We start from the raw sequence: 242229 nt of genomic DNA, 5'->3' as shown, positions 1-242229 counted from the left end.
CTGAACGAGTCCTGCCCGAGGCACTGAGAAAGTACATGTGAAAGACCCAAAGTTGTACGTTAAAGAAGGATCACTAAAAATTAAATTTTGAGTCCCAGAAATTGCTTCTCCTCTTACAGCGTTATGTCCCATTGCATCTTCTCCCTTAACCCTTTGGCCTACGTGGTAGGGTACTTTATACCCCAAATCAAATTCTGGTCTCTCTGAAAGCAGGTACAATCTTTGTAAATAACCTGTAGAGGTAATTTACTCCATTGACACTCTCCACCATAACCTGGCCACTGTCACTGGAACATAGTCATCTCTTCTGTGTCATTGCACAATGGACAATCAAATTAAGATGACCACATCTAACTGAGAACACGGGGCACATTAGATTGTCTAGATTGTAATTTTATTTCCTTATTTCCCAAGCAGCAGGACTCTAATTCTTTAAAATGTCATTAATGGATCCTTAGTGACAAGTTGTCAAGAGCTGCAATTTTTGTCCTAGAAACCACTAGCAAAGGCTCCAAAACCAAACACCCGTGACAGCATTAGTTTAGTAGTATTTCACAGGGAAAATGGACAGATGCTTTGTGATCACCTCTACTGTCCACAGGTCTATGTGGACTGGTTCACACAGAGCTGAGGACTCTACTCGTATGGAAAAATATGAGTTAGAGGATGGGAAATCAGAAATTGTAAAAAGGCTGAATAAGAAGCAGGGAAAGGCCTCTATCTGGAAACAATTTTTAAGGTTTGTTAGTATCTGAAGACTTGCGTTTTCCTTGCAGATCAGCAGTTCAAGTATGTGTGTGATACTAGTGTCATTTCATGGCTTCTCATTAAATCACAATTTACCAGGGTGTAACTGCCTCAAAAATCTGCTAGTTATAGCTGTCCTCTTGACAGTAATAGTATGTTCTGCCTCTTCTGCTACCAAAAAATGTACCATGTAATAAAGGTGGTTGGATAACTGTTGGAAGGTTAAAGTCCTTCTGAGAGTTTGTCAGCTGAAGGCAACTGACTTGAACTTTCCTCTGCATTAAATGAATAATGTACGTTTGAAATGAATCGCTGCTCCAAGTCAGAATCACAGAAATGCGAGGCTGGGAAGCACTTCAATAGATCGTTCAGTCCATCTCCAAGCACAAAGGCAGAATGTTGCCTCTTGATGAAAACCTCCAATAGAGGAGATCCAACAGCTTTTCAGTTAGTTGCCTCCAGTGTTTCACTAAGTATCCAATTAGGAAATTCTTCCTAATATCTACTCTGGATGTTAACTGCTATCCATTAGCAGATGGAAGAACTCTATTATCATGGTGATGGGTATATCAGAAAAATAGAGATAAATAATGTAGAAATCAGGGTATTAAATGCTTTTTTAAAAATGAAGACATTTCTAGATTGTGACTGTCGTTGCATTTTTGTTTTCTACTGAAAGTGTCTTACAGTCTGGTTCTTCCTGTATTTTATTTGAATTTCTGGTCTCCTATAATAAAGACATTCATTGCTGTTATATAGATGTGCTGACTTCATTCTTCTTGTAGCCTCAGTAACATAATTGTTTTTACACTAAGAGTAGATTTCATCCTCAAGCTTTGTGCTGATACTTTCTGTATGAATGTCATTGCACAATATAGTGAAACCATATAATGTATGCTGCTTTAGTAGCAACTAAGTCCATTAAATATTTAGAAAAATACAGCTGATTTCAGAATGCTGAAGTAGCCCATATTTTTTCCTGGTGTTTTCCTTGCATGATTCAGTATGCTACTATTTTTTAAATAGTATCAGCTGTGTAATCATTTTATATATTTGCTATTTATTGTTAGAGTATGTTACACATCTAAAACTGTTGGCTATTAAGTCATTACATGTTCTAATATTTTGTATGGGGTATCCAGTTCCATGACATATTTCATAATGCCATTTGGGCTTGTGAACATATTCAGATTTTAAACCCTATTTGTAGATCTTTGTATGCCTGTGATCACTTAACTGTGCCATTTCTGAGTAAACCACTTTGGGTATCAGGGGACTGAGAGACCATTTACATGCCAGTGATTGAATTCATTTGCATTAAAGATTAAAATGCAGATAGTATTATGAGGTTTAATTGTTTTCAAAACCTTGTTCCCAAAAGGCCAAATCTGAAAAATAGGCTTTTCAGGTTAATGCTGATTCAGTGTGTCTCTGGGAGGAAATTAGGGAGGTGGCTTGCTGTGCCTCTCATGACTCAGCTGCCTCCTTTAATTCCTACCCCCCACTCCACTGTAGCTCTGCTATACCACAGGCTCTCAAATCCTCTCCACAGGGTATCTCACTGACTGTCTTACTGACCAGGCAACATCTAATTTAATTTGCTCTGTTCTGAAGGGCAAGAAATTCAGTATAAACCTTAAGAGCCTCATTACTGACCAAAAAAAAATGACAAAAAGGAACAATATCAAATTTCTTCTGGCTAGTTTAATTTAGCACATCCAAAATAAGAGAAGGTTTAATATGTCTCCCTAATAATGCCTGTCTCTTAGAAAGGGAGAGATGGAGAAATAGTACACAACAAAGAGAGAACAGGATCACCTGTCACAGAGACAAGTACTGACATTGAGAGCTGTGAAGTCGAAAGACAAACCGATTGTGCTTGGACTCAAGAGTCATTTCATTTCAGTGCTGAAATCTGCAGTCTCGGTAATAGGTAAGAATATGCCTTGGAGAACATGATGGCCAAGTTAGAAGGGAAGATTTGGCTGATACAGGTTAACCAGTAGTCAGCCTTGAGTGAAAAATAGTCGTTGGGAAGGTGACAGAATGTTATTGCTTCCACTAAGTTTTTATTCTAAATAGTAATGTTAAGGAAATAAGACCTCACTCTTGAAAAGCTATGAGTTCAGCCATAACAAGGTAAAATGTATGGTTATTAGAATAAGACAAGGAGCAGAGAGCCCAAGAATTAAGGGATGCTTATTCAATAAGGGGGCTTTTGTTCTCATTTACTCTAAGGGCTATTATGATTATTCATATTCTTATGGATGGGTCCTTTTTATACTCTGAAGCTCCTGAAGAACCTCATGCTTTATTGTTACAGGTAATGTTCAGGTAAGTCTCTGCAGAGAGACTTGTTAGCATCTAGGATGGCTTTGCCTTGCCTGCCTTTTATTATTGTAGGATTTGAGACAAAAGGAAGCAGATTCCTGACACAGACTGATAGTTTGCACAGACCAAAGTGTGCACATTTGCCACGGTTTACTACACTGTTGTTTCAAACATACAAGTTTATCCAACACAGCCTGAGAGATGCATATATGCAAGATATATTATCAGAGCTAACTGGGTATAGACTGCTCCTTGATCTGCTAGTACTAGCTTCTGAAGAAGCTGTCCAAGGAACAGCCTCCTCCCTTCCCTCATCAACACTGGGTCCCAGGCACAGTGGCAGATGGTTCTAATTGCTAACCCTTTTTTTGCAGAAATGTACTTTTTCCCTCGATTAGGCTTAATGCTTGCCTTTGATTTTTGTATGATCATGTGTAATCCATATGCAGTAAGCAGATAGCTTGACATCTATGCTAAACTTTCTCCTTGCCAGCACCTATGATCTCACACTGCCCAGGAGGTCTGGAGGACAGACAGAATCTTTATTTTCCTTCTCTAAATGCTGGTGAGAGACCTTTGTACATTCTCAAAATGTAATGATGCACTGCAGTTTTTGGACAGGTTGAGGGGCAGGGCAGAGCAATACTTGGCTCCATGTTGGTGAGCAGGCACAAAGGACACCAGTAAATGTACAAAATCTGTGAAGAAAGAGAGGGTGGAATACCTTGCCTGTGGCATCCGTCTTGTTACATGCAGCAGGAGATGGAAACGAATCATGATTCTTCTTCTTTCTTGTTGGTGCAGGCCACTCAAAAAGATCCTGATATCTCCAAACCAAAGGAGTCTTGGAAGGTGACACAGGGTGTAATATCTGTGAGAAAACAAAATGCAAGAAAACAAAAAAAATCTTTCTCAGAGAAAACTAGAAAAACCAAAACCCTATTGAGATGTCTTCTGTGAATCATGCTAAGATGCAGATGGGCCTTGAGAATGACAAAAATATGTCCATGATAGTCTACAGAAACTGAAATAAGGGCTTTTAATGCTTTTTTAGTTTTCAGTTTTCCAGGCTGGTCCAGTGGCTCGAGGAATTGCCAACAGCTCAGGGCATCTATGCTTAATGCTTCTAGTCAAGGACTTTTACCAGAAGGTCAAAATATACTTTGATCACAATAACTTGAGGTGCTGCAGCACATTCAGCTCACTCCAAGTACAATGATACCAATTTTTGTCTATCAATTGGCAGTAAATGGCACTGACAGGCATGACTTCAGGTAAGGAGGGAAAGGTTAATATGAGAAGCAGTGAATGTCAGGACAGTTTATTTCCAGGCCAGCAGCATTGAATTGATATCCTGGAGTTCAAGGTTTCTGTGGTGGGGCTTAACATACCACACTGATCTGTTTCTCTTGGCTGAAGTGATCAGCTGTTATTATCAAAATGTAAAGTTCTAATCATGTTGGAACTGCCTGTTCTCTGCTGCTGCATATGTGATAGCAATACTTCTAACATATTTTTCCAGCAAAGTAGTTAACCCATCAACAATTGATGGATGCTGTGTAGCCTAAGACTAGATTTTATAAGAATTCACAGATGAGACTTTTCTGAATGTATCAGTGCAAGTAACCAGATCATTCTCAGGACACCTCCTGAAAGAAACTTTTCTGTATCTCTTTTCATTTACCTGCAGGGCTAGTACTCTGGGATGTAAACTGATTAGGTCCTCCCATCTGTACACAGTTTTACTCAGATGCTACTTCTGTCTCAAGAAAACCAATCCCATTCTGCTAAGGAAGCCTTTTCTCTGTGTGCAGACAGTGGCAAAATAGGGCTAAGACATTAATTTTGGATTCTATCTCCTTTAAAGTGCTCATATTTGGAGCCTTTGTTAGCAGAGTTCAGATCTATCTTACCTAAATGCAGGAGCGTAGTGACTGAAGTCCCTAAATCCAAATCCTGGATCAAAATAGTGTAGGTTCCTCATTTAGGCATATTGGTTAAATGCTTAATGATAGGTGGGATGAAGTGAGGTACATCTGGGTGAAATACATGTTTGGGGGGGTGGGTTTGTTTGTTTTGTAGGTTTTATCATATCCATGGGCATGGAAACGATCCTATAACATTTCAAGATTTATTTTAATTTACTGAATTAATAAAATAATTTAAACTTTAATTTTAAAAATCTAATGATGAAGAAAGAATGGAGCAGTCTCCTTCGGTACTTGAAACTCAAACAGCATAGCATTACATTGCAAAACAATGAAATGGACCAAAATGGATGTAAATACTAATAAGCAACATCACAAGGGAAAGAAAATTAATAGGTTGGAAAGATCATTTAAGGCATTATAAGTACATAACATAATTTGTTATAATTCTTTAAAATATTTTGTTAGTTTTGCCCACAAACTTTTGGTCTCTGCTGGAATTATTTAGCTGGAATATCAAATCTAAGACAAATTAGTAAAGATATTTTTTAAGTGAGTGGAATTTAGCAAACCTACCCACAAGCTGTTGGAATTTACATGGTACTTGGCTGAGCACAGGGCCAAGTCTATACAAGACGTGCTTTGGCAGTATAAACATATCAAGATACTATGGGGGTCATTCTATCAGTGATACTAATGGTGAAGGTCTGAAGCAATGAATCTGCTAAATTTGCCCCAAAAACATCGATATATAGCTTCATAACATGAGGTATCTATTATCCCTCTCCCTGATAAATTCACACCTGTGTGGTACCAGCAGAGCATTCCTAGGATGAACCACTAGAACTGCTTTGCTGGCAAGTCCTTCTAGCTACCAGCAAAGTATAGTTTTGTCTTTATAATGTTAACCACAGTAAGAAATTTTGCTAGCATAGCTATATTAATCAGAGGCCATACCTTACTGCAATTCTTGTTAAGCATAGACCTGAACTATTTAACAAGACTGCTGTATAACATCTTCACTGATCTACCCATTGTAAATTACATAGAATTCAGTGGACTTTGGATTTACAGCAATATGAGTGTCCTGGTTTGTGGCTGTGATAGCATTAATTTTCTTCCTAGCAGCTGGCATAGTGCTGTGTTTTGGATTTAGGATGAGAATACTGTTGATAACACACTGATATTTTTAGTTGTTGCCAAGCAGTCAGGGACTTTTCAGCTTCTCATACTGGCCTGCCAAGGAATAGGTTGGGTGTGCCCAAGAAGCTGGGAGGGGACACAGCCAGGACAGCTGACCCACCTGGCCAAAAGGATATTCCATACCATACGATGTCATGTTCCATATATAACTGGGGGGGGTGGGGGGTGGGCTGGGAGGCAGTTCAGCTTGAGAACTACCTGAGTATTGGCATCGGTTGGTGAGCAATTGTGCTGTGCATCACTTGTTTTGTATATTCTTTATTATTGTTGTTGTTGTTACTATTATTCCTTTTCTGTCCCATTAAACTGTCTTTATCTCAACTGACAAGTTTTACCTTTTTTTTCTTTTTGATTCTCTCCCCCATCCCACTGAGGGGGAGTGAGCAAATGGCTGTCTGGTTGTTTTAGTTGCCTGCCGGGTTAAACCATGACAATGAGTCAGAGTCAAATTTAGCCCAAGGAAATCCATTTTGAGCTTTCTTAAAATTGATGTATCTGCTAAAAGATTCACATTGTTGATTCCCCTCCAGTTCTCTGTTTTCTAGAATTCATTCGTCTGTATATTTTATTTAATTTAGTTTAGTTTTGTTGTATTTTAAAGGAATTGGGACAGATCATCAACTGAGGTAAGCATATACATATGTATAGTTTGGTGTCCCTTGTACAAATTTGTTTGTTCGTTCACCTCCAATATATGCAGTAAAGAGCAAGTGTATTCCTCCAGAATTTAGTTGCTGATGGTTAGAAAGACAAGTTCTGACGCCAGCTGTGTAGTTTATACAGGATTCTACTTAATGCTATATAGGGATCCAGTGTTTATTTTATTGTACTGATACATTACACCTCCACATGCTACTATTTTTAGATGCATATTTTTCAAATATGTTCTTGGCTGCAAAAACAATCCCCCAAGAACTGCCCGCATTTGCTATTGCTGTTTATACATCTGATTCTTCTTTCACTTACATTTGTGTAAAGCAAGGGTAATTCTACTGTTATCAGTTAAATTACAGTGATGCAGAAGTGACATAACTAAAAGGCAAATAAGGCCCTGAATCTTTTTTGAGGGATGCTGACTTAGTTATTGACACAAAAAAGCTGTAATTATTGTCAGCAGCATTGCAGAACTAATTAAGCAGCAGAAGCTCTTCATGTATTGTCAGTCAAATGATCAGTTCTGTTTTTAGGACTTTTATTGCAGAACAGGATTAGTTTTCATGGAAGAAACAAAATGGATACAGGCTAGTTTTTGGGAAATTGATTGAACAAACAGTTTTACAGAGTTGTTTTTTCTAATTTGTATATCAAGCAAAACACTTGTCTTTCAAATCATATGGTAGTATCTGAATTCCTAGGTGTAGGGTTACAACTAGGGTTATGGTTTGGACTTAAAAGAGACAAGTGTCAATACTAGGCTTCAGTTACAATCAGCTCTTTGACTGTTAGTGGCATATGAAGAACATGAAGTTGGTGAATGGCAGAGTCTCCTATTTAAAGTCTGAGTTATAAGTAGGCTCGAGTTTGAGACTTACTGAGATTAAAGAACAGTTACCTATGGACTTTCATTGAGTAACAATTGCTCATACAGGGAGATGGAGTCTGTTTAGGTTTCAGACTACTTTCACTCCCCCTTGTGATTTGCAATAGAATCATTACTGTGATTAGGATTAGGGTTGTGGAGAAAGTTAGATCTGTAGGAGAAGGCACTCTAGATTTATAGTGCTTTGTATTAATAATAAATTGAGGTTCGGAGTTAGGGAAAGGGTTAGGACCTTGTAAGAGAGAAGAGCTAGTGTTAGATCTGGTCTCCAAGAATCTATTTGGTTAAATTTAAGGCAGGAAATGCCAATAGGTACTGAAGTATATTTAGTTTTGAACTTTGTCAAGGGTTGAGTTTTGGTTAGGATTCTTGTTAGGACTGAAACTCATTGGGGTTTTTGCTGGGCCTATTTTACAAGGACAAATTTGCATTAATTGAGGGCTGGTATCATCCGTGACTACAGACATATGTTTGTCAGGCTGAAAGTGGTTGCTTTCTTCAAATTAACAAGAGAATCAAGAATAGGTTTAGGATTAGGATGCAGGTTTAGCTTTGGGTTCTGACTCCTTAAGGGAGATTAGGCTAGAGTTTATAATAGGTCTCTGGCTTCATAATAGCACTCATACCACCAAGGCTTGCCAATTACATTCATCTTTGGAGGCGATAAAGGTCTTTTCTTAGCATTAGAATTACAGGCAAGGTAGAATAAGTGTTATAAGTTCGGACTTATCAAGGGAAGTGAATTAAGGTTAGGCCTGAGTCTGAAAGGGGTGGCTACATGAAGTTTACAGCAGTATCTATTGGGATGATGCAGACCGTGTTCAGTTTTAGAGGGGGTTCAAGATGAGTTTCATCCTTAGGTTTAACATAACAGTCAAAGTTAGGACTGGGGTTAATGTTTGGGGTAGGGTTCTGATTCTCTAGTGTATAGAAGGAATTGTTCAGAAAGGTATTAAAAAAGCAGACAGGCCAAGTTTACTCTTGAGATCATCAGGTGTTGATGAACAATTGTTTTTTGGACTGCTGTCGGTCACTAGCCGAGAGCAAACAGTAAGGTTAAGATTAGGGTTAGATAATAAATTTGCTAGGAAAGATGACCTAAGATCAGGCCTTCATTTACTGGGATAAAATAAGAGATGTTTGGAGAAGTAGTATTAATTTTGTGGAGGAGAAGGACTGCTTGCTTAGAGTTATCAATAAGGAGGATGGAGTTTAGTTTAAATATCAGTAAGGTGATCTCTTAAATGTCCAGTAAACTGCATTTAGTGCAGGAGCTGGAAGATGAAGAAGGACTTAAAGTTTGCCATAGAGTCAGACCTTACAATGGACAGCTAAGTTTAGTCCTAAGCTTAGGTTGTTAACTGTTACAAGTCAGCAAAACATAAGTAGTTTGGTGACTCACATCCTTTTAGCATATTATGCATGGCACCAACATCATCATTATTTTAAACCAAAAGAGACAGTCAGTCATCCATGCCAAATAGAACATCTTGCAGGAAACAGTTTCACACATGCAGTCTAATCTGAAAAAAATAATATATGCCACTCCTCACTGGGTGCCATGTGCTGGAAATGTCACTATATAGGAAATTTAGGCATCTGAAATGGATTTGCAAATTTCTTTTCTGGAAATAGGCATAAAAAATATTAGATGTTCTTTTGTCAAAGCAAATTCTTTGGACTTGCCTCAGGAGAGCACAATGGATCCTGTATGTTGCATACAGTTTGTTTATGGGACCTGTTCTTTCTGCTTGACTTCTCTTCAGTTTGTTCCGTTTTCTCACCAGTTTGCTTTTGTATTACTTTTAATGGCCTAAGAAAACTTTCTGAGCTGTTTACTCACCAAAACAGCACACCTGGTAAAAATCTATAGCTTATTCTCATGAATTTAATAGAACAGGAAATTTGAGGAACTGAAATGTGATCTGCAGCAGTACTCAAAGATAGATTAAACCCTTTCAGCAATACCAGTTTACAAAACCTAGGGGACAAGATAGCTTTTCAGCAGAGGGCTTTCCTCAGCCACAATAAAGTAACTCAGAAATACTAGTACTTAGGCCATAACAAGGCACTCACCCTCACAATGATATTCAGCCTAGGTTGGGGTCCATGACAAAGAATAGCAGGTCTGTTATTTATACGGTTTCCTATTTTATTATTGACCTGTCTCTCACTAGTTTGGGCTATTACAGCCCTGCCACTGTGCACACATGTGACAGGAATCGCATAGTAGGAACTCCCACCCAAAACCTAGAACCACTTTCATTTCTGTTTTCTTGAAACAGAGCTCTCTGTGTCACAGAATTCTGAGTATTTTTTAAACACAAGCACGTTCCTTGATAAGTCGTCTAAAGAGTTAGCATGCAATTGGATATAGAGACCAAGGATACTTGAATCATTTGTACCAAACTAGTAAGTTCACTAGATCAAAGACTGCTTGGGGATTCAAGAAAGAAAATGTGGAAGAGGTGGTGAATAGGTCTTCTAAAAATCTGTAATTCAAAAGAAAGTGCACCCCATGGATGCGGCTTTTATGAGAGATTATGACTTTTTTCCATTACTCACACGCAAAAAAGGTTAGGCTGGGTATTATTCTGAGGTGTTCCCTGAGGCGATCTCTTCTCTCACCGGGTAATATTTTGGGCACGCATAACTGGAGACAATTCCCACAAAACATTTTCCATGCTCATTTAATATAAGGACAACAGCTGCAGAAAGATGGGTCAGTTCTGGGTCCAAAATTTAAGACTATGAGTTCACATGGCCAGACTGCTACTGAATAAAAAAAAATTATGTCTGCATGCAACATTGGCCTTTCAAAAGGCTCAGATCTTTCTTCTCATCCCTGCCTGTTTGAAGCATCACTTCTTGCTAAAGTAACTAGTTCTTGCTCACATATTTAGATAGTTTTACTTTGCCCAACTGGAATCCCTGGGTGTCTCTAGTTTGTATTTTATGGGCTACTTCATACCTTCTTTCAAAACAGTTCATGCTGCAGCCAGTCAGCAGGACTGATCCAAAAGTCAGCTGGAGGGTATGTTGCAAATTACATAGTTCCCCAGGCAGACTGAGTGGTTTAATATGTCCTTAAACAAGCTACGATAAGGTGTTGTGAGGCAGCCATGTAAAAGGAAGGCCAGAGCCAGTCTTGTGGCTGCTATTCAGAGGCCACACAGATTAAATCATTTAGTTTTATTTGCACAAAACAGTCAAAACTCCTTTTCAATATTCACACTGGGAATAGTATGCATTTTCACTGGAGAAAGCATTGCTTGACACAGCTAATAGAAAGTTTGCCTACAGCTTCTTGACTAGAATGCTTCAAAAGGGACAATTCAGTGGTACAGGGAGGGATCTGCCTGCACCTTTGCAAGTAACGCTACAAAGATGCAATGAACTAAAGGGCATGAAATGAGAATAAATTCCATCAACATTGCGACAAGCCAACAATCCACAGCATGGTCTGATTCTCTAGGGTCTGCAGGGATTGCACAGTGCAGAAAGGAAAAGCTTTCACATTTTCTAAAACGCTTTACATCCTTCTTATTTGCTACTCGTGCCTGAACTGCCCTTATGGGTTTTCAGATGACTTCTGCTGAGTGCAATCTATTCATCCAGCTAGGCAACAGAAACATTTCCATGTGATTTACATAACCAACTAACATGATCAGCTTGAATTTCAAACATCAATTGTCAGATGGAGGCAATGACAGAAGTGATAGATAGAAAATGATCTATAGACAAAATATATATATTTTCGCCTCACAAGTGTATCACCATGAAAACCATGCTTCACTTATAAATCTCAATTCTTCAGGCACCATAGAGAAAAAAACCCCACATTATGGAATCAATACATGGAGTGAAAACTAAGCCCCCAAACCTGCAGAAAACAAATAGAAGAATTCAAAAGACTGCCTAAAATCACATCTACTGGGGAGCATTCCATGGAAAGAAAAAAAGGGCACCACCCATGAGGAAAGCATTCCCTCTTTCTAACCTTTGCTCATAGGTCCTACTGATGTCAGTGTAAGGTTACAACTAACTGGCTCTTTGAAAATCAAGCCTGTTATTTAGGTGGTCATCAATGCTGTTTGAATTTATCCTAATAGTTAGATGTCATAGCATTTGAAGTATTGCTGCATTTGAAGTATTGTTAGCTGGGAGCACACCTGCATTTGGCTTACTAATTTGACAAAGCCAAGAGAGCTAGACACACATGCTGAGTAAGATGCACTGTTTCCGATTATACCATTGTCTTCCTTCGGAATTGTGTTAGGTTGGTTTATGTTTTTTTTCCAATATTAGCACTTGTTTAAACCAGTTTTCTTCACTTGAGGGCGCTAAAGGTCTAGCTCCGGAAAGGGAATGCACTGCTTGAATTCGCAAACGGTACTCCTCAGTAGTATCACAAGGAAAAAAACAAAAAAGAAAGAAAAGGAACAAAAAAAAACAAAAAAAGAAAGGATCACTACAGTGTAAATAATGTCTTTTAGTTACACATATTAACATGATGAAATCTTAGGTACTAGAGGTGGAAAGAAACTATTGTCATACAGATCATGACAGATGGCCATGTGCTGCTGTCTGTCGTGGATCAGAAGATGACCAGAAGCTCATCCAGGAGAAGTGTCACATCTGCCTCTGTGATCAATACTTTTTCCACCCAGGTGAGCAGACATGCCAGAGTAAGCCCATTAACCTAAACAGGGACCTGAAGATTTTGTTTGTATTTGTCTCCATTGGATGTGATCCTAGTGCTCGCCCCCCCCCCCCCCCATCCATATATGTCCAAATTCACAGCTACCATTCAGCCCTTTTTAGTTCCATGAGTTAACATTGAATTCAGCAGCAGATCTGGTCCTCTCACACACTTAAAGAGTTCACTTCATTCAGATTATCTTTCTCTTCCCTCTGGCTTCTCCTTTTCAAAGAGCTTTTTATGGCATTAATCTACACAGTAGTTATTTTTAAATTTTTTTTAAAGATCTATAAACAGAGCATCTACTTTCTATCACTTCTTCACAATTGAATTGTCATTCAAGCTGTAAAGTACTAGCTAAACTCAAGAGGTAACAAAGCAATATTCCATTGATGTCATCAGTAAAGCCACTTTTCATAGCTAAAGCACATATGACTAATATATTGGTCATGCTGATGTGCCAGGTTGTGGTTTAAATGTTTCTAATGACATTCTGTAACTATTTATATGACTACTGCTTAAGAATAATCTGGCAGTTAATTTGAAACATTTACGGTCTGTTTGAGCTAGAAGACTACTTCCTACAATGGGTTCAGATATTTTAAACTGCTCTGTCTTGGAATTTTTCAGCTGTAGCTTGATTTTGCTTGCAATACTATGTAAATGAGAATGCAACAAGACAGGAGGTGTTCATTATTACACATGCAAAATCAGAGCCTGAACGAACGGCTTCTGTAAACTGTGGGTCCTTTCAATGTTGATTTCATTGTTAACATTTTTCTGCTACTTCCTGGGCTAAAGGCAGGCATATGTCCCAGGTGACCCTCCTACTAATTTATGCTGTTAAAAACTAGATGGCTCAAGTCCCCATGTAGTCAAGCACAAACGTGGAGGTGAGCATGTGGAACAGTAAGTTTCCCTCCTTTGTTGTGGAGCTTACTCAGTTGCCCGTCCTACTGCCTGTCTATAGAAAAACAATTTGTCTCAGAGATGCTAGTTTCCCACCCACTAGCTATGAAACAATGAGCTCTGTGTGGTCACCTGAATTCCCAGGTTTCACTGAAGTGGACATGGAAAGCTGGCAGGAGATCATGAGCACAAAACCTGTCAAAACTGAGAAGCATGAAGGCCCCTTCTAAATGTGCTTTTATGCCCTTTGACAGGTGGGAGGGTTGTCTGCATTTTTTACTAAGCAAGGCATTTCCAGAATGCCTGTGATTGTGGATGCTGAAGAAAAAAACCAGTAAGGAAAAGTGGCAAGAAAGAGAATGAGCTAAATCATCTAAAGATCCTGAACTGTATTGAGTCTCCTGGGAAGAGAAAAGTGAGATACTCAGTGAACATGTCCTCCTATACTGCACACAGGGAAATTAGGTCAGCACTGCCAACAGTGGCTGTGTCTATGATACTGATCACAGTGGGGAACACAAGCAGAAACACAACCTTGTCCGTATTACATGACATGGAAACCACACTGCAATAAATGAGGCGAGGAGACAGCTACGTTCCTTTAAACCTGCAATATACTGGACCTTGTCTACAGTGGGTTCATCTAATCAACATTCCTTTTAACTCCGGTATTGATCAGTGACTTGTATCCACCTGGTAGTTTTAAACCAACTGAGCTGTTTTCATTGACGCTCGTGTCAGCACATATGGAAAAAGACAAGTTTTTCAGAAGAGTGTATATCTGATTTGCATACACAGTGATGGAGGCAGCACATGTAAATCATCAAAATTTACCATCACTGGCTGCTTGTGACACATTTGCTTATCAAATAGCATGCCTATCAGATATCTGGCTTGGGGGAGAGAAGAAAGGCTTGGAAAAAATAAAAATATTGCAACTATGTACCCAAATTACACTGTGCTCCATGCCAGGCACTATGAAATATACAACAAAAACCAGATTCTGCCTCTCATTACAGATGTGTGTAACAAAAACTGTGATCCCTTATCAGTGTAATATGTCTGTTTTCTTACAGTAAATTGCATCAGCTCCTGCATGATAAAACACTGCCTTGTTCTTAGTATACAGTATGATATGTCTCTCTGTTTCTAAAAGTTTTAACAGTTCCCGGATAAAGAGATACTTGTTCTCATAATAACAGAAAGACACTTAACTTTTGGTGGTGTCATGTCCCCACCTGTTTCAGACCACTATGTATCTATGATATTTTATGTATTATCTTTACAGAAAATTTCAAATGCTTGCAATGGCTTCATATGCTTGTCATATTAAAATGCAGCACTGGGAATTTAGAAACCCATTTAGTACAGGCATATGGTTAAGTAATATTTTACTATAAATAATAAAAAAGCAGAAGGAGTAAAAGATTAAAAATATAGAAGCATTACTTCCTTTCTGCACCAGTTAATTCAAACGAAGCCAAAACACAACTAACACATTTGGAGACAAACAATTTCATTGCACTATGCCTTTCAGTATGGTCAATCAGATGGGAAAGACGTCGAGTAACTTGATTTTCACCTGCTCAGAAAGCATGGGTGCATTGCCACTGCCCTGGGAAGAGGCCACAAGCCAAGTGACAGCATTAATCACTCAGAGAGCTGTGAGGTCTGAGCAGAAAGAGATCCACAGTTACAAGAAAATACTGTGCACACTGGTTACATAAGCAGTGAAATCTCCTGTAATTTTGTTGCATGCATTCAGAATCTGAGAAAGCAGAAGTCTGGGGATCTCGCTAGCATTCCCATAAATCTGCTTTGTCTCCTACACCAATTGCAAGACCTAACATATTGCTAGCAATCCAGCTAGCCAAACAGAACTGCAATGAACAGTACAGCTGGTCCTGAGTTAATAAGGACCTACTGCCATGTAATGTGAGTTTGCCTCAGCCCAATACAACCGTTTCTAGGCTCTGCTGGAATACAGCACACGCTGTAGTGCTATTCAACCATGGAGAGAGCTCAGAATGAGGCAGAATGGGAGAATGACTTATGCCAAAGAATTTGTTGGCCAGGGCTGGTTTAGATCTGGCTCATATTTTGTCTGAAACCTCAAATTTTGTTGATAACATGGCTTGGATGACTTTGATTATGGCTTATCCTTATATGTCAATGCCCAGCCTCTAAGATTATCTGTTTCAGCCCTTAGTGGCTTGGGTGTGTTTTCCATATGCCACAACCTTACATTGATACATCAGTCTACAAACTATTTTACTCCAGATTAAGAAAGGAAACAGAGAACAAATACAGGTCTCTTATGTGACCTCTCCTCTAACACATACCTGGAATTTGTGTGTAGAACAACCTACAGCTTCTGTCAGCAGATGGCAAGTTAGTTTATTTGAAGATACTGAAAGCAGAAAATAGGATCAGAATCTCTTTCCTGTTCTCATATTGTAACACATATGAAAGTTTAGCACAATATACAAAGACAAATATTAAATATGTCCTAGGCTTTTGCTTTCTGTGCCAATGTGAGATTGAGTCAACACGTCCTGGTAAGATTACTGAGGTAGCTGAAGAAGGTACTTTTCTATGGTGAGAACCTGGCAGCCTTGTTCACTGGTTAGCTTTTTCTACAGTGCTAAATCCAAGCATTTATAGAGGAGGAGTACAGTTTCCCAAACTATCAGATTGCCTTAAAAGGCACGAGATTTTTACAGAATTTAAAACTGGTATGTTCTCTATTAGCCTTCTGATTGTAAGGATTCATGTTTTTAAGATTTTCTCTCCAATCTCAAAAGCTATGAAGATGAAAGAAATGCTCTCACAAATCATGGCTACTTTCCTAAAGCAGTAGTGGCATATCCTCAATGACAGGATATGTGAAGCCTAGCCTAGAAATTGCTTGTTTCTAACCAGAATGTCACTCAAAATAGCTCTGACTAGGGAGACTGAATTAGAATGATTTCATCCAGACATCTCATAAAAAAGTGATCACATACTTTTTCCCGTACTTTGATGAGAAAACAGGAAACACATTTATTCTTTAAATGACCAGGACAGATAGGACAACGTATGATTCCCACGGTTAACCTCTATGGAACTTCAGAACAGGCAGGACAGGGAAGAAACACATCAATCTTGTTTGCAAATAATCATTTATGATCCCCAAAATGGGAAGAAATAAAATGCAGCCTTCAAACTTAGTAGCTACTGACCAGGTAATCAAACTGCTAGGAACAGCACTGTGAATATGGCAGATACACATATATTTGCACATGAATGTAGCATGTCTATTTTAGAGTCTTGTAAAGTAAAAGCAAAAAAGTCAAAATGGGGCCATGAAGTTCAGCTGTCAAAGAAAGAATGGCCATCAACCTGATAATGGTGGAAGAGACGAAGAGCTCTGCCCTTTACATATTTAGGGGTGCTTCTGGTTGGTGGTTTGACATGGTATTAGTGGAGCCCCTTTGCCTTCCTGATAAGTCTTTACCTGCTTGATATATCATAAAAAAAAGTTTTAGTCTACATTACATTTGAACAGTGCCTCACTGAGGGCTTCTTTCACCTAAGCACCAAATGCACCTGGGCTCTCCAGCACATGGCATAATGTCTTAATGTCTTCCAGCTCACAGAATGTCTTAATCTCCCAAGACACACAGTTCTAAAGTCAAATTAGGCACACTCAGCAAACAGTGCTCTCATCACACTGAAATGAGATTTTGCAATTAAGTGCAGTGAAAGAATAATGGGTCTGATATCATTCTCAGAACTATTTTCAAAATATTTGAATTCTTTCCCTCAAAGTATTTTAAGATCACATTAGCTGATTTTCTGAAGGGAGAATGTGAGTTATTTGGCTAATTAAAAAGCACATAGACTAGCTCAACATTACTACTGAATACAGTACCGTGCTGCATACAGAGTTTAATTGCATGATGTGTATTCATGGTTGGAGGCATAGAAGAAAAGAAAGCCTTTAAAATAGAACAGAAGGCAGATAAACAGGGAGAGAATACATGTATCTGCATGTATGTGTTTGCACATAAATTCAGTGCCAGTTACAAGAATTACTATTAAACTGATGTAAAGAGCTAGTTGTAGCAAATATGTCTGTAGTGTAAGACATAAATCAAGAGCATACAATGCCTAACAGGTGGACACAGTTCACAGTTTGTATAAGCTACTTCCTTGGCAAGAAGCTTCTCTGGATTTCTGCCCAGAGGCCAGGTTCTCCTCACTGATTGACGGGGCTAACCTCACAGCACTTCCCCCACTGGCATATTGCTACGTATTTTGCATTAGGAAGGAAACCTCACCCTAAAAAAAGATGCAGAATGGACAGGAAAATTCTTGGGAAAACAGTACTGGTCTGTACAGTAGCTCAGTTCCCAGTCCAGCATTAGCAGAAATTCCTTGTAGATCTTCTTTTCCCTTCTGCTGCCCATTTTTAATCATTTCCATAGGGACTGAGTCTATTTATTCTGCTTGGCTTCTAGCTGTTTTCTCTGCTGTCCAGTAATGTACTTACTAGTGGATTTCCCAGGGGACTCCACGTTTGATTCACTGTCTCAGTTCTCTAAATTTTTTCCAGTTCAACACTGCATGCCCTAAAATCAATAAATCCAGATGGTAAAGAGTTCTCCCATTGCTAACAGTATAATTGACGTAACTGAAGGATTACTAAAACAAGGTAGTAAGTGGGTATTTATATGAGTATTCGGATGGTATTAGCAAGACATTTCATCATGAGGTTTATATACAATTGTCTACCTTTCATTCCCACTGTTTTCTTCAAATTTCAGACCTTCTATATCTTTCTGACCAACTTACTGCCAGCAACCTCACACTGAACTTGCATTCCTACCCAGGGAAGCTCTGTAATTTGAGAAAAGGACACTGACAACATATCTAAACAGCACCAGGCAATGTCATGATATGAAGAAAAAAAAAATCATTTGACAGAAGAGGCAATATAGCTGTATTTACACAGTGCTGTGCCAGACAAATTAGACCAGCTGTTTCTGTAAATAGTCCACATACAGCACCCCACTAATGCAATGATACTCTTCTACCTCCACAGTAAGGCCTCTGAAACTTGCATCAGTATTTCTGCACAGTGCTGACTTTTTAACTTTTACCTTAATATTTTACCTTGAAGTAATTTACAAAGTATAATAGCCATATATGGAATATACAATTCTAAGTCAATAAAAATTAAATTCTTCTCTCACAAAAGAACTTGGGTTTTCTTATTAAAAAATCTGAAAAACTAACACTTTGGCTAAATCCAAAACTTGCAGGTTTCATATTTCTTGTATATCAAAGGATCAGCAACATATCCAAAGAAAGCAGACACTTCTCCCACAGAATAATTTTGTTAAAATCCTCTATTTCAATCAAAAACAAATTAGACAGATTTTTTTGGGTAATCCTGGCAGAAGGAGCTCCTTAATGAGATCAGGAGTGGTCTGGTACCTATTGGGTAGGATACAAGACTCAAATGACTTAGTATTGTAAACCACAACTTCAGATGTGCTATACAGAAGTAGATAAAGACACTTCAATCCTGAACTGCAGTCTCTGATCATTGTCATAAAAACAAATAATACGTAACAATAATAGCATCTGTTAGGAACATAACAGTGTTTAGACAACCAGAGATGCAACAGAATCTGAAGATCGGATTTTAAATCTAAGTGTACACATATCCAAATATGATTACCTTCATGGCCTATTTTACTGAACACCCATTGACTGATATCAGTGTGTGCTTCTGGTGGTTAGCAGCCCTAAACCCAGTCATTTTAAGAAGCTTAACATACTCAGGCTTGAAAATTTGAGACTATTTTCCTTTTGTAGTCTTTAGAGCCATATCTAGGCCAGCAAAGCCTACAATTACCTAAATATACATAAACACTAGAAACAACTTGTCTTTAAAAAAAAGTGTATTTATTTTTCAAAAATAGCAGCCAGAGTGAGAGAGCAGATGGGAAAAATATTTTTGCCAATCACTGCTTTTGACTGCAGAGTGAGAAGTCTAATTGAGTGGAAAGCTGCGAATGAAATTGAGTAGCTCCCACACCCTGAAGTGCCTGAGAGGTGGAAGACCCAGGGCTGGATAATCCCTTGCTTCTGATTTTTCCTGTCTGAGAGGTGATAATGAGACTTTATTTGCCACACAAGCAAGTGCTAGTTAGAGTTGCATGTATCTGAACACCACAGGACTGACTTCTATCTTGTGCACAGAAAAGCCTGTTTTGCCTTGTATTTTGCTTTTCACATAGGTAACAGTGTAACTAATCACATTTTGTTGACAGAAACCTTGTATTCAGTAAAAATGGAGACAGAATACTAAGCTACTGAAGATCCTGGTTTACAATACAACAAAATCCTGTCAGATTTTCTTAAACCGAAAGGAGTTGAACAATGTTTGCAGATTTATAGGGTTTTAGCAATTGCTCTCCACCTCTGACACACAGGCTGGTGCATCAGCCCTGATTTTGCTTACTAGTGGGATGACTTCAGTCACAAGAAGAGCTATTAGTAGCACCAGGAATTAAATTGATAAATGACCTTCTCTCTGACCTTTCATCTGATCTTTATATGTCATCATTTCTTGTAAGAAACTCAGAGAGTCATCAAGAAATGTCCCTGGCTTTTACCATAAAGTACGGATTTTATTCATGCATGTGCAGAACTCTTCATGTTTTTCACAAAGCCAGTTCAAGACAGTTCCTTGGCTCCTTGATTCAGATTTAAAAAGACTTGTTTCCTTTCCTCTCAGCAGGAAAGACTTCCTCTCTCTGCTCATTACTGTATTCATTTATTCTCAATTTGCTGTTAGGTATTCTTTAGAGGAATCTTCATTTAGACAAAAGGACCTTTGTTCTGGTTTCGCCTCTTGTATTTTCTGCCTACTGGGCCAGAATTAACATATGTAACCCAACAGGTCTAAGTGAGCTCTCCAGTCACTCTTATTTTATTTAAGCTTAATTTTCTTTATCCTTTCAGTGTTTTCCAAATACTTTATGAGACTAGATATTTCTGGAACACAAGAAACATATTGAGAAAATGGAATTGTGTGTGTGTGTAGAAATTGGGGTTTGGGACTGATTCTTTCTCTCTCCCTCTGGACTGGTTCAAGTTTTTAAAGTGCAAAATGATTTTTCTATGCTGTTGTCACTGGAAACTTTTCCACAAGCTTCTTGAATGTCTCTGTCTCATCATTATGCTGCTCTTTTGGCCTTCTTTTTAAAACTGGTGTTTTAGTACTCTAATTTCCCCCTATATCTCTGTACTTAATTACTTAAATCCCAGCTACTATTTTAAGGAAACTTCCTATACAAGAATTTAGTTGCAATATGTTGTACCGACATAGAAGAAAGCAGCTGTTACCTGTTGTGGTCTGGTGTTATTAGGAAGGCATGCTCAATTTGAAACTGTAATGGTTCTGTAATTTGTTCAGCCAGTAGAGTGGAAAAATAATTTCCATATCAGAGGTCATTCAAATGAAATGTGGAGACTCAAATTTACTGAATCCACCCTCTCCACCCTTATGCACAAGGGTATTGCCAATGACTTCAGTTGTCCTATTTGTATGATTACCTTGCACGAGCTTTGTTTGTTGCTGTGACCTGGTGCATACCAAACAGAAATCTAACCATAGCCTAAACTCCACATACAAAACACTGACTTCTAACCCTCTAGAGAAGCACAGGAAAGATGGGGCTCTGCAGGGATTTTGGTGCTTGCACAATCAAAATGCAGCTCTAGCACAAGCCAGACCCAAAGCATCAGCCATTCAAAGAGAAGGCTTTGTCTGCACCCTTCTAAAGAAGTGTTTCCTCTCCTTATGCTTGGGAGAAAGCAAACATAAAAGGCATTTTGCCTTCTTCCCAGGGACTAGCAGAGCTCAGGTCTGCTGTCTGAAGTCTGCAAGGACTTCCAGGAAAGTCTGAATTGTGGAGATCCATTTCAGGGCTTGGGACTATTTATGTAATAAATCATCACAGAGATCAGTGATGGGTGTAAAGGTGTAAAATTAGCTGCACAGTCTAGTTCAAGTCAACATTCTCAGAAAAAGAAAGAAAATCCTGCTCAGCATTTTATACTTTATAGTCACTTAACACCTATGAGCTATAAAATCCAAACGTCATGCATGCTGAAGACAAACACCTTAGACTTTGTAAGTACATTTTGTTTAAGCAAAGCATTCTGTAGCATATTAGCTACATTCAGTTCAAATTAACATTTTTTTTCCCTGAAAAGTAATTCCAGCACACCATTGAGTCTATATAGTGATATTTTTCTTTAGTTTTGAAAAGGATAGAGTATTTTTTCACTGCTACTCCGGTCAAGCATTCTGAACAAAACTTCAAATTTTTTACCTCTGGACTTAGACTAGACAGTTCTGGCCAAAATAAGTATTTCTCAAAAGTACCAAGCTTCTGAAAGCAAAGGGGCCATAGCTGAAACGTTTGCCATCGTTAATGCAATTTGTGTTAGCCATTAGTGTTTACACCAAGTTCCATCTTCTGTGGCAAAGCATATAGGCCTCCTCCTAACTTTAATCTGCTATCACTGGCTTCCTGTTATGACTTGTACAGCATTTACATTGTAATTTAAATGAAAGTGTTCTGTGATTTCACAAGTGATACTGTCAGTTTAATGGCATTTTTATTGCTACACCTACTTTTAATGTTGCTGCACAAAATCAGCAAGAGGAAAAAACCATCCCCCTTTGAAAATATCAATAAGGCAAAAAAAGTCTGATTTCCATTCTCTAGTGGGAGTGCTGTAGTCAATTAGTATTCTGTTAGAGCTGGGTGATGGTTTCCCAGAATGTCTTTCTACTCCTACACTGTGAGCTCACAGCCCATGCACTGAACTTATACAAGTGGCTATAATTCCATGGACTGCATCCAGCATTGATGCATGCAGCACTGTAAGGCTATAGTTTAACAAATGGCTTTAAATTGATCTGCATGTGAGTTACTGCCAAAGGAGGCAATCCCATCTCCCAGCCCTGCCCTTACCCCAAGATCTTACGCCTCCTCTCATGTCAGCAGTAGCTCTCAGGGTGTCACACTGAGCCAATCAGGGAGCAAATCTGACTGAAAAAGGACCTTTTGTTTGTTTGCCTTCCGTTTAATTTTCAGCTGGATTGGCTGATCAGTTCCTGATCCCATTCACCACAGTGTCACAAAGGAGGTGGTGAAAACATGCAGCAATGTAGAAAGGGGAAAAAAGCATAGCTCACACTTAGATTGACTCAAGTTAAACTGTAAAATCACAGACTAAGCTACATACAGGACTAAATTTTTCCCAGTTACATTAGTTCAGCCCTATGGATGTAAAATATGTGCACTACAATAACCATGGAGAGAGTTTTTACCCTGAATACAAGATGGCCAGGGAGATTGTAAATGGCAAAGTTATGTATTATGACAGAGCTATCTATTCTGTGGTAATGTGATATCTAACTGGTTCAGCCCATCCTTAGCAAAAGATCTTTAGTTTATGAAATGCAGTCCTCCCTTACTCTTAGTATTTAGTGGAGAAGAGTTCACATATCATCTCACAAATGCATATTAGGTTACTCATGTCGCCCAACATTAAAAAAAAAAAAAAAAAAAGGGATCTTTTCTATCTGACCAAAATTGCAGGTGCAGACAATAAAAACCAGAAATTACATTTCATGTTCAAATACATTTGGAGCACTGAGTGTCAAAGAAGCAGCTGATGCAGCATCACGTTATATGATGCCTTGCTCCTTTCCTTACACCAGCACAGGGAGTAGGCCCAAACTGAGTCAATCACTTAAGCATGATCTGAACTTAAGCATGTGAATGATCTATCAAACCTCTTAAACACATGTTGCAGTTGAAAGCCAGCAGATGACAGATTGCTGAGCTATTGCCAATCACTAGCCCCCAAAATCAAGATCTACATCTTCAAAACCACTGAAGCACGTGGGAAAAAGGAGAGAATAAAACTGGAGAAAAGAACAGCAGATGTATGGATGCCTGCTGGATAGCATGTATTTCATAAAACATTTGTTCTCTGATCTTCAAATCTCTGTTCCATGAGGGAGACTCTTTTTCCAGTTCTAGTTATGAAAAACACACAAGTTTAGAAGTGGCTGCATAATTCTAGTCTCCACCTCTTCATTACTTTTTTTATACACATTTGTTGTGCTGACACAAAGGTAAGTGGCTTTTTCTGTAAGATGGCTGAAAACAATACACGTGCAGTTAGGAAGAAGCAATTTATAAACAAAGCCAAGCACCATCATTTGTGTTATTTTTCCTTCATGTACTTGTAGAGAAAAAAAATGCAAAAAGTGACTTTTGCTTGCTTATGTTAGCTCAGGGCAAATACTTATTTGCAATACAATCTGCAAAACTTTCAGCAGCCTCTCTTAGTGCTCCCTCAAACCAATAAATTTCATAAGATTGTTAATTTGTCAGCAAAAAATGTAAGGAATTGCAAACTTGAAAATGGTCTCATATGGGAAAAAAATCACTTGGAACAACCCCAGTTTAATTGATTATTTCATCAAAATCTGACAAAATTCCAATATGCAAAAATACTCCCACCAAAACCACATCCTACTTGAAGCATATTGAATTTTGATGCATCTTCTTTTCCCCATCCCTTGTTCTGGTGCTTTAGATAAAAGTACTAAGCCTGCTGTCAAGACAATGTTTCTCTACTGTTGACGTTAGAAGGTAAAGAGCATATCATATAACATTATATGTCAGGAATAATAGAAATGCTCTCTGCACATTACTTAAAACCAAAACTGCTTAAAAATACCCTGAGTTGAGCAAGACCTTTTGATTAATTAAACCAAAAATCTTCTTTCAGTTTAAGAGCCCAATGAGAACCCTTAATTACATAATCAAAAATTATGTCAGGAAAGAGCATCATGAAAATCTAATTATGTGCTTTTTAGTACGTGATTAGTTTTAAGTAGGTGGGTATGATTAAGGAAGAGCAAAAGAGGGGAAATATGATAAAAGAGGTGAATCAGACAGTGGAAAGAAAAGAGGTATCAGAAAAGTGAATAATAACAAACACAACCTTCTCCCAGAGTGTCTTCAAAAATTGGATGTCTTGACTTGATTATAGAATGTATGAAATAAGACATGCTTCTTCCTCAATTATGTGCATTTAGGATTTGACACCAAGCTCACTGAAGCCTATGAAAAGGAAATAGGCTGCATTTCCGATTAATTAGCAGTTTCCATACAAGGAATATGTTAAAAAAGTTTTGTCCATCTCTCCTGACTTTATGATGGAAACAACAGGCTATTCCAAAATGCTGCAAGTCAAGCAGGCGGGGCAGAAGGCTGGCTTGGCTGAACAGGGATCTTCTTCTAGAGCTTAGGTGGAAAAAGAAAGTGTATGGCCGCTGGAAGCAGGGTCAGCCAACGTGGGAGGACTACAGGGATGCTGCTTGCCTTTGTAGGGAGAAAATTCATGCGGCCAAAGCTCAGTTAGAGTTGAAGCTGGCCAGTACTGTGGGGGACAAGAAAAAGTGCTTTTTAAAGTACGTTAATAACAAAAGGAGGACCAGAGAGAATATTGGCTTGTTACTCGATGAGAATGGTCACCTTACAAACAGGGACATAGACAAAGCAGAGACGTTTAATGCCTTCTTCGCCTCTGTCTTCAACAGTGATGACGGGCTCTGGGACCCCAGTTGCTCTGAGTTGGAGTTCCGTGACTGCAGTAGCGATAAACTCCCAGCTGACCCTGAACTTGTGCGGGACTTGATGCTCCACCCGGATGCATATAAGTCCATGGGGCCCGATGGGATTCATCCTAGGGTGCTCAGAGAGCTGGCTGATGTCATTGCAAGACCTCTTTCAATTATTTTTCAACGGTCTTGGGAATCTGGAGAGGTGCCAGTTGACTGGAAGCTGGCAAACGTTCCAATCTTCAAGAAGGGCAAGAAAGAAGACCCTGGTAATTACAGGCGTGTCAGTCTCACTTCAGTGCCTGGGAAAATTATGGAGAAAATTATGCTGGGAGTTACTGAAAAACACCTGAAGGACAATGCAGTCATTGGTCACTGCCAACACGGGTTCGTGAGAGGAAGGGCTTGTTTAACAAACTTAGTTTCCTTTTATGACAAGGTCACCCATCTAGTTGATCAAGGGAAGCCAGTTGATGTCATTTTTTTAGATTTCAGTAAAGCTTTCGATACTGTCTCTCACAGTATCCTTCTGGACAAAATGTCCAGCATACAGCTTGACAAAAACATAGTGCGATGGGTGAGCAACCGGCTGACGGGTCGGGCCCAAAGAGTTATGGTAAATGGGGTTACATCAGGCTGGCAGCCAGTCACTAGTGGGGTTCCCCAGGGCTCCATTTTAGGGCCAGTTCTTTTTAAAGTTTTCATAAACGACTTGGATGTAGGACTAGAAGGTGTTGTGAGCAAGTTTGCGGATGACACCAAATTGGGAGGAGCTGTTGATTCTGTCAAGGGTGGAGAGGTCTTGCAGAGAGATCTGAACAGATTGGAGAACTGGGCAATCACCAACCGCATGAGGTTTAACAAGGGCAAGTGCCGGATTCTGCACCTGGGAAGGGGCAACCCTGGCTATACATACAGACTGGGCGATGAGATGCTGGAGACCAGCCATGCTGAATGGGACTTGGGAGTCTTGGTCAACAGCAAGTTGAACATGAGTCAACAGTGTGGCCAGGCCGCCAGGAAGGCCAACCGTATCCTGGGGTGCATCAAGCACAGCATTGCTAGCCAGTCTAGGGAAGTGATTGTCCCACTCTACACTGCGCTGGTGCGGCCTCACCTTGAGTACTGCATGCAGTTTTGGGTGCCACAGTACAAAAAGGACATAGAACTATTGGAGAGTGTCCAAACAAGGGCAACAAAGATGGTTAAGGGTCTAGAGGAGAAGACGTATGAGGAGAGGCTGAAGTCCCTTGGTTTGTTCAGCCTAGAGAAGAGGAGAATGAGGGGAGACCTCATCGCAGCCTACAGCTTCCTCATGAGGGGGAGCGAAGGGGCAGGCACTAATCTCCTCCCTCTGGTGACCAGTGATAGAACCCGAGGGAACGGAATGAAGCTGCAACAGGGGAGGTTTAGGTTGGATATCAGGAAAAGGTTCTTCACTGAGAAGGTGGTCGGGCACTGGAACAGGTTCCCCAGGGAAGTGGTCACAGCACTGAGCCTGACTGAGTTCAAGAAGTGTCTGGATAACGCTCTCAGTCATATGCTCTGATTCGGCTGGTCCTGTGTGGAGCCAGGAGTTGGACTGATGATCCTTATGGGTCCCTTCCAACTCAGAATATTCTGTGATTCTATGATTCTCATTGCGCTATCCCTCTGCTGAGTCAAACTGTGATATAACATTTTACAAAATGCTGTGTGCAGGTCCCATGATAGAGTTTACAGTATCTCCCTCTTTCTTCTCAAATCCTGAATCCTTTTTGTCATGAAGTTGTGTTAGCCTTCAGTTTTCTCTGGGACATTAGAATTTTTGGATAAGTAGGTACATGGGGCCTCCAAAGAGAAGCTTCAGGCAATGCTGTCTCATCACACTCCCAGATGGCCTGAACAGCACCATGGTTAAAATCTGAGTTGCTGACTAGAAACTTGTGCAACATCATGGGGGCCCCTTGGAGTGGGCTCTATAAGTTAAAGCCACGAACCATGAATTCCTGAATTCTAGTTTTGCACATATTGATGCTGTGTTCTTGGGCAGCCACTTCAGCTGTCTATATCTCAGTTTCACCATTTTGAAATGGACATAACAATACTTACCTCCTTCTGCTACACACCGCGAGTCTAATTAAGTGCTTTCAGAATTTAACTAAATGTGTGTACATTATCCTCTAATTGAAGAAAATTCCAGGCAACCCTGCCTAACAATTCTGTTTCTTTGTTCTCCATGCTCACTCTAAGCCTCTCTATTTGTTCCAAGTCACTCTGCAGTCAAGTTACCTGAGCATTTTTATTCTAAAATTATTTTTATGCTGATGTGAAAAAAGGAAATGCAAATGCTCCACTGGCAGTCTAGGTTCCTGGAGAGTGAGAACCTGAGAAATTATTTCTGCAAAAGTCACTGCAAACTACCTCTATATATCTTGCTTGAAGATAAATAATTTGTAGAAATCAAAGGGATTAATTCTTAGCTAGAATAAATCAGCAGTGGCTTTAGTGAAATCAGTAAGCTACAATGAATTATACAGAGGTAGGTGAAAGGTGATTCATGTCCACTACACACAGGCCAGAATCTGATTTCAATTACACTGATGGAAATCTCTAATAACTACATTATTTTGACTGAAGTTTCTAGAATTACTCTGCATATCTACAGATACATTGACGGGTTTTAAATTAGCTACTGCCATGCAATAAACAGTTGCTGGAGTCAGGGTTTATTCTCTGCTCAGCAGCAGCCGTAAAAGCAAGCAGCATTTCAGAACCTATACGGAAACAGCACACAGAACATCATGGTAGCACTGAACAAACCCCTGACACACATACATCTATAATATATTGCAGAAATCCATTACTACCATCTCTAAAAGGATATAGTAGAACTGCTATAGGTACAGAGAAGGTCAATAAAGATGGTCAACCATGTAAAATGGCTTCAATATGATGAGAGTCTAACAGATTAAGGCATTTTAACTTGATGTGGAGACCACTGAGGGGAAATACACTAAAGGTCTGCAAAATCTTAAATGGTGAGTAAAGCACAGAGAGTAAGCTCTGTTTCTTGCAATACTAAAGTTAATGTGCAACCAATTAAATTATCAGGTTGTTATTTTTTCATATAGTACATCATTAATTGTGGAACCAATTGCTAAAGGATCCTGGAAAACCCAAAAGTTTACAGGTGTGCAAAAGGCTTTAGGAGCATTCATTAGGAAATAGGCCCATTGTTGACTATTAAAAGCAATGGTCCAGATACAACCTGTAGCTCAGGAAATCCTCAAGTGCCAAAATTGTTTTGGGGAACCACATTTCAGCTGACCTACTGATTTCCTATGAGTCCTTGGGCATTTCTATATTGCTTAGTGAAATGGGCCGCGAAGTTGTAAATGCTGAACTGAGATGGTAAATTTAAGGTGTCCCATGAACATCATGTACCAGATCTAGAAACAGCATAACTGTGATCATGTGAGCAATAGCTCTGTGATGCCTGCCTTTCTGCAGCACTTACCAGCTCATATGTAGCTCCACACAAAGCTCACTCCCAGCTTTAAGCTTCTCTTAGTTTGCCATACATGGACTGTTCGAGACCTATATTCACCAAGAGGTCCAGACAAACCACCTTGTACACCAACATACAGGAACCTATAATTCAGTGGCTCTTTTAACACAACAATAAGAACGTACACACAAACACCCAGAGGAGATCAATGCAGGAAGGTAATGTTCAGATACCTTGTCTCTTAGATGCACACTGTACCCAACACTATGGTACACATGCTTTTCACCACAGAGATGTTCAATAATCTGTGAAATTGTGGTGTACTAAATTCCACTGAAAAGCTGTATAAACATTTTCATAAATCAAAGCATGTGAGACTGGAGTTTATTTAGCACCACAAAAAAATAAATAAATGTATGGGATTGGTTCATATAAATCATATATACAATGTGTGCACAAAGGGTCATGCAGAACATGTAATGCACTTGAACATCTGCCTTTGTCATCAAGTCACTTTGAAACTAAGCATGTGTGGCAATTTTTTCATAAGCCAGAAATAGGGATTTGATTCAAAATTTCCTAAAGTTAGCAGAAAGAACACCTGTTAACTTCAGCAAACTTCAGAATGGTTTGCTTTTGGGAAGCCTGACAAACAGATATTCCTTTCAGAAAGGAATAACAATGCTTAAAGGAGAATAAACAAAAACAGTGGGGAAGAGGCAGGTGGGTGGTTTATCAGATATTCCTTGTTGAGGCTAAAGGCTGTATCAGTGTAAACTATTTCTACAATCAGTCTGGATTTCTAAATCTTATTCTACAGCAAATAGGGTCCAAATCACATCCCACACAACTTTCTGGGACCTTTCCTAGAGCCTTCAGCAGACCAATAGTGAATAATGTTTTCTTCTACAAGAGTGAATACAGCCAGTATGCAGACAAACATGTAATTGATGATTATTTTCTTTGGCATTGTGATATCATGTAGAGACCTACCACCTTGGTGCTACTGTGGTAGACAATGTACAAATATAACAGCTGCAAACAACTTACAAGCACATGTAAATTAATTACATCGTCATGAAAGATGGTGAATTTCATGCTAATTGATATGTCAGCCTCCTGATAATTGACTCCCTGACTGTTTTACAAAGTAGTAGTGTTTTTTGTTTGCTTCTGAAGTGCTCACTTGAAAAAAATATTGGCAGTAAAAAATTCTCTTCAAATGTGAACAGTAGTTGCAAACTCCTTTCTTTTTAAAAATGCAAAAAAAAAAATTAAAAGAAGCAAAAAGAAAACAGGCTAGAAGGAACATATATTCAGTTGAAGCTTCATTCAGTTAACACACAATATCCCCTTGCAGATTAAAGAGCTTGCTGGCAAGTTACAGATTTTTGTCTTTAAAATGAAAAGCCATGCTAGCAACTCATAAAATATCCATTCTGAAGTAAGGTTTATGTGTATGTATGAGATAATTTGGAAGGAAATAAAGTAAACAGTAATTGAAAAAAACTCCACACTTTATAAAAATTAATTTTCTTACAGCTAAAAGAAAACCATTTCTAAAAAGAGTGAAAAATCTCCCTTTAATTTTATTCTAAACTTTTTTCTTAATATTTAATCTTTCCGTTCACAAGTAACATCCTTTTAAAAAACCTTACATAGTAATTCCTCTAATGTTGACAATAAAGCTAGAAAAGTATTTTGAAGCGATGTAGCTCATACACAATGTCAGCAAAAAGGCACGCACAAAACAGTAGTTCAGGCATTGCTCAGATAGCATCCTACTGATTTTATGACGGTCTCCTGTCTCAGTGTTTGCTAGGGAAATGAAATTATTGTAAGACTTTTGAAGCAACACAGGAGGCAGTTAACAAATTAACAACTAACTAACAACTTTCTTATTCAGCCACAGGGTGGGGGCGCAGCTTTGGGAATGCTGATTTTTCCTAACAGCGTATTGTTATTTAAGCCTTAGGATCTTTTAGAAGAGAGCCTTGCCACTTGCCCTAAACAGAAAAACACATTTGATGATTTTTAAAAATACATCAACTGGAGACACACTAAGTAAATAAATGAAAATGCTGTAGTGACTGTCAGAAGAAAACAAAAGGTTAAACATAAACAACTTGAAAGAAAACCAGTGAATTTAGAGTCTAATCTGACCTTCTGAAGACTTTGCTTCCCTGTCCTTGTCTCAGACCAGGCCTGCGCTGTGGTGCTCTTCCATCACCCATAGCGCTCCGCAGTACAGCTGAGATCTGCATAAAATCCAGAATTATCCCTTGCTATTCCCTTCCCCTCAGTGCTTTTCCCTCAGACCCCCTGCATTTAGGGAGACAAGAGCTTTCCCACAATTTTCTTCCCATCTTGAGAATCATGTTTCAGACTGACTTATAGTGAAGGAAATGTTTCTCACTGATGAGGTTGCAGAACATGGTAATACGACGTATCATGAGAGTCATGTTTGTGAAGGTGCGCATTGCGCACCTTGACCCATGGCTACATCACGAGGAGACGTGGCAAGCTAATATATTATTGTTACTTGATAAAGACAATTTCCACACCTAGGACTGAAAGCATCTTAGATATTTGCTTTATAGTGCAGACCTGCACCCTCCTGCAACTATATCTTGACCGAAGAGCTGTTTTTTCCTTTCAGTAATACGATATCCATGAAGCCTATGTCAGACTTCAAGATTGGAATTGTGTATGTTATTATGCTGCCATAATTTTCTTCTGAATAGAAAACTTAACGGGTAGAATAAAGGAAAACAGTCAAGACATAAAAAAGTCACTGCTAAGTTAAAATATGCAAAGAGGTATTTTGTTTTAGCCTGAGAAAGATGATTTATTACATTATTTGTGTTAATGTTTAAGGTAATAGATTAGTGTCTCTGTCCTTATGCCACTTAAAAGTTCACATTATTAATGTTTCTAAAATTTCCTCTTGAAACTTTTTTTCTTAATTCAAAATAAATAAATATTTATTTGCAGTCTGAAGAAAGCCTGGCAGCTTTCTTATGGTGTAATGAAGATATTTGGGAGAATCTCCACCGGTATGAATCAAGTTAGCTTTTTTGGAAGTCAGTGAAAGCAGCACCGACTTGCAGGAATCGGTCTACTTTTGTGTGCAACTTGCCTCTTTCACCCCCGCTTTTATGCCTTGCACTCACTTTGCACAAGCAGTTACAACCAACTTATAAAATACTGTATTTTTGATTCATGGCAACGAAACACTTACTTTTGTTGTAGATATTCTCTGTTGGCACGGAAGTCTGCGATAGCTTATTTCTGCATGTTGGTGTACATTCTGGTGTGTGTATTCCTGTATGTACTTATGCGTACGAATTGTGTTTGTGTGTCCACCCCTCAGCGCTGTGCAGGGAAGGGGGATCTGTAGATTTGGGTGCAACTCTATGTGCAAGTAGGCATGGTGTGTTTATCTCCCTGTGTTAATGTGGCGTAGGCTGTATGAGTCTGTGTGGATGTGCTGTGTGAATGTAGCGTGTGCTGTGTGAGTGTGGTGAGGGGGTGCAAGTGCAAAGTGTGGGAAGTGTGTGGGAATGGGGGGGGGTGAGTGCAGCCTGCATACGGTGTGTGTGAGAGGGCAGGGTGTGAGGTGTGTGATGTGTGTGTGTGGAGTGAGGAGGTGAAGGAGTGTGAGGGAGTGTGGGGGAGGTGAGGGAGGATTGTATGTGTGAGTGAGGGTGTGCGTAGGTGTGAAGGATCGTGTGTGCGTGTGTAGGTGTGAGGGACTTTGTGTGTATGGCGATGAGGCCGCACTCCCGCCACCCGACCCCCTCTCGCGCTCTCGCCCCGCCGCCCCGCCAGGCCGCTACCCGCCGCTGGCCCGGCCAGGCCCCCAGGGGCCGGGCTGCACCGCCTTCGCCCTCCCCGTCCCGCCCTCCCCGCCCACCTCTAGCTCCCCACCCCCCCCCCCCCCCCGCCGCCGGGGTTTCCCCTCCCTCTTCATTCAGTGTTGCTTCACCGCTGAGCGCTCGCCGCGCCGCTACCCCGGCATGTCCCGCAGCCGGGCTCCCCTCAGCGAGCGGCCCCTGTAGCGCCTCCAGCCGCGGGCAAGGCAGGGCCGAGGGGGCGGCAGGGGGTGCCGTTGCCCAGGCGCGCCGGGCACCGAGCGGCCATGGGGGGCTCCTGAGGCCGCCGAGGAGAGCGGCGGGGAAGCGGAACGCCTCGCCCCGCGGCCGCCACCATGGAGCCGCCGCCGCCACCCGGCGCCCCCAGCGCCGCGGAACCCGCCGGCTGCCCCAAGGACACCGACCGCCAGCTGCGCCTCCGCCTCTGCGTCCTCAACGAAATCCTCAGCACTGAGCGGGACTACGTGGGGACCCTCCACTTCCTGCAGTCGGTGAGCGGTGCCGCGGGGCGCGGGCGGGGGAAGCCCCCTCAGGGGCACCGGGGAGGCTGGGCGAGCGGCGCGGAGCGGCTCCTCCCCAGGCGGGCCGGGGGCTGCGAGCGCGTCCCGGCGGCGCGGCAGCGCTTGGCGCAACTTGTGGGAAGTGCCTGGGGCCAGGCCTGCTCCGCCAAGGGGAGTTTCTTCTGCTCGAGAGGCTGAGGGGAGGGGGGATGTGCGAGGGGCCGGCGTGGGTCCACCGTGGGCAGGGCCAGGCCGCCGGCAACCGGGTTTTCTCCTCCGGTGAGGAAAACCCAGCCGCCGAAGCGGTGGAAGTGCCAGATCTCGCAGCATCCTGGCGGCGCTCTGGCCGCTGGGCCGGGGGAAGCACGCGGGTGTCTCTGCCTCACTGGGCGGGCACAGGGATGCATCCAGGAATTAATCTGCTTTTCGGAATGCCTCATCCCTGTTGTTGTTTAGAAGTTGCTTTTGCACCCACTTGGAAACTCTACCCTTACTGCCTGTTATTTATAAATAAATATTGTATATATTTTTCTTTAATGGTAAAAATAAATATGTGATTGGGCCGGGTGCGTCTGTGCATGTGGAGATAATTATACCCGCCTCTGAAATTATCCACGGAGTAGTTCAGAAGTAAAACTCCATCTGGATATTTCCTTTTTCCTATATAGGCTCTAGATGTGGAATTCATCTGCATACCACCACACTCCTGCAAATAAATAGAAGAGCCTGCAGTAAAAGTTACTAGATAACAGATATGCCATAAAAAAGAAGAAGAATAAACTATTTGATCACACAGAGATCAAGAATCAAAGCAGGGGAAGTCTCTGCAGAGATTTCTAAAAGATTGGACAGGACAGAAATTCTTTCTGGTGTTTTGCTAGATAACTACTAAACCCCGATTTCATCTAAATGGGCTTAGACCCTGGACCCTTTTTGACTTGTCTTTCTGGCAAGGTTTTTGTTTGTTTGTTTTTCAAAATCAGCTTGTCTTAAGTGTTTTTCAGATTCACCCAAGTGGCAAACTGTCTAGCATAAAAGATAAATGAAAAGGACGTGGTTGCTTTATGCACTAGTCTCTATTTAAATCCTCCTTTTCTCTCTCAAATAGTTGAACTCAGACTCTTTAATTTCAGAAAGCTTCTGACTGCAATGCCAGTTAGCTTCCTTTAGAACTGGGATTCTATCTCAGGGGGAGGAGATTCTTAAAAAGGCTGCAAGTTGCAAAAGTGCCCCACCCTACAGACCAAACAAAACAAAAACCTCAGAAAATTCCTCTGTCCTAAGTACTGAATTTGAGATTTTGTCAACTGCAGGCTGGAATGTGGATCCAAGCTGCATGTATTTTTAGCTTAGGTTCTTACAGCTAAATGCATTCACAGTGTTAACTAATGGGATTTTCATATATTAAAAAGCAAAACAAGTGTTTTATTTATATTCATTAACTTGGCAGTTTTCATGAGACCTGTAGTGAGTAATATGCCTTAGGTAATGGCAGGAGAAGATACTGACTGAGTACACTTGGCTGTGTTCTCAGGATGGCACTGCAGACTCTCAGAGCCCTTTCCAGTCATTTTGTTACTGGCTGCTAGGTGTAGATTGGCTGTAGTTTTGTCTCGGGGGGTTGTTTCTGACAGTGCAGCTTCACCTCCCTATGGAGTTTGTGTTTTGGTAATTATGTTTGAATAAAGCACTGAGGGATAGGATCTTTCCTATCTCTAGGCTTTGGTTTAGAACAACATTCACACAGAGGCTTAACTTTAAACATGTGTTGAATGTTCATGTGCTGTACTAAATAATGACAGTTTCTTCAATCGTTGACCTAGTTCTTATGGGCTGAATCTCTATACAACTGCATCCAGACAGTTGAATGGTATTAGCACCAAGGAAAGGAAAATGAGGATCTACTGTGAGGGTAAAAAGAGCAGTAGTGGTATGAAATTTTTAAAAATAAAATTTGGAGTGACAAATATTTTCTGCATAAGTGTGGTGAATGGCCATAACTTAGTACCTTCTAACAAGATATCGCAAAGGAAAGAATTCTTCCCTGCCTCCTACATTGCACAGCTAACATGACATGCAAGGATAGTATCTATATAATTGCTGGAATTACAGGCAGCTGTAAGGCAAAATTTTTGCCTTATGACACTAATAAAAGTAATGCTGTAGCACTGGGATCCTGTATTCTCAAATCTACTTGGGCCACACAAATAAAGTCCACTTTACTCCCATTAGTTTGTTTTTCTGAGTGCTCTGACATTACTGCATGGGAACTACTGCTCCTACCCCATGGGTGTCTTTCTTACCATCTCATGTTCAGTGTGAGTAGCACTTACCCAGTGCAAAATAAATGTAAACTATTACACTTTCTGGGGTAATGTACTCAGTTAACACTCAAACATGGTTAGATGATGTTAGTTTGGCTTTTTTTTTTTATATGAATTGTACTGAAATTGATTGTACTTCCGTATGTTGCAGAGCAATTTTGGCTGTCGTGGAGAAAAGACTGTATAGTTCTTCTGTGCGGGACAGCTGCAGTTCCCAGATCTTATAGAAACTTGTTCCTGTCAAACATGAGATTAGAGATGTGAGGGTACAGGTTCCTTTGTTTAAGAAACTTTAATAGCTTTGGTAAATAAAGGAAGGCTAAATCTCATATCTTTGAATTGTCAGAATGAGTTTTCCCTAAATCGGATGGGACAGTTGTGCTTTAGAAAAAAGTTAGGTGAGGGAATTTGTGCTCTTTGTTAAATATTTACTATTGAAGCCCTAGTCCTCATTAAGTATTCTCAATAAACAATGTTTTAAAAAGCAAACAACTAAATTCTATAGGTTTATTCACAGCACTAAGGTTGCTTGCTAGCAGCAACTTCTTGTTTTCCCTGGTAATGTAAAAGAATCCCTGAAGTATTTAATACTAGGGACTTGCAAATAAATCAAAGTAACTTTGATTTATTAAGAGTGTTTTGGTCCTTTTTAGAAGACTAATACATACCATGTCAAAGGAAAGGTTTCCTTTTTCTTTTCTTTTTTTGTATGCTTTGAAATCTTTCTGCGCTAAGCTGCAGGGAAGTAGGTTCGCTATAAATGTAAGGACTCAATCCTTATTTGCGTTGCATAAAAGATCGTGATCCTTATTTTACTTCCATAGATTAATCAAGTGGGTATCATTAAAGTTATAGAACATGGAGTTCTCTTTTCTCACAATAAAAATTGTGTTAGTTGCCATGAAGAACATTTTGCTATGAGTTTTGTACTTATTTAATAAAAATGCTCCAGATGTTTATTTAAATAAAATGTTATCTCTAGAATCTATTATATTTCATACCTCAAGTAATTCTGACAAAAGGAGTTATATCTGCAAATTTAACTTAGATGTCCCATGTCAGCGGGTGGCTCACAGCGGGGAGCGGCCCAGTGGCCTGGGCCTGGCCACAGTCTATCAAACACTGCTTGATAGTAGACAGCACCATCCAGAGGGAGAGAGCGGACCCACAGGCACTGCAGCTGCCCAGGCCCCCGCAACAGGCACTGCAGCTACCCAAACCCCCGCAACAGGCACTGTAGTCGAGCCAAAAGATCAACCCACACCAATATCAGTTGCCCCTATACACAAAAAGAAATACATAAGGAAATCGGTTCGCTTAGTGAAAGACGATGATGAACCGGGGCCATCACAAGAACAAGAAGAAGAGCCAAAACCTTGCCACGCAATACCAACACACCACTATAGCTAGATTGATCTATTCAGTGTGTTAGGTTTAATACATACAGTTAATTTTTTCCCTGTGTATGTTGTTTGTAACATTTTATTGCATTGAATTTTGGACATAAGGTGATCCTAATTTTGCTCCTGTTTAGTTTCTGATGCTCCTGTTGATAGGTCGCGTTACAGTATTATGTATCAGAACTGTGGAGAGAATGAAACCCAGTAGCTTTTCTCAGTGGTTTGTTCCAGATCTCGCAAGATGAGATGATCAATTCCATGGGATTTAACTTTTTTTTAAAACGCTGTCTGGATTTTATATTAAATGGTAGTACAATACAGATATGATACTCATATGTGTGTCATGATTTTGATAGTCTTACTTTTCCAAGATTAAAACTCAAAATGAGGAGTTACCATATTGAGAGAGGGCAAATTCTTTTGTATGAGCTCACAGCTGATGATCTGAAGTTACCAATTTAATTATGAATATGCACATATTGTATTGTGTCCTGTCTTATCTGCCATTTTGTTAGGCAAGTATGATGTTGCAAAATACGGAATCCTCCTTGAAGAAATGCTGTGTAAATCAGGAGTATTAATAGCTAATACTGCAGTTACGCAGCCACGTTAATAACTGTACTAATAAAGGATCATTACACAGCCAAACTACAGGGAATGGATGAGAATGTACTGCTGCCAAAGTCATTAAAGAACTACTGATCAAATAAGAAGCAAAGTGGAAAATTGTCAGAAGCTAATGGAACTTTACTAAAAGTTACTGATGGAGTAAGATAAACTTCAAAGAGATAAAGGCAGATAGTTCTGTTGTAAGTCTCTGGTGAGATCATAAACCATAAGGATTTTCAGTCTCCAGACTTCAAGATTCAATTAATCCTTTGCCTGCCTTTGGCTTCTTTCAACTCTCTGCAAAGTATGCAGAAATGTTTACATTTTATATGTGATCTTGTAAATATTTCTTTTCTATGTGACAAAATTAAACCAGGTGATAATTTAGTTTGAGTGACCACTCATGTAAATGTCAAAGCATCTTGTCTGGTGGCATGCAGTCTTGCATGTGAACATGTGGCTGACAGCAGTCTTTGGGTGCTGAAGTGCAATGTGTGCACATTGCAGCCCTTAAGCTTGCCTGTTCTCTATGTATCTGGTTTTGCCTGTGCTGTCAACCTGTATGGAAAAGTCACAGGCAACTCGTTGAGAAAAGAAAGGTTGTGGTTTGTTTGAATGCTGCATGGTCATTCCACAGTATCCCAGTCAAATCTGTGATACTAGTATTGTAGTAATTAAAGACCAGCTTTCAAGTAAGGAGACACAGGACCCCTGAGCAATTTCAGACTTGCTTATTCTAAAAATAGGTTGAATAGTGGGTACACAACAGTTAGATGTCAGTATTTAAATGTTTGGTTTACCAATTTGTAGATATAATCATATGAATTGCATGTGAAATGGTAGTAACAGTAATTATCCAGTACAATAGATTTCGAGGTTAGTTATTTTTTTGTACACACTTTTTTAGCCATCCTTTGATTTTACTGAATGCTTAGCTCTAACCTGTGCATGCAGCTCCCACAGCTTAGATAATTGGAAGTATATAAAGCCAAATTGTTCTCTACATTGTGTATAAATAAAGCTCTTTAATCTTTCCAAAGACAAACCACTAACTTGTAAATTTTAATGTCAAAATGACAGGATGTACTTTTAAGTTGAGCAATTGCTGAGTGTTCTGTGCAGGCATGAAAACAGTATGAAAGTTGAACAGTCCTTATCAGACAGGTATCAAGTTGGATAAGTAGTTGTACCAGGACTATTTTTAGGTTTTAATATTATGCCATCCTTTATTTTTATATGAAGACTAGAAGTCTTTTTCCATCTTATCAAATATGTTACATTAGGACACGTGCCATCAGATAAATTAACCCACATCCTACAGACTCAAAGTATTTATGTTATGCTCTCTTTTCTTGTTTGCTTTGTAGTTGTAACTGATCTAGTATCTCTGGATTTTGCACTCCACCCGTGAAATATGATAGCCATCACAGACCGTGGGGTGTTTTGTTTTTTTTTATACTTCACAATCTTCTTTGCATCCAAGATTAGGGCTCTGGTGCTCAGAGTAGCAAACAGACCATTTGTCTGAGCTGTGAGGTGTGGTTTCCTGTCTTACCCTGTTCTCTGCCTGTTTCATCCTCAGTAGATACAGATAAACTCTGATTCTGGAAGGTGAACCATATGGTTTGGGTAATGTTGCTCCTTTATTATGAGACAGCTAAAAGAGCAATTGGGGAGAGGAAGGAGATAGAAAAGGAAATTTGTTTGGAAGTAATCTCAATTAGCTTTGCTGTTCTGTTGTTTCAGTCAATTAGTCACATGCACTCACCTATAGCCAGTTGTTAGGATTGTGAAGGATCAAGATTTTCTACTGTTGAGTCTCAAAAACATGGGACATTTTTCTTAAAAGGCCAGTTCCTGACGTTGAAGAAGGTTGTAGCTTTCATTTTAAATGTCATGTTCGTAGCCCTTCTGGTTGTAAAGCGAAGTTTGAAGATATAACATCAGCAAAACATAAATGCTCATGAGTTTTTTAGGGTCTTGTGTTATGACTCTTGAATATTTGGGGCTGGCAATTCTCCTAGTAGAATTTTCTATTTGGACTAAGTATAGTGCAAAATTAGCGGCTAAAGACTGAAATGCAAACAGATTAAAAGGTTCTTTTGCTCTGGATGCAAAGAGAGAATGTGAAGAAACAGACTGGATGTAGAAAGTAAAGCAGAAGAGAAAAGCAAAAGAAAGCAAAGAGAAAGCTCTGAAAATATTTATTCATCTGAGCCTGTGGTCTGCAGAGCCCAGTTTACGAGCCACAGGTCTAAAAGCAGGGATGGAGGATACAGAATTCCCAGATTCTCTTCTGCTCAGAGATGCATGTCTGAGCTTAATTTTTCACCTGGAAAATTGAGTGAGCAGCCCATGCCCTTTTCTCAGCAAGGTGTTACAAATCAAAGGTGTATAGGAGTACAGCAGATTTTTCATATGAATTAAGCTCTTTAGTTCTTTTTGCACTCTCAGAGAATCTCCACAATGAGAAAATATCAATAAATCTCCTATGTAGTTTCACAGTTTACTGCCACACAGGTGAGATCTAAAACTCCTTTGTCTTTGCTTCCCTTAGCTTGTTCCAGCTTGGTGCACATCTTATCCTTTATCTCAGGCCTACTTTGGTCTCCTTACATCCTTTAGAATGAGGTGTTTGACCTGCGTCTGCATCTCTCCCTCCTCTCAATTGCAGTGATACCTACCATCAATCAGCCCTTTTGCCATTTGTCCCTCCCTCTCTTTTCAGGGATGCCAGTTGTTGTCTGAACATGTGTCATGATCTCTGGGGGGGGAGGGAGAGGTTGGCTGCCCTGTGCTTTCCCAGTGCCGTGCTGGTGCCTCTGCAACAAAACTCACTTGCAATCGCAGTCTGGGAGCTGAGTGTAAGGGAGGGACAGAGACATAGTTTTTGGCTGATTTTTGCAGGAAGCAGATTGATACCCCTTAAGGTAGCCTCCTAAATATAGGAAGAAAAAAAGTTTGAAAGCTTTGCTAATTTTCCGCTCCCCAGGTCACACAGTGTTTGTGCCATAGGTGGGAGTACTGCTTTGCAGGAGTGGGAAATGTAGTTCTACAATTTTTACATCATATCATAGAATCATGAAAAAATAGACGATCTTGACAAACCATCCCATCATGTTCTGATCTGAAAGGAGGGTCATTTCTGGCGGTTTATCGTGGTGTTTAGATGTCCTTATTAGAAATATCTTCTTAATGCCTAACGTAATGTCTAATCTCCTTTTCTTTGCAGTGAGCACAGAGGTGATCTCTTTGCATCAATACCTCAAGTATTTTGTGGATGTTTTGACATTTCATTTCAGACTAGGCTAAATTGTCAAATTATTTAACTTTTTTTCTCAAGAACTATTTAATTTTACTTCTGATAATTCCTGTGCTATTATCTGGATTCTCTAATCTGTATGTTCCTTGAACTCTAGGGCCCAAAACACAGGCACAAGACACTCCCAAGGCTTTAGCAATACCGAGTGAGGGAATGGATTACTTCACACTTTTTGTGCAGGGGTTGTTATTGTAGCACAGGAGCCTTAAGAAAGGTTTATCTGAGTTTGTACCTGTATTTGAGGACAACTCATTGCTCATACCAGTGACTATGACTAGGTGTCTGCATAGAGGATTTATGGGAGCAGTCTAATATTTAGACTTCTGGGACATACCCTGGAAGGGCAACACTGAACCCTTCTTAAGGGGAAGAGAGTGATGGTTTTCCAAGCCAGCTTTCCTGTGTTCAGACCTTGGCAGTCCCAGAGACATCCCATTCTGAGAGGGTATCTGGGGCTTGAAAAAGCAGGATCTCCCAAGTGCAGTGTCTGCCTGCAGGCATCCAGATGAGTCTGTGACAGACAGCTTTTGAGAAATTACTTACTTCTGTTGCCTGTCTATTGTTTCCTTCAGGCATTTGCAAGAAAATATAAGGGATGATGTGTGAATTTCCCTCTGCTTTCTAGCTGTAGAATCCCTTTTCTGTTGTTTTTGTTTCCAGCGAGAATCGAATGGATTCTCAGTCTGTAATGGGTGCTTTCTTGGTAAAGGCCTTGCACAGTTGTAGTGTGTTTTAGGATGTAAATGGTAATGTATGTTTTCACTTTGGTGATGCTTGAAATCACTGTGCAATGGCAGTCTATACTGGTCACCACCAGAGAGAGTACTGCTGACCCACCTATATCTGCTTATCCCCTAGGCCTTCATTATCTGCAAAGATTGCCATCAGTTTTCTTGCACAAAATGAGGATGTAACAACAAAGTTTTGCAGAAACCTTATTTGGCCTCTTGCATCTTGTTGGATCAGGCCTCTCCTGTGGCAAAGACTTTCAAATCTCCTGCACTTAGAATCACAGAGTGGTTTGAGTTGGAAGGGACCTTAGACCTCATCTAGTCCCAACCTCCCTGCCGTGGGCGGGGACACTCTCCACTAGACCAGGTTGCCCAAAGCCCCATCCAACCTGGCCTTGAACACTTCCAGGGATGGGGCATCTACAAGTTCACTGGGCAACCTGTTCCAGTGCCTCACCACCCTCATCTCTTTTTTTGAGATGCTCTTGAAATTATGAAATAGAAATATATTCTGTAGACTAGTCTAGTTTGTGAAGAATTTTTGCCATTTGCAAGTAGCAATTGCCATGATTGCAGAAATCTGTTTTGTGGATCAAATCTTTGAAATTCTCCTGAATGGTTGTATCTCCCATTTTCTTTGACTACATGGCAAGGTTTCTTTGCAGTCGTCTTTCAGCCAGGCCCTTCTGTTGTGTGCTTTAGATGACATGAAAGCATGCGTAGTTCGCTAATGCTGCTGCTTACTACCATTGTCTTTGTATTGTGGTGGGATACTTAATCCATATTTACACAGCAGTATTTCCATTACATGCTCTGAATTGACAGATGATCCCTGGATTAGTGCAATCAAAGTTGATGCTGTTTCAGAGTGCATGAAGGCTGTCTGAATTAAGGACATAAAAAGTAGGGTTGGACATGTAGCACAGGGTGACTGCTATTTCCCCCTCTGTTAGGGTGGCTTTAATCCATTCCTCCCCCGCTCCCCTTTTTGTCTCTGTTTCTGTCTCAGTATTTTGCGTTCTGTTCTCAACTTGTATTGAAGCAACCAGTCCTGTCGCTTTGAAGGATGAATTGGAAGCATCACTATCTTATCCTGTTTCTTATCTATTTTGAAGAGTTCCCATTTAGCACTGGGAATGACTGCAGCATTCTCAGCCTTTAACAGCTAGAGGCAAGTGTCGTGGTTTAACCTGGCAGGCAGCTAAAACAGCTACACAGCCATCCACAGGGGGATGGGGGAGAGAATCAGGGGGAAAAAAAACAAAGTAAAACTTGTGGGTTGAAATAAAGACAGTTTAATATGACAGAAAAGGAAGCAAATAATATTAATAATGATAAAAGAATATACAAAGCAAGTGATGCACAGCACAGTTGCTCACCATCTGCAGACCACCAATGCCCAGCTGGTTCCTGCGCCATGGTCTAAACCCCTGGCCAGCTTCCCCTGAGTTATATATCAAGCATGACATCATATGGTATGGACTATCCCTTTGCTCAGTTGGGGTCAGCTGTCCTGGCTATGTTGCTTCTCAGGTTCTTGTGCACTTACAGCCTTCTCACTGGTGGGACAATGTGAGAACCTGGAAAGTCCTTGACTTGGTGTAAACATTGCCTAGCAACAGCTAAAACATCACTGTGTTATCAACACTATTCTCATCCTAAGTCCAAAACACAGCACTATACCCACTACTAGGAAGAAAATTAACTCTATCCCAGCTGAAACCAGGACAGCAAGAAAACGATTTGAAATATGCAACAATGTCATTTCACAATCAGCTACAGAGACTTCATTGTGGAGCAATGCAATTTATGCAAGGCATCTCTCATGCAGAGACTGAATGCTACCTTTTTACAGCTTTTCCCTGCTAGATCACAAACTGAGTCTTGGACTGAGGGTTGCACCAACAGCATGCCTAAGACCTGAGCAACATCTTGGATTTAAATATTACTGCAGATAAAGATTCCTGCTTGATGCTAGCCAAGCCTGACTAAACTTCAACACTGCCTTCTGCACATAGGATTGAGTCAAGCTGTAGGAGACATTCAGAACTGCAGCAGATCTGTACTGGAGAGAACCTCAGGGTGGTTATCTGGACTAAAATGCCTGACTCCTGCATATACACTCTCCTTCACCCTGCTGTGGAAGCCACTCATCTGAAGAGGCGTTGGCTCCCTTTGAACTGCAGATCTCAAGACCAGAGGAAGAGAAAAAAACTCTCTGACGAGAAAACAGTTCCTTCACTCTTCCTAATGAGCCCTCCTCAGAAGAATAACTTATTGCTTACACAGCTGATAGCCATATGTCAAGCCATGAGATAGTGATTGCCCAAAGCTGAATGAGAGCTCTGACAGGCCCCTTGAACCTAGTGACAGAAAGACAGGTATTGACTGTTCTGGGCATCATGACACTTATGTATGAAAGCCCACCTGCTTTTTCACCCTGTGCTATTAGCACAGGAACTTGTCACAAACTGGCTGGCAATGTGAATTCCTACAGTTCTGGAAACAGCTGTGATCTTATGTCATACATCTTTGAGTTGCAGAGAGGGCAATAGATTTCTACAAGTTGATTATTTAAAGATTAGGGTGGTTACTCAGATGATAGGACTGTGTAACAGAGTTAAAACAACATTTATGTTCATGTAAGGGTATTGGGTCAATCCCACTGCTATTGCCATTGCTATAATTATTTTTATGGTAGCATGTCAGCCATACAAATAATACCTTGCTGCAACTCACCTGATGTCTCATGATTTGTGGAGTAAATTTTGTGACCATTCTCAACCCGACTTTCATTTTGTACTTCTGTTTTTGCTTGTGGTCAGTTCTTGCGTCACCAGGTTAATTTGTTGGTTCCCAAATCACTTAGCTTATGTAAAATGAGGGCACTTTTTTTTTTTCCTAACAAGCACTGTTTTTTAGTCATTAAAAATCTTTGTAAACTATTCATCATTTAGTTGACCCAGTAACACACTTTCAGTTAAAAAAAAAAAAAAGGCAAACAATCTAATATGCATGATGCTGATTATATATTCCCTGTGGATTTGTCAGTTGTTTAGTTGCTGCTGTCTAAGAGTTAGGGCCAATGTTTTCAGGGCTCCTTCAAGCATATATTAGGAACTGCTTGGCTGTATGTTTTGGGTGTGAAACATAATGTGATTGGGCTAGGAGTTTGACTTGCACAAATCAGGATGCTGGTTTAATTGTGAGCAGTGTCACTACCAGTGATACCACACCCACATTCTTTCTGCTAATGTGTCTTGTCCTAATGTGTCAGAATGAGCAAATATTGATTGCTGAAAGGTCACACGGCTCACCTCTTCCCTGAGTGGACCACTTTTAAAGAGAGATGCTGGTACCGTCCTTTGCAACTGGTGACCCTGACTGCTGAGGTTGCCACCGAGGAGTGATACTTGCCTTTGTGATCTGAGCAATTTATTAAGAAACAACTCTGAGCCTGTGAGACTCATTTTACTGGATGGTTGTCAGATGTTAACTACCTTTGTAAATGTTAGAATGGGCTTAGATTTAAAAAAGCCTAACATCATCATCCACATCTTCTTATACATTTTCTTATCTATAGTAAATCACTTCAGTGATAACACTTTTGTGTTGGAAGTTTTGCCTGCTCATGCCTCTGGCATTCTAGTATGGTATGAGTAACTTGGAACAACCCATCATGGGATACATGAGGGAAATAAAAGTCAGAAAACATAAAAGGTTGCATTTGGAGATTATTTTGGAGACTGAGGAAGCTGACAATGAGAGTTCCCTGATAGTCAGTGTTGTGTGTTGCTTGTGGAGGGCCCTGCTTTGGGGACAGACTCCTGATAAGAATTTGCATTTTAGTGAGTTCTTATCTCAGATAGGTGGGTGGGTTTTAGCTACACAGCAAAGTCTCTGGTCCCTTGGGACTTTCTGTCTAATCTGACAACTGCTTTGAATTCATCACCTCACAGGGAGCCGTTTTCTGTTAACCTCATCACTAGGTGGCTAAAGAAGCCCCTTTCATTTTGTTTGAAGAGGCAATAACAGAAGGTTGTAAAACTTTTGACCTGGTAAAATGTTTTGGACTCTGAAACCTGATTCTTAAACAGAATCTAGGTTGTTGTGGGAACAATGGACAAGCCTAATGTAGGTATATATGAGTGGGCTGTGTGCTATTTAATATGTAGGTCACAGAGGAGGAGGCATGGAGGCCAAAGTTTATCTGTCTTGTTAGATCCGATCAGTGGTTAATGCCCTGTATTGTTAAGCAAGAGATGTGGGCTACAAACGTAGTAAACAAGACAGTGTGAGACTTTATTCTCTGCCTCTAAGGACAACTCCAACTGGCATGATCTGGTCTTGCCTTGTACTGCTAAACTCTCCAAGTCTCAAAGTAGGATGGCTGCATTCACACTGCCTATTGGGAATGGTCCTTGACCCATCCTAACTCTGGCACCATGCCTGAGGATTGGTTCAAGAATGCTAGTAGGCCCGGGCCAAAGGGTGCGGGAAATATTCTAACAGTTTTCTAACAGAATTGCAAGGGTCAGGCCCATGTCCTGGCACTGTTAGCTTACTAGCATAGGCATAGCCTGAGCTCCCATGCTGGGCTGTGGCACATCTTGCTAAAATAGGGCTCTGGTAGAACAGTGATGTGTGTGGCAGAGTTGACACCCAGGCCCAGTGCTAAGTTTTCTGTCGGTCGCTCGTGCGGATGGGTTTATTTCTGGTGGTTTGTTGTGATGTGAAAGTTCCAGGTGCCAGGCTAGGAGTGTTGGAAATATGTTTTGCCAGCCTTTCTTAGATTTTTTTTTTTCCTTACTGACTCTATTGTCGTTGTTACTTGAGGTCTTTTTTTCTTGATCGGTGGAGGAAGAGATGGAAAGGAAATACAATTTGAATGGGTGGGGACTACTTAAAGACAGTGTGAAAGGGAACCGGATGTTAATTACCTAATTCTGAGTGTCAGTACTAACAGTTGTGAGCTGAGATATAGTAGACTGAAAGTACTTTGGTCCTTCACATGAAGTGCCGCTTGCTTATTTCTGTTTTATTTACTTCCTTTTTTATTGTGGAAAATCAAAGGCTTCAAATGATAATCACTGGACACTTGCATATATATATTATTATTTTTTAGCTCATATCCCTCTGGGTGCTGGTGGTTCTGTGTCTGTGTTACCCACACTGTGTTCAGAAGTCAGGTTGGATGAGAAGCAGCTGTTTGTGCGGAGAGGGTGTTGACAAGACACAGAATAAGGGAACAACAGTGGGGGAAGACTTCCAAAGAGAGCTGCAGAAGTGTGTGTGCTATAAGCATTCAGTTGTTAGAGGCATGATCCCTCAACAGGAAAAGGACAGATGGATATTGGGAAGACACTTTTCCCAGAGTTTGACTCCTTTGTTGGTTCTTAAAACTTTACATGTGAAACTATTCCTGTTCCAAATACACATCTCCTCCTTTGTATTGCACAAGTGTTTTGCTCACATGTGACGAGAACATGTTCTGAAAAAATGTCAATAAATGGTGATTTTCAGGCTATATGTACCACAGATTACTTTTTGGGGAGGCATAGTTGAAAAGTGAGATTTACCAATTCAGTTATTTATACAGGACAAAAGTACAACCAGAGTTTTTAACTTCATCATTAAATGGTACAGGGCACACCAAATCCAGTGCATTTAGTGCTGCAGTATCTGTTTTGCTGGGCTTTTTACTGAGTCAGATCTCCTGCTTTGCCAGCACTGAATTTCTAGAATTCTGCTGCATTCAGTCCTCTGGCCTTTGTATTGCACCTGCGTTCTTGGTTTACCGTTGCCTTCCCTTGCAGTAGATTGCAAAGCTGTTACACAAGGACAGATAATCTTACTGCACACATTTTTTAATTTTTTTTTCCACTTCTGTTCAGCACTTACAAGTAGTATTTGCCAGAGTAACTGCACTTAGAAGTTAGGGAGCAAGAGCGAAAAGCATTTCAAAACAAAAATGGACCCATAAACTTAAGGTACAGTCAAGGCTTTTTGAACTAAATGCAATTGGAAAGAGTATTGGTTCTCAATGAATGGAAGAAGGCAAAAAAGGACAGATCAGTACTTCTGGAATTAGAACAGGTCATTGCAGACATATTACATCATAGTGTTTCACTATTCACCAACTGTGATGGTTCTCTGAAAAAATCAGCTGTGGGCAGTTCCTGTTGTTATAAATTAAAAATTATTCACAGTTTTTATTACTGTGCTTTAGTTTTCATTGTTGGTTGGGTCTGGATTTTTTGTATGTTTGCTAAATGGGGCAAAGCTTTCTTACTCTTTACTTAGAGAGCAAAACATTCCCTGAAGAAATGCATGTTTTCCTCTTTTTTCCGACTGTTAAGTCTCTCTTTCTTTAAATATTTAATGTATTCAGCTGCATCTTGATGCTGACATAGTGAACAGATCAAGCTGATGAAACTTTGCTTTATGGATGGATTTGTTGGTGAAGGGTGCTGGAAGTTTTCTGCCGTTACACTGAGTAGCAGAGGAAAAGGGGAAAAAATAAAGATGACTTACGATGATAGTCTGTTTTGCATTATGTCTGGTAGAGCACCTTTTGAGGATTCTGCTATCTCTATGGACTTTATCCTGTGGGGTGCTGAAGCCAGGAGCTGGGAAAGCTCAGCCTGTTCTCTAGCAGGTGCATATCACCTTGCAGTATCAGCATTTTCAGTGTATAGGATATGAACATCATGAACAGCAAGGTACATCTGGGAATTTGACTCTGACCTCTGTTTCCTTCCCCATTTAAAAACAGCTTAATATGCATCTTGACATAAAATAAAGCTAGAAAGAACAGTCAGCCTCTTGATTGGTTTTGTCTGTTATACTGTGTGTGTGGTATATGTGTGTGTGTGTCATAAGAGATTCTTTTGCATAGTAGAGGCCAGTGCAGCTTTCTTAAGCAGTTGCACAAGAAAAGCCGCAATATTTGGAAAGTAAAGTATGAATCAAAATTTTTACAGCACACAACCAGAGGAACTGAAATTTGCAATCAGCAAGCAAGAATTAAATTGCAGTGGCAGCAGTTGCTATGTCCAGGTGGTGTGTGTTTGGAGGCAAGGCTGCATGACATCAGTTCTCTTTTAATGTGGTTCTGGGTGAGCTGCTGGGGCAGCATGGTATCAAAAACCAGCTTAAGCCAGTGGAAAGAAAAGTCTCACACTATTAGAGAAGAAGAAAATTTTGCTTTGAAGTACATTAAGAATAAAGATACTAGTCTGTCTCCATGTAGCACTTTCTTGGCTGTATTATCTCAGAATAGAAACCTACTATTTAGCAGATGGAGAAACTGAGGCACAGAAAGGCAAAATGACTTGTCCAAAGGTTACAGGGGAAAGTAACTAACAGAGCCAGCAACTGAAGGCAAATATCTTGTCTTTATTCCTTACCTCTTCTAGGAGAAAAAGCAGAGTGAAAAATGTCACGCAAGCTATACATCCTTTTTGTGAAAACGTACAAGAATTTTAATTCTGTAATTCAGTCTTCTGGCAACCAGCTGACATGCTCAGCAGCTAGCGCTTGATGAATTGATGGTCTTAGCTCAATTCCAGGGGGACTGTTAGGGATGACCAGAAGCACAGACCAGAACCTCTGCACGGACCAAGAATCAATAGGGACGGGAGGCGTTAACAATGTTCTGTTCTGGAAGTACCTCCACTGGATGCAAGAGTCTGTGTTAGGAGAGTTTTCCTGCTGTAGTCCTGTGTGAACGTATGGTGTAGAGTGTAAGTCTTGGCTCTTCAGGAATTGCCAGGCAGCAGCTTCCCATTGCTCTCAGTGAGTAATAAAAATGTAAATAAAGAATCTATGTTATGTCTCAGAATTACTCAGTGGCAGTTGTCTGAACAGTTGTGCTTATGCTAGAATCTCAGCAAGTGCAAGTGCAAACACTCAGACATCTGGTTGTTTCACACTTGCCTAGTCTGCTTGTGTATGTGTTAACTGCTGAAACTAATTCTTTTCAACACTATGCAGAAGTACTTTTTAAAGCAGTAAGAGCAAGCCTGAGTTCTGCCATCAAGCACTTATTGAGCACAAAGGGTGTAAAAGACAGAAATGAAGTGAAAATGTCAGTGGTTTGAATGTACTGCTGATGCTGCCCATGTGTTCACTAGGAAAAGCCAGTCTGTTCTAGCCAAGTAAAACTGTCTAAGACCAAACTGAATCCAAGAGGAGATTTGGAAAAAGTTTAGTTATAAAAGTCAGTATATAGAACATTTCACTTGTGTGGCTTCCCCGCATTTCTTGATTTTTGGTGAGGAGCTGAAACTTCAGAGATGCCACAGAAAGGAAGTTTATTCCTCTGTAACTGTTTAGCTTCAAGGTTCAGACTTAAAGTTTGAAGGCAAACTAAAAAAGCAGTTGAATCCTGAAATTCATTGCACAAACCTGTCCTTTGGGATAGGGGGGTTTGGGTTTGGTATGTTTTGCACCTCTCTGCACGCTTCTGATCTTCCAATGCTTCAGCTGCCTCCTTTTCATTCATTTTGTAGATATATCTTCAGTGAAGACTCTTGTTAGGTGTTGTCCTAATTCTTCTTATTTTCACATAAAAAGACCTTTGTTCACTAGTTCTGACTCTGTCAGAGGCCGCTACTGCCTTGTTCAAACTGACGCAGTACCAAAATAAAAACAGTAGCATAACATATCTGTGAATCATGATACTATTGAACTTTTTGAATAAGAGACTGGTGAGATTTTGAGGGAGGGTGGTTTGGGGAGAGGTAGAGTAATGCCCTCATGGGAACATTACTTTCCTTTTCTCTCACCCCAGCTGAGGTGATCTTTCTAGAAAGCCAAGACTTGTGCTTGAGACACCTGATATGATGGGGACTGCAGACCACAATGGTGTTAGACTGTTGTTTGGTTTTTTTTTTCCACTTCACTCAATTCAGCATCCCCACACCAGTACGACCTCCTGTTGCATCCTGTTTCCCACATCACAAATTCCTGGTTGTCCCCACATATATTTCTATTCTGCTCCACTCCAGCCATTTATGAGGCAGGGCAGACGTTCCTCTGTTCAAGGGGTAGGAGAAGAGACAACATTGTGTTTTCAGCCTCCTTATACCTACTGCTGGAGCAGGGAAGTGACGCTGTTGCATAGACCAAAGGAGATGGACAGACGAAGGTCCACTGGGACTGGTTGGTGAAGAACAGAACATCATGTTGTGGATGCTTTGGGATTATAATTTCAGTATTTTGTGACCTTTGCAAACAATTGGAAATGCCAGTGTATGTGATATGCCATTATCCTAGAATCCCTATTTCACATCCTTGACCAAACCAGAAGATATTCCCACGAATTTCACTCTGATTCACCACTTAGGGTTTTGATTTATGTTTGTACACATGTTGAAATGGGGTGACCATGACAGTTATCACTGTACCTATTTGCCCTGCCACATTCCTAGAAGTTGAAGTCCCATGATATGAATGGATGCCTGGGGTTTGTATCCTCAGCTGCTGTAGTTCATAGCTTAATGTATAAATGCAAACTAAAGGCTGCAGTGGTTTGTTTAAATGCCGAGTTGTAGAGGGCAGTGCTTAAGCAACAGATGCACATTCTGTGCAGCCTTGTCTGAGACAGAGGTGTAATCTTCAGGGGAGAGAGGAACAGAGAGTGGAGGACAATAATTGCTTCAGCTATCTCATTTAAATTGGTTTGCAAATGAGTGTCTCAGTCCTTAGCCCAAATGCATGTTAATTAACAGTTTATAGTTATCTATAGGATCGCATCTGGAGTGGCTGAGGATTAGGTACTTGTCTATTTTGCCATGTATACAGTGAATGCTAGGAAGGTGATGGGGAAGATACCTGGGGGCTTTCAAACACAATGTTTGCCAGAGCCACTCTGATGGAGGCCTGAGTTGGTGCTGTATACCCAGGCTGGTTGACAGTATGCTGTGGATATTGGGTTTAGTTGAACTGTGTGAGGGCAGTAGCTGCGAGGGTAGGAGAGCTCAGGCATGGCCTTGCTGTAACATGACTGCTCCTGTCTAGACTGAGCTCTGCTGGCTCTTCCAACCCTTTGCTGGTCACCTAAGTCATCTACAATGAGCCTCTACCATAAGACTATAGCTTGCTTTTTGAAATCAAGAAATGTTAACTACAGATGATATTTGAGTGAAAATTTCAAAGGAGGAAGAGAAACATGTGCTTAGTCTGCTTCTGTTTTCTAGACTTATGTTATTTTCTTGTATTTGCTGTGTAAGCAAGTTTCAGCTGAGCTAGTGGAATTGGTCAGAAGGGTTGAGACTTTCGGATGAAGTGAAAACAAATTTCCTTGCATTTTTCTTTGTATATGGGGAGTAATTTGGGCTCGAGTGTACTTTTTTCTGATTAATGATACACCGGCTGCGGCACTAGTGACAGAAGTTTCACAATCTTTTCACTGCAAAGCTTCTTATTTAGAGATGTATTACCTGTCTATTCTAATGTGCATTTAAGTGGCATTTGGCTTAATGAATAATTCCTGTCTTCACTCATCATTATATAAATCTTTTCTTAAAGGAAAAAATCAGTCTTTCTTCCCATCAATCTAAACACCAGGCACTGACATGAACTAGTTACCTAGTTACAAATCTCCCTGTATGTTGTGTGTCTTGGTGACACGATAGTCAGTTGTCAAACTTCATTGTTTTTCTGGGGCAACTCTGTCTTTAGAAGCTTTTGGATAGGATGCACAGTGCCAGCCACCAGGAATGTCCCTCTGATTAGAGACACCCAGCATTACTTCCAGCACATGCTTCTTTATATGAAGCTCTGTGATGCTGTCAGGATGCTAGGATACCTCTCCAAAGGGGATGATCTGCTTTGGAATACCTGGAAGAAAAAGGTTTGATGCTCTGCGATACGTAGGTCTCCTTAATATCACTCTGAAAACAAGATTATGTTTGTGCCCAATGAGCAATCCTTTCATCGCACTTTGTCCTTGTTGGTGGAATTACCCTGTTTGTAGGAGTGAGAGAAGGAAGAGAAAAGCTGTGTATCAATTTCACATTAGTTTCAAACGTGAAGTTCTGACGTGCAATTAAATCCTATAGCAAGTTCTCTCTCCACGTCTGTCTTTAATCAGCACTGAAATGAGATCTACGTGAGGTGTGCATGTTGTGCATACCAGAATTTCATACCCAGTGAAAAAGTTCTCATTGGTTTCAGGCAGAATATATTTCAGGAGAGAGGTGGAGAGTAACCATGAAATGCCAATTCTCCATGTGTTCTATCTCTTCTGGTAGAAATATGGGTGTGGGCAGGGCAGGGTTAGTATGAGACAGAAAGATTGAAAAGTTTTTAATCTCAGATAGCATCAACTAGGAAAGTTTTCATGGGTCCAGAACTTGAGGGAAATAATTGTATAAAGGTCTCCTGATAGAGGGTTACAGGACAATGCTGGAAAGTTGTTAATTTAATCTTCAGAGGTATGGGGCAGGTTTTTTGTTATTTTTGGTGTTACTTGCACAAACCCCTGCTTTTTCTTGGATTCATCTGTGCTTACTGTTCACTTGCTAGCTCCGATTGGAGTTGCCTTTACAGTGATTATAGTATAAAATAACTATTTTTCAAAGTGACTCTAGTATTTAACCTTCAAGGTGATAAACAGAAGGATGTGAACTGCTGAGAAATAAAGGGTTTTTTCCTTCATGTAAATGTTCTCAGTCATTTTGCTTATAAAGGAAGTATATACCTGAAGATGTAAAGAAGATAGCAAGAGAACAGATTAGAAAAATGTCTCTTACATATTTCAGACTCAGCTGAATCTATCGTCTGTGTACATATGTAAAACCTTAATTATGTAGGCAGTATTACAAAAGCAGGAGTGGTGATAATCCTAAAACACCTCTGAAATTGGTTTTCTGTGTAGTAAGTGGTGAACACACACCCAAAGAGGGAAGGGATTCAGTTAAGTTTGTACCCACACAAAAAGAGGGGTGGTGTGCAAGTCCCTGCCTGCACAGGGCCTGGGGTCTGCATGCTCTGTAGCTGGAAGGTGCTTCACCCTGCGTGCTGCCCAGGAAGAGTAAAAGGTGAAGCCTGGCTAGAATACTGGCCCCATCCTACCTAAACATCATCTTTGGCAGTAAATTGCTGCTAGTTTGGAGCAGTTTCCTGTGTTCTATGTGTTTATGTTTTAGTTTCTAAAACATATACCAGGATAGTTCCTCCCATACCACATATATACTTTGCCCATTTGTTAATAGGATGTATCTTCTAGACTATAGCAGAATTATGGAATTCTTGTTTCTTGGTAGTGAATTCTTGGCTATTACTGATTCAAGTGGAGACTTGATGAGTTTACATAGCAGTCATAACTCTAAATTCATAATCTATTGATGTGTGGTACCAACTGCTAAAGCATGCATGAGCTGGAAATCTTGGCAGAGTCTGGAGTGAGTTATAGAGGGTATTCGTGCATAAGGAGTATGACGCTAAATTTTAGATGATGCTGCTCCTCCTCAGCAGCTCATATCTGCTTTCCAGGTCTCAAATTCTCCAGTTGCAGTGGCTCTTTCTTCAATAAAACAAATCAAAATAAATCAACAAGAAGAATTTGCTATTTTTTTCTTATACTACTATGTAAATCTTTCATTAAATAAAATGCCAGAGAGGTATAGATTCACTTCAGTGGTGGGAACACAGTAGAAACTTCAATCCCTGCTGCTCTGAATTTAAGAGGTAAACATGGAATTTACAAATGAGTGGAGGAAACTTGAGGCCAGCAGTTCTTCAGGGGCAGAAATAACTCAAACAGAATAATGTGATTGCTTCAAGGGCCAGGTATGGGGGAGCAACAAGAAAGCATTTCTTTTTGTTTCTGGGTGATAGCTTCTTTGTTGGAGAACAGATGAGCTCACAGCAGAGCCAAGAGTAGGCGCAGTAAGACATACACATGCCCCTGGAAGAGAATTAAAAGAAAGGATTTTTGCAAAGAGAAGAAAAAAGGCTGAAAAATCCAATTGGAAGATTCTGGGGCTGAGATCTACTTTTTTTCCTTAAAAAAAAGCAACTGAAGAGCCGTTACCATGAGAAGAAACTGAAATGCTGTTTTTCTGACATACTACTTCATACCCTTCCCTGTGTGCAGACCCAAAGTGTTTGTACACGAGAGCACTGTGCTAGTCGGTGTATGCTGCCTTGGCTCTGCTCCTTAGAAAATGAGCATAGTGATCATAGCGTTTACTGAATAAACAGCTGAATACCATAGTCTCTTTTTTGTTTATCTGTGTTCATGACAGACATAATCACCATATAGGAGGACAAGGAAGGCTATGGGAGACTGTGGACATGGGGAGAAGATTAATGGACTGAAAAGCAAGAATGACTAAATTCTGGAAAGCTCTTTTGAATTAATCTGATATTGTTAAAAATCAGGCACAAGTAATAAATTCTTGTACCTGTATGGCTAAAATTGAAAGAATTCTTAAATTATTCATTTTATTATTGAAGTTCTTTACTTAACAGGGCAAAATCTAGTTCGGTGTATAAGATTCCCAAGTTGTTGGTATCCAGAAAAGAACAACAGGAATGTTCTAAGGCAAAACTTGAATGAATTTGGATTGCAGAGGCTGAAAAAGTTGCTGAGATGAAGGGAGTAAGCTCTTCTCTGTGTCCATCATTGATAGGACAAGAAGTAATGGGTTCAAATTGCAGCAACTGAGAAAATTAGGAGATGCTTTCAAAAAGTCAGGATAATGAAACAGTGGAATATATAAAGGGAATATTGTGAAGCGTTTGAAACTAGTACTTGTTGAGAATGAATGAGACTGCTGGCAGAAGCGTAAAAGATACTGTGTGCCTGCCTTGGTGTACAGGGTGACATTCTGATCTCAGAGTCCTGATTTCTTTCATTCTTTGATTTTAAACAGTGGAGAGAAATTAGTCAAAGGCTTTTTTAATTGCTTTTAGGCAGCTTTCCTGTCTGATTATTTCCTCTTACCTTACTTTTTTTATTCATAACCCTTATCCTTTTGGCCTCATTGAAATTTGTGAGGGCTCTTTAATATATCTGAGTGAAAAGTTAGGGAGTTTAACTTGAAGTGTTCCTTTGGTGCCTCGAGCTAAGCTGGCTGACACTATGCTGAAGCAAAGGAGTAGCTCACGCAAACTGCCCAAGAGCAGGCACAGTAACTTCCAGCAGCGAAGTGGTAACCAAGTAGAAGGGATGGTGAAGCCCTAAATCACACCAGTCCTTGGCAAAATAAATGTGACTTAGCTTTGTAAGCCACTCTAAAGAAGTTACCCTAACTTCTGGAACAGCCAAGCCTACTTAAAACCAGAACAAATCCCTAAAGGCACATAAAAAGTGTGGATTTTTTTTTTTAAATAATAGTAAAGCAAGTGAAATAAAAGTAATCTTGGAACTACAAATTTCCCCCAAACGAGAATGTGGAATCCAGTTTTACGATGCTGTTGCCAGTGGTAGGAAGGGGTACCATGGGGGACATCCTGCGATACTGAGTGGATGTTTCACATTCAGGGAAGATTAATCATATAAAATTATTGTCTAGATCCTCCCTTTTTGCCAGGTAATTTCTTTTCTTTCTGGTTTCAAATAGGTCCTGCAAATGTGGGGACCTGAAGATTTTGTGGCAATTCGTATATCATGTTTGGAAGCGCTCGCCTTGCATAAAATTAGCCAAAGTCTCTTTAAGTGAGCTGGTTTGTATATTTTATATTCAGAATGTTTCAGAAAACTCTCTCCCTTTTCTATTTCATTCTTACCTGGAAAAAAAATCAGCTGGATTTAAACTATCTTAGCATCCAAAAGACAACAATATAAATTTGTGACGTGAGTGTCAGAATACTAATATCCTCCATCATATGAGGAACACAGTTGCTTTACACCTCTTTGTATGTTTTTGTAGATACACAAAATTGCCTAACTTGATTAAGAATTTTCTCCTTCTAACTGGGACAGTGTGCAATTCACCCACATTTCTGGCTAGTCACTTGGGTCAAAAGAATAACAGCATGTTTTGTCTGCCTACATTCTCAAAGATATAAATCACTGGACCGTTTTCAATTGTACATTGAAATTCTCTTTCCAGGTTTTCCTGGGGGAGATAGACGCTACATGTCAGTTTTTCCTATGTCCCTGGCTCTGCTATCTCTGCACAGAGGAGCACCAGAGTAGAATGGGTGTTTGCTGTGCAGATGAAAGAATTTTGCCCATTGTTCCTAAGTTACAATTTAGCTCCAGAACCTGGCTGGTTCCACCTTTTTTGAATGTTCCTGGCATCCAGCTGCCTCATTTCCAGTCATCTTTGTCCTGGCTAGTTTCATTTTGCTGTGAATTGGCTTCCTCACACCACTTCCCTAGTGGTACAGCTGCGTTTTTCGCTCTTGTAGACAGCATTTTCCCCTTAGCCCTCTTGCCTCTCAGCCTGACATTCCCACACTTTATGAATATGCTTGCAGTGGTGCCACAAACTGTCCCTTCTTATTTATGGATAGAGTTGCAAATTTGATCCAGATGGTGCTGTTTTCTAAAGTCTGCTTCTGAAATCTGTTTGCATGATAAGATCTGCCTGAGCATATGCCTGATCGGCTGCTTTCAGGAGATCTCCTTTCAGAACTCCTGGTTATTTTTGCTGTATCAAAGTTGTACTTCCTTTAAATGCCTTGAGTCAGTGGGATTGGATCCTTTTGTTTGCCACAGCAGCGCAGGCAGTGTCTAAAAGCTGCTCAGACTTAATTGTTATTTTGTCATAACTGTTTCCACAAGACTTTGTGCTCTTTGAGCTTAATGAGAACAAAAGATTATTTTACGATATGTAGTAAAATGACAATTAATGATACCATTAGTAATAATTACTAGCTTTGTATCAAGACACATTTGACAGTAGCTCTAGCTATAATAGGGGATGTGGTTTCTCAGAATGTGTAGCAGAGTGCCAGCCACATTTAATGGTGCACGTGCTGATGTGTCCAAGCTACCCAGACCACTTGCAGCTCGCACGCTATCCTTCTTGGTTTCTCTTGTGGAATTAATATCATACAATTTGTATTGCCTCTTTTTCTTTTCTCTCCCTCTGTTATCTGTTTATGGCCTTATATTCCTTTGTTCTGAAAACCGGAGAAAAATAAAGTCATCTCTGGAGTGTAGTGTGCCTTAGCGTTTTTCTTAAGCATGCAAATTATCACAGAAGGCCTTAAGGAAGTCTCTGACAGCTTCTGTTTTACAAAGTTGTATCTCTAGAGAGCAGCATAAAAAAACCCCACAGTTATACAGCAGAGGTGTGTAATGAAGTATGGTGAAGTCTGTGCTTCAGTCAAATTGAGACCAGCTTGTGGAATAAGAGTGTACCAGCACCAAAAGGATCAGAACTCAAAAGGCAAAGAATTAAAATACCACTTTCTCCACCCCCATCCCCCAAAAAACCCTACCGAAAACCTCTTTTGATTTTAAGGTCGGCTAAACTCTTATGGTTGGTAGGCCTCTGCTCTATATCACTTGTCATGTAGTCCATTTGTTGGTCCATAATCGTCAGTTTATACGTTCAGCTGCTTGTTCTTGTAGGTAGAAATCATGCTGGCAGTTTAGCAAGGAGGAGCGTGGGTGGCATTGTCTTCTTTCATGGTAAGCCTGAACTGTGCCTTTTCATGGGACAGAGCTCTGGTTTGTCCATACCTTTCAGTCCATTAGTAGCTGGCTTTGAGGAGACTGAGTAACTAATGACTGTGGGGAAAAAGTGATGCAAATGGCTTTTGTCCTGAGTGTTCAAATCACAGTGGTTACATTGCGGGAGGAAAAAAAAAACACAACTTGCAAAATGGAAGTGTTTTACCATCACCTTCCACAAATTCAGGGCCAGGGGAACTTGGCAAAACTTGCTTTTGAGTGTTAGTGTTACACCTTACAAAACATGCAGGACAGTGACCCAAAGCCTCTCTCAGGTGACCTCTAGCTGCTGTTGACAACTACTGGACAGATACATGCATTGATGTGTAGAATTGTTGAGTCAATTTGACTTCTCTATTTCAATGGATATAAAACCTCAACAGTGCATTAAGTGCTTGGTAAAAGGGAAGCTGGAGCTCTCTCCTGCAGCAGAAGGGCAGTTGTTCTATCACCTTGCATTGGCATTTCAGCTTTTTGATAGTCCTGTTTCCATAACCTTCCAACACAGAAGCAATGCATATCTCTTCAGACATGTTAACAAGACTAGTCTCTGGAAGAAGTTGTGACATCAGACACCATCGATATTTGTGGACCATTACTCGATTATTTGTCAAAATAAGACTGGGAGAAGAGTTACTTCTGCCTCACCTATTTTACCAAGAGTCACCATCCTAGCAGTGACAAACGGTGAAAAACTAAGTCTTCCGACAACAAAGTAATATTAACTAAGGGCAGACTTGAAAAAGGAGTTTGACTTTGCTATTGTCACTGCCCCTCTGTGTGCACCTCTGAAGTGTTATGAAGTGTCATGTGCATGTCATGAACACTCCCAGTTAGAAGAGGTGAGTGTAAAGTGCAAAGAGAACATAGGAACAAACAAGCAAACTGATAAAGCTGCTTTCTGGTGTTACCCTGTTATTCTTACAGCTCTGCAAAGAGATGGCTCTACTGCTCCAAGCTGTCTTCATGTTAGTGGAGTGCTGAAGCAGGCTGTTTAGAATACAGACTTGTCCTTTCTTTGTATCTTGTGCAGTGTACTGCTGAGCAAACTTTGTAAATGTTTGTTTTAAATTGTATAGGTCTCCAAAATTGAGAAGAGTGTCAATTTGGCTCAAACAGCCACATTAAAAATATAGACAATTATGTTTTCTCACAGCAGAGCACTCAGTATTGTACTAACCCTTGCTGAGAAGGCCTTTCCCCCCCACCCTTAGATTTTCTTTTGGGCAAATATTCATCCATATGCCCATAAAGTAGATTCTTCAGTTGCTCCTTCCAGGTAAGGTATTTTAAATGAAATATCCTATCATCATATGTATCACTTAGTTGAAAACTAGGATGTTTCCTGATTATTTTTTTTTCTGCAGATCATAACATTCCTTTCTGTATATGAAAATTTTCAACCAAACCCCAGGAATTTCCTACAACACAATTCATTTAATTTCAGACTTCTGGTTCAAAGCCTTGGGTTTTTTTACATTTTTGTGTTGAAAGAATATTGTGAATAGAAGATGATATTTTCCTGATTACTTTTTTTAAACTTCTATAAATCCAGTGTTTTCAGCGGGGAAAGGATTTAATCCCAAATTTGTGAGAACTCTTGTCAGGTGACTGTTTGTAATGCTGGCAGGTGATGATTTAGGAGCCCTTTCTAACAGCTGATGCTGCAGTTTAATGTCCTCTCAACAGTGGCTGAGGCAGGAGCCCAGGGTTTCAGGTGCTGGGTGCTAGTGTGGGAGGGCAGCACATCCTGATCTTACACAAGTTAAAAGCAGTTTTGTCACTGACTTAGCAGACTGAGTTTCATGATCAGATTCCCTTCCTGCCCTCACAGTGGTTCAGTAGATGAATTTGGCTAGGCACCTTACTCTTCTGTGCCTGCTTCTGTAAAACAAGATAATAACTATTATATAGAGTTGTTATGAAGCCTACTTAATTATTATCTGTAATATACTTTTATATCTTTGGAAGTCCTGCAGGAGGGTAAGTTTTGACATTAGTGTTGTGAGTTTTGTGAGCCAGAGATGCAGTGAACAAGGATCATCATGAGCAGTACAACGGTAAATGTATGTACATCATGAATCTGCCTTTTATGATGCTTTTGGGTGGATTCTTTAGTAAGGACTTCCATTTTTGCATAAAATCGTGGCATTGTGGTGTCTGGAGAGCTTGGAAAGAGGGGAGATGGAAGAAAGAGGTGAAATTTTGGTTATCATATGGCACAATTAACTAATTAACCCTGGGGGTTTGTGTCTGGACAAATGGTTGTTTTAGTATGGCTCTTGGTTTTGGCACCAGATTTTCCCCCTTTTGACATAGCAACTGTCAAAAAAGAGTCCAGGATGGAGTCTAGGTCCTTTCAAGCTGAAACCTGTTGCCAGGTTTATTTCCTCTTTTTTTTTTTAACATACTACAGACAGTGTTAATAAACTAGTTGCCCAGTAAGTGAGAGCAGAAAGTGACATCACTGCAGTCAGAAAAAGTTACAACTTTGGTTTATGTATTTTCCTTTGAAATTTGCTGTACAACACAAAGGATATCCCACCTTTGCAAAGGTTTAGTTATCAGTGAAATGCTGCTCAGGTATGTTAGTTCACACAAAGCAGTCTGCCCGCACATTTAGCATGAGGGATAGCAGTGGGTTGTTTTGTTATGTTCTGCCACAGGCTTTGCCGCAGACTAGAAATTCCTGCGGAAGCCTGGGAGCCATTTTAAGAATAGGTGCCAGCATTTGAGAGTTTGCCTTCCCTTCCCTGCACACATCAACATCTCTGAGAAGTGTGAATTTGATTTACAGGGAGACAGAGAAAGAAATGTAGGCTGGGAAAGGGAACAGGAAAGAGAAAAATCAGAGAGGAGGGAGGGGGAAGGGGAGAAGTGGCCAAGGAAAGGGAAGTGGAGACAGACAGAAAGACAGAGAAAGAACTGTTTCCCCTTTTATGAGGAAAGGGAGCCTTCAAATCAAGATGACTTAGTTCAGCTGTGCAGGGCACTTAATACCCATGAACTTGCAATTAAATGCGGAAGTGGCAGACAAGAGGCAAGCTAAAAGAAGATACTGTTAAATACTCAGCATTGGAGGATGCAGGGTGAAATTCAGAAAATGGACAGAGCCCAAGTCATGAATAAGCACTCAGTTTCCTGGGATTCTGCTGCTGGTGGGAGGAGTGCTGGAGGTGCTGGAGGCCTCTGTCATTCAGAAACGCTGCAGTGGCAGAGGCCCTTTGTCTTTCTCCCCTGGACACTGCCACAAAGAGAGGTTTTATTCAATTTCATGGTGCTGAGTCGACAGACCTCTTTCTATTAAGCAAAGGGTTTCTTCCCCAGGCCAAGCTCTGAGAGCTTTGCAGAGAGGCTCTGTGAACCTCGATTGTTGTTTGGCTTGGAAGTACATTGTTTGCCACTTGAATTTTTCTTGATCTTTTGCCTAGATAACCTCAACTGGTTCCTATTTTGCTTTGGAAAATTACATGTGCCTGATCAGTTTTTCCTGGATTATTTTACAGTATGGAGACACCCAAAAGGAATCGGGACTGTTGCTTTGTGGGCTAGCCAGAAAGTTCTGAAGTGTTCTTGTTTTCTTTTGGGTTACAGGGTAAGAGTTTACCTACTCTACTAATGACAGTTTGCAAGTAATTGTGTGTTTCTAGTAACCTCTGCTGGCTGGTGAGAGGTAATCCCCACTTATTCCTGTAAGTCTGTTTTACTACTTGCTTCTGGCCAGAAGGTAAAAGCTTATAGCTGAAACATCAGCTAAAGTTTTGAAGACATTTTGGAATTCTTTAGGCTGGAAGATACTCTCTGTGTGAGGTTCCTGGGAACCAGAGGCAGACAGTGATTTGACAGGATAGGATAAAGCTATCACATTTATTCCCCTGTCATGTACTTTTTGAATATTGGAGTGGGAAAAGGTTTTCTTAATGTTTATGAAGACCTTAGTGGAACACAAAGGATGCTTTGCTGACTTTAACAACATCTGGTCTACAAAATTTGTAACTTGTGAGAGCAGTATGGGGGTTCTCGTGGCATAATCTGCCAAACTCACTGAAGTAAAGGAGATCTAACTTCAATAAGGACTCAACAGAAAGTGAACACATTCTTTGGGATCAAACCTTATCTTGTTAATCTGTGGCAAGCATCTGAAATGCTCATGTATTAAAGATGTTTCTGTAAACTAGGTTTTTGGGTTTTTTATTACTCTAAGGACTAAAGCAATATCCAGATTATAGCACATGATTTAAACTGAAGTGTGTATATTATTAATAGGGACTAGGATGTGTCCCAGCTTGTAGAGTGTGAAAGTAGGTCATTCTGACTCCTCTGTAGCGTTACAACTCCAACACCAATTTGCTTCAGCATATGAAATTGGGCTGAGGGAAGCCCCTCAGTGGGGTGATTATTTTGATAGCCTGACTGGTACCGTCATAACATTCTGCCAGTTCCTTTTAACTTGGTTCTCTTACCAAGGTTGTGTCTGTCTGATTGTTTGGAACTGTTTAGAAGATTATTTTATTTCTTCCACGTGTACAGGGTTGAATTCGAGAGGCTGACCTGTGTTGGTGCTGCTGTGGAAGTGACAAGCAGCAGTTTTTCCTGCTGTCATTTGGCAGGGAAGAGATCCAGCAAGTTGATGCAAAGCTAGTAGTTCTTTTTGTTTCTACAGTGCTGTGTGTATTAGGCATTGTTGTAAAGGAGACATTTGGCTGCCTGATACCAGTTGTCTGCAGATTGTCTCTACAATGCAAATGTAGCTGTTAACTAACTCTGCATTTAAACTTCTCACAGTCAAGACCACGGTGGGACCAGCTTTGTGTGAATTTCTGATCAGTGCCCAACACACCTTGCTATCCACATAATATGCACTCTCACACCAATAAGGTGCATGTGGGCATGACTGGGAAAACCTATTGAAAATGTCACCTTTTGTATCAATATAAGCAACTGCTTTGATCACAAACCATGAAATGACTGGAAGTCTGGGAATGACATGCAGTCTGAAGTATGTTATGACACTTTCTTTGGATTGGAGGAGTCCCCTAAAAATTTTGTGGAACATTTCAGGTCTGCAGAGGAACTGGGTTGGTAATCATACAACAGAATGTGTCTTAAATACATGCTATCAATATATGCTGACTGCTTGTAGTCAACACTGTCAGACTTGGATAGAATGTGAAATAAAGCAACTCCCCAAATTGAGGCTGCTTGTGTCTCCCAAACTTTTGTTTGTGGTTAGGGAAAGCATTGCTGGGAATTTTACTCAGCGTAGTTCATCTCTCCCATCATTTCCAGCTCTCAATACTCCTGGCTAATTTGGTGATTTGGCCCTTGTGCAAAGATTCCTGTGTAAGGGAAGGAGTGTCTGTTTATAATTTTTATTTATTTTCTCTCTGTTTTCAAGCATATGGAAAAATGTGGAATAAACAATGTTGAATAAATTTACTCTGCACTGTCATCTTCATGATTTAATCACAGACTACTGGGGCTGCATTGTGCTTTGCTGGCATGAATGTTTTATCTCATGAGGCTGCTGCATGAGTTGTCTTTGCTGCCGAAACCAAATCCCTGGAAAGGATTATTGCCCGGTGGCAGGCAGCCATTTGACTGTTTCAAGAAACACTCAATTCCAGTGGCTAGTTCTAGTTCTGTTACTGTGACCAGTTGGCCCCTTGCAACCTGCAATTCTTTGCTTGAGCAGGAGACTGGTGGAAATGGACAGCAGATGGATGGGAGGATAGGATGAACAATGGAAAAAAGGACAAGACTTTAGATTCCGGTGGGAATCAAAGGCAGGTAGAGGAAATAAACATTTTTGTTCCTAGCAAGATTGATTACGCATTAGCAGCTGGAATTGACATGTGCCAAAGATCTCTTTTGTTGCAGTCCTGCACCAACAGCCATATGGTAGCACTGTAAAGGAGTTATACATCAGACAAACTCCAGCTGTCCCTACCCTCAGTTGAACTCTCATACTCTTTTGCCCCAATGTAAACAGATGGCTCTTTCCACTCTTATTCATGTTTCACTGGGATTTCAAAATAAGGAGATAGGAATTTTTTTCTTGGTTTGGGTAATATTTCTTTTTCTCTGTAGACCATGAAGCTGGTAAGAGCTTCATGGTAAAGAAATAGCATCACAGTAACGACTTGAATTGTATATTAGCAGGGCTCTGAGTAATGTAACGTAGAATGCAAACAGATGCAGCAGCTAATATGCCCCTGGTAACACCACCAGCATTTTAAAAACACATACATGTGCATGTTTAAATGGGGAAGTAAGAAAAGATGGCAAAGAAAACTGATTAGTATCAGCCAACCTCTTGGTAGAGGTAGGGCAAGCTCTCAGAGCTGGGTTGGGTGAAGTGATGCAGTGGAGGCAGATTGTCTTCTACTGTAAACTGGCTGAATTCTCTGTTGGATTCAGTGCAGATGGATGATTCTGGCTCATGCTTTTCAGGAAGAAGCTATTTCTGTCAGAGGCCAGAGCACAGTCATAGTATACAAGGAGAAAGAAATCCGGCACTGCAAGTTAGTGTGGTTGAGTCTACTGTAGCCAGGATGGGCAGTGTTAAAGAGGAAACGCTGTCTGTCCGTGGAACACTGAATAAGGGACACATCTGTGTCCTAACTAACTGTATCTGAGGTGGAATAAGTTACGTGGTGGACTTCGAGCATAGCTCAAGTGCAGATTCAGTGGGGCTTAGTAATATCGCTCCATGGTGCACACACTGTCTTTCCTGCGCTCTTTGTGTTTCATGGCTGTTATGACTCCTCATCTTCTCCTGGGAGTTGGCATCCTTTTACATCTGTAGACCTGACCAGCCTCACAGGTATGGGATGTGTGAATAAAATCTTCCAGCTGAAACACCTTAACCCAATTGTCTAGAATGGCGATCCCCTTCAGTGATTCCTCAGAATGGTCCTGACTAGTAGTCCTGTTGGCATTTGTACAAAATGTTCAGGCTATTGCGAAAACAGTTACATCCATCTTTCAGCCTGAAGAATGCAGGGCTGCTGCGTGTTGGCTGGGCAGTCGTGAGATTTCAAGTGTAAATGGAATGAATCTTTTGATGGATTTAATTTCCTAAATTGTGAATCCAGCTTTTTTATCAATACTTCAATCCTTTCTCAAAAAAAAAAAATAAAAAAATTAAATCTTATGAAATCTATTGCCAGAGTTTTCTCTAAGGATGAAGTAACTGAGGGCTCTAAGTGGGATATAAAGGGTCAATAAATTTTTCACTTTGTAATGTCTAGTACAGGTTCTGGAGTCACCTGGATTTTAGCTGGGAAAACTGAGCAGAATGTGATTTGGTAATTTTGTTTCAGGACTGAGTGAACTATCAGGTGTTCTTTGTTCTTGCGGCAGATGTATTTTCTAACAATATGAATCTTTCTGGACTAAATCGGTGTTGTTCTGATACCCTCATAATGCTTTTGAAAGCTGAAGCACAGCAATGGGCTCACTTAGCTGCCGTTGGCTGGAGCTCCCTTGGCACTCACTGTCGCTCATCTGTTGTTGTACATTATTCAGAGGCAGTTGAGCGGAGACAGTTTTATACAAGTTCACAGGAAGAAAATGAGGGCAAATCTCCAGGAGATGGTTCTGGCTGATAGTACATTCTCCCAGATGAGACCACTGCAGAGAGAAGCTGCTCAAAATGATTGCATTTCCTTCTCCTAAGTCACTTGTTACGGACACCAAATCAAAGTGAGCTCTGGAATAATGCAGAGGAGTTTTTAAATCCTTATATATTCCTTGCGTCTTAAAGACCTTTTGTAGTTGTTTAATGCAGCATTTACAATGTTTAATGCTGTGTCTGCAAAGATAATGATAAATAATAAAAATGCTTAGCAAGACCCCAGAGTTTGGAACTAAATCACTGCTGCTCACAGGATTTATCTATCTAATGTCTAAAGAAGTATCTAAGTCTGGAGAAGAAAGAGAAAACTAAAGAGTTAACTCTGATTACAGCCTGAGATCACTAGGAAGTTTTAGCCCTGATTCTAAGGGCAGCTATAGGAAGTCTGAAGGTGATATGTATGTTATATCCTGGTCTGAAAACATCATAGATGGGATGTGTCTCTCTGGGTTGTTGTTTCAGTATTTGCTAATTGTCTTTGCTAATGCATTTTTTTTTTTTTGTGACGTACCACAGTCTTGCCAGCAACTATTTTGGTGGGAAAAAAAGAGATACTTTTGGCTTAGTAGTCTTCCTAAAGAAGCTATTGAATTAAATGTCATTTCTATGAAAGGAATATGGCATCTGAGTCCAGTCAGCGACCTAAAGATCTCACGTAACAACCATTAATATTGAGGGGGATATTTTGTATAATAGACTGGCTCTGCCCTTTAACTGACATTCCTAGTTGTACTGCTTTCTCTTGTAGTCACTTGGGCTGGAGGATGATTTGATATCTGCAGCTTTGTTCTGCATCCAAGACAATGTAGATGCTAAATATTTACTGTAATGATAACATTGGCATATGCAAACAGAGCTAACCTGTATCGTCATTTTATTATGTAGTTCCTATATTATATATGTTTATTGCTTGCAATGGAATTAATTCCAGTGAACGTCATTTCACTGGGTCAAATGAAATCAAACAAATAGGATGCTGCCAACAGAAATTCTGGAGCCTTCTTCAGTTTTCCCTTATCCCTTTTTCCTGCATTCGTATATCTTACTAGAATAATTTCTACATGAATCATGAGTTTCCAGGGCAGAATTAAAAACTGTGTTTTGAATTCTAAATCGTCTTGTGGCCTGCAGGTTTTTGTAGATAGCTTTGATCTCATGTGTGTTGATGTTCAACGCTTGCTTTGACTACTGTGTGTTGCTGCTAGAGATGAATAAGACATGTTCTTTGCAGCCTAGTAGCCAGGAGAAAGGGAGGCAGACAAAGGCCCTTCTGATCTGTGATCTTTAGCAGAGAGCTATTAGTTACTGGAAAGGGGATGTGATTTTGTAGTTACTGCATAGAAGAAGAAAGTGGACTTCGTGGGCTCTGTAGTCCCAGGTAGACTGCAAATGCTCCTTTTAGAAGGAGCTACATGCAGCAGTCTTGAGGCAAAATTCAGCACATCGTGTGTGACCAAATGACCTCCTTTATAGTACTGACTGACTTTCAGTATTCCCCTCTGCAGTGCAGATGCATGCTTGCACAGGGCTGCAATGATGATGAAACTGCACTGAGGTATTAGAAGGAAGAAGCAAGTCCGGAATGAAGCAATAGAGAAGGTGAACCCATGGGAAATGGAATGGGAACACTCTCCTTTTTTCATACACATTAGGAGTATTAGAAGTTACAGAAAAGAAATGGAGCTGAAGGGAACTCGCACCCCCAGAGCTGTGGCTTTTGCTCATGGCAAAGCTATTTTTGCCTCTTCTTCTGAACTAGCCTTTCTTAACATGCAAGCCAAGAAATGTGGCTATCCAGAAGCATCAGGTTTTCTGTACACATGCAGCATAGCCAGTATTTCCTACGAAGTGATGAGTTCTTGCACGCGACTCCAATTTGGCTTTGAAAAGGAAATCCTATGCTTCTAAACACGGAAAGAAGATAGCCTACCTATCCATCAGGTTGACTACGTCTGGTTTAGAGCATCAAAAAGTGCAAGGCTTTTCCAGACAATCCCCTCAGGAGTTGCTGCCCCAGCTACTGGTCAGCTGGAGGTTTTCTGTTGCCACAACAGTTTTGGAATTGGTTTCCTGCATCCTTCCTTCCTGTTTTGTGTGACTAATTACTGTGGTAAATCTAAGTCCTCTCACCCTGAAGGGTTAAAAATTTCTCAAGAACTGCTTTGTATCGTATTCTTGCTTGGGGGAGTCTGTCTTTGTGATTTCTTGCAACTTGTAACTCAATTCAAATGAAAACAGACCTGAAATCCAGGGCACCACACCTATCGGGTAAGTGCTACGATCTCCCCTACAGAGCCCCGTGTTTGAAATTATTCACAACTTGGCCTGACTCTGCATACAGGGAACAACACTATCTCTGAATTGGTGTCTAGGCAGTGTCTAGCAGTCTAGCTCTGTGTCACCTCTGCTGATAGATCCAGATGTCCTTGTAGATACTCATAACTTCATTGGCATTGCAGATTTGCTACTGAGGCTTCTACATCGCTTCAGCAGGAGGTGGAGTAGATCGGGGGATATGTGTGTGTAGCGCATGCAGACTGCCCATCAGACAGCTGGTACTTTTGCCTCCTTTGCCTTCTGTTATCCTGTAGGATATATCCCAGTGCCTAATTGCTGAAACAGATGACTGGGTGGAACCGGCCTCAGAGTGCCAGTACTTTAAACCTACATGCGTATATTTAATGCCGCATCATAGACTGTGGTATAAATAGAAGGGTTGTGATGCTGGAGTGTCCTGAGAAGCTAACCCTAAATTAGAGGTGTGGTTCTGAAGCTGTTCCTATGGGTGGAAAGAATAGGGAAAGGAGAGCCTTCCCTAACATGTACTTTACTGTTTAACCCCAACAGTACTGGTGAATGTGTTACACTGGAGGAAATGGAGTGCAGAGTAAAGTAACTTAGCAGTTTGAGGGAAGAGGAAAAGAGGAAGATTTAGATGACATTGATCAGTGTGTTATAGATCACAGGTGTATATAATCTTCTCTTATGAGAGTGAAAGGACCAGCACAGTGCTAACTTTTGGGGCGTACAACTGACTGCACAGCTTGGGCATCTTTGAGAGGAGTCAGACTCCAGCAATGCTGTATCCTTTTGCAAAAGAAGCTAAACTTTAAAGAGCCTGGATCAATTCCTCTGGTGTGTTACAGAAGAATCCAGAGTAGTTATACTGACTGGGTAGAAATTATCTTCAGAGAAGTCAAGCTCAGAATGTTTTGCTTGGAGAGTTTTGATCTTTTCTCTATTGGGGCGAATCCAGGTTATTATTCCGTTCTGTACTTGGGCAAAAGAGAAGCTGACAGCTGCCATTTGTTTGTGTCTGTGCCAGCAGATGCACACATGGTGGGCAGGATACACTGTACTTTTTTTCCCTGTGTAACTTCCCTGGGATCCTTGAAGACCCCCATGGGCAGAATGGAGTGACAGAGAAGAATCGGGCCTCGTGATTTTCTGAATATTGTGTGAGAATTGAAATACTCCCTGTCTTGCTTGGTTCAGAGGAATGATTGTGGCTGCAGTGCAGAAAGTTGAGGCGTGTTGCAGTGAGTGCATGAATGTTACTCATTTTAGGAGGCCTTTAGACTCACTGTTCCCTTCTAATGCATTTAGGGCTGTGATGCGTTACAGGCTGAACATCTGGCTTGGTTTTTACAGGCATCACTACAATGTCATCTTCTCCTGAAGTGTTAAATTCCACAAAATACTGTGATTCCAGCCAAGCAGAGAAGTTAAACTCTACAGCATCGTGAAGGTTGAGCTTCACGTGGCTGCTTTCATAAGACTGGAAAGCAAACACAAGATTAATTGTGATACCATTAGGAATTGTACAATTGTTAGTATCTTGTTTCACTTCCATGCAATTTTGGTGAGGCTGATGGGCTTGACACCTTTTGAGACTGAGGCCTTCTGTTGCAGCAGGGCAAGCACAGGCAGTAGCAGCATGCTTTAACCTTCAATGCAGTACACCTAATCTGTGTTTGAAAGGAGTTAAGTTTCTCTCTGCTTCGACCACCACCAAGATTGCAAATGAACGCCTACAGCAGTGGTGGTTTTGGAAGAATTAATTTGTGACCCATAGAACTTTTTTCACATAGTTGTGAAATGAGAAAAATATTAGGGTATTACTAGAGTGAGCTAAATTCAACTTGATGACCAAATTTTTATATAATCATATAAAAATATTTAGATTAATATACTTTAAATATTTTTATCAGCTCCAAGCCCCTGACGTACCCAGTCTTCTCTTCCCTGTATTGTAATTGATTAACAGCTATCCAGCTGCAGGATGTATCAGCTTGTGTCTGGACCCAGGTGAGAATTACAACTGCCTTGTTGCTGAGATGGTAAATAAATAACCAACTTATTAAGAGTCCCTATTCCAAAAGGATTAGGGAGATCAAAGTAAAATGTTGGACAAGTGTTGCTACAAAATATCACTGAAGATTTGCTGTACTTGGATCATGCCAAGGTTATCAGCTGATTGTTCTGGCACAAAGCTTCTTGTCTTGGCTACCGGAACACGGCAGAGTCATTGGGAAAATATGGCATTTTTCAGGTATGAAGGCCATCAGTTTCATGGGAAAATCTTGAAATTATTTTGGCCATGATGTTCATGGAATTCTAATCCTCACTGAGGCAACTCATGGCATCATCTTACCTTTTTCTAGATAACCTTGATTATTTTTTTTCCCCCTAACTAAAGAAAAGGGAAGTCTCATGTTCTTAGGAGTATGAAGTCAGGTTGAGCAGTTCTGTATGTGCAGCCCTTGCAAATGTGTGATTATGCACATAATAGGATGAGGATGAATCCATTTTGTGGGATCTTTGGACCTCTCCAATTTCCTCTGGAAGTGATTTCCCATGAGCTGAGATGGATTTTAGTAAAGCAGAGAGAATGCTTACAACAGGGAACCACTTGAATGGGAGCTTTTGTGCAGGCACAGTGTGAACAAAGCAGAATGATAAGTTGACATAAGCATGTCTGTCTTCATAGAATTACAGAATGGTTTGGGTTGGAAGGGACCTCAAAGATCATCTAGTTCCAACCACCTGCTACGGGCAGGGACACCCTCCACTAGACCAGGTAGCCCAAAGCCTCATCCAACCTGGCCTTGAACACTTCCAGGGATGGGGCCTCCACAACCTCTCTGGGCAACCTGTGCCAGTGCCTCACCACTCTAACAGTAAAGAATCTCTTTCTAACATCTGATCTAAATCTACCCTCCTTCAGCTTGAACCCATTCCCCCTTGTCCTGTCACTGCACTCCCTGATAAACAGTCCCTCTCCATCTTTCCTGTAGGCCCCCTTCAGGTACTGGTAAGCCGCAATTAGATCTCCCCGGAGCCTTCCTCAAAGGATGATTTGGTGTCATATTTACCAGCAGATTCCAAGGTCAATTATTTGCTAGAATCAATGGGTTTGTTACTCAAAAGCCACTTCTATAAAACAATTTAATTAATAGCTACAAACAACAGAAATATAAAAAGATGTTCAATATACGTATGTTTAAATCAGTGAATTAAGGAACCTAAAGCAGATAGAGAGAAATGCTAGAAGAGCCATCTGAACAGAAAGGACAAGCAAAGTGAGAAAGACGTTTTGCTCATTTAGTCAGACCCCAGGGCCCTCTTGAGAAATAACGTAGCATTGGATGAAGCCACCTGAACCTGTGCTGTCTGTGACAGCCTGGATCTTGGCACAGCCCTCAGTGTTCTGTCCTGACAGCATCTGCTTCCATTTTGTTTAAAAATAAGCCACAACTTGTCTTCTATATGACTAAAAAGAACATCACAGCCCATAGTTAAGAGATGTCTGTACGGGAGTCTACCAACAGTATGATCAACTTCATTGAATTACAGAAAAAATAGTTGATAAGCTGTTGCGACTAGACTGCTGATGATTGCACTAGTTAGTTCAGTTTGATAGGTATGGCTATTCATATGTTGCTAATTGCAGCACAGACGTGCTTCTGGGTCTGCAGAGAGCTTGAAAGAGTAGATCTGAGGATATGAATTGTCACATCTAAGCGCTGCCCCAACTGTGAGAACACTGTTGATAATGGCAACTGTGTTAACATTTTTCCTGAGACGTGAAAGAAGGGGAGAACTTATCTGCAGAGTTTACTGTGAGCAGTATCTCCTTGGCGTCCTATGGTAGATCACATGTGGAGATCCCACTATTTATTTCTAAACAAAGTATGGTCCAATTATTTGGATGGTGTATTCCAATGTAGCCCTTTAGGAGACAGACACATGCTTTCACTCCCAAGGCAGTAGGGGGTGGTGAATATCTTGCACTGGTTTTCTCGCCCCCTAGCAAAAGTGTCCTGAGAGCAGCTGTTTGGAGGATGTGGATAACGGGGACAGATCCTGTAACCCAGATCAGTGAAAGCAGAGTCGTACAAGGTGTTCCACATTAGAAAGGAAAAACATCCAAGATCTGTCTGAGTAGCTACCTGAGTTTCAGAGCGGTTTGGTGTTCAGCAGTTATCACTGGTGTCACTAAGCAAATGCGTACTCAGGAAGTTGGAAAATTAGATTTCTGAAGCTGATTGGAGCAAGTGAAAGTTTTCTGTTTTGGAAACTGCTGGCCTAAACCCTTGTTTCTGTGTTATTATTTGTTTCTCTATTACTACAATTTTAAGAGTATTAAAGAATAAAATTTACAGGCCATCATTAATACTGACTTTCAGTATTTTTATTATCATGTAAAAAGGTTTGTGTCTTGAAAATAGTCTTCACTTCTTAAGTGTATAGTGAATACATTATATATATAAAAGAATGGAGTCTTGTTGTCCAGTGAAGACCCTTTTAGAGCAAAAAAATAATATAATGGAAAAGTTCATACTAGTTTCATATTTATTTAAAAATGTGTCTTCTTGTGAAATGTGTATACTTTAGGGCCTGACAATGTTTTTAATTATGAAAGCATTCTATAGCATTTACTGAGAGATGAGAGACTGTATCCGCTTTCGTGCGGATTCTCTACAAAACATTGTGTCCTCCTCTGCTTGGTTTACACAATTCAAGTTTCATTCTACACTGACCTCACTAACTTCATTATGCAATCCTCATCTCTTCCCCAGAGACTTGTCCATTGTCAAGGGCAGCTGCATTTGCTCATTACAAGAACCTCAGTCGTCAATACGACTTAATAGAACCCCAGGTCACAATTATAAATCTATTGAAATTTCTTAAGTGCAGTAGCAATATATAGCTTTGGATGCATTCACTCTAAGGGCTGCTACTTATATATATTTTAACTGTTTTTCCCCCATAATCATCTTCTCTACTTGGTGGCAGAATAAGTAGTTTTGTGCTTTGACAAGTCAGATCTTATTTATTTTCAAGATGAATGGATAAAAATGAGCATCCTACATCTGTGGAAATTTGTGCGTCTCAACAGTTCTCAGACATGTTCTAGTGCATTGCTATGAAGCAGACTGAGTATCCTATAGGCAGAGCTGTTTGAAATTCAAATCCTGCAATTCAGATAGATCCTATTATATGTTTATTTCTAATATTTCAGAAAATCCTTTCATCCCAAATCAGGGCTAGCTCTAATTATGAGAGTAGTGAGCTGTAACATAAAGGATGAATCAACATTTCTTTTGCTCATTGTGGAAATGAGCTACAACTCAGGGCTGTCCAGGAGCTATACCTCTTAAGGACAAACTGGCTTTTGCAACATGATTCCGTATCTGTTTAGGCCATAGTTTCTTTTTTTTAATCATAGTATTTATGCTTTGCAAAATCAGAGTTATTGCTACAGATAATTGATGCACAGAACTAATACATTGTACTGCTTATGTAGTAACTAGGACAACAGAATGTGGGAAGCAAGCAATGCAATGTAAGCCCTTGGTCTCGGTCCAGGACAGTGCATTGTTAAGGGGGAAGCCTGAAGTGTCTCGCTATTACACCATCCTTCTAGGTCAAAGGAACTTTACTTCTTGCCTGCTGTGGAGAGAGGTGATATAATTTCACCAATTCTCTCCTTCTGGTACCGCATGCTACCAGTGCACTGGAATTTCTTATATACGAGCAAGTCTAAAATCTCTGGCGAAGGAGACCCCTCACATCAGAACTGGATGCAACTTTCTAGGCATGATTCCAAGATTGAAGTGTTACTGAATGCTTTAGGAAGAACTTGGAGCTGACATTTCTCTGGGAGATGTTAATGAAAGGAAGGGGGTGAGAGGTGGCTGGTTTCCTTAGGAACACAAAGACCTTAATCATTCCAGTTCTGCATTCTTGTATTGGCTGCCTGTAATGTTTTATATTGACTCCAGGATTCTTTTACATTCACTGTACTGCAATAATTAAGAGATTTGTGAGCATTTGACTAACGTTCTGTCATCTGATGTACGTTAGGATTAAAAATCCCTGGATTGTTCTGCATGTCTCCGTTTTATTATCAGAACAACTTATAATGCTGCTGCTTGAAAGTAGAATTGTTTTTTCTAGGGACATCAGTGCTGATCAGTTGCTCGTCTTATTTATAACAAAATTTAAATAGCAAGCACACTTCTCCTTTTAAGTGCTCTGAGCACTGTTGATTTTGCTTGCATTTAATAGTCAGGTTTCCTGTGGCTTTTTTTTGTGGGTACTGAAGTTGTAAGTGCATTTTTGTTGATAAGATTTCAGAAACAGAGAAAAATGCAAGCCATCACCATCAGTGAACAAGTCTGCTGTGTGCAGAAGAATGGGAGACTTATCTCAGTCTTCTGTAGCTACTGCAATGTAAAATTGATGCTTCTGGGTCGGTGACAGCTTATGTTGCCCTGTGACACTTTGGTAACTGAGCCTATCTTTCTTTGTGAGGGAGGCTTTCAGCTTCTCATATTTCTTTTTAGTGGGTGAATATCAAAGAGAGCACTGGGGAAATAAGTTTTCATCGCACTGTTTAATGTGGCAACAACTCTGGAGGCTCTTGGGAATGCTGAAGCTACAGTCTGATCATGTCATCATTCCTCTAGTTCCTGGAAGAGAGAGTTGCTGAACTACCAGGCACAATAGAGAGACCTTAACTTTGGTATGTTCTGCTTCCAGATAAGTGTCCTAAGCCAAACAGGCATGTCTGATGCTTTCATTTTGTTAGTTAAATGCCCCAGATCCTGGGAATGCTGGAGATTCAGGAGTGAGAGCTTTATGAACTTCATGAATTCTCAGATTTTAGAAATAGAACAACATCCTTTTTTACCATCTGAATATGTGGTCTTTAATGAATAACAAAAGAGCTTTGGAACAAAGAGGAAACAGACGTATTTTTGAGAAGGTTTGTAGGTAGCATCAATTGTAATGGTTGCTATGCAAGAGTGAGGGCTGGAATCCATCCCTGTGTTGCTATGTGACATCAGTGTCACACTTGATACCTGAACAGTAAAATGACATATCCTATTTAAAATAGATTTCACCCCATAAATAGAACCTTTAGGGATCATTTTAGAATTGGAACTCCTCAGGAGCCAGCATCATTGCAATCAGCACATACAAATAGGTTACTTCAAGCTATGAAACTGGGCCTTGAGAGAATCTTGAATCAAAGGAACTGTTGGTAATGTTATGCAAATGTCAGCCTGACAAAGGCTCACACTTTTCAGTGCTCTCATTGTGACTTGAAGGAGACATTGAAAGGGTGGATAGGGCTGGACTGTGACTTCTTTTATTATTTTCATGTAGCCACGTACGAAAAAGTACTGATTTATTCCCTGAATTGTTTCCTCCCAGCCTCTGACTGCTATTCTTTCTCCTTACATGCAGACTATCACTTTAGTCCTTGTTTACACAAGCAGATGTGCTCATGTAACCCAAGAAGTGATTTTTAAACCAAATCACTACTCTTATGCAAACCTCTTTTAGCAGAGGTTATTTGCAGTTTAGCTTAGATCAACTGGGAGCAATTTAAAACCAACCTGACGTAAGATACTTCCATAGAAATAAAAGCGTCTATGTAGAGGTTTGTACCCACTTAACTAAATCCCTTTAAATCAACAAGGTCAAAATAATGTTCTTTCCCCACATTTGAAAAATCTGATACTTTTTTCATTGTCACTTAGTCTGGATACGAGTGATTGCTTCAGCTCAGTTACTGTAACTGCCTCACTTCTGACCTCAGTGATAACTATGTTCTTTCCTGCAGATTGTACAGTATTTGCTAAAGTCAGATCAGTGCATCAGTAAACCTAAGCCATTGCAAAGCATCAGCCTTAGCTTCCTCAGCAACCCAAGCAGTGAAACAGTAATTTTGGTTTGGCGAAGGATTTTTACTAATTTAATTAAACCAGTGTAGATTTATGTATAAATAATTCTTTACATTCACTGGGTGAGCTAAGGAGGTTTAAGATTTTGATAAGTACTCAAGAGTTCAGTGAGTTAGCTTCTAGCTAAAGCCTCTTTGGACTTTTCTCAGTTGCAAAATTTGACTAGAAATTGCATGAATTATTATTTGTGTTTTTGTGATGTTGCCATATTTCTGTAGTTACATTTTCAGCACTGAAGTTCAGTTACACGAACTCAAGGAGTAAACAGGAAAAAAAAATATTTCTGACTGCATAATCTTCAGTTATATTGACCACAGGCTCCATCTCAAAGATTAGGTCTTGCGTCTTTTTTTGGTTATCAGGCCTTAATTTCATTCTCTCACAGCTTTAGATTTCTGAGAAAGATGTCCTGTACCTGCTTGTCAAAGGTACAGTTGTTCTCAAAACTGGCTTCATTCGGATGCTGGTTCCTCTCTGGCATTGTTAGTGTAATTTTTTCTGAATTTGTATTATGATTTAAAATCTTACTCACAAAGATGTTATGAAAACTCACTGCTGGAGGAAAATACACCGTATAGGCTGCAAAACTGTGTTTTGTCTTTGATTCTTCTTTCTTTTTTAAAAATAACATCTATTTAGAACTTGGAAATTTTATCTGTCCATCAGATCTTCCTGCAGGAGATGCATTTCTCAGAGCAGAACTTTCACCAGATTATTTCAGCTAATTTTGCTTCATTCTGGGAATGCTGAAGTTTGTGTTCACTCCCTTCTCTCCCTTTCTGTTGGAAGGGAAATGGCTCTGCTGTTTGATACTCTCCTTGAGGTTTTCTGTTTTTGTCAAATAACTAAGCATTTTGATATAGTTGATTTAAAGGGAAATGTTAGTAAGTTGTGAAGCTGACAGTGATGATCAGAATTCATGGAGACATGATCTAATCTTCATAATAAATGCTAAATTTATTAGCATAATAAATTCTGAATTAGGATTTTGCCAATTTATTGAGGAGCAAGAGACCCCTCTCTTTTAGAAGAATCAGTTCCCCTTAACATGAACATGTAATCCCAGGTATACTAGAGTATTATGTTGCAGAATGTTGTACTGAGGATAGATTTCCCTATTGGAGAGCAGGCCATATGTTTTCCCATTACAAACTTAATGTGGAGCCACTTGCAGAGCCATGAAGGTAAGATAACAGAAGTAGCAGCCCAGAAGAGCTGATAACTCAGTGATGCGCCAAGGAATAAAATGTCTTGAAGCTATTCAGACTAGAGGGTTTGAGTTCTTAACAAGAAAATAATTTCACTGGTTTTCTGCACAGAGCCAAATGGAAAGAATATGCTAGGAGGATATCACTCTTACTCCTCTTTCATATTTTGTAATTGTCAGGCTGATGGGGTCTTTTGGCAAACTTTTAAATTTTTCTGTACTTTATTTGAAGACCGACATGTATCTACTGTTATTATTTTGTTTCTATTATTTTATTTGTGCTTTGAAATCCCTTTGCAGAGGGCTGGGGGCTGTAAAAACACGATCGCTGCTTTTGTAAAATGCCTTGAGTACCTCTGACAACAGACTCAAAAGAAATTGTACTCTTTTTTTGGGCATCATCATGGAATTTAGGTAATTCCCCAAGTGTCAATACAAAGCACAGAGTCATTCCAGCAGCTGGTATTACCTCTGAGTAAGAATATCTGCTTTTATCTCTTCTGTTCTCCATCTAGATCGTAGATAAGATATTTCCGTCTTCATTACAGTGGAACAAGATGTGAATGGAGTTCGATACTACATTGTCCTACCCCTGGTACACTTCATGGAAAAATACACTTGGCTCATGGTTTTAGCAGCCAGCATGTTGATGTTAACAATAAAAGCCCAGAGATATTGTAGAACCAGTGATTTTTAAGAGCACCTGCATTATACAAAGAAGCTGTAAATCTCTGCAAGAGACTTGTCGTTTCTGGTGTACATTGTGTAGAGGGTTGGGGTGTTTTGCAGGAAAAAATGCCACTTGTCCATGCAGCCAGTTCAGAAGCAATCTGTCAATCCAGAAAGATGATTTACAAGAGCCAATTTAAGTGTATGTCCTACAAAAACTGTCAAGAACATAATGTGGTAGAGCACAGGACATGGAAAGAATAACTTGTGAGATATTCAGCCAGTCACAGAACTGACTTTGGAACATGCTTAGATAGGATGAGAGATTCTATGATGACTGAAGTTTTATCTGGTGAGTCTGAGCATTTAAAACGTCCTTGCATGGCTTGCTGGTATTACCTGGCATAAACCTTCCCATACTTAATGGTCCTCATAACAAGCCTTTGGACAACAAAGTATGTCTTTTAGCCATTTATTCTGTAGCTTGTATGATATAGGCTAGCCTACACTAGTATATGTGAATATACTCTTTTACAAGCTGCTAACTTGAAGTTATTTTGAAGGAAAACAGTTGGAAAATATTCTTTCTCTGTTACTACTTTTTTGCTGAATTTGAAGGGTGTCAGTGATCAGTGTGATGAGACTGTTCTTAGTTGTTTTTTTTATAAACTGTGCTCTTAATTCTTGAATGTCAGGTGAGAGTCAGCAAGGAAGGTTCACCTTAAGGAAAGCAGTATTTCCCTGCACATTTTAGGCGGATAACTCCTTTTGCCTTGCAGTTCAGCCATATCGGCTTCCATTGCTGTGTAGTTCAGTCATACCATTTTTACCTCTTAAGAGCTTTGCTTTCCAGCCTGAAGACACTATGATGTAAACATAATAATGCAGCTTAGACTTAATTGTTCTTGGTGAGTGTAATGGTAAGGAGGAAGGATTTAAGTATTTGCCAGTGCCTTTAGATGCTTCTGTGGTATATACTTCAGTGGTATATCATAAGGTATAAGCTGATTGATTTGATTTAATCTTTTGCTGATTATAGAATAGTTTTGAAGAGCTCAACAAACATGTTGTGATCAAGCAGCTTTCTGGTGCCTGTTTTCTTAAGGACTACTTAAGCTACTCCATGAAAAATTGATGGCAGCTGTCATGAATAGAAGGTACTTCATGTGCAAGACAGCTCCATTAATAGGAGATGTATATTTTTGTGTCCATTTGTGAAGTTAAGAGTAGCTCTATGTTGTCCTTAATTTGGTTCCTTTGTGTTATCCTGGAAGCACATTTTTTGACAACCCCCCACCCCCAACTAAAATCTGATGCTTTATCTATTGCTAGGATGCGAGTTTTCTATTCTTTCTTCTCGGATCCTTTTTTTCATGTTCCCTTACAGAGTTTCTGTTATGCCAGGGTGCTAGAAGAAATTAAAACTAGAGGGACTTCTATTTATATCTACTCCAAAACCTGTATCTTAAACCAGTCACTTAAGAACATGCGTAATAGAAAACAAAAACTACTAACTGGAGACTGGAGTGGCTCTGTGATTAGAGTGGCTGGTCTCTGATTCTAGTCCTGCTGGTTGTTTGTAGTTTGACTTTGTCATCCTTTCAGGGGCTTACATTTCATGACAAGTTTACTTCCATTTTTAATTGTCCAGCCTCTATAGCCAGTGCCCAGTTTTCACAGGGGGTCACTGCCATGGCTTGTGCTCAAGTCAGTATGAATTTTGTCACAAGACTGGTGTCTCTTCTGCTCTGTTCATATTTCTCTGTTGATCATAATTTAAGGGCAGCTCAGCACAAGGATGTTTCTTGTCACAGCTTCTCTGAAGGGTTTAGCTTATTCATATCCTGTTTCTCTAATGACTCTCAGCTTACCATCTAGTATAGTTTCTAAAGATTTGACATAGTTTAAAAGCATATATCCGAGTATGTGTTCTTTTAATATTTATATATACATAATGACTCAAATGTGGAAAAACAAGATGGTAATGCAGTAAATGGAAAACTGTCATGGAAATCTAATATTCATTAGAAGAGAAAATACGTAAAAACCCCAATAGGGACCAGGCCATAGATGCAATGAGTAAAGGAAACGGAATAATAGAGACTTAGTCAGAGTTTAGGCTTTCTTAGAGGTGAACTTTTCACCTCAATGACGTACTTAATGTCCCATTGACATGATAGGATTTCACCTATATTTCATACATGAAAGCAACTAATCCACCCCCCAAAATTGGATGCCCAGTAGATGGAGAAGACATGCCGTGGTGAGTATTAAATGTTATATGAACGTCCTTTCTGGAAATTATCAGAAACTAGGAAAGTGTGCTGGTGGAATGAGCAGTTTGTACTTGCTCTCTTATACTTCTTCCTTAAGCAACTGCTCCTTGCCACTCTAACAGATAAGACGAATAGGCTTTGTCTAAATCTATATAACATTTATCTTGTCACAGTGAGGATGCAGACAAATTACGCTGTTTCCATTTTACAAATGAGGAAATACAAGTGGAGAAGTTGAAGTGATTTACTGCAGGTTGTAGGTGGCTTATTCCAGGTTATAAGTGGCAACACTTTATTGGTGGGATTTAAATTCAGGCATTGCTAGTTTGTCATTCTGTGTTTAAATTTAACAACACTGAATAGATTGTGACTAGAGAACAATAAAAATTAACCCTTGACACTGAAATACAAAAGCTTTTTCATCAATGCAAAAATATTTTTCTCTAAACAATCCTGCGTATTCTGGCAGGGGGTGAAGTAATTCCCTTCTATTGGGCTAGTCATGTTGATTTAAGAAGCTGAAGTCTCTAGAAACAATACACAAGAAACACAAAGCATAAGAATAAGCTGGACTCTCAGGAGAAAGGCAAATGAGAGAAAAGTCTCTTGATACTTCCTGTGAAATTCTGTACCCAAACAAAAGCCTTGGACAACTAAAGAGAGGGAAAGTGTAGAGAGCGTTAGAGGAACTGAAGATACATACATGTTTATATACTTGTTAATTTAAAAAAACCCATAAGCCTTGGTATAAGCCATAGCTATTTTGATTTCTATAAAATCAAAATCCTTTTTAACCAGTTGGCTTGGCATGTCAGACCACAAATGCAACTAACATGTCCCATGATGTCTTACTGACAGGGAGTTTCCATGTCAAATGTCTTTCTGAGAGATAAGTAAGTGGTGAGTCCTTAGCATGAAGTTTGGAAATCCACCTGCAGAGAATGCAGAGGCACCAAGACCAAGAGGAACAGATCCTGCCAGATGCTAAACCCAAGAGCATATCTTGGAGTAACGTCACCAAAAAGGCATAGAGCAGTCAAGTGTGTCTGCTGTCTTTAAAGAGCTCCATGAACTGACCATGTGGAGCCAGTGTGGGTTGTGTTTCCTGTCCTCACGAGGCCTGGGAAGAAAGAGACTGTCCCATCAGGAGAGCAACTACTTTCTGATATAGAAGTGATGCATTTGATTTCCTCTTGCCACTAAACTGGAACAAAACATCCTATCCTATATCGTAAACCCAAAAGCAATGATGTTATAACTGGATTTATCAAAGAATGAGAAAAGAATTGACAGAGCATAGAAATCTTGGCAAGGTATGTGAGTACGTTCCTGGGCAGTGCTTGTATTGCCACCATAACTTTTTTTTATCATGTCAAAACCAGCATTTAATTCTGGCATAGGTCAAAATTAATAAGTCATTTCTGGGACAACATTTAGGCATGTTCTAATTTTTAAGCAAGGGTTCTCTGAAGTCACTCCACTGAGATGTAGACTAGTTTGCACACCAGTGCTGTGTTATGCCAGGGCAGTATGCGAAACTTTGTAAGGAAAAGTTGGCCTGCTATTTACCTCCCTCACTTCTTTACAGGTCTGCCTTTCTCCTTCACCCATACTCTCTATTGTGCCTTCTGCTGTTTCTGGAAAATGCTGAAGGAAAGAAATTTGAATTCTGGGAAGGAAATCGTCACTTGTGCTGAACCTCCTTTTTTACAGGCCCTTTTGGATAATTGTGGTTTCAGATTTCAATGTGAAACGTATATAGGTATCACGAAGGTATTTTGGTGAGAACAGTGGGCTTCAGTGTCTATAACACTTTTGTCCATGCCTAGCTGTATTATGATTTTTTTATACTTTGTTACCCAGTTTCTGATCAAAGTTCCTCTCATAATTACCTGAGAAGACTTAGTTTCTACCTATTTTAATATGATTGATGTTCTATTTGTTTTACAGAGGGGTTTGAAATATTAGAATATTTTGCATAGAACCACAGCATCCCTCCCTTGCAAATTAATAGTGATTTATTAAGCTTTTGTAGGAAAGATAGCAAAACCAAGAAGCGCTTGAAACAACAGATTTTCCTGTAATAACCCTGTGGTTATTTTGTGGCTTCAGCACTCAGATATCAAAAATTAATTCTTTGAATTAAATGGCAATGATTATTAAGTAAAATACTTAGAAAATAAAAAAATGTCAGTATCTTCTATGATGGAAGAAAGGCATTTCCTAGAAATTGCTCTACTTAGTTTGGGGAATAAGGCTTACTATTATTTGTTACAGTAGTAAAGCTATAATGTTGTTTAATTAAAAGGAATGGATTTTGATGGGAATGTTAGGATAATGGGAAGGTTTTATAAATATGGGACTACAATTAATCATCTAGATTCTGAACAGTCATTGGCATTAGCTTCCTGCCTCCTGTATAAAGTGCCAGCAGCACTACAATGCACAGGAGGACCTTGTATCCAGGGCCATGGGTTACGTCTCAGAAGATTTCTGGCATCCCTGCATGCATGGTTCATTCCTTTAAGAGTTCTGCCCTAAAGATAAAGTTTGGTTTGTGACAGTTCTTCTGTAATTAGGAGCATTGCTGGCAGCTCCAGGGCAAGGGGTAAGAGAAAGATGAGGTACCAGCCTGCCTCTACATTCAGTAATTGACAAGGCATCAGGAGTGATATGATGAAAGCGATGTAAATTAGCACTATGATAATGAGCCAGAAATCCCATCAGCAGGAAAGGGCCTGTCACCTTTAAGGCTGAGGTCAACACTTCTTAATTCTGTAGAATGATGCTAGTTCAATCAGCATGTGCATTTGAAACAGATTGATCCTTTATTACATGGCGCCAAGGAGAGGAGAGCAACCAATTGAGAGTCAGTACAGATAGTGAGTATAGAGTAATTCACGTTGTCTGTGGTGTTTTGGTCTGTGTATCTGTATTGGTAATTACCCTTAATATGTCCTTCTATCTGACCAATGCAGATTTTCAAACTAACAAACAGTATGTATTTTGGTGACACTTTTGCATGCTATAATGCCATTTCTGACTTGTGTTTTTATGCTTCTGGCATTCAGATACAGAAGAGTTAGGAGAGCACCAAGCCCTTTCTCAGAACAGGGAGAGAAAGTAAGCCAGAAGGAGAGGGGAGAGAAGCTGGAAGACTCTTTTCTCTTAAGAATGCCTTAGGATCTAATGTGCACATCACAGGTTGAGCCTTGTTTTTATGTTATTAGAGATAAATCCCCATGTAGGAAGTGGTACACTGCCCTCTGCATCTGTTTGTGGTGCTGAAGGCCTCAAGCAGCATGGCTGAGATACAGTGCTGGCATGCCAAGGAAAGAGTGTGTTTGCTTTTGATCAATATGATGGATGACCTCTCCTTGTCTTTGGCTCAGGAACCTCTCCCATTCTGATGGAGCTGTGCAGAAGTTACAGCATGTTCGTCTTGTCACCCACTTTTCTTGTTTGTAGCTCACGCGAACTTGTGGAATGGATACTCACTGAAGATCCCCCAGTGCAACCAGTCCACCTGCACTTACCTTTGAAACTATGTGGTCATACATAGCTTTACAGTAGTCTTTAATAAATAAAGAGGCTCTATATAGTTTCTATATCTAGCAAGCAGTAATAAAATGCTTTGCTTTTTACTGTTCTCTGCTCCAGTTGCTTGAAGTCATAACACAAGAAATAGCATATAGAGTTTTGTGGGTAATCACATCTTGCCTTATGTACCTTCCCAGAGCAGTAAGCGAAGCCCGTATTTGGATTCCAAGCTGGAGAGAGCCAGGAGTCACTGGAAAAGTATTAGAGCAGGCATCAGCCATTTCCTGTTGAGGTGTCTTGCATGGCCCCGAGGACTGTGCTACTACAGGGGGGAAGTAAAAAAAAACAAACCAGCCACCTTGCCGGTATATACAAAGGGATTGCAATGCTGACTTCTGACAGGTTCCACACAAATCTGGAGGCACTCGTGGCATGACAGACCATATTTTCTATCAAAGCTGAAAAGATAGCAAGCATCAGAATCCAATCGTACACAGGCACCTACCTATAATGGTGATGTGGTGATTACCAACAATGGTGTTTCCAGTTGTGAGGCTTTTTCAATAGAGCATGCAGGCATGTGCATTGCCCTGAAGCATGTTTTAGCTTTTTTGGAGAGGAATTAAAGAATAAGTACAATAAATATAAAGACTTTTTGTGACATCCTATGCTTATTGCTTCCTGCTATGGTTTCTTGGTGTTTTGCCACAGATGTTTTGTATCACCTAATTTCTGTCTTTAGTGGGTGGCTGATGGCAAGCGCAAGCCACTGTTTTTTGGCATGGCTGCTTTTATGTTGTCAGGAATGTTGGTGTCAGAGCAGTGTATTGTTTTTTCAAGGTTCATTTAAGTGCCCTGAAGATTTTTTCAGTTATTTCTTGGTTTGTTTCCTTTCCGCTTCCTATCTGGGAGACTAGCAGGGAATATTTTCCCTCTGGCTGAGCTTTCCTCCCAAGATATCCAGCAGAAGTTATGCCTTTGGCCACACCAAGGCCATGAGTTTGCCCTGCTCAAAGCTGCTGCAGAGCAGACACAAAGCTGCACCAGTGCAAACTTTTTGTAGAGTGGCTAAAGATCCCATCTGTGTTGGCTTCCCTAACAAAACCAGAGAAAGCTACTCCAGTGCCAACTGAGGCTTGCAGCAGTTTGTCCTGTACACATTAGGGTAAAGCAAGAAGGATGACTTGGGTCTGGCTGCTGATGGTCATGGCCAAAACCAGTCCCTCAGTGTAGGCAAGACCCAAGTTATGTCTCCAAGTCTTTCCTGTGCTTAGATGTGGAAAGTGGCAAGCATGCGTCAGGAGTTGTTGACTCTTTGCCCACTGCTTGGCGCTCCAGCTTAAAGTGAAATATGGCCCAAAGTCGAGAAGCCTAGTGTACTCTCCGGGGGACACTCCCCCCCCCCCCCCCCCCCCCCCCCCCGCAAAAACCCAAAAAACCAACCCCAAAAAACCAACAACAAACCAAACAGGGAAAATGAAACAGGTGTCACTGCATAAAATAAAATGGGGAAGTTTATGAAGTACAGAGAAGATTCTTGGATTGCTGATAGGTAGATACCATGTTTTGCTTGCGGCTTCGTCACTGCTAACTGCCTGTTAACGTGTTTTAGGTTAAAGATGAGCAGGTTGCTATTTTAACAGGAAAAAAGCCACAGTGTTGCAATGAAAGCAGCTTTCTCTACTTGAGTGGATGGACGGAGAAGGCTTGACACTGAAGCCGCCTATCTTCGCGTTTGAAAATTTTCAAGAAAAACCCTGTGCCCTCCCTGAACGTTGAGCATACTTCTTCCTTACACATACTTGGCACTCAATTAACACTTCTCACGCACACAGCAGCAGAGTGTTAGCCACAGGATGTTACAGTGACACTCTTAAGCCCCTGTTATTTACTTTATAGTCTGCAAGTGTACGCAATAGCAGATTAGTGTAGCAAGTACTCCTGTGGCTTAGAGCTTGATGCATGCAGAATGGTCATCTGTCCTGCTCTACTGGGCTTCAAAGACAGGATGTAAATCTGAACTCCAGTTCAGACCAAGCATTGCAGCCCCACCCTCACTGTCTCCCCAGTTTATCTTGAGTCGCTTAGTATGTTCTAGTGGAAGATGGATGCTCTCCAGGCTGAGTTTTAGAAAGCACAGAGTGAGCTGTGGGTGCAGTAGTTTAAACAGCTCTAATTTGTGTCTAAATTATGTATATTAGCAGAAATGCTCAAGTGAGTGGGTGATGAGGCAGTTCAGGAAGCTAAGGTGGCTGTAAGGGAATTACTTAATTTTTGTGTGGTTAGTATTTGGCTGAGTTACCTCAGCTGCTGCAATCAGGATGCAATTGCCTAATTGCATAAGCAGCAATGTTGGTACGAGGCAGAGGATAGGAATGTGCAGCCAGGGACTGCGTGCAGAGAGGGTTTTGGTTGGTGTAATGGCCTGTGTAATCATGCCCTTATTTCCATCTTGTATTGCTTCTTTAATACCTGGGCAGGAGAAAACACTTTCAGTGTCAATAGATTGAAACAGGTAGCTGGGCTCTTTCCAGGTCAGAGTAGAGTGATTCCCCAGAGTACAGAGAGCAGGCAACTCTGCTTGGGGTGTTAGCAGAGAAGGGAGAGTTGTAGTCCTGCTTTTACTCCTGTCTCTGCTTTATCCATCATTTGTAGTGCATTTAAATGCCCTTCCTTAACTTGGTACGTGGCTCAAAACCCAAAAAGGTTTTAATAAGGGATCCTGTATTGAGGTGATAGTTGATGGAGCATCCAGAATTCTTTTCTTGGCATCTTCACTGTACAAGAAGGCTGAAACAAACTGTATAGAAAAGATGTTGCCTCTATAAGCTTTCAGGGTAATTTTTATAAACACTTATTCCTAAAAGCTTTTAGATTTATTGTACGTTCTATGGGAATGACCAACACTTTAAAACTCAGATGTTTAAATGCAATTTTGTATGTGTGTTTTGCCTTTAAGTTGGTTTATGCAGTTGTGCTTAGGTATGCAAATTGGATGTGTTTTTTCTCTGAACAGTCAGCTATTTAGGCAAAGTAACTGTGTGAAAGTACATCCACAAATGGAGCCTATTTACAATCCAAGACCTCACACTTTATTTTGTATAAGTAAAATTGGTTACTGTTTTAATGCAAAACTGAGTTAAAACAGGCATTTATTTAATTGGCAGAACTTGAAAGTCCAGTTTTATTTATGTAGGGAATTCTGAGCATCTGAATAGATGCACCACAAGTCATTGGCAGTCTGAGACTGTTGCTTTTATTAAATTCTGGGGTGTTTTTCCACTCTAAATATTTTATGACAAATAAAAGCCCTGCTATGTGTAAGTACTCAGTAACTGGCAATCAGCTGGGTTCACAGATGCGGTTAGGACTCTTGCAAAGGCTAAATTCAATCCAGTGTGTAAACACGGTGGATGAAGTGTTAAATAAGCTATTTGCTTTGGCCCAGCTTAGACCTGGGCTCTGGCAGCATATTTAGAAGTTTGTTCTTTGGACTGGTAGCAATGGGTCATTGGAGAAGGTGGTGCCAGCAGTGTCTGAGGTGACTGATGATGGACTTGGATGGAGAGCTGCTGCATTGACAGATAGGATGAATGGCAGGAGTATCAGCTGCAAAGGGAACTTGTGTGAATTTCTTGGCTAGACAGTAGGTGCTACTATTCAGCCTCTAATGAAAAGGCAGCTGAGGGGAAAATATTTGAGAAGAGAAAATGGCAGCCTGAATGAATGGACTGCTAAATGCACCAGTCAGTGCGCTGGCATGTAGGTAGTGTGGTCAGTGTCCTTTTCTTAGCAGGGACAATCCTTACAGCTGGATGGGGATGGTGGGCAAAGCCGTAACTAATCGTAGCTCTGGGTCTGCAGATATGAAGTACCTGCATTAAAAATAGTTGTTCCAACTTTCAGAGGACTGTCCTGGTGATAGGACCCTAAGCTGCTTTAATAATTCTTTTTCCAATGCAAGGGAGAAACCTGTGGTGTTATTGAGAAAAGGACAGGCTGTAGAAACATGCATTGGATCGATGTGCTTCATGTCTCTCAGCAATGTCTCTGCTGACTTCAGATGAAGGGAACTCAAATTTTTGCTGTTTTTCATTTAAAAGCAACAAAATACTTTGAGCAAACTGTTTTGATCACAAAGGCACTTCTAGTAAAATCAAAATTTTAGTAATTCCTTTTAAGTTTTTCCATCTATTTGCACCTCTGTAAAGAAAGAGCAAATGGATACCAAAGCTACATTTTTAGCTTTACTCTATATATAAATTAGAAACATGACTGCTAGCTCACTTTTAACACCACCCTCCTAACACAGCACAGAACATTTGACCTGTCAGTTCTAAATAGCTCCAAGTGAAGATGACCTTTTAACATAGCCTATAGTTGAGAGCCCTGTCCATCCTCATCCGTAGCCAGGCAGAACCCGCATGTCCTCGCAAACATTCAAAACAAGTCAGAGGCCATGGGAATGCTGGGGAGGGCAGTCTGCTTGCTGGAGCCATTCAGTTCGGGGTCTGCTAGCAAGCTTCACTCTCTCTCAACTTCCCCTTTATGTTTAAAATATAATGGTCTAATTCTTTGCTCTGATTCAGAGGAAGCTGGGGTTTAAGACTGTATGATATGATTGTGTTCTGCAAGAACATGTGTGCAGAGAAGAAATGCAGCAATGAGAGGGAGCTTTTCTTTAGTCTGTCACAACAAAATAAATGTGCATGAAGGGGAACTATGAAACCCAGCTCTTTGGCTGGGTTGAGGCAGTAGGACAGGCGATATTTTTAGATTGTGCTCTTGTCTAGCTCTTTGACCTGGCAAAATGGCATAATTTTCCACTTGTCTGAGAAGGAATGGGACAGGTTGCTGAGTATTGGATGCAGTGAAGAATTTAGGTCTGGCTAGACACCCCAAACTGGTGCTTTTTTTGAATAGCCCAAATATTTTAAGTCTGTAAAGCTGGGCAGGAACCCTGATGTGAATAAGCCCTCTGAGGATGTTTCTGAGGTGCTCTGTGCACAGAGCTTGGCTCCAGACCACGCTGCAGTGGGCTCGTTCTTCTCTGTCAAGGTTAGGGGTGTAGTGCTGTGTTTGGGAAAGAGAAGGAAAAAAAGCAAGGCCCACAAATGACATTGCCTCCAGGGAGATTTCTGGTTTGGTTAAAATTTTGGCATCGTATTTCATAATTAATTGAGGATTTTCTCCTGCCTGTTTGTCCAGTTCAGTCTTTGCTTACTACTTTATTCCACTGTAGGAATATAGGAAGGATATAGGAAAGGATGGCTGGAAAACAGTGTGCCATCACCATATGAACAACTGCAGTCAGATGGTGCACAGTTTAAAACGGTGCAGACATTGTTAGATTGGGCTCAGTTAGGAAAGCTAGCTCAGATCAGCTACTGTACTTTCAGCAAGCAGCTTTTCATCAGCTAAACTGTTTGTTCCTGCTCAGGGCTAGTGACGGAAGAATGTGCTTGTGAGGTTAATTTTTCTAATTCCTCTTTTAAACCAACATGTGAAAGACACTCTTTCTTTTTTTCCTCTTTTTTGTGTGTAAATAATTGCAAATACATCAAGGCAGATTTTGCAAGGTGCAACTGTGTGTGCAACCCATCTTTCTCTGCATGCAAACATAATCAGCAGTTGTGTGTAAGCACCGACTGAGGGCAAAGCACATGCAAAGTGGCAGCTCTGAAGCTGTGTTCCTTTCTTTCCTGTGGTAGGAAGTATTAATGCATTATGTTTCTCTAAAAACAAAAAAAACCCCACCGCAACCCAAAAAAAACCCCCCAAAACCCAAACCCAATTCTAAATTAACAGCTTTTTTGACTAGTTAGATTTAGTCAAATGTTGAAATATTTCCTGCCATCTTGCCTGGAAATACCTCTCCAGAGGTGAAATCATGGTGTAGCTGAAACCAGGCAAAAATCCCTGGGTTTTTGGGTTTTGTTGTTGGGGTTTTTCTGTTGTTGTGTTGTGTGTGTGGGGTTTGTTTGTTTGTGTGTTGGTTTTGTGTTTTTTTTTTTTTTTAAATCAAAGTTCAGTGAAAAAGCCTGAGTGCTTGGATAGAAAAGGTGCATCAAGTGCTGGATAGTATTTGGAAACTTATTGCATGTACTTACTTATAGAGAGGTTGGTGGTCTGATCAGAGACCAGGGAGGGACCTTTCCTTCTTATTTACAGCATTATTCTTTAGTGAATTATAAAATTGTAATAAAGACAAACATTTACTATGCAGTCAAAATATAGAAATGGGTATAATCTGTATCTAAACAGATACTTTCTTTTCTCAGAAGACACGTAGCATGGCCTAACCAGCAGTTTGTATGAAGACAATAAATGGGAGACTAAACTTTGCTTTCATTGATTTTTTGGGGAGTGATGTGTCCCATTGCCTTGTGGCCTTTGTGTGGGGAAGATGAAAATACAGATCAGCGTCCTTCTTGAGATTCGTTTTCCTTTCCATTTACCTGTAGAAGGTTAATCCTTTAGCTCACAAATAAACATACCCTAACTGCTAGTTTTATGAGGTGAGAGAATTCATAGCAGGGAGAGTTTGTCATGCTGTTTGCTTCTTGAAAGCAGCCCAAGCTGCATGAACCACACATTATCTGGTGTGCTCTGGTAGGAGGGGGAGAGAGCCAATTCCATGAACATCAGCCCATCCTGCCTTTAACAGAAAAGGCTTGGGAGAGTTGGAATTCCCTCTTTTTTTCCCCCTCCTCTCCCTTTCCCTTCTGAGATTCTATTCCTTTTCACCAAATCACGTATTTTTTTTCTATGCATTTGAAGTTCTTTGAAACCTTTCACAGGCTGCAGAGAAACAGCCACTCTCCTTAGGCTCCAGTGGTGAGAATCCCAGAACGTCATGGCATTTTGTGGAGTTTGTACTGCCTCCACGGAAAGCTGCGTTCCCCGTTGTCACACCACAGGCACTTAAGCAGATTTCTCCCAGCAGGAAATTTCAAGCTCCAAAGGCCAGGAATGCTAATGCCTGTGTGCTGCACCAGAGCTCCAGTTGCTGGTTATGAAGGAGGAAACATTCCATAAGAATTTACAGCCCCAGCCAGGGAGCCCATACAGACACTGCTGCTTGTAAGGAGCCCAAGGGGAGCTGACTGCAGTTACTGCACAGGCAGATATGGGGTAGTCTCCTAAACTAGAAATAACTTTGGAATTTACGTACCTTGATACATGACTGCACCTGTGTCTAGTATATCTGCATGGAGATTCTCAAATACAATTATTACTGCTTGCTGCCTAAAATCTGTTGGCCGATATGCCTGAAATCAGGACAGTTTCACTGGGATTTCTAGTAGTTGCTGCCAATTCCAATACTAGTTTTCTGCATAAGGCACCTAGAAATTTCAATGCTTCCTATTTTACCTCAGCTATGAAGAGTGATTAATAGGAAACTTGTGAGTGCATAAACAGATCTGATGCAAATACTTCTGAAGACCTCTCTAAGATGAAATGTCTAGTTTTGACATTTTGATTGGTTCTTTTGTAGCTCTAAACTTTATCAGTTGAGAAGGTAGAATTCTGTTCAATCAACTTGCACTCTTGGGCCCTTTTAAACTTAAGATTCAAGCACAAATACTTCTACATTATATGTGCATTTGAGAGTTCGATTTGATATACAACCTGATAGAAACCCAACATGTGTAAGTCAGTGCATGGAATATGGTTTGTTCATCCTGTTAGACACTTATGAGGTCAGATAGACATCTCCTTGACAAGATCTCCATAGAAGCAATCTTGATATTTCGATACAAAGTCTGATGCTAAACTGGTTTATGAGACTCTAAGTACCTATCAGCTGGGCATAGACAAAATGTTCCTGGTGAAATAGGATCCTGGGATTTTGTTACAGGTTTGCAATGTAGATCAAGTTTGTGGGTCACCTGAGATCGTGGTACTTGGGCCCAGTGCAAATTCACTATGTAATTTAGAACAAGTGTCAGTGAACCAGATGGCAGTAAGCTGAACTGGTCTGCTTCAGTTAGCTCAGAGATTCAATCTAAGCTTGAAAATTGATATTATGCAATATCATCACATAAACTAAGTTGGAAGACTAAGGGCTAGGTTGTCACGTGGGTCTACTCACATGAAAATCACTGAAGTTTATGTGGATTTACACCCCTGCACATTTTGGCAGTTCTGTTTGCCTGACCATTCACTTGAAGTAAAATTATTAACTTTGTGGCTCTGAAATGATCAGCTCATTACACGTATTCAGAAACTGAGTATGTAAGACAAGCTTCAACATTTTTTAAGCTTTTATCTATTCTTTATGATCCTTTCTTGCTGAGGAAATAACACTGGTTGAAGTTCTAGCCTATGTTGCAACTAATGTACAAAATTCCATGGACTCTAATGATACTAGATTTAATTTTAAATTTTTATTCTGTCTTGTCTGTTTAGTGTTTAATTTATTAAGACACCATCACTGGAAAGAGAAAGAGTAGAAAAGGGAGAGAATAATCTTTCTGATATTGGATTTCTTTAGCTTAGATTGGAATCTTAAAATATTAATTGAAGAAATCCCAATTTTTGCTACAATTACATTCAACACCTGGACTTTACTATTTTTGGGGACTATTTTTGTTTCTAGTCACTCAGATGCTTCTGCGTCCCTCCTGAAAAAGGAGTAGCTGTGTAGAGCCTGAAACCTGATTAAACATTCCCTGGTACTGATAGATCTTAGTAGTTGGAGACATCACTAATCTAGAACTGGTTGCATTCTGCAGGCTCCTCTCTGTTATGGACATAGTGAATGTAGAGTAATATGGGTCAAATCTTGAAGTATTTGTGTGCTGTTTAATGGACCCTTTCTCCTGAAGCAAACTTTTGTTAAAGTAACGTAAAGGCTAAGCAGACACAGACTTGTCAGGATTTATTCCTCTACATAAGAGGAATGAAGTAAAACACACTATTCAAACAAACTATGTCCTGAAAGCATTTTGAAGAGTTCCACGGTGCAGTAAGATGATCAAAATAATCTCATGATTGTAGAACAGCGAGAAAGACATGAAGAGGCCAATAAAAGGGAGAATATTCCAAAGGCTTGAGAGAATTAGGCACATAACTTTCTTAAGCTCCTTTGAAAATCCAAACAAATACATTTTCTGTTGATATTAAAAATGGGCTGGAGTCATACAGGGGTAGATATTCACAGAAGGGTGTGCGTAAGCTCTGGGTCTGCAGAGGAGAAGAGGGATTTTTTAAAATCTACAATAATAAGAATATTCAAAGTGTTTAGGAGTAATGTTGAAGAGGAGGGAGAGCATGAAGAGGAGTCAAGAGGGGTAGGGTATGGGAGATGTGAAGAAATTAGTAAAAATGAGTCCTGAAGGATTTCAAAGGTGAAAATATAGCTTTTGGTGGGCCCTGAAATGATTTGGGATCTTCTGACCTGCCTGAGGATGCAGATGTTAGAGTCTGGGGGGAGGAGGGGACAGCAGAGGTCAGGGCATGGTAGAGAAAAGACAATGGACCCCTCTGCAGCACTAGCCTCTCTTTCACTTCACAAAAAGTTTTTTGTAATTCAAATGAAAACAAACTCTCCTTAAGAAAGGGATCTCTTTTTGGAGTGAGAAACACTGCAACATATTTCACTCTCACTTCCCTTTGGTTTCACCTTCCTTCATCAGTCAATGCATGAATGAATTTGGTCTGACCTTTTTTTGTTGTTGCAGAATTCCGGTGTAAACATCAGTGTACTGGAGACACAGATATAGTCTGAGATCTTTTTGGAGCTTTCTTTGTAAATTACTTTTTCTGGGAAGTGCTGCTACATCAATTCACTTGTGATGAGTCCCAGAATACTACCATGCTGAGATTGTCTGTGCACGTTAATTTTGCATGTGTCAGCTTGCGCTGCCCCCATGTTTGTAGCATCCATGCTGAGACACAGTCACTGGTTCGCTTTTAAAAATGATTCAGTAACACTCATTCCCCTGGAACTTTGTATTTACAGATGCTGTGAAACTGGTACAGGCAAGGAGGGTGGTCTAGTCTAAACTCGTCACCCAGGCGCTCTCTTGATGGAAAGAGAAGGGCATTTCTAGAGGGTAATTCAGCCTTGCTGCTTAAACATCACTCCTAGAGGACAGTAACTCATCCTCTGAAGTTGCCTGCCTGTTGGTCTCTATTGTGGAGGGAACCTATATCACTAACTTAGGGCAGGCTTCAACTTTTCAGTGGGTGGAATTAGATGAGGTGAATCCTAGCCACAGTGATTTGTTGGCAGAAACCATTTTGTGTTGAACCCATGTCAAGACAGTCAAAGTAAGTAAAAAACGATTGGAATGCCTGACTCCATCAAGCACCACTGAAAATCCCAGTGCTACGCAATGCCAGTATTTTGCAACTGTTTTTCATTAACTTTGATGTTATAGACTGTATAACACTCAGTGGCAAGACAGATGTAAGATAAATCAGCCAAGCGCGGTCATAACTCTATGAGCCTTAAAATGGTTAAGGACAAATCAGTTTGAGTTTTGGAAATATCTCAGGCATATAGCTTACATAAGTAGTGGCTATTTCTCTTATGTAGTATATAAAGAAATAATCCAGTTTTTTTATTCAAGCATTTTATTCGTACATACGCTTACATAATTTTAAGCAGCTGAGTTTCTGAATGCTTCCCCGTATTTCATTTGGTATTTATCAGGATGCACCATATGTCAGACTAAGAAGTGGGAAAGAGTTTTCAAGTTGCCATGGTCAGTTCTTAGTTAATGTTTATTAAATTGTTAGTATCAGTGGAGGCTTTCTAATATGTATAGATGTATTTATTGCTTATATATCTTTACAATTCTAAAAAAATACCTGTTGAAAGTATGCTTCAGATAAAAAGATCTCTCCCCTGTGATACACCTGGATTTTGCAACTGAAGCTGCATTTGTTTTCTGATGGTCTTTGCAGTTTCACCTGAGATGGGGTCTACTTTTTTTGCAAATGGTCATGTAGTCTTCTGTGGAAAGAGGTGATCCATGCTGTAACATCCATGCTTTGATGTGTGTGAAATGATTTTTATTCTAAATGACAACACTGGAACGAAAAAAGTCTTCATAAAAGCAGGAAGTGTGGGTGTGTGGGGTAGAGTTGGTGCATATGACCAAGAAAGACATTGTCATCACGGATATGGGAGTAATAGTCCTCAAGGCAGAGATCTTCATATTTGCTTTCAAGAGCAGTGATGTGAGTATCATAGAGCATAGGTGATCAGTATTAGTAGTTCACCTTATTTCATGTCTAACATAGCCCAGATTATGCAAGGGCTGTAACCTTTGGAAAAGTGTTATTTTAAAAACTGTACAGTAGAATCTATTTGACCTTCTGCTTAGCAGTAGACAATGATGCAGGCTTACAGGTCAGACTGCCTGAACTGTTTGCAGAGAAAGTATTTGATATTCCATAATATACATGACTTCTTTTTTTTTTTTTTTTTTTTTTTTTTTTAAATCATCTTGGTTAGCTAATAGTTTAGTTCCTCTTCAGGGGATAGATAAAAAAACAAATATGTACCAATAAGCTGTGAGGTTTTAAAGCCAATCTGATACACAGGAAGCCTGAAATTAGGGCAATAGAAGATATTTCTGATGCTATTTCCTCTTACTAAACACCTCTGCCTACCAGGCAAGTCCCTGTTCAGCTGTTTGCTGATGAATTAATTTGGCTGTAAATTTGAGCTACTTTGTGCAGAATTGCTGCCTCTCACAGCTGTGGCTCTTTATTGTTTTAAGAGGATCTAGAGAAAAATATTCTTCATAGGTGAAATATTCTGTGCAAGAATTTCAGTATAATGCACTCATCTGATGCTGAAGTTCTTCTTCCTTTACCAGACACTGATAATTTAAAATGTACTTTATAGAAATCTTAATATAGCAGCCAGTAATTGAGCAATGAGTAAATACAGGATTGCCAGTTTACAATGTAAGAGATACAGTAATATATTCTTTAAAAGTAGGGTTGCTTCAGTCTTGCTCCATTTTACATGTGTAATGCTAGTGATGCCACAGGAGTTGCTTCTGATTCCCAATATTCTAACTGAAATTTCACAACTGAAAAACCTGAATCAGACCCAGCAGTCTACATGTATATGCTGGCTTTTCTCCAGGAAAATAAGAGAAGTTTGAAAACAAGTTGTCTGAATTTACACAAGAACGACTTCATCTGTCTCTTAAAATCCAACTGTCTCGGATGGAAGTCAGTAGATCTCGGTTAACAGTGCGCGGTGCTGCAGACCGTTCTAGGAACAGTAGAACTGAAGTAGATTGACCTCCAGTTGAAGTGACTTGATTCCCACTTGGTTGGTAACACAAAGCTGTGCTAGGATTCAGTGAAACATCTGCATTCAGGTATTTACAACATGTTTAAAGGGAAATTCTGGAAGACTTAGTTTTCCATAGAAATACACACTTAGTCATTATGAAGGGGGAAAAAAAAAGTTGTGATGGGATTCATTTTGTATAAATAGCCCTATGCAGTCATTGTTATGTTATTTTGAGATGATTTATTGCATTGTCTTTCAGACTTCAGCACAGGTGAGGACGGCAGTTCACACGTAGGATGCAGGATATTTGTTTCCTGTCATTTGTGCAGAGCTTTAGCTTATACGCTGCATATCTGACAGAAAGCAAAAGAGCATGATCAGGATGACAAGGTTCAAAGCTAACAATTGAGTAACATAAGCAAGGATGCAGCTGCTCTTAAAACACAAACTTCAGCAAACATTCATTTTAAGTTGTCAGGTTATTTCAGTAGAGCTGTATTCCCACAGGACTTTCAAGCCACTTTGCTAAAGACAATGGAGTTTTTTGGTATCTCGCTTGTACTGCAGTGGAGACAAAGGCTTATCTAACAGCCACGTTTAGTGGCAACACTTATTCAAGTGATAAAAAAATAAATAAAATAAAATTACACTTGCAAGATCTTGTTCAAATCTTTGTGACAAGTTTTACTCTGTATTGTCAGAGACAGGTTAATGCATAGCCCCTATGCTGTAGTTGCAAGGTGAAGATGCTAATGATGGTCAAATGATGAAATTCATTGTCCGTGTCACCTTCATTTTTCACTGTGAGCACATTTTCTTGTAATCAAAATGTCTGCACTTGCAAGAAGCTTCAAACAATTGATTGCACAAGTGTAAAGCAATTTATTAATTTGAAAATACTAGGCTCATCTAGATCCCTGCATTGTTCTGAATCAGTCCTGGTCACTGCCAAATTTAAGAAAATTGCCTCACTTGTTTCTGAAGAGCAACAAGAAATTCTAGTCACCTGTACAGAAAATGGGTTTCACAGGATTGTGCTTTCAGATATTGCTCCTTCTGGATATGGTAGTCAGTTGCCTCATCACTGTCTGTTTCTGTTCTCCCTTTCATTTCCCTCAGGGTGATGCACGGTTTGCCTGCCTTGCTGTTTAACCAGAAATCTCTTGCTATTTCTGAACATTTGAGGAAGTATCTGCCTTAGACATGAATTTTGAGAAGGGACATGAGCAAACTATCACTGCCTGGTCCCTAGTATTTGCAATGTGTTACTTATGCCACACAGAAGGTGGTAAACTCTGATTTTTCCCTAATGAAGTTAAGGCTACAAGTCAAAGTTCAACAAGGGCCATATGAAAAGCATTTGAGAGAAATCCCAGTTGCTTTAGTCTTTTTCATGTGAGAACAACTCACAATTAGCAGATTCATTCCTTAAAGTATGCTTTGTGCTTTTGTGGTTCAGAGGTGCAGCAAAGATACTCAAAGCAACAAGGTTTCATTGAAACAGTAGATTGTAAGGATAATGAACTGAAGAGGAAAATATCTTCATGAAAAAGGGGCCATTAAAAAGTACTTATTCACTGAAATGAACTTTTATACTTAAATTGCATTCTAGATTTGTAATGTGTTTGTATTAGTATTTGTTGGAAGGAACTTACCCAACATGACATGGTGCACAAAGGAAGTATTTCACTCTGCTCGTTCTAATTTGTCATAGATTTGCTTGAATCCTGCAAGGCATTTGTACTGTAAGACAAACTATAAACTGTGTTTATGCATGACATGAGGAGCATCAGCAATGTCCTGCTGAGTTTGGAAGCGGCAGACCTCTAGGGCAACAAGTCACAGTACACAAATAAATGTTATGTTGATGCAGCAGCTGAATTTTAAACAAAAACGAATCCTCTGTGAGCTGTTTTCCTAATGATTAGCATGTAGGCATGGAAGATGAGACCTTCACAGACCTTTATTGAGAGAATGAAAATTTATCAGCCTGGTTTCCCACTTTTTCCCCCTTCACTGTGCTGTCACCTGTTTTTGTTCTGGACTTACGGGCTCTACCAGTCCTTCTCCCCTCTTCTGTTGTGCAGGCAGTAGTCCACCATGCAGCTTGGGTTACTCAGAGACCTGCCCCAGTGTGAGCACAGCAGAACACTACAAATGGCAAGAGAGTAAATGCAGTATCTGTGGACATAAGAAGGAAAGATGTCATGTTATCTGCCATCTTCTTATCTCTCTTTTTTGTGAATTTTTTAACCTTGTATCGGTCCTGACCAGTGTACAACAAGCAGATAGAATGGAGCAGAGTCTACTTGTGTTGCCTGTTCATCTCTTTTTAACTCTTCAATGGAGTGTTATTGATCTGATGTGTGATTGTTGTTTCAGTATAGTATCATAAGCTGCTGTCCTTCCCCAAATCCCTGGTAGTTCATAAGTGTAGGAAACCAACAGCACGCCACAGTAGAGCGTTCCACTTTTGATTGTGGCGGAGAGGTGATTGTGATCATCCTGCTGTGTCCTAGGAATGATTTTCAGAGTCCCCAAGTCCTAGGAATGTTTTTCAGGAGGTCCCAAGAAAGCTGACCCCTATGCTTCCGCATATCCCTGGAGGATAGTGAGTTCATTTTTGCAAGCGTTGCAGATGAAGAGCGTTATACTGAGGGGTCCCTGAAAGTTCCTCATAGGAAATGTCAAGGACTTAGACCCCTTGGATTCATATATGAGTTGCGTAGAGTGTGAAGAGGTTGGAGCAGCCAGAGAGAGCCTCAGTAACTTTTTAGGTGGTCAGAAAAGCCTTTACCCCTTCAACTACTTCCTCTTTATAACAATATGTTTTGGAATATAAATAAGAGATGGGCATGGCAAGTTTTGTAGTATTCACCACCGCCACCTCTCTTTCTTCATCACCTTTGTCCTGTCCTGGCCCAAATACCTGTCTGATTTTCTAGAAAATCAATAGGTCTAATAAAAGACCACACCACTCCCTGTAGCTCTGTTTCCCAGAGTTGCATACTACTTTTGTAAGAGGTCTTAGAGTTTGTGTCACTTGGTGAATAGGGGGATGGTGTTGGTAGAGATGAGTTTAGAGCCTAGTAAAACCAGTAGCACAAAAAAAATCACTTGAGTTTGGAAAACACTGACCTGAAAGTCTGAACAAAATCTCTGGGAAAAGAGCTGCTTTTTCCAAGCTAGAAGTGGTTTGGGACGAAAGTGATGTTGTCATGTGAACAGGGCATGCAACATTAGCTCTGTGAGCTGTTGCTTAATGGCTTGTGTTTATCACACTTTTTAATTTGAATGACTGTGTTGCAAAAGATTGTTTGCACATGAGAAGGTATTGAAAACCGGAGAACAAATAGTTCTGCATCCACTAAGTTTTGATGTTTTTGGAGGGATTGCATTTTGGAAAGTAGACTACTAAATTTCTAGGACCAAAATCTCTTGTAACTGTCTTGTTTTATTATCCCTGGAGAGTCTACCATTCATGCACATCGAGACAAATCAGAGGCTGTAGGAGATTTGACAAACTACCTACAAAGTTAACTGCCGCCTTCCCTCTTATGTCTTTCATCCTTTCTACACTCTCCCTGCTTCTGTGCCTTTCTCATGTTTTGTTTGATTTTTTTCTCTCCTTTTTTTCCCTTTCTCATGCTCACATTAAATGATCTTTTCAGACAAGCGTCACAGAAAAGCTGTTTTTTAGATTAACGCAGACTCTGCTTTTTTATTGACTAGCCTGCAACAGCTAATGTGATTTGCACTTCTGTTTACCAGCTTTCTATTATTAGACCCACTATACTGGGACTAATATGCAGGTAACTATTAGTCACCAGTGGAACTGCTAATTGTAGATTAATTAATCATTCCAATTGGATTTGTTATCTCCAAACAGAAATGTGATTAAGGCAAGGAAAAGTCTCTGCCTGGCTTATCTTTTGAGAATGAGTGACTTTAATATGATGTGTTACCTCATATAAATCAGATGCCTGATTATTAATGCTCAGATATCACACCCAGCACTGAAGTGGGACGGCAACAGCTATTCCTGTCAATCCTCCTGCCATTAGTCATCATGCTGAATGCTCCATCCCAGACAGTTCCCTTACTGTTGCCAAGGTGCTGGGCAGTACATTAACATTGCAGCAGTTCCTGGCCAGATTATTGGCGAGGTGGACTGGCTGGTTCTTATAAAATGCTGGCAGACACGTCTTGTCCCTTTAATGCAGGAATCTGTTCTTCAGACTTCTTAGTCCGCACAACATGCTCCAAGCTCTTCATACCTAACTGGAATCTAGCCAGGATCTCCTTCCTGTTTAGCAATACGAGAGGAGCAACGTGGTTATAGTCCTTGAAACTGGCTCAAAAGCAGGTTGAGAATTCAGAGCCAAAAAAAATTTAGGGTCTGTGTGCCTTTAATATCTTTTTTTTATTGGTGCCTGTCCTGTAAAGTGTGAGCAGCTGACAAGTGACAGAGCCATGGTTAAGCAGAAACAGCTTTTAGCGCTGGAAGTCAGACGCACATGTTTGCTGTCTTCCAACCAAAATACCAGAGGCAAAGGCATTCCATAAGCTGTAAGTTTGGTTCAGTGACATTGCTTCTTATCAGGTTGTAAGCTGCTGCCAGTCCCAACAGGCAAAAGGAGAAAAAAAAAAAAAAAGCTGAGTGTGCATCAGCTGACATGGGCATTGCTCAGGAATAGTTCAACTTTTAAAAGCCTTTTATTATCAAGCTGTAACAAAGCTGCTTTGTACCATAAATACAAAGAAATGACCTGCTTCCCCTCTCTGTCTCAGGTGGGTAAGGAAAGTTCCTTTCTTCCTTGTTCACAGCACTCTCCAGAGCTCGCTCCTTTGTGTGGGAGGCAAGTTAGAAACCACTAACAAGAACAGAGAGGAAAGCCCTCTGCCCTTCTGTGTGTGGGTCATGTCACTTATCACAGCAGATTCTGCCCTGTGGGTATTTGCAACTCTTTGCTGTTGCCTGTGGAAGGTAAATTTCCCTACTCTCTGTTCAGAAGTGCCCTTGAGCCAATAGTTGCTAAAACAGTGGAGACTTCGGGTAGAAATCCCATGCAGTGTGCTTTGCTAAACCCTTCCCACTGGATCAAATATGTTGTGGGTATGTTCAGTGCAAATGCAAATAAGTCCTGACTGCCAGTAGCCAGAATGATGCTTTGAAGGCTGATACTTGGATCACTGTCCTGGAGATTTTTATTGATTTGCCTGTTAAAGCCAAAGTGTGTAGAGCTGAGGGAAGGGGAAACCTGGCCCAGGTGAAAAGTTCCAGCACTGTTTTGTCTGTTTTTAACCAAATGAAATACAGTGAACAGGATAATGTGTCCCAGACGCTGGCTGGCGATTTCCATTTCCCTTCCCCAAGTATTGAGTCTGTTGAACTTGTCTATAACCCTAGCTCATAGCTCTGACATGCCTCAGCTCCAGTAGCATAAATGTCCTTTTGTGGTTCTTTGCAGTCCTTTTTGCTGACATATATCTTGATGTGCATCAGGCACGCTGTCTCCCAAAGTCATAACAACTGCATCTTGGAGAGAGGGAAAACCTTCAAAGAAAGAACCAAACAGACTTTTGCTTGGTCTACTGGTAGTAGCAGATAATTAAGTCTAAAAGTTTCAACAGAGGGAAGACATGGCCAGGCAAAACCCTACAACATGGTAGGAAATATCTTTTGTGTTACCCTGAATGCAACTCTGAGTCTAAGAACTGTGGTGGTGATTTGGTAAATGTTTACAATTTTTTTTTAGTCTTAAAGGTAATCAGCTGCACTATGTTGATGGGAACCTAGAGAATATAAAAGAGTGAAATCAAACTGTATCAAGCCATTTGAACATAGTCTTTTTTTATCTCTGCAGGCATTTCTTCACCGGATCCGCCAGAATGCTGTGGACAAAGCAGAGAAGTACATAACAGAGGAGAATGTTAAGGTATTTATTCTATCTTCCTCATTTTGTTGGTAGGGAAAATGATATGTAATGAAAGGCTAGATTCAGGGATATGAATATCAAATATCCTCATGTCATATTGATTCTTATTATTAAACTGGTTCCCTAAGGAAAAGAGGCTCATGTTTACAGTTTATCTGTCAATCTGTTTGCCCATTCGTATAGCTGTCATCTTCCAACAATTTTTCATCCCACCAACTAATTTCAGTAAAATTTGACAACAGTGTAGTGTTGTCAGAGATACTAACTTTTGGCAAGATTTCTGCAATAGTGAGCAGAGGACAGAGAAGCCTTTTCAGTGTCTTTGAAAGGAAAGGCAGGCAGGGAATGCACAGCCCTTATCTGTTTTGATTGACAGTATTCAGTTAGCCAGTTTGCATCTGCTGTCTTTTACAAATCTCAGACTGATAGAGCTTATGAGAAGGAGGCAGGAATAAGTCTTTGTGTGCTAGTGGGAAGGAATTTGGGTTTTTGTGGGAGGACTAAGTAATGGGAGACCCTTGCATGAGGAGGTTCCTGAATAAAATTTGCACTGGAAAGAGATATGGGACATAGAACACAGAGCTGTGAGATACTAGCTTTGTCCTTTGCACTTGTGGGAGCAGGGCGCAGCTACAATAGGTTTAAAGCACCAGCCAGCGCTACTGCAGCTGGCATGTGTTTGCCCAAGGCTGGTTCCTCCATTTCAGATACCAATATTACCTGAAGGTATAGAGATCCTAGCAGGGCTCTAGCCCCTGTTTTTGCTATTCATTCTGCAGGCTAGCAATACTGTAGTATTGACTAACTGGCATCAGAATGGGCTGGTAGCAAGATGGCTCAGCAGCTTTGTGGAGCTAAGCCTCTCACTGTCTTCGAATTTGGAAGCCCTTGCTCCCCAGAAACTCACCATCTAGAGTCTGAAGTAAGTTTGGGGGTGGCTGAAGAAAAAGCAGACAAATGATTAGGGACAATAGATCTCATGTGCAGAGAAGTGTGCAAAAAGTAAGCTCTGCATGGGAAATAAACCTATGCAACCATTTGCCAATTTGACGAACAGCCACAGATGTTAATGAAAGTTATTATTCTATCATTATTCATATATCATCAAACTGAATATTAATTATGACTGCCACATAATCAGATGCAGTACCCACAAAGCCAGTAGAGATTAATCCATATTTTCTCTGCTGATTTGTATTTGAAGTTTCATCACACTCCTCTGGGGGAAGTACCACTTCATTTTTGTGTCACTCTTGAAGTGCCTGGGGGGTCTTTTTGAGGCCATTGTGAGACCTCATTTATTCTTATTATTACAATACCCAGCTTTCAATAACAGAGCTTCTCTTCAGTAATAAAGGGCCTATGCCTTTTGCTGATAAAATAGAATCAGAAAGGACAGTTTTCCTGATCAGAGTCAATATTATCTCCCCCTCACATCCCCCCTTCCCCAAATAATTTGTCTTTCCTGCAATTGAAAGATACTTGTTCTTTCCTTTCTTTCCCGTTCCTTTCCTTCCTCCTTGCTGGTGGAGACAGGACAAGCAAGGTGGTGTTGGGACTTCTGATAACTTTGCCTGCTAATATTATGTATCTTGAGTCACCAGAGAGCTGTGAGGTGGCTGGCAGCAGCAAGGATAGTAGCAGAGACTGTATAAATGATTTGCCAGCTTATGTAAGGAGAAGCCCATCTTTTCTTCTCTTTCTTCATGCAGCAGAAATGTCTAGAGGAAAAGACAGGGTATTCTGGCAGTCACTTACCTCTGAGCAACAGGAGAAAGTGCTTTTTAGGATAATTTGGGTTATCGCTCTCAGTATTATTTTTGCAGGTTTCTCCTGCAGCTGGCGCTAAACATTGGAGATGTTGGTAATCTTTGGCCACTGTATCCCCTTCCAGAAAGGCCATGTTGAGTCCTGTGCCAGGCCCAGATTTCACAAGTACTCCAGTGACTAACAGCTGCAGCAACATCATAAAAAAATGTTTTTAGTTTATTCACTGCCTCATGTGGAAATAACATGATTGATGTATTAGTATTATGCTACATTCACAGCAGGGCACTGATGTAAATTTACTGATACAGTAGATTGAAGGCAGTACAATTTGAGGGTGTATGCAAGCTGCCAGACATAGATCCTTGTGTGAGGCTTATAAATGGTAAATGTGTATTGAATATAGAAGCACACGTAGTCAAGGTCTCTCTGCTGCCTCGATTTTCAAATAACTCTTCTTATCTGCAAATTCTGCTGCAAGCAGAGCTCTACTGACCACCGTGGAATTTATTAGATTACAGAGATACTCCTTGGATTAAAAAACACTCCCTGAAGACTGGTCCTGAAGGATAAAATCATCCCTGACAGATGTCTTCCTCTTCCTTGTTAATCCCCTTTTGGCACAGCTTCTGGCAAAGCCATGCAGACAGAGGCTACTGTGTCATCACATCAGTTTCAGCCATGTGACAGACCCACTGTATGCTCTGCTTGAATTAGCATGGGAAGTTTTCTGGAAGCAATCAAACAACCCTAGCTCCCTGTCCTTTATTTTGGTTCAGAGCCCATCAGTGCAAATTCAGTGTGTTGGAATCTTTTTAGTTTGTTCAGAGCTAGAAAGGAGCTATGAGGCACAAGTATGCATTAATGATGGTGGATACTACTATATCCTGGTATTCCTAAAGTGAGAGGGGAACAAAGACAAGGAAGATGAACAGGCTCTGCTCTGCACATGCAGCCAGCTTGCAGGAGGAGTTTGAGAGAAATACTCTGCCTATCCTTGAATAACAGAAGGTACAGAGTTGAACCTGGGTACATGCAGAGAGGAAGGTTCCTTGAATTCCTGATTGTGTCTACCCCTGCAAAACCAGAAAGAAACTGGTTTTAAACCAGGAATTAAGGTTTCATTCCTGTCTTTAATGATTAGACTTAATTTACAGATTATTGTTTTTCTGAATTACTGCCACATCACCAGCCACCACGCTGAAGCGGTGTCACACCTGGTGAATAAATTCCACTGCATAAAGTTGAAAAGCTTAGCATTACAATAAGGTGTTTTAAGAAGTGTTGGAAGAAGTTAGGCTTGATCACTTCCACACCGAATGCCAGGAAGATGAAGGCTGGCTTTGTCAGGCTGCACACTTTGGGGTTCACCCACTTGCTGCGCAAAACCTGGGAGGCTGCTTCCAATATGAAATCTGGTTTGACTGCACTGCAGATCTTCTCTTTGCAAGTCCTATAGTTAAAGCAAAGTGATAGAAAATGTTGTCTGCAATATGGGTATCACTGCAGACTCCAGGACTTACTCTGCCCATTCAGGCTTTCCTCCAGTGGCTGTCGATACTGATGGCTGTGTCACCATGCATCAGGACTTCTTCTGCTGTGTAGGTAGCATTCCATCTCCTATATGTGTATTCACACTTTCTTCTCATATTTTTTTTGTAAATGATTACGGCTTATAAAGCTTATATGTTTATAGCAGCTTTCACCCTGGCAGTTTATTCCCCTTAGCACATGTATATTCAAATCACTAGGGATCATTTAGCTGTGAGATTGCACAATTACCTTTTAGTACACATCTAAACTAGGGGCCTCTATCTCATTACGCATGCCTTTTAGATCCACCGAGACCAGTGAAAGGGAACTCTCAAATGGTGTTCGTGATTGGCAAGCATTTTACACTGTTCTGTACTCCTGTCAGTGAAATGCTAGCTCCCACCTGGCAGAGGTTGGGCCTCCTATTTACAGATACAACTTTGTGCGTTATAGCTTCAAGTCCCTTTCTTCCAGAAAGTGATTTCTAATGTATGGGAAGAAAAGGCAAATGATTTCCTGCTTCTACCTCCTGCAAAGTGAGTTTGGTCTTTGTGATTCCATTCACCAGGTTCAGTCTCACAGGAAATCTCCTCTAGTCTTGAAAGGGTTGCTTGCATTCATCATGCTCAGGTATCTGGAAAGACAACCTTCATTTACAGCAGGTACTTCAGTAGCAATAAAGATTACCATAAGGGGCCAGGAAAGGGGCAAATACAGCGTAATTCATTCTGTACAAGTCCCTGTCTGTGCAGCAAGTCTAGAGCCACAGTAATTTGGTGCTACTATTTTAACAAAACACTCTCAGATATATTAACAGCTAGCAATGTTTTTTTCCTTTATATTTCAGATCTTATTTTCTAACATTGAAGACATTCTTGGTGTTCACAAGGAGTTCCTGGCTGCCCTGGAATTTTGTTTACAACCAGAACCTCAGTCTCAGCATGAACTGGGAAATGTTTTCTTAAAATTTGTAAGTACAATGACTTAATGCTATCTGAAAATGCAGTTTCCTGTCATAAGCTCACATGCCCCTTAGCTAGCCCTAATCTCTAAGGCTTGTGGCAATACCACGACAATGTGTGTCTTGTATGAAAGTTGTAGGTAGGGTGGGAAAAAAACTTGTGAATGAGGTTAGAACAATGGAAAGCACATCAAACTCAGTTAAACAACGAGGTATTTTTAGAAACTCTTCCTTTTCCCATTGAATATTTTTTTCCTTTTTTCTCACCCAGCTGATCACATTTTATTGCTGAGAATTTGTCTGCTTTGGTTCCAAATGTTTCAAAAAAGCAGTACAATTTCAAGTAAATGAATAATTTTTGTGTGTATTTTAAAACAAAAAAAAAATTTGAAACCCGCAAAGATCAAAATCAAACCCAAAGGACAATACCTCGTTTACAGTAGTTAGTGTCTGTGCATACATTTATCCTTCAGTGAAGGAAAGGTAGTGTGAGATGGCTTATCTTGCTGAAATGCAGCACAAGTTACAACACACAGCCTTTTACCATGGAATAAATGAGTACCTGCATTCTGTAGCTCAAAAGCAAACAAAATTTGGCTTTTGGACTCATAACGCTGGCTCAGGAATGCCAGAGACACAAAATGTGAAGTAGTCATATGATACAAATACACTCTGCCAGTTCCAAGTTGTTTAGGGCATTTTGACAAGCTACTTTTGTGTCATCTGACTCTGTGCCTCATAGCTGTATTATTTGTTCTCCTACTACATCCATAATATGGTCATGTGTACCTGACCCAGTCAGATTGGAACTGCTAGGTGATCCAGGAAAGCACAGACCCGTACTAGGGATCGTGCAATTGCAGCTTATGATCCTGCCATTGCTTCCCTCATTGTAATTTGTTTCTTATACTGTGAAATTCTTCCTGTGGTAGATTTTTGTTTTATTTTTAACTTGGCCCGATTTTCAATCATATATGTGTGCCATCCTCTAATATGTATATAGAGCATACTGTATATGCAAGCTCAGTTATTATATACACCTAGTTACAAACTGGACTCATTTAAATGCAAAGTTACCTAATTTACATGTATCATAATTTGAAGTTGCACATTTTTCATGTGGAGCAGCCCTCCTGAGATATTTGAAAATTAGAAAGCATCTACATAATAGCCATTTCTTCAAATTCTTATTAACTGCATTAAGCCACAGGCCAACTTTCTATCAAAATATGTTCTATTACGCTTTCATAATCAAAATTCATGCTTTCACAGTTCATCAGGACTGAGCGGACAGCAATTACACAGCCATTCATTGCTCATAGAGCTTTACCAACTACCCCCCCCTTGTTTAATTTTTATTTATGCTGTGACAATTACTAAAATAGTGTCAGAAAGTGTTACACTGAGACCATGCCCAAAAATTGTATCAAATGTGAGGACCGACTGTCAGCTGCTAAAAAATATACTGGTGAACTTAGTTAAAGCCACAAATACACACTAGAATCATTGCCTACCAACAAGATGTGCTGTACTAATATATTATTATGCATTAGTGAGGGTATCAAAATTAGAAGGCTTTTGAGTGATGCTGTCAGATTGTCTACTTTGTTTCAGAGTGGCGCTGAATAACCAGAAATGTTAACATCCTGTCATTTGACTGAATTCAAGCCTGGTGTTTGTAGTCATTGGCAGTGTTTTCTTGTATATGAACATGTAATTCTGTAATTTTATTACTGTTAAATGTAATAATTATGTAATGTTTCTTATTTATCAAACATGCAACAATACAGGAATTACGACACTGTAATGCATAGGGATGAGTGCTGGTGAGAATTTGTTTTCTGATAGAGGCAGTTTGACTGCGATCAGCTTATATTGCTGTCTGTCGAGTGCATTGCAAATAATGTGTACATCCACTGTTTTACAATCCCCTAGGGAAGAAGCAGCTTATGCAGAAGGAAGTAAAACATATATTCGATTCAGCATATATAGAAAAAGCTGGTCTCATCCATAATGACCTTAAGGAAATGCAGGAATGCCATTACGAGCATTGTAGTACCTCAAGTCTGAGTAAGAACAGTCAAAAGAAGATTATCAAGAGAGGAGGAAATAATCTGTCCTTGCATGCAGGTTGTGCCTAGGTTTTTAGAAGACAAGCTTCACAGTGGGTATTTGGGAGCGAAGGAGATGGGGTTTGTGCCCTGTCACAGTGAAGGCTTCCATAGTGAGTTTCCCTAATTGGGGCTGTTCTGATGAAGCAGAGGCATTCATAACACCCCCCCCCCCCCGCCTGCCGTGGCTCAGAAACTCCTGAAGGTGTTTCCATGGTGCTGAAACCAGTTGGGGTTTTTTAAATGATGTACGATATTTTGCCACCCAAGAAGCCCTTGCAGCACACTTGCGGTTTCCTAGAGAAGCCGCCAGCTGTTCTCTTGCAGTGATGCACTCCTGCAAACATGGCTGAAGAGCTTTTTTCAGAGTGCACATTGTTAGCCAGTTTACCTGGGGAAAACATGGGTAACATACTACTTTGATCTTTTGTTTTCAGTAAGGTTCTCTTGTTGTTACAATGTGCTTAGAAGTGCTAGGAAGAACACTCTGTCTTGCTTTTTCATTCTCATCAAATGATGGTGTATCCTCAGGGGAGTTTGCAGTGAGGAAGTGACATAAGGCCTGTGAATCTTGGATGTATCAGTGTATCTTCTATCATGATCACCTGGCGAGGTCATTCTTAGTCCTGATTATGAACCCAGTCCTTGTCAGCAGCCAGATGTTAGCACAGGTGCTTTTCTTCAGAAACTCAATGTTAAAAGTGCTCATAAATTTGGTGAATAGCTTGAGAATTCTTGAAGCACTTTTTTTTTCCCCAGACACTGCATTTCTTAGTGGTGCATGTTTTCTGTACATTTCCTTGTATCATATATCTTTGATAGGGATCCCCAGATTCCCCATGTGGAGTTCCACCAGACTGCAGTGTTTGGGTCCTGTTCATGAGATCTGTGTATCCTAAATTGCCTCTAATCTACATAGGCCTTGACTCTTTTCCTGGTTTACCTTGGCCTAGAAGAGCCTCACTCAACAACAGTCCACTGATCTTCAGAAAGAGGCCACTACTTTTAGTTCTTATAAGCCTCCAGGATCAGAGTTGATTCATTTATAGTAATGCTAGGACATTCTCGCCTGGATCTCCAGCTCAGAAGGATTCATGATCTTGAGTAACACTGAAACAAGCAAGCAGATTGCTGTTTTACTTCAGAAGACAGACATTGTTTGCCCTAGTGTGCTCCATTTGATCAGATGGTGGTGAGAAGTTCATTGTCTGATGCTAGGTGCTGGAATTTATTCTGGAGTTGTAGTTCAGTATGACAATAACAGACAGTAAAGAACATACTTAAACATTCATTCAAAATCCAATCCACAGCCTCTTCTGGCGTGCAGAACAATCTTTGACATCAAAAGGAGCGTATACACCCAACTTGGAATGATCATACCTCATCAGTATAATCTCTTTTGTGCAGGTCATGAAAATGTATGACTGTCTGCAGAGCAGAAGGGCAGACAATTGACAGATGCTTCATTTCTGATATTGCCATATTGCTAGAGGTTTGGTGATGTAATAGCTAGGAACTTGTTCAAGGGAAACATGTTTTCTTCTCATTTTTAGGAGCAATGTTGCATGAGTGATCAGTTTTACTGTCTAAGGCATCAGGGATCTTGTTTTGCTGAGAATTATATCTTCTGTTTTGTTTAGTTTTTTCATGTTGACAAAATTGGCTTCAGCCTGCTTTGGAATGAGACAATGCCTTGCCTTGTTAAAAATATGTCCAAATAAAATTATTAGTTTTTTAAAATGTCTTATTTGCTTTTTCTAGTCAAAATTATTTTCAAATTTGCACTAATCTGTGGGCAGTTCTGATGGACCCAAAATAACATATTTGGAGAATAAACTCCAAAGATTTATTTTAAAAGATTTATTTTAACTAAACATCAGAACAGTATAGACTTATTTCTGTCACCAAAATCAGAAGGTCTAGCTGTGTATCCAGCAGACTTGCTGAGTAAGAAGGTGCCATTTTTTTGTGGTCACATCTCTGACCATAATTGCACTTTAATATAGAGTAACTGCAGGTTCAGAATTCCTGGGCTAACATCTGTAATTATGTAACTGATAATTTCCTCACCAAGAGATGGGAGAGTCCAGGACTGAATGTCACCCAGAGAGGAAATTAAACACTTCAGACACTGAGTAATTTAAAGCATAGTTCTCATATTTGTGGGTCTCGTGTATGAAGGACAGCTGGAAAAGACTTGATGAAAGCACTCTGGTGTGTGTATAATTATTGTACCGACTTGAGCTTTAGCAAAGGGATTTTGTCATGATCTAAATATAACCCCTAGAACTCCAGGCACTCAAAGCTGCAGTCAGAAACCTGAGCAATGACATTTTGTGTGCATTGATGTAACGGATGCTGTTGTGTTAATAGTTACTATTTTTAGTTTCAAGCATGCTGCTTGTGTGCACCAGGGAGTTGAGGAGAGGTGAGAGAGGAAATGTCGGAGAAACTCAGATATCTGTCTTCTCATTCTGTAACTCTCCAGTTTTTATGGTTGAAAACAATCCCGTGCCTCTCAATTGCCTCTTTTCCATTGTGCTATGGACCCAAGCCCTGCCTTTTCCTGCATCTGGTGGTCAGAAGCCTTTGTTTCTTTTCAGCTTCCTGGTATTAAACTCCAGTATTCATATTAGCAGCTGTAGATGGAGGATAAAAGTCTTGAACATCTGCATTCCAGCTTTTTGCACCATACTCTTTGTGGCTGTTGTTTTATTTGCTTTGTACCATTGTTGTTGCATTTGGACATACATCTATTTATTCTCAATTCTTCCTTTGGGAAGTACAAGGAGGGGGAAAAAAAAATCATCAGATTAGTGATAAACCAAGCCCAAAAGCATTTTACAGTCTCTGAGCATGTACATCAAGCCATTGAGCACCTGACCAGAATGTCAAATTTTCCTAAACTAAAATTAACACAATTTCTTTTCTATGTGACAATAGTGAAGGGAATGCTCAGTGAGTGCAGCTGTATTCCCATGGATTCATGTTACTTAACTCCTTCACTTGGCAGTAGTTGTTTGGATCACTATGAGCTGTCTTAAAAGTAGTTAGATGCTGCAGATATCTTCAGCTAACACAGGGAGCTCTACATCTCTGAAGAATGCTAGGAGTCCAATCCAAACTCAAAAAAAAACCCCAAAAACTTCCTAGTTCTGGAGAGATGAAAAGGTTCTCATGGAATGTTTTCAGGCCAGGATCCTAAATAGAAAATTAATGATGTGAATGCCACAACAAACTCTGGAGGGCATTGTCTAAATGGCATGGTACCCTGAGATGCCAGCTCTGGAAGCCTTGCATATTACCCCTGGCAGAGTGCCATGCTAATGCATCTAAATTACTTCTGCTATGCCAAGTAGCTTGTCTGAGTACCTCTGCATGGCACTGCATTGTGGCATAGAAGCTGACCTGAACCAGGAAAGAAACTAGTATTGTGAGAAGCACAAAAAAAATGATGGGTCTTTTTGGCTTCTGAATCGTTTTACCTGACTGAAGCCTCATACAGTGTCTTGACCCTCCTTTTATTCCAGTGAACGCAATACTGGAATCTTGTAACGTAGCTGCTGAAAGTTCAGCCATTCCAACAGCCTTGAAAGGATCAACCCCCCTCCTTGCCTGATCTGCTCAGGCATGGCAATAGTTATTACTGCTGCTTTTGTGAATCATTTTGGTGTTTCCAGATATGTCATGTTTGCAATGGGTTCAGCATGTCTGATCGTTTTAGTAAGAAGAAGTTGCACTATCTTTGATTGTGGAGATCAGTGAAGGAGAACTTGATGCTGCCAGCTGACCCTTGTTTCTTAACAGGGGATTTCATTCCACTGCATGTGCTGGTGGGTGTGACATGTTCCAGTGTAAGTATGTCAATCTAGTTGTGAAGCTACCTTTCCCTTCCTTTAATTTCTCTGTGTTGGTTATTTTGTGTGTATGTGATGAAATTCTTCCATTTAGGGAACTTGATCTGGACAACTGACCCACTGGTTAGTGTTGCATTGAAATAGTGAAGTCTGCTGCTTGTTTCAGAACACAGAGTGAAGCAGCCCAACTCACAGGGGGTTTCTCCTCAGCCCTGAAAGGCAGGGGATTTCCAGCTGGTTGCTTTGTGTTATAGTTCCCCTCCAAATTGCTGAGCTTCTTCAGGCCTTGGTTTTTCCCAGCCACCTCTGTTTCTTCCTCCTGCTGGGGTGCTCAGCGCAGCTCAGAAATGTGAGGCCCCTTGTTCCTGGCTTTACTCCTCTGGCTACTCCACTGGAATATCCTGGCATGTATGCAAGTATCCCTGAGATAGCAAAATCCACTTTTTCAGCAAAGAATATATTATTTCAGTGATGCGTTAAGAGGAAAAGTGCTGGAAGTCACTGTGCTCAGAAAACTGATGTTAACTTACAACAGAGTAAGTTAGGAATTAGTGGAACACTTCTATGCATTATTCATATTAGAGGAGTATCACACGCTTCATGTAAACTGCAACCCTAATGCCACTCTGAGTGCATACCCCTTTGTAAAGAGCTTGATATCAGACTGTTACGAAATAGTCACTCCAGTTTTGTCTGAGTCAATAAATTACTATGTTTTTCCTTGCAGAAAGACAAATTCTTTGTCTACGAGGAGTACTGTAGCAACCACGAGAAAGCACTCAGACTGCTGATGGAATTGAACAAGATCCCAACAGTGAGAACATTCCTCCTGGTAAGCACCTTCTCTAGCACTCTTCACTTAATGATCTGACTTTGCACTGTGCTCATAATAACTCTTTGGTATCCCAGGAACGCCAGGCATTTTGCAGATATTACCCGTTCCAGGTATGCAGCACTCAGGATGGATAGGTATTGAAATCACTGATGAGTTCAGGCATAGAACTAAGTGCAGCTCTGGTATGAGTGATTTCGGTAGAAACAGAGAAGATTTAAAAAAAAAAAATTTTTTTTAAAAGAAGCAACAGAAAATTTGAGCAGATTGTGAAAGGAGTAATCAGCAGGGCTGTGACTAGTTCCCAGTGGATCTGATTCCCAGCTCAGTTCTCTGACCAATTCACAATCTGCAGACCCACCAGAAAAAATGTGGTCTGCTTCTGACACCCTTTTCCCCATGAGTCCAGTTGTGGGCAAGAAATGTAGTCTGGGTGAATTGTTTTGACTGCGTCATTGCTGCTTGTATCAAAAATAACCCAACTCCCCATCCAACCCATGATGTATTAGTGTCTATGTTGGGAGGGACTGTGTCATACAGCCTTCAAATGCCTCTATAGAGGCTGGGCTGGGAGGAGAAACAACCAGTAGACAGTGCCTTCTGCCCAACATTCCTTATTTTTCTTTCTTTTCTTGGATGTTTCTCCTCTTATCCTTCACCCCAATTCTGCTTGATTTTTTGAGTGTCTTGTTTTCCTGGCCATGGATGCATGGCATTTGGAATGGGGTTGGCATGTAGGTGAGGCACTAATTCAGCACATTAGCTTTTTTCCTTAGTAAATGCTATGAGGTAAAAGAAAGGCTGGCTTTTTGCAAGGCACATGCTCTTCTTTCTGCTCTTCTTCTTTCCTTTTTGCCAAAGGTCTGCTCTCTTTCCCAATATAGTACAGCAAAAGAAAACTTCTGCATAAATGTCTGTCACAAGCAGGGCCAGAGCATTCTTTTAGCCACAAAATATAGGCCTCGGAGGGAGCAGCAGGGACAAGCACTCCTGCTATTGGGTAGTTAGAATCTCTTTCTCATGTCTGAGTTTTAATGAACTTTGTTAAACCATTAGTTTGAGTCACCAAATGACCCCTTCCCCTGTTCTTGTGTTCCTCTGGGTGCTTCTGGTGAGGAAAACTAATGAGAGAGAGGAGAGACAAAAGTGCATGTAAAAAGTATCCTTCCCAACACTCAGAGTGTTCTCCTGCTTCCACTGGATTGGCAAAAGCCTCCTGCCTGTGCTACTGGCAGCAGCTGGCAAACTGATTACAAGGCACATAAAAGATGTCACACTGTCTGCTGGGGGTTGCTGCAGCACCTGAATTCAAGAGAGTCTTAAAATAGCAGTAAATATGAAAGGAGAGGCTACACTGAAGTGTCTGCTTTGCTATGACTGCTGTCATTTCTTCCAGGCCTCCCTTCTTTCCTGCCTCCTAAAGCCAGTGCTATAATGCCACTGTGCAGAGAAAGCTGCATAAAAATACAAAGCTTTGCTTGTGAGGATAGATTTGGCCCAATTGCCCCCTCACAGCTGCTGAAATATAGAATGTGGGAATGTGTTTGAAAAATCAGTGAGTGTTAAAGGGCAGTTTTGAGCCCAGAGCTAGAGAGAGGGCTGAAAGAAGAGACGGGAAGGACTGAATCACTTGAGACTTGGAAAATTGGACAGGGAGCATTGTGAGCTGGTAGCCAACGTCACAGATCTAGAATAGCCTGGGGAAAGGTTATTTTACAGACGATTGTCTGTAAAAATACCAGTTAGGACTAATGAGATTTATGTATATCTGTGAACATTCCTTGAAGAGGAGGACTGTTGAACTACAGCCAAAAACCCACTAAATTTCAGAGCGCGTCTGAGCCACCACAGCACACATTTCACAGGGGAAAATGTTATCAGCGATGCCCCAAAGCAAGCATGTCTTGGCTGAACTGAGTTTAAACTTCAGCTTCTGTTGACAGGACAGGTTTGCAACTGGGGTGATTTTTGGAGCAAAGTTGTCCAGATTCATGGTCGAACATAGGAATGTAGACTAGTTTATCTGAAATAGATTTGAAGTCCATTGGAGTTCACTACCTGTCTCTGGTAGTAGCCAATGGCAGAATCTTCAGGGAAACATATAAAAAGCTTACAGTAGGTCAGTATTTTTTATCACACAGAGATTACAGATTATTGTGATAAAATAAAGACAAGTCAAGGACTGTAGAATTATTTTATTTTTTTATGCCTACCCAAGTCTTATACTGCTCTTCCATGTCAATCCTGAGAAATGAATTTCCATAATATACTGAGAAGTTGAACATCATTTATTTTGAGGCAGCGTGCACAAATTTATCCATGAAATGGTTCTTCTGGAATGCAGAGCCCCTCCAAATTCGTGTGAGCTCATTGTGTGAGTATTGCAAGGGTTGATCAGTTGCTGCTTCTGTTCCTCAACCTAAAATCTATTTGGACTTGGATTTCTAGGTAGAGAAATGCCCTTCATCTTTCTGTTTGGAAGTCGCAGAGCTTCACAAAATTAATCCTGAAATCCTTTTTTTGTTGTTCTTTGTTTTTTTTTTCAAAATGACCACCCAAAGTAATGAAACCCGTTTTCCTTAAATTTCACTGCCTCTTGCACCTCCTACCTGGAAGGTAGCCCTGCCTGCATGTCCCATAGCCTTTTTTGCTGGGCAAGCAGCAACGTTGGCTGTGACTGGTTGAGAGCTACATGTGTGCTGGTTAGCCGGCCAGTGCGCCCATGCTGTTTGTCCAGCTGTGCTTAGACATAATGTTTTGCCAGAGAATTGGTGGATGTGATGCAGATGACTCATTTATTTCAATTCCACTTCAATTTCCTTCAGACATAAGGATTGAACTAGAGTTAATTACATGATTACTAGTTAGTAGGCTTTATTTTAGCCTTCAAGAGTTTTCTGGACCAGCAGTGAAAACTTTGCATGATGAACAAAGACAAATGGTCATATCAATTGTGAGGGTAGGTTGGATTCTTTTGGTGCATCTAGGTTTGCTGATTGTCATCATATTGTTATGATATTTTTTGAGTCACCAGCTGCGTAATATTTCTCTGGGAAGATACCTTTCTACACAGCCACTGTTATCCACAGCAAATTCTGTTTTGCTGATGCACAAAGAACTTTGCAGGCTTGATGGCTGTATTTCAGTGGTGAATGAAATCCCATTTCCTGTATCTTAAGGTGTGGCAAAGTGCTTTCTGACTGTAATACGTGTTGTAGGACTACAAAATCATGTCAAAGATCATCTGAAAGCTTTGTGTCTGAGGTACCATTTGTTTCCTTTTTTGATTATAGGGTTGCATGCTTTTGGGAGGCAGAAAGACGACAGACATTCCACTAGAGGGTTATCTACTGACTCCAATTCAGAGAATTTGCAAATATCCACTTCTGCTTAAGGTAAACCAAACAAAGTATTTCTCCAGATGGCTGTTTTATTCTTGATGTGATTCTGCAATTTTTTAGCTTGGACTTCTGTTGTCACTGCTACCTTCCTAGTTTGCACTAAAAGTTGGATCCTCTCTGAAGAAAATGGCTTTTTATGGGTACAGCCAAAAAGCTGGCTGATGCTGACAGGCTGCTAAATCTTGTAATGGTGTGGATAAACCAGAATAATGCCTTTTGACTTCAGTTCTCTTCAGATGTTTACTAAAGCTTAAGAGTGCTATTTTAGCCACTTCCTGAAAAGCTGTGTTCAGATAGAATTGTCCCAGTGTTCTGAGGGGCTGGATGGCTCTGGGGACTGGAAATGGGATACATCTTTCATCATGAGGTCTGTAGTTTGAGTGTGTTCAGGTCAGTAATGATCAAAATCCAGTATTATCTGACAGCTGTTTGGCGGCTTGTTTGAAAACTGGTCGTCTCAGATGAGTTCCCAAAGGACGGGTGTCATTGCAGAAATGACTACTGCACTTGGCACTAATTGGCCCCCTTGCTAGTGTTCTTACCTAGGAGCTAAAGAATCAAAGACCTAAAAAGAGCTAACTTGCCTCTCATCCCTCCTGGCCAGGGCTGGGTCACATGCCTGATGGGGACAAGGAGAAGGGAGAAGGAGGAAGAAGTTTCTGGGAAAGCTTGTATCACTCATGGCCTTGTAGCTACTCTGTGGCTAACAGCCATCATACAGTGATGTCAGTCTCTTTCTCAATCAGAGTAACATTACATTTACTGAAAGAAAATTAATTATTTAAAAATATAAGAAGAATTTGCCTCATATTTTGAAAGAAAGGTCCCTTCCTGAGTTGTGGAAGAGACTAAGAATTCTATGGTGAGCTGGTGCTCTCAGTCACAGGCTGACGACATGAATCAACTGTATGTCATGTAAAGCTATTGCAGCGCTGTGTCCATACATTCAGCAAGAATAAGGGTTTTCATAGGTACAAGCTGGTTAGCTCAGTACTGATCTCTTGTTCCATTTAAAAGTGTTTGTTTCATCTGATAAATGTTTAAATTATTTCTTTTCTCTATTTTCAAAATATGTCTTTCCTACAGGTGGAAACATTCTGTTGTCTGTGCAGCTGTGCACAAACCCATCTCACAGCAGACATGCACGCACCATTCCTTATGGACCTAGCTACTGGGATTTATGTCTATACAGCCAGTTTATCAGTCCAGTCAATCTGTCTGCAACTCCACTTACAGTTTGAACAAGCAAAAGTGCACGCAATTTAGGCACATAGCAGGAGAAGCTGAGTGAGACTGCTACGAGCATTTCTTCCACCGTATTAATGATGGTCAAGACAGGGCAAGGATGCCTAGGTCAGGAAAGCACGTAAATGGCTCCAGCTCTGATTTATCTTCAGAGAGGACTGGTTGTGTAGAGATAATCGAAAACCTAGTGATGCCTCAGTTTAAGTCCAGTGTGTTTATTTGGGGTTAGTGTGGAGAGAATTTGGTGCCTATTCAGTCTGTGGATCTGCATGATGACTGTGAGCAACATCAATGTGTACAGAAAGGGAGTTCCTATGGCATCCGATACAGTAAACAGGCCAGGGGATGTGGGGACCTTAAAATGTGCATTCCTGACCAAGTATTTTGATAGCATTTATGTTTTCTTGTTTTTGGTCTGTGGTGTGTTGCATGATTGTTATCTAGCTGTGTGTTCAAGACTGAAAGTCAGAGATTGTTTTGATTCCTTCCAGAGATTCCTTTTCTATTTTCCAAGAAACTTCAACCAGAGGAAATAGTGGCTGGGTTCTTACTTTTGAACTGATCTCTACATTTGTGCTGTTACTAAAAGATGAAGTGTTAATCTTCTGCAGATTTCCTGTCATGGTTACCCTTCATATGAAGGGAGTCATTAATGGGTACAGAGCCTGACGACCAGGTTCCTTCATCTATTTATTCCATGCTGGAAACATCTTAAACCAGCCAGAGTGGCCAGTATCTGTACCCTTGCTATGCTAATCTGAAAGTGATCTTTCACCAGTTTTATCCCAGTATTTTCCAAACTTTTTGGACCAAAAGATCGCTGTGTTAGCACTCAGTGTTTCTCATATTTTACTCTGTGTCCCTGATAAACTTGAAGTAGCTCTGCAGTCACTGTGGTTTCTTGTATCAGATCTCAATATATGGGCCACCAGTCATCTCTGGAGCACAGTTTGGGGATCATTTCTTGTGCACCTCAGTGCCTCTTCTTTTTCTCTTTTTAGTATGACTTGGTTGCTGAATCCCCCCCTGCTAATCAAACCTGCTTAATTTCTAAGCTGTTTGGAAAACATAATTATGAGTGGTAGATTTCTATCAGTTTGGATAATCCGTAGACTTTTCATCTACTGACAGAAGCTTGACTTGCAAATTAAAATCTCTATTCTGTTTTAAAAGGTCTTCAAAATACTAGAATGGCAGAACCTGCCAATACTACAAAATTTCCTGAAATCTCAGGGCTTTTACTCAAATGAGTAAAAGAAAAACATCTAAAAGAAACACACACTTTTAATTACAAGGTAGTATCGTCATCGATGCAATGGCATTTTGGTATTCTTCAACTTAAATTTTCCCATTCCTCTGTACCATTCGGGGGCAGGTCTTTTGGAAAATATGGGGTTCTGTATCAAGGATTGGAAGAGCTATGAACCGACCAGTTTATCTTGCTTTTCTTTAAGAATTTGTTTTGCAGGGGAGTAGTAAACAAAAGATTAGAACAAAATAAATATTTCTAAACCATAATTCAAATCTTTTCAAGTTCAATGACAACTGAAATTGTTGTGCTCTGAGGATCAGATTTTGGCCTGTGAATATAAACTGGTGGTTTCCACTTTCTCACATGAGCATGGCTGTGTATGTCAGAAGGCCTACTGGCACAAACCTCCCTTCTTTGAAAGCCAAAACCAAGACCAGCAAGGCTAAGACTGAAACAGTTTCTTGCCTTCTAGCCACAGTGAGGTAGCATAAAGATAAATTTATCCTCTGATGCCAACACTGTGCCTGCCTTCTGGGATGAGACTCTGGTGTTGGGCTCTCCTGTGCTTCACCCAGACGCATGCCTACTTGTTGAACAAATAGCCATGAAGGGAGTGAACAGGAGGAGCTGTGACAAGGCATCTTGTGTAGTTGCATTCCATTTTTCTATGGATTTCTTTTTGTATACAGGCTGATATAAATCACACACTGTTCACTATTTGAAATTTCCTGGACTGGAAATCAAAGTTTTAAGAAAAAGCTGAGGGGAATTTAATAGAATCACAGAATGGTTTGGGTTGCAAGGGACCTTAAAGCCCATCTAGTTCTAACCCCCTGCCATGGCCAGGGACATCCTCCGCTAGAGCAGGTAGACCAAAGCCCCATCCAACCTGGCCTTGAACACTTCCAGAGATGGGGTTTCAGTTAGGCAACAAATCTGCCTTGGTCAGTGAGATTATGCCATTACTAGGGGTTGTTCAGCTCAGAAAATATCTGTGATCATTAGAAAGTATAGTTTATGCTGATTTTCAAAGGTAGTGAATTCATAGTGAATAAACTGGATCACATTCAATACTTGTTTGATACTTGCTAGCACAGAATTACCAGAGTAGGCACAAATGTTTCAGACAGTAGAACAGCTGAGGGAAAATACAGGCCGATGTTAGTCAGCATGTTAGTGCTGACTGGGAAAATGCAACTCTCCAAGCAAGCGAAAAAAAAAAAAAAGTAGATTTAAAAATAACACAACCCTCAAATTAAGTGTTTGCTCTCCCTTTGCTACTGAACTGCAGTTACTTCTCCTGAAATAGCTGGTTTGTATTCATGGGGATTGGATCTTATTTTATCTAATTCCCAGGGCAAACAGATACTATTGTATTCCAACTGATGAGAAAAGTCATAGACCAGAGCTATCCTACTTTCCTCTTTTACTTTGTTTTTAGCAAGAGTTTGTGAACATCCAGATTTTCTGATAACTTTGATATGACCTTGTTCTAGCAAAAGTATTTAGTATAGCTAAGCAGTTAGGTTTGATAAAGATAGTATGAACACAGTAATTCAGACTTGTCTGTGTTTGAAAGTCAACCTAAATAGTAGGGTAAGGCACGTATTTAAAATACTATAACTAATTTTTATGTAATACCATATGGACATATTTTTCAGAGTAATAGCATCTACCATGGAATTAATTTGGGTTACTTAATTAGGAATAATATACTGGAATATCTCCAAGTGCAGATATACCTCAAGCATATATTACCAATAATTTCCGACATAAAGTATGGCATGCTGCAGTTGGTGATCTTTTATGTTTTCTTATCCTCTGATGAAACTATTTGTTTTTTTAACTAACAGATGATGGAGACAGAGCAATGATTCAAATGATGGTAATTGATAATTCAAAATTTTATTTGTAGTTTCCTTTTTTTGTGAACCAAACATTGCAGCTTTGGCTGACTGTAAACAGGTTTTTTGGTTGTTTTTCATGTGTTTGTTTTTTAATTTTAATTGCTTTCTTTGGAAGTCTGTCTAATTTTTGAAGGGTGAGACTCAAACCTAGCCATGATGTTTCATAATCTCTGTGCAAATAGAGCAGTAATGATATTAATATTTTTGTCCCTAATACAGTTTTTATCTGCTTCAGACAGCATGCAAGAAAATTAGCACAGAATTTGTTGGTCACTAAATTAGTTTTATCCCTAGTCCAAACCCCTCCTAATATGACTTCCGTTTCTTTTTCTTGCTGTCAAAGTTCAGCGAATGATTTGAAGTCCATTTGGGGATGTAGGAGGTCTGAATCTATGTTGGCAATGAGCTTCATTATAAAATTTCCTTAAGAGTTAGAAAGGGGCTTGGACAAGACTTGAACAAAACAAAACTGCGCTTGCTGTGATGGGCATTAGGATTTGATAAGAAGAAAAGAAGCAAAAGCAACCAGATGCACAGACCTTGAGAGCACAGACTGTGTGAGTGACTTAAAACTCCAGTGCGTGTATGTACACCAGATAACTTGCCAAGTAAATATTTCTAGCAGAACGTTTTTGATTAAGGCAGCTCTGTCTCACCGATAATAATTGTACGACTCTGTATTAATTAATGTGAACTATACTACTAAAGAGTAGAAGCAGCTGTTGCGTAAACCAATTGCTGAACAAAAAATAGCCTTTTTCCCTTAATAAAGAGCAAAAAGAATACCCTGGGGGAATGGTGATCATGAGTTAATCACACCATTGGGGGTGGGGATTAGGAGCTCTGTTTCTGTCTCCTTCCTCCCAAGGCAGGAGGAATGTGCAGCACATGATAGCCGCACCCCTACGGCTCTGCATAGCCCAGTGCATGTCACAGAGGTGGTTTCTTGTTTGATGTCAATTCTCTTAAGGAATTGCTCAGACTCCAGCCAGTAATGCACATTCCACCTCTGATCCTTTAAAAATATCTCATAAGGTACACAACTCCATGGACAATTTAGGGCAGTAATTACGTATTGCTTCATGTGATGGAAGACTCATTGGTCCTAGGAGGGAAAGAAAAACTTGGATGCAAAAAGCTGAGTGACTGGATTCAGAATCCTCTTGAAAGGGAAAGCCCAAGATTGAGGCACACGTGGGCCTTAACTGCAGCGCCTGGACTTTGAAAGGGAATGATGGGAAGCCAGTGCTGCGGATACAGAACAGGGTGAAAAAAGGTTAACACACCATCCCCCTTCTCCTCCCTCTCCATTCATCTCAGACCTGTTTAAGGAACAGAACCTTCTAATTGGCCATAATTGAATATATTTAATCTTTGGGGGTTCTTTTTGTTTCATTTTTCCCCTTCCCTCCCCCCCCAACAAAAGTGGTGTTGCTTTTAGATTCATAACATTGCCTGGCTGAAATCCAACTCTATGTAGCACAACATTAAAAATTATATATACCCTACAGAGTTGTAAGGAACACTGCCAATTTATAAATCATACTTCTGTCTTCCACGCTTTTTATATATAATCACAAATAACTGGTAATATTTATAAAACTGGAAACATGGTTTTGTTACATTTTAATTTAGCATATGTCATAGATTTGATGGCACATTGAATATAATCTGTTTTACTGATTTATTGTTGCTTGTCTAGTCTTTACCCTGCAGAAACATTGACATAAATTACAAATTTTAAAAATATACAGAATATAAAAACCTGCTATGATTGGCAGGTACACAGAGCCTGGTGTAACATTTATTTTCTGGTTAGTTTAAGTGGAAAATAAATTTTAATACAAGCAAATCTTGAAAACTGTAAAATACAAATATAAAACTCCTGGAAACACTTATATTCACAGAAAGTTGGGGGTCTTTTTAATAAAAAAGCATATTTTGGAGCTGAACTGTTTATTAACACAACTTTTGGAACTGATAAGCAGAGAAATGTCTTTATTATCTCTGTCATCCTCAAATGTTCAGTAAGTAACCAACGGATGTATCTCTGAAACCATATTTTACGTATGCACTGGTTTGTAGTGCAAAGTGAGACAGCCTGGCGAGCAATGATTTGCACCAGTCAATGCACAATGTACACATTCATTACCCAAAATCCATGTTAAGCTATGTCTGTGTGTCCTCAGGAGCAAGAAGATAGGAGGAAGGAATTTTTAAAATATAGACACTTGTAAATTTCAGCTGGAAAACATGTGTTGGGTTGTCAGCTTGAAGTACACAATCATTTTTGCATGGCAAGGGAGGACATGGGGAAGGATGACAGAGACTTCTTTTTTGAAAAAGATCAGTGAAGCAGAATAACATCCTTTTTTCTAGGAAATATTAAAATTGTCTTTACACTTAAACCCGCTCTAGTTTCCTCTGCCTGCATTGTTCACTTGTCATCCCTCATGCCACTTCTTTGCATCTTCCTGTGTAATGTTCTTTTTACTGAGTTCTCTCCTCATAGGTTTTTGTTTTGGTTTTTTTTTTTTTTGGTTGGTTGGTTTTTTGGGGTTAAGCACAATTAGTGAATAGACAAATGTATGAGCACCTGATATGTCTTATTTACATGATTTAGTTCTTTTATTTACATTCTATCATGTTTAGAACTCTTTTAGCCTTAAGCTATTTAAAGCTGCATCTGAGATTGAAATACTTAAGTTGAAAATCCTTTTACTCCATTGCATAATCAAAACCTGGCATTTCTGAGTAAATAGGATGTAGATGTCCTATCATTCCTTTCTGCATGCTGTAGGAGGACACTACAGCTGGATGTGGATGTCTTGGAATGCTCTGTTACTCCCTTTGTAAAATGAGTTGTGTTCTGTGTGTAGGTGTTATGAGTGGCATGACCTCAATCTTTGCAGCTATGAAAGAGGAGTGACATAAAAGGAAAATTCTGTGCCCAGAGGACACAGTTCCCATTTCTGTCTTAGTTCTTTAAAGAACAGATAATTTTTTTTCCCTCAGTTTATGATATGATATACCTTTGCAACTTCCCCCCACCCCCCGCTGCCTCCAAAAAGAAAAGTCAGAGGATAATGGTGAAGATGATAGTGGCTCTGAAAAATACCATCTTTTCTGTTCTCCACTGCTGGTTAATCTGATGGATTAACAAGTCTGTAGCTAGAAAGTAGATGTGTGTTATAAATTAGTTTAAGAAATTCTGTGCAAGGAATAGTTTTCTGCAAATGGCAGCAACCTCATTTTCTGGCCCTATTAGTACACAAGTTGCAATGCATAAGATGGTGATTCCAGACAACAATATATTTGAGCTTTATGGAGGGAAGACAGTCATACCCAAGGTTTGCCATCTGCTCTGTCACTCAGCTACCTTTTGCAGTGTTGTCAAATGTTCTCAGAGTTTACACATCATAGATCTGTTACTAAAATAAACAAGCACCCAGAGCTCCCTGACTGCATTTCAGAAGCACTAGGCTCTGCTCTTAGGGGAATGGCAGTGTCAGAGTAGCGTGGCTCTTCCACAGGTGGCTTAAGACTAGGCAGTGGTGGGACAAGTTCTCTGACTGTCTCTGCTGCTTATGCTGTTGAGGCAACTGCCTGCCCCAACCAGCACCCTCCCTGCCTTTCCCAGCCTCCTCTCCTGCTCATAGGCAGCACTGCAGGTGGCTCGCAGGAGCAGGGAGGATGCCATGTGTATTGCAGCAGAGGTCTGCTGTGAAGGAAGAGTTCTTTCTCTGTGTCTTGGTGGTATTTCAGAACGGGATGTTTAGGCAATGCTAATACGTATCTGTTTCCAAAGTAGTGTGGGTTACACCTGAGCCGCAGAACTTTGTTGATTTTTAATGAGGGTCATGTAGCAAAAATTCTGCACTCTGTTTTGGAAGCAGAGAGCAGAGGCTAGTATCACCAAGGGGCAACACTTCTCTCCTGCCTTTTCTTTTTGAACATTGACTTTCCTTGGCCTTATCTTCAGTGAAAGTGGGGTAAAAGCTTTCATAGGGAATTTCATTTGTGATATCAACTGACATTTGTAGCAGCCAGCCTCTTTTTCCTCTGCATGTTTTACTTCTGTAAATCATCCAAGAGTTTAAGATCATTAACTCCTCTCTTACTGGGATTCCCAGCTGTCAGCACGTTACCCATCTCCTGTCATCCATCTGACAAGAGCCATTGTCAATCTCTATTTATAATTTTCTGAAAAGAGAAATTGTAGCTATGAGTAAATTCTCAAAATACCAAATCTAGTATCAAATCTAGAATAGTTATATTTCATTGGACAAACATCGATGTTCCCATCAGTTCATTTGAGCCAGGATCTGTCTGTGTGGGAATGAAAGCACCTCCCATGGCCGTGTTTTGATTCTCGTGAGACCTGTCTTGCATTACTTAAAGGAGTCTCAGTGGCCAAGTAGTTAATCTCAAGATGCAGATTTCACTTTAAAAGGTTCTGCAAACCAAGAAGTTAATAAATAATTAAAATACTTTGCATTTCTGTAACACTGGGTCTCAAGATAGTTTACTAGTGCTAGTGAATAAAGTCTTGTTCCAAGCACTGTGAGGAAGCACTGAGAGCGTCTGTGCAAAGGCAGAAACAAACCTGTACTACTTTTAGCTCTAGCTTTCTCATTTCCAGTGTGCTTTCCAATTTTGCTGGTACTTGAGCACCTCACAGTCTAATTATTTATTCTATGGTTACTCCTGCTAGTAGAAAAGTAGGGCTAGGTATGCACAAACCTGCCACATGCTAAAAGTGACTTCTGTCTAAAGAACTTTGTACAGCAGATCTATGAATCAACGCTAGGACAGAGAAAGTTCCTTGATTTAGCAGCTCAGAGTGTCTGGATTAGCAAAATGGTTGGATTAGCAGCTGTTATAGTTACTATAAGTTAATGCAAGCTTCAGCAGAACTTGAACTTCAGCCCACATCCCTCTACTCTCTGACAGGCCATGTAACTTGAACCTAAAAGTACCAGTTAATTTGATCTAGAGGTGGTGCGTGGACATAATTCAGATTAGGAGCAGTGCTCGTGTTACAGGTTGTGTGCCCAGCTCTGGCACGGCAAGCCCCAGTAATACTCCAGACCATACCTAAAATCAGAGTATGTCAGCGCCAAGTAAGACAGCATGGCATGAAGATCACATATGGCAAAATTTTGTGTGGTGAAGTGACACTTGTTTAGGTTAATGTGTTGATGTGGGGAATCAAAAAACAAATCAAACCACAGATTAAGCCTAGTTGGAGCCCATGACAGGCGTTTGGGAATTGCAATCACTTATTCTGGATGAAGAACAACTGTAACACGCTGTCTTTGCCCTCAGCTGTGGGAGCTCTGGATTGAAGAGTTTGGCTCTGTTCAGACCACAGGGCCATACAGGCTCTCTGACTGTATTCAAACTCATTCTTGGGTCTCATGCAAAATGATGCAACTCAGCAGCAGTTTGCCATTTAGACACAGGACTTTAAAACAACCAAATAACATGTTGAGGCAAAACAGAACATAGTGAGAAAGTTAAATATTCCAGGCAATCTAAAAATGTGGGTCTTAAACACCATATTATATATCAAGATAAAATTACTATCCCTAGTTAAGGTTTGTTAAGGTTTCTTTAGTGTATTTTTATCCAATTGTGGCTGACTATAAAATACTATTGGTCTAAAAAATGATTAATTGTGAGTTGATAGTGGTTACCCCTTTTGCCAAACTGGTCCCAAGTTTTCCCACTGCTGTTTTTCAGTGGGCTGTTGTGCATTTCATCAAGTGAAGCAGAGTCTCTTAGGAGCAGATGTGTTGTTCATCTCTCCAGTCAAAATATTTGCCCCAACCTCCTAAATGTAACCTGAGTCTCTGCTAAGCTCCTGCTGTTCTCTTGGCCTCTCTCTTTCCCACTCCAGCACTTTTTCCCACTTGGCCTTTTGGGGAGCCCTCTTGCCTTGCCATGGGCCTGTCTTAGAAGTTAAAACACTGAACTGAATGCCAGAAGGTCTTGGTTCTGCAAGTGACTTGCTGTTGTTCTGTAAATGAATTTCCTCCTTCATAAAATTATTATTATACTTCCTGACACATAAAAATATGGGACAACTGGGGCTAGTGCATTTCCCTGCAATTTCTGAGCATAGACTCATCGTGCACAGAGCTGTAGGCATTTACTCGCATGTGGTGGGTTGACCTTGGCTGGCTGCTGGTTGCCTAGCCAGCCACTCTCTCGCTCTTGCTATTTGACAGGGTGGGGGAGAAAATAAGATGGAAAAATGCTTGTGGATCAGGATAAAGACAGGGAGATCACTCACTAATTACTATCACCAGCAAAACAGACCCTGCTCAGTTTATTGTGAATTAAAATATATCTGGGTGGTGAGAAACAAAAATGCCTTTCCCTCAGCCCTCACTGTTTTCCCCAGGCTGAACTTCACTCTTGCATTCCCAACTCCTCTATTTTCCCCCAGCCCTGAGCAGTGCAGGGGGAATGGGGTATTGCAGTCAGTATGTAACTCTTCCTCTCTGCTGCTCCTTTATCCTTACACTTTTCTCTGCTCTAGCGTGAGGTCTCCTGAGGCTGCTGTTCTTCAGGATAAACCTTGTCCTGTGTGGGTACCTTATGGGCTGCAGTTCCTGTCAGGAGAACTGCTCCTGCATGGACTCTTTGCCTGCCACAGTTCCTTCAAGGAATATCCACCTGCTGTGGCATGAGGTCCTTCCACAGGCTGCGGTGTGGGTATCTGCTCTGTCAGGGTCTGCTCTGTGGGCTGCAGGAAGATACCTGCTCCAGCCTGGTCTCTCTCGGGGCTGCAGGGAAGTCTCTGCCCTGGTGCCTGGAGCACCTTCCCCCCGCCTTCCCCTCAGGTCTTGGTATAGGCCTCAGGGCTGCTTCTCACATGTTTTTCCTCTCTACAGTGCTATGTTTGGCCCTTTCTTAAATGTGTTTTCACAGAGGTGCCACTGGCTTCTCCTGTTGGCTCAGCTGGGTTCTGCTATGGGTCTGTTGTGGAGCTGGCTGGAACCAGCACGGGGTAGCCCCTCACCTCCCCTCACAGAGGCCCCTGCCAGTGCTGGGTACAGACACCTGATACGCTGAGGTATCTGAGTTAGGAGAGGCATCTCACTGGAATCCCTCTGGTCAGTGGAGAGAGACAGGCTTCTCATGAGGGCAGTAAATCTGCTTTGCGCTTTGGTTGTATTTTTCTGCTGGTTATAGATCTAAACAACCTAGGTCCTCAGGCTTCATGTGGGTTGGGATTAATCTACACCTGATCATTTCTGTAGTACTGTGGGTGGGGTATACGGCCTAGCATTATTCCTTTGAGGTCATGGTTCACAGAAAACCCCGCTTCCATAGCTTAAGTGGTTCCTGATAAGACCTGCTGTAGGCAGAATTTTTACCTGATGAAAGGGGCCCAATCCAGCATCACTGAAATACTGGATGCAAATCACTGGAGCTGGTATAGCATCTAGACCATGGCTAGGTCAACAGTCCATCGTATGTCTTCGAAGTGGGCAGTGTGTTTTTTACATAATCTTCTAATTTATTTGGCTGTGGTTCACGCTGGAAGCAAACGTATGTGACACAAGAATGTCTTTGGCTTGAGCTCTCTTAATTTGGCATATTTAACATAAGCGATTGCTTCATTTATTTAGCAGCATTCATATAAAATGGTAACCCTGCACAGATGAAGAACCAAGAACAGCATTTACAGTAACATGCCCACAACTTCACTTTTGCAGTGGTTCTGGCATTTTCCTGTGGGATTGCACACTAATGCTTGTGCCTTTCCGTGAGCCACTTCTAAGTTTACGTTGCATGTTCTCTTTTCTTTTTTTTTAAAGGAATTGGCTAAGAGGACTCCCTCTAAGCATCCTGATCACCCAGCTGTCCAGAATGCATTGCAGGCAATGAAGACAGTCTGCACAAATATCAACGAGACCAAGAGACAGATGGAGAAGCTGGAAGCCCTTGAACAGTTGCAGTCCCACATTGAAGGATGGGAGGTATGATGTAGGACTAGCAAGCTCCCTGGAGGCAGTTTGCTACACAGTTTAATGGGCTGAAGTTTAGTGACTCATACTGCGTACAGGGATTTCTATTTCTTACTTGATGCGTAAATGCTGTTGAAAGTGTGTGCGGCATCACTCTGAGAGGTTAGAATTTAGTGTTCGTTTTGGGTGCATGGGCTGCTGCTAAATTGTAGCAGAACAAATGGATTATGAAAGAAAGGAAGGTGTTAGAGCTAGAATGGACTGACATTTCAAATGGGCAGATTTCATTTGAAAGACAAATAGGTCTAGAAGATGAAATCAGTAGTGGTCTAAGTAACAGAAGTTTCTCTTTCCATTCATACAAGCCTTTATTTTTTTCTGTGAGCTTTGAAAGTTAGCTCACTTAGTTTCATACAGATTTCCTGTATGAAAGATAAAAGTTAGATTAGCAAGCATTAGATTAGAAAGTAACAGGTATATTTGTGTTTGCGCCAGTTAAGTCAGTCATGGATGTGTTTCTAGTGATGTTTTTGTCAGTAGGTAGATCTGTGTAGGTAGAAGCATTTACTATGGAAGGGAGAAAAATAAGAGAGGGAAAAATCTAGAATGTGAAGCTTGGGAGGAAGAGGAAATCTGGAAAAACAGCTACTCAATAGAAATACAGGATGGTGTGCAAAGGGTTGGCAGCTTATCTTGTGATGACTTAACGTTGAGGTCCTTGAATCAGTGGACTTGGAAGCCTCTGGGAGGTGCACCATAGGGAGTCAGTGGTGTTAAATGGTCTCATGGAGAGAATGGCATCGGCGTTTAGTGAGACTGATATTTAAAATGTCGAGGCTGATCATTGCCAACTGAGAATTTCTTAGCTGAGGACATTTTGTTAGAGGTCATGTAAACTTCCTCATGTTCAGACTCTTGGGTGCTCTCCATGACTCTCTTTTGGGTTGTTTTTTATCTTTCGTGTATGTTTTAAACCTTGCTCATTTTTTCCCTGAAGGATGTTCTTGGCATCCAGCTAAAGATGTGAGAACAACCCAGATATCCAGCTGTGTATTTTTTGGATAGCAAGCTCAGCAAACAAAGTCATATAATATTCTATATAGTAAGACTTCTAGAAACAATTAAAACCATTTCAAGTTCGATGCAACTCATGTGTCATCTAGGCAAGAGGCGTGGTTTGAACTCTGGAGTCTGAAGCATGACTATTAAAGTGTCCATGATGCCATAAATGAAGTGATATCCAAACTTACTGCTTTTTTTGGGGTTTTTAGGGTTTCACTTATCTACAGCAACATTCAAGGGCTGAAAACCCTTTCAGATTTGTTTAGATACACTGTTTTGTAACAAAGTCACCTAGGTCATTCAGCTCAAAATTTCAAAAAGGAAGGAGTGTTTTTCCCTCTCAGTAAGTTGTAGAATGTTTCTGAACTATTCTAGTGGCATATTAGAATTGTAAATTATGACTTCAGAGCAAAGTGCTATGTTTGTTTGTAAATAACTGGGTTTAGTTCTTTCAGATGTATTTCACAGTCTATTCCTAATGAGAAGTGCTCCTAACTTCTATCTATGGAAAGCTGCAGTTGCTGAATTAAATACAGTTTTAGCTTAACAATACAGTGATATAAGCCACAGGGCTGGCTGTAGGAGGAAGTCCATAAGGCAAATTTATGTCTATTTTTAGTTTCTCTGATGGCAGTCTCTCCTATGAAATAGAAAATTTCCCATTTCTGTTAGCATGGATGTGGATTCTGAAACACTGGTGCCCTGTATATATGATTATATACCATACACGTCAATTCGACAAGGCCTAGAGCTTCCAACTTTTAATCCAAGGCATCTAAATTGTCAAAAAGAAGTGAAGATCAGCTTATTTATGACCAAGTATTTTACAATTATCAGGGATGTAGCCTGAATGTGGGAGTGTGCAAGCAGCCCAACGTGAAGTTTGGCATTAATTTGTTCACATAATTTGGAACAGGCTCTACCTTGTCTAATGTTTCTGTTTAACCAAACCAGCAGTTTCACTGGTTTCTGTGACTTTGCACTTCCTTCTGACTGTCCCAATGGGCTATCCCTGGTCTGATCTTCATCCTATTGCCATCAGCGCCACTCTCAATATTTCCAACATGAAGAGCAACGTAACATCATTTTGCTTCTGCTGTGTCTTCTCTTGTTCTTGAGAGTCATCTGTAACTTCACTAAGAGCAGTGGTTGTTTTTTAGAGTATTTTCCTCAGTTCAACATTTTTTCTTAAATGTCTCCACCCACCAATCTGCATCTCCCTCTCTAATACAGCTATTACTATCAGACATTGAGCTTATACTGACATCATCCTGTCAGTGTCTTTCTGAGACGGAGTATAATGAGGGGACATGTTAAAGTAGGCCAAGTCTGGGAAGCCGCTGAAGGCCTGTCGCTTAATCAGAGGTCTGTTCATCAAAATGAACTCTGCTCAGATTCATTCTTTTGGAATGCACAGAATCTTTGTAGATGGATGTTATGGATTAGTCTCAGGCAGGTCAATTTGATTCTAGTTAATCCTTCAGGGAACAAAGATTAGTTTAAAAGAAGGAGAAAGAAAAGTAGAGGATGCATGAGAAGACCAACTTGTGTATACAGTGTTTTTGTTTGCTTAGTGAAGAACAATATGCTGTTTTTATTAATTCTGTATTGATTTTTCTGTGGGGAGAGCTCCTTCTCATGAGTCCTTGTGAATCATTTTTACTGAACAATTGCTACATGTCCCCAAATTCTCCCAGTCCGAAATGCATAGGGAAGCAAAACCCTCATAACAGAACAGCATGAGTTGTAAGATATGTGTTAGTGCTTAGGCAGATCAATCATTTTATAATTGGCTGTAATTTGCAATTCCAGCAGCTATGATGTTTTCTTCCTCCCCTCCCCGCCCCCCGCACATGATTAGTCCCACTTAGAAAGGTGAGAAATCCTGTGTTGTCTCTGAAAACATCAAATAAATCTTCTGTCTTTGTTCCTTACTATTGAAAAACCTCTCAAATTGGTATAAATGGGAAGTAGCGAGGTCAATAGCAAACAGGAAATGCATCAGCTGTGTTTAGATACCATCATGATGGGTCTGATGGAAAAATAAAGATTCTTAGATTTTAGGGCATGAAGCAACCGTTGCAATCATTTGCTTTCACTTCCTGCACAAAATAGGCCAGATAATTTTAACCAGTGATTCCTATGTTGGTAAAAGATTGACTCCAATTACTGATGTCACTGTGCTCATTGCTTTTGCTGTCTTTGGGTATCTTTCAGAAAATTAAGTACATAGTGTTGAGGTGCTCTGAACCCTTGATTTCTCCATGGGCAAATCATGTTTGTGTTGTACAATCAGTTGGTTTCTGTTCCTGTTTGTGTATGTGCTAGTAGGCCATTGGGGGTCACAATTCTGAGATACAATGATTTCCTCTGAAGATACTAACAGGTCATTTTCAAAATGACAAGTGCCCATTTCTGGACATGTATTAACTCCTATAGAATGATTAAGAAAATGAAAACATGTCAAGACAGCAGATGAAACTATTGCATCTAGCTAGTTCATGCATCATTCTATCCAGAACATACAGAAACACGTATGTGGAACATGCAAATTGGTGCTGCATACTTGTCAGCCTTTAAAGAATAGCCTGTTAACTAAAAGCAAGACAAGGACAGCACAGCTGGCAAGTTTTGATGTAGAAAATGGTGTAATCAGAGCTTCATTCACACCTTTAGAGTGACTGCATTGTATTTAGAAAGGCTGGTTTTAATTCAGTGATTTCCCCAGAATAGCTTGATGGCAGCAGACTGTACCTTCCTCAACCTCCCCCGCCTCAAACAAAAAAACCCCACATCCCATAATAAAACCAAGCAAGAAAACAAAACAAAAAGCCAACCACTCATGCGATGTCTAAAATCATTCAAACAAATCCTTCTGGGGTGACTTTCTAGATGCAGCTGGATTTCATGCCTGTGCACAGAGATGTCTTCAGTTTCTTTAAGTGTGATGAATTGTGTTTAAACATTTTCTCTATTATTTGTGTATATAGGGTTAATGAACCTTTGAAAATCAAGCAGTTCTGTTGATGATGAATGTCTTGCAATGCCAAGTCAGTTCTCTTTTCCAGTAAGACTCTAGGCAGTGGGTCATATAATCTAATTTACTTCCTTGTCTGCATGCTGACCATGGAAGGAAGTTACCCTATATTGTTCTTCCTTCCAGCTGAGAGAAATGCAAAAACTAAAAGTGATTCAAAACTGGATGGTAAATGTTTGCAAGGCCTCAGAGTGTTTTTCTGAAAAGGGACCATTATTGATAGGATGCTCTTGTACCTTCGAAGTAATACTAGGAATTTAAGGCTAATGCCCAAGATTTAACCAAAGCATCTTGTTTGGTCAATGGAACAGTTGAGGAGCAGATTCCCAACTGTGTCTGTTCAGAATGTGGGGACACTTGGAGTTTGCCTGTCCTGAGAGCAACCTGGGACGGTTCTATAGTTGTTTTTCATTTGAGCCTGACTGCTTTGGTCCTAAAGGGCCCCATTTAAAGAACTGTATGATCACTTTTTGTAGGAATAATCTTAGTAACGGTTTGGGCAGTGAATAGTTTAGAGTGATCTACTGTGGTTTTCAGTTTCTGGGCATCCTCATGGGCTAACGTACCTAAAGTTATCTCTGTGGCTGCCTAGTGCATGTAATGGCTTGCACATAGCAGCTAGCACAGTGTCCAGGACCCATCCTCTGATTTTCGTGGCTATGTTTCTAACTCACATGTGTTTATTAGAACTCCAGAGACGAGAGCATCTGTGTATGCTTCCAACAGAAGAGTTGGAGAGACATATCACCACTGAGATGATTTTGCAGAGAGATGGTTAATAGTGTCATATGTCAATATCGGAGCTACAGTGTTAGGGAGATACCATTATTCTTTTATAAAGCATTCCTAAAGCCGTCACTTATGATATTTGCAATGATAGCTGAGAGTATGAAAGGAAGACTAATGGTCTCGAGAGACTCACAGTACAGCTGTTTGAGAGTGAAAGATTTCTTCAGGAAAAAAGTCTCCTGGATTTTAATAGGGAAGATTTATTACAGTATATAAGGACTCAAAAAAAAAAATTTGTAATCTGGAGAAAATGTGGTATGTTTAGTCACATTAAGAAATTGAGCACTTCCTCCTTATGAGTGCATCAGTTATTTCACGTTTCAGTGACATGCAGCATTTTAGTAAAAATACTTCATTGCCCACATGCACACAAAAAGTTAAAACTAAAGAGTATCTCTTTTCTATGTTTCAGGGGTCAAATCTGACAGATATCTGCACACAGCTCTTGCTCCAAGGGACTTTGTTAAAAATCTCAGCAGGAAATATCCAGGAGAGAATGTTTTTTTTATTTGATAATCTACTGGTCTATTGCAAGAGGAAATCCAGGTGAGTGCCTCTGTCTTTACAGTTTTATAATGGGACCATTCCGAAGTTTTGTAAGTAGAAAGTATGATCAGTTACTGATCACTCACTGTATTCCGTGTTGCTCTGTAGAGCTGAGTCACAGGTGTGACTTTCCTCTGTTCTTGACTATTGCTATTACTTAGACTATATGAGAATGAAGTCGCTATACAGTAGGATAAATATGCCAGAGATTAATGGGGTCCCCACACTGAGAAGTACGCAGTCCAAAGACAGAAGTTGATACAGTGCAGAAAAAACACAGAGTGAGTTCTTACAGCTGGAAAGCTTCCCAGAGCAGACAGATCTCCACGAGTGACGTGAAGAAGGAGGCCTTGCCAACTTTCATTGTGAGGTTATACGAAGCAGAAGAAGGTGACATGAAAAAATGACATAAAGGCAAGAAAAGGGAAAGTGGAATACTAAGAAAACATTAAATAGATGAAGGGCACAGAGGAGTGAGGAAGAGATGAAGATTAGGAAGTTGCTCTTCAGCATTTGCAGCCCATGCATTCTGTGCATTGTCTTCCTTTCTTATCCTAATAACAATTTTTGCATTGTTCCACCTTTTAAAACTGAAGCATTATTAATACTTACTGCTTATTATTAAAATACCATTGGCAGCGTGGAGGGCAGTTTGCTTCTGCAGCAATTATACTTTATTTCAGTTCTTAAGCTTTTCACCTTCACAGCTCCAGTCTCATGCTCATGTCTTGGTCATTTTGGAATTTACAATGCATTCTCTACACTCCAGGTTCTCTTCCTACTCCCTTTCCCATAATATCTTCCCTCTTCTTCCAGTTATACTTATTTACTGGTGATGGTCAAGTAAAACAGCCAACCCAATTAGAACTTCTCAAAAACCAGAGTGGTCTCTCCAAATAAAATTCCCATATCTCAAAATCTGTTTTTATTTCCCAGTTTTTTGTTCAATGGAAATGTTAATGGGAAAAAATAATTTCAGCAATGTTGAGACTTTTTGTGTGGATAATACAACATAAATACAAATTATTAGGTGAAATCTGCATTAGAAATTCTTAGAATGTAATATAAACTTTTAAATTAATTTGAAAAAAATTACAGAATTCAGTCTTTTATGACTTGTAATCTTATCTAACTGAAGCATTCTGACTCTGCTGAAATGAAGCAATAAAGATGAAACATTTCATTTTGACCCTTTACCGGATCTGTCAAAATCCAAACTTCCATATGAAACACAGTTCAGAATTGTGTCTTCTAAAAGAAAACTAGTCCTTAAAAAAAAAAAAAAAATCAATTTGGTATCTAATCTTTTACTTCTTCAGAGGTCTTAGAAACTGGTTTTCTAGTCCCATTTGTAGTTTAGGTTAGCCTAGCCCCTTCCACGCTGTCCAGGTGTTTTTCCCAGAATACTAATATTTAGAAAACAAACTGTTTTACTGCCTTTTAAGCGATTCTCTGTTTTTGTACAGGAGAAATTACTGAGCTACTCTGTAGTTTGGCTTGATTTTAGAGGATGCTGCTGTAACACTTTGATTTTCCCGAAGGATCGATATTGTTTATCTTTGTCTAATAATGTAGCTGGAACTCATGTCCCAAATCTGATTTCCATTAAAAAGTAGAATATTTTATTAAATCTGCTGGGAATTGCCTAATGTAAAAGATATATTTAGGGATTGCTAAGCAACTTTAATTTTGGATATTTCTCCTGTCTAGCTGCTATTTATAATTAGTCCAGGATGGAAATGACTGTCTATCCAGTTGTGCTGGTGCGATCATTTGGCCAGCTGCTTGACAAGCAACTGGCATGTTAGTGGAATGCAGATTTTTGGGGAAAAAAAACCCAAACAAACCCCCAGACTGTCTGCATCTGTTCCTAATTTGAAATTGAATGACTTGGTTTTCATCTCACTGGTACTATGCTTATCTTGTAAAAATCACTGGAGTTTTTCTTGATTGAAAAGTACAATCAGAATTCAAGCCTCAATCTTTGATAAGCAGTCTTCAGTGCAGCCACTTGAATTTGGGCATTATATCTTTTCACAATAGCAGAAATTAGGAATAATGTTGTTGAGACCAATTTAAGATGTGTTTAGAATCAGAATTTGATCTGTGATTTTTGATCTAAGACTGCAATCTCATCTTTTCAAGAAGCTTAGGGAAGTCTGACAAACTGATGACATAGAGTTTCAGGGCTGAGTATTGTTTTGTGTTTTAGCAGGATCATAGACTGCTGTTTAAATTGAATCCTGATGTCAGGAACAATATGTTTCATGTGGGGAAATGGGTTCAGTATTTAAAGGGTTTCACTAAGGCTGCCAGGATAGCTTTTCTTTTGACTCCAGCAGTTGTCTTTAGGAAATGATCTAATAACTCCAAGATGTCAGTCTGATTGGATGTAGATATATGGCCATCACTAAAGGTATTTTTGTCACTAAAGCTAGTTGTAAAAGGAAAAATTGTTCAGAAAAACTTGGTGATTCTCCTCACACCTCAGTTTATCAGAGATACTTCACTTTGACAGAAATTTTCACCCCAGCTGTTTTTTATTGCAATATTCCTTGAATCTTATGAGCTGCTGGCAAGTTGCCACAGCAATCCCTTCACTGCACAGTTGGGACACCTGCCATCTTAAATGATGATCATTTGACCAGTTGTGTTTTGGTTCACATAGCAGGGTTGTTGTTAGATATTAGAGCTCAGCAGGTGTCAGTTGGATAGTTTTAAACCTATTTGAGGCATAAGAATTAGAATATAACAGTCTAAATCCTAATTGCAGAGTTACTGGGAAAAAAACATCTAAACGGACAAAGTCAATCAACGGGTCCCTGTATATCTTCAGGGGCCGAATAAATACAGAAGTCATGGAGGTGGAGAATGTGGAAGACGGAACAGGTAAGGGACAAAATACTGTCTTTCAACAGCACAGCAAGTCTAGATCTTGTGTTGGAAATCTTAAGTAAGCTATGTAACTTCTCATGCTCTTATTATTAGACCAACAGCTGAAAGACTGGACATGCTTTCAGTCCTTCATTCTGAAATGACCTTATGAAGAGTTCGTGTACCCCGAAGCTTGTCTATTTTTTCTCCTGATCCAAGTTAATTTAGTAAATGATACTTTATCTTCTTTCCATCCTTTCTTTTCTTACATCTTAAGCCATTACAGCTATAATAACAGAACTTCTGGATCTTCTTCTCATTTAGACTACTACCAAATAGTCTTAGCATCAAATCAGTAGCATGGAATGTGGCCATGAACAAAATATGGGAAGGCAATTGTGTTACGATTCTTGTGTTCTGACACAGGCAGGAAGACTGGATGGGTTTCTGATTTCATCCACAAAGGCTACGCCAGCCCCTGCTCCTATTGTAATCATTCAGGAATTAATATTATGTCCTTTAAACAGTTGACATTTAAAGAGTTCCCATGTCCTGTGGACAAAAATCCCTGCAGTGCCAGAAGTTAGCATGTCCCCAGAAAGTTCAGAACAAATAACCTGAACAAACATCAGTCTTTTTCACTGATGTCATTGTATTTAAAATATTGTAGTTGTTCTTCTGAGGTGAAATTATAAAGTGTTGCTCTTAGGACTGAAACATTCAGTCAGTTGAACAGCCTAGCTGTGGCTACTTCTATTAATACTTGTACTTCCAGACCGGTAAGTAACAACTAGTCACGTGGACAGTCAGTACGACTGATGCATGAGGAACACCTCCAGAAATCAAGCTCTTCAAAGAACAAAAGTTTAATTAAGGTGTCCCACTCTGATTTGATTCAAGTAGCAGGCCTTCTATTCACTGTGTGCATTGTGCTTTGGGTTTTTACAGCAGATTACCACAGCAATGGCTACACTGTGACAAATGGCTGGAAGATACACAACACAGCCAAAAACAAATGGTTTGTCTGTATGGCCAAGACTGCAGAGGACAAACAGAAGTGGCTGGATGCTATAATCAAGGAAAGGGAGCAGAGGGAGAGTAAGTGGATAATGTATTTTCTAATGCACCGAATGAACTTGCGTACAAAGGAGGAATGTATATGCATGTATAAGTATCTGAGATAAAAAGAAAAGGTTGCCGTTTTTCTATCCTTTATCCGACAAAGAAAATCAAGTGATTGAAAACAAATATTTCTGAATGTGTACCTTGGGATATTTATGGACTTGTGACAGTATATTTATCAAACATTTTTCTTTGCCAGAGTCAGTTTCTTTGATGCATTGAATAGCTATGAAAAAAATACATTTAATCAATTTCATTTTTTGTCTTTTATTTGTGAATAAGACAAAATTGTATTTGTATTATCAATAAAAGGAAAGAAGAAAATCCAGCATGCAGCCTTTTTGTGCCAGGCAATGGCACAAACTCGTTCTCACAAACTTGGGCTTCATGATCTTGAAATAAACAGAACAGTTCATGGAGGAAAAACTCTAGAAATATTACACTTAGACCAAGAACAGTGACAAGTGTATGCAGATGCTTGTCACTTTTATCTTTTCCTGTGGAATGAAACAAAAACTGAACTTATCTTGAAACAGTGTTGTACAACAGAAGCAAGCTCCCAAAGCCAGGAATCGGGTGGATGATAAAAGTTCTGAGTTCCTTTAAAAGTCAGAACTATCTTTCACAAGTGAACCTGCTTCCCTGTTTGCTCAATCAGAATAATAATAGCTCATTGCCAGAGGAAATGACACTTTTAAAAACCTTCTGTGCCTGACTTTTAGAAGTGGTTCCCCTCTTTGCACACACAGCTCCAGTAAAGATGTAATTGCTCATCTATGCTAATATTGAAAGAGGTCAGTCTGAAACCCTTTTTTAGGAGTGTGTTTTCAGAACTTGTACTTGCTAAGCAATAATGCTATAGATTTTTAAAGTTTTTTAAGAAAGTTACAGATCTGTCACTGAAGTTTGGTGAAAGCAGAGAATCTAAATCCTTTAATGTCCTTTGAAATCCAAACCTTTATTTTTATGTTACAATGCTTTGCATCTAATCTGCTAGACACAATGCACATTGCAGTGTTATTTGTTACCATAGAATATAAAACATTTTTAACATATTTTATCATTTATGAAGCCCAATACACCTTTTGATAATAGCAAGGATGCTACCTTCAAAATGTAGATCGGGCATGGTGTAAATTCAAAAGAACTACCTGAAGGCAACAGAGAGAATCTGTTTGTTTCCTTGGTTTTATTTATTAAAAAGAAGTGTTTAATTCTGAGCTGGTGGTCTGTGCTCATTGGTCAGTTCTGCATCCCACTCTCCTGTAAGGATCCTGATCTTCCACATGATAATATTTTTTTTAATAAAATACGTTTCTTGGCTCTTACTTTTACCCTCAGAATGCTAAATCATATCTCTAAAAGATCCAGTGAGTCTCCATTCTGCAATGAGTTTTCACTTTGTGAGGTCACTAGTGCTCTGCAGAATTTCCTCTGCATCAGGTAAAATGTGTGAGGAGAGAGAAGGTTCAGTATGAAGTAAAAAGGCAGGACTAGAAAAACAGACTATATACAAACAGGGAGCTTGAGAATATGGGGAGGTGACTGAAGTAAACACTAGGAAGAGAAAAGAACTAGTCCTTAATATAAAGTTTCTCGAAGTTTTCCATGCAGCGTTGGCTAGTAAGAGCGGGGTTCTTTTCCGATGCTTTTTGTCATATACTTTTATGATGTGGCAGCTGATGACAGGCATTCAGGATAAGCATAGCTATTCTCGCAGACATTCCAGACCTTATTGGAAAATCTCTTTTGGATCAGAGCACTTGCAAAGTCAGAGATATATCAGTGTTTGGATTAGAAAGCTTGGTGAGATTCCCAATTCTGTAGGGTGAGTTGGGTAGAATGTACATTCCAGTCTGCCATTTACATCACAGCCTGGGGAATTTAGTGATGTAAGACCAGCAGGAAACATGTATACTATTACACAGGCTGTTTTCTATCACAAGTTCACGTTGCAAATTAGCCTCGGCTACATGTGTCAGCATTCTGACTGGTTGAATTGGATCACAGTATTGGGGGAAGAAGAGGATGGAAGAATAACGGCAATAAGCCAGGGGATTTGCGGAGCCAGAACCTTTAGCCAGATATTGGACACGTGAAAGACATACCATATTTGAAAGAGAAAATGTTGTGCAAGTCTAATTTCTGGAACGTGCTTTTCAAGCCTCTAAAAAAATTCATTAAGTGTTTTCAAAAAGCTGTAAAACAGCTCAGATGACACAGAAAACTATTAATTCATTTAAGTGTCTTAACATAAAGCAACAGATTTATGTCCGGTTAGTGTGAGCTGCTTTTCCCAAAGAATGTACAGTTTTCATTTTCTAGCCTTACACTGATCACTTAAATTCTGCCTAAGGTCAATCTCTGTAAAAATTAGGCACATAAGTACAGGACCAATTCAAGCTGCCTGTCTTCAAGCTAGTCTTAGAGATGTCTAAAATCTGTGCCTCTGGGACTCCAGAGTTGTCTAGATTTGCAAGTTCTAGAATAACGTAGCCAAAAACAAAAAAAATTTGTTCAGGCTAGAAGAGACAAAACATCTACAGCAGCAAAACAGCTTTTCTCATGTGCTGTCCTCCGAAAGCAATTTGCAAATCTAAAGGGAAGAGTGCCAGAAAATGCCAGTTATGACGATAGTTGTAACACAGACACCTATTGTTTTCAGAGATCATCCTCCTGACTGTAGCAATTTTCAAGTTAACATGAAAATGAGTAGAAACTCATGCAAAGTGAACCTGAAATTTTCTCTGTATCCAATTATCTGTCATTCCTTAAATCATTCAGTATTTCTTTCGTTGACTGGATAATATGATTGTCAAACTCTATTTCTAGCCTAGGAGTATTAGTAAATAGGCTAATTAAGAAAGGATGACAAAATAATATTCCTGGCCAGTTCCGATTTATTTAAGGATGTGAATTTGATTTCAGCAGTTTTGTATTTTTGGCTACAAGTAAGAGAACACTCAAAAAGTCATCTGCTCTGTCAAGCGTTTAGCTGCCTTGAACAAGTCTTACACTGGCAGTTATTTCAGGGTCAAAAGTGAAATTGCAACAGGAAATCAGTTTCAGAAGGTATATGTTTTATCTTCCTTTGTTTGGAACTTCTCCATGTTCTGTAAACCATTCTACTTTGTGTGATGTGATGTAACCGTAAGTTTAAAGCTACTTTTTTAAATGGAGAAGAAAAGCTGCAAGCATCTCTTTGGTGCTAAACTCACCAATGACAGTTTTGTACTCAGATAAATAAATAAGCCAATTTCTCCCTTACTTGGAAAACAAGTCAGTTAATTTTTGTCTTTCTACTGCTTTGTCTACTTGGCCTCAGCTTTTGACTTTGAGCAAACACTTTATCTGATATTAAGGATCTGAAGGAATTTCTGCTTTGTATTCCAGGTTTGAAGCTGGGAATGGAGAGGGATGCATACGTCATGATTGCAGAGAAAGGAGAGAAGCTGTACCAAATGATGATGAGCAAGAAAGTGAACCTTATCAAAGACAGGAGGAGAAAATTAAGTACTGTTCCAAAGTGCTTTCTTGGCAAGTAAGTAGCATTTGAATTGAAAAGGCCCTTTCATACTAATTAAAAGAACAGACTCTGAGTTTTCTGCGTATGGCATTGTGAGGTCAGATCAGATGTGCTTTGATGCAGCTTAATTGAAAAGGCCATAACCCCCATTACAGTAGTGATTTATTAAAATTAATCATTGATTTCTATTTCACGCTATACACAGGCTGTATAGTGACAGCTCATTCTATTGTACAGTAACTCACAACAGCTGTTTCAAATCGGCGAAAGGATTAGGAAAAAATACCTTGACTCCCCCAAGCTCAGGGCTGTTGGTGGCCTAACCTATATCCTCTGTTGTATACAAGCAAATGCTTACCAGGTGATGTTTAAATCCAGCAGAACTGTCCAGCTCTCAGGACTGAATTTAGAAGTTTCTTGTTTGTCAATGTAACAGACACAAATGAAATTTTGTGCATCAAGAGACCTGGCGTTTGTTTGAAGTATAGAGCTTTATTGGCTGGAAAACACCTCATTCACTCAGGCGAGATATTACAAAATAATTCTTAAGAGTGATGTGTATGAGACAGTAGAAGGGACACCCTGTGGATGAATCAGATCAGAGATTAGATATGGTAGCAGTAGGGAAATGTCTTGCATGGCACACAGGGAGACACATTAGCTGACCTGAGAAGACTTTTCCACCTCAGCTGTTTATTGTTGAAATGATCAGCTGTGGGAGGAAATAGAGTTCTGAGAGGCAGATTATCCATTCACTTCCCTTCCCTCCCCCAGTCTCTGTAGTGGCAGTTTGCAGGCAGAATTCCTTGTGTACAGGGTGTGGAAATGATGCATTGTCTTTCTGCCTGACAGAAGGCAATCTGGTAGCATAGGCTGGCAATATTTCAGCTATAAAAAAATCTTGATTTTTTTGAGATTTGGTTGCTTTTTATTTCTCCCCCCACCCCTCCCAGTTGAATCAGCTGAATTCAGATTGAACCTTGAAGCTCTGATTTTGGAGGCATGATAGAGCGTTTCCTATTTTCCATGCAACAAGAAGTACCAGATCAGAAACTTATGTTCTTCCAGTGCTGATATATATGAGTCTGTTGTGGATTCCCTGATGTTTTGCTTAGTCTCAAGTCTTACCTGGGATTTCCTGCCACTCCTTTTTCTTTTAAAATGGCTGTTTTCTCACATGCCTCACAATTTGTCCTGCTCATTGCCCTCAGTTTGCTTGCCGGACACCTGACACTCCAGTAGTGAGGACCTGACCTAGCTTTGCCAATGGGTAACTGAGATACGTACAGGTATCCTGATCTCAGACAAAAGCATTATTTCTGCTGATGTTCTAGCCTTCCTTATAGAAAATAACTCTGCTGGTATCATTTCAACAGTCACTTATTGGTACCATCCTGGGCAACTCAGTTGAGTGTAACTCAATCAGTACAATCCAGTCATGACTCACAGATTTTTCGTATCATTCATGGGGCTTCTCCTGAACAATGCATATTGGCTGTGACCTGTTCATTTTTTCAGATATTCTTGCCTAAGGGAGTCACTAATGACTATGCTGAGAGGTACTTAGTGGTTTTCTGCTACATGCAGCTGAGAGTAACACTAAGGCCATAAAAAATAATTTTGCTTTTGGCCTTTGGATATCAGATAGTATCTAATAATTCAAGAGATAAAATGTAGTTGCAGAAAAAAAGCATGAACTAATCCTAATATCTTCAGAAATATCACATGCATTTATTTATAAGACTGTTTATTGAACTTAACTTCAGCAATTGACTTGCTTGAGTGCAAATCCATTTTCCTAACCACTCCTCAGGTGTACTGGCATTTAGGCACATGAATAGTGATACAATGGGAAAGATGTGTGTTGGTGCCAATACATGTAAGTGATATGCTTGCCATGCTTCTTTTCAGCGCTGCACTAAACTGATTGCAAACTTGAGCTTGTAATAGAGAGGATCTGTTAACCTCAGGAGATTCCAAACATATCTGATCAGATTTGACGGTTGGACTTGACGATCTTAGAGGTCTTTTCCAACCTTTAAGATTCTATGATCCTATGATTCTAGATTGCACAAACCTGGATGGGTTGGATTTTCCTGTGTATTTCTTGAGTAGAAAGCCAGCTGTTCTAAGTCCCTTAATTTCAGAGGTGTAGTTGGGAGATGGTGTCCTGATTTGCATGCCAGATGAGAACTGAGCATTGCAGCACTGGAACTGAGGATACTCTCAGTTATACTGGAGAACTGTTTAGGACAGGAGGAGGAAACAAATCAGGCTTTGCGATCCACTTTTTGAGTTGATTGGTTTTTTGCAACAGTCCAGCATGTGCCTAAAAAACCTCTTGGAATATTTCTGGATCACGCACTTTTCAGTGCTTGTAAAGCCTTCAGGACAAATGATTACTGATTTTGCTTATAAATCAAATGCCACAGAAGTCTTAAAGTAGCTCTGAAGAAAACCATCCCATAGTTCTGAAGCTTCAAGGCTGTGAGAGTAGTGTTTGGTTACTTTTTCAGCTCTCAATTTCAAACTTTAAGACTACCTTACATTTAGAATCCAAACAAACTCCAGGGACACAGTTCCAAATAAAAGGAGCAGGAAAGCTAACAGGGTAGCAGTGTTCTGCTTCAGTTTTGAGCCACTGTTTAAGTGCTGTAAACTGCCATAGACCCATTGCACTTGACAGAAAAATGTATAGCAACTGGGCATCTACGCTGGGTACTCAACATGATTACAGTCATTGGGCAGCGTGTCTGTGAGGGGGCACCCCACAGAGTGTGGGTCTTGTGTTCTCAGGAATGGGTGTGGAGGATCGTTCTTACTTCTCCTTCCTCTGCAGTTTATGTTCTGTTTCAGCTTTTCAGTACGTGTAGAAATAGTTCAGAATCACTGGGAAATTGAAAATGAGCTTTCCTTAGAAGATAGTCTGACTCATCCCTACAGTACTCTGGCTTTAGGAGTTTTACAAAACTCTGCTGGTTTCCATGGGATTCCCCTGGCATAGTTGAATAGATTCTGCTGCTTTTTCTACACTGTGACAGTTACAGAGTAGCCCCTCAGCAAACCGAAGTTTTCAGTGTTGAAGTTGTTGTTATTCTAAAGGCAAAATGCAAATACTACCTACAGATTAGATGAGTAAGCTCTGATAACTGTGAAGAGACTAAAAATACTTCATTTAGAGCCCACAATTGGAGGCATGGATACTGGTTTTGATAAGCAGCAACGCTCTGCACATTGGCAAGCACCCAAGTGGTTTATTGAACTCAGATTTCCTGTATGTGACTCTACGTTCATATATTCCTTTTGTTCTCTATGAATTTAACACATTCCTAGTGTAATCGCTAATTAACCTGGCAAACAACTGAGCCCCCCTAGGGCTTTGGCAGTGCTGTATTCATCAGGCTTGCAATGTTGATTTTTCTGTACTTACCGTTTCTAATTGAGTAACATCCTACGTATCTATCCATTTTTGGCTTTTATTCTGCCCATATGTGCAGCTCTGCCCCTCACCAGAGAGAGGTTTTGTTTCGTGCTGCATGAGCAGGCAGACTTAGCACCTTTTGTGCATAAATTAGAAGCGTCATTTATGTATCTGCCAGGCACCAGCTCCAGTAAATGACCTTAAATTAACCTGTTAGTGAGACTTGTGCTCTCTTACTGCTCTGTGCTTGAACTCAGTAGGTTGAATCTTCTGTCCTAAGTCCTACTGTGATTCCATTAAAGCCAACGCAATTACACCACTGGGGAGGGCAGGCCAGAAATCAGACCCAGTGAAGAAAGGTGAGCATATGTAACTAAGTCAGACTACAAACACTGCTTGGAGGGATAGCTTGGATAGAAGTAGCTGCTTTCTCTACTGTCCAACTTGTTGGTTTTAAGCTCATCAGTTCATCTTGCTTTCCTTTTCCCCCTTGGATGTCTGGATTGCTCAATAAAATACGGATTTGCAGCATCTTTATAGATCCAGCCAGGTGGTCTTTCCTTTTGTGTGCGTGCTGATTATGATGAGCTAAGGGGAATGGTGCGAAAAGTGACGAATGGGAGATCTGGATCTTCTGCAGAGCACTTCCTCCAGAAATGTAGGAAATCAAGCCACAGTTTTCACGCTTGCTTCAAGGAGAGGGTCTCCTGTGGTTGTCTGATGACTTGCAGAGGCATGTGTCTGCTTATATTCAGAGCAAAAAAGCTAACTGTTTCCGTTCTGCTTCCCTTTGCAGTGAGTTTGTATCATGGCTCACAGAGATTGGAGAGATAAGCAAACCAGAGGAAGGGGTCAACCTGGGACAGGCACTACTGGAAAATGGAATCATTCATCATGGTGAGTGCTCCATGCCATAAAGAGAGGTCAGATTTCAGTAATGCCCTGGAAGTAAGGGTGGAAAACTGGCTGCAGCTGTTCACGTGATGTTCAAATACTTTCCTGTACCATTCCCATTAAACATTTTGTGGATTTGATGACTTTTGGGATTAATGAGTGACAAATTTATGTCATGAAAACAGGACTTGTTGAGTATCCTGAAAGTGTTTATGCCTGCAGTTGTGTGATTCCTCTGCAACATGTTTGTTGCAGACTATATCAGGTGTATATACTTTGTGTGTTTAAAAACCTGTAGTGATCAATAAATATAGCTTTCCTTATGAGACATCAGCAATACAGAGGATTGTCAAGCAGTGCTTTTTTAGTATGGGGCACAGGTATGAACAGAGTGAGGAGCTTCAGACGATGCGTCATTCTTTCTAATGAGTCTGCTTGTCATAAAGAAAAGAGATGATGGAGGTTTTGTGGTCAGATTTGTTGTTTCCAGGTCATTTGGCAAGAATGTCTCTCTTTAAAATAGTGATGCAACATATTTCTTCATCACACCCAGCAGATGACCTTGAAGTGTTGTGAGGAGGGATATTTTAGAAGCGTAGGACAGTGCATACCAACGTGCTGCATGACTAAAGTAGCACAAGATGCTTGTTTGAAAATTGTCTGTGCTGTCTGCATTTCTGCTAAAATAAGGTCTTGCTCCAGATTACATCCTTTAAATCCAGATTTGTTCTGCTGTTTCCTATTATTTTCATATTACATTATGCAGACAGAGCAACACAGTCCTATTCTACTTAAACAGCAAATGCCCCAATTTCAACTTTGAGGTGAGTTTAGCTGCAAAATGCACATCAAAGGAATAAGGTATATAGGTCTTAAGTCACCAGTGGTCTAAATTTCCATACAGTCTCTTGGAAACCAATCTAAATAGTGGAGCCATTTAATTAGGCTAGTCTTGCTTTAATCTCTTGGTAACTCAGCTCCACAAACTTGTCTTTCAGGTGACAATAACACTGTTAAGAAATGATGTCTGTTATCTCCTTTTAATTAACACATAGAGGAATTTAATATGAGCAGTACCATAATCTTTCATGCACATACACTTCCACCCCTAGGTACCAAGACATACTTTCAGGCACATTCAGACTTTGAAGGGCTTTGAGCATAAGCTCAAAAGCACTGAATGCTTTTGACTACTTGGGCCTAACTGTGGCTTTGGATAACTGACGCTCTGGCTTCTATGTGTAGGGATCCCCCTGTGGATGAAGAACGCTCTTTTGTGCTTACACCCTTCCTTGCCTATGTTCCGAATGTGTACACTTGCACTGTTGGTGCAAAAACCTCTCCTGAGACTTGTTATTTCATGATGACTGTTTACCTTGCCATAACTTCATACTTCAACACTTTCAGCAGTGTACTTTTACTCTAAACACAAATTTACAGCTCAAAGAAAGATGTGCTGTTATATCTACTGCTCCTTTTATTCAAATGCCCTGATTAGGATGCATCTGGTTGGTTTTAATGTTACCTTTAGTTAGAGTTCCTGATATTAGTGTCTCCAATGGCAGTTATTGTTAGACATTCGAAGGTATTCGCAACTCTGCATTTACTTAAGGGAATATCCCTTGAGAATTTGATAAATCATTAGATGTGAAAGTATCCCATTGTGTGCCTCCTAATGTAGCAAGAACTTAAAACTTAAGCACCATAATGAAGCCCTTACCCCTATTCTACATTAGGCAATATCTTTTATCTTTTGTTTTCACTTGGCATAACATTACTGTGAGGTGAAAACTGCTGATCTCTCAGCCTGCCTGAGAAGCAGGACCATAGAAGATTGCTAAATGCTGAGCTCTGTGTGTTTTATCACTCTATTTCCTCTGTATCTCCTTTAATTCTGGCTATTTTATCTGGGACTGCTGATGTGGAAGTTCTGCTACCTGTCACAGAGAGCAGAAGTGATCAGAACCTGATCTGCTTTGTGCCAGACAGAAAAGATGCTTTCCACAGACTCGATTCTCAATTGGATTTAGAAATATGAAATCCAGAGCATGAAGACACTCAAAGAAGTCAGTAGCTTACACAGCTTAGAGATTCCACTGTATACAAATGGATATACACCAGATCCTGCAAATTCTCTTTTATCCTATGAAATTAAGGAAAAATATCACGAAAACCAGGAATCTTAATTAAATATTCATAGAGAAGGATGTCTGTAATGTGGGAAGGTTTTAAGAATTCCTGTTCTTTGCCTTCTAAACAATTATCCTGCCCACTCTGCAAGGGGCAGACTAAATCTCAAACTGAGTCCTGGTACTTCTGAGTCTGCCTAACCCAGTTTTATTGTCTTTAGTCATCCAGTGCAATCAGTTTTCTCAAGTTAATCAAACCCAGCCTAAGATGCATCTTAAATAGTGTAAATCTGTATTTTCTCTCAGTTCATCAAATGCTATGCCTACAGTGTGAAATACTGCATCCAAAATATAAAAGGGTGCTCTGGCACAAAGATCTGGCTGTGGTTTTGTTACATTGGCAAAGGCAGGAAAGATTACAGTGACTAAGCTACCCCACCTTATCTGTTGTCTGCTTTGGTTGCTCTTCTCTGGATTTTTTCCTCCTTCTCTCAATAGTTGTAACTGATCTCCATTAAGATGTGAACAATGGCATTTCTATACTACATATTGTAAAATCTGGAAGATACTTTATTACTTATTACTTAAGTCTGTTTGAAACTGGGTATGGTTTTTGACTCTTTTCTGATTTTGGCCAGTGCTGCTTTTGAAATGGTTCCTTATCACACTGAAACATCTTTTGTGTCCATTTCTTTAAAGCCTATCAGTATATTGCATTACCCAGTAAGATTTTAACTCCACTGCTGTGGAATGGCTATTCTGGGTGAAAAAGCAGTCTCTGAAAAATACTATTTAATTTTTAGAAGGAACTCACGAGTAAATACAAGAACCATGGTAGAATACCTCTAACAGCTGTAGTTCCTCCCACCAATATGCTTTCTGCTTTTGGAGTTGTAGAACTTCAGGCAACTGCAAAAATTACTTTAGTGCTGTGGTAACTGCTGTGGGAGCTTGCAGGCACTTTGTTCAAGACATTGAAAAAAGTCAGACAGTCCCAATTACCTTCACTAGGACTGTTTTCAAAGCCTTACATAAATTGAATCTGATGTAAAAGGAAGAAATTTCAATTTTATTCGAGCTGCAGTATTTTAGAAAACTGCTTTTGTTGGCGGAGCTATTCAGAAGTGCACATATGCATATACGTACACAATAAGGGGAAATTTGAAGAGCTGAGTCCTTTTTCAGTTCAGCAAGTGATAGGTACCAGCAAATCCTTAGGTGCAGATGTACCAACTGGCCTATGAAGAACATGGCAGGGGAGAAAAGACTAGTTTTAATTATCATACTGATGTTTTAGTTTCAGATAAGCACCAGTTCAAGAATGAGCAGGTGATGTACAGATTTCGCTATGATGATGGAACATACAAGCCAAGAAGTGAATTGGAAGACATCATGTCCAAGGTTTGTATTATCATTCTTAGTTGGAACCTTGTGATTTGCGTAAGAACCATCAAAAGAGTTTGCTCTACCTCTGAATGTTGTTGACCTGTTGTATAGGAGATCCCTAATGTTGTTTATCTTAGTTGTATTAAGCTATCCATCCTCATGCTACAGGAGTCATTTGCTCTAAGGAGAGGAAGCAGAGCTTAGCAATAAATAAAAATACAGTTGTGACTGCACTGAAGACTGCTGATTACAATCCTAATATAGTAACAAAAGGTCTTAAAAGAAAACTGTAGGCCATAATACAGCACATGTACTGAAAATCTGGGCATTATGGTTCAGAGAGATAGAAGAGATCAATATTTAAACTGCTGTTCCTCATAATTGTATGTCAAATGACTTCTGTTGATCCCATATCTGCCCATATACTTTTTAATAAATTGGATTTCTTCTTCTGGACGTCAGTTCATGGGTTAATTGTGAGGAAGGATTAATGGAGAAAATGTTGGAATGGAGGTGATTAGAGATAAAAGAACAGATTTTTTTTTTTTTGCTTCTGGAGGCAGGGAGAGAAGAATGTTTGACAGAGATGATAAGGGAACTGTTTTGAAAAACAGTTAATCAATAGATAATTCCAGCTGAGTAGAGCCATCAGTGTCCAGGTTTTGCTAGCCTTAGCTAGTCAGTGTTTCTTTGAAAAGGAAAAAACTGATAATACTGTGCATCTTTCCTTCTTCAGGGTGTGAGGCTGTACTGCCGACTACACTGCCTATATACTCCAGTGGTAAAGTAAGTTCACCTTCATGATCAGCTTGTATATATTATCTGGCTTTGTTAAAAGGATGACATGTTGCTATTGAGATCTTTCTTCTTTCTTATTATAAGCAGTAATTTTCTGCATTTTCTTGGCTCTTTTACTACCCTTCTATCTCCACAGTTTAGACCTGTATTTGTACTTCTGCTGGAGGATGTTGGAACTGGGTTCTGGGGGAGTGAAAGGCTAGTGTTATAGTCGTCTTGACATTTGCTTCCTCTGTCAGTTCATGAGAGCTGTTAGCATGACACAAGTTTATTTGTTTTCTCTAGCATTTTCTGTGAGTTAAAGTGGGTGTGATTAATAAGTGACTACTGATTCAGAGCAGATTGTGCAGTGTGGTTGTAGCTGCTGTATTATTTGGATTATAGAAAATGTAAACAGATGCTAAAGTGATGTAAACAGATTCCAATGTGATGCTAGGATTCTTTCATTCAAAGCGCCCTAAACAAACAAAACCAATCTGAAGTGGAATAAAACCTGAAGCTGTCATTTGAAAAACCCCTGAAAATTTTGGGGGGAATCTTCAGAATTTAGCTCTGTATAAAGAAATACTAAGGAACTGAGATAATCTGCAAGCGCTAGTTAACTCTTCCCAGATCCCAGGAGATGATTTTCAGATGTTGTTGCCTTACTGTGACATCAGATGAACATTTCTGGCCTATAACAAAAAGCACCCTGAGCCGTGTAGGTGTTCTTTTAGGAGTTTATGATTGAAAATTAGGCTTTGTCACTTGGGAGAACATCTTTTTTTACATACAAAAACCTGATGAGGAAGAAAAAAACCTCTGTGGGCATGGCTGGAGTCCCAGATTCAACAAAACTAACCTCTTGTCCCTGAGTTGTACAACAGATGTTTCACTGAGAGATGCCATTGTTATGCTAAAAGGAGCAGCAAAGATAGTTACAATTCATCAGTCATAAATTTGCCTAATTAGGTCTCTGATTTTTCCCCAGAATAGCCATTCCACAATAGTACAGATTTCAATTAGCCTAGAGGATATGGAGACAGCAGGAAAACACGATGCAGCCCTTGGTAGGCAAAATGGTTATGTATATGTGTGTGTGTATTTGCACATAGAAATTTTACCCCTTAGGATGGTGATTCACATGCAGAGTACATTAATGTCATTAATGGCAAGTGAAGCTGAAAAAATTTCACTGACCTCAGGGTACCCACAAACTGAAAGGGATGTAGTCTTATGCTTTAGGAAATCAACAAGAACAAAATAACTACTGTAGGCCTGTCCTGTGGTGGTTTATCAATGTGCTATTTTTGTAATAGAATCCCAGCTGGAGTATCCTCTAATATCAGGATTAATCTGTTTCAGTGTGAATCTGAACTGTGTATGTCCAGTGAAAAACAGCTGAGTCTCAGAAGTTTTAGGATCCTTCTGAATAGACTTAACATTCTCAGTATGTTCAGGCTCTTCTTCCTGCCATTATTTTTCCTATTCACTCTTCCTTTTATCTCTTTGTTAGAAAACTGAATCTCCTGGGCCGTCATCCTTTCATGTCTTATCATGTCTTTTTGCCTCTGACAAGCCTAATGTTAACCTAAAGGAGCTAGCCTTTAGCCAAGTTAGTTGTGCAAAGCCTATAACTGTCTACTATGCCTTTGGACTGCTGCTTTATCTGGCATCTCCAGACTGCTGATCCTTGCAATCATGCTAGCAAGGTTGATGAGGCCTACTTTTCTGATGCCAACCTTCCTTCTAGAAAATTGGCAAAACTGCTTGGAGTAGCACGTGCATGTGCCAAGAGGATCTGGAGGAATCATAAAGTTTAAAATTCAGTTATTTTGTTGACAGCCTTGGAACGTAATTTTGCTTAGTTGTCTACCCTGGAAACTTGGGCGTTCCCATGTAGCCTTTGCCTTTATAATTTTCTTTAAGTAATTTCTGACACTGATGTACTTCGAGGACAAGATGATATACCCCACTGGAAACAAAGCATGCTACTTTGGGGGATGATATATAAAAAGTAGAACATTTTGAAAAATCTTAGATGTAAAGAAGGTTCTAAATCTGTCTCTGATCTAGTTTGGGGAAGTTGTGAGGGTGGGAGAACTGGCTCCCACTTACACATGGGATGGACAATACTTGAGTGTGTAGATGGGCTAGGCCCTGTGAAGAACAAGATTTTCCTCTAGTTTCTGTGAGGCAGCAAGGTTCTGCCAAAATTTCAATGGTTCCCATATCTGTATTTGATATATCTGTAATAATATCTGTACTATTTACCTGCAGCTCATGGTTCTGGGTAACATTCTATGATTCATGCCCTACTTTTGTTCAGGCTAGATTGAAATGGGGGGAAAAGTCAGTGAACTAATGTTGAAATATTCATCCTGACAAGCATTTAACTACAAGCAGTGAAAGAGTGGGCCTTGGACCAAGATCTGGATGCCAGCTTATTCAAAACTCTAGCTCTGTGTCAGCATCTGTATTAAAATGTTGGGAGTTGCTTCTCACGATCTGGAAACCCCTACTCATTTGTACTCAATATTTTAATGCTTTGCTTTATTGTTCTGACATTTCAAAAGCACATTTTCATAAGATAAGAGTGTGAGAGGAAAAACTGCCCAGAAAACTCCCACAGTTTTGTGCTAGGTTTAGCACATTACTGGAAGACAAGTTGAAAAATATTTGTAAGCACTCTGAGTAAAGCTTTTATATGTTCCAAGGACACATATTTCTGGAAATGCTGTCATGTTTTGGGTTTCGTGTCCCGTCCCCATCCCTGTCCGTCCCCGTTCCGCCCCCGCCCCCCCAAATTCTGAAAGTCCTGCTTCCCTTTCTAATTTCTCACACCCTGCATTCTGCAAACACACAGGCATTTCTGCTGCATTTATTTACAAAAGCCACTCACAACATATTTGTATCTGTAGATGATTAGTAAAAGGAAAACATGAGTGGGATTAATTTTAGATGGTGGTTTGATTTTTAGATTTTTAGAAAAAAGGAAATATCAAATGGTGTGGTGCTAATGAAAGAGATTGATTTGACAGAACTGAAGAATAAAGTCTTCTCTTGAGCTGCCTTATAGATACATCCGGACTGTAAAACAGTCACAGTGGCTGTGAAAGTTTCCTTCCACAGTCATGCCAGTGGACCTCAAGCTTGAAATAGAAGGACCACCTCTAAGGATGAGAGAGGAATTAATTCTTCATAGCCATTCAGCATTTGGCCTCTCTACTGAGACTCTCAACAAGAGGGAGCCAATTAATGCAAATTAATTGTGGTAATGGCTTTTGTGATGTGGAACTAGGAACTGGATCAAGACCACCAAACTTATTTCACACGGGCTAGTAAACAGCCTTAAAATGGAAAGAGCTTTTCATTCTCTCATGAGCTGGATTAAATCCAGTGACTTGGAGATGAAAGGTGTTAGAGACCAATGTCCAGAGCCACATAGTCCTCTTATATTTTTATCAAAATTCTTTAGAAGAGGAATGGAAGAAAACTGCTAAATGCAGCAAGTTACAATAGGATTTCTTTTCCTTATTTCAGGAACAGTGCTGCCCTCTACAAGGGCTGTGTGTGAGATGGTGCAACTTGTGTTACAAGACCTAAATACAACATTTTTTTTTATTTACAATGGCTGAAATTATCTAATGCCATAAAAGAACACTGTGTACTCTATTTGTGTCTGGCTACGCTGTGATATTTTGCTAACGGAAGTAAAATCTGAACAGGTACGGAGAATCAGGAAAACCTCTCTTGACAGAGTAGGCTAAAACCTGCTTAATGCAGTGAGCCTAAGAAAAAGGGGGCACAGAGGGAATATGTAGGGTCACTGTCTATGAATACATTGATGGGTAAACACTAGAGAAGAACTATTTAAGCTTATAGGTGGGGCTGGCACTCAGCCAATAAATTTAAACTGGACTAAGATGGATTTAGGATGGAAACTATGAGATGAATTCCAGCCAGAAGAATGTGATTTTCAACAGGATCATTGGTGGCAATATTCTAACCCAAGTTCAAACAGCAGCTCAGTACATCTGTGAAAAGAATGTCCTGGTTGCCTCTGGCAGGAATATGAACTCTCTGAAGATGACTTGAAACAACATCTAGAGAAATTTGAAATAACACTGCTCTGTATTGATCTGAAATATCCTCCTAATTCAAGTTGATAGAGAAGTTTAAAAACTAGTCCTTTCTTTTAGAGAAAAAGGATATCTGCTTCCTATTCTTCCTATTCTTTCTCTTATTTGTTTGTGTCTGGGAGTGTAAGAGTTTTTTTCCATCTATAATTCTTCTTCCCTCAACTTTGTAATAGTAGGTCACAATAATTATATGCAGGTTTAAAGCATAAAAGAAATGTTTACCTTTTTATCCTGATTTTCCCTGAATTCTTTTTCTTAATTAGAGACCGTGACTACCACCTAAAGACCTACAAATCAGTAATCCCTGCAAGTAAACTGGTGGATTGGCTAATTGCACAGGTAAGAAAATTTTAAGATACTGCTGTCTTTGACAAGTAGCTTAATTTTTCAGCTCCATTTGAAAGTAAATAAAACACATTTATCTAGAGAACATAATTAAACATATTCTGATTCTTTGAACTTAAAAACTTATGCTTTCTGTTATTGTTCATTTGGTGATAACTTATTATTTGGCAGCATAAAGAGGAAGAAAGTCCTTTGTTAGCCCTTTTGTTAGCTGGTGAACCGGCTGTTCTCAGGGATCTTTTCTATTTCTTGTGACTTTCTGAAGACATGTAGAGCAATGTTGATCTAATTTAATCTCATATAGGTGTGGTACAATTTTATTGAAAAATTAATCTAGAGTTTTACACCAACAACTACACCATTATCTTTAGAAATTGTAGTTGCCCCACATTTACCTTGTAATTACAGAGAAGAGCCTGTAACTTGGGAAATTAAAAATTTAGCTTTGATAGTCCAAAACAATCTAAAGGGAGAGTGTGCCGTGTTGCTCACCATCATAGACTCAAGTGGACATTCTGGTTTTGTCTTGAATGATGGTCTGATTCACACTCACATTAAGTCCTCTACTGCCAAGATAACATAAAGGGTGGCTAGTTTGAATGAGAATCAGGCCTCTGACAACCAGCAATGTTGTCCTTCAGAAATGTTTTCTGCAATTGCATTTGACATCCTCCTACATTAATAAGATTGATGTGATTTAAGGTTGTTCTGTTCCAAATAACTGGATGAGAATGGAGTAGTCAATTGTTTTCCCATTAAGAGTATAGAGGAGAGCAAGGATATTAGTACTGAGGTTGTCGTATCAGTTACATGTGATTTAATGGGGTCTTATTCATGGAAAGCTGAGGGAGGAAAAAACATCTGCTTTGGCCAAAGAAGAGAGATGTAATCAGGCTAATCTGGCCAATGTAGCACTTAATCATAGAGCTGTAGGCAGTAGAAAGACTCAGATAGCAAGGTAAAACATCAGCTCTTGGTCCCCATTTTTCTTCATTCTGGGAGGTTATTCTGGCTGTTAGTTTTCTTGTTTACTGAACTTTACATGAAGATTGAACCAGAATGTACTAAAGCCAGATATGGAGATACAGAAGACTCTGTAATTTATATTGTGTATATGTGTGCATATGTGCATGTATACAGATGGAAAGATGAGGGAAATTTCTTCTGTGCTCAATTAAAAGGGAACATTGTTAAACATTTAAATCACTGTCTATGACTTAGATGAATTCCTGTCTATGTGGCTAAATCAATTTTTGCTCATAGATCCTTACAAATAGTAATTTTCATGAGGGTTTTCTTGGAGTTTTCATACTAGATTGAATGGTTGCTAGAAAATAGTTCATACTTTGGCCATATTAACTAACGACAGATTTTAGTGGGAGCTGATGAATACTCAGCTTTTTTGCAAGGTAGTGCATTTACTTAACTGCTCAAATATCTACCTTTCAGTTTGACTTTAGGCATCTGTTCTTGAAAATCTTGGTGATGGTGTCTGATCTGATAACTACCTGTTACACAAAAATGCTGGGATATATTTATTTCTGTTTCTGACAATCAATTTGCAGCATTATTTTAGTTTAGAAATGGTGCACAAAAAAAAGTGAAGACTATTGTTTCTGTTAGATTTAGTGGCATAGGGATGACTGTCTTGAAGGATAGTCTTTCTCATTTCCGTTTGCAATTTAGACTATAAATGCGAGTGGGAGCCCTCCCTGATAAGAAACCTGTTTTTCATTTCATTGACCTTTACAAAATTCATAAGACTAAACAGAGCAAGAGAGTAAGAACTTTTTTTATAATCAAAGAAACAATGTCAACTGTATTTCGTATCCTGATCTTCCTACCTGGAAATTGTTGGTTATTATACTTCTGAGAAGAGATAAATTGGGTCCCCAACAAGGCTTAATCTTGTGTACATTTGAACAGTTGTATTCAAATGGGATAAATGTTATTATCCCCTATATATTGTATGCCCTCAGAGTCTGAGGCTGGATTAATAGAGCTCTATTATTAGATGTGCAGTGCATTTGTGGCTCTGTAGACATCGGGGTCTGCAGGAGCTGAGCATCTCTGACTATCAGGTTTATTAATTAAAGTGCCCTGTGATATGCTAGCACAGATTATTCACTATGAGGGAGTTTTTGCATGTGAGAGAGGATGGTCAAGGGATTTCCTAATGACTTGGAGATTTAATGGTGAATTTGAATGATGTCTTTTTATTGTTTACAGCTCTTCACAATAGCTGGATCCTATTGCCGTTATCCCCATAACATGTCTTAGGGAAATTGTGCATGAGACACTGAAATAAAGCATTAGATATGACGGTGGAGAAAGCACACATGAGCATAAGTGCTGATTGGAGATGGAAGTGTTTATGCCTCTTCTAGAGGCACAAAGTCAAATCCTGGAAAACATAATGTTGTATTAGAGTTCTCCATAGGCATTACTTTAGTGACCCTTTGGATATAACAGAGAAATGGTTTCAGCAGTCAGAGCCTGAAAGGAGAAATACCTGATCCATATCCATGGATTTAGACTGAAAGTGTCTGTGAATTATATTATGGTCTCTATGTATATTTAGAAGTAATCCTTGAAGGGAAGGGGCTTATTCTTTCATTGACTCTGGATCCTCTCAACTTCATTTTACAACCTAATATTTTTCCCACTGCCAGTAGGCTGAGAACAAAGAGGAATAAAGACCTCACTTATAAATGTCAGAGCTCTTGTACTTCTCAGAATCCTAGGTACTACTGAGGGTGCACTAAAAGACTGCACTGCCACAATAACAGTACTTCTGTCATCTGGCTGAAAATTTATATCCAGACCTCCAGAAATGATCTGTGGTAAAACACTACCAGTGTTGAATCCCTAGTCCTAAGTCTAAGAAACTTAGAATGGCAATTTTATGAAAGGTAAAATGGAAGTAAATGGACAAACGCAAAGTATAAACTGGCTGGTAAGAATCTTTAGGTCTTTTTCTCCATCCATCCATCCATCCATTGTTTCTTTCTCTTGCAGTACATATTGCACCTCTGTGCATTGCATTACCTTAGGTTTCCTTCCGACTTGGAAGGAGCACTTCATAATCTTAAGACTCTCCTTTTCCATGATATCAACAAAATATTTAAAAGTGATTTGGTTGTTCTTAACTTATCTGTGTTCATCTGCTTTCTTTTCTCCTACATGGGAGTTGTAAACAATCTAGGTCAGAGACAATCTTAATTGTTGGGCTTATGCATCTCAAAACAATCAACCATGGCTCATGATTAGGGTCCATGATTTAGACATCATATCATCACCAGAACTAGACAACAACAATAATAATAGTAATGGTGGCAGTAGTAATAGTAATAATAATAGCGTGCTCTGGAGACATGATTCTTCACTATGGTACTGACTGTAAACTGTTTCTATAATTCTGCTGACTCAAATGCAGTGATTGCATTTGAATAAATCTAAATTATCTTCTCAAAACTAGTGAATCTATTTTCACATCCAATTTCTGTATGAAAAAGTTATGAGACACGTTCTGTCAAGATTATTGATTGTAAGTGGTTCTTTTTTCTTAAGAGTTTTGTTACTGCTTTCATTGTATTTGTACAAATTGCCATATAACATTTAGAAGTACTTACAGGGGAGCTGAAATGATCTATTTTAAATGATATTTTGTAATTAGAGAATGCTGTTTTGCTAGGGGAATGTTTTGTGGCCAGGTTAACATCATCAGAAGTTGCCAAGTCTGGTTTAGAGCCTTTCTACACAAAGGTTTTGTTGCCTAAAACACAAGTAGATTACTAAAGGTTAAGAGTGTAACATTAGAAGGCATTTCTCTCCAGTTTATTTACAGTTGAAAGAATAAATTAGATTTTTAAGTCCCATCCTCTGTAAAATAAACTATCCGTTTATCTCATAAAGTAACACAAAGTGAGTGTTGAGAATTGTTGCATGACAGGATGTTGAAAATGAGGAAAGATTTACGAAGACTTGAAATTAGTTTATAGTAACAGTTAAACTTCAGGTTTATTAAACCCTTTTTCTTGGCTTTCCTTGTGTGATTACATGATCATGCGGTTCCTCCAAAACTACCTTGGTCCTTTTCCTACCAACACAACAGTATTTAGTTCTTAATTTGTAAATGTCATGCCTTTTTTTTTTCTTTTGTGTTCTCAGCAAATCTCTTCAACAAAAGTCAGTAGTGCTGCCGATTGGCAAGAGCTGATCCTGTTTTATCCTGTATTTAAATAGTATCTTTACACCATAGTGATGTTCTTTGCCAGTATTTGCCTGGCAAAAAGCTACTGCTGTCAGTAGGACTTGCAGTATGACTGATGTTCTGCTGACAAGATCAGTGGGCTCTTGGTCTGCAAGCTGGGTTGCTTAAAACAAAGTCAGTATGCTACTCTGCAGTTGCTGCTAGAGCTTCAGGATATCTAGTTCTCCAGATGGAGGGGCAAAAAGAAGGTGTAATATTTGTGTAGGATACAGCTTCTAATTTAGTAGGACTGAAAGTAGTGTGCTGAAATTGGTCCTCTGCCAAAGCAGCAGGTCCTGACCTGCTGGAATGAGCTCACCATCTGCTCTTAGTGAGAGAGCAGATCCCAGGTTCTCTTGTGCCCATTTGGGACGCAGGTCATCTTGCATCAAGTGACAGTGCTAACAATGGGTTTCATCTGGATAAGACCAATAGGGCCTGCTGATTTTTACCAGCACTATTTAGAACTTATATGTCTGCCTAAAAAGTAGAACCAGCATGTTTGTAAAGTCTTCACTTCTGGCTGCAAATTAGCAGATACCTAGAGAAAACTAGGTATTTCTTGTTTTTAACTGAATTGTAGATGCAAAATTTAATGCTGCCATTTTAGGTAAATTTGTAAATTTCCAAGTCACCTTTGGTATCTGTTTCGAAATACTACACTGAAGGCTTCAAGTAGTGAAAAACTGAAGCCTTTGTTCGTAGGTCTGCTGTGTAAGAAAAGAATGCCACTGCCATTTTAACCAGTCTGACCTTTGGAGTTCACATACACTGGGTTTACTCAGGTTTTTCTCCCTTTGGTTGAATATAGATAAGATCTCTCATCTTCTCTCTCTAAGAATGAGTTTTACTGTCTGTGGCTAATGAGTCCTGAAGTCCAACACTATCGTTGTAAATAAAAACTCTGTACATTGAGATATTATGTCCCTTTGTGGGTTAAACAGCTACTTTCCAGAATCCTGGTCTTTGTCCTCCTACTTCCTGTAGGAGGCAAGAGATGCTATATATAGGAATGAATGAGATTTGGGCAACAGGGTAGCTATTTTATTTTCTTGCTACAAAGAGCATCCTGCTAATTTCAGAGCCACAAGCTCTGTAATGGGGAAGGGGAATAATTTAGCTTAGGAAGTTGTCTGAGATGTAATATTCATCCTCTTGTTTCTAGGGAGACTGTCAGACTCGGGAGGAAGCTGTCGCACTGGGTGTTGGACTCTGCAATAACGGCTTCATGCATCATGGTAATGCATCAATATTACTTACCACAACCAATTAAAGGAGCTCTTACTTCAGTTGGATAAGCTGACTGTCTGAAAATCCCTTTTCTATAGGCCGTGCCGTACACGCTGACATGTATACAATTGCAGGTATCCCAGCAGGTCCTTCTAAAAAGCAGTCTTCGAGCTTACACAAAATGTCTAAGTACCTTCCCAAGTGAATCCCCTCGCTAATAGTTATGATGAGCCCTAAAGCGATTAAACAAGCTAGAAGGGGAATGTTTTTTCACTGCATCTCTTTCAGAGTCATCAGACCAATGCACAAGACAAGTACTGTCCTGAAATATCACCAAAAAATGTCACGTACAAAGTAAAATTGCCTAGTTCTTGCCACTTGGGTAACAAGCACAATCCTTAGTGCTGAATCTCTGAAGTTCCCAAATCTGAAGTGCCAAATTGCCAAGTTAGACATCATCCATCCTCAGTGATGCTGCTGCTAAACTGGGAAAGTAAACAAACCACATCTGTATCAGTATCAAATAGCACAAAGTCCTAAGAGGAAAACACAGTTTGTCCAATGAAACATCCAGTTTTAGTCATAAATAACATTTACTTTTCATATTTTGAATAGTGATTTTGAGAGCAGATTATTCTAAATAACTAATAGAGAATTTGCATAGTACTTGATAAGAATGAAAGCATAATTGTTTTTCTTTAAAGAATTTGATCTGTTTTGAGCCCATGTAGACTTTTGGCATTCATAGCATCCTTTGGCAAGGAGTTCCTTTGCATAAGTACATGTTGCATGAGGAAGTTGTTCCTCAGGTTTTAAAATTGTCACTTGCTACTTTTGTTTGAAGCCCCCAGGTCTCATATGTGAAAACATGTTAAAGAACTTTGTCATGCCTTCCAGAATGTTATAGATTTTATATATATAAATTTATATATTTTATTTCATTTCCCTCTCAATTCCTTTTTAGGTTGAAAAGCCTTAGTCTATTTAGCCAGCTCACCTTTAAACAGCCATTTTACCCCTCTTTTTTAATAGTTTTACTGTATTAATTTTGACATGGGAAAGGAGCATAAGGTATTGAGTAGCATCTTTCTTCCAAGAGGATCTTCTGCATTTTATATGCATTCTACATGCCAGGGAAGTCCAACTTCATATCATGAGCTACTGTGCTTCGTGAGGAACAGTATACCCCTAAAATACAGTAGTAGCTTAAAAATATAGAGCTGAATAGCTAGTTGATAGGGATGCATCTGGTCTTTGTTCTGTAAAGACTGGGGAAATGTTTAGGATTTCCTTTAACTTTCTTTTTTGTTTCTCTCTTTCTCCCTCTGTGTAAATGCATGTATGTATTTCATACATATTGTTTCCAGTCCTGGAGAAAAGTGAATTTAAGGATGAATCCTTATATTTCCGTTTTTATGCTGATGAGGAGATGGAAGGCACCAGTTCCAAGAGCAAACAATTACGTAATGACTTCAAGCTTGTGGAAAACATCCTGGGAAAGAGTCTTCTGGTAAGAAATATGTAAATGCAAACCTTGATGTTTCTGTGAAAGTGGTAGCAGTTTATACTACAGGAGAATGAGAAGGAAAATTATAATGGAGTAGAACTGAAATGGGGAATTGCACCTATAGCTAGCCTTTTCTTCACTGCATAAATACTAATTCTTGAGCTACTTTGCTGTAGAGCTCCAACTTCTGTAGCTCTGACTTTTCTAGCCTGGCAGACCACATAGCTTATTCTAGTATGAAGGAACTCTGTAAGTGGCAGATGTGACCGTCCTGCAGTACCTGGGAGCTTTGGATTCACAGCTCACACGCACACATGTGCAAATGCAAGTAAGTTCCTCCCTATTTCTGATACATCTCAAGAAAAGAGGAGACTCGGAGATAGGACCATTTTGTCCAGTTCACAGTCCAACCCCTTTCTGCTCCCATGAAGCCTTTGAGAGAGTCTGGAAGCGAGCTGGGAGCTGGAGATGTTGTCTTAGCAGGCACCATGTGTTTCTTGAGTTTGCTGAGCAGGCACCACAGTGTTGGTGTGGTGGAGGAAAGCATAGTGGGCACTACTATCTTGGGAGAGGTCTGCCATCAAGTTTAAACACAGTTTAAACACTGTTACATGTGAAGTAGATTCAGTGCAAGTTAAAAGACTGATAAGAACACAGACATTTCAGGATATCATTGTCTAAGCGACATGAATATGCCCTGCATTACTGGATCAAGTATCAGCTTTACTTTGTTTATGGAAACCATTTTCCAAAAAATACTGTTCTTTATGTTCATGCTTTTGCAACATTACTGTTACCTCCAGATTCCCACCTCACTAAGCGCCATCACAGTTGTTACTGCACTGGGACTATTCTAATGCTGTTCAGACTTGGTAGTGGGATTGGTGCAGACTCTTTGTTCTGTGATCCGTGTTTAGTACCAGTGGCTCCAGGCCCATCTTTTTCTCCCTTTGAACACTGGCAGAATGCAGGAGCAGGATATAAACTCAGGTCAGAAACTACAAAAGCAGAATTGCTGGAAAAGATCCAGAGGTCCGTTATACGGGAAAACTTCTCCTGTGATTCACACAAACTTTACTGTCTCACTGTTGTCTTGTCTCCCAGGAGACCAATCTGTGTTTGTGTGAATGGCCAGAACTAATACTTATAGCGCCATGGTCCCTCAAAATTATTCCTCTATGCATCCAGTGCCAGAGACTAGAGGGTCAGGTTGGTTAATATGATTATCCTCGTGGAGAGCTGTTAGATAAAGAGAAGCAGTTAAAAGGTGGTACACTTTGTGGGTTGTTTTTTTTATTGTGATTTTCAGAGCACTCAGAAATTAGTTTCATGTAAGTTGGTGGGAACTGCCATTGTTCAGGTATTTTTAATTTTCCACCTTATCAAGGCAAGACAGTTTGAGGAAACTGATTATTATGTCTCTTCCACTTTTTTCTGTCAGTTCAAGGCACTTCTGTTAAAATGCAAAAACCCAACGGTAATAGGTTAGCTGTGAAATGAGGGATTTAAAGTTATTTGATAGTAGTCACTAAAGAGCCAGAACAAACAAGCAAACCTTGCACATGCACTATTTACTAGTGATTAATTGTAATCCCTAATTGGTCCTTCTAGTCACTCCATAATTTGGTAACTGAAATACTTGCAACAGGAATAATTTTAATATTACTATTATTGTAGTTGTGAAGTGCATCAGTTAGCCTCAGTCAAAATACAGTCCCATCTCAAAAAGTAAACAATCCGAAATGAACAGCACATGCTGAATAAGAAATCTCCTAGTTAGAGGGCACAGATTTTGTCAAATGAGTAGTAGTCATGCTAAAATTGAGTTGCCCTCATTTTCACAAATTAATTAGCAGTGCCCTGAATGTTTGTAAAGAGGATCCCACAAATAGCAGTACAGTAAATGCATTACACTTATTCATAACAAAAACTTGTGCCTGACTTCTCTGTTAGTCTGTGTTTAGCAATTTTGGGCAGCTGGAATCCTGAGGCTTTCCTGTCTGTGCAACATCACTACTTGCCTCTTTAGACTCATGATAGGGCATTGATCCTTCCCATCCCCCAATCCCACCATAAGAAGTTTAATGGAATTTTCTCAGCACTGGCTTTTGAAACATGCTTTTCTACTGCCATGAAATCCTAGCTGTTTAATGGACAGCTTCCCCTACCCTCTTCATCTAAGTTTGCTTTATCACAGGAGAGCTTGCCCTTGAAAACAGAAAAAAACAGAAGCTTTGGCAACTACATCATTAGAAATGCCAAGGAAAAAAGTGCTTTCAGTCTGAAAAAATGCACTTCAAACAAAACTTAATACTCATTTATTTGTGCAATTGTTTCTCATTGAAGGACATAAATCTTGACAAACTGAAAAAATATACAACATTCTTTGCATAGTTGAAGAGAATTTGGATTTTGGATTGACTCTAAGCATTGTGACTTGGTTACTGCAATGTTGCTGTTAACTTGTGATCAGCACCTCTACTTGTTAGCCCAAGCCAACCATAACACAAAATGAAACCGGTAGCTTGGAGCTGAGTATCAGACAAGGATAATTGCCTGTAGAGATGGGCCTCATCAAAGTTTCCTAAGAAGTTTAATGCACATACAATGCTAGAATCCTCAGAAGACTCCAGTGTATCACTTATCTGATCTCAAAAGAAAGCATTTCCAGTGATTTCTGAAGATGATGCCTCTGTACATTTTATGTAGCGTTCTCAAAACCGTCATGCTGGATTGGAGATCTGGACTGTTAAGTCTAAACCTCGTAAACTTTCCAGATCTGTGATATCTCCTACATGCCTCCAGGGAATCCCATATTTCTTACTGTCAGTAGTGTGTCGCAATAGTTGCAGGAGAGAGTAATTGCTGTGTCCCACACGTCCTGGAATTCAACTCATGCAGGTGCCTGAGTACTGTAGCATATTCAATGAAAGCCAATGGTTTGAGCACAGAAGTCAGAGCTACCTGGGTTTTAATTTAACTTCTCACATGAACTCACTGTGTGGTCTGAGAAAGACCTTAAGTCACTCCATACCTCAGTTTACCATCTGAAAGTTAGGATGCTAAATCTCATCTATCCACAGGGCTTTGCTACTGCTGTTACATTTAGAATCAGCTTTGAAAATGGAAGTGTCCTTACAATTCAGCACTTCAGATACCAAGTTTTTAGGTAATAGGTAGTATTATCATTTGAGTTCATGTCTTCTCCATTTTAAACCAACTAATCAATAAATGTAGTAGTCTTCCTAAAATTCTCATAAAACTATAAAACACATTTCTCCTGTTCTATCTATGAATAAATAATAGTAATTTGTATTACTCAAATAAAGCCATACTTGGTCCTTAATAAAAATGTCTTTCATCTTTAATCATTCCAGGAGAATTATTTTTGTGTGTTGTGCTAATGTGAAACTACCTAATTCTGCAAAATTTCAGCAGAGAGCGAGCAAAAAAGACATTTCCCTTTGTTCTTCATTATACTAGTACCACAGTCTATTGTAGCTTGAGAGTTCATATCATTGATTTAAAACACCCCTGGGTACAGAGCCACTAATGAGAACCCATCCTCTAGGGATTTCTGATCTCCCAAGGAGACAGGCTGGCAAAAGTCAGTACCAAAGAGGCATCCATCATCCAGGTATGTGACCAGATAAAGGCTTTGAGTGGATTTGGATACTAAAAATTACAGTGAACTCTGAAGTGAAAAACATCCTTTAGGCTGTAAATCTTTCACTGTTCAGAACAGACAGTTCAATTTCGGTGCTCAATTTCAAAGCTCACAAACCAGAAGAAACTTTGAGCCATTTTGTATGTATTAAGCCTATTTTGCTAATGTGGCAAAACATACCTTTAAAGATAATAGCAGTAGGGGTGACTTAGATTCTGGAGCTCCTCATTGGAAAGAAATTCTGTCTTTTCAAATTTTGTTGTAGTGCCCCAGAGCTTTGGACTTTTGAAAGGCTGGGAGACTGGACCAACCTGGGAGATGAGGTGACAGGAAAATAGGTCCCTTCAAATGAATGCTGCTGAGGGCCATAGAAACCTCATCAGTTTTGTGAAGCATTCAGACTTGGCATTATCTGATAAGTCACTGCTCCTTAAGAAATTCTTAATCAAGTCAGACTGTTCAAGTGTGTCCAACAGAGAAGAGTTTGTGCTGGAGAGCTGTAGGTAAGGCTGTGAGAAAAGGATGTGCATCTTGGACCATAGTTTAAGAAATGGTGGTTGATCTGCCTATGCTACCTCTTTCACTGCCGATTTCCCCAGGAGTTTAGGCTGAGAGTTCCTGCTTCTGCGTGAACAGTAGAAGCAGCCTGGGGAGGCTGCCAAGAGGGAAATGGATCCAGTTCTTTCACCTCCTTCACTGGGGGCATCTTAGTGCCCAGCCAAAGCCCTTTGTGTGAATGCAGTTTGAGGGCTCAGCAAGTGTGGTGGGTAAACCAGACACTATGCCCTGTACATTTAAGTCGTGCTCTCATGACATTAGCGTGATGCAATGCTGGAAGCTACCCCATAGCATCAAGCTACTTCACATCTCTGTCATCTTCATTGTCCTGGAAATCTGTCAAATCTCCCCTCATAGACACTGAACATCCCCATGTCACAAGCATTTTCTGATTCTATAATCCTCCTTGTACAGGAAGGAGGAGAAATGGAGAGGTACCACACGAGCATCATGACCCATGTGCCAAAAATGGTTCATGAATGTAACAGATACAGGTGTAATAGACCCTTCTTTGCATAGCTTTTCTTCTCCCCACTCTGTCCCCCCATCTCTGTCAAAATTCTCTTTGAATATGTTCCAACTACATTTGCCCTCTGGTTTTGATTAAACATGCTTATTTCTCATATGGTCTCATTTTTTAACATGGTTGTCTTTCAAGATTAAACAGCTGCTGCCTTACATTCAAAAAACTGATTGGATTTCAGGGGCACAGAAATAATTCTTGTAGATGGCAAGTTAGTTAATTGCTTTGGACTCCTTAGGGATGAATGGCATTCAGCTGTAGAATTGCAAGGTATTACTACTTCATAATAAAGAATGAATCATAGCCTTCTCCTAGTATTGCATATTGAATATTATCCATAATCTACCTTTTCTGTCAGTATACAGAATGTGAGATTTCTTTCTTTACAACGTGGTGATAAAGTTCCTGATGTTGATGCACTTGGGATTTCTTAAAAGTATTTTGGTTCTTTGCTTTCAAACAATACATTTTTGACTAATGAACAGAGAAAGGTAGGTTAATAAAAATGATAGCATATAAAAGATCTTCATGCATAGTAATGATAGCTGCACCTAAGAGATCATGTAAGTTTGTGTAGCTACTGGCTTACTAAGTTTGACAAATCAAAGCTTCCAAATTTTTAAATATCTTTTCACATATGCTTTCAAAATGCAACAAAAGAAATTGAAAATGAGAATTGGATGGGAGACCTATCCTAGAAATTTTCTATTCAATCCCAAATGTGAAGTGATAAAAGTACATGTTGTGTTGGACTGAAACTCATTACACTTGCAACACTAAAAATCTAACCGGTGATATCCCCAATTTTCTAAGCTGTCCTTTTATTAAACATGCATAAATAGCAACTTCTGAAACTATTTTGTTAGAAATATCCAAGAATGGTAAACTTACCTTTCAGTCTTTTTACTTTCCTGTCTGTCATTTAATCTGAACATCATCTGATGAGGATTTTTTCCCTGCAGATATATTATGTCATGCATTATTTTAACATGGCTGCATGGCTCCTGCAGGAAAGAATGATTCTATTTCTTTAATATTTTTTTTCTAAGGTGAATTCCTGTAGAAGGACAAAGCTTAAAGGCTGATGACATTGACTTCAATAGAAAAAGGACAGTATTTTAAAATAGTACAGGAATCATCAGAATCAAGGAAATAATTCTCAGTAATTTTTTTCCCAGTGGCATGCTAGATTATAAGAAGCTTTGTTTTTCCTTTTAACTCAATTAGAATTTATGAGATGGTTCTTAAATGTGTAGTGTTTGCTCAAATGCAAGATGTTTATCTGGTAGAATTTCCACTTGTCCATTTACCAGTGGCCAGACTTGCTTTATTTTTTTAAAATTGGAAGTGAGTTGTTAAGCTTTCTTTCATTGTTAATAAACTACTAGAAAAGGATGAGTGAAACTAATATTTGCCATGATTGATATGATTATGAAAAATATTTATATGACAGGTCTGTGTAACCTCAGTGCAAATAAGAGGAAGCAGATTATCAGGAGCAAGAACTACCAAGTCTTCTGTCAACCATAAAAGGTGCAAACTGAGCACAGGACATGAGTCTTGTACTTTTTCCCTAACACAAAGCTTATGTGCCTGTTCTCTAGAGGAAGAACCTATAGATGTCAGAAATTATTCTCTCACTGGTCATCCAAAATTTTAGCGAGCAGACCAAGTGTTACGATGTAATTTATGTAGTGTGTAGTATCATCTATGAGAAATAGGCCTGAGGTCCCCAATTTATTTGAAACTGGTAGCTAAGAAGGACTCAATGGATCATTCATAATTGGGTATGTGGGATGTATTTTTAAAAATAAGTAAATGACTACAATTTGATCTGTAAGTGCATTCACTGATGGAAAATACTGAATATTGATGAATTCCTTAACCTAAAAGTGAAAGATCTAATGAAGAATGAAGGCCTAGAAGTTAAAACCAAATGCAGTTACTAATAGAAGAGTTGATTAACTATTGGAACAAACTCTCAAGGGTAGGAATAGATTCTTCACTTCTTAAAGACTGCAGTTCATAACTAGAAAGCTCTCTGGAAATTCTACTTTAGTGTAGTAATTTCTCAATGCAGAAATAACTCAATTAAATTTTATGGCTTATGTTATGTAGGAGATTAGACCAAATGACCTAATAGTTGCTTTCAGCCTTAAAATCTACAAGTCTATGCAATCGTGGCTTGCAATGAAAAGTCCAATTTCTCATCTCCATCCTTCAGCTTTTCAGCTAAGTCCCTATTTATGAAGCATTACCTTGTGCTCTTTTTAAGATTTTACCAGAAGAAGATGACTATGGATTTGACATGGAAGAAAAGAACAAAGCAATCGTGGTAAAGTCAGTTCGACGAGGATCTTCTGCAGAGGTATGGCCTGACATTCATAAATATTTTGGGTTTGGTACCTAAGAATATTTCAGTGCTTTGAAAAAGTACAAAGCCATCCTATTAAGCTCTGTTTATTTTAAAGGCAGCTTATAGAAAATCAGGTATCTTCTACATTTCCTGTGGTAATGAACTGTTTCTGTAGATTTCTAAGTGTTTTGGCATCTTTGGGTGACTTGCTGAATATTTTTGATAAGTGATAGGACAGCAGCAGTATCTCTGTGTGATGATAGCATATCTCAGGTTCATTAGCAACTTGCATTTGAGGAGGGAGGCAAAGTAACATTGTTTTGGGATAGCAAAGATGTTCAGTGAGAAACAGATTTAAGTTATATTTTTAGATTTGTATTTTTCCTTAAAAAACATGCACTCATTTCTCTCCCTGGTATTTTTTAACAGCTCTACAAAATATATTTGCTTTGTTTCTTTGAGGCACATAGATGGCCCAAATGTCTTAAGATCTGAGTATTTCATAGTCATTTGTTTATCCATACAAAACCTTTGAGTAGATAACACAATGTGATCTTTCATTTACTGAAATAAGGCACAGACTGAAAGTCTATTTTTTAAAAGCTATTTAGGTGCCTTTCAGCACCTATGGAGATTGGAGGGAACTAAATGACTTGTCCATGGTTTCACAGTAAATTGTGGCAGCACAGAGACAGTACTGCTCATTAAAAGTCAACCATTAGAGAATTTTTTAATGTCCACATTCATTTGTTGGTCACTGCTTTAGGCTACAAATATTCCTGGATGACTCGCCCAATGCAAACAGCTGAAGTGGACAGACTGATTTTAGCAAGTTGAGAATGTCAAATGGGAAGGAATTTTGAACTGAAGTTTAATATTAGAATTAAATTATGTCAGTATTCCTGATTCTCATTTGGTTTATGGTCAACAAAGAAACAAGTCTTCTACCTCATGCTCAAAATCGACATAGATTGGCCAAAACTTTTATTAATCTAAACCTCTGCTGTAAACCATTGCCTGACAGACAATCCTTCTGCCCTTTCTTTGGCTGGATGCCTGTGGAATGTCCTGCAAATCTGTTATGTTTTAAGACGACAGAAGCACACACTTTTCTAAGGAATCTTTTTCTTGATCTTCCAAGACAAACCATCTGTGACCATGAGCCTTCTTTTCAACTTGATCTTAAAATATTGCTCCAGAAAAAACCTAAATCTGCATCTCTCTGAACCAGAGGGCTGTCAGCCCATCCTGGAAAGACCTGAGGTCCAACAGTAATGCATTTCATTATATTCTTGGGCTTTTTTGATTGCTTCGTGATACTAGAAAGATATCCAGCATGCAGTTCTGTGTGGCCTAGCAGCTGTAGGCCATTTAGAGACTCTATGCCTGCTGTCACACTCTTTAGGGACAAAAATTAAGACATGCAGCTTTGCTTCACAGTGCCCATCACTGCAGTCATTAGGACTGTCAGACTTTAGGCCAGAACAAGATTCCAGATTCACTGATTAAGCGTGAACAAATCTATTACTTGCACAAGTTTATTCAAGATGAACACATTCTGTCTGAGTTTGGGATTGTGATTTTTTTTTTTCCTAGTATACCTGGAAAAAAATTGTCATGACAAGTTGTGGTGGCACACAGTATTGAACTTCATGCATGTGCAACAAGGATCTTTGGGGTTTTTATTTGAAATCAGACTTGCCAAGCATTGTTCTTTCTATTATTAGTGGCTTTTTTCTTCTCAAGATTTTTTTTTAGAAACTGTTTTGTGAACTGTCAGATTTGTCTATGCCAGAAGCAGTTCTCAAACTGTGTTTAAAAGAATTGCTGGAACATCAAATTCCTGTACTGATAGGGTACTTGAACCGCAGTTTGGGAACTCTTTGCCTGACATGTGTGTTCAGGTTCTCATTTTGGCCCTTAGATCGAATAGTGCCCTCGTGAGCACTACTCATGCACTTTCTCTCCTGATCCTGAATGATGAGCAGTTCTCAGCCCGGGACTCTTGCCTGTGGGAATTGTGCCCCCGTGCTCCTGGCAGCTGCTGCCTGTGACTATTACCATTTGCTCAGCTCACTTAGATGGTCACAAAAAAAATCATATAGCAGTGGTTCGTTGATATGGACTGTTGCACATCCCATGCCTATCCCAAGTTCACGTGTCTTCAGAAAGACATTCAGAAAGTCAATGTCTCCTCAGTTTGTACGTTATCTTCCTTTCTAACCCAGCTCACTTGTAGCTGGGCTTATTCCCATAGGTTTTTAATCCTGGAGCTGGTTTATGAATGATACTTTATGAGAAGGAAGCAACAGTGAAAAAAATTATCCTTTTGGGAGGTGTGGTTGCTGTCTCACTCTGAACAGCCAACTGGGAAGCAGATGTCTAGGGTTTGGACAGAGCGTGTTCAACAAGCAGCCAGCTGGCCAAAGGCCATGCAGATGAACAGCAAATAGCAAGCTGCTGGTGTTGCGGAAAAAAACAGTGGCCCAGATCCAGACAACTGCATTGAGTTGTCATAAGGAGCATCCGTTATTCAGAAGCTCTGTGACACTGTGGGTCTTTACTCTTAAAGATACGTGCTGTCTAATCTTCCTTCACCTGGTTAGTTATATCCCAGTAGAGTAGCAGATTTTTATTTGCAAGTTGCTAGTTTGTAGGGTTTAATATGCAACTTTGTGCCTCACACGTTCATGGATTTGCTATGATTATGTGTATAGGTAGGTGTCCTGTATGCACAAGCAATAAGTTAGGAATATAAAGAGGTCACCCACAGGTAGAATGATTGCAGGTATGCAAAGAGTTTAGCTAATTGCATATACATTATGTGCATGAGCTACTTTGAGAAAATCAGGCCTAAACCATAATGACTTTAGAAATTCATATAATAATTATTACTTTATAATGAACTCATCAGTATAAGTAAATGCAAATAGCAGGAACATTGCCATTGAATTATAAACCAAAGTTTGTCAAATTCTATCTTAAGTTAAAATCTCTATTGCTACTTATCCCTATTATCCATTTTAGAGATTATTTATAAAAAAGAAAGATGAAAAATGTTATTTCCAGGTACACAAGAGCATGTTGTCAACTGTGGAGAGCTTGAGAATTAACTCAAGGAGGGCACTTAGTAGTTTTTCCTTTTAATAGCTTTGATTTGAGAAAAAAAGTATAGATTTTTGTAGGTAAATTGATCTCTGACTTTCAGACCACAAAATATATTTAGGAAAAGCCAAGCCATGCATAGACATAGTCAGCAAGGTTTTCCAGTCCTACACTTCCGCATTCATTTTTGCAACAGGTCAGATTTCATATGTGGGAGGAGATCTGTTTAGACCTCCTTTTCCACGTCAAGAAATTTGTTAATTGATTCCAGGCAGAACAGGAAAAGGATTTGTCACATTTAGAAGAAAGCCCAACTGCTGGATCTTGAAGTGATAGGAAGTAATTCTAATCTGGGAGAGGTTAATATTTTTTTTTCTTTTCTTTTTACTCCGTTAAAGGGAATTTTATATTTCCTTGATATCCTAACACCTAGTCTAAGTGCTGCTATGTCACATTTTAACTGGTATAGATCATCAAGAGGTATCGTTACGGTTATTGTCCAGTGGGCAGAATAGGGGATGTCAATTCTGTCATCGGATCTGTCTCTGACTTCCCGTGTGGCCATGACCAAATAACTAAAGTTAGGTGCAAAAGCTCGGAATTAAAAAGAAAATCTTCTGGCTTTTTAGGCTGATAAAGAGCCAGTAACTTCATTTAAAAGCAGAGACAGGTTTCTACCACCACTTAAAAACAGGTTACATTTATGTGACTAGGTACAGATTGGTTTTGCGTGGCTAGTGATTGAAAACTATCTTATTGGCTCCCTGTGCCTGAGCTGTAAGTTGTGAGAAGTCACACTTCTGTATCTCACTGAGTATCACAGCCAGTCTATTATAGTCTCTTATTTTTTAGTCTCCTTTTTTTATATATACTCTCCTTTTTTAATAGTCCCTATCAAAAAAAAAAGTAGCAGAAAAGTACAAAGATATATCCATAGCAAAGTAAGATGTATCTGTGGAGTGGCATATTTATACAGATATTGATGAAATCTCTTTGTTTTCTGTAAATGCAGACAACTTTAAGGGTGACTGAGAAATGATTTGATGGACCAAAACTGTTTATACAGTATTCCATATGACAATAATCCTAGGAACATCCATAAGTAGAGAACAGTTGAACCTTGGAGCCTGAATTTTCAGAGATGCTGCCAATGATCCAAAGTTTTCTGTGGTGCTTGTTTCATTTGCAGATGGCAGGCCTGCAGATGGGAAGAAAAATCTATTCCATCAACGAGGACTTAATATTCCTACGCCCATTTTCAGAAGTAGAAACCATCTTAAACCAGTCCTTCTGCTCACGAAGGCCACTTAGGCTTCTGGTAGCCACCAAATCAAAAGAGTAAGTGCCAAGATGGGCAGACAAAAAGATTATCTAGAAACATCAATTAATAAATATTTCTTCTACAGTTTGTAGTGAACTGTGTAAACACTTAGCTACATAGAAACTGTTCAATAGGAAAACAAATGACATAAATGAAAGAGGTACAAGAGTCACAGGTTGTTTTTAGGAACCTTGTGCTTCTAGAACAAGTTGGGATGTATTCTCTTTATACTGCAGTTAGTTAACTTTTGGCTTCCTTGTGCACAAACAGAACTGAATCACAAGGATCATCATTCTGTCTCAGGTGTTAAGCTTCTCAGACTCTAATATATGTCCAAGGGAAAGCAATTTCCACCCTATTAAAGCTTGGCTTATTTTTGGATGACTCTAACGGTATCATCCCTTACAGTTTTTCAGTCCATTATTGTATCTTATAATGAGGCTTAGCCCTGTTAATGTCTTGTGCATTATTAGATTCTGTAATCCCAGAATTTGCCATAGAATCGAACATCTGAATGAGCACTTGATGCTAAATTCTAGTCCAGGATGTCTTCTCCCATCTATTTTTATTTTAATGGAGAAGATGGTATGTCTGCACAGCTGCACTGAAGTTTGCCTAGAAATGGAAGTGAATATAAATACCATAGAAAGTTTCTGTCCCATGGTAAAAGATGTAATAAATTTGGAAGTGCCAAGTTTTAATTAGCAAAGAGAATCTCTGCCTTAGAGAATGGAGTGGATGATTTCTTCATGTCTATTTCTTTCTTACTTATTTGTAAACTATGTAGGTGCTTTCTTTAATCCAAAACATGGTTGTGAATGCCAGGGAAAGATGCTGTTAAAACTGTTCAGAGCTCTGGCAGCTTAACTTAAAATGCTGCTTTCTCTTGTCCTTGATTTACCTGCAGGATTATTAAAATCCCAGATTGTCCTGAAGCACTTTGCTTTCAGATACGGGGAACAGCACCACCATATGTTCATGCGGTAGGAAGAGGTAAGTAGAAAGGCTGTGGTATAGTTCAGTTTGGAAGACAGCTAAATATATATACATGTGTATATAAAGTGTGTGTGTGTGTGTATAGAGAGAGATCCAGGTTTCATTGTCAAACTTGTTCTAAACAAGTTCTGACAACTTATTTTAATAACCATAATGACTAGGAACCCCTGTCGTAGAGAAGGATCAAACTCATATATAAAACCATAGAACAATGAGGTAGTTCCTGCCTCAAAGTGTTTATAATCTAAATGCAGTCTAAGAAAATGGTATCATTATTATGAATTGAGTGTTGTGTCACTAATCCCATCAGCACGAAACAAGGAATAACTTAATTCTAAAGTAGAAGAAACTTGGTGATACTGCAATCCACGGTACTGTGGAAAGACTCTTGAGAAAGCATTGTCACCTGAGCTCTTGCAAGCTAGAAGTGCACTTGCCTAGTGATGCTAACCTTGTTTCTTCTAAGACTACAAAGATACAGCTTTACAGCCACAGGGAATACAAATTTAAAACTGAGGTATCTGAGAAAAAGCTGAGATGTAATGCTGTCTGCTGCTTTCTCAATATTTTTGCCTGTGGTCAGCCAGAGTTTGGATCACTGCAGTTGTGAATGTGCTGTGGGATCAGCAGGTTAGTAGACAGATCATGTTTCTTAATGGCCATCACAAAGTATGACATAAGACTTGAAGACTACTTCTCCCTTTACATTGGCTTATACTGCTATAAATCACCAATATAAGATAGAGGGCAACTGATTTCCTTGGCCTTTTTAAAAGGAGGAAACACAGTATGACAGAGATATTTACTACTTCTGTAACTGAAATGTGAACTGACCTGCAAATAAAGCACAGCTCTAACCTTTATTTTCAGCAAATGCAGAGAATACGACCTTTATGACATGTACCACTTCCTTCAGAACAAATACATATTTCCAAATATGTGTAGTTAGTATACAGGCAACAGGCAGCAGCCAAATGCAACAGTGTTCTCGGGGAGACACATTTATTACACTCTTTCATAACAGCACCTATAACCACTTTTTAGCAATCTGAAGAATGCGGACTACAAGTGCCAGCTAGAGAGATTCTCCTTTTTCAGGATTTTGCTAGCAAAAGACAAATTGCATTTGGAATAATACTGTATGAATTTTAAATGATGATGCCTTAAAAAAGTTAATCACCTTAACCTAGATTTCTAGGAGCTGGATTTGAGTCTGAGTCTTGTTCACTTGAATCTGGAATACATCCATTGAAGCTGGTTATTGCACTCTAGGCTTACTCTAGTTTTAAGTACATCATAGTCTTTTTCTTAGACCACAGCAAATTGCATAACATGCAAGTGTTCTGTGTCTTTCAAGTGCAACAAGCTGAAACAAATAAAACTGTTTACATTTCAGCAAGACCTCAGCTAATGTAATCATAAGGCTAGAAAAGCCATTTAAGAATCCCAAATGATTTCCCACAGGAATTTCAATTTCTAGCATGAATGCATTTAGGTCTTAGGAGGTCTCTGTTTTTCCCAACACTGCTGTAAATGTGAAGGGTAGACGCATGATGTTTTCCTTGTACAACAAAGCTCTCAGAACACTTGGTAGCAAAAGCATGACAGCATTCAACTAGCTTTTTCTTCTTACTCGTCTTAACCAGAAACCCTCTATAAACTTTACAATTTTCTCTTCCATAGTCAGATGGCTTTTCAGTCTAACTCCTCTTCTGTTGATTTTTCAGGTTCTGAGGCTGCAGCTGTAGGCCTTCATCCAGGGCAGTGTATTTTGAAAGTTAATGGGAATAATGCAACACATGGAAATTATGTGGAAGTTCTGGAGCACTTTACAGCCTACAGGACCAGACAACAGGAAGCGCTGGTATGAATACAAATCCTCAGAGGAAGTACACTAATTCCTGCCCTCCTTCTGTCCTCCCCTTCTTCTGTGCTAAATATTATTAACTATTGCTAAAACTAGAACTTCACCCAGATATCAATCTAGATTTTATATTCTCTGAAGTTCAGAGGAAAGCTGGGGGAATGTTGATATTTCAGCCAACTTAGAAGATATAAAATTGATAGCTAGATTCACCTTTGTAGTCCAAACGTGTAGACACTGAGCATTTTCACTGAGGTCATAGCTGAAGCCTATATCTCTTGAAAGGGATTGTACCAGTGGGTGTACAGAACACACGAAGATGCTGAAGAGGACAGGGTTCAGCAAGCAGCATCCACTGCATATCTGAATGGCAGTCATCCTGGCTCCAGTAAAGAAGACTCTTCCATGGAAGGAGGCGCAGATTTGGATTCCCTTCAAAATAGCCAGCAGGAATCAGGTAAAGATTCTCATGAGGGAAGGAAACCTAGGGAAGATTCAGGGGCTTCAGGAAAGAAAACTGCAGTAGAAATATAAAGTGTAATTATTATTGTAGAGTATCTGTTGTCTTAGTAAAGCTTTATAATAGAATGAGGTCTGCCACAGGAAGTACTCTTACGCTGCAGTTTTGTGGTGGGTTGACCCTGGTTGGATGCCAGGTGCCCACCAAAGCCACTCTGTCACTGCTCTCCTCAGCTGCACAGGGGAAAGAAAATATAATGAAAGACTCGTGGGTCGAGATAAAGGCAGGGAGAGATCATTCACCAATTACTGTCACGGGCAAAACAGACTTAACTTACCAATCAAATCAGAGTAGGATAATGAGAAGTAAACCCAAATCTTAAAAATCCCTTCCCCCCACCCCTCTCTTCTTCCTGGGTTTAACTTCACTCATGATTTTCTCTCCCTCCTCCCCCCCACCGGCACAAGAGGATGGGGAATAGGGGTTGTGGTCAGTTCATCACACATTGTCTCTGCTGCTCCTTCCTCCTCAGGGGGAGGACTTCTCACACTCTTCCCCTGCTCCAGTGTGGGGTCCCTCCCATAGGAGACAGTCCTCCAAGAACTTCTTCAACGTGAGTCATTCCCACGGGCTGCAGTTCTTCACAAACTGCTCCAGCATGGGTCCCTTCCATTGGATTACAAGTCCTGCCAGCAAACCTGCTCCAGCATGGGCTCCTCTCTCCACGGGTCCACAAGTCCTGCCAGGAGCCTGGTCCAGCGCAGGGTTGCCATGGGGTCACAGCCTCCTTCACATGCATCCACCTGCTCCGGCATGGGGTCCTCCGTGGGCTGCACCATCACCCTCTGTGGGCTGCAGGGGTACAGCCTGCTTCACCATGGTCTTCTCCATGGGCTGCAGGGGAATGTCTGCTCTGGCACCTGGAGCACCTCCTCCCCCTCCTTCTTCACTGACCTTGGTGTCTGCAGAGTTGTTCCTCTCACATCTCACTCCTCTCTCCACTGCTGTTTCCACAGCAATTTTTTTCCCTTAAATATGTTATCCCAGAGGCGCTACCACCATCGCTGACCATCTTGGCCTTGGCCAGCAGCGGGTCCATCTTGGAGCCAGCTGGCATCAGCTCTATCAGACATAGGGGAAGGTTCTAGCAGCTTCTCACAGAAGCCACCCAGTAGCACCCCCTCTGCAAAAACCTTGCCACGCAAACCCAAACAAGTTTATTCAGGAGAGGAAAAAAATTGCATTACACATAGAAATCATAGCCCTATGACTGACTCTCTGATCTTTACAAGATAGCCATTTTCTGGAATGAAAAGGCTCAACATTTTTAGAATCATTTGGTAGCCCCTGCAAACCAGGAATTTATGGGCAGTACCAGGTGGAGAGGGAAGGTCTGCAAGTAACTCCACGTAGAGTAGAATAATCTGTGCTTACTGTGATTTAAGATTAAAGATCAAGATTTTAAATGACTTTGATCTGGAGCAGGTTTTCAGAGCATGTTACCACTGTGTCAGCAAAAGATGTGGGTGTATTTCCTTGAACTTAGAAAAGTGTAATTCATAAAAAACACTGCTTTACCTTCATGTTGAGAGCTTACTCGGAAAAGTAGATGTTAGGAGAGAATAGTGAAGCCAGATTCAAACCAAAGGACTGAGCCTGGACTTTCTGAATGCCATTGGCAACTTCTCCAGGAAAAGATGCACGTCTGTGTGGATCCCATCTAAGGCATGGAAATCTAATGGTCAGACAGTGCATCTCCACGTGGAACAGCTGGGAGCAATTCTCTGGCAAATCTCGGTCTGACTGTAACTTAAATCTACTCTCTGGTGACCATAACACTTTTTACACACAGCAATGCTGTCTTCTCACCCCACCTCTCCCCTGCCATCCCAGTCTTCAGCTGCACAGAAAATGCAACTGGAGCATTTCCCCAAATTAGACAGAAAAGCAACAGTCTTCCAAAGGGTCATTACAAACAAGACTTTGCGATTAACATACTTCACTTTCCTTTGTAATCTTCTGCTGGGGTCTGTGCTTCTGAAAGCTGAACAGAACTAAAGGTACTGTCCTGTGCATGGTTGTGGGCATGCACATATGGAAGAACATCAGAATGTGGATTGGAGCACGTGGGTTGTCTAAATCTCTGTCACTGTCTCCAGTAGTGGCCAACAGCAAATATCTTCCTCAAAATATTCTCCCAGCCTCTAGCAGCCTGTGGCTCAGAGACTCCTTGAGCCAAAGGTTGTGTCTTTGTGTCTTTGCATTTAATAATACCTCTCAACAGGTTTCTCTTCCCTATGCGTGCTTGTATTCATATGTGCTGCCAAACACCTCTAATGACCTATTTTGATTCCAGCCCAGACACCACAGACCATCATCCCTCCACTGATCATTGCTGAAGAAACACCTCTCATCAGCCTGACTGTGGATAACACCCACCTGGAGCACGGGGTGGTGTACGAATATGTCAGCAGCGCAGGAATCAAATCCTTTGTCCTGGAGAAAATTGTGGAACCAAAAGGTTGCTTCAATCTCACTGCAAAGGTACCGGAAAACATACATGTCTGGCTTCATTCCTAAACAGAACAGGGAAGCCAGTAAGTAATACAGGCATTTGTCTCATGGTTTGGCTCGGCTCTTTGGATCATGTAGCACGTGGTCTTCTCAACCCTGCCTGGAGTTTTCTTCATTAGAATGCACCAAGTTATAATAGCTCGTTTGGTATGCTTTCAGGATTTCAGCTGTTGACGTAGAGGGAAGGGAGCCCTCAGCTGTGGAATTCTCAACTTTTATCTGTCTGGTAACATACTCTTTGCTGATACTCAAGATTAATCTTTTCAGACAAGAATGTGCTTTACCTTGGAAGAAAATCAAGCAGCTTTTTCCCATCTGATAGGCTGGATGAGTCTCGTTCTCAGGCAGTAGGTAATAAAGGCAACTTGTTCTGAAGGCAGCTTCATTCAACCATGACAACATGGGAGCTTTGCCACTTATTCGATGGAAGAAAACTGTATTTTCCTTCACTGTTAAATCTCATATCATTAACATCCTGTCTTTTTGTTTAGATTTTAGAGGCCTTTGCTGCAGAGGACAATCACTTTGTAAGGAACTGCAGAAGACTTATATCCCTAAGCAGTGCTGTGGCCACTATGCCCCAGTATGAATTCCGGCAAATCTGTGACACTAAGCTGGAAAGCATTAGCAGAAGGCTCACAAACTACCAAGAGGTACAACATTACTAGTTATTGGTGAAGTCTCAAGACAATACTTCGTTGTGATAACTGGGTCTTAGTATTTATTAATGAATCTGAACTGCTTCAGAGGTAGGCATCCTAGAGGCATGAAAATAGCTCTGCAAGTTACTGAAGTTGCAAGTTCTGAGGAAAAATGACCTTATCTGTAAATTGCTCCTTTCAGTTTGTCAGAGCTGTGGGTTATAACATATATTGCAGGTTCATTTCTACAATTTCAATGAATAAATATGACAACAGAATGATCAGTGTCTGATTTAACTGATATAGTTTAAGTAGTATAGAGTGTATCACAATGTAAACAAACTGTGAGTGCTTTCTTGTGCAGTTACCTAAGCTGTTTGAAAAGAGAATCCTAGAAGGTATAGCTAATTGCTTTCATTTGTTGTTTTATGAGCTTTTTTTTTTTTAATGTGTTATTCCAGCTGCAACAGAAATCATATGATTCTGGAATAGGAGGCAGGAAGAGAAAAGGATTGTCTGTATTGCATCATAATTTTTTGCAAATGAAGTAGCACATGCTTGCTTTATTTCTCCCAGTTTGCAGGTGAATTGAAAACAAAGGTGAGCCCAGCCTTCAAACAAGCCATCATGGAACCCCATTCCCTCAACAGCATGGATTTCTGCCCCACCAACTGCCATGTTAACCTCATGGAGGTATCATACCCCAAAAACACTACCTCAGCAGGGAGGTCGTTCAGCATTCGCATTGGACGGAAGCCCTCTATTATTGGTCTTGATCCAGAACAAGGTGATAATTAACTTTCAAATCATACTGATTTCATCTGCATAAAATGTTGTGTCTTTCCACTGCTCAGTAAGGTCAAAATTCGCTCCAGAGAAATGCAGTCTTGCCAGTACCCTTTTTCCCTCCTTAAAATTTTATAGTAAAATGACAGCCTGCTTGTGTTGTAAAATAGTAATGCCTTTAGCATAGAGAGGCTTCAGGTCAAATGTTTTTACTAGCTAAGCAGTGAGGTCATCTCATGATAATTAAGTGTCCTGCAGTATTGTTTGCACTTTGTAGAGGTGACTTACAGACTAAAAGAAAAAAGAATGGGGGCTAATAGTAGTGCTGGTGCTGTGAAGAGAGGCTATGTTCAGGGAGAAAACACAAGTCAATCAGATTGCAGTGCTGTTTTCTTTTGCCCTTACTAAATAAATTCCATGCATTGGAGCTGAAAGTCTCTACGCTGTCAGGGGGATCTAATTTCTTATAAATAGCTGCTACGTAGCATTTGTCCTACAACCTGATTATTTGAGTTCCAACATTTCTTCATCATGATGTCACCTAATATGCTTCTGATTCATTGTCTTGTGAAGGTCGGGGTGCAGGAATGTTTGGAAGAGACACAGTGAAGTGTAGACTAACCAATATTCTGAAGAACAGCATTGCCTGTTCAGAATAAGGTCAATAAAGAAGCCCTGCTAACTTGAAGATATTAAAATTCCATAGTATTTTTAATGCAAGCTAAGGTGGTTAGCAAAGTACGATACCAAAATGTCAGCATTTTTAAATGAAAAGGAATTTTATTTATCTTCTTTTTTTTCTTTTCTTTTTTTTTCTATTTATCTATTTCTTTTTTTTTTTTCTATTTATCTATTCTTTTTTCTCATATATATACATGTATATGTCTGTGTAAATGTTTGTAAAGCTGGAATAATAACAAAGACCAACTCCTGAGAACCTGAATTCATTAACACTTCAACAAATGCGTTTAGGTACTATCCATGTTGTCTGTATGAGTATATGTGTGGACATTTGCTGTCTTCACTTCCATAATTTAACCTGCTTCTGGACTTCACTAAATTCAAGACATCTAATTGGCATGCCAGGAAAAAAACCCCACCTTCTCTTTTTTTCTTTTTTTTTAAAAAAAAAGAGTGCATTTGTCATAGAACGTAATTATATAAAATAATTCTGTGAACTTTTTTTTTTTTTCCCTGTTAAAATTCCACCTATCCTAAACTGTCATTATTGGGATGGAGTGGGGAAAATCATGAGAGCCATACTAACTACACCCTTCAATGTTCAGTAGGTACCTTAAATCCAGTCTCATACACTCAACATTGTATCACCACTATGGCTGCACCATCCTGGAGGTGTCTGACCCCGGAAGATGGAGATCTTGATGGTAGCTTTGGCCAGCAGAATGGAGGAACAATTCAGGAAGAAAGGGGACTCAGTTTTCTGCTGAAATTGGAAGATCGGGAGATACAGGACTCATACTTGCACCTTTTTAACAAACTTGACGTTGCAGTGAAGGAAATGAAGCAATATGTCATTCAGATAAATAAGTGAGTAAAGAATACTGTACGCACTGCAGAGGGCAGAGGGATAAAATGGAGACATGAAGCTCAGAAACACATTGTGCCTGTCACCCCGACTGTCATACTCTTACACTCTCGTATTCACACAAGCACTTGCATTACAGCTCCTGCTGGTTCTGTCAAACCTACTCCTGTGCAGATCCACCAATGTAAAAAATTAATGTCCTTTGCTCCTAAAACTCTACCTGAATTCAACAGCCACTGTTTTGCTTACTATTTATTCCAATATAGGAATATATAGAAACAGGACCTTTTGTGAACTGAGGTTCATGGATTTCAATGAACCCCTTTCAGAGCTCGCAATTTTACATAGCTGTAGCCTACGTGAAATGCTGGCACAGTTGCTTTTGATTTCACATAGCTGAGTTCCAGCCTTTGTCATTATACCTGATTTGTGAGACTACCCACCAGTCCTTGAAAGCTGTATGTTCTGCTTTTGCAGACTTTTGTCCACCATAACAGAACCTACAGAAGGTGGTGCCTGTGAGCCACCATCTACTGAGGAGACATCTCCACCTTCCCTGGGAACAGAAGAGAGTGATCCTGACAAAGCTGAGCACGGTGGAATCAAGAAGGTCTGTTTCAAAGTTTCTGAGGAGGACCAGGAAGACTCTGGACATGACACAATGAGTTTCAGAGACTCCTACAGGTTAGTATGAAGATTGTGCTGCTTTTACCTTACTAATATAATTTTTGGAAGTTCTAATCCAGGTATGGATTCCACAAGCAGGTTATTTGCCAGTCAGTCAATTATTCTGTAGTCACTTAGTAAAGTATTCACAAGCTATACTTATTTTATTACATTTATTACCGTGGAGACATACACAGGAAAAACCTTTTCTCATAACAATGGCAGAATACAAATGCTTCAAGAAAATTGGATAAAATGAAATAAATAGGTCTAGTGTGACTTTCCCTTTCTATCTCGTATAGCTAGAAATTACAGAAGCTCAGCAGAGTTTGCAAACTGCTTGGTCTTACAATAGTCGCTGTTCTAAGGGGATGTTTCTATTCAGTTCTGCAAATAATTTTCCCCAAAGTCTAAGACACTGAGAAACAGAAATGGACATTGAGGTTTCTTATTTTTAATGGGCCTTTGAAACCACAAATGCAAATGTTTATTCAGGTGTCTCAAAATCTTGGTTTTGGGACATGATTGACTGCTGCTTCTCCAGGAATATTTGCTACCAAAGGAAATCTCACACACTCCAAATCTGTCTGTCTTGGGAGGAAACATATGGAAACTCAACTTCAGAAGAAATGGAATAACAAGTTGCAGACATGTCTGACCATTGCAATTTCACATCCTTAATAGGCCATTTTTACATTTATAGTAAGGCCATAGGACTTTGTGTATACAAAGGCGTAAAGACACTTTACAGTGAGTTGGGAGGATTAGAGTAACCTGAATGAATGACGTGTCTTTGAAACTTCCATGCTACAGGCCTGATTCTTTACTTTCTGTTGGTTTTATACCAGTACAAGTACTAAGATGTTACATTCATGCAGGACTGCAGAAGTGACAGACTCAGAACAGTTTATATCGGAAGGGGGTCTCTGGAGCTCACATGGTCCAACAAGATTGGTTGGTCAGGGTCTTGTCCAGTTGAATAGTGAACATCTCCAAGGACAGCAAATATGAAGTCGGTAAAGAAACAAAACCAGCAATCACAATGTTGAGATCTGTGGCATCTATTTATTGTGCTAGATTTAAATCTGCACATGTGCTCTGAAGATTTTTTTTATCATAAAATGGTTTGGGTTGGAAGGGACCTCAAAGATCATAGAATCATAGAATAGTTTGGGTTAGAAGGGACCTCAAAGATCATCTAGTTCCAACCCCCCCCCCCCCCCCCCATGGGCAGGGACACCCTCCACTAGACCAGGTAGCCCAAACCCCCATCCAACCTGGCCTTGAACACTTCCAGGGATGGGGCCTCCACAGCTTCTCTGGGCAACCTGTTCCAGTGCCTCACCACCCTTGCGGTAAAAATTTCTTCCTAATATCTAATTTAAAGCTACCGTCTCTTAGTATAAACCCATTCCCCCTTGTTCTGTCACCACACTCCCTGATAAACAGTTCCTCTCCAGCTTTTCTGTAGGCCCCCTTCAGGTACTGATAAGCCACAATTAGATCTCCCCAGAGCTGCCTTTTCTCCAGGCTGAACAATCCCAACTCTCTCAGCCTGTCCTCATAGGAGAGCTGCTCCAGCCTTCTGAGTATCTTCTTTTATTGAAATGTGCTGTATTTCTTTCCTTGTTAATAGAAATCCCATTTATGAACACTGTTTAGTTTAAATGGTTTCTATAATTGAGGCTAATCTATTCTGCGTAACAAAGTGACATCAAAAACAGTCTCTGTGGGTCTGTCACTTGTTCCAAAATTTTACACATAAATGTAAGATGAGAAAGATTATTTTGCCTTATCTTTATTAGACAGAGGCAGCGAATTAAGCATACATAACAGATAATAGTTACTCAAGGGGCAATAAAATGTCTTTTGATGGGTTTTGATCTGAAAAAACCCACTGAGGAGCTACAAAAAATAAGCAAATTACAGATGAGAAAATATCTTGTTTGCATTAGCCATGCTTCTTTCTCCAGGATCATTTGGAGGTGTAAGTCAAATTTCCTAAGGGTTTGTACTACAGAGTAGTTGCCGTAAGTATTAATCCTCTTCAGAAAAAAATGAATTGCTTTGATAATAGGTTTAACAAAGGGCAGACAACAACCCTGGTTAGGCTTCTTTCAATTGCTCTTATATTTTTCTCTCATCTCAGCCTAAAATAAAAACAGAGGAAGAGACAATATGGAGAATTTTGTAGGCTTTGTTTTGGGCTTGTACCATTAAAAACACTGTGTCGCTTAGTTGGAGGGGGACAGACCGAGACCCGTGGCCTTTTTTGGTTACTTTTATTAAGTTACAGTTAGTGTAAAGTGAATTTTGAACAGAGAAGATTCATACTAGAATTTTCCATGTGTGCATGAGCCAATGTTGGGGTGAAGCCAACTGTAATGACTCCTCTGCTTCCTGAGATAATTTTAGGATTTGCAGTGCCTGATTCTCCGATAGTATAGATTCCTTACATTTCCTCTCCCATCTCCAGTATCTGTGCTGCTGCAGCTTCAATGTATGCTGGAGCTGGATGCTGTTAATATCCTAAGAATTGGTAACAAATGTTGAGTTGAGTGGAGATTCAATCTCGTAGATTTTAATTATTTCTCCCCTACTTGATGCTCATAGAGCATGTTTAATGATGCAACCCAGATGAGGTCCATGGTGGGAAGTCCATTTTCATTATTTATAGGATCCAGGCGATATATTAAGCATTGAGTGGTCACTACAAATGGAAAAAGACATCCTCTTACAGTGCCAGCCCCAGAGGCCTTGCTTAATAGTTGTTCTGCATGTAATTAATTAGTTTTTCTTTTGTACGTGTGTAACAGAATTAGTTTTGGAGATTGCAGTGTTAATAGAACGAGAATGATAGTGTATCAGTGACTGGGTATAAGGACAGCTTTTTTCAACACCCTCTTTGCTTTTCTTTCTAGTGAGTGTAACAGTAACCGAGACTCAGTGTTGTCGTACACCAGTGTGCGGAGTAACAGCTCTTACTTGGGCAGTGATGAGATGGGATCAGGTGAGTACATGCATAGGTTACATGCATATTTTTCATACCAGACCCCCTGACTAGAGATGATAAGTCTTTGCTGATTATAAGCACTTACATGTTTAAGTTGCAAATGTGGTTTCTTCAAAACCGATCACAAGAACATAAAGATAGAGATTTGTTCTTTTTCTAATGAACCACAGTAAATTTGGAATATGGAAGAGGTATTAGGCAGGGATAAGCTTCTTTAGTGACTGGAAATTTGCATATGTATTTTATATAAAAAATCATGAGTATTTTGATCTATGAATTAGAGATAAAGCAGCAATAATTTTTCACCTACTCTAGTTGAAGATGTGTTTGTGTCATCTGTGGCCTCATCACAGATTATGTTGGTAAGACAGTTAAAAGCTTTTCATCTTTCCTTTATTAGGAGATGAGCTTCCCAATGATATGAGGATTCCTTTAGACAAACAAGACAAACTTCATGGCTGTCTGGAACATCTTTTTAACCAGGTATGTAAAGCATTACTATTACACAGAATTGCTTTCTCTTTATTCATGTCAATACAAGAACTTGGAAATATCCAATTGTTTAATGAAATCATATTTTGAGGGAAGGCAAACTATTGAGCTTTTTGGGGTACAGTATAATCAAGTATATTGTATGACAGTTTGAGGAATTAATTTTGTCAACATTCAAGTTGCCTTGTGTGATTTAAGCAAGGTTGACCTGCCTTACCTCAGGCATTAGACTGAGGGGAAAAAAAGCTTTCATGAAAAAGAAGAATTCTAATACCTTGTATGATCTAAATGAATCACATTTACAGATCTCAGGAGAGTCCTTACAAGTTTAACGATCAGATGTCTTTATAGATGTATAGCACCAGAGAATTGTTTTGTATTACCTTTTATCTCATCAGCATGTAGATCATCATTGTGCAAAATGCTGTATGCAATGTGAGGCTCTTGAGGCCAGTTCATGGTCAGAAAGTCTTGATGCTGTTTGTCAACGAGAAATCATTCCAAAACACAAATAGTGTAATGGCTTTTGCATTTTCCTGCAAGAGTTCTCTTCAGATTTTCTTCTGCAAGTCTTACTAATGCTGATTGATTGAAAACATTCCAATTGTAGGTTGATGCAATCAATGCACTTCTAAAAGGACCTGTAATAACTAAGGCCTTTGAAGAAACCAAGCACTTTCCAATGGACCACAGTTTGCAAGGTAAAGAAAAAGGTTGATTGTATTTAATAATGTGATTTGCTAGGACTTAAGAGCTTAACGTGAATGCACATATGCTATACGGCCACACAGAGTGACTTAACTATGCAGTTTACCCAGTCGTACATTAACGGCAGGTACCATGTCTGACCATTGATCTTTTGCAAGCTTAAAAGGTGATTTTCACATGAATTCCTTCTGACACACACGGAACACTTTTCTGCTATATGCCACTGAAACCTCACAGCTTTTTCACAAGTCCCCAAATCTGTGCTTTGATGCGAACACAGATATGTATCTCAAAAGGTACAAGGTAGAGGTAGGTCAGATACAAGGTGAGTGAGCACTCTGATAAACTGATGAGGGGCTGAGCACTGTAGATGTGAGGCACCACAAGGTTCTGCCTGAGTTTGCTTAATGACTTACTCTGCTTTTCTTCAGACGGATAATTGCCAGAGTAAACTCATCCTCACATGACACTTATTTTGAAAACTGATTCCCATAGAGAGCAAACAAATGATACTGTGTTTTCTTTTTCCTCAGGGAGCATGATGAGACTTTGGTCTTAATGGTTTTGGGGCCCAGGATGTGGTTTCTTCTCTCACTGAAATACACAGGACTTTATTTTCTGAACATTTGCTGCATTTCCTTTCCCACTTGAAATCTGAAATGTTTCCTACTGTTCCTACTATACTTCAGGTGCTGTAGCCCCCTGGCTCCAACCTTTGACAAGCTCTGTTCCTAAGTTAGGGTGGCAAACTCTAGAAGAAAGCTTTTTCTGCCTTTTTTTTTTTTCCCAGCTCTGGAAATAACTCCTGGAAAGTTCAGTTACATGAACTCACCTCCACAAACACATTCACATTTATGTAGAATATCTGTTAGTCTTTCCATGCACTGTTTGAATGAAGAAATAACACACACCCTGTGTTCTCTTCCTTTATTTTATTTTGCTTAAACAGAGCCTCATTTATTAAAACTAGGTTAATTACACTGAGAGAATCTTTTAGTTAACTGAAGTTAACTGATGATCCCACATTCATCACACTAAGGAACAGATGAGCCCTGCTAACATTCAGCTGGAATCCTGGACCACAGCATCTGTTTAATAGCCTGCATAGACACCTTTTGGTGATGGATGTAAATTTGAATGCTATCCCATTTCTGTTCAGGGACAGTTATTTGGCACAGGTTTGCTGTGTTTCTCCGCTTATGCGCTTTATCACCAACAATGGGGTATTTGGCTTAGCTACATAGCTAAGTCATGCAGAATAAATCTTCTACTCTATAATTAAATAATTAGGTTCCATCAGGTGAAAGAAAGCAGAATATTTCATATCTTCTCATCAGTATTGAGAGATGTGACAGCTGCGGCCAAAACTTTGATCTGATTCTGCACAGCCAGAGTCTGTGGATCTACCCGATATAGCTGCCTGCACATTATTGAAGGCAGAGAAAACAGAAGGGAATTCTATGCTTTGTGGGTAGTGCAGAGCTCCCTTCACTGTGCATGTCACCCGTGTACATAACTTTTAGTCCACAAGCCTAAAAACAATGCTAGGTGACTGCTGATCGTGAGATTATAGGAATAGCCTTTTTTTCCTTTCTGTATTAGATCTATTTAAGGACCTTTTTCATTCACAGTTGTTGCTATTGGTACGGTATCTCTGCTTTCATTTATGTACACGTTATAGCTCATAAGCCACTCTCAGCTATGTAACATTTCCTTAATGCCTAACAAACTCCATTTTTTTCTAGAATTTAAACAGAAGGAAGAAACCACAGTTAGGTGCCGGAATAATATTCAAGCCAGCATTCAAGAAGACCCATGGAACCTTCCATTGCGCATCAAGAACCTTGTTGAAATCATACAAAAACATGTGGAAGGTCTGTAAATAAGGAAAAGTTTGTTACCAGCTTCAGGAAGAAAAGATCTTGATCTAATCAAGTCTAACAGTTCTTTTTATCATTTTTATCTCAATTTGTAATAAGGCTGTATTGGGCTCTAGAGAAGAACAAGTAAAACAGGTTATTGTTTGCAGAGTCCCAGTGTGGTAAGTTAAAAATCTCACCTGTGCAGCAATTCCAAAGAACTTTCTGTCCCATCATCCCATTCAGACAGAATGATCCCAGACTGATCTGTTTCCCTGTACTCATTTTAGAAAATGAAGAGAGAGATGCTTGGTATATTCCAAAATGAAATGAATGCTAATCAGATACTACAACATCCTAAACCATTGCAGTCTGGTTGAACTGGAACAGGAGCTGAATTTGATGTTTTCAAAATCACCTCCTTAGGGATTCATCAACATCTGCAATTTGTTTCCAGTAATTCATGGTAGTTAACAGAGCATTTGGCCCGTAAAATTCTTTGATTTATACCTTGTTTCATTTTCAGCTATTAACACATCTGTGCCAGTAAGAACTATTAGAATAAATAGAAATGCTATGTGAGGGCCAGGAATTGTGGGGAATGATGATACTGTTAACCAAATGCTGATACTGTTAACCTTGGTGTCATGTTGACTAGACCATTCCTTTTCTTCACTGTTTTAGATGGGAAGAACCAGCTGCTTTTAGCATTATTAAAATGCACAGGTAAGTGGTTTTGATTTGTTGCAAAACATCATCATATATACAGAAGTTCCTAATACAGTTTTATGTGCCTGCATGGGCATACATCAGAATGTTATGTTTTTCCTTAGCATTTCATTTTTTCCATGGCATTCTATGCTAACGGTTCTTGTCCTCTGCATCTAGGGCAACTTTTCCGTGCATGTGACGTCTGTTCTTCAGTTTACATTATTTCAGTTCACTGTAGGCTGCTTGTATTACCTGGCTGGTCCCTTATGTTTCACAAACACTGTTTTTCTTTTTACTGTCTTCATTTCTTCCTCTGTACAATCCTCCTTCCCAGATGGCCTTTACAGTTTCCTGCTGTGGTGAGAACATGCAGCAAAAATGAGACCTATTGCACAACTCTCTGTGAGACCATGGACTCTGTCATCTTTCCAAACAGAGCAGGCATGTTAGGAATTAGGATTGTGTATCCTGAAATTATAGCCAGGAGCAGACTAAGAACCTGAATGTGCAGGCAGCACCTAAATACACTGTGGACATCGCTAATCTGTTAGCATGCAGAAAACATGGTTCTCGCAGATCAAGGGACAAGCCTTTCCCAGGAGTCTTTTTTAATTGAAACACCTACTTGGTGTACTTTTGTTTGAAAATGAAGTAATAAATAACTGGAATACGCTGTCATTATTTCTCTGTGCTAGACTTGATTCTCAAGTCTTCATAGAATGAAGATGAGAGATCTGTATGGCTCTAAGTCACCTCTCGGCTCCTGCCAGGGCTGGTCCATGAGTCTTCTGTCCAAACCAGCCTGTGGCGTCAGTCTAGTGTCTATCAAGGCTGTTTTTACTGACAGCAGATGTAATGACTCCCTAAGTCTCTACCTGTGCCCCATCTCCTGCAGCAAGTCCACGAACATCTCTGGAAAGAACAGGGGAGCAGATGGCACTGAACTGGCTATGGCAGCCTTATGGCCCTTGGGGATTCCCTTGCCTTGAGGGCAGTCCTAAGCTCTCTCTGCCTTACTTCCAACAGCACGGAGGGGTACTGCTGCGAGGATTGGTTGCCCTTAAGTTGAGAATATGGCCCAGGATCTGGAGTGTATTAGCTGGTCTATTGTGTTCAGTGCTTTGTAAAAATAATCCAGATCTTCAAAGCCTCTGGGTGATGTCTTCAGCTTCTTTCTCTGGGGAATGCTGCCTTGACAATGAGAGCCTGCTGTACCGCAGTGTCTGCTGGAGGAGCCCAGGGTGCCTGGGAGGCAGCTCTTCATTTATTCATGTGCCTCTTTGGCCTGCAATCCCCTTAAGCGTGACAAGGTTGAGTTGACCGGCATGTGGCTGCCTGGCAGGCGGACTGGAAGCAAGTTAACACAGGGGAAATTCTCCCAGGAAACGTAAACCAATTGGTACTGTATGGGCAGGCCCAGTTAATGCATTAAGCATATGGGAAGCCCACAAAATACAGATGGATGGGGGAAGATGAATCTCTAATAGCCCAGGAGGCAAGTAATGGCAGAGACCTTCTTTCAAGGATTCTCTTGCTTCTGTAAACATAAAAAGAAGGGAAATTGTCCAGATATGGCACTAAGGAATTACAGCTCTTCCCAGTCAGAAGAATGAGCATGCAGATGGCAGAGGTAGTAATAAACAGTCAAGTGAGCTAGAAGATTTTCAAACATGCACATGCTCAAGCTATGCTGTCTTTATCTATACACCCAGGTCACACAGCAAGAAGAGGTTATCTGTTAAGTCTGTGCAAAGCTGCAGGAGAAGCCAAATGTCATGCACACACATGCAAACTGCCTCTTTGGCAGTGAGATTAAAGTATACTCATGATTTCTTTGTGCTTCTCTCCACTTCTCTGGCAGATACCGAGCTACAGCTGAGACGTGATTCCATCTTCTGCCAGTCTCTTGTGGCTGCTATTTGCACCTTTTCAGAGCAGTTACTGGCTGCTCTCAACTATCGATACAACAACAATGGGGAATATGAAGAGAGCAGCAGAGATGCCAGCAGAAAATGGCTGGAACAGATAGCAGCCACTGGTGTTTTACTAAACTACCAGTCTCTTCTCTCCTCTGCTGTGGTAAGATGAAGAATTGTGGCACCCTTGGGTCTGCTCACACTTACCGTGTGCTCCTCTGCCACTCGGCACAGCCAGAGCCCCTCATACTAGCAGCACGTTTAGACTCTCACTGCAGCAACCTCTGGAGAATCCTGCTGCTCACAACCATGTACCAATGTTCCATATCCCATCATTTCCATCTCCTCACAAACACTGGGCCCACTGTCACCAGAACACTATAGGACTCTGTCTGCCTTCATATTTGGAGTAATGCTGCTGCATTTAGGGAGATTTTACTGCTCAGTTGTTGGTGATGCATGTGTGGCCTGCCATCTTCTGGTGAGAACACACACTTCAACAAATAAATGAAAAAGTTGTATTTCAAGAGTTTGGACAACATGAACATCTTGGGGTTTGTTCAAACACTGGATGCTTTTATAGAATAGGTAGACTGCAGTCTCTCTCACTTCCATGGTGCTGGTATTTGAGGCACCATGTCTAAGGAGAGGTGCTGGTCTTGCATAGTTCATCTGCACCTAATGAATGCATAAGCCACAGCTATAGTAGATAAGCTACCCTAAGTGTAAAAATGTAAAGAAAAAAGCATAAAAAAAGACAAGTAGCTCTGACACTATAGAGAAGCAATTTTTTTTTGTACTTTGTAAACATTGTAGATTGAGTGTGGCGTGGTTTGTTTTTTTTTTTCAATACAATCCAAATTAGATGCATATGTAACTACTATTTCTTCACATTGCATGGAATGTATGGACGTTTATTTCACAGTAACTGATAAGCTGTTCTTCACATTTGTAGGTATAGAGTAAAGCTTGGAGAAAGAGATCCTTTCAAACTTAATTCAGTCCTTAAACCTCTCTACTCTTTCTGAATCATATCAAATGACATCTAGGCAAAGGATAGCTCACCTTGTATCACAAGGTTAAAGAGCCGTTAGTAATTACCTGACTGAGATGGAGTTAATGGAAAGCTCCACATTCTGCTCTAGGTCTCCTGAACCAAAGCATGCCCATAACAACTACATCTTCCTGCCATTGATCTCTTTCTGCTGGGTTATAACCTATTTACATCTGTTCCTTTGCTCTACAGAAGGAGGAGCGTACTATGCTGGAAGACATCCAGGTCACTCTGACTGAACTGGACAAAGTTGCCTTCTATTTCAAGCAGCTGGATGAAAGTCTTGTAGCAAGTGAGTATTCTCTGTTTCTTTAAAGCTCTTTTTTTCTCTTTTGTTTTATGGGTTAATATTAATGGATTAATATTTATGGATTAATTAATATTATAAATCTATCAGACCATTCCAGACCTGCAGAGCACTGAGCAACTTCTCTGAAGCACTGTTGCATTCCCTCAGCTTCCACTGCAAACACAGAGCATATGAAGCAGGACTGGCATCGTGGGATGCTGGTGGCATGGTCTGTGATTTGTAACTGTGGTCTATGCCAGTGTACCTTACCTGTGTGATCTCACACATGGAGATATGACAGATGACGAGCAGTTCCCGACAGATGTTTGTAATGCACCACATTACCCAAGGCAGAAGGACTGTCCCTCCCCAGCTCGTGTCCTGTGTCCCACCCTGCCAGACCTCTCTCCATGTTTACTATGAGATGCCATGAAACAAGATGGGATTTTAATTATTAACCATGTTTGATGCTAATGCAATAAATATCTTGCTAGGTCATGCTAAGTGTGTATCTTGTAAGTATAATATTTCAGAGCCTGCATTCTCTCAGTAAAGGCTCTCCCCTGTTCATCTAACGGGGGAGATGTGAAATGTCATTAAATAATCTAACAAACTCAAATAGCAATGGTTTCACGTTTCTCCTGCTGTGGTAAAGCAAGTGTTTTATCTTTATTTCTCCAGATACTCATGTCTCCTACCACATTGAAGGAAGTCGTCAGGCCTTGAAGGTTATCTTTTATCTTGACAGCTACTACTTCTCCAAACTGCCTTCTCGGTTTCAGAATGGGGGAAGCTTGAAACTGCACACGGTGCTCTTTACAAAAGGTGTCTATTAAAAGCTTTCTTGAGAAAAATAAGCTAACTGATGATGTTGAAAGATTCAAAATAAAGAATGACTGTGAAGCTCATAACATGATGCAGCTGAGAACTAAAGATGTCTTTAAGAAGCAGATGTTTCTGTTCTAGGAAGACCTGGGGAGTGCTCAGGTTTAGACCAAGACAGTGTCATGAGAACAAGATATGCCTGTTTGGGGCCTTTTTCTGCCTTCCTGTAAAGGCCATAGAGAGACATTCTATTGGACTGCATAGACAACCTGGTCTAGTACAGTATCTGGAGATGTTCCCAGGCTACAGAGAAGTGTTTTTAAAAGCATATGCCATGAAAGAATCATCTGGGCTGGAAATTGACTTGATTGATAAGCAAATATTCACACCAAAAAGTAATACAGGAAATTTCCTTCGAGGGGATATTAATGGAGAGTAATTGCTGTTAGATAGAACTACTTTCTGTGAAGCTCACCTTTATAGTACTACAACTGTATTCCCGTACTGCGACATGCATTAAATTTACGTACTAACAGAATCAGCATTGACATCATCCAACAGTCATTTGCTAAGCAGTGAGATGATACAGAGGTAAATAAATAAATGAATAAAAAGAAAACTAATAACATAGGTTTAGTAAAATGTTTTCTTCTTCAGCTCTGGAGAGTATGGAGGGGCAACCAGCTGGCCCATTTCTAGAAGAACTTCCCCAGCAAATTAATGGTATTTCACTTGAAAAAGTGCAGCAATACTACCGCAAACTCAGGTATTTCATGCTTCTCCTTTGCCTTAAAAGAAAGACATTGAAAAGAGCGCTCCTTGCTGAGGACCTTAAAATTTAATAAAAAAGAGATTCCGTTCCCGATGGTTTCTTGTACAAATACGATTTTTGGAGATCCTCATTGTGTGGGAAACTTTTTAATTTTCATCTCATAGTTAAGCTCGTTCTGACGTAGTGCACTATACAGGGTGAAATTTCCATCTAATTTGACTTCAGAGTTTTGTGCAGAGCTAAAAATGGCATAAAAAGGGGGATTTTGAATATTGTAGTACAGACTCTGTAAATTACTGCAATCAAAATGGTTTGATAAGAAAGCGGATCTTGAAGTTCAAGGGTTTTAGCATAGCCTTCTCAGATGGTTTATACAAGATAGTATAAATATGCGTGCTTGAAATGAGACACACCAATGAATGTAGTCCTTGCTGGCCTTTTTGCAGGACATTTTACCTAGAGAGATCAAACTTGCCCACTGATTCCAATACTACTGCAGTGAAGATTGACCAGGTATTGTTATTATGTTTATTTCTACAATAAATTTTCTCATAGAAGTATTATTTCTACATCTCTAAAATGCCAGTCATGGGATACCCATATGGCAGACCTGTACAAACCCAAACTTCATTTAAAAAAATGTTCCCTGCCCTAAAGAAATGACCAGAATTTCTCTGAAGCTTGGCTATGGTTCTTTTGTTTAGAAGAAAATGTGCAGAACTGGGGTAGACACAAAACCCTTAACTTAGGCACTGACAAGATTCCACATCACCCTAACTGCCCCTGCTAAATACGGTGTCTGACATTAGACAGAAGGAATTAATTTTCCTCTCCCACAGATGCATGAAAAATGAACAACATTCAATTTGCAAGTTATGCTTTTTCACAGTTAGGGAAGAAAACAACAGAGCAATAATCCCTGCATCTCGTGTAAAGGCAGTCTGTCACTGCGGCAGGTGACATACGTGAATATATGCATGTAAGGCATTACATACTACTGCAGGGAAGACGAAATCAGAGACTGTCTTTGCAATTGCAATGTACATTGTAAACAATCTATGTGATAATCGTAAAAATTTTCCCAAGCCTAAGTAATAGTTTGTATTTTTCTACTTGCAAAGTTCTTGTATATTCTAAATAGTTGTTACTGTGTGGCAGTTACTCTTGTGTAGATTATTGTGCTTAGACGTAGGCTAAAGAATTATAAATGTCTTATGACTGAAGGAGTCAGTATGCCACTGATGCATTTTTTTATTGCTTTGTTTAGCTTATTCGCCCCATTAATGCAATGGAAGAGCTTTGCAGGCTGATGAAGTCTTTCATTAGTACAAAACCAACCCAGTCAGGATATTCTAGCAGTAACACATCAGGAGCCGGCCTGCTGCCTATATCCTCTGAGCTCTGTTACCGACTTGGAGCCTGCCAGATTACTATGTGTGGCACTGGGATGCAGAGGTGAGATTTAAGAAACCTGTGTGTTACTAGTGTGATGACATCTATTGTCCTTTCTAGAGATTTGAGCAATATATTTGATTCTGTTCAAAGCAATAGAAAGGTGGATCTTAAGGGAATATAATAAGGACCTAAATCTACTGCCGTCTTTATTTTAGGGTAGGTTGTGACTTTTAATACTTCTGTTAATAATTAGTATTGACACACAAACTTTTTTATGTTCTAGTGCATCAACCAATGTAACTGGCTGCATGATCTCATTGCATATAACTCTCAATGTTTTCTTCAATCACACACTGAAAATGCAGGAAGTTTCTCAAAAGTAGCTTTAGAATCTTGGTGTGTGCAAACATTGATTCTGACCACACCACTGTTCTTCCAGTGTCTCAAAACCATGGAGTAAAGGATTCATTTGCGAATAATTTTATATGAATCAATGCAGAAGAGCAGTGAAAGACAGCCTTGTAGTGATGATGCTGGAGACTCAAACAACTACAGTATCTAGGTGTAACAAGGCTGGAACTGCAGGACTCAGGTCATTTTATAGTTTTTAAGTCAAAAAAAACTAAAAAAATAAGAACACTAGCTAACAGAAGTCGTACTTAACAGGTAAGTGTCCTGTACGTACCTATTATTTATGTGATTTAATATCTCTTGTTCCCGTGTTCAGGAGTACGCTGAGCGTGTCTCTGGAGCAAGCAGCCATTCTGGCTCGCAGTCATGGACTTTTGCCCAAGTGTATCATGCAAGCTACAGACATCATGCGAAAGCAAGTAAGTGCTTGGATGTGGGTCTGCTACATGCCACCGATCTCATTCCAGTAACCTCATTGTACAAACACCAATTTATTTCTGTATTTTGGGCACTACAAACCCATATAGCCAAACTTCTATTAATGTCTGAATAGCTACACATATATTTGACAGAAACAAATTAACTTTAGCATGTACAGCCATTACAGCCATTAAAACATAGGCCTCAGAGTACATGATTTAAAGTGTGTGCCTTGATGGTTAGAAAGTAGACACTATCTGGTATATTTAAGACAATTTCTTTATATAAAAACCCCAAGTCTCAATCACAGTGTTAAATAGTAGAAATTTCCTAGTGCTAGACAGCAGTGCTTGTAAAGTGCTTTGGGACTAATTCCATCTTTTAAGTAAACACAGATGACTAATGTATCCACCCAATGGATTCCAAACCTTCTAAAAGTAGTTAATGGATTCTCAGATAGAAACCATACTCCCATTGTAATATTTTCCCCTAAGGATCAGATGATTTATCGATACTGTCAGTACCATAAATTCTCTGTTTCCTTAGGGACCAAGGGTTGAAATCTCTGCCAAGAATCTGAAAGTGATGGACCAAATGCCACAGTGTGCACCTCGGTAGGTTATTATGTATCATGTATTTTATCTGAGTGCTGGTTTTATGTTTCTTTAACAGTTGGGGAGTTCTTGTTATAACCAAATATCTCCTTAGTAGCAGTAGTGAAAAAAAAAGAATAAATTCTGGTTCTTCTTTCTTACTGTACTGAACAAAGTGCACTGTGCCATCCATTCAGATAGAGCGAGTGTATTTGCTAGTGCTAGAGTCCTCTGAAGGATGTAATAGTTCAGTGTCAAGAAGAGTTCCTTAAAACACTGATACCTTATTTACCCATTAAGACTTCTGAGTCTAAACAAGCCCCACCTCTTTGTAATTTTTTTCCTATCTGCTCCTCAAAATGTTTATGTGAAATTATTTTAAACTTTCAAGACTATGATGATGCTTACTGTAACAGACTGGCCTTGGTTTATTTTCTCAGAGACCTTAAAAAGAACAGTATTTCACATTTAGAACCTTATCCTTTTGTTGGATTGTAATTGCTATTTCAAAAAGGAATAAAATAATAGTCTGTGTTGGCTCCTGTCCCACGTCCCCAGTGTCACACATCAGCATTTTAGCAGCATGGTTATTTTGCCTTATTAATGGCTGTACATTACTTTGGTTCCATTTTTATGACCATAACAGCATGCTATGTTCAAAAAGAAACAGCTTTACAAACAAATCATAATACGAGGCATTTTTCTTCTTTTGAATACACTCTAAATCACAATGACAAATTCCAGGACTATTTACTTGGATTATTTCAGGGCAATAAAGCTCAGATACATGTGTTCCTACTGGGTTCCATTGTCATAATGTGAAATAAAACTGAGCAAAGTTAAAAGGAGATCTGGTGAATTAATGTTAATTCTCAGGATTATATTTCCTAGCGGTGAGGTTTATCAAATTCTGTACTAGCAGTCTTGAAAGAGAAGTTATAGAAGACTTGAGTTTATTCGAATGTAAAGTAGAAAAGGCCAAGAAAAAGCTACCACAGTCAGTCATATACGAATGACAGCCCAGATGAGCTTAGGTTTAACTGTTTGCTAATCTTGTGATGCAAAAAAAATTCTCTGGAAACGTGATCACTAATTTTAAAGTTTGTTCAACCATGTCAATAAGCAAATACGTTCTTTTATCTGTTTGGTATTCCAATCTGTATGAGAGGTGAACTCTCTTGTTCAGGAAAAATGCTGAACTGGGTTTAAAATAAGAGAAATGGAAGAAGAGGGAATGGACTGTTGAAGACCCAAACTGGGCCACAGTTAAAAAGAAGTGATGGAAAGTCTTGAATAGTGTTTAAAGAATGATTGTAAATACTTCAGTTAATAAATGACTAGTGGCACTTCTAAATTTGCAATTATTAAAATTAAAACCAGTGATATTCTGGATATCGATTACCTCTAAAGCTTGCAGAATGATAAAGGAGAAGGTGACTCTCATACACTATGCCATAACTTTATGTTGTCATCCTTATGATATTTAATACTGTACTCTTCACCTGCTTTTAAAGACTCTATAGGTTGTGCCAGCCACCTACAGATGGGGATTTATAAAGGTCAGAGGGGCACCTCCATTGCAGCATCGTGAAAGCATTCAACCATGAGTAGCCCTGCCTGCAGACCCACGCTAACTGACAGTGATGGTGCTGAACCAAGAGAGGAAGAGAGATTGCTCCCGTTTAGTAGGAGATGGTGCTGGACCCTAGTACCAAGAATCTGCCTCTGAACTCCTGCAGCAAGAGCAGAGATTCTTGTATTGCTTTGACTTCTTGAAGAAATTCTTGAAACGAACACCACGGAGCTAAGATGGACGTTACTGCCATTTGCTAGATGCCTGGAAAAGTGACAGTTGTGTTTCAGGAAATCGCAGTTTTACTGATGACTTGTTTGTGCTGCCACCTAAAAGTTGTGGACTTCAAGATACACAGACTGGTTAGAGAAACTCCAGAATGACGCATCTCTCTCTCCCTATACAGCATCTGGCATGCATTTAATTGCCAGCATAATTTTGGTCAGCGTCCTTGAGCAGTAGCTTCATAAACACCACTTTCTCATGAACTGACCTGCACTTTTGAACAATGAATAGCACAATCTATGGTTTATTCAAATATGAACATAAAGAATTTCTTCCGGAGTATTTTCCCACTTCAGCCCAGTGAGAACCGATCTCTCTATGCTGCAGAATATACATTCCATAATACTTCTTAACATTACTTCATTTTACTTACTGTAGCTTTCAGGTTTTTGATTAACTCTTTTTACTAATGCCCTGTTATGTACTCTGGAAATACAGTACTATTTAAGAGGAGAGATTGGGAGTGAAGGATTCTAAAGGAAACTTTGCAAAGGAAAAATACAGTCTTATAATCTGATTATTTGAACAGATGTAGTTTTTAAAACAGGTCAGAAGAACTATACTTATTTATGTGGAGTGGAATATGTGGTTTGGATCATGTTGTTATATATACAAGATTTAAATAAAAATTATATTGTTTAAAATGGGACCAATATGCTGGCAATTACACAGCTACTCCCAGTTTACTGAAAAAAAAATCTACATTATTTAAAATCTTTCAATATTTAAGTAGTCTTTAATACAGTTATTAAGATGTATTAGGGATGCTTTTAAGTTAAAAGAAAAAAGGAATCATGTATATAATGTACTTTATTTTTTCTTGTTTGAAAAATTGTTCTCCGTTCTGTCAGTATTATCCTAAGCACAGTAATTTTTTCCAAATTACTGGCTGAAACTAACTGAAACATGTCAGCAGTCTCAGGACAGAAATAATGTTCTTTTGGAGTGAGTGCCTTAATATGACCACCCATCCCTAATGGGTTTCTGTTGTAGCAGGTGTAAGCAGAAGGGGGGTGCACAGGAACCTTCCCATTCCTCTGATTCTCGACTGCCTCATTTAAAACATGGTTAGGAGATCCAGAAGCGCTTTGCAGTGATGTATATTCTAGAAAATAAAGGTTTGGGGGTTTTATTTGTGACGTTGTTTGCTTTTTAGCTGGCTTAATTTTATTTTGCTAACATCCAAACCAACTCAAAAACTAAAATTAGACTTTTTTCCTTTTGGATATGAAGGTCTCCTAAATTTTTTAATCTACACTTCAACGCAAAATGGCTTACAACAAGTTTGGGGATGCAGATTGTTCTGAACCTTCTTTCTTAATTTTTTAATTTTTTTTTTTCTTCACTCACAGACTGAAATAATTTTGGGGAAGGAACGTGTTTTGTTTAATGGCTTAACTGTTTCCTCTGACGTACAGCAACCTGTTGCAGGGAACTAGGACAACCCATCAATCGCCAGCTGCCGGATATAGAGGTTTGTTACTGAGTATCCATTCGGTACTGCAGCCAGATGAGCAGGTCCTTATTTCAATGCACTTTTTGTTAATTTTGGAAGAATTATTCTTGCCATTTGCTGTTTGAAGAGTAAATGGCTGTTTCTTTACTGAATCCTCAACTGAAAGCGCCCCTAGTATTACAAGAGCTGTAGGAACACCCAAAACCAAAAAGAACATGTAGCCAAGACCCTCCTGGCTTTGCCTACAGAGCTGCAGGGATTTACAGAGCCCAGGGAGGATCCTGGCCCACGCTCACGCAGTCACTGTAAATGTTAAAGATGCATAGAAGAGTATCAAGGACATTTACGCTGTGCACTGTTTTACATTGCAATGTGTATGTTATTCTCACTGAAAACGTGATAGAAGTTTTTATTATTAAAAGTTGGTTTATATTATAAGGAAAGAAGATATGATCTTATTTTTCTGTTATACCCTGTAGTTCCTTAGCTCTAATTTCTGTTGAACAGTTTAAGTTCTGACATTTGTATGGAGCGATGAGGAGTCAGGACTTTAAACTGTAAGGGAAAAGTTGGTTTTGATATCAGGTCAAATTGGCGGTGTCGATCTAAACTCTTCCTGTTTGTGCAGTGTCGGCTACAGCTGTGGTTTCACTGCAGGCTTCCTGTTGAAGTAGAAAAGAAAAACTGTGTTGATGCTGTAAAATTGCAAGGTTGGAATCCAGTGCTGGAAAAAACAGATTCAAGTGGAAAATAAGAGGACAATGCGGAAGCCAACCTGCAAGTAAAGAGAGTAGATTAGGTCTACAGAATTTACATGGCTGAAAGCAAAGTAAGAACCAGACCTGCCACAAGCAAGCAAGGGCAGATTTCATAGATCTGGAGCATCTGATACACTGAAAGTGTGGAAAATATGGAAAACACAGTTGAGATAGAGAAAAATGGAAACTGGTTGAATGGAGGGAGGCAACGCTGAAAAGAACACGGGGGTTGGGTGGCAGCTGCAAGTGGAATTTCTTATGTGTCAGTCCTGTAACCAAATTTGCTTCATATTTTCATTAATCACGGAAGCACAGACACTACGAGGCTGGGATTGATGTTAAGTTGGGAGTCACTGATCTAGCGAAGGATCAGGGTACACACAAAGACTGCACACTGAAGGAGGTGAAATGAATGGGAAGAAATTTCACAGTACAAATATTAGCTCATGCACTTGAAGATCAAACAAAGTATTTTGCTATATTTCTTGTTAATTGATAATAAAAGGACCCTGGTTATACAGTTTGTCAGAGGATGACTCAGGTGCAATTTGATAGAATCATGAAAGCTCAGCCTGCACTGGGAGACACATTTCCAGTTGGGATGGAGAAGAATTCAAGCCACTGTGATAATTAAGTGAAATTACAGTAGCCAGATGTTGAGGAAAGATACTAAAATGGTATCGATAAAGTGGTTGCAATTCTGCAAGATAAGACCAGGAGAGCTTGATTTAGTATAACTGATGTCTTTATAAGAAGATGGTAATGAAAAAGGTAAAGACAGTTCAATCTAAAAATACAGCCACAAGGAGAAAAAGGAGTACAAGCAATCAGGGATAAATATTGTCTGCAAATTGTTCTGGATCCTAGAAACCCTTTTTCCCCCAATCAGGCTCTGACAAAAAAGTAGTAACTTGTACAGAGGGGCTGGTAAAGGCGAAGCAGTGGTGCCAAGAGCTGCAGGAGAAGCCTCCCTGAGGGGACCAGGTGCCCTTGCCAGGTCAGCACCCTTCAGCTGCAGAACCTGCATGTGGCTGTGATGGGAGAGCAGACGCTCCCTGCTCAGTCCGGTTTTGTCCGTGGCGTTTACAAAGGTGTGGTCTGCTTTTCAAATCCAGACCTTGCCTGGCTGTTAGCATTAGACACTTTCACAGTCCAGTATTCATTTGCAGACTGGGATTTTTAGATGAGAAACCTCAGATTTAGACAAATAGGCATCTCATTTCCATTTCCAATAAAAAACTTTGAAAAGAAAAATCCACCTGAACCCTGGAAAAATAATTTTTTCTGTCATATTTTCTTATCAGCAGATAGTGCTAATTTGGGAATATTTTGAGCACTAATTATTTCATGGTTCTAAAGTGACTTGAAGATATAAAACACTAAGGCCTAACAATCAGAATTTCAATGTACAAATACTTTGAAACACTCCTACTTCCATAACAGCATATATAGTATTTAATAGGTCGTACCACTTGGCATTATGAACGTCTGACACAGCTTCTGAGCACCTGGTCATTGTTCATTGGTAAAAGGGCAAAAACGCACACCCCAACCCACACACACCCACCCCCAATAAATGGCTCAGGAAAGCAGCTTATTCACAAAAGCATATAGCACGTAGGCTTACTGATAAGATATCATTGATTAATCAAATTACCCAGGACAATTTCTATCTAAAACTAGTATTTGTGTAGCAGTAGTGTTCAAATATGAAGTTCAAATTTGCCATTCAGAGAAATCCGCAGCAGCTGTTTATCTTAACAGGACAGAAAAGCCTTCAAACAGCAAAAGGTATTTTTCTCCCTTTTTAGAATGCAAGTCCTGCCTTTGATTAGCACCAAGAAAGCTGTGTCGTGCCTTTGGGTTCTGACCCTTCTGTTCCACCCTATACCAAAATCCTTTCTGTTCCCTGTTAAACAACACAGTGCAACAGCGGTTTTGATGGTGCTGTCACAGTGTACACTACATCACTAAAGGAGACTTTATTCAATAGAAACTGAAAAAATTCTAGTGTTCTCAAGACATGAATTTCCGAGCGCTCTGTCTCAATGTGCCCAACTTCCTGTGCTACACTGAGCAATTCACTTTTCCTCCCTACTGCAGTCTGGGGAGGGAACTGGGGAACTACTTTCTTACCACTGGTATTGTGAAGATTCAAATGAGAAGAATTGTAAACTGCTTTGAAAACTGTCTCTGCTTTACATATATAATATAGTTCTACTGACTTGAAAAACAGGAAGCTAGATGGAAAAAAGGATAAACATCACAAAGACACATATAAAAATCTCTGCCTTTAGTTCCCATAAATATATCGAGAGCACTTGGTGTAAGAAAAGATGACTGAGTGTATTTTTGATGTACTGGCCATGCCTCATTTCAGGATTCAGAAGGACTATGCATTAATACCATCAAGGAACCCAATTTAACAGATCTGTTTTCATTAGGGAAAAAGCACAAACTCATATTTACATGTGAAGTTTCTTCAGACTCCCTTATCTTCAGCAGTTCCTACTCCTGCATTTGAAGCATTATCAGAATTCAGAACATAAGTAAATGTTAGGTAAAAATGTTTTAAAAATATGGTCTTGGCAAGAAGATAGGCAAGTTGGATTTCAGATTAGCACCTTTTTGTTTGTAAAAAAAAGTTGATAATTCTGTTATCATACAGTTTGGCATGAAAATAACCCTGTTCATTTAAGGCCCTTCTCATTGTAAGCATGTACACCCTGAGAATTAGGCTCTGATGCACTGTTGCAATCAAGTGTACCAGAAGAAGGATTTGTTGGTACCAGGACCCCAATCAGTGGTTACGCCTGTGTATTCTGAAGCCTACACTGGCCTCAGTGCTGAATTCAAGACAAAGGACCTGATTATCTTAGAACAATAGGTTTGCTTTCCGTAGTTAACCTTTCACAGATGTCTCCAGATGAGCTAAGACCACAAGATGATGATCACTGCACTAGTACAAGCCATAGAACAAACAAATAACTCATTGAAGAGGATAGAGAACTTTTGAAAGGCCTTTATTTTTGCCCTTTTTACAAAGGGTAGGAACAGCCACAGTACTCTGACCATTGGTTAGGCCAGATTCAAAAGGCTTTTAAAAGTTAATTGATGATCAGCTGTAGGAGCTTAAGTAAGATTGTTGTAGCCTTGCTGCATTTACAGCTCATTTTGCATCTAAGATCAATTACCTCCTCTGGGCAGGGGGGCAATTCTGAAATTACACAAGTTGTATAGTATGTTTTTGCATGAAACAGAACTTCTCATGGTTTTAGGACCATGTTCCAGAGATGATATTTTTATATCAGTTTATAGGACTGACATTTTCAAGTGTTTTGTAAAAGGAGAAAATGTACAGAATATTTGAGAGGGGATTTCCAGTTAAGTTCAAGGGATTCTAGTGTACTGATAGTGTTATATTTTTCTTCATATTTCTGTATTTTTAACTAAGCACGTGTACCCTGCATTAAGATAAAAGTCTTAATATAATTTGTTCAACTTTGTGTGTTGTATCATCTAATCCATGTTGTCATTTTAGCATTACTGATCTGCGTGTGTGGTACCGCTGTATGCTCTGTGTCTGAGCTGAAATCAAGCTGTTCAGAAAATGCTGCCCAGATGTGTCTTCTCTGAGACAGGATTCAGAGCACTCCTTTTGGGTTGGGAAGGTGGAAAGGTATCTGAACAGGAGACATTTCTGTTAGGCCATTAAAAATACTTGGGCTATTGCATTAAGCAGAACCTTTTGAACCTCAAGAAGTTTGAGAAAGTAAAAAGAAAACTGTATGTGATGGTCAAATCCTTTTTTGTTTTGTGGGACAAGGGACAATTAAAAGAGCTCTTTTCTGCTGTGGGCAAACTCCATGCTGTCTTTATAGGGCATGAACTAAAGAACTAGATCGCCTTCCCCTCCTCTGCAAAAAGAGAGACAAAAACTGGAGCCAGGAAAATGCATCGCTGCCTTGATTCCTCCAATTGTGCATCTAAAATTTCCCTTGACCCTGAAACAGAGGCAGGTCCTGAGTTTCCCCTCAGATTATTAAACTCAGCTTTGTATGTTCTGACACTTATTCAGAATACCAAAACTGGCTACAACTTTTATTATTTCTGTGGTGTTTGTGTTGCACATCAAGTGCAGTTGTTGCACATCCAGCAGTGAGAACGAGGAAGCTCTGGACAGCCAGCCAGCCTTACCTAATCACCTTACTCTACTCATAAATGCCTCTTGCCTTTATGATACACTCAGCTTGTCAGTGCTCTCAGCTATCTTTAAAATGGGAACTCTTCATTTTCCTGTCTTTCCAGGGGCTTACACTGGGGAGACTCCATTCACTGAAAGAATCGACTGAAGAGATCAAATCCACACACCTGAAAGGGTTCAGTAGGTTTCCAAGAAAGAAGAGAAAAACTTAAGAGTTAAATCCCTTTATCCATGCCTCTGATCAAGATACTATGATTCTCTTTGTAGCAATAGAAAGAAACATGCCAAAGGAGAGATTCAACAACAGTTTTGTTTGTGGCTTCCTGGGCGGTGAAAACTGAACGTCTGTTTTGTCCCGTTATTGCATGTTGAGATATGTTAGGTTTTGGTTCTTAGCCAAAATCACCCTGTCAAATTCCCAAAGTCCTCAAAGTCTAGTAGTCCGAACATTATTACAAGACAAGGACAAGCCTCTAGTTTTAACAGTGGTTTAATTTCCACTTCACTTGCAAGACATGTAAAGAGCTGCTACTGGTTCAGCAGCTCCTGAACCAGAAACCTGTTTCAGACTTAAGAGTTGAATATATGACACAGGGACAGGAACCAAAAAGAAACAAATGGAGCCAACACACCATAGATAGCAGCAATAACGGGTTGCTTTCCAAGCAATATTTTATGCTGGAGAAAATTACAGAAATCGAAGAAAGAGGCAGTTGGCGCATGTCTCCCCTCTCTCACTAACAAGGTATGCGGAGCTGTGTGGTCACACCTCAAGTTTTAGGAGATATTGTTCTGTTTCAGAGGCTACTTCTTCTACATAGGAGGAAGAGGAAAACAAGAAAAATAAGGTAAATAGGCATAAGGAAGTCAAATTCAGAAGCAGAGACCTCAACTAGTAAGCTTTCCTTCTGGGGGTAATGCAGATCATGAAAGGGAGCCTGAAGAAGTCTTACAGAGTGCATTAAGATCCTTAGCCTCACCTTGCTCAGCCCAAGAGCCCATTTCCCACTTACTTTATCAGCATAATTTTTAATAAAGTTCCTGTCCTTTTCCCTGGTGAATTTGACTGGCTTTCTTGCCAGCCTGCTTTCCCCTTTGATCCTAATCACCAGGGCAATCAGCTAGTCACTAGAAAAGGAATTAATCCATTGAGATGTCTGCTTTTTTTTTCATTTTACTGTTCAGGCGAGATGAGGGGCAGGGCTGTGACTGTGCCAGTTCTTTGCCTTAGAGTCCTAACAGCATGTTCAATAGCCTGCACTCATAAGCTGTTTTGAGCAAAGAACAAATAGCACCAGGGAATCTTCAAAATGAGAACTTGTACTATTGCTCCCAGTACTAACGCCGTCCATGGCTTACACAGAAGGACGTGAAGTAAAACTCTGCTGCCTTAAAACAACAGGGCAAAAGAGTAAGTAATCCCAGTTCAGAGCAATAGGAACTATTTTTAGAAGGTCTCTGACAACTCTTTTTCCTTGTACAGCTACCAATAACAGTGGCTCACCCAGGAGCATGCTGCTGGTGCCAGGGGGTGATTCTGAAGACCTGCTGACAAACTCCGTGCTGTGCTTGCTGTCTGCCCTCAGCTCACCAGCTGCTGTGATCACCTGCAGGGAGACAGCTGCAGCCCAACCAGACCAGGACCACGGCACCCCAGAGACCACCTGCTTCCAAACTTCCCCTCCAGGGAAACTTTGACATTAAATCTGCCAGGACAGGGGCTGCCCACCTCCTGCAGCCACAAGTAGACAGGAGGAAATTTTGGGAGGAATACACAGCACTTGTCCTCTTCGCCTGGTCTCCACCTGGGCACTATACTACACTAGGCAGTGTTTTGCTACAGCTGACATATGGCCTTAATCTTCACTGCTAGTTCCAATTTTTAATTTTTTTTTTTTAATCATTGTTCTGTGCTCATTAAAAGCCTGGGAGTACTCTTCAGTGATTAACTGTTTTCATCTTACAGATAGCTTTCTATTAAAACAAATGTCTGTCTGTCTTGTATGGGTTGTTCTGTTTTATACTGACAATTTAACTAATACATCATTATTTCCTTCTGTTGAGCAGCAAATAACAGTTACTCCAGGCTTGTTCATTGGTATCTACACAGCTTCAATTAAATATCTCACCACCACCACCATTTCAGGTCATTACATTTATGCCAAGAAAGGTGATGTTTGGACAACATGTTTGCTGCATTGAACAACTCAGTTTCTATTTTCAGTTGTGTTCTCTTTATCCCAAAGTCTAGCAAATGGCTGACAGCAGTTTGAGTCAGTACAAATGAATACTTTCTCTATAAGCAAAAAGAACAAAGATTACCTTTTTGCTGGTTTTCCTTCACAATTTAAATGATTCCTTGTCAAAACTGTAGTTCTGTTGATTCTAGTCATGGAAGCTGTGCCTGTGATTAAGCTGGATTCTCTGAGGAGCAAAAAGATGAGAAAGGTGAAACTCATAAGTGTGAAACTGTAGGCTGAACAGGAAATGTTCCTAAAAGTATCATCGATAAAATGACAGTACAATCCTTTAGGTGGAGTCCTGATCACCTGGGACTTCCAAAGGACACAATTTGAGTAAGTAAAATCAAGCTATTGAATTAGCTGCTGGAATCAGGGGTAAAACCTATGGGTTGTACTAGTCAGTGTGTTAGACAATGGTTATAATAATCCCATTGGGGCTTAAGATCTGCTATTAGAAAAATTACTGATATATTAATGTAATTTTTCTTAATATATCATGTAGGACCACTTAGCTATCAGGTTAAACTCTTTATAGTTACATATCAAAAAGGTAGTCCTTTCCCAGAGGAATTTACAGTCCAAAAGCATGTCAAGTTTTTGGGGAGATTGTCCCTAGTTCCTAACAAAGGAAGCTAGTGCGTATAGACAAGCTAGACAAAAACCCCAGACAAAACCAAACAACAAAGCCAGTCCTATAACTGTAACTCTGTACATTCCAGGACCAAATCCTGAACAAATGTCTCAGATTCTCTATCCACTTCCAAGTGATTGGAAAGAAAGCAATAAACCTCCTGAGTCTTACACTTCTAAACTGCCCTAAACTGTTTCCTACCCTGGCCCAGGTGCCCCAATAAAGCTGTTTGCTTTAGGATACTTTTTCTTCAACTTACTCTCCTATTGCCAGTAATTAAATGCAGTTGGCAACTCCCTGGCTAGTGTGAATAGCAAAGAGTTACTACTGCTTTTCCAGTCAACCTGGAGAGCTGAGCTGCCCTTAAGTGGGGCTGCTTTTTCTCAGTCAAAGCTCCCTTGGAGCTCTTTAACAATCCCTTCTGGTAGTCATGATTCACCGTTTGAAAAATACTTCTCTGTGCCAAAATAATGACTCATTTTGCAAAATGTCAATTAATGTCCTGCAGAGTCTGCAAAAAATTAAGTCTTTTTTTAACAAATTAGGATTAAAATTAGTAATTAATGTTTGAATCAAGTGATTATTTTCTTGATCCTGCTTAAAATGAAATTTGGTTATAAGCACTTTGAAGGCAATGAGCAAGGAATCATTATTATTTAATCAGCTTTAAATTACTTACATAATTACTTACATGAGTGACGTATTTTCATCTTGAGATAATTAAAAATAATTAGTGTGGCTTTATCACAGTTTTAATGTGCAAAAATCAAATTCATATTATTAGTGGTGCTTGAATACTTGCTTTTGATGGAATTTAACTGCAAATTATTGCATGAAAGTTAATGAAGCTATCACATGAATGCATTGCTTGGAAAGAGTGATTTGGAGAGGATGCATCATTTATCTCTGATGCCAAATGAACTCAGCTCTGTTTTATTTTTCTGGGGGGTTTCTGAAACAATAAGCAATTTTATAGCCAGTACATCACGTAATGTGTCTTACTGCAAGAAATAACAAACCTTGGGCCTTATTTTTTATGCCTACTCTGGTGTAAATCAAACGTAGATTCCATAAAGTCAGTGGAATTACAATACTATGGAGCATATATAACCTGAGCCCAGGAACAATCAACAGGTTCAAGTATATAACTCAAATCCAAGAAAAGCTTTCAACTTTTTAACAGTGCAGATCAAACATTCACCTAATTCTTGTCTATTTATACACTATTTCACAAAAGATCATGCATCCTCTTTCTAATAGCATAGCATCAGTTCAACTGTCTAAAAACTTTGCTTACATAGGAAGGCAAGATTAGGAAAATAGGTGAAGTATTTTTACCTTTAAAAGCAATCTAACTTTAAAAGGCAATTTAATTGCCTTTTGAAGCAGTTTAACAGATGGAGATAAAAAGGAGGAGCCAGCACAATGTCATTAGCCAGAAGTGCTTTATGGACCACATTTATTAAAATTTCTCATTAGAGAATTACACACCACGGCTGTGGTTCGCTTATTTTTATAAAGAGGAGATAATTATGAAGTTCAGAACAGAAGTTTGCGAACTGTTCAGGATCTTTGGGGTTTTTCACACCTACTTCTTATAACAAACAATCCTTATTTACCAACATATTGCTCTAGCTTTAGCCTTGGAGTGTCTCAGCTGAATCTTTTGCCACCAGCTAGTCAAGGTAGGGCTATGCTTACCAGTGATCTCATACTTCATCTTCTGTTATGTGTCCTCCTGACCTCACTACTCTTATCAAAGATGCTGCTGTTATGCGTACCTCTGACATTTTGCTGCAGTGGAATAAACATTTTCCTTCTTTGCTCACTCAGGATATTATTATCTGTAGTACCAGACCTAGGAGGGCCTCCCTGCTCCTAGTCTGAGTGATTGCCAACTCCGGGTTGAGATCAAGCACTCGCTGTATCTGCTTCTCCTCTGACTGCAGTTTCTGACTAGCTTGCTATAATATTGAAATGTATTTATGGCCACAGCATCCCTATGAAGTAGGAAGCCCTATTTCCCCACCGTACAGACAGGAAATAAGAACAAGATCTCAGAAATTTAATTCTAACCAAAATAACTGCATTCAAATTGTTGAAAGACAAGAAACAAATGGTAGTTTTCACACAGGATGGGTGTTATCAGCACTACACTTTTCAGATATGTCTTGAGATATGCCAGGACTTGTTCACCAATGATTAGAAAAAAAAGGGTAAATAGTCCTGTGAAAAAATTTCAAATGATAAAATGTTATTTAGGATTAAAAAAACCAAAGGCAATTGAAAAGAGCTGCAGAAGAATGTTGCAGTAATGACTGGCTGAAGTGATTAAATGGCAACTAAAATTCAATATCAGTAACTGCAGAATATTGGTCACATGAAAAAAATAATTAGGCATTGGATGTACAAAGTCAGGTTTTAAATTTGATACCTAAGCTTCGGAAAATCTTTCACACTTTTATGGACCATTCTCTGTAAACATTACTTCAGAGCTCTGTGGCAATCTTAAAGAAATTAGAAGAACAGAATTATTAGGAAAGGAAAAGAAACCATAGCAGAAAATCTTACTAATTCCATGGTGCCCCTGAGTCTTAAACACTACAAGAATTATTCTTATGGTTGAGGTCTCCAAACACTTTTTAATTACCTAGAGAATCCACACACAAGCAAATGCCCAGTGTCATACAAGAAGTTTCTTGTGCAGCACAGAAATACCTTAATTTCATAAGAGCCCCGGCTTCCCCTGACCACTGAGCCATCCTTACTTTAAAATCAGCAACTGTTCCTCCTACCCTTCCTCTCTCTATATACCCCAGAAAGCTTCTTGTTGAGAAGCTCTGGGCTTCTCCCTCCTTCAAGTGAGTTTCCTTTGGTTTGGGAGCTTTTCCCTATAAGAATATCAGAAATACTGTTTAGAATCTGTCGTAACTATCAGAGCCTGGTCTCAGAGTGATGAAAAATATCCATAGAAAACTATATATTTCTAGCTTCATTCCTCATTACTAGGTAACTTTTATTCATGGATACTCATAAAATTGTAAAATACGTTAAACCGCATGGAAATATCAGTATTAAGCAGTAGTGAGTAAAAATCCTGCTGGTTTCAACAGCCATTTTCAGACATAAAAGTAGGCAGGGGGAAAGACTTTACGACAAGTAGCCATGACTTACTTACAAAGCCACAGTCCCACTTAGTATGTCTCTTTTTGATAAAGGTTCCAGGAAACTTCCCAATTTCCAACTAGTAGTGGAATTAAAGCTACAATTTAAGCATATCTCTGTATTACCAATTCATAGCAAATACAGAGGCTGAGCATTTACTGTCTGATAAATAGCCTTATCCCTCTTTGCATGTGGAGAAATCAAATATAGAGAAGGTAAATTCTCTATAGCAAAGGATAGAATAAGAGTCATCTCTTCCTCAGTTTGAAACTTCTTCAGCTGGGCCAAGCCACCTTGCTTATGGCTTCCATAAAGTTGCTGGTGATCAGCACACAGTCTGTACAGGCTTTTTCCCCTCCCAAAACAGCCGATGCTAGCTAACCATTAAAGTTGTGTAAGTTTGTATCACAGCTGAAAATATACTTCTGGATTCATGTTCAAGGAAGGTCATAAAAGGACACATGCATTCTTGCAAATTAATGCCGTTATTAGTTGTGAATCTGAATGTGTATTGTCAGATTTTGAAAAATGGCAGAAGGTGCAGAATTAAAATTAAAAAAGCCTGTTAAGCAAAGAAATTTCCAGTATCTCTTTACAATTATGCTGTCTATATCTAAAGCTGAAAGGGGAATGCATTAAGAATACTAGCCTAGGTTTTCAATGCTGCCTTACATAGAGAAAAGCAGTAAATATTCAGTTAGGTCCATTGGGATAAATTGGCTGGTTTTGTCAGTAGGGCATTTCAAAAGAATAACCTATATAGCTATACATACACACAAAATAATGAGCTTTCCAAAACAGAGATACATATAGAACTCAGCTTTTCTATGTAGAAAGAGTCAACAGACCATGTAATGACAAAGCAGGTAAGTTAGTTGTAACTGCTTTAAACCGGTCCTCCTGGTGATATTCTTTACTGCAGTCGAATGACACTCAAACAGATGTGAAATTGTTTCTTACCTCTGAAAGCCAGAGGAAATGAAGGGAATCTCTCCCAGTCTCTCCCTCTCCCCAAATGAGTTTTCCCACTTATTAATATGAGTAAGAAGCAAACATGCCAGCAGTCACAGGAAATTGTTTTTGGAATGCAATTTTTGATCGATACAACTGAATGATCACTATTAAGGGTGATTATTAAAAATGAATTTCACTGTTCATATCTTTTTGTACATGATGTCATTCACATGATTTGTTGCATAATATCACTCCAGTAATATTACTTTTTTCCCCACTTGCTCATCTGGAGAAACCACAGATGATTGACTGCTATAGAGACTCCCCATAACTAGCTTCAAACATGTTCAGCCTCATTAGTTTTAGACAGACCAGCCCATAAAATTCTTCAAATGTACTGAGAGGTACCATGTGTGTCCCAAAACCAATATACACAGCAAACAGCAATCTGTGTAAAACTGCAAAATCCCTCAAAATAGATTTAAAAGACAGCACAAACCTGTACTCCCACTCCTTTCACATTATTGCAACAGTATGACTTGAATGTATTCAGAGTAGTATCACCAATAATGGAAGTTGATGCTAGGAAGTGCTTGAAACGTAATGGCTTTTCCATACACTCCAATTACATTAAAGTGGCAGAGGTTTGGGATTGTCAAACTATTCAGTTATTGATTGGCCTTTAGATAGAGAGCATTTGTTTCCAGGTTCTCACTTTAACCCTGTGTTCCATTAAACTCACTACAGTTAGCACTCAGAATAAATTGCATTTTGGAAGATTAACTAAGTCAGATGGTAAGGCTAAGTGCACAATCTATTCTCTCTCTTACCAATCACTTGCAGTTCATCAGCTCTTGCAATAAAAAAAAGAGAAAAGTAAAAGTCTCAGAAAAATCAGGGTTAAAAGGGGATGTTATGTTTTAATCACCTGATTTTTCCCCTCTTCCACAAAACAGTGAAGATGGCGGGACTGCCAAAGGGAAGATGGAGACATTCTTTCATTTCCTGATTGAAAATATGTAAGAGATGATTGCTTTACAAAACCATGTCAGGATCCATTTTTTCCTGTTTAAGCCAGCTTCTTCACAGGAAGAATGACCATTTGATACTAAAATTAAAATCACTGCTAAAGGATCAATAGCTAATCCGACAGATGAATCCCATCAACAGTATCTAAAAAGCTTTTAGCTATTTCTTTTTAAAATGCGTCTCCACTGAAAGGAGTGAAAGTATAGTCAGTATAAGGGGAAGGAGAATTTGGTTCCCTGCATTCAGATCACCCTGTCTACAGCTATTTCAATCCTGCAGTAAGCGCTACAGTATGATTTAATATGGGATGCTGTAGAACAAAGATGAAAATATGCCAGATTATAAAATAATAAATTCTTTTTTTTCCCTATTTATAGTTTATTCACAATCTTCTATCTTATATGGAAAAGATTTTTGATAAATAACCGTCTCTGCAGAACCACAAAACATCATGACTTTATACATAGGACAGTGAGAAGAGATAGGTTTGGCATCCACCCATGTGATTGACAAGTCCTGCAACACTGAAATCCTTAGCTCTTGTTTAGTCTTTCCCTAGACAAAACTTCTACACAGTTCCATTCATTTAACTTAGTTCCCTGAAAATCCCTTCCTTTGATTTGAGATGCTGCTTGGCAAAGCAGTTAATGTATGCTTATACGTAAGGTCAAATCGGTTGGTTGCCTAAGAGCAAGGGTACACAGCGTACATGGAGGACCGCTGCTGCAGCCAAAAAGAAGAGGTCCAGCTGCACAGCTCTACCCCTGTCCTGTGCTGGTTTTGGCACTCATCCAACTTTCCTGTGAGCTGATGCAACTCGCTAACTCAGCAGAAATCTATTCATTCTTTCTCTGGTGTGTTTCCTGCTCAGTTAGCATGCTGAATCAGCTCACAGCAAGGTTCAATGAATCAGTACAAGGTAATGGAGGAAAGCACACAGTGAGGAGTCGGGGAAGCAGACTGTCCTTCTTTCAGCAGAAAGGAGTTGCCTTCTCCACGTTGTGTAACTTCACTCTGAGGTACTTTACTAAAATCTGGTGTTCACCTTTCTGGAACTCTGGACACAGACACACCTAAGAAAAGATTTTCGTGGTGGCCAGCTGAGGGGTGCAGCCACAGGCACTACAATTACTCTGAAGAAGGCTGCTGGCAGCTAAGGACATTACCTTTGCCAGGGGCTTACCATTGCCTCCCTGCTGCAGCTCAGGGCCCTACATCTGACCAAACAGCTCATGCCAGCCTTTCTCATCTGCGTCAGTGCAAAGTTGGAGTGCTCACTTTATTCCACCGTTGAATGCTGTTTGGTAAACTTTGGCTGACTTTGCTGAAAAAACACACAATGAGCAGATGGCTAACCTACCCTGACAACTCTGCTTGTGCCTCCACCAAAGGCATAGTGAAAACTGGTAACATCCATCATCTTTCGCATAGTGATCATGGCCCTCAGTTTTACACCTCAGGGAGGGGAGGGAAAGCTGAAGGGAGATGAGGAGTTTCAGCTAGGTGAAGGACCCTGTGAAAAGATGGTAACAATAATGATTTTTTTTTTGCAGTAGAAAGCAACACTGTGGAGCCTACTATCCCTGATGGCCCTGTTCCGTTTAGAGATTTAGAAAAGGATAGTCTTGACAGTAAACCTGAACAATGAAAATTGTTAGGATGAAAACCATTGCTGTCTTCACTGGTTTCGTCCTTTGACCAACAGAAGAGCAGGGTGCTGTAGAACAGAAGAGGAAAACAAGTGCGATCTTTCACTGACCCCCAGCTCAGCAAGGTTGGCAAGTGTTTTTCTGAAGTGAGTTTAAAGATCAATTACCAGGTTAGAAGTGAAATCTTTTGCAATTTCTATCATTGAGGTCCAGAGAGAATTCGTTTGTTAGTGGCACCACATCAGATCAGAATGCATCTTCAGATGCTGTCAGTGAACCAGAAAGCAGCAAGAGGATTTCACATGGGGGGAAAGAATAATCTTTTGAGTCTCCGAAACGAGTGCCCTGCTGCTCTGCTGAATGTGGGCACAATCCGTGATTAAATCTGCTACCATGCCTGCTTTGCTGTCTGCTGTTGTCAGGCTTTACATCAAAGGTCAAAATCTTAATCTGCCTTCATCTTGTGTGTCTATTGAAGATAATTAAAAAACCCCAAAACTTACCGGAGTCAGGTTTGATTTCTTCTAAATTATTTCCTGGTAATAGGCTTTTTACAATTATCTGTTCTTCTGCATTTGTTTTTTTCCTGCACTATGGAACATTTGGCTAATACATATGATACAAACATGTGCATCTTCAGGGCATAACAAAATGCTCTGAGTTCATTTATTTACTAGAAACATTTAATGGGATGAGCAGAGGCCTACTGAGTATGAGAAAGAATGCCATAAATTACTCTCTGCTCTTTAAGAAATAAGAACATGAAAACCATTAAACACAGAGTCCTTTATCCTGAAAGTCCCACAGACTACACGGTGAGGAGGAAAAGACTATTGACTTCATTGTAAATGTGAACAGAAATGATGAATAACAAAAAACAAGATTAGATGTTGCTCCTAGTCTTGTGTTGAGAAGGAATGTCAACTTCTGGCCAAAATTTTTCTTGCATGCAGAGCCCATTGAGAGCGCTGTGGAATTAGAGCACCGAAAGGATGGGAACAACCACAATGAATCTAAATGTTAAGTCAAATGCTTGCCTGGCTGCAGGCGTCTGGTCTCATTCTTTAAGGATTCCTTTCTTGTAAAGCACAAGCCAAACTCTCGAAATGCTGTAATGGTACTTTCCACACTTGCCTCCTTACTTATGAGTCTTTTCCAGACACCACAATGTACAACGCATACCAGCATTTAGAAGATCAACCTTTATATCTTACTAGCTGGCAGATTCACTCTGAACGTAGCTATACTTAAGTGGTTATTTTAATTACTTCTGCCTATGAACACAGAGATCACAAGGAAGGCAAGGTATTGGAAGATAAAAATTAGGAGATGATCATTCCAAACTGGTATTTGGATAAATAAATATTTAAGCTGGCTTACATATAAGCCAGAATTTTCTCATGAAGGAAGATCACGGAAGATGTAATCACATCAAAGATTAGATTAGATTTTTAGGGGAAACACAAATGCCTTATAGAAATTATTGTTCACAATAAATGAAAGGAGATTATTTTGTCCCCTTTCACATGCAGTCACAGGAATATTATTTAAACAGTAAAGAAAACATAAGGCTGGCAATATACGACTAGCTGAGAGGAACTGATGACCTTCAGCTGTGCCTTCAGCCATTCACCCCAACTGATTTTTAAGCCCATGCTGAAAAGGTCACTTCAGAAAGCAAAAAGAAAAGTACAGACACAATTTACGTTGCTCTGTAACACAAAGGGATATTGTTGATCTGTAAAGAGTATTGTTGAAGAAGTCTACAACACTGTCTAATGAAAGAATGCTTAAATTGTCTTCCTCGTATAGCACAGATAATTGACTTGTCTCCACTCACATATTACACTGATGATAGAACCATGGACAAATCTAAAACCATCGAGCCAGGCTGCCAACCTACCATGAGTTAAGTGTTCCCTTTTTCTCTGCATGGTCAGATAAAGTAACTGGTATAATAACCGTACCGGAATGGCCTGCACCGAAACCATGGGGATCCCCGCTGAAAGTCCCTGCTGCCAGGAGGGGGGGGTGATTGTACAGCTCACGAGTGGGTGGAAGTATTTTATTATTCTCTGTCGCTTGACCAGGAGATGGCGGTAATTCCCTTCACATAAATAAGAAAGCTCAAAAAAGATACTCAGAAATGCAGACAAGGCGTTTAGGGGAGGGGGCAAGAAATTCAGAAAATAGCCTGCTAGAGCTAAGTGAATAAAATTACACTGCTGCTAACAGAAAGAATATAGCTAAGCTCTTTTTCTTGTTTCTTTTACTATTTTCACTATTTCTTTGGTATCTGAAAGACAAATTATTGGGAAGATATACAGCTCCCAGAGCTTTCAGTTAGGTATTATTTTTAGCACTAATCACATCTGCATATTGCAGAAAGAACAACACATTTCTAGCTGGTATTCAGCAGCTGTATGTTAATGTTATTTGTGAAAATATGCTCGAAAGCTTGTACATTAGAATGAACTTGAATATGCAGAAGAGACAACGTTCCCCCCAGGCACCTCCACAGTGAAACGCACAATATTCTTGTACCAGTGCTGTGACTCTAAACGTGCAGCTTAGCTGCTCTCCTCCATGCTATTACCCCTTTGGTTTATGCTCCTCTTTCCTCCTTTCAATTTTTTGGTAGATAGATCACATCAATTATTGTGCTATCCTTAGAGCATATCCTGGGTTTGTTCTGTAAATCCTCTTTTGCCTCAGCCTCAGCCAACCCTTTCATCCTACTCACATCGCTCCTGAACTTGCCTTCTGAAAGAAGCAGTAGGAATTGTGTGCCTATGCTTGAAATTCTTACTCTGGCCTACAAAATGCATATGGAGAAAAAATTATTTTGAAACAGTTTATTTTCCTCATTTTGGTCAAGTTCTACAAATATTCTACAGGCAGGACCACCGAAAGATATAGTGAAGTTGGTGTGGCTATTAAAAGGTATTAATGATAACCACATTTCAAAACCATATTTATTCTGGAAATGTAAGAGTTATAAAGTTATTAAATTACCATGACAGAACCATGTGTGGTATAATTGATGCTGCCCCATTAATCTCAATCCAAAAGATATATGCTGATTTTTACCAACCGGGAATCTGGCAGAATGAGTGGAGGAATATAACAGTCCCCCTTTGACCAGTCAAAAGAGTTAACATTTCAGAAGTAATGATGAACATTCCTGGCAAACAGCTTGCAGAAGGTCCCACGAGAGACATTTTTTAGATCAAATATTCATTACACCATTACAAATGTACACCACAAGTTAGTCAACAATGGTATGTCAATGTAAGAAAAGGCAAGGATCTTTCTGTAAATTACGTCTTGTGGCTTTTAAAAGACTTCTGCAAGACAGATTATGCAAGTAAGGACTGTTGTAATAGGACCTTCTCTGCATATTTATAATTTTATTTTCTATATGTCTACGTGATGATTTCACTGGTCTGTCTGAGCCATATAACTCTGTTGTCATCTGTATCATAAAAAAAATATTTATCCCTGCCTTGTCAGTCTAAAGTCTGACAACAGACAGACAGAACAACTCTTCATGTTATCTTTTTGCAGGCTGGCATTAGCTACTTCCATATCACCCTACCCTACATCCCCCAGACACATAAATTCCAGTCCCTTCAAGGTTATAGCATCCTCCAGGCTTACACTGAAGCGCTGCAGATAGTACACCCTAAGTTCAATAGCTTTATGCTAGATCATACTGTATCAAGAAGGTATATTACAAGTAAATGTGAGCATATTCTGTGTGTGCTCCAAGCAAGCTGGCTAAACTTTATTTCAAGCCAAGAAGCTGAAAAGTCACATTAGCACATTCTGGAGCACTGTGGAGTAAATCCATATCACCCATAGGGTGGAGGACAGGTATTGCCTTTTAGCAATAATTCTTGTGCATCTACAAAAGCTAGTCCACTTTCAGCAAGCTGTTGATGTAACCAGTCTCCACTTAGGATATCTCTTTATCTTAAGGGGCAGTGAAGCTCTGTGTGATGCCCACAGTCCAGCCCTGTCTGGAGAGACAGTCAATGCCTTCAAATGAATTAGAAAATAAGTGGTACTGAAAGGCTTTGGGAGGAACCAACTTTTGAATTATTCCATTGGCTTCAAAAAGATTGCACTGCATTCGGGTAGCTGCTGCAATCTGTCACTAATGAAAGTGGCAACTTCTATTTCAGCCATAACACATAAATTAAATGCAGCCTTTACTCTCTCAGTGAACTGAAAATACACGTCGACACCAGGTACCTCAGTGTGCGTCACTTGGATGGAAGCACGCTGCCACGACATAAATGAGAATAACATAGAGGAGGTTAGCATTACCTCTCCATTAGACTTTGTCATGGCTTAACCCCAGCCAGCAACTAAGCACCACACAGCGCTCACTCACTCCCCCTCGGTGGGATGGGGGGGAGAATCAGAAGAGTAAAAGTGAGATAGATCCTAATATCTAATCTAAGCTTACCACCTTTCAGTTTAAAACCATTTAATTTCTGGAATGTGATTACTATACCTGGACTAACATGTGTCTCAGTGACAGTAAATCCTGTTTATTTAATCTCAGTCTAATATTTGATCGTTAGAAGGAACTACTTCACAATGTCTTATTTAGACTATTTCTTCACATTTTCCTTTAAAAACACCAAGTTCTTTTGTCTAATCAAAACAAACTGTGCTTTAAATTGTACTCCAGGCTTGTCAATTTTCCATTATTTTGTAATCTATTCCCCAATTAACAAGCATAATACTCCATTTTTATTTGTCCTTTACAAAAGCTAAGCCTTTGCAATTTTGGCCAGATACTTGCTGTCTACTTCCTTGATCCTAGTCAGAAATCATATTTACAGCAACTACAACTATATATTCCTAAAAGTTTAAGACAAAGAAAACCAAACGCCACGAGGGTTGCAATTCCATTTCAAACCTAGGTCAGGACAGACAGCCTCATAAACTACTGGGTATCCATCCAGTAAAATGATATTCACTTCAATTTACCCGAAAGTTATGGCTCCAAGAGTACAATAGAACATGGAGTTCCCACATCTGGAAATCAGAATCATGCTCACACTCAACATCAATTTCCTTCCATCCTAATTTTCAGCTAACGTTATTCCAACCTGAGCACTGGCATCAGCAGATGTGTCCCCTCACTTAATCATAGCAACTTTTTCCAAATGGCCTCTAACCTTGTTGGTTGTCATGCTGCAGTATAAAAAAAGTCTGTCAATAAACATAGCTTCAGCTTCCTAAGTCCCTCCGTAATTCTCATTCCAGTCAATGTCAGAGTAATTGCAGTTTCGTATGATCAATGTCCTAGCCCAAGTACAGTCCTCCATCTGCGTAAATATTTCCTGATCTGTCTTTTCACCTAGCCCTGGGAGATCAGTAATTGTTTTCTATTATAATCGTTTTACCATTTCAGTCTTTAGCCTCAAGTTCAAGGTGTCTCTGAGTTGCCATCCACGCGAATGTTAATCTGTTTTCAGCATAATGTCCTTCCTCATTTATACTGTCATATCTCTTTCTCCTCTCTCAGGGAGAATTGCCTGTCCTTAAACTCTGTATCTGGGTAATGTAATATTACAGCCTATTTCCTGAACTGGCCACATTTCAGTTACTCCAATTACACCAGATTTGTCTTTAAGCAGCAGATGTCCTCGCTCTTCCAATCTTGTTTGCTGTTTCCCTCCCTGCCTCATCATGCCCTCCAGCACACAAAGTATTCACCCGCTAAACAGTAAACAGAAGCTGGTCTGCCTCGTTCAATCATTTTTCATACCTGTCTAAGTGGAAGAGGGAGATGTCGTGCAGTTGTTATCTCTGTGAAATAGAAATCTAGGATTTTATATCAGATAGGGATTAGCCTTGGTATCAACACTAGGAGGTGCTCAGTAAAACCCTCTAACACAGACAAGGCAAAACAGCCTTACGCAGGAAGAGCTCTCTGTAGCTCATGTAAGCTCCTAGAGAGAGTCAACTGTAACTTTCCCCAACTAGGGAGAGGCCCGTGTATCAGTTGTAAAAGACCGTCTGTACCAGTTTCTGGTCACCAGCTGCTAAAAGCTAGAACAAATATGAATGCACCTGTGAAAAAAACAGGCCCCAAGCTCATAGATGTCTGTGGGGATTTTCACTTCACTTGAGTGTTTCTGGATCTCAAAGTCAGGCTCTTTGTCATACAGCTTACAACATAGGTTTAGCTATTTATTTCCACAGATATGTCTGCATTAGCAAGATGACCATAATATGTCCTTCCTTTGTCCTTAGGCTGGAACAATTACAGTCCATCTGTCACTCTGCCTTTTATTCCCAAGAGGACAGGTATGTAGTCTTATATTTTCTGTTTTATGTCTCCCAGAACCCTGGCTGTACTAGTCCTACAACTCTAAACACCAGAGGCCTTTCCTCCTGCTCTAGGGAAACACAGCTTTACACCCAAGCTCATCAACATTAGTCATAAAAATGGCATAAGGTTTTCCAGCTCACACACTCATGGCACATTTTATTTCATTTTTATTTTACTTGAATACATGTATTGCATATGCATTAAGCAGGCTATGCCAGAAGCATCATTCCAGAAACGTATTTAACTTGACAGCCTGCTCAAGTGGAACAGCAGTGTTACTCGTTACATATTGGACTGAAAGTCCTACCAGAGCAGACACTTCCAATGGAAGCTTTCCTTCCCCTCTCTGACCCACCACGAACAGAGGAATTGCTATTCTCTGCCTCATTTCGGAGCAACACATCACCATGCTGGATTCAAAGTGAGTGTAGTCAGGATATGACAACCCACATAAAGGACAATTTCATTTCTCAGAATATGCAAACAGCAGTAAAATTATTATCCGTTGTCTGAAAATGCAATAAAACCAAATCAAGTTGTCTGTGTATATTTGCTCTCACTAGTATTACTTTCAGAGCTACCATGGGTTAAGTTTAAATTTCTGATCTAACTACATTCAAATTACAGAGCAATAGCATGTATGAATTTGTCCTTTTGTAATTTCTTTCATATCAAAAGTATATTTTGTCTCCATTTTCTTGCATTTAAAAAAGATTAGAACATTTGGCATTTTAAGTGTCTACAAATGAGTTGAAAGGATGCCAAAAAGAATACATGTTAGAAGCATGATTAAATATTCTGTAACTGAAACACATGAAATATCAGTGACATAAGGTACTTACCAAAAAAGCATCAGAGGATTTTCAGTGGCATCTCGGAGGGAACAATAAAATATCTTAGATCCCTGAGAAAGCAGAGTCAGCTACGTGACCACTTAGTAACTTGAATTCAAGTACAAGTGAAAAAGAATAGTATGAGACGTATTTTTTTTCTCTTCTTTTCACAAGTCTAACCAATTTCTAGGGCATAAGAGGAGCATAAGTTAGCAAGGTCACAGCCACTGTGAATATAAAATGTCTGACTCATATTAGCTCTTCTATACTCTACAAATGGTAGCTCAATGATCCTCACAGCTCCCAGGCTAAATAACTAGCCCAATTTTACAAGTGGAAAAGTGCCAGCTCAGGTGCCAAATCTGACGTGGGCACAGGCATTCCTTTTCACTCAGCTACCTAGATTGAAGCAGCAGATACCTTGCCTTGATGAAAGTCAGATACAAGGGATGGAAAAATAATCCAGGCCTGAAATTTCACAGAACCACAGGATGGTCAGAGTTGGAAGGGACCTCTGGAGATCATCTAGTCCAACCCCCCTGCTAAAGCAGGTTCACCTACAGCAGGCTGCACAGGATTGCATCCAGGCGGATTTTGAATATCTCCAGAGAAGGAGACTCCACAACCTCTCTGGGCAGCCTGTTCCAGTGCTCAGTCACCCTCAAAGTCTTATTCACAAAAGACAAGGAAGAGATGAGACATTTAATTTTGAGAAAGCTCTCGTGGAGCTGTGCCCCCAGGTATGAGGCTGGATTGTTCACTAGCACTTAACTCAGCTTTCCTTTTCAATGTTTAGTTTGTCAGTCATCATAAGGTCAGACTTGCTGCAGAGACTGGGGAAATTGCAGTCCCCCTACGTTTATATCATTACAGTGTTAACAAAATTCTCTCAGATCCAGCACTATTTAGAGCAGTACAAGACCCATCTGAAACAAGTAAAGCTCACTACTATGCCTTTTATTTATTCCACAGGTGCTAAAAGCCAGATCAGAAAGACATCCAAAGCTGCCCTGATTCCACAAGAAATTTGTCTGTCCTCCTAGCAAACCAACCTGCCCGAGACAGTGGAGGTCTCTGCTCTGAAGCTCATTCATATTAAGAGGTAATTTTGTATCACTTACACTGAGCACTCTCAGATTGCAACCAAACCAAAAATATTTGTAGAAAGATGTAGCCAGCCTGCCTTTATAGATTATAATGACCATTCTCAGCCCTAAGTGACCAGAAAGGAGATAGCAAATGTCACTTTTACCTCAAGCTCACAAATGTTTTCTGTTGCTAGAGAGGAGATGTGATTTCCCTACTTAGGTTAGGTGGTTTCCTTGGTTTCCTGGCAAGAAATGCATATATTTACAATAGTAAGACTCTTAGTCAAGTATATGTTGCCAAACATTCGTGTCCTAGAAATACTGCTGTTTCCGATTAGTTATTACACCAACTATGTATAACGCCATATGGCCTTAATAACATCCCTGTCACTTTCAGAGAGTAATGACTTCAATTTTGGCAGCATTAATCTGCAATATTTGCTGTCTCTTTGGATGACATTGTAATGGTGCAATGCAAAAGTGATCAACATCTCCCAGGCTGCGAGAAAGGCAGCGTCTGAACAGATTATTATTTAAACAAGGCAAGGGCAGTTTTCTTGAAAAACAATAAATTATTTTCATTAATGCTATTTTTAAGAATATTTGGGGGGGAGAGGGAGGGACCACGTTACTCATATAGAATTACTAAAATCCTCCAAGATTCAAAATTTTAATATATAAAAAAAAAATAGCAGGAAAAAACCCCTGCCTGTTTCAAGATCATTCCAAAAAGTAAAAAAAATACAACTGCTAAATTAGAAAAAATAATTTATGATCTGTGGTCAACAAACCAACTAAGGACACCACTTACATTTGTAGGTTGAGTACAGATTTTAAATCCTTGTACCAATCTAATTCCGGAGGAGTCTGATTTTAATTGCTGAATAAAAGAGATGCTATGGCTTTGTAACTGATTAGAGATCCTTTACAGGAGTCAATGAACTGGATGTGGCCACGCTCTAGGTATTGCAAAACTGCTTCATAAATTTGTAAAGCATTAGTTCACACATGACTAATCATATATATCAGTGTAGTCTCAAATGACTTATGACCTGATTTGGTCTCATTACCTGTGTAGTAAAGTGAAGTCTGCCACTATTTTAATTGCTTTCAAGTCTGAGAAGTGGAAACAGAAGTCAGAATTTGTTAGCCTGCACAAACACCAAGTAAAATTAACATGCTGAGAGCCTGGACTTATGTTTACTTCATCATGTGCATACATAGACTAATATCCTGTCAGGACCTACATATGTTCTTAACATTATTACCATTAGCATTCCTGCTGATATGAATGGAAGTAAAGTTAGCATACGAGTCTGAGCAGAACTAGAAGCAGAATGACATTACCACAAGGCAAGACAAAAAGCTCAGAGATAGTACCATATCTTCCTTGCCAAATCACTCGCGAGAACCTGTGTAAAACCAATGGTATCAATGATAGCTTGGATATATGACTGTACTTAAAATGATCATCCTATGATTACACTTAAAATATCTGTGTCTAAATCTTTTCTAGGCAGAAAGAAAGCTCACCTGCTGTAAAAGACCAAGAAAGTCTTCATTTGCCATTCTGTTGTCTTCAGATGCATCCTGACCATAAGCACAATACCTCAGTGCACCTGAGCACTTGTAGAAAGTGCACATACTGACTAGTTTATACTCTGTGTGTTTGTCCATGTATGGACCCATTCCAGATTTCACAAATTTTCTTCTTGGATTAATACTTTTACAGTTACTGTTCTATATTAAATTTGGATAGATCCATGTGATATGCTACATTGATGTTATAATAAGCTATATAAATAGCAATACAATTGGTCCATATTCCATTGAAAAGGAAAATTATTAACAGTATATCCTGTGTTAATCTGTCAGTTTGACATACATGAGGAAATCTCAAACAGGGTTACAATTAATGCACTTGCACAGAATACAAGTCATTATTTGTCATTGCCAGAATACTGGTCATTACTCAATACAGAACAACGTCTCTACATTGAAAGACAGGGAATTCAGCTATGCAACAAAATTGTGGTGTTCCTAATGAAAGAAGTCACTTTGGATTTTCAAGGATTCCACTGAAACAGAGTGGCCCCTGTCCCTACAGAACAAGAAAGAGACTCGCAACAGAATTTGAAGAGACTGATATCTCAGGCTTTGTGTGATTATGGAGAAGACATAGGCTTATTTCTAGGCCTGGAAGTTGATTGTTATATACATCAATTATCATTTACTATGCACAAGAACATGATGATCCACTTTTACCTCCCACCACATATTTCATTGTAAACAAGGAACAGAGACATTCCTTCAGCGTGTTCTACTTTTCACAAACTGCCACTCTTGTTTCTGACACTATCATTACAGATTATGGCTTTTGTATAGGACAGAATGATTAATTATTTTTGTGAAACCACACAACCTGATAAATGAAAGGCAGAAGTACTTTGGTGTAAAAATCCCAAGTCCAGGTGGGTGCAAGCCTACAAAATAAAACAGCATTGAAGATTCTAAAAGCAGTTAAGGTGTTACCATAGCCATTTCCAGTAATAAAAACAGGCTTTATTTTTATAGGATATAGCATAATATATAGAGCAAAAAAGTCTCTTTTTGATGCTGTTAGCTATCAAATTCAAAGCCAAAATTTGTATTTATTTCACTGAATTAGTCCAAACCAAAGCAGAATGCCTTTATTGTGTACACTCCTTTGCTGCTGCTTCATTGCTCTCCTCTGAGCTCTGCAAAGCACTCAAGGACACTGACCTGCTTTTCATATCCTCAGATACAGTCAAGCAGCTCCTTAACAGTATTTCTATGCCATATGATCTAATCCTGTGTAAAGATTTTAGGTAGCTTTGAGCAAGAAATCCTGCACAGCAAAAGTCACATAATCGTATTAGTGCAGCTCTCCACAGGGGCTAAATAGCCTTGTTGAGGAGGACTTTGCTGAGCCAGGCTTCTCAAGTCAAGCTTGGCAGCTCCCTGGTGGTAATTCAGGTGTCTGCTTTGTGCTGTGCAGGCGCCCCTTTGTTTTCCTTTACCTAAGATCTGGATCACCCTCAGCTTCACTTCTGTTTCTTTCCTGAGCCTGACAGATTCCACAGTCTTTTATTGAGGATTAAGAAATATATTTCTGATTTATATATGTGGCTGTTGTCAAGATTACAAAATAACATTAACTCCTTCATTTCAGTGGGAAGAACTGCTGCACCACTAAAAAATGAAGGCGATGTTTCCACACTCTAAACAAGCAGGGACTGTGCTTTCTTACAAGCACTTGGCAGAATTTGTGGCCACCCTCACAAGAACTCTAACATAAAGAAATTAAGTAATAAGTGTGCCCATCCCTGTTCAAGGGGATGTCTGAGACCTTCCTTTGCTAATGGAGCTTTTTTTGCCCCTTTGATCACTGAAGTGAACTGTCTATTGTCAGAGGCAGCATAATTTCTGGTGATTACAGATTTATTATAGGAGTATTGGTGAAATATTCCAGTCTGGTTTCCTGCTTATATGTGCCCTAGAGTACACCATACACCACAAATATGCTGCTGAGATCAAGTCTGAATTATCTGTGAGGAACAAGAAAGGACAATCCAAAAGAACAGAGTGATCAGTCTTCTATATGCAATAAGCTGCATATAATGATTTTCACTGACACTAGCTTGGAGGGACAAGGAGGAGAGGGACCTTCAGCAAGAGTTCAGAGACAGGAAATGAAATGGCAGAAGGGATTTGGGGTACCTGCAGTTGGGTCCCAGAGTGATCAAGTCACTCAGCAGCCCCTCCCAGCTCACTTTCTCTAACAGCAAGGATTCAGGATACCTAGCAGCCCTCATTCCAACAGCATAGCTGTCAGCTTATCAGGTAACCTGGCCCAAAAGGGAAAATGCATTTGAAGTGCTCAGGAGCTGTTTAGGATTGCCTTTACCATTCCTCAGCAGTATTTTGTACTTCTAAGCCTTATAGAAAATCTGTAAATTATATTAACTATCTAGGACTAGCATCCTTCAATGTTTGTAAAACATCCTGAATAATTCAGCTGCATTGCAGGGAATCTCACATTGCTCAGTTCAAAGAGACTGCTTAAACAGCTCTAATTTGTTTGAGTTGTTGGGAATCATCAGTTTCTTCCTGCAAAAAGTTTTGCTAAAAGTTTATGGTGCGAAAAATATTTGAGATGCCACCAGCAAAACAGCTCCTCCAGTTGAACTGCTTGCACAGAGCTCATTTCAGAAGGATGGAAAGTCATTATGTACCAAAAAAAAGCAAGCAACAGGACATTTCCTTTTCTCTCTGCTTCCCTGTTCCTTGCAGATGAAGATGGCAGCATCTACTGATGCAAAGATCCCAACAAAGGAGGTTCCTTATAAGGATGTGACTCAGTGAAATGGGGAGTAATGGATGCATATAATTTTCTCAGTTCTGTTCCCACAGTTGCTGGTCTTCTGAATCTGAAAACTCTCAATCAGTCTCCAGAGTAGAAATTAATATAAAAATGAGGAAGCAAGACAGGCAGGTAGGGATTTGAAAACAGCATTTCCTAAAGAACAAAACTAAATACTGCAGAAAACCCCTAAGTATTCAGAAAGTTTCACAGACATAGTTTTAGTTATTGGAGAAATTGAATGGCATCCCCATGGATTTTACAAATCTTGTCATAAAGACAAAGCCATTCTTATCGAATTGATCCACTCCAGAAACGTTAGAGATAAAACTTTCCTCAGAATTCAGATGCAGAATCAATTTTCTGTTAAAGTATCCACTATGCATCAAATACATACTACACTATATACATCTACACTACAATTACCAAATACATACTCTCAGCCAATAACAAATATGAGATAAATCAGAGTAAAACTTGGTGAGAAACTTAAGTTAATTCTTTTGAGTCCATATTTAGAACAGGCTAAAAGAATGCATGTAGTTTTACTATTTTTCAGTTGTCATGTGGTAGCTCATTAAGCTACAGTAACTCAATTGTGTATCAGATCTTTAGTGGCTCATCTAATTATGTAAACATGTTTAAATGCATAATTATCACTTCTTGCATGTTGCAACTGCACACTTAACTTTTAAATTAACAGTCCTGTTATCTTTCTAAATATCCAAGTGATAGAAAATTATAGCATGTTTATGTGAGAGGCTAGATTATATCTTCATTTTTCTCATATTTTTCCTGTCCAAATACAAATAATTTAAATGAGAATTCTACATCTAATTAAAGCAATCTTGTCCCTAAATACCCTTGTGGTTCTGTACCCAAATTACTTTCTTCTTTCAGCAGTACTGCACAGCTTTTCTGAAGATGGATGCAAGCACAGTGACTGTTTGTTTCAAGGTTGCTATGAAGAAGGAACAAGATCAATCCTGTAGGTCAGCACAGGAACCAGTGGAGGAATGCAGCACCTGGATGCAGGGTGTAGTTACTAATATTTATGTTTACCAGGCTGTTCACTCTCTATGGCCTGCAGTGTATATCTGTAATTTCCCAAAACAGATCTGCCATTACACACATCACCCAGTGAGTACAAACAAAAAGATTTATCAGCATATTAAAAAATGACTTTATGAAGAACAAACAAATATTTCCCTCAGTGAAATTACAATTAAATGTCAGCGGCATGGCTGCCAAATACTCATCTGCAGTCAAATTGGTTTGTACTGAGGTCAAGGATCAGATACTTTTTCAACAATTCTAAATCTCCTGAGGGTCAAACTGTGGAAAGGGGAACCAAGGATGGATTGGTGAGTAAGCAGAGAAGAGAACAGAAAAGCAAAAGAAGAAAATAAATGAAAGATTACTGCCATTAGCAGAAATCTATTTGTTCTGCAGGAGATTTTAAGGTATCAGCACCACTTGTCTAATTATCAATTCCAAATAAGTGCCAATGAGATTCAGCATTGCCACTGTTGTGAATACCACACGTGTGATCCCCAAAAATTCTTTCAAATGCTGTATAAAATGATGATTACAGATAAATGCTCACAAAGACTGACACAGTGGCATGGCATTTGATTTAACCCCAGTCTCTAACCACTTTAGAAACCTGAATACCTTCTTTAGCAGCTCTTTCTGCAAGCTTATTCCTACATACACAAAAAACAGGAACAAGTTAAAATTTTCATCCTTCCCAAGCTTATGCTATAACTAGGAGAGAAGAAATATCAGGTGTTCTTATCAATCTATATACAATACATTCACAATAATAAACCCTACAGATGCTACATGAAGGGAGTGTGTCCCTCCAGTTTCTCTGTGTGAAAGCATACTAGTAGCTGCTTCTGCTGGAAAACTGATTTTCTTCTAAAACTGCTGTAAAGTGAAATGGTTGTTTCAAATGCAGCAATGCACCATGGGTGTAATTTAACTTACAAAATCTCAGCTCTCTTCATGAGCATCTATAAATCTTTGCCCTTTAGACCAGAACTATCATGCATCCCAGCTTGCTAAGCCCTCCTAATTTAATGACACACATTTATTTGGAAATACTGTAGCAGAACAGCTTCAGAAGCATTACTTTGGCATTATTACACTGTGAGAAATTATGGTGGTTTGGGGTCTTCTAGCCTAATTGGATTCCATTTTGTTCAGTCGTCCTCAAATGAAACTTCTATTTTCAAAGGATTTTTGTGAGCAGTCTGCTAATGAAAGAGAATTTATGGTATTTATGGGGCAACAGTATAAATGGAATTTAATAGCCAAGTGCTGGCAGGGAACCATCTAATCTTTATCGAATGCTGATTAGCGACCAAGGATTTCTGGTGAGATAATGAGCCCCGGACTGGCTTCTATCCAGCTTTTGACACTGGCACCAATGTATATCTACTAATTGCTAGAGGAATACATATTATAACTGAACTTGTAATAATTAGTGGAGATTTAACCAAGTCCTTGAAGTTTATATCTTTGAAATTCACAAAAATATTAAAAGTCAGATAATCACCACAGGCACTTAACGTACACCTTAGTTTATCCTACGCAAATAAATTAAGAGATTAATTTCCAGAACTGAGTGATTCCTCAAGAAACTTAGCACTGCAATGAGACTGTGTTACAATAACTTCCATCAATCCGGACCTCAGAACTAAAAATAGTCCTATGCTAAACTGAATAAGCCCTGCACACCTCAAGTGATGTCAGGCCCTTGTAACAGGATCCACCTGTCAATTATCAGGTCTTGAAAGTTGAAGTGACAAAACCAAAATCACTGAATTCTGAGAACTTTAACACCTAGATCCATTTTTTCTATCTTCACTAAGGCGGCCACCACACTGGAACTAGAGAGTTTAAGTTACGCGCTCACTTGCACAGTGAAGCACAGAATTCTATGCATTTCTAGAACTAAGATCCCAAATTTTTTAAGCTTTTGTATTTGGATGGAATTTTGTCTCAATTTGGCAACCCCCAAAGCATGTCATTTCCCTAAGTGCTAATACACATTTAAAAATTCCCGACTACTTATGTAGTCACAAAAGAATTTCGCTACAGATCCCAAGGTGAATAAAAATGGAAGTGACCCTGAGTAAAATGCAAAAAACACAAAACCACACCAAATACTGCTTTCCTTCTCCTGGTGTATGAGGAACAAAATGATTTCACAGAGCAGAGTTCTGGTTCCCCTCTGTCTCCGATCAGAACCTCCTACAACTGCAAAAGTATCCACAAAGCTTTATTCGCAGTTGTGGATGCCCCATCCCTGGAAGTGTTCAAGACCAGGCTGGATGGGGCTTTGGGCAACATCGTCTAGTGGAGGGTGTCCCTGCCCGCAGCAGGGGTTGGAACTAGATGATCTTTAAGGTCCCTTCCAACCCAAACCATTCTATGATTCTATGTTCTTGTCCCAGCATTAGGATCCCTCAGCAGTTACATAGCTGAATGATAAAGTCCAACAATGCAATGAAGAAAGTTTAACCCCCTTTTCCCATTGTGCCATAAACCTTAAATATCCTCTTAAGTGAAAAAAAGCAATACTGTCACTAATTAGAATCTGTTAAACAAGTGAGAAGAAATGAGCCAGTAATTTGTGGATGCCAGTGGATAGGTATGACTGATAAAAGAAAGAATAAAACCACTATCAGAGTTCTGTACAGCTTTATAAGTAATACAGATTGAGGGGAATTTCAAAACAGTTATGTGACTAAATGAAATCTGAAATTAAAAAAAGAAACAATACACATTCCATCCAGCTAAAAAATGCACTTTCAAAATATATGTAATTGCTATTTTGACTTGGAAAGGGGAAGCTGCAGAGATAATGAACTTAAGTAGGATTTGAAACCTATTGTATTGATGTCATAAATATATACAATGGGTGGCTGCTGATTGTAATTACATCTCAATGGGTGTGAGAAACAATTACTTCAGATTCAAAGCTGAAATGATGGATCTGAGAAATCTCTTGATGTTACTCTCTTCTAGATAGGAAATTCAAGTTGTTTATTTCCCAGAAGGACTACAGTGACTAGGAAGTGGTTCCTCACATTCTTCCAGCTGCAAGCTAATGCATACCAGGAGATCTATGTGAGCTATGCTGCTACTCTGGACGTGGTAGAAGGACTGAACACCAGGGACATCTGTGCTCTCCTAACTCTGCAATGAACCGGCCTTTTCTTCTTGTTGTGTTCTCAGGAGAAAGGTGTAATTGTCAGTGATTAGAACCTGTTGTGTCTGGGGTTTCCCCTAATTGGAGCTTTTTAAAAGTACAATACTGTAAGGACTGTGGGGCATTAAAAACTTCAAGAAAGGAAGATTTTTATCCTTTGTATTTTCAGTAGCCCTGTCTCATTAAAAAAATCCAAACCCAACACAAAAGCAAACACAATTTTGTACAAACATAGGCACTATGTTGCTTGGCACCAATACCATTTGCCAGTTGCTCTGCAGAGTGCTGCTTTGGGACTCTTGAAGTTGGATAGAATGAGTCAATTATTATGGTCAGAGATAATTATTTCCTTGGAATACATTGACATTGTTCTCTTAAATTGCCGATCCCCTGAAACATTTCTCATGGTTGGAGGGTCTGGACAAAATCACACTTGTTCTTTCCTCTTTATAATTGAGAATTAGATTTCAAGTGGCATGAATATTCATCAGTAACACAGGACATCTACTGAAAACTCTTTTAATTATCAAGCCGCATAGGGATAAAACTGAGACAGTAGGTGGCAAAAAGTTCATAGCAATGGGTAGCTTCGTGGGGTTTCTGGGTTTTTTTGAACTGTTATGACCAGTGAGAAGCACCTCTGGTGTAGAAAGATATGCAGATCAGACACTGTTCCATAGACTTTTGTCTTTTTACAAAAGCAAAAAGCCAGAATGTGTCTTGAGTGTGTGAAGAACTTGGATATCCCCATTACTGAACACTATTCCTATTTATACACTGTTGGATATTTGCTTAACAAGTCAGAGCTGGCAGGTTGAAAAGCTACTGTAATATAGCTAATGAGTATTCAGAAAGTAATGTCAGGGATGTAAAATAAGACTATCAAAGTATTAATTTAAAGGACTTCCAGAATAAAATGAATTTCATTCTGTGTAACAAAGTTTAAAGGCTATATTATGAATTTGTAGTGGATCTAAGGGCACACGAAAACATATAAACCCTTTACACTTCTAAGAAGGCTTTTCTACTTTAGGTCTAGGATTTCAGTCAGAAATAAGAATTCTCACCCCTTCAGTCTGTCCCATTCCATCTGTATCTCAGATTTCATTTAAGTTATTTTTAAAACAGAACTTTTCTCTACAGTCTTGATTTAGATTCATTTTCCTACAGAACCTTTGCAAACCACTTCCACTTATGCCTAGTGCTGAGATCTAAGGGGCCTTGTTTCTCCCACAAAGTCAATTTACAGGCATCTGAAACAAATGGAGAGACTACATAAGAGCATTCTTTTTCAAATACAACTTTTTCAGTTTATTTTCCACAAATGAGGTCTTGAGTAAATTAAGAGGTTGTCTCTGACTTCTCAGAAGATGTTAAAAAAAAAAAAAAAAAGCAGTGAGAAAAGAGCATATGATTATATGATAATAAAATGAGTAAGAGCTACCAAAGGCAACTAAGTAAAACAATCCCAGTGCAGAAAGCTCAAGACAGATGAAAAGCATCTATCACACTAGAGTGATCTCTGCATGCAAAGTGATGTAAAGAAAGTAGACCCCAGTCATTCAGTCACTGCAATCTTATTTTTATTTGGTATTGCTTAACAAAAAATTTCATTATATTTCTAAATTGTATGATGAGCAGCTTCATTACAGGTATGTCTATTTGACCTACAATTAAATATACCTTTTGGCACCCAACTTGGGCATCAGAAGCTGTTGGTCACAAGCCATAGTGTGAATACGTTTTGTTCTGAAAGCACGTGACAGCTGTTGCTCATTTGAATCACACATTTGGTATATTCCTTTTCAGGTAATCAAGACAATTTGGAACATGCATGATAAGAATAGTTTTCAACAGCAGTACGTGCTATTCATGTGCTACTAAGGTAGGAAAATGTTGGCAACATACTGGAGAAATGTTGCAGAATCATCTCAAGACTAATTTCTAAGTAGTTGACCTTTCTATAGTAGTTATGACCTATAGGTAAAACTATATCTACTGTATTTTCAAGACCAGCATTTTTAGACATTTGCTGTTGCCTTTGTATTCTTTCAAAGCAGGTAGAGAATGCAAAACTGAAAAAAAAAAAAAGAGAAAGAAAAAGTGTACATGGTGAACATCAGTTCTGCTGTAAGGTCATAAAACCTCCTTGAGAAATTTGGAACGCTTGTATCACACACTTTTCTTGCTAATAGGATTTGGGTACTGCTGGAGACTATATTTTAGAATAGATTTACTTCCAGTTTCATCCAGCCTGGAAATTTCTGTGTTCCATGTCCCTTTGCTTAACATTGCCTTAAGAGACTAGGAAGACTTCAGCAGGTCAAAGAGACAACAACAAAGGGAAACTCAGGACACATAAAATACTAAGGAAATTACTGGAAGAGGTGGAGTTTTACAATTTTGGCTTTTGCTAGGTTCATAATTTCACATTCATATTTTATTACTTTTTAAAAAGGTATCTTTGCTGTGCACTGCACGAGAAAGGCACAATCTTAAATTACTATTTCTGGCCCATTTTGTCTTTAAAGGATTGGGTTGTTGTTTCTGGTTTTTTTTTGGACATCAACATATCCAAATGTTTTTCTTTCAGTCTTTCAGCAACTTCCAATAACAGAAATTACATTAAAATCTCATCAACATTCTTTTAATATATTTTCCTGTTTTTACTGAATCTTTTTCATCAAAATGGAGAGACTGTCAGAACAATGGATGCCTGCTGCATTTTCTGTTCCTGCTAGAATCAGTCATATCACAGTAAGTTATCTCTTGACTATATAATCACTGATATTTCCCTGTTCCTGTGGCATATTATTATGACAAGTGCAGAAAAATAGCATCAACAACATTCTATTTCCTCGGCACACTGAAAAATACTGAATAGAAATGGAACAAAATGAACATAGACTACTAAGACTTGGCTATCATATCACTGAGTTCTCATCATCCTCTTGTGACTATATAGACTTATCTCCTGCCATATGTTTCACCTGCTATAGTTAGCTGGACAAACACTTTTTTTCAGAGCAGAACAAAAATTTACTATCTGTGTGTTGCTCAGCCTTTAGGCTGCACTTATTAATTTCCAGGTCTTCCTGTCACATTCCTTCACAGGAACTATATATTTGAAGAAGGGCAAGATAAGGTAAGAAAGAATTACCAAAATACTCCAAAACAACAGTTTTGAGCATTTAATGACTACTTCCTGAATGTTCACTTTCACTATTAGGTCTCTTCCACATTCATTGAAAAATTAGTTTTTAAGAAATCAAACTGTTTGAAGCTTGTTTATATTATGGGGAGGAAGGTGAAGACATATCCTTATTATTCAAAAAGAGCAAATTTGTGCCTTGCTCACATCTAAATATGCCTACCACAAAGTATTCCATTCAAAGATTAGTATAGTTGATATAATTAAAAAGCTGTCATTTAAAGAGTGGTCTCTCTCTCATATGCACATGCAAGACTTACTCAAAATTAGGTCTCTTAATTCACCCTCTAGTTCAAATTTTTACTTTCAACTAGTTTAATTTTAGTCTTACCATATCATTAAAACACAAAACTCATCACAAAGAGATGAATTCCGGGTCCTCCCTTGCAGATGTCTTTCATACTATTTGTATACAGCAGAGATATAACCCAGTAGGTGACTTTAATGTTTGTTCTACATACAAGTAAGATTTCGTATAATCTATCCCTTTGGCTTGCTTAAAGTACCATGGAGATCGGGGCAAAAGCTGTTATGATCACTCATATGCCAAAACTCAAAGTCAAGATAAACTTCTTAAAATATGAATGCTTACTAGACAGCTCAATTTCTGGCTTCTCATTCTTCCAAATTTTGTCTGCCTTTAAAAATGATTTTGATCTTTTTGAAAACATAGGGTTACATTCATTTGCTGTAATTGAACACAGAAATAGAATATTGATTTGCACAGGCTAATTGGACACTGCCCATCCATTTACATGAATAAATGTGTAACAGGCACATAAAATTACAGCAACTATGTTTCAATATTGGGCACTCAATTTCACTCAGCCAGGCTTCTAAAGGGATGGAAACCAAGGCTTTGGATTGTAAATTTGAGTTTCTCCAAAAATTTTTTTTGCCTTGCTTTATTACCACTGACAATTCATCCTTGCTTTGTTTATAATGTTCACTGAGTAATAGAAAGGCCTGATACATATTATACTTGAGATAGGTAAGTTACATGATAAATGGAGTTCATTTTTCTTATGTTGTTAATTTGAAGACTAGTAATGTATTGCTATTTCAAATAAGCTGCCGTGTTCTCCGAGTCTTTGACCATATATCCTTTGTACAGAGGTTATTTATTATTTCTATTGCACCACTGGTGTACATAGCTTCTTACAATTACTGATTATATGACAGGAGAAGAATTTCAGTCAATCATGGCCAAGAAGAAAAATGTTATTTTCCCACCTCTGCTGATAGCTTTATTAGCATTGGGCTAAATTCATTCCTAGGTAACATCATTGATTCCAATAGCACTACAACAGCAATGAATTATGTCCTCATATCCCATTTATTTATCTGCCCTTTCACAGTTAGCCACCACAGCTTATCTCTTCTATGCCCTGAAGATGGACAGTCCAATTTATAGGGTGCCTTATTTAAGGAATAGAAGACCTCAGTTCATTTCACTTTGTACTGAATTACCTCAGTCAGCCCTTTCAGACCTCAGCCTCGATATCAATAGATTAAAAAGCACCTCTTTGACTCTGCATCCACTGCATATATTTTAGTTATTTCCATGATGTGACACAGCCTCAAAAAGATACCCTTACTCCCAGAGTACCCAAAAGCCTGCTAGGAGGGTCTTCTCCTGCCATATGGGAGATTTGAACTCAAGGCCTCAATCAGGTTGAGTCTCTCACATCGTAGGAGTGAATGCTTTACACTGTGAGAGAGTGAATGCTCTTGGGTTTGATGAGGTGTATATCAGCTTCACCAATTATTATACTCAGCTGCTTTCTCTGCAAAGCTCCAAGACAAAGCCCTGAAAAAACACTATCAGATTGACTAACAGACGGAAAAGAAACACTGGTTTGAAAATCTCATGGAGATTATTTGTGAATGATTTCTTTAGGAAGGTTGGCAGTTTCAGGTGTTGCAAGATACGTGTTTCCTTACTTGCATCTAAGCTCCAAGAGGTTTTTGCTGCAGAGAAGCATGTGTTTTGGGATCCCGGCAGTGCATCAATGTTCTCCCTAGACCTGAAAGTGATAACCAGATGCTTTCACAGAAATCCAGAGACTTCACTGAAGCATAAGAGCAACGGTATTTGCAGATTGGAGTCACGGCTTTATTTTAACAACTTATTACAAAGGCTTTTACTTTACCATCCTCAAATAACAACCAATCTCTAGAAATTTTTAGATAAAGATATCTAGGAGACAAGATCTGCTGTTCTTTTGGTCTGGTCAGAAGAGCAAAGGTCTCTTCCTTTTATTAAGTCTAATACCTGTTAATCTGTAGTGATTTCAGGTTAATTGCTACTTATCTTTGGAATTTCTTACCTACTAAATTTGACTTGTTGATGAACTGCTTATGGCAAGCTTAGAAATCTGGATAGGGGTCAGTGAGAGCAAAAGTTGCTGCTTTTAATAGCAGCTTTTAGAAGAATACAGAGCATTAAAATCCAGTTCAGTTAGGGTTTTCCTTCTAAAGGTATGCTGTCCATCCAGTTCTTTCAGCAAGAGACATCCAGTTTCTTTTCTCGAATAGCGAAGTACATTGGTATCTTTCTTACTTTATTTGATTAATGTAAATGATTTGCCTGCAGCAATCAGACTCTGTTTGCCAGGATAGTCATTATACAGTGACAGAGATTAGTGAGGTACTTAATCAAAAAGAGCAGTGATTGATGCTCCGTCAGTTTTGGTCTTTAATCAGTGAAGCTTTCATCCAATCATCAGCCATTAAAGAGTCTCATTTATCTGATTACTTTTGGAGTATTGAACTTAAAAAAGAAATATATAAAGGTAAGCTATAGCCTTCCTGTGACATTACCCAGATATATGACTGCTTTTTCAACTTTCTCTAGCAGGGGAAAAAATAACCCATATCAACAATTATTTATACAAGATAGTTTGCTCAGATGGTTAGGACGAGGATAAGGAATTTTTCAGTTCAGCTATAGAGTACTAGCAGGATTTAGCCTCAGGTCAACAACGACTAAAACTCATTTTCATTTTATAGCTCTTTGGAGGCCTACTGTGAGTTGGTGGTCTCAGTCTGGTTCCAAGGAAGCAGAAAAGTTGCCAATAAATTTGTCACTTTTCATTTCTTCTCATAATGCCTAACCTAGATTATGGGATGGAAAAACCAACTGAAATAACTGAACTTTCTTTCAGGAGGTATATATAATTTGTGACACAGCACAAGTGAGCCAGCTCTGGGACATAACTTCCTCTCAACTTTCTCTGCAAATTAGCAACATGTCTAATCACTACAAAATGGAAGATGCGTTTAACAGTGTGTACCATGAAACTACATAAATCCCAAGCAATTCTTCAAGAGCTTTAGGAATCTCCCAGCTTTGATGAATTATGGTATAAACAAAGCCTAAATTGGACTGTCAGGTAGTGCAGAGTTATTAAGGAAAAAGAACTTAATGATCAATTTTGATGTATAGAGAGGTGCAAAACCAGCTGGTGATAATTGTGCAGTTGAGGTAGATCCCGTAACAGGTAGAAAGGTAAATAAAATTAAAATAACGAAGTTGTGAGATTCCACTTCCTCCGAATAGTCACACTGGAATGAAATGGAAAGGCAAAAAAAAAAAAAAGTATTAAATAGCTGCAAGTGTAAAAGGTACTAAAAAGACAGGATATTGACTGCCAAACTCAGTCACAGAATTAGGAAAAATATTCTTGTTTCACATTCTTGGAATTGTGCATTTTTTAAAATGCATGTCACTATTTGAAATTAGCACAATGGTACATGTAGTCATGGTGTCTCCAAACAATATTGATTCATATAAGCATGTGTACTTTTCACGAGCAGAAACACATGGATGGTTCTGAGCCTTTAGCCAGAATAATTGCTTCCTAAAAAATATACCCTCTTATGCATATGATTGGTGTAATTGCATAACAGTAAATGAATTTACACAGGTGGACAAATCAGAGTATCCTGGAAAGCCTGGACGTTCATATTAATTATCAGTCAAATCTCACTAAATCAGGACCATTGGAAGAATTCCTCAAAGAAGCTGCTTCAGCTATATACCCGAGTCCAGCAATAACTTGGCTGAGAGAACATAGTGTATTAAATACGTATGAGGCTCTTACCCTTGGCTCTGTTAATGTAGAAGAGCCACGTGGGCAAGAAAGTTTGGTGCTTGAAAAAGGGAAAAAGGATCTATTCATGGCAGATGAATCTGGTGGTTTGGAGATGATCGTGGTGAATATTGATATTCTACAAATTGTAGAATTTATTCACACCAGTTATATTTCCACTGCTGCGATACAGAAGGTACTTAGGTTTAGAAAGGAAAGCATTATTTTTCTATCACTACAATCATTCAAAACAATTAATATAAATTGCTTTAAAAAAACCCCAATAACAGTTTTTATTTTACTTTTAAGTTCAAAAAGGGTAATACTGACTGTACATATTCCTGACATCTGGAATTAAAACCAGGCATGGTGACAAGAGTGGCTGTAGCAAATTGCAACGGGACAGTAAACCCCCACAGTACTACTATATTGGGTTGAATTTTAACCAAGATAATAAAAACAAGTAGTGACTTGACTATTTTGTCCTAGCCTTATGGAACAAAATTGACGGAACTCAAACATGAGATTTCTGAGTCACTGAACGCCAGAGCAAACCAGGAGAAACTCCAATGAAGTTGGCAGCACAGTTATGCTATAACAAAACTGGGAATTAGAATGCTTCAGAACTTGATTGTCAGGAGTAAAATGCTGAAGTTAATGGTTAGACTGTTTCATACAAACTACGGACCTATCCCAAATCTTACTCATCCAAACGAAGACAAACTGCCTACTTTGTACTGGTAGGTGGCAGAAGACTGTAAAGTCTTTCTCTTTTTCTGCCTTCCCCAGATATACTGGGGGACTTGAGACAGTTTTGTAGGCAGTACATAAAGAGTTTGCAGTTGCCACCCATCTCTTCCCAGGTAAAACTCTTGTTTCCTGTGTGGTCAGACTAGCCCAAGCACAGTAGTCTGTAAAAAGCCCTATCCTCCTTTAACAGATTCATTTAGTAACCTGCTAATGGTGTGCACTATTACTCATCAATGCCTCATTTTCTTGCCAAGGCTTAAATGAGACACACAAAGTGACAGAGACTCAAAATGGAACAGAATTATTACGCATATAGAAAACTAAAAAGCAGGGGGATATACCTTTCTTTCATGTAAAGAAATCCTTTGTATAACCTCAGTCTTGGGATTTCTTTCTCAGATTTCTTAACAATACCTACCAGTTGTACAGAACGTTTCATCAGTAGATCTCAAATTGCTTGACAACGGAGGTCAGTGTCATTACAGCACTGGTCAAAGCTGAATCTCAGGGGAACATGCCAATTTCAACAGGCTTCTTGTTTAGAATCATTTAATGTTGGAACATTGCATTTGATGTTTTCATTTCAAAGAAACTCTCCTTGCTGCTTCCCCCCCCCCCCCCCCCCCCCCCCCCATTATAAACTTTCTATATTTCCCCTTTTTCCTTGAGATGAGTACCCTTCTGTTAATTGCCCTGGGTAAATGAACCCCTTAAGGTGATTTACCTTGAATAGGCTGTCCCTAAATTTTAATGGTCTATCATTTTCCCTTGCATGTCAAGTTGCTCACCTTCCTCATGCTATTCTGAGTACAGCCTGAGGTATGCAAAAACCTGACAATGTTTATGTCAACAATATTGAATATTCAGATTCCTAGATCATATAAACTCTTCATCTCCATTTCCTCACATTATTTACATTGCAAAAGCATCACAAAGATCACAATGCAACGGCCCTTAATATCTTCTACTTAGTTCATTGCACAGATGATTTAGCTAAAGAATTTTCTGCTTTGTTTAAATTATGATATAGTTTATCATCATTATTTCTTATACTATTCTTAAAGGATTTTATCATATTGTTGCTACATATGGATATAAAGAACACAACAATCATACAGAGACACATCCTCCAGTATTCCAATATATGACACTCAAACTTGAAGAAAACTAAAATTTGAACAAGCTGCTTGACCCAGTAAAAGAACACTTAGTTATCATCAGGAGATGTTGTAATGTGCGTGTTTAAAAATAGGGTTAGCAAATTTTCCCCTCAGCTATCCAAATACATTGGCATTTATTATTATTGGCACAAAAATTAGGGTTACTTTCTTTATGACTCTCATTTACGTTTATGTCGTTTCAGCAGAATGATTCTGAAAGAGTAAAAGATTCATAACATTCAAAGAACTGGTTACTAACATATAGAATGGATGAATCATCTGCACTGGGGCCTGCTCGCAGTTGAGCTGCTACAGCTTTATAAATAGTAGCAATAACCGTAACAAAATAAATCCATTTCAGCAAACAATGTAACTGTATGCTCAAATGCCTTTTTACTGAGAAACTATACAGCTAGCACTGCATCTGTAAAGTTTGTATTAAAACTGGTGGCAAAACTTCCATTGGTTTCCAAAATTAAGTTTAGGCTGGTTTTGAAAAACCCATTCTTATATATAACCTTGAATACAGTTTTATTAGAGACTTAAGTGTGTGCTGATGTTGCTAAACGAACAAGATTATATGACAGGATTGCATACAACAACAGGACACTGAATCCTGTGGGTCCCTGACGGTCTTATGTTTATATAAATTGAGGACAATGATAGCATCGCAGCGAAATAAATCCTGTCTGCTTGCTTGTAAGTTGAGATACTGATTCCAGGTTGTCTTGCTGTGGATGGAATGTTCTTAATTTTGAAAAGAGGGAACAAAAGACAGAGTTTCTGATGTCATAAAAGAGCACGGGAGATAAATATTTCATTTCGCATTTGTTTTCTTTCAAATGCCACCATATGCCCACAGACAACACGTAAAACATCTTTGCAAACGGCCACACACTGTATGTCTGCTTGTGTGATAGTTCCTTCCTCAGCCAAGGGTGACATAAGTGACTGCATTGCTAAGCCTAAAGAAAGGCATGGTTACAAGTTTCAGATAAGAGTAGCACTGGGCAGAGA

At 39.6% G+C, this 242229-nt stretch overlaps 1 protein-coding gene and 1 long non-coding RNA gene across 4 annotated transcripts; one reads left to right on the top strand and one right to left on the bottom strand.

Annotated features, from left to right (window-relative positions):
* Positions 1-3232: 3232 nt before the first annotated feature.
* Positions 3233-30802, bottom strand: LOC142604186 (uncharacterized). The gene is made up of 3 exons (XR_012838066.1): positions 30724-30802; positions 3803-3949; positions 3233-3600 (listed from the first exon to the last, which is right to left on the bottom strand). It is a non-coding gene; the product is annotated as an uncharacterized LOC142604186 (long non-coding RNA).
* Positions 30803-32526: 1724 nt separating this feature from the next.
* Positions 32527-199668, top strand: PREX1 (phosphatidylinositol-3,4,5-trisphosphate dependent Rac exchange factor 1). Of its 3 annotated transcripts, none has more exons than XM_075768814.1 (40): positions 32527-32926; positions 101689-101760; positions 105908-106030; positions 112717-112821; positions 116115-116216; positions 128459-128620; positions 133909-134042; positions 136816-136931; positions 137868-138014; positions 141432-141579; positions 145782-145882; positions 149306-149409; positions 150131-150180; positions 154577-154652; positions 160076-160148; positions 161508-161650; positions 168671-168763; positions 173046-173194; positions 174085-174170; positions 175901-176037; positions 176323-176494; positions 178854-179041; positions 179563-179724; positions 180289-180499; positions 181785-182046; positions 182522-182728; positions 185632-185720; positions 186124-186206; positions 186826-186916; positions 188669-188797; positions 189467-189508; positions 191355-191572; positions 192656-192755; positions 193434-193577; positions 194235-194343; positions 194796-194862; positions 195617-195804; positions 196472-196574; positions 197122-197189; positions 198683-199668. In XM_075768814.1, exons 1-40 carry the CDS (start codon positions 32771-32773, stop codon positions 198723-198725), a joined length of 4953 nt encoding a protein of 1650 aa, XP_075624929.1. In that variant the 5' UTR covers positions 32527-32770; the 3' UTR covers positions 198726-199668. The 3 variants fall into 3 exon arrangements, with proteins under 3 accessions (XP_075624929.1, XP_075624928.1, XP_075624927.1); XM_075768813.1 differs by having other exon boundaries at positions 137865-138014; positions 181788-182046; XM_075768812.1 differs by having other exon boundaries at positions 137865-138014.
* Positions 199669-242229: the final 42561 nt, after the last annotated feature.

This window comes from Balearica regulorum, chromosome 16 (assembly GCF_011004875.1).
Source record: "Balearica regulorum gibbericeps isolate bBalReg1 chromosome 16, bBalReg1.pri, whole genome shotgun sequence".
Lineage (NCBI taxonomy): Eukaryota > Metazoa > Chordata > Aves > Gruiformes > Gruidae > Balearica > Balearica regulorum.
Note: the sequence above shows the minus strand (reverse complement) of the source record. Positions and strands in the feature narration are given on the sequence as shown.

Coding starts and splice junctions, on each gene's coding strand:
- PREX1 (XM_075768812.1), top strand. CDS start 32,771: ATGGAGCCGCCGCCGCCACCCGGCGCCCCCAGCGCCGCGGAACCCGCC. Junction 116,217..128,458: donor AATATCCACTTCTGCTTAAG/GTAAACCAAACA, acceptor TTTTTTTTAAAG/GAATTGGCTAAGAGGACTCC. Junction 160,149..161,507: donor TAACGGCTTCATGCATCATG/GTAATGCATCAA, acceptor TATTGTTTCCAG/TCCTGGAGAAAAGTGAATTT.